The sequence below is a fragment of the Plectropomus leopardus genome, chromosome 20, assembly GCF_026936395.1.
Source record: "Plectropomus leopardus strain MGB_pleo_1.0 chromosome 20, ASM2693639v1, whole genome shotgun sequence".
In the NCBI taxonomy this organism is placed as follows: Eukaryota; Metazoa; Chordata; class Actinopteri; order Perciformes; family Serranidae; genus Plectropomus; species Plectropomus leopardus.
This window is the reverse complement of record NC_142195.1, coordinates 20,398,072-20,686,429: the sequence shown is the minus strand read 5'-3', so window position 1 is coordinate 20,686,429 and position 288,358 is coordinate 20,398,072. Positions and strand designations below refer to the sequence as shown.

The 288,358-nt window shown below is 39.0% G+C and overlaps 3 protein-coding genes, 3 long non-coding RNA genes and 1 pseudogene across 12 annotated transcripts in view; 3 read left to right on the top strand and 4 right to left on the bottom strand.

Moving 5' to 3' along the window:
* LOC148186213 (uncharacterized) overlaps positions 1-75,049 on the bottom strand; it is a 90,419-nt gene extending 15,370 nt beyond the window's left edge. Inside the window, exons 1-2 of the long non-coding RNA XR_015775124.1 lie at positions 74,852-75,049; positions 60,104-60,219 (exon numbers count right to left, since the gene is read on the bottom strand). This is a non-coding gene — a long non-coding RNA (uncharacterized LOC148186213). The remainder of the gene's footprint in view (positions 1-60,103; positions 60,220-74,851) is intronic.
* LOC148186214 (uncharacterized) lies at positions 70,757-71,638 on the bottom strand (annotated as a pseudogene).
* Positions 75,050-95,757: 20,708 nt separating the features above from the next.
* Positions 95,758-127,313, bottom strand: LOC148186212 (uncharacterized). Its single transcript, XR_015775119.1, has 4 exons — positions 127,211-127,313; positions 116,546-116,609; positions 111,137-111,254; positions 95,758-96,937 (listed from the first exon to the last, which is right to left on the bottom strand). It is a non-coding gene; the product is annotated as an uncharacterized LOC148186212 (long non-coding RNA).
* Positions 126,695-196,314, top strand: grin3a (glutamate receptor, ionotropic, N-methyl-D-aspartate 3A). Of its 2 annotated transcripts, XM_088070895.1 has the most exons (11): positions 126,695-126,809; positions 132,364-132,479; positions 151,135-151,850; positions 167,569-168,238; positions 169,933-170,316; positions 171,396-171,541; positions 176,377-176,492; positions 177,339-177,490; positions 184,743-184,904; positions 185,288-185,358; positions 194,305-196,314. In XM_088070895.1, exons 2-11 carry the CDS (start codon positions 132,402-132,404, stop codon positions 194,885-194,887), a joined length of 3,078 nt encoding a protein of 1,025 aa, XP_087927021.1. In that variant the 5' UTR covers positions 126,695-126,809; positions 132,364-132,401; the 3' UTR covers positions 194,888-196,314. The 2 variants fall into 2 exon arrangements, with proteins under 2 accessions (XP_087927021.1, XP_042365536.1); XM_042509602.2 differs by lacking the exons at positions 126,695-126,809; positions 132,364-132,479 and adding an exon at positions 141,704-143,266.
* A 2,859-nt stretch (positions 196,315-199,173) lies between these two features.
* On the bottom strand, positions 199,174-256,015 carry plppr1 (phospholipid phosphatase related 1). 2 transcript variants are annotated; one of them, XM_042509925.2, is made up of 8 exons: positions 255,741-256,007; positions 237,890-237,999; positions 224,799-224,987; positions 215,238-215,370; positions 210,663-210,913; positions 207,252-207,428; positions 201,212-201,343; positions 199,174-200,606 (listed from the first exon to the last, which is right to left on the bottom strand). In XM_042509925.2, the coding sequence occupies exons 2-8, from the start codon at positions 237,947-237,949 to the stop codon at positions 200,574-200,576; spliced, it is 975 nt and encodes a 324-aa protein (XP_042365859.1). In that variant the 5' UTR covers positions 237,950-237,999; positions 255,741-256,007; the 3' UTR covers positions 199,174-200,573. The 2 variants fall into 2 exon arrangements, with proteins under 2 accessions (XP_042365859.1, XP_042365861.1); XM_042509927.2 differs by lacking the exon at positions 199,174-200,606 and adding an exon at positions 200,613-200,841 and having other exon boundaries at positions 255,741-256,015.
* LOC121960278 (uncharacterized) lies at positions 222,131-224,937 on the top strand. Of its 3 annotated transcripts, none has more exons than XR_015775118.1 (3): positions 222,131-222,218; positions 223,991-224,213; positions 224,804-224,937. It is a non-coding gene; the product is annotated as an uncharacterized LOC121960278 (long non-coding RNA). The 3 variants fall into 3 exon arrangements; XR_006106953.2 differs by having other exon boundaries at positions 222,159-222,218; positions 223,994-224,213; XR_006106954.2 differs by having other exon boundaries at positions 222,160-222,218; positions 224,056-224,213.
* A 28,844-nt stretch (positions 256,016-284,859) lies between the features above and the next one.
* Positions 284,860-288,358, top strand: part of palm2akap2 (PALM2 and AKAP2 fusion) — a 107,313-nt gene continuing 103,814 nt past the window's right edge. Inside the window, exon 1 of one of the 3 annotated variants that reach the window (XM_042509195.2) lies at positions 284,860-285,120. In XM_042509195.2, the coding sequence (XP_042365129.2) occupies positions 285,077-285,120 (44 nt within the window). In that variant the 5' untranslated portion in view covers positions 284,860-285,076. The remainder of the gene's footprint in view (positions 285,121-288,358) is intronic. The other 2 variants (XM_042509197.2, XM_042509196.2) reach the window with 2 other exon arrangements.

Sequence of the window (288,358 nt, the reverse complement as noted above, 5' to 3'; positions counted from 1 at the left end):
GTGGGTGAAAAGCTCTCAGTTAATTGAGTAATAATTGGGCTGTTTAATCACATACACACACACACAGAGGGCTATACTGGCTCGTATGTCGGTCATCCAGATGGAGCTCTTCAATGGGCCTTTTAACTGTCACTTGAAACCATAAACACATGGGCCATGCTCACACACACATACACTAACATACGCGCACACGCACATGCACACACACAATCAATGCAAAGCCAAAGAGGAAAATATCTCAGACCATAATGACAGTCATTTTCAATTCAAATGTCCTGGGAGTCAATATGACTTTTATTTACATCCTTAAACTGAGCTGTAAAACTGGCACAGCTAATAGCCAAAACTACCAATAAACCATTATAAAATTACAGATCATAGAAAGGCTTACACGCTTATGTAATTTTAAGTATTGCAGACACTGGCTATGGTTACATGCACACCAATATTCCCGAACATAAAAATATTCTGAATTTGATGCGGGTCATATAAATGTTTCAATTTTCTGAATTAGGCCATTGTCTATGGGAAAGTCCTGTGTTTTGTGAGCAATCCACCTCCCCACCACCTCCCAAATGGACCTTTTCCTTTACTTTTGTAAGTGCACTAGTTATGTGATCGCAGTCCTCCCAAATATGTCAGTAATACACAAATTACGAGATCATGATTACATAGAATATGTACAATATGTATGTTTTGGTGCATTACTTTTCATAGGAACAGTACATAGGAATAGCCTAACTTTGTACACAAACAGCCTTGAAAATAGGTCTAATCAGTATGTTTATTTGAAGGATCACCATAAGCTGATGCCATAGCAATCAGCTAGTTTTCCTGGGGTCCACACCTGACATTGCATTTATGTACCTAAAATTACATTTCACTACAATACAAAAGCAGTTAACACTATGCATACAATTGCATAGAATAATTATTGAAATTCATATGTGATGTTTAAAATTACACATATAAATAATGTAAATAAGATTTTAAAACTCATATGAAGCAAAACAAAAATGTTAAAACATATTAGTCATACCTCCTACTATTCAGCCTGTTATATGCATACCAATAAATGCCTCTGCATATTATTTTTAAAGGATGATTTATTCATTTTTTATTATTAAGGGGTAAATTAATGGCCCTGTAAATTACTGTAAATGTTTTTTTTTTTGTTTTTTTGTTTTTTTTATGACCAGTTTGTCCTTTGGCAGGGTACCACAATATGACCGTCGAAGGCAAATCTGGTGTCATGTATCATGGGCATTTATAGCCTATAACATGACACCCACGCGAAAAGGCCAAACGCATATTTATAAGAGTAATATTAAGATGTTTTTGAATTGATTACATTATTTCTTGTTAGCGTTCTACCAACTGGAAAGATACAGAAGCTTCTTGTGTATTTTTTGAGGGGATGCTGAATTCAGAATTTGGTAATAGGCCTTACAGAGCATGAGGACAAGCCAGCCAAACTCCTTAAGGCACTGGAAAGATTGTCCAACAGTGCAATCCCCTCTTTCAAGATTATAAAAATGACTTCAGCTCGGACCATATGTTTTATTCATAAAAAGTTTTTTTGAGATTTAAATATAATTGAATCTTTTTATAACCACTACAAGACACCATATAGACCAGAAGAACAGGTCTCTTGAGACCACTACACAGTGCTGATCATTGTCCATGACAGTTGTTCAAAAGATCAGCCACTGACCTGCTTTTAACCATAAAATACTAATTAGATCCATTAATTAGCCCAGTCCAGTGAGATTCATGGCAATGAAATGGTCTGTCTAGAGTGCCGGATATATGTGTCATATATGTCTCATTTTAGTCCTACGTAGTACACCGGGTCATTTTCTTATATTAACAGCAAATTACTACGAGGAAGGGTAGACAGGTCAACGTGATTAACAGTCCGACAATAAAATATAATATAATAAATCCATAGGTTAGCTTTAAATTTGAGTCAGAACAGTTTCTAAACAAGACAAAAAGTCTGACATAAGATTAGACGCTATACAAGAATGGTTGTAATTTTGCCCATGATGGATCCTAAGGACAGCAATGTATTGCCTTTGGATTTGAGAGACTGTCCAAAGTTTATTAGGCCACCACTTGAGGTGGCAGAAGAAGGTGCCTAAGGGGAGATTGGTCAATAAACTATAGACAACTAGCTCCCCCTCCTGGTAAAAAGCCTCACATGATTGTGTCATTTCAATCCTGCTGCCATTAAATAAAAAAAAAAATGCCATCAAGTGAAGAACTTGTTGTAGACATGACTGTTAAATTCATGTCCTACACTATTGTCCTACTACATTTAAACCCCAGTACTTTGTGTTGTTCTGTCAGTATTGGGGAAGCTTTGCAAGCCACACTGAAAGAAGCTGAGCTACATCAAAGCTACCCCTGGGAGAAATCTAGTTTTAATAGCTGAAGCTACCTAGGAAAATATTTTATCACAAGAATATTAAGGATTGCTTACCTAGCCAGCTAACTTCTAGAATAGCATGCAACAACATATCTAAACAATTGTTAATAAACAGTAATAATACAATAATAACAATACTTCTGACAAATTACACAAAAATTGTCAAAAAAAACAGTAATTTAACTTCTTGAATCCCTGAGCAAATGTTAATAGTAGAACTATAAGCATGTTACTGCAAAATGTAGTTAAACTACTAGGTTCATTGCATGTAGTTCACACCACTCAGTACTGTGTGCTGTTGTCTCTATAGTCACAGAGACAAATCTGGATTCATATAACTATTTATATTTTTTCTTTTCATTAGTCCAAGGGAAGATGGTAGATGCTCTATCTTTAACAATGTACCTCACATTTACACATTCACAGCCGGGAGCTGCTCATCACTCTGCACATACATTTATGATTCTGCTTTGAGGTTTACAGGTACATGATCAGTTCCAACAAAAAAATATTTTTATCATTAATAAAGATATAATTTTGAACCAAACTTGACACACATTATTAAGAACCAGTGTTATGGTTTAACTAAATGCATGTAATTAAATTATGAAATGAATGTAATTGAAATTGAAAGAGTTACTGAGAAAAATATTTAATTCAGTTATAGGTACTAACAAAAATATTGGTAATTGCAAAGGGGTTACTTATGACTTTATCATTTTTGGTTAAGAAAAAGAGGTTTATATGTAAGATATAACATTCATGCTGTTGCTTTGCGTCTATTCACAGCAGAGTAATGCCTTCTTTTGGTATAGCCTGTTCCTGGGCATTTTCTGGGCTTTATTAACCAGTCCAAAACACAAGTTAGAAAAGTGATCAGATGCCTTTGATGAAGTAATTTAAATAGTTGCATTACTTATTACATTGCTACAGACTAAGTAGTAATCGGTGACCCATTACATTTCAAAAGTAACCTTACCAACAGTATTAATAAACAAGCTTTATCGGTAGTTTGTCAAAGTGTTTCAAAGCACATACGTGGCTCTAACAAAAAATGTGTATGCTGGTATAACGCAAATGTGTAATTAAACTCCTGTTTGTGTTTTGGGTGGCCAACAGAAACAAAAAACAAAACAAAAAAACAGTCAGTTTATGAGCCTGTAGTTGGTTCATGCTATAGAACCATAAAGCACATTACCAACAGTTGTTAACGGTGTTGCCTTCTGTTGTCAGGTAAAACATGTTTCCTGTCACCTCCATGCCTCTGGTGTAAATGTATGGTTTGTACTTTACTTGTATGAAGTATCCCGGCTCTCAATTCCTTTGTGATTTTGTTTTCTATCTCATGATTCAATCCATCTCCTCTAAAGAGCATGCTCTATCATTTTTGATAGAAGTACCACTCTAAGCACTACTCTTTAATTGCACTGCTGCCTTCTCTGGTGAGTAGCACTGATGTATTATAAGTGGCCTTGCTGCCAAGCTTAAAAAGGTATACTTAATAAATTATGTTCATGTCAAAGCATTATGACACTTATTCATTTTTACCTAATTATGCATTAGTGGAAACTGGATTTAGCCTGCCTTACTGTCCAAACCAATTGCCAGAATAAATGTTGGCACTGAACGTCACTGAAAAACACCCTTGTTTGATGGCTTAATAGTCACTGGAAATGCAACAATCACCAACAGACAACTTGTTCTGTGGTTTGTTGGTCTTGAACAGTGGTCTGCAGCTTGGCAAGCATCTAGTGTCAGTGACATGCTATCCAAAGTCAGCTTGTGTACTATGTAACTTTAGAAATGCTGATATAATAAAATGTACAAGTGAAATGTATCCATGGTTTGCAGAAACATTTCATTGTGGCGCTCAGCTCAGTAGCTGTGCTTTCACTATAAAGGATTCTTTCTTTTCTGACATGTTCATAACCTTATAGTTTTTAACATGTAGGAAAATTAGAGAACTTCTTACTTTTTACTGAAAAGCTGACTTCAATGTATGTCTAACTTATTTGCAGAAAACTAAATTAAGTCCCCAGAGAATATGATGTAAGAAATTGCATCTTTGCTGCTTCTGCACTTACAGTGCCAGAAATTTCAAGAAGAGTGAGCCCTTCTGATCCAGTTGGCTCATCTTCAAAAAAAAATTATCTCCACCTTCTTTGTTTATATTTCATAATGAAACACTATAATCTCAGAAAAAAACAACAAAACTGCTAAAATATGTAGGTGATATTGAAGAAGCTTCATGTAAATGTTCAACACATTCTCATCTCAAGTCATCACTTATTGCCACTTTGTAGTGGACTTCCAGGCCTACATATTACACTCTAGGTATCCTTCTGCATCTGCTATTTATGTTCCGGGACGGCGCTACCGTGATGTCAACACAACTACGTATATGGTGCCACATGCTGCCACAGATGGTTTAGATTAGGTGAAGGAAGCACATGGTAAGGTTTAGAGAAAAAAAACCCATCACATTCAGATGGGAACTGAACACTGGACTCCTGCATGAATGTCCAGGGTTTGTTGGACCCATCCACCACCACTCATGCTTGCCCGATAGGCAAAGAGGTCAAAGTCAGAATATAAAGGGGGTCTTTTCTGAAACAGTACTATAGACATGCTACCACATTAAGAGCATAAAGATTCAAGGTTCTTTGCTGAACAGTTCTTCAAGGGTTTGTGAACATAATAATTTGTCTTCAAATTTCCAACCACCAATTAACTGTCTGCTGATTATTCAGGTCCAGGTCACAGTGACAGCGGAATAAGCAAGTTAACCTGTGTCTTTCTTTCTGGACTCATCCTCCTGTTATTCCTGGGGGGCTTCGAGGCCTTCCAAGATGGGATACGTAATTTATCTAGCGTGTTCTGGGTCTGCCCTGTGGCCTCCTCTCAGTTGGAATTGCCTTGGATACTCTCCTCAGGTTGGTATCCTGGAGGCAACTGAATCAGATGCCCGAACCACCTCAGCTTCCTCGAACATGTATCCCCCATGACCCTGGGAGCTGCGTGGTTATGGGCTCACCCAAGACAAATTGGTCTAAGGCAAGGGGTCAGAAGTTACAAGCATTACCAGACCTCTCATAAGTCTTCTGGAAAAAGCTACCTCACCCATTACAGACAGACTGGGGCCTTGTAGAGCCAAGCCTGGAAGGGAGGTTTGATGGCAAATGCCTGGCGATTGGACCAATACTCATGGGGTCCAGTTATGCTTGAAGGGATAATATTGAACCCACTAATTACATGGCTAGACATAAGGACTGGCTGCATTGCCAATTGGGCAGCAGGCAAAGACAGGTTGGTGTGGCATTAGTGTGCTGACCCCGGGCTACAAACACTGAAGTTAAAATTTAAGCTGTTCTAAATAAATTGCTTTAGTTTTAACCTCTAACTTTCAAGCAAGGTTCTGATAACAGTCAAGAGTGACAAATAACCTTCTGTAGCTCTATATCAGTGGTTCTCAAATGGCCAAACCACAGGGTCCAGATATCTACTTAGTAATTAGTCTAGATAAAGTTAGTTGAGATAAAATAAAATTTCATTTCAGAAAATGTAAACGATATGTTGGCTTAGAACACAAAGAAATAAAAAATATTGCAAAAAAAAAAAAACCAGAAATGGCACTTCAAAGTAAAAATTCTGTGCCAGAAATTCACTATACTTCAAAATAAAGTTTTTTTATTTGTTTATCTATTTTTTTAATAACAAATTTAACATATTCCTTAGTCAATTACAGTCAATTCAGAATAGACTCACTTTTGGGAACCACTGCTTTAGATAGCTTTTCAAAGACTACTAAAGCTACAAGGCCACCTTGTTACAAATTGATTCCACTTAAGATGAACACAGAACACTACTGTTATGCATTAAACAACTTAATTACAATTACAGTCTAGTGGCTGAGATCAGTTTTAGTAAATTAATGAATTCACACACAGATAAAAGGTGATACAATGATAGCTCTGCATCCATCCAAAGATTAATTATCCATCTAAGTCTTCATTCATTCAGCAAATACTATGTCCATCATCTAACCACCTTTAACACTCCAGGTACCACAATGCAACTGTTAAATTCACCACTAGATGTCAGACCCAGCCAGTTTATTAGCTATGCAGCACAGAACAAACATTGACCTGGTTTCCATCGGGGACTTCAAGGACTTGCCCAGGCTGAGTCATTTTTCATGACACCCACTTCCCCTCAAGAAATCAATTCACCGCTTCCATCGTATTTGGAATGTGTTTATGTTTATTTCTCATGATAACTATGGTGGCCTGGCACAAAACACACATTTAATTTTAATTGCCTGTCATGTGCAAAGGCAAATTGGGCATTTGCATGCATTGAAGAGAGGAGATCTGGTGGGATTTATTCTTGAGGTTTTCACATGTAAGAGATTATGTTGGTCAGTCATACAGTATAGCATGTGAGGACGTGTGGAGAATATCAAAGGCGAGCTCTGTCACCAGGAGCACTGCAAAGGATGGCAGGAAGGGAGAAAGAAAGAAAGAAAGAAAGAAAAAGGAAAGAAAGAATTTGCCAACATTTTTCTTGACACTAAAATATCATTTAAGCACTTACTTTTCATCTCTGTCACAAACAAGTTTACCTTGTCCAAACTACACCTTTAATCTAAAAAAATGTGTGTACTAGTATTAGCACTGAGAATGTTGGTGTTTTAATAAATGATGTAATTTATTTTCAGTTTGAAATGGGGGAAAGGTGGTGAAAGCTGCAGCTGATTCACCTTGTAAAATGTCAGTATGCAATTCGAACCTATCATTTTCTCTTTAGCAAAACTTTAAAACAGCTCAGTCCAACCTGAACAGAACTCAAAGGTTTGCATTGTGAAATCCCACCCTGCCACTGTTCCTGTTAGAGATCTGCTTTAATTACAAAGCTTAAATGTGACTTTTACAGTTAGGTCTGCTTGAGAAATAGATGCACCAGTTCATTTGGCAGCAATATCCAAAAGGTCTGACAAAATTCCTTTGATAAGCCCCTTTTTGGCTGCTCTACTTAACCTAATGGAAAAATCTGGATCTATTGTCTATTGCTTTTGCATGCATTTCCCTGTAAGTCAGCATAACTTACAAAAATATATACAGTATCTTTGAAAATATTAGTAATATTTGTATTGGACCAGTATTTAATCATTCATTCTGTGGGATTGAAACATGCTTGCCCACATTTGTAACTTAACAATACACTCACAAAAACAGCCAAAGAATCCGAAGAGGTTCATACATATTTTCTCAGAGGTGCTGCACTACCTGACTGACCCCGTGCTCCTACTAGACTTACACAGCAGTCTCTCAACAAAGCTCCAAAGCATACACACACAGCTACCTCAGTGCAACAGTTTTTTCAGCAAGAAGTCAATTCTCATTAGCCACCATGCTAGGTCCATCAGTCACCAGCTGGTAATGGCTGCAGAAGCCAAACTGCTTCTTGCAAAGTCAGTGCAACAACTGTTTAAACAGATGGGAGCAGGCTAGTATAGCACAAGCATTATGCCCCTTTTTTGTCTTATTTAATGCATATTTATTTCTGTATTTAAAATAATTTATCCCCCAAAATCACATTAAACCATTTTAGAAAATGTAATGGAATTTTTAGTCTTATTTATCCCTCACTGTCTTGGCTTGAATTTGTAATAGTTGCATATTGGCACATTCAGGTAGACCATTTGTTTTAATTTATCAGATGTTTTAATTGATGCCATCAATCATAGTATAAGAGATGTAATCATTCTCTGTTAACTGTGGATATCTCATTTAGGAAAGAAAATGTGTTTCCTCTCTAATCTCATGCTGTCTGGCTCTTTTTTGCCGCCTGTCTCATTTTTTGTCAGTCTCAGGTCTCACAGGTCAAGGGGACATCATGTCCTGTGATGCAGAAAACTTGAATGCATTATTCACTTTATCATGGGAATCAATTATTCTCAAGATGTGTGTTATGCATTTAATCAATCACACCTGACATATTACATCACCAATCAGTGTGTTTCATTGCATTTTCTACTCAGCTTTCTTGCATAAAAAATGTGCGTATGTGTGCACTTCATAAGGCTCATCTCTTTTGGTTTTCATTGATTTTCAATGAAATATAGGTTCTTTTTTTAAGGAGAAAATCTGTTTCAACCTATTTTCCCCCTAATTTCATAGATACAACATAGCCAACTCAGTGGAAAGGACCTTCTCCAGATGTAGATATAAACAGCTTATTCTAAGGTAACAAAACACAACTATTCTTATGTTCGGCCGATTATAAACTAATAAAAAACATAGCTATTAATATTATAGAACTTTTTTGCGGACAGACCTCCCTAAATCCTACACACTGGACATTTAAAAAAGAAAAGAAAAACTAAAGAGTTACTCTAACCCTAAGTCACAGAATGTTTATCAGTGTTGGGAAAGTTACTTAAAAAAATAAAAATGTAATTACTCATTATATATTACTAATGATTATTATGTTATAAAAAAAGGAAAGCAGCGGTTTGAGACTCTCCTGTACATGACCAAATAACAGATCGGCTACCAACCAATTGCAAAAACGCTGGGAAATCAACAAAAGCACATGCTTAGGATTGGGCAACAAAAGCCCATGGTTAGGTTCAGGAAAGGATTTTCACAACTTGTCATAACTTACTTCTGAAATGCTTATTTCAACCAGCATTAATAATAAATTACTGATATATTCACATGTATATAACATAAAATACCAAAACAATTGCAGGTTACACAGTGCTCACAAGTCCAACAGCATACCTACACAAGATAACACGCATATGTCCCAGCAAGAGTTCACACACATCATGTAAATGCAACATTTCTCCAGTAAGGGCAGAAGAGAAATCAGAACAGCCACCTTGCAGAGGGTTACAGAGACTGAGATGTTATTCCTGTGAAAACTAACAAACCCTGAAGTAAACACGCTTAATTTGAGTTTGATCAGTGACTCAGAAGAACCTTTGGAATACCACACACTGAGGGACTCCATGCACTCAAACAGCTCACACTCAAAGGAACACAGAGAAGAAAGAAAGATTACTGCATAACCGAGCTTGACTTCTACTATTATTGTCAAACTCAGCGGATTAAAGAAATATTTCAACAGTATACCAAAATGTGAATCAAAGCTGTCCTGAGACAAAGTTGACTTCATCAGAATGTACCCCACATGTGGCAGTTTTCAGGGGGGCAGACAGAGAGGGAAGAAGAGCTGAACTAAGTGTTACAAAGAGCCCTAATGAATATTTACAGAGTGTGTAACAGAGGGAAACAGATGCAAGGGGAAGCAGACAGAAAGAGTTGAAAAGGCTCATGCTCCTTGTACACACGCATAAACACCGCACTCCTCGAATACAAACACTCGTATGTATGTGCAAAGTTTTTAGTGACTCTTACTTATAATATTTACGTTGACATATTAATATTTTAACAGTGCTCCGCTTCTGTCTCAACACTTACTGAGAGTCTTGATGTGAAAAAAAAATGCCAGCTGAGTTAACATTTTCAATATGTTGCAGTTCAGAACATTGAAAACGCAGCACAAGTGTCTCCCTGAGGTAATGACACCTCCTGTGGTGAGGATTAACTCCATCCTAGTGGAATGTGAAGCAGATATTGTCATGCATCATGCGTGTGTGTTTGTGTGTGTGTTTATATGTGTGTGTGTGTGTGTGTGTGTGAATGAGTGTGAGATAGTTTTTTTATGCATCAAAAAGAATTCATATGCATGCGATTATGTGCATTGTCCCAGTTCAGTGGCCATAACTTAATTTCTTGGTTCATGCCTTTATGCATGTTTTTCTGTTTGTGTTCATCATTTAGAGCTTTAGAAGTATGTGCTCGCAGTGTGTGTATAATAATAAAAATTGTGCAGTTTGAACAGGCAGACATTTTTTCCAGTTTACTTTTCTGCTGGCTGGTGACCGGTTGTTTACTTTTGCTGGCGTCATGATTCTACATCTCTCTGTAATGCCCCTGTTCTCTGAGACAGCAACATTATTCTGTCCTTCTCCCTCTTCATCTGCCAGTGTCACCCCCTTCTCTGTCTATTTGTTTCTGTTTTATTATTTTTATATTATCTCTTTGCTCCTTGTTTTTCATATCCAGTGTTTGAAATAGAGTGAGTTAAATGCTGTGAGTCTGGGAATAGGCTATGTCCTAGTATCTGAATATATTAAAATATATTTGCCAAAGGTATGATTCGTGAGAAAAATTCTGAATCAAGGTCCACCTACTAAACTTTTCGGGAACTTTCAACTACATGTCACAGTCCTCATCAGTAGATAGGCTACAGTATGTGTAACTGAACAATCTTAAATCCTGCCCCATTTAATTACTGTTTCTAAGTCGCAAAAGCTAGACAAAAACAAGCATGGCAATGTTTGTGTCACAGTGTTTATTTGATAGACGAGTATGTCATGGCAATAGCAAGGACAACAATATTAATATTCTAACTGGCTAACTAACATCAGGAATCCATCCCATCAGTCCTCTGGTTTCCTTTTTTGAATGACAAATACAGACTACTGCCGCCTACTGGTATGTAAAGCTATTTCCTCTCACGCAGGCCCAAAACATACATGCTACTAAGGCTAAGGCCATTGGCTATAGTGTGTTCAGGTGCAACTTTTTGGCCGAGACCCTTGATGCCACCAGTTCTTTGACGTTGGTTTGGTGTGTCTGGGCCTTCACTCCTTTTGATGTGGCTATATGTTATGTTAGAATGTAATGTTTTTGTGAAGACTGTGACAAACCCCAGTCATATCTTTTGACGATCTCCAAAATTTAGAGAAGGTTAAAGTTACAAGTTGCTCCAAACTTGCTAATTTGTTCCTGGAGCACAGAGCAAAAGGGCAAATTGTCACGGAAATGCAGTATTTCATTTGTCATCCCCAGATCAAATGACAACTGAGCTATCTCCACGACAACTAACTCCATTATCACATGCAAGGTAATAGGTTTTTCCATATGTTTGTGTCTCTCCTTTACCCCTCCTACACCAAAGACATGTTCAACGCTCATGTCACAGAAGGTGGTGTTTGGATAAGAGTGTTGCTGAAATGGATAATCTTTGCCTACATTATACCAACACTTTTACAATGATTTGTTTTCTGAGGCATATTTTGAATTTTAGTCTCAAACTTTCTTAAGTAAAATTGGAGGAGAAATGCTGAGATTCAAAATATAACTCACAAAAAAGGCATCTTGGGGTATTACAAACTAGATCAATGAAACAAATGCTTAATTTTTATTCTAATATGACATTTCTCAGCAAAACAAACATTAGGAAGATAACCACGTCTATTATATTTTAGCATGCATCTTGTGCAGCGTTGCCATCAGCAATATTATAATCATTCCCCCTGCCTGTTGGAATTAAAGTACTGATATGAACCACTTAAGTCATGAAAAAACATAAATGAGACTATTTGAAATTGCACAGACATGAGTGTTTTTGAAATATGACGTTTCCCACCAGCTTCAGCGTGCAGGGGCTCAGGTGTTTCACTGTCTCCAGGCTATTGGATCATGTTTCACACAGACAGCTGTGATTCCCCTATTGTGTGGCAGGCAGTGCATGCAAGAGTGATGTTTAAAAAATCAGTGTATATTCAAGACAGAATAACTAAAGAAGTGTGTCTGTTTGGCAATGAGCCGTGAAGGGCAAAACATACACTATACGTATGTTTACATTAACCTTTTTGTAATTTTCCTTCCCTTTAGTGTGTTTACCTGCATTTTAATCATTTAATTAGAGCCAGAATAAACACAAATGAAGTCAATTTATTTTCTCTTCATCAATTTGCTATTTGTATTTACTTATTTATCAGGAACAGTGCAAATTATTCAACATTAATAAAAATGTAAATGTGTCAAGTTAGCAAAGATTGGCTCATTTTCATCTGCAGGCCTTTGTCAGAATGTTAAAATGGCCTTTGCTGCAAAGATGAGGCATCTGGCATTTTAATTAGTTAGACATATCACATTTACATTACACAAGACCCCAGCTATTTCTCTAACCACAGTCCAACTTCAAAAAGAAAGATGAGGTGAGGTGAGCCAGATTTTCTTGCACAATGAGTCTTTCTGAATACATCTAATTTAAGATTTTCCTGATCTTAAACCCCACAATAAAGTGATACATTAAGTCGACTGCTTAACAACTCATCTGTCTCTCTTTGCTTCTCTGTCTTTCTTTATGCATTTCATTCCCACTTTTCTCTAAACTTCTGCCTCAAAGAGCTTCTGCGTCTCATTCCTGTTTTGTTTTAGTCTCTTTTCTTTGTTTCTCTGTTTGCGTCTCTGTCAGTTTCATTCCGTCTCTGATGATTTTCCTCTCTCTCATTCTTTGTGACTCTCTTTCTCTGTGCTTCAGTGGCTTTTTGAAGTTGTTTGTGATGAGAGATGTTTCATCCCCCCCCCACCCCCCCGCTCCACCATGTTCTCTCAATTTTATATTTTTTATTACATAATAACTTTCAGTCTGATGTGCTGTCACAATGAATCTCCCTGATGACCCTTAAGATTTGTTCACATCGACATTGAGCAGTTTCTGAACTCTTTACAGTTTCCTCCTTTTTGATCAGTTCGTTTGACCAACTGAGAATAATATCATATGAACTGCGGTGGGACCAAAGAACGCCGCTGAAAATGTCGTAAGAGAAACATCAAAACAACATCAAAGTGCTTTGTTTGAAATGAGAACATAATGTGATGCAGCTAAAGAAAGCCACTCAAAAACATTTATGTTTTTCAAATAGGGGGATGGAAGGCTTGAATGGCTGTAATTAAGTATTTTGCATGAGCCATTGAGAAGAAAAAAAAACAGCTCTGCGTAAGTAACTCCCATCAGAAGAGGAATCAGACAAACTATTGGTCTATGTGAAGAGTTTGGCGTAATAGCTAATCACATTTGCCCTGAGGTTACAGCCCTGCCTGACCACAATTCTCTACCAAATTGCAAATGTGAGTTAATCTGGAACTTCTCTGTTCGTTTCCAAGGGCTGTTATAATCAGCCGAAGACCGAAATGCCTCTGGACGCAATTGGATAACAAACAACCAATCAGAGTACCAAAACGTGACTTAGCACTGAGCAATGGAAAAATGTAAACAGACTACAGTGTGAAGAGATGAGCTGTGATGGTGTTGAGTTAATACGTCTGTGAACGAATGCTGCCATGTTTGCCCCTAGAACTTGATAATAGTACTCTAACAGAAGGATTCACATCTATTTAGGCCCTAAAGTCCCCAAAAGTTATATATTTTTCTTATCTTATGCACACAAGTTAATAATATTTTGGGGGCAATGTATTACCTCCTGCACACACAATAGAAAAATATTACCTCTAAACATGTCTGTGTAACGGCAGCAAGGATTATACTGTATCACATTCTGAGGTGAAAAAAAGAAAAAAGTGTCTCAGCCACAAGAAAGTGTGACCCAAAACCTGACGTCATGTATTTTGTGTAAAGCACAAAGCATCCACTACTTTGACTTGTTGTGATTGGCCAGCCCCGCTAGAAATCTGTCTGAATGAGAGGCAAATTTGACCTAATCTTGCTATGACTTGCTGGTATTTGTTTCATTTGTGGGTTAGACTGGTTAGGTTTGGGCATTTAGGGGTGAGACTATTTAGGGTTACGGTAAGAATGTCAGGATAAGCTAATCAGAGGCAAAGTAAGGCAGGCCATCGCTTCCCTGTCCATGGAAACACAAATTTGCAAACGGGAGAGGACTGGATGCATCAGCCAGAGCAAACAGAACAAAATTCACCTGGTCCCCACTCTAGTTCACACAAGATGTAGAGCAAGTACCTCAAATAAACTGGAGAGCATTTCGTCATGTAGCAACCCTGCCAAAAAAATGTGTGTCCGTCCGCTTAAAGAGGTTTCACACCTAACCTGCTTGTTGTGGTTCAAACAAAGCCCAGTGTCTCTGCCAGTTTGTTACACTTCATTTGAGCTGGTGTGAAAGTTGTCGATCCAACTCAGGTGCAGACCACACGACTGGATCTGAAAAGGCCTCAGGCCTCTTTGAAACAAACTGGTGCAGTTCATTTGTGGTGTGAAATCCACCACAGGATTTTAACAGTATGTAATTTCAGCATGAATTCAAAAGCTAAGATCATATGGTAATCAGGGTTACATGCATGTCTGTCGTCACCTGATCAATCAAAAAGTGAGAAGCAGGTAAAATAGACTGATTCTTTTAAAAAGAAGTGAAACAAATAACAAAGCAGAAGACATATTTTTGTCTTGTTCCACTGTTCTGTCCTTATTTATGACATATTAAATCTAGCTGCAGTCCCGACTAATAATGCTCTTATCAGTTGTTGCTTTGTGAGTTATTTGTCACACCAGAGACGATAAAAGTTACAGGTCTGAAAGTGGCCTCCACAACTACAGCCTGATTTGTTAGTTTAAACAAAAATCTGATCCAAATGCAGAAAAAAAAACCTCAAGACAAGACAGACAGATGTTGACATGCACTCACCAGCAGTCAACAGCACTTGTAAAAGCCAGCCAGGGTAAACATTTAGACAGGATGAATTGAAATTGCTCCAAAACATTAAAACTATGGCAAAAAATGTGGACAAAATCCTGAATAAAGAATGATTACTGATAATCCAAACTGTCCAATAAACAAGTAACTTGTAAGTCAATGTGACTTTTATTTACAATCCCCAGTGAATTCATAATTTGGCAGTCTGACCCTTAATGAATAAAATATCTAACAACGCGCTGCATGAGATTCATGCTCACAGCCTTTTAAATGAGACTTTGATGAGCCGTGTGTCTCCACACAGACATGCTGATTGTCAATACTGAGAGTTAAATGACTAAACACCGATGTGCGCTCTCACATGTGCATTTCTGTGCATGTGTGTGTTTGCGCTTGCACAGCCAAAGTGTGCACAGCTCTTCCTGCTGACGTAAAAGGTTGCTCGCTTGCCTGTTAGCATTCATTAATCTGTGTTTGTGTGTGTGTGTGTGTGTGTTTGTGTGGCTAATCATTTTAACTTATTCCCCCAGCCGGCACACCAACTCATCCACTCCATCTCTCTATCTCCCATAAGGGACAATTATGTCCACTATGCTTCAAGTGTTTGTCTTTATGCATTGTTATGCAGCATACAGTGCATGCATCAGTAAGTGATTTGTGTTACTGTGTGTGAGTTTGTATGTGTGTGTGTGTGTGTATCTATATATATTTATATATGTGTGTGTATACCCAAACAGATTTGCAGTCAAAGTCCACTCCCTGTACGGCAACAGCGATGGCATTCAGTGATAGCAGTGCCCCCCCTAGTAGTTCAATGCACTATACCACACCATGAAAACTGCTCAGGAATAGCCTGAGGAACATGACAAAGAGCTCAAGGCATTGACCTGACCCCTTAATTCCCTTCATCCCAATCTGATTGAGCATCGGACAGACATGCCAGTACCCCACCTACCAACCAACAGGACTCAAAGAATCCACCGCCAGCACCCTGGTGCCGCATACCACAAGACACCTCCAGAGGTCCTGTGTCTATGCCTCAACAGGTCAGAGGCCCTACTGTGTACCGAACTTGGCACTGGCTATCAGAGCATGGACACAGGACCTCTGGGATACCAGAACATCCGATGGATGCTCCATCAGATTGGGATCTGGGGAATTTGGAGGCCAGGTTGATACCGTTACCATGAGTGAATTTGCATTTCTTGGGATAGCAAAGGTATGACCTGCCCTACTCTCCCTCTGATTGGATCATACCTCTAGGCAAGAGGAGTAAGATTGGTTAGGGTGAGGGTAATAATTTGGGCCGTACCCAACTCAGAATTACGTCAGTTGGATCAAATTTGGCCGTTCAAAATGAATATTTGACGATTCATTTTTATTCCTGTCCAGCAGGACGTTCAATGTCACAGCAGCATTCATGTGAACTACCTAACTGGCTTTGAAAGCAGATCAGATATGCAAAACATTTTTTGCCATCTCTAGATATAAAACAAAATCCAGAGACTGTTAAATTAAGTTGCAGTGATCTTAACATTTACCACTGCTAAGCAGAAGAGAGAGGGTAACATTATCTTGGTGCCCAAGGTGTAGAGTTTCTTCCTCCTCTGTGATGCTGCATCATGCACATTTGTAACTGAGTTAGGTGCTTGTAACAAAGAGTATTGTAAAAGTCAAGAGCGTTCACTCAGCAGCAAAAATCTCAGACCATAGAGTCTTCAAAAGTACACTGCACAGTACACTGACTAGCAATATATAAATAAACGACTGCTCGACTTGAGGCGATCTCAGTCGATTGAGGGTATCTGACTGATGATTTGAAACGCTGACTTTAAAGGCACAGTCCCAGTAATAAATGCAAATTCGTTTACCATAAGGGAGTGTACTTGGGCTCCAACCTTGTTTGCTCGGATGTATGCCAGGACCCAAGGTTTCCCGGCAGAACATTGCATTGTAACAAGTTTATCAAACATATAAAGATATATGTGGTTTGCTTTAATGCATGTATGGGAGTTTGTCTGTGGTCGTGTAAAATAGACTTGTGTGTGTATGTCCTCTGTTATCTAAATCAGTCCTCATTCTGCTGCTATGCGCACCAGCAGTCCACCTGTCAATCCGGCACTGGGGGTCTCTTTTCTCATGTGGCAGTTATCTACAGTCTGGTTCATGTGTTTATTATCTGAATGTGTGTGTGTGTTTAAGAGAGAGAAAGACAGAAGGAGAGCAACTGCATCTTGTAGCAAATGGAAGATGAGGATTTCTCCTGGCTTTATTTCCTCTGGGATCAGCTCCCTACTTTTTTCCATTTCTCTTGATCTGTTTCCTGCTTTTGTCTCAACCTTTCCCCCATATCTTACCCCCACCCCATCTTCTAACCTACTGCTCCCCCCTTTTCCAATCCACCTTTCTACACCCTTTTCTCTCCACTGTTCACTTTCCTGTATTGCTCTTTCTTTCTTGTTCTCCCCATACTCAATAACCTTCCTCCTCCTTCTCTGTCCACATTCAATCACTCTTTCCCTTCCATCTCCTCTCTGAATCTGCTCTGTTCACCCCCCGCCCCCTTCACCCCTCCATCTATCATCCACCATCTCTTCCTCCTTGCCTTCAGGGTGATACAAACATCAGCTGGACAGAAGGAATCTGGGTTTCAGAGCAGCAGACAGGTGAGACTTCAGACTTGAAACAGTCTGGAAGAACACGGACATCTGCGTGTTCCAGCACACCTGCCAGATTACACTCATCTCCCTCAATGGATTACAGTATTCTTCTCAGCTCGCTTTACCTCCTCTGACCCTTGTTTCTAATTCCTTCCATGCTGTTTTTATTTCTCTGCATGCTCCAGTCTTTACTGCATCTCCACACAGTTTTTCTCTGCTCTCTTCCTGTCTCTGGATTGTCAATGAAGTGTTATTTGTCAATCATTTTAAGCAGTTGGTCCAGGCCAGTAAACAACACAGGTAAATGCATGCATATAGACAGATGCAAACACGCACATTAATAACATCCTCACAGAGATTACATACTTAAGCAGATTGCACTGCATTGCACAATATGACTCAATACAAAACATCAAAACAGCACAACCTTGTTACACACAGCAGCGGTGTGTTACCGCACCTCTGCTCCTCTGCAAGATTAGCTTTCAATTTAGTTAAAATTCAGTCTGAATTGTAATGTAATTCATAAATGTGAGGGCTCAGCAGTGAGCTATCTTATTATTAACCAATCCAGGACTTTATGGATTCCTTGAGAGATAACCTTTTTTTAGTATTTTACCGTTCCATGGATTCCAGGAGACTTATGTGCCAGAAATCGATAGTGCAAAAACTGCAGGATTATACATTAATTATTAGTATTTCTCCACAGGTAGAGATTGGTCATGATACTGTAGGGTTAAAGCTTGAATCCTAAGTGAGGCCAACCATGTGAACAATGTATCACAGCGACAGGTGCTCCATCTCTGCTGCCTCTAGGTCATCTAATTAATCTCTTATGGTGTCCCAATTCAAGGGTTGGGTCTTTCAAAGTCTGTATTTTGTAGACGGAGTATGTCATAATGGTCTGCCAAGGTTGGTGTTGTTTCATGAATGGGGGCTGCTGAATGTTGTTTTGTTTGAGGACAATCTTAGCACACCTCAGTTGTGTTTAATGAACCATTTAGGCAATCTTCATCAACTTGTAAACTGGTAAAAATCAACTGGCCATGTGGCATATACCAGGTTTTCAGAAATGTGGTCATGAGTCTGTTATATTTATCAGTTAAGGTTGATAAAACAAAGACATTGCAAGGTCTAAACTATCAAATCTGCAGACATAAAATCATCACTTCCTTCTTGTAAGCAGGTAAACTGAAGTTAAATTCACGTATTTATTACTAAGCTGGTCTATCTGTGATGTAAATACATCACGATATTTATGAAAATTCATTTGTAATTTGCACTTTTTAGTCTTTTGAGGGCAACTGTCTGGTAAAAAAAACAAAACTTGCAAGTGTTTGATGTTATGTTTAGGAAGGCTGCTCATAGGTCTGCCTGAAGAGGCTCATTTGTGGAGCAGCCACTGATTCAGCCCAGCCTTCAGTCCTCGAAGGATCCCATCACCTGCTTCACCCAGCTGCTCGTCATCTGCAATTAGTTTCTGCACTCACTGCACACACTCTGATGTGTCACAGCAGCAAAATCACAGATGTAACTAAAAACAATATTGATGGCTTCATTTCATTTGAGTATCTCAAGTCAAGTCAGCCAGTATGAACAAAAATGGAGCCTTTAAACTGGAACACCTGAATGAATTGCAGGCAGCATTAGTGCTATTGGTTGCACCTGTGCTTTTTCTTTCTTCTCTGGGATAACAAAATGTTTTCAGTGAAAAAAAAGTTGATTGAGCATGTAAAAACTACCCCTGCTGCTGCTTTTAGGTTTAAGGTTTGCATAAGACTGTTATACACTACATTCCTGCATGTAAGCCCTCCCCAGAACTTTTAAATGTTTTTAATTGGTACTGACACTGACTATTGAGCCAATAATAACAGCCTCAATCAGTTCATTCACAGTAGATATCCTAACATGACTGCAGATAAATGCCCCTGTGTGCCACATTAAATTAATGACAATTATCAAATGAAACACAAAGAAGGAATTATAAGGGTTAGACATAGACAAGGTCACATCAAGCCTCAAGATTCGATGAACTAAACAAACAGTCGGTGAGGATTTGTGTGTGGGATTGCGTGAGTGTGCCTAGTTGGTGCATGAGAAAACACCTCTTTGAAGAATGCAGAATTATTGATTGTAATGCTGCTGATAGTGAAATGGTAATGACTAGATTGAAAACATTGATTCTGGAAAAATGGACTGTCCTTGGACAAGAGGACAAGGCGGTGAGGGAGGGCTCCGCATCATCTGTCCTCGTCATACACATGCTTCTGTGGGGGTGCACTGCAATTTTGACCAAACAACAAAAACAAAATTGTTTTGTAAGTATTTGAATTCTTTAGATTTTTTTTGGTTAAATTGGCAATTAAATTTTTTAAAATGGTATTTCTCCACATGTGGACTATGCTGTTTTAAAGCCATCTCCAAACTGCCAGAAATAAGATTGTGGTTATATTTCTGTCTGGCCTGAAGGTTTTCGAATTTGAATATATTTTTACTACAAAAAGTGCAATAGCCATATAAGATGGCCACAATCCCATTTCATATTTTAAACATTAGTAAACTGTTCTCCTACCCTGCCCTGTGCAATGATATTGAGGAGCTATAACAAGTAATAAACTTTAGTTAAATTCCAGCCATTATATGCTGGGGGGGGGGGGTTGTTCAATGTGAATATGTGGGACTGTCATGCACAAATCAGCAAGAAAGTGATGTTAGCTAGATAGCTAATTAGCTACCAAGACATTCGCTTACAGTGATTTCTTTTGTTATGCACCATAATACAGTGAAATAGTATGAAACTAAGGCAATAAAATGGTAATTGTAATTTTTAAAACTTTATAAAGTAAGAAAACATTTGACAATATTTATTTCTTTTGTTGCTCATACAGCCATCTTGCTGATTAGGCTTGGGTAGTACCACAGAATTACAGTATACCAGGGTACTTAAAAATCCCCAAAGTATGTTTGTCAATATTGTCATAAATACAGGCCCTCCCCCTATTAAACTCATTGTATGTAGTGCACAGCACGCACCAACAGAGCTCATTCTCAGGTCTATACTGATGGAACCAGCAGCTGAGCTGAAAGAAACTGCAAAAACCAGTGGTGGAGGGATAAGTCACAGGACTATAAACAGGTGGCAGACAACAATGGCAGAGATAGATCATAGGGAATAACAGCATGGTTTCCTTTACATCTTCCTTCGTAAATTAAAGATTTATTTGACCAAACCCAAGCTGGGGATTGTTTGAACAGTGGACATGCTAACTAGATCACTAGCAACAGTAAGAGGTTTGCGCTGCACACTTAGGCTATACCTTCACATATCGTATACCGCAGTGAAAATTCAGGAAGGTATGGAATCACATACCACCCAAGCCTATTGCAGATTATTTCCTCTAACACTCAGTTTTAGGTGTGCCTCTGAAAAACTTCTGTTTGAAGGGCCACGTAACCCTAACACTTTACCCTACCCATCTATGCCAACAAGAATCAGGTCACCCTAACGAATGGATTCATGGATGTAGACCTGGAAAACAGAAGGGTAATTGCTAACTGGAAGGGACGAGGTTGTTTGATGTTATATGTACACATTCACAAAGCCTGTAAACACAAGACCTCAATACAGATATGATACTGTTTGATCTTTGAAATGTGCACTGTCAGCATGACGCCAGTGTTGTGACAAATTCATGAATCTGACATCAGATTAGATCAACTTTGTAGTCCCTGGACTCCTTAAAAAAAGAAAAAAGTACTTTTATGACATTTCTGCTATATTGGTTGGTCCTAGACTGACACTGCGAGAGACGGGATGATTTAAGACAGACGCTGCAAAGTTTTCAGTATGTGGCATTCGGCTCAGTGCCACAGCACAACTCAGAGAAAGTTTAATGCCAGTTCAGTTCCTCCTGAGATGTCCAAAAACACATTAGCACGTGTAAATAATAAATCATGCACTATCTGCACAAGGACACCAGTCCATGGCCTCAATTCTCAAATGTATCAGCCACCTTCAAACTAACCACAAGGATGCCCACATTTTTACTTTTGTGTGACTCAATTCAGATTCCAAACCTTATATATGATTAACACATGTTTGGAAATCTAAGCATTGTTTTAGTTTTATTTGTAAATTGTTAAAAACAAATCTGGTTGAAGACCATTATTCTACACAAAGTTTACTGTGATAAAGCTATAAAGCAGTGTCCAGAATGGCAATACTCTAACTAAGCTAAAATGACATTACCACATATTAGAGCTAATGGAGAGACTGCATAATGCAAGTCAAGAATCCTCTGCATTACTTTGGAATATTTTAAAGTTCGAGAGATAAAAACAGAGTAAACCAAACTTCAGTAAGATGCTGAGGTAACTTCACCAGTGATGTCAGCTTTCATCAGTTCTGCATTTGTGGTCAGATACATTGGGATAAATTGAAAGACGGACCTGAATTGTGTATAAGTATATATTATTTTGTTAGAAATGTTTCATTAAAGCTGTAGTAGATAACTTCTATTTCAAAAAGACTGTCATAATTGCTGTGACAGTAGTACACGAGACAGATAATCTGTGAAAACATCTCCTGGTGCTCTGAATAGGATTTGCATGAATACACCAGGGCTCAACGAAAACAACACATCAGACCAAAGAGCACTCTCTTACACATGTCAGTCACTGCTTGTGTACCATTGGGCTGATTTATTTTGTTAAGTGTAATACATATATATGTATAAAATGGGACAAGAGATAAATTAAATAGTTCTGTGGTCACTGGCAAGGTGACTGAGCCAAGGCTAACCCATGTAGATAATATCACGGGTGTAAGGGGACTGTGCTGAAATTTGGATGTGTTAAGTGACCAATGTGAAGGCATATTTTGATATAAGAAATTTGGTTAATTTGTTGCCTTCAGTTGACATCTAAACCAGAAAATCTAAATTTTAGTAACACAGTTAGACTGAACTGGCTAAATCAGTTGTGATGACCTATTAATCAAGCAAAACATGACCCCAAATACTGGTCCTCATGAACAATCATTCCGAAATGATCCATAATTTAAATACTTACTTTGATTTTAAAAGAAATTCTAATCGATTCTAATCTATCCTATGTGTTGCGATGACATCAAAATAAAAATCACCTATGTTGGTTGCTGTTTGGTTTTGTACTTTCTCCAAAAGCTGCCTACTGTTAAATAATTTTAATTATACAATGTTGCCAGTGTTATTAATGATGGCAGCATGGTGTACTCTATAATTCAAAGGAACTACTGATTATTTTCCTTCTCACCCCTAAACAAATCCAACCTCCCAACCCTTCATCAATTAATGATAACTCATTAATTGTTATCTCCATTGTCGTCCTGTTTTCCCATCAGGATTTGGTGTTGGGGTTAATTAAGGGCAATTACACAACAGTGCAGACTGAACCTATTACAGAGGTGTTCTAAAAACAATAACCATGTTTAAAAAATGACATACTTGTAGTGACTCAGTCGCTTTAATTTAAGATTTTTCTCCATGCAAACCATCACTACACTGTAATGTTAAATGAAAGCGTATGAATGAGGACTAAGTTGATATACATGGAAAATCACAAACTGTTCAAACTGATTCAAACATGCTTATGTGGCAGTTTTTAAGCAGAAAATATATCACAAGATTCTTAGTTGGCTGGGTGTGTTGCTACAGACACTGTCAAGATAATAAAATAAAATCTTGCAAGGTGATGAGTTAGAGCCACTGAAGAAAAGTCTTACTAGACACCAAGACACTGCCAAGCAATTTGCAATGTAACACAACTTCTGAAAAGTTTTTGTTTGACACTTTTATTTCATCTTCCATCACTTGAAGTAAACAACAGAATAAGGCAGCTGGATGATGTCTGTTTATGTTACAGTAAAAGATGAACCATGTTCAGCTTTTTTGTTGGACAATCCTACATTGATAGCTCAACTGTTGGTACATCCTCTTGTTCAACCAAATGCTCTCATTGAAATAAATGTGCAGGCCAGGATCCCTAGAAATTATTTCTATACTGAAAGATTTTGCACCTCAAAATTTACTTCCAAAGCCAACATTTTTTTCAAATGCAGGAAGTAGTGTGTCCTATATGTAGAAATACAGAAAGTAAGGGTGTAGAGGTTGGGGTGTTTTTAAAAAGATTGGTAAGGGACATGAACCAGATTTTGTTGAATCAAACCAGTATTAAAATTTTTGTCTGTCAATACGACTGAAATGAGACACTGCATCATTGTGTCAACATGACCATTCCAAGCTCTCCTAACCGCATGTGCCCTATTCCACCTGGAGGTGGATGACAGACTTCCTGTCTTACAGGAAGCAGCACATGAGGCCAGGGAAACACGCCTCACAGCCCACCATCACCAAAGTCCCCCGAGGATGCACCTTTTCCCTCTGCTCTTGCCTTGGCACACCAAGAGCTTCACCTCCAGTAGCCACTCTGTCTAGCTCTTAAAGTTTGCAGATGACATCACCTTTGTTAGACTTATTTTGCATATTTGTTGCCAAAGACAACAAAGATGCACTTCTACACTTGCATCATTGAGTCCATCCCCACCTCTTCCATCACCATCTGGTAAACTGATGCCACTGCCAAGGACAAGGACAGACATCAGCGTATCATTTTCCAAACTGAAAACGTGATTGGCTGCATTCTGCCATCCCTCTAGAACCCTGAGGCAGGCAAAAAAGATTGTGGCCGACCCCTCAAATCCTGGACAGAAACGCTTTGACTCACTACCCTCTGGCAGGAGGTTGCAGTCCAGAACCAAAAGCTCACGCCACATAAATACTTTCTTCCCATCTGCATCTGGCCTCATTGACAAGGCCTGGGACACTGATTCTGATTTTAAAAAACCTAAACCTTTCCCAACAATAAAAATATTGTTGCCAGATCAGAAATTACCTCTTGACTAATGCAAATAAGAATTGGCCTGTAATAGTTAATTTTCTTTGCCTTGTTCTGTGGAAATCTGGCTTCAACTCTGTTATGAAAACACTTTAATTTATGAAAGCTGCAGACTCTCACTTTTATAGGAATAAATGTGATTACAGAATACAGTCTCTGGTGAGTCTGGCTGAATATAGTTTATTTGTGATCCAGATGAGGCAGTGATATGTTAATGTCTTACTCTTAGGACAATTAAGCATCCAGCTCTCTTATCCTCTATCTCCCTCTCCCTCTGTCAGCCTTTTAAGCCATTATGTGATTAGGCTGGGATTGAGCTGATGACTGTCTGACAGATAGAAATGCTGTAGTATCTAATGACCCTTCCCTCTGCCTACATATCCACACTCAGACATGCACAAGACTGCAAGGAAACACCCACATGCTCTCAATGCAAATACAAGCCAGTACAAAGCACACACATACACGCGTAGTGTAATGACACTCCTCTCATCAGGTTTTCTCTCGGCTTTCTGTCAATACAGCCCTCTCACAGCCGGAGCTATGCTAATTAGATACAAAGGCTATAAAAAATGTTAGCCTGCTCTTGTATGGAGAGGCCACTAACATAATTAGCATAACGCTGCTAAGAGTTATTAAAACAAAGGACCTAACAGAATTAGCGTGGGAAGGAGTTTTGTTTGATGCTGCTTTGTAGACAAATCTCATTTCAGTAAATGCTGATTTATGTAAGGGGCAGACATATTTCTGCACATATACATTAGCACCCACATTTTCTTAATATTCTATGTTGACCTGAAAGTATCCTGAATCACAAATCAAATAAAACTTTCAGGAAAAATATGAACATGAAACACGGCTTACATTTTAGCAAGATTCTACTGTCATGCTGGTGTTTGTGTGAGTCTTTATTAGGCTGTGTGGACATCGTACGGGATAGACGAAAAAGACTCGAAACACCTTGTGAGTGATTAGATGATTACAGAGTTGGTCATGTGATGATTGATAAAGTACTTTAGGTTGACAACATAAAACCATATCAGTTAATTTTGGGTTTAGTCACATCGCTGATATGAGGCATCAAATAAATGCTGCTGGACGTCGTCAGATTGAAATGTTGTTGGCAATGTTGTTATATAAGGTGCTGTAATATAAGTAATTGAATGACTGTGAAGTTGACATGAAGACTGTTTACAAGTATGACTCCTAATTAAGATAATTACGAAAACTCACCTATATGATATGAACACAACATTAGGCACAACACAGTTTTGAGCTAAATGCTACCATTGTTAAAAGGTCCAATGTTTACCATGTTCACCAACTTAGTTTGTGTTGGCATGCTAACTTTTGCTAAGCATGCTAACCATGCTAACCTTTGCTAATAAACAAAAACAATTGTACAGCTGAGACTGATCGAAATGTCATTAGTTTTGCATGTATTTGATCATAAACCAAAGCACTAAATAAAGCAAAGTTTGACCAGATGATGATGCTTGAGGGAAAGTCAGGCAGTTATCAAAGTTCCCTACATTCTGAGGGAAAAATGAATGTCTGCACCAAATCTCATGATATCCATCAAACAGTTGTCAAACATATTGCTTCAAAACAAAAATGTCAACCCCATTTTGGTACTACAGGTAAAGTCAACAGATCAACAAAGTTCATCCTCTGGGCATTACAAATGTCTGTAAACGATTTCATGTCAATTCATCCAATAAAATAAGTGCTGAGATATTCAAGTGTGGACTAAAGTAGTGGACCAGCCAACAGATCAACCAACCTTTCAACATGAGTGCATGCAGTGCGACTGCTAGTCGCACTGCATGCACGCAATGACACTCACACACACATTTGCACTTAAATTTTCAATAATATTGTGTCGTGACTTAAGCATTGTGATAACTCTGGTGATTCCCACTCCTAGTTCTGGGTAACATATTCTCAAGTACATGATGTGTTGACTGTTATTTTCCATGGCTTTATGGAGTAAAAGAAAGACTCCCCCTGGAACTTGTAATTTTAGAGAGACAGATGGGACATGAGTTACTCATCAGTAGCTGTTTATTTTGTTTGTTGCTAACTTTGGCCATTCATTTGAACAAGGGAAGATTATACAATCAAGCAAGCTGTAACTTTAGGTAAAGCCTAGATGGCCAGCGGCCCCAGACACCCCAAGCTGTTATGTAATATGTACACTTAAAGTCAAGTATAATGTCAACCAAAGCAGACCCTTCATGTGATCCATATGCCTGTAGATAAAGTGCTGTAAAAAAATGGTCCTGAAATGACCACAGGAACAGTGGCACAACAGTGAAATTTTGCATGTTTTTCCTTCCAAACAGATTTATCTGTCAAGGAAGTTTAAAAATTTCAGTCTAATGCTGAAAAACCTACAAACACATACACACACACACATGAGTGCGCCTGCCAGCTTTTCCTTACATCCTGTGCTGGAGGTGTGGGCAGTCTGAGTGATGGTAAGAAAGGTCTAATCTTGACAAGGATGTCAGTTGTAAACCTCTAAACTTATATATCAATTGAAATATAAGAGACAAGAAGTGAAGGAAGAGGACGATGGAGACAGGGGGAGAGGGGCAAAGGTTTGACATGAAGGGAGATGGGTAATGAAGCAAGCCGGAAAGAAAAGGAGGGAGACGAAGGGGAGAAGAGCTGCAGAAAGGGGAGGGAAGATGCTGACATGAGTGGCAAAATAGGATAAGGAGAGAAAGAAAGGATCAAACAAAATGTGTGAACAGGAGATGAGAGGACACAGAGAAGGACAAAGTGCTTTTTATTCCACTGCACATCTCATACTTTGGCGGATCTAGGAATGCATTGGTAAATTTACCACAGCTCTGCCACACTAACCAATTTAAGTATGTTATGCAAAGTGGTTTACTCTCAAAAGACTGCTGCTGAAGGCTGTCTAATATTATAAATTTGTTTATCATATCTCGAAGCTTTGCATAATTCAGAAACTGACTTCCAGGTGGTAATTCCCCTCAAATCAGCAGCTGAAATGGGCTGCTGCATTTTACTGTAACTGCTAGCTCTTTAATTTTCATTATACCTTTTTTTTCTACATCAACATAATGTTTTTATATGACTGAATGGCTTAATTATGGATGATAAACATTATAAGTGCCATCGCCTTGATAATCTTAAAACGAGACATCAACCTGAAGAGTCTGAAGTTGATTAGAAGTCTAAATAGAAACATCTGCACCCAAGCTTTAGGTAACAGGAGGAAGAACAGGAGGGCAGCAGCAGGATGTGATTGCTGAGCAGGGAAAGAAAGGAAGAATGGTAAAGAGAAAACAAATGTATAATAAAGAAGCCTTAAAGGATCGGGTTAGTTGAAATGCGGACAGAGTAGAAAAGACGAAGAGAAAGGAGAAGCAGATAAAGTGTCTTAAACAATGAGTGCTGATCCAGGGCCATCTTGACACTTGAAATATCAGTGCAATTTATATTAAGACGATCCGGCCAGCGATCCTAGTTCAATTCTCTGCAAAGCATGAAGTAATGAAGGCAATGATCAGGAAATCAATGAGAATCAATCACAGTGAAAGCCTTGATGACTGTCTAAGACAGCAGTTGTAGAGAGGGTGCTTTCAGGTTAAAATAAAAAAGAAATGCTCCTGACACTGTGAATTACAGAATCCAAAAAAAGTTACCTTTGTTTATCATAAGTTACTACTGAGGAGACTGCCAACTTTTAGTAGAATCAATTGTTTTGGAGGATTCAGGATATGGGATTGCTGAAGTAGCTGTCTGTGTTAAAAATCAGACACTCGCTGTGAAACACTACTTTATTTGTATGGACATAAATTTTGAATTTCACTGTGCTGGAATGTATTACATTTTTTGTGCTTTCTATAAGAGGATAACAGGGTTATTTAGAAGAATACACTTGATGTTGTTTTACTATTACAGTTTAAGTTGTATTTCCAGCAAACATCTTAGTTATACTACCATAAGTATGTAGCTGGTATGGACATGTGCCTAAACTGTAGATCCCTTTCCACTGTTTCCACTGCAGACAGACAGTACTTTCAAATGTAAGCTGAGTTGACTGCAGTGTTTGAAGCTCCACATTTTAGTATCGGATCAGTGTGCTAGGTACCTCAAAACCTGTGTTTTCACGTAACACTTTTGGCATAGTAGCCCTAGAACCTGTATGTATCCCATATGGATATGTACCTTAACCTTAGATCTGTTTAGTGCTTCCACAGCAGACAGCATTAAATGTAGGCAGGGTTGTTAGTGGTTAGTAATAGCTGCGTTACAGCTCTGTCCAGCTTTCGCCTCTACATGTGTGATGCAGATTTAAATATTTATCATTCTACATCGATGGAAAGTCGCTGGGATAAGCATTTTCTTTGGGTGAAGGATAAGATAAAGCTAGCCTGCATGATATATGTGCGGGTTACACACATGTAATGCTTTCATATGCACATACATTTAATGTTGAGACTAAGTTTACACACCAAATAAAATGCCTAATTTACTGGCATTTTATTATTTATTAGTGTGGCATTTTATGTAAAACACCAAACACATTTGTGGAAACTGACAGGATCAAGGAGCCATTTAAAAAGTTGTCTTCCAACATGTTTTTAGAGCCGTTTCAATAAAAATGTTTAAGATTTTTTTATTTTTTATTTTTTCTGTCCCATACCTAGGGAGCAGGGAGGCATGTTTCCAGAAGTGACTGTGTCAGATGGCCTGTAATGAGCTTTGCCTGCATCACCGCTATAGAACCAATTAGCTTAAAAGGGGTCTAGTAGACTGACTATATGGGATGGATCACTGGTGTACTGATGTGTGTCTGTGTGTGTGTGTGTGTGTGTGTGTGTGTGTGTGTGTGTGTGTGTGTGTGTGTGTGTTTCGTCATATGCTTGTGTGAGGGCACAAGCTGTAGTGTTGTGTCAGCACAGATATATTACCCAGATTTATGCACACTTGTCTGCGACACACACCTACACATAGTGCTTCTCTCTCTCTCTCTCTCTCTCTCTAACACACTCTTCTGCAACTGCTGTGAAATCAAACACTTCACATCCAGATAAAATGGATGTGCTGCTAAATATTAATTCCAGAAAAGAAAAAGGAGTCAAACTGCAACCTCTTTTTCCTATGCAAACATTAATGATAACATGACGAAACTTATATAACAGTGCGAGTGCGGAAGTCTTACACTGTTAAGTGAGGACATAAAAAATAAAAGTCAGTATCTTTGATTAACAGCCCCAGAAGGCAGAGAGCAGCGCTAACTGTTCCTCGTATTTCAGCTTCCCCAAGCACTCAACTGGGATACTTAAACATCACTATACATGCGAAACCAGTCAGGTGTAGCAGCTGGAAAATAGATGACCAGCCGCTAGAAGAAGAGCAGACCGGAGAGAAGACAAGACAGCTGAATTGCATATCAGGAAGGTAGAAGGATCATCAAGTCTGTCACAACTGCAGATATATACCTGAGTCAGACTGAAAAGCAAAAGGTTGGACAAAATCACATATTGTATGCCTTTATCATTGTGCTGCTGGTCACTATGATGCAAACTTGATTGTAATAACTATGGCAGATCTGTTCAGTTATTATTGTGCCTCGAGTCATGTATTACTCATTCTTCTGTATTGCTGAGTGCCTAATTAAATCACTTCAAACAGACTGCTGCAATCAGAACTTGTTATAGAGCCATGAGTCATTCACTTGTAATAAAATAAAACGCTGACCACCAGCTGAGGTTCAGCCTTTCCATTCTTCATATATCAATTATTCACCCCATGTCATGTTCTAAATTCAAATCCAATCCAAATGTATTTATAAAGCACATTTAAAAGCAGCAACAGTTGACCAAAGTGCTGTACAATCCAAAAAAAGAAGCAAAAACTAAAAACAACACAGACAATAAATAAATAAAACAACTAACAATAAAATCACAGGGGGAAAAAACGACAATACAAGCAATACAAAAGCAATACTAAAACCATCTTGAAAGACAAAAGGACAATGAAAAAAGAAAAACTCATAGTGAGTTAAAATCCAGAGAATAAAGATGTGTTGAATTTGTGAAGGGAACTTTGTTTTTCTCGCATGAATTAAAAAATGGAAAAAAATTCTGGATTAATTGAAATCATAGGGGTCCTGGTTTTAATAACAGCAAAACAATATAATATAAAATATAAAATATCTGTCCATAAACTTTCACACGAGTTGTACAGTATAATCTTGTTTATCCAGTTGTATTTTGTATTTTTATCAATGGAGTCTGGCTTAGAAGAGAGTATAAGTTTCACCTTCAGTTCAGTTTTAAATTCTAACATTTTAGTGTATTCTACTGGATAAATTAAACTTGGATTATATTGCACAAATTGTGTTTGTAAACTAAAAACAGCAAAACTATATCAAAACATCAAACTTGGACCCCTATGGCTTAAACTAATAAAGAATTTTCTCAGTTTTTGATTATTTGTTCAGAAAAAAATTGCAAGAAAAACAAAGTTTTCTTCACTAATTTAACATAATACAAGGTGAGTTTTTGATGTACAAATATTCATTTAGAGTGTGAGGTATTTCGTCAATCATAGAGACATTTCTCAATTTAACCAGTTACAGTGTAGCATGTATAGGGTCTGCATTATGATTGTTGGATTTTAAAACATATATTCTGGGCACACTGCCTTATCAGATGGCACGTTATTGTGTTTATACAGAAGCCATGACTATCTTTCTAGCCGACTTGAGACACTTCATTAGTTGTTTTTCATTTCTATTTATCACATTTAATTTCAAATCATTCTAAATCACTCCTCCAGTCTTCCTATAAGATTCACAAATGAGGAATTTCCTTTTACTAAATAATGAATGGGCTTTTTGATAGCATTGTCATGTAGATGAGTATTAATTAAAATGTGCATAGTGGGAAGTTTAGTGATTAGTACAGACTAACACATCAGCTGTCTAAAACTGCATTTTGTGAAGTTTGCTTTTAGTTTTCATAGAATGTAAAAAGCACACAGAAGTGGAACACGCATTTTCTCGTTCGTTTTACCTATTGCAACACACAAAGCATCTAGTAGACTATGTGTGTGTGCTGCTGTGTTGGATTTCTAGCTCATTTAGCTCCATGCTGACACTGACATGATGCAGGTATTTTCTCCACCATAACTTCATTCATACACACACACACACACACACACACACACACACACACACACACACACACACACACACACACACACACAAAAACATATTTCAGGACAGACATGGATGCACCAGAGCTGAACTTTCCTCAAAATGTCTCATTCCAAAAGACATGATATTAAAAATACAAAGTCCTGCTGTGCTGCGTTGTCACCTGCTGTTTCACGGATTTAAATCTTGGAGAGAACGTTGAATTAAGAGAAGGAGACAGGGAAAAAAGACAGAATATGTTTGCCATGTTTGAAGCAGTCGTGGGACTGTCTAGAGTTCAGACTTGTTTTTCTCCTCCTTTAATCCACAGCCATAAAACAGTTCGGGGGGAGGCAGGGGGGAGTTGTCAATTGATCCACTGGGAATTTGACCAAAAGCCAAGAACAGCCAGTGTGAGCATTGGCTGGCTGATAGCTGCTGTACCTTACCAAATCAATTTAGTAAGCAGTAACATTGTTAAATTAAATCATAACAAAGACTGGATTTTTTTCTTTTTTTCCAAAAGCTTACTTTGCCATTTTTGAACTTTTAAAGGTGAACTCAGGGAAGAGTTTCTAACCCTTTCTTTCATTAACATCTCAGCATGTACTGAGCGTGATCCATGTTCCTGAAGTGTCAGTTGTACTTCTGTGTACTCTATCCATTCATGTCCCCGAGTTTCTACAGATTATTGCTCCTTCAACCTAATGTTGTTGTAGCCTTGGGCTCCCTTAAAGCTACAAACTCTAACAGAAATCCAGGGAACTCTATGCAAAAAGGATCTGGTTTGATCAGTTTAAATTACAAACTGCAAGAGAAGAACATCCCACTGCCAGACTCTATGTACAGTCATTCTAGAGATATCATCATCAGGCTTTTTTTGGCAGGAATTCGGAAGTGAATCATTTGTAGCTGACACACTGAAATAACAGATGTAGTCTGTTAAATCTGACACTCTTAATTTTCACAAGCTTCCTTCTTCAAATGCTTGAGGTTCTGATCAAAAATATTATTTTTAAGGTTATATTATTGATATGATATGATATGATATGACTGAAAGTTTAACTGTGAGGCTTTCTGAAATTAACTTGAAATGATCAGCAAGAGACAAGACAAGAGGAAAACCAGGTACAGTTTGGTGAACTTGCTGGTACGACAACAACACTTGTTCCACTTGTGGTTGTACGTTGGTGTTACAGAGTGACAGGACCTTGGACCAAGGGCTGTTCCACCACTAATTCACAATGTGTCAATGCGATACACCTTCCTCCTGATTCAAATTAAGCCTATAATGATATCATATTTGATACACAACTTTCTGTGACTTCCATTTCATCCACATCAATAATACTTTCTCAAAAGAAAACCTGTTGTATGCAATCTTCCCCTCATTGTATGAAATGACCTGTTTTGACCTCTAGGATATTTACAGCCTCATGAAACTTTACAATCACAAACAAGAGAACTTGTATTGCATTCAAAGGGCGGATGGCTTTCCTGATAAGGTCTTCTGAGGGAAATACTTGTAATAAGTCCATCTTTGCCTGAATAAGGACAGAAACTAGTAAAAAGTCTCCCTTTTTTAAAATAACTAAAATAAAAGTGAAATTCTTCATCCAGTTGCATTTTTGCAATATTGTAGATAAGCAAATGTATCCAGCATGATAATTTTCAACTTTCATATCACGGTAAATCTTAAAACCAGTATATCGCTGCTACCCTACTCTAGTACTTAAGTTAATCGAATCCCCTCCCCTGTAGAAATTGGTAAATTGGATGCAATGTCAGACTGAAGATGTTAAAGGAGTGCAGCTAATTGACAATTCTGTCTGATATCAAGGTTGGAAAAATAATCTTTGGTTGAGTATAGACAAAGACTTCACACACTTGACAGCAGACAAGTTATTTTGGATCACCCATCATGTTGTTTACAAAATTAATGTTAATCAACCATAGCTGACATGACCCTCCGCTGGTGTTGTTTGTCATTTTTACCAGTGAAAGTGATAGTCAGTGCAGGGCTAAAAATGAAAAGCTGCTAGCTGACTGTTTTGGTACTGGGCTCCTTGTTAATGAGAAAGAGGGAACAGAGATGACAGATTCATTAGTGTTGGAGTTTAGTGAACCGATGTGTTTTGTCAGCCTCTGTGCCTGAACTCAGTAACTCATATTAGCGCATTCACACACTTATTAATAATAATAATAATTTTCACTTGCACATGCAGTGAAATCATAACGTGCCTGCAGACTGCTCAGTTACTCTGCTGTTTCTGTTCCCTGAATGTAAGTACACAACATGTGAGCACACACACACACACACGCACATACACACATACGTACGTAGTATTTCATCATGGGTTTCAACACATCATGCGCTTCACTGGGACGTCTCTGTATAAAGAGAAACAACTAGAAGCGGCACAAGATTTTTCTCAATAAGCAGCCGAACTGGAATAAAAGAGATGTGACAAGGATATAAATCAGCTTTCAGGAAATGCAGCCGACAGTACTCTCTGAAAAAAGAAAAAAGCGGAATATGCCACAGTCTGAAGAGGAAAAGGAGACACTTTGTTTTGCACTTGTCAATGTTCTCCAAATTTCTCAAAGTATAATACCTGTCCAACATGCTTATATCTTCAGTGGGAAGCCAGGTTTGTGAGACAGTTGTGCTGATGAGCAGGGGAAAGTTGCTTGTGTTTTTAGAACTGCAGAGTCAGATATATGAATTCATGAATCCAAATGGAAGTCAATCCATCTAGCTATGTAATAAAAGCAATGTAAAGTTCTGTCAAATATAGTGTGGGCGAACTTCTGATAATCAAAAACATGACTGTGATGTTTCCCAGATCAGAAAATGCTTATATGTGTCATTCTGGGGAGGGGGGGGGTAATTTTGAACTATGTATTTTCTGTTCAATTTGGAGCACTTGTGCCAACAAATATGAGCATGCGGATAAGATGTAACCCTGGGATACGAGTTCATATATCATTATACACTTACATAAGTTTCACATCTTGATCCCAAAGAGGTTAGGAGTCATCCCAGAATGATCTTTGGTTTGCTTAATGAGTGCACCAATCCAAAGCGTAAATCATATTAGCAAATCCTGTGAGCTCATTAAAAGTGAATGCATCTCATGCATTGTGGGTGAATGTGAGTATGTTTGTGTGTGTGTTTGTGAGCTTTTAATTGAGGAGATACCATGAAGGATGTGCGTAAACCACATTCATGCTATCAGGCATTAGCACTAATGAGATTTCACCCATCGCAGACTCTTTGTGATTACAGTTATCACCAAGAGTGGCCTTTTCAAACCTCTCTCTGCCCCTACACTGTCACACAAACACACACACACACACACACACACACAAACACACACACAGTTTTGACAGAAAGATGTCAGCTGCAGTTCTCACAGTTATAGCTTGTCTTGCAGACAGGTAGTCGGACAGCCAGTCAGGGTGACTACCCTGATACCAACAGACCAACAGACTCACCACTACACATAACATTTAGTCAGGCAAAGAAGAAACTTTGTTAGAGCTCGAGCTGCTCTGGAGGCACTAATTATCTCACCGGATGAGCTAAATTTAAATGAGCGGAACCACTGGAGCTTCTTTTAAACATTACTGTACAGGAGAGATGAAAACACATTGCAAAATTAGGAACTCTGTGTCTATAATTTGCAATCGTAAGAGCTCTTGATAATTTCATTAGTTTTTTTTTTTAGTCAAGCTAGCAACATGGTTCTATCTCGGTGTGTCAGTCCATCACTTTGGGTCAGACTGAAATATTTTAAGAACTATAAGATGGATAAGGACTGTACCTGACTCAGAATTATGTCAGTTAAATCCGATATGGCTGTTCAATATGATTATTAGACTATTTGGTCCTTTCTTTCAAAATAGACCTTAAGAGTACGAACAGGGTTCGGCGGGACACGCAAGGTGAGAGCACAGTTCATGTAAATCTTAATTCACCACTTCTACGCAGAAGGCAGAAGATAAGGTTATGTCCAAGCAGCTTGCTCCAATTCACTCAGACTCCCCCTTGGTCTGGGAATACAGCTGCCTCTATAAGAAAACAGCATGAAAGCAGGTACTCTGCAGTTAAATCTGGGGACCAAACCATCCCTTAAAGTACACTGTACACTGACTGAAAACAAACAAACAAAAACAAACAGCCTCACTCGAAGAATATCAGTCATCTGGGAGTCCTCTGAATGATATTTTGAAATTTATACTTTCAGGGGGGAACCCAAGAATGGATTGCCTTAACATTATTCCCAGAGGATGAACCCTACTGATTTTGGTGATGCTCTGATATGTCCTCTAGCACCACCAGCAGGTCATTACTTATCTGATGAAACATCTCATAGTTAATACATGGATTGGCAAAAAACTTTGTACAGACATTCATTATTCTCAGATGATGAACTCCTATGACTTTGGTACCCCAGACTTGTCCTATAGCATTACTTAAGGTGAGTAGTGGATTGCAGTGAAACGTAGTACAGACATTCATGTCACCCACAAGATAAATTATACTAAAAATTGGTGACCTTTAACTATTTCGCAGGCGTCATCATGCGGTCCAAATTCTTCAAGACAACACTTGGTTTATGGCCTGAAAAACTAATCCCCATAAGCCTTGAGCTGTACTTGTGTTTAATATCATCATGCTGAACTTTTGAGCTCAAAGTACAACCACCGGCATGACTATTAGACCCATAGTTTTGTTTAAACTTTAAAGAACAATGCTAATGTGACTCTAATAAGCTTTGACTAATCTGTTGCCAATTCATTTTGTTCATAGTAATCATAGCTGTCTCTCAGAGTGAACATTTTGATTCATCAAACAGAGACATAACTAATAATATGAACTCTGGCTGCGTTCTTTGTAGGTGTGTCAGTTCCAGTCCTTTGACATTGTGCATGCTGGTTTGATAGTTTTGCTTATGGACACATTAAAATTTAACATAGTAGTCCTTATTGATATTTTAAATAGCTCAACCTTCATTTTTCTCGTATTTGAGTGCGTACCATTCCCGGTCTTGATTATGGTGGCTGTGTAGTGATTTCTAGGAAGGATAGACTGAAAACATTAAAGCAATGACCTCTGAACACCAACATATCATTACAGTAATAGTCTTGTGGAACACCTCGAGAACACCATGAATAAATCCCGGAGGGCTTATGACCTAGGTTAAGAACTGCTAATAAATGTATCAACATTTGCAAGAGGCTGGTTAAATTTAAGTAGAAGACAACAAACTATGACCTCTCTGAAGAAGTCCTAACAAAAAAAAATACAGAACTTATTTAAAAGAAAATGCCGTGGTCCATCAAGTGAGTGCCTCATTAAACATAACTGACAGTGTACGTAGGTGGGAAACTGGTGAGGGATCATGTTCTTGTCACCACACTTGTGACTCCAACTGCTCGGCCAGAGCACCTGTGGGGAAAGTGACAGAATCTTGAGGGATAGCGTGAGCTTATGTGTGTGTGTGTCACATCCTCCTAGGGAAGCTCCAGTCTGTCAGGTGAAAAGAAGCAGCTGTCAAGTCGGTGTTTATCAGAGGGGGCGCGTGGCTGTCCAAACCCTCCATGGAACAACAGTGGGAGTTAGAAATGATGTCAACCGCAGTGCACGGGGCATCGGCCATTCCAAATTGGAGGAAGAAGGGGGGACTTAATTGGCTGATAGTAAGCATTTATCCACTTTGTGCAAGAAAAGTATGATTTTCATTGGACTTGGCCAAGGTCTATTACAAAAAACCGTGAAAAGCACCAGAAAATACGACAGGTCTGGTCACGTCGTGAATCTCCTGTCTCAGCGGTTCAGTTGAGTATTTCTCTCTCTCTGGACACCTTATGAACCCGTGTTAAGCCCTAATATGATGGGCTCGGCTGGAGATGCAAAGTGCTGTCTGTGGGAGTTTTAATGCCAGAGGGCAAGGGCCTGGTTGTGGACAAAGTATTGCAAGAGTCTGCCAAAACAGATAATGACAGCCATCAGCAAGGTGTCTGCTTAATATATAGTTATAGGATAACAAGGTTGACTTCTGTGGTGTGTATGTGTGCCATGTGGCTGGTTATTTTGATAAAAAGTATGTCGCATTGATGCAGACCCCTTACTAACAGTAACTGTGTTCGACAGGAGCCTGATTGGAGTGTGTTTGTGTGTGTGTGTGCGTGTGTATGTCCAACTCAAGCAGTCTAAATGAGAACCCTTACACCCTTAAAAGCCTATCTAGCTATTTTTCATCAAGCACATTGTTGAGTAAAATAACAGCAAAGCAGCCTATAGCCATGCCAGTCCACATAAATATATCACAAAGGGTATTCAGAGTGTGCCTGGGATCTTATTAGACAGCTGAATTAAAGTAAAAGTCAATTTTCTGAGCTGAATTTTTATTTATTTCATTTATTCTGTTCTAGAATAACCTCCCGACATAAACGAATTTACTGGTTGCATGCTTAAGAATGCACAAAGACAACATTCCCCTGCTAATCCTAAACAATTAAGCTGATGCAGTCAGACGCAGCACTGCCCTATAAGGCTGTATGAAATCTAAATGTTTCTCTAAATCAATTATCTTGAGTAAATGTCATATCTGATCAAATCTTGGCCTAAAACAGACTTCTTCCTCAAAATGTAAATCAATTTTTATTTTATCTTATTTTTTACCATTGTTGCAAACTTGCCATTGGCTTGTAACACATGAGTTTGAAAGGCCAAATTAGTTTATTTAATTAATAAGGAAAAGAAGTTGGGGAGTGGAGATGTGGAAGGAGTCACTGGTGTAAAGCATGCATAGATGAGGGAAAGTATGTGTGCAAGTGCTGTAAAAGATGTAAACCTAAATTAAACTACCGAGGCCATGAAGAGATGTGCTGACAGCCTAAAAAAAAAGCAACCCTTTTGTGCTTTTTGTGAACCCCACATCTCAGGTGCAGTCAGTTACCCTGACGACCCACTTGGGTCCTGCAAGAAAAAAGGATGTCACACCATCGATTACAGATCTCTAATAGCAATTCGAGACTAGAGGCTTTAAAATGTGTGAGGTATGCTCATTTTTGTATTTAAGTTAGGATATTACTGGTTAAATAAACAATGAGTTACAAAAAACAAAAAAATTGTGAAGCCCGATATTTGAATGACCGTGTATGCATATCTTTACTTAAAAAATAAAATAAAAAGGAGTCTTAAAGCTTTAATTCAAATAACATAATCTATTCACGCTTGATTTGGGGTGCGTTATGTAAGTCTTGTGCAGATTTAGATAGGCACGGTTGATCTGTTCTCATTCAGAAACCGGCTATTTCATGTGTACATTAAGGATTTTGGTGTCTGCTTCGCTTGCTCATGAGTGCAGGATGAAGCACACATGGTCACTCTGCCCCATCATGTTGCTAAATCATAGCTGATGCAAGAAACGTCTATCAGGTGGTGACACCACTGCAGCACTTTATAATACTGTACACACTTAGCATAAAGAATTCAAAATGAACCTTAAAGTCCCCACTGTGTGTATAAGAGTCAACAAATCCTCAAACCTGAAAGACATGTAACTACTACAACAATGACTCATATAGTCATCTCTGATTGGCCACTGCAATGGCGAGGGTTTGGTTATCTGTAGGCTAAGTGTTTATGTTATGGCTCAAAGAAATAGTTCACTGTAGTATCCACCTCCCTAAGCTCTCTATGGGTCCAGAAAACATTTTCTATCTGTAAGATATTATATTCAAAAAATGAAAGCAGCACAAACAAACTTCAAAGGACGCTGAATGAAAAACGGCAAAAGGGTTGAAAATATGTACTGTTCTTGTGAATCATTATCCAAGTGTCTTGTATCTTTGAGTGTTTTGGAGTATCACTGAAAAGTTCAGGAAGAATAGTTGTGTAGAACACTAATGGATACAAGACACCATAAAGAACATATGGAGATGAATTGTGTATACCATTTATATTGTTTTTGGGCAAACTATTCCTTGAAGTTTAAGGAATGTTCTTGGTAATGGTTAAATGTAACTGCTGGCATCCATCCATCCATCCATCCATCCATCCATCCATATGTAATCCATATGTCCTTCTACCTAGAAACCCAATCCAGGCCAGGTAAGAAAATAAAATCCCTCAAGCCTGTTGTGGGACTGCCCTAGAGCCTCCTACCAGTTGGATGTGCCCAGAAAACCGTTCGGCCCAGGAGGCGTCCTAATCAGATACTCAAACCACCTCAACTGTCCCCTTTCAGAATCAGAATCAGAATCAGAATCAGAATGCTCTTTATTGTCATTATACAGTGTATAACGAGATTGGAGAGCTTCTCCATTCCTTCAGTGCAAGTACAAAAGCTTTTTACAGAATAAGTACGAAATAGGTAGAAAAATAGCAATAGGAATATGAATAAAAAATATAGAAATAAAAATAAAAATAGACTTATGTACAGCTATGTACATGGGTGTGGAGGTATAAGTTAAATAATAAATATGAGTAGAGCGACTCGGTGTATTGTATTTCAAAATGGAAGAGCAATAGCTCTTCATGGAGTTCAGCTACATGTATTCATGATCTTTCCATGATTCATTTGGCCACTATCCAAAGCTCATGACCATAGGTGAGGGTTGGGACGTAGATGGACTGATAAATCGCAAGCTTTGCCTTCTGGATCAACTCCCTTTTCACCAAGACATTCCAGTGCAGTAACTGCATCACTGCAGATAATGCGCCAAACCACTTGTCCTTTTACCATTCAAATTAACCCTCACTTGTGAATAAGACCCCGAGATACTTGAACTCATACGCTTGGGGAAGCAACTCTCCACCAACCCAGAGGGAGCAATCTACTGTTCTCCAGCAGAGAACCATTGGCTTGTATTACAGTAGATATAACCATCCATGTCAAAGTCATGCACTCTTGCATATGCATTTATCTGGACCACCTGCCCAACGGGTGTCAGGTTGCTACTAACAACATCACACCTCTCTTGATATTCACAAATAATAATACTCATTGCTGCCAGAGGTCAGATGATTCAGCAGAGGTATTTTTAAGCATTTCAACAAACAACAAATTCTGTTGTTTTTCTTGTGAGGTACCTTGAAAATTGCACATGGATGAAACTGCAAATTGCCTCATTTGTGGCAGGGAAGAGAAAATGCTGCATTCATATTTAACAGAATTTCCCTTCTCTATTTTCAAACTGTCATCTGCTAAATAAACAGTTACTGCCTCTGAGTCAACTAACTCTTTGTTAAGGCACGCCTGCACAGGCTTTTTGTTGCGTAGTTTTTCTAGTGGCCCTCATTGTTGTTTGGGATCCAGGGGAGTGGGTGAGGAATGCAGCTGGATAATTGTAGCCAGCTGTGTTGTATCAAGTTGTCATTGTATGATTGTGTGTTCCTTTTAATGGGACTGTAATGTGTTTGAATTATTCAACACGTCATTTAATCTGTTAGTGTATAATTGTGCATTAAACATGTTGAACAGATGTGTGATTGAGGACTGCTAAATTAATGCTACATCACATACTCTTCTTTGGTACCTGGTTCAAGCTAAAAGCAGACCCTGTCATGGTTTAGTGAAGACAGAAAAGGTCTAAAAATGACTGTGTCAGACAGGAAGAGCTTTGGGGAAACATGGGTAGCTCAGCCGGTGCTGCGCTGTGTGCTCCATCAACAGGAATGCTAAAATTTGAAATGGCAAAACTGACTTTTTGATCCCCATTTGAGCTTTGCTCAGCTCTCCTGAACCAAGTGAGATGTCAGTTTGATGTCTGCATGGGCAGGAAAGTTTGCAGTATCAGAGGACTCTTTCCTGGAAGCAGCATTTTCATAACACTCCATGCTAGTGAGCACTTTATCAGATAGATTTCCCATTAGGAGGGTACTTTCTATAATCTATTTTTCATACAATTTTACTGAATTTCACATAATATGACATAAGTGAAAGAACATTATCTTCTCTCTCTCTCTCTCTCTCTCTCTCTCTCTCTCTCTCTGCATTTTCTTTTTCCGTGTATTCATTTTATGTCTGCATGAGCTTTAGCATATTTATGATTGCTTGGGATCTGTGATTCCTTGATAGAACAAGACAGATGTGAGCTCAGAAAACGGGTTTTACAGATAACACAAAAGATGAGGAGTGACGAAAGGAAGAAGAATGGTGAGATGCCTTCTGAGATTGGATTTCTGACAGTACAGAAGGAGAAAATAAAAAGCGAGGAGGTGAAAGGGTAGAATGACAAAGACATCTTGCTGGAGAGGACCCAAGGGTGAGCATGCTGACAAGAAGGGTCATTTGGGAATGTGATTGAGGAAATGGGATCAGTATAGGAGGGGGAGGGGGAGACGACGTTAGGGGAAACGAGGAGATAGCAGAGTGGAGCTGAGAATGAGAGGTTAGAGGAGAGTTCAGGTGTAGTACAATAGAGAATAAGTGTGGAGCAAAGAGGAAAGGGAGAAATAAGGTGACAGGGTGCGTGGAGAAAAAGAAAACTAGGTCAAAGGAAGGGCAGTATATAAGGAGACATTCAAATAAACCTGAATGCTGACTTACTCTGCTGGGTTTGGACAAAATCATGGAATACGTACAGAATCTAAAATGTCCCTGTCCATGGTGCTGAAAGTGTAGATTCCCACTCAGTGACTAACCTTTTCGCAATTTGCTACTTTATTATTCCTATTAAAGTGTGCTATAGAAAGGTTAGGGTTTCCCTCCTCTCATGGTGGACCACCTATCTTGCAAAAACATATGTACAGAGTTGCTGGATAAAACATGTTGGGTAAAATAACTCAACATTTGTGCTTGGAACACATAGACTAAAATAAAAGACACTAGCCACTGTGACGTTCCCAGTTGGTTTGTGGATTGCGTTTCGAAGCCCAAAGTTCTGCATTTTGGCTGATGCCATTTTGTTTTTTTGGAGCAAAGGTTACAATAGTTGGATGAGAGGATAAAGCTGTAAAGGAGCGAGGGGTGGATCTGACTCACAGGCATGGTGTGGCCTCTCAGACAGTAACTTTCATAAAATGTAAACTGGTGAGTTATATAAAAATTCATCGTCCGTACAGTTTACTGAATGGGACAATTAGCTATATATACTAAAAATGTCTTTGTGTTAGGTTGTGAACACGTTTATTTCTGATTGAATTGTGAGCATTTTTACCATGGGGGTCAATCGGGATTGACTCGCACTAGAGCCAGCCTCAAGTGGCCATTCCAGGAACGACAGTTTTTTGGCACGGTGAAACATTGTTAAGTTACTTGGCTAGCGAACTAGCTGGTGTTGGTGACATACAGTATATTGTGTGAGACCACAAATGTAGTTCACTTAGCTATTTCACTCAAAGCAAAATGGTACTATGACAAATCAACGACAAACTGCAACTCTCTTGCAAAATTATATTTCAAATTCACAACCATCTTAATTGTAACTCATGGCGGGATTCAAGCAGGATAAATATAATTTGTCTTTTGCCATGGACTATTGTACATATTCTTTTTTTTTCAATATAAGGTCCCATGGGGTTCACCGTAATGAAAGGGCCTTCAGCTCTTTACAAAATATTTTCATATTAGGAATGGTGGAGTGATTTCACTCATTCAGTGGTTCCAGTTCCAGTCTGTGTCTCTTTCTATGGTGCCAAAAACATCCAAAGGCAGCTTTAGCCGTGGTTCTGAAACGCTCTTTAGGTAAAGGGCATTTCAGCTGAATGCTTTTAATATTTAACCACACAGGGGAGTAAAGCAAGCAAAATTGCTGTCCTTCACACTTTGCTGCAGCTCACATGAATTCCTATAACTGGATGAAATAAGGGCAAATACATTTTTTGTCAGATAACACTGTGAGAAGGTAATAAATAGCTCACAGATGCTATCAAACACACTGACACCTGATCTATTTTAAGCCTCTTCTTGTTTTTATTTGCTGAATCTCTACAAGTGACTGCTTTGTTTGGAATTCCAGGAGAGACTTGTGAGACCTGCCCAAACCTTCACTCTGTAGTATAATAAAAGAAGATAAAAACAAATGATTTAAAAAAAAAAAAAAAAGCTAACCACAAAACCCCCTTATGCGTCACTGTATTTGATGAGGTAATCACAATCGAGCTTCTGAGACTAATTCCCTGGCTCTAAACAACAAAAACTTGGATGCAGTACTTAAGCATCAATATGGACAGGTAAAAGTAAAGAAGAATGTATCTTCAACAATAAAAGTGCATCAACAAATCTGATTTTGAAATGTTCTGATTCACATCCAACTATAGATGAGATCACACATTCACTCACAGTCACATGTCAAACACACACTATACAATACATCAGTGTGTAGACAGAATTTTCATGGTTTTTCTAAGTGACAGGAACAAACTAAATCACAGAGCCATCTGTATATACCATGAAATACACTAAAAGACATTAAAAATACATTAAATGAATGTTTAATACATTATTTATCTCATTTGTCTTTCTTCTTACATAAAACACGTAGAGTGGACTTAACATTAAATATTCAAACATGTCAAAGGAGACTCAGTTTATTTTCTTTGTTCAAAGTCTGCTCATTCTGTGTCTGCATTGCTAGAAGTAACCTCTCTTTTTTTAGAAGATACACTACTATTTGGTCTTGATGGGTGAAGTTGTGAGTCTACAGGGAAACTTTTTTTTTTTGTAGTTCTTGTTCCCTTTTGTCATTATTTTGAAGAGAACTGACAAGCTGTTACATTATCCTGACTGTGCTAAGAGCTTTGTTTTAGAGTTGCATCTTAAAAGAATAAAAAGTTTATGTATTTATATTTTATCTCACTAAGGGAGCACTTTCTTTACACATCTGTCGAGTCCTAAACAAACTCCTCAGCTGATGAGGTGAGCTCAGCGAAACAAAGCACACTTTGATTTTACTGTAAATAATCTCACCTCTCTCTTTCACACACACACACACACACACACACACACACACAAACACACACACAAATACAACAGCTGTTAGTGCTAAGACTGCAGTAGTAAATTACCACATAATAAATCTGTTGTTTCTTCGTGTGGGGCCAGACTCACTCCACGCTCTGCAGCTCACATGCAACACCACTGCAATCAGCAAAAAGTGCATCACACACACATAAAAACACACAAATCTGAAAATGCAGACAAACACAAGAAAGCAGACTACAATAAGAAAAAATGTACGCTCACATCACAAATACAGCACTACAGTACAGTCTAAACAAAGATTTATTTTCCTGCACTGTGATAGTGAAGCTTCAAACAGTCACAGTCAAGCAGCTTTATTCATGTTGGTGCAGATATTCAGAAACTTAAGGATAGACCGGGTCACATTTTCCAGTAATGGGAAAATTTAGTCTTTTTCAAGAGCCTCTTTAAAGCTCCATTATGCATTTTTAAATATTAACAGTAAATCAAATGTCTTTAATTAGACAGAAAACTGATCTCACCCTCTCTGCCTCTATGCAGCTTTCAACTGTTTTCAGCTTCTCCTGGTTTTACAGTTGGGATTACATGTACACTGAAGTCAAACACTTTGTAAGCCGAAAAGACTTAGCTGTTTTTGGCTGGTGGGAAATGATAGGACTGTTTAGGCAGCTAATTGTTACCTAACAGGCTGTGTTTCGGTTTATTTTGGAGTCTTGCATGGAGTTTTATTTGCGCCTCTCTCCTGCTCCTCTGACTGATGTAATTTTAATTCTTCACTGTACAAATTGAAAAGTTGATCTTACTTGAAATAATCTTGTAAACCTACTGCCTTATTAATCTTGATTTATGTTTATGTTATGTTTGTGGTTTGTGGTATGTTTAGGTCATCTTCTTCTTTTACTTTTTTTTTGCCAAATTGATCATTTCCTTTTTTGCCACTGTTTTTGAAAGAAATCACACCAATTTGCTCAGATTTAAAAAAGCTTGTGAAAGGCTTCTGAACGCAGCAAAAGAAATCTTATGTCGATCAAGGAAGAACTGCTGGAAATTATGGGTAATACACATAGAAAGAAATGCTTTGTGTGTGTGTGTGTTTGCACATGTGCATGTGTGGCCCGTTGCCACATTGATTAGTTCACAAAAGCTGCATGCTCAGGTTTTGTGGTTTGTGTTTGAGTATTCCCTCCCATACCACTTAAAATATGCATCTAAAGGAGAAAGAGAAACTGTAGGAACGGGACACCGAGATTAAATGAAAGGAAAAAGCAAGACAAGGGAAAAGAAATTGAAGAAGCGGCGATGGAAGTGACACAAAAAGGAAAATAGGAAAAAAAAAAGAATCATGGCTTCTGAACAAGGGCCAGATGTAGAATTAAAATTCCCTGTTTCAGTGTTTAGTATGCTGAACACATCGTGTATCACTCATCACTATCCAACCGCCTTGGCACTCGGGCAGCGCTCTCTCTCTCTCACTCTCCCTCAGTCTTTGATGCCAGCTGAGCTGGAGAAAGGGATGGGACATGAGGAGGGGGTTGGGGGAGCCGCGCAGTGCAGATGTTACGTGTGAAGTAGAGCTGACGCGCTGTGTGCAAAATATTTCACAAGTTTAACCCTGTGGGCTCACGTGGAGGAGGAGATTATTGTGCAAAAGATGGCAAAACAAGACTTGGCGCATTACTTTGCAGATGAGGAGTGAAACAGAGACTCATCAGTCAAAAGCTTTTGGGCTTTTGAGGTGATTTGGGCTTTCGGCTTATATCAACTTGAAAGCCTACAGAGAGATGCAACATGAATATTAGAGATGAACACGCTGGCACAACACAGAGGCCACCGGCTGCTTATTCCTTATTTGCATTAAGCTGTGGTATTTCTGCCACTTTTATTTAAAAATACTGAACCCAATTTGCAAAATATTGAGGAAGATTCACTTAGGAGCAACGTATTTAGTAAACAGACATTACAATTAGGTGTTATTATCGCCATGTTTGCATGAACAGTCAGCAAGGGCCAGTGCACTTCATGGTACACAGCACTTGATTATCCACTAATCATGTCAGTTCTATACCAAGCAGCCTCTAATTAACACCCACAGGTACTCAAATTCCCCAATGCCCCACATGATCAACATGATGTATTTTAATTGCAGTGGTTTATAGTATTGAACTCTGTATCTCTATATTGCTTTCTATATCAAGTAAATGTTTTTCTGTTTTTAACACAGATCTAATTTAATGTTATGCGTATGTGAAAAACAATGAAAATTATAAAAAAAAAAAAAAGATTTCAGCCCAATGCTTTGTACGAGCATGGCGTTATGGGAACCTAATATATAAACTATTATAAGTTATCCATATGTGCTCACACAAACTCCACCACCAAAGAAATCCTGAGAAAAAACCTGAGCACAGATGTTCAAAAGCTATGTACTGAATATTTGGGAGCCACCTGGTACAACAGTGGGCATCTTTTTTGGGCCACTGATGCATTTGCTAATGTGGACTTCGCTTAGAGGTACATCATGTAGGATTTTGGGGGATATATTGGGAGAAATTACACAATATAATAAAAATTGTTTTCTTTAGTATATAATCACATGAAAATAAGAACAGTTGTGTTTTGTTATCTCAGAATGAGCCGATGATATCTACATATGGAGTTGGTCCTCGTCCATGAAGTGTGCAATGTTGCACCGCCATAGTAGCACAGAACAGACCGACACCGGCTCTACGGCCAACGTAGTTAGCAACCCTCCACAACCAGCTGAACAGCGTTCGGAAAAACACAGACTTCTCAGTTGTTGCCTCTCAGAGCTGTGCTCTGTTGTGCATATCTCTGAATTCTGTAAATGCTTTCATGCAAGCGAACGCATGTACTTTGTCTCGGTTTCCCTCCATGTTTGCTCAAATATTCAAGAAAAAAATAAATAAATAAATGCTGAACCCAATGTTGATTGGTGGAGTAAATGATGGCATTGACCAACAAAGTTTGGACTCTGAAATTTTGAACCAGTGGGGACCAGGGGGTGGGGGGACAAAGCATTCACAACAGTTGCTGTTTGACTCAGAGGTTTGTGAACGTGCTACTTTTTGATTCCAGCTGGGAAGCAACTTTTTGGGTTTTGAACCAATTTAATTTAGCTGAAATGGTTCACACACTTCAAAATTAGATGCACAAAGCTGAACAGAACTGTTCCATGTTGGTGTAAAATGGTTATAAGTGCTCCTGAAGGGTAGAGGGAACAGATGGTGGTTCAATTTGCACAACTATTGCCTGGAATATGTTCTTCTTGTAATGTGATATTTTCTAAGACTACCACAGCTCGATGTGAACCACGCCTATCATCGTCCACATTTTCTAATCAGCTAAAGAAAGAAAATACTAAAAACAGAGTAAATCGTAAATACAATAAGTTTCGTTTTCCAGAGGGATCGTTGAGCAGCTCAGTAGAGCTCAGTGGCGCTAATCGGCATGGCAACAGACAAGATAAGATGGCATCTCCTCCCTGCCTGACAGCTATTATTATAACCCCGTTAAAGAAAGCCACTGTTGTGGTAATCACAGCCCAGCAGAGTCCAGAGGATGAAGATTTTCTGTGTGTGTGTAAATGTTCATGGTTAGGTAAGTAAGAACGAGACAAGCCAAGGAAATGTGAGAGAAAGAATAGGAGATAAGGAGAGAGAGAGAGAGAGAGAAAGATTTATCAAAGGACACAGACACCTGTTTATGTTCAGTCTACCAAAGTTGATTTTTCTGACAGGCTGGAATTCCAATTAGCACACAGGGGAATGCAACTATTGGTAAAACAATCCAATTATTGTTTGGAGCAGATGTTCTTTCTAGAAAACAATACGCAGTCAGAGACTGTTTAGTCATTAGCAGTGTGGCCTCTGGAGCAACAACAATATATGGTTATAGTGAATGTCCCTAAATCCCTGCACACTCTCAGTCCACATTTCCCATTTCCAACTGCCTGTTGCTACCCTTTCTCTATTTTTCACCTGTCTATACTGAGATAACACAACAATATGATGCTAAAATATGAGTCACCACTGGTGAACCATGCAAGATATCCAACTCTGCAACAGATATAGTCATGAATTTCATGAAATTAGTTCATTTAAACACACTCTGTCTACAACATCCATATTCTTAGTTAATTTTTTCATGTTTTAATCTTTCTGAATTTGGCAAGTGGTATTATTTATTTTTTTTAATAAGAAATAAAAATAGTAATAAAGTAAAAAATAAAAATACAAATATACAAAGGAGTTCAGTAGGATAAAGGAAATAGAATAAAGTTGACTTTGATAATAAATAAAATAAATAAAAACAATAAAACAAATTAAATCTAACATTTACAGAGAATTTAAAAGAGGAATTGCAGGGTGAATACACTATTTTGAATGGCAGTTAGTCTTAAATGCAGGTAAAAAGTAACAACCACTAGACAGCAACAGATAAAATTCACTTACAAGAACATGTCCAGAAGAAGCTAAAAAATGTCACTTTCCTGAGGATTGGTTGATTGCAAAAAGTGGTCAAGTCCCTGTAATGTGATGGTTGTTATTAAAATAACTCAAATTACTCTGGTTTCATTCAGGAAAGAAAAAAGTGATCTCAGGGTTTAAAGTTTGAAGTATGTTGACCTATCCACCACCCCTCCTGCTTGCCCTATGCGTACTATGGCATATATATATGCTATGGCACGTCCACAGAGTGTCAAAAAATGATGCCGCCTGGTGCATCTCATACACTCCTCTGTGTGTCGTTATCTGACGCAGAGGGCCACTGACCAAGCAACAGTATTTCAAGAGCTGGAAGTGACATCGGGTTGAATAAATCAAACTGAATTGCCCATTTGGTTTCGTTGCATTATTCATTAACATTGCATTTGTGGTAACATATTTTCTGAGAGTGTGTTGTTTTTTACCCTTTCTAGTCCATCAAAATCATTTTCAGCTCTAACAGAAGCTGCAGTATAGCTAAGAGGGTTAACAACGATCAAAGAATGACAATTTAAAAACTGCTATTTCTGTCAATATGTAACCATGACAGATGCGCCAATCTCTTCCTACACTTGCTTTATTTTTTATTCAGAGTGAATTTTGGTTCTGGCACAAAGAGATGCTCATCCTGATTGGCTCTGTTGATCTCCAAGAAAATCGATCTGAAATGCAGGCAAAAATTCAGAAATCTAAAACCAAGCTAGCTTTCTAGTAGGAGACAAATACGACAATATGACAAAATAATGTTTGTGGAAATGTTAAATGGTTATAGAAACGCTTGTTGGGAACATTTGAAAACATCTGGAGATTCAGTTAAGCCTTTTTGTGCTATGTCATGTTTATTCTCAATGTAGAAAGAATTTAGATACGACAGCACATAAAAATGTATGATATGCTGAGCCCTGAGGTGAACATCCAAAGTCTGACCACATGCTGGGAGCATGTCGCAGGACAGGAAATCTATGATTTTGAGTGTCTGAGTGGTGACAGCGAGGTGGATGACAGATAACTAGTTGAGCAAGGCAGATGTCTGAAAAAGGGTTTGGTTATCGATCGGCGATGCTGTGCAGTAATGACTTTGCTGTCTCTATTTAACCTGCCCGTCTCGTGACCGACATACAAACACAGACACCCTCTCTCACACACACACAAACACACACATGGGCACAGACAGAGACAAACTCTCTATCTGTCTGGGATGTTCTGAAGAAGTGATCAGGATCCCATCTCACTCCACCAGGGTTCCCGTCGGGCTTTCTAATTGCTTGATATGGGTTCTAACAGGATTTTCCTCACGGAGCAACTTCAGCTCTGATTGGTTAGGGGTTGCCGGAGGGCACAGTGGAACGTGGGAGGTCAGAGGTGTCATCATTATCATGAACAAAGAGGAAAGAGGGAGAGAGATGGTTTCCACTCACACACAGTCACAGAGGCTGGGGGCAGATTGCTCTCATGGGATCATATTACACAGAGGGGCGAGCAGAAACGGTGTGTTATCAAACTGCAGAGACGTCCATGAAATATCGACACATGGTGCTTGTTTCTGTGCATCTGATGTCACTTTTTTTTTTAACTTTTTTTTAAATTGTCATACCTTTTGTAAATTTGAAAATTAGGACATTTTGGCTGGTCCTCACTTCTTTTTGAGGGTTGACGCTTTATGGGGGAGGTGAGCATTAAATTTGAGGTCAAGGTTACAACAAGTATAATGGTTATGTATGTTAATGTGACGGTCAAGGTTAGGGCACCAGGGAATGCATTATGTTCCTTAAGGTTTAAAGCGGTGGGTCTTTGTAATGTCAAGGACCCCTAAATTGATACAAATTAGGTCACAGACCCCCATTTGATGAGATTTTAGTTCAAGGACCTCATTTTTCTGGGGGCATCCTGGAAGGACACCTGGGAGCTCCCACAATGATGTGTACGCGCAAAAACATGCACACACTTTTTATCACACATTAAATGGTATTTAAAAAAGAGGAATGTGGGGTGAGAATGTATGCAGCGCACACATTCTTCAGAGTAGGCGTACACACAGTTTTAGCTGAGATAACTGGGGGTTTTATGTCATGAGGAGATTAAGTACAAGTTGAGAGATGGAAAACAATGTTTAAAGATTGTCTGCCAACATCACTGATTGTTTTTTCTTTCTTTGCAGCTGACACAGCGTTCTATAAGTTTGCAATCAAAGGCACATTTATAAAGTTAATCTTATTTAACTAATTATAAAGTTAATCTAATTATTTACGAGTGATACAGTTGAGCATTTACTTTTCACATTTTCACATCTTACTGTCAGTGATCCTTGCATTTTATCATGTGGAACATTTTGTAAAGTTAGCTTCCACATGAGCGCTATGAATGAATCATTGATCCTTCAGACATTTGATTTCTACGTTAGTTTATTGTGAACTATGGGAGTGCAAATGAGGCTCATGAGAACCACTGGTATTAAGTATAAACCCAAATTGTGCATGATTGTAAATATTGTATCCATGTGTGAGAACATCTGTATGGTTCACTGACTGCAGGTCCATGTGTGTTCAAATCAGAGGTGTGGACTTTAGTCACATGACTTGAATTTTGTATAAACCAGGTAGCATCCGGAGTCAAAAATTTGATGAATATAGACTCAACAAAATCTAAAAAGTCTTGCATTTAGCACCAATGATTTGTGCCCTCTCTTGAACTTCAGCCTTTTTACTTAAAGTCTAATCTAATGCAATGCATAATAACTTTTGATTAAGTCCAATCAAGCAGGAGAAAACCAGGAAGAATTTATGTTATGTTACTGAATGCTAGTTGGAAAAAAAGTATAGCAGAGACCATATTGTGCACATAAAAATATTGCAAGATGGTCAACAAAAAATAATCTGCCGTATGCAAAAAGTTCGAGAGTTTGTAAGTTAAGAAAAAAAAGGGTGAAGATGTGGCAATTTTGTGCAACCTTTGTTTAACATTTAAAGTTGCACAAAAAAAAAACAGTAAATCAAGGTAAATATTTGCATAGTAAGCAAGCTAATGCTCACATAACATTAGTACAGCGGCTTAGGAAGTTTTTAAAAAATAATTGCAAATTCTAAAAAGCACAATTTTTCGTAAATTTAACATTGGCATCCCATTCGTTGAAGAGCAGAGTGAGACTTGTTTAGGACTTGAACTTCAAAGTTTAGGACTTGGGACTTGCCTGTGTTGGAACTTGGAACTTGACTTTGGACTACTTGAGACTTGTGACTGTCAAAACAATGACTTGGTCCCGCTGTGGTACAAGCAGTATATGCATTTGTATGTAAGTGTTTCAGCATCTGTGCACTCGTGTGTGCTGCACATGTGCATATTGAACATGTCATTCCATATGTGTACTCATATGCTGGCACATGTGTCTAAGCATATGTTGACAACTTTGCCATTCTATGCAACATGTATATATGCACAATGTGTGTGTATTTGTCTATGCATAATCGGGTTTGTGTGTTCTTGTTTTCTATCCTGTGCATGTGTGTATGCATATATGTCTGCATCTGTCTCTGCATTTGTAGGAGTGTTCTCCTACTTTGTGCTCAGGTGTGTGTGATTTTGCGACTGTGTACGTCTACTTGTTTATTTTTATTTGTGGGTATGCTCGTGTATGTGCGTGTGCGCGCGTCTTAGAAGGCCCCCAAGTGGCAGGTCTGCTGTCTGTCACAGTGATACAAGTTGACAGCAGGGTCTTCTTCAATGAGCTCATTGGAGCTCAGCCAACAACCTGCTCTATCTCTCAGTTAGTGCTTCCCCCTCTCTGCCCTCATCTCTCCCTCTCTCTCTCTCTCTCTCCCTTCATTCCCCTCCTGTAAACCTCTCTCTTCCCCCTGTGGCTCAATCTCTTCCCCTCTCATTTATATGCTCTTTCTTCCATCTTTCTCTCTCTCCCCCCCTTTTAACCTTTCTCTTACCTTTTGAAAGGTATTCTACCTGGGTATAATGAGAGTGTAAACACAGGAGGAAGAAAAGCGCTTGGTTTTCTTTTCCTACCTCTGTCACACAATGTCAACACATCTAAAGGCACAGTTCCATTAAAAGCAGCTGATACTTGAGAGCAGCTAAACACTGGAACATCCCACCAGGGACACGACTATGAAAATACAGCCAAATGGCACATGAAGTCTAGAGATCAAACCTGTCAAATACTGCACAAGCAACTATGATGTTGATAGTTCAGACATTAAACACAGATTGGATTAAATGTTGTTACACTGTTCTGTTCACAACAATGAATGGCGGTAAATTACACGAAGAATGAAATGGAATGGAAAAGAGTGAATGATTAAATTCTGTTTTTATTATCAGTGTCATTTGTATAGCTCTGCTCACTCTGCATGGGCTGACAAGACAACACAAATCTGAAGCTACTACTTTATTTTGATGTAAAAATGAAAGTGAGCAAAACCAAAATGTAGCTTGTAATCCCTCCTGACACAGTGACAGCAAAATACTAACAACTTTAGGTCAAAGTTTAACCAGCAATTCAGGCTGTAAACTTGATCATTTTATTATCATTGTCTGGAAAAATAGTGGAATATTCAAATGCAAATTGCTTTGAATTGGTGTTAACCTACTGAAGTCACCATACAACTTGAGGAGAGAGTTTCACTTGTTAAAAATTGTCAAATTACATTCGGATCGACTCCTGCCTCCACAAATATCGAACAGGTCAATAGTAATCGACAGTTGTATAATCACCACACTAAACTAAAGCAACCAACTCTTAAAAGAACTGCCCCATCCATTTCTGCAAACATTAAGACATTTCTTTCTCTAGCCTAGTTTGGGTCATTTTGTCTGATTCATATTCCCATGGGATGTTTGTGATAAAATATGGACCGTGTTCCTCTGTTAGCACACAAACTCTGCCTGAGGGTATTTAAGCCAGTCCTAAATAAAAGGACATGGTTAGTTATAGACATCACAGTCCCAGGAGACTCCACAGGATAATCATGTGGCCACACCGCCAGAAGGCTTCTTAATTATGTGTAGCTTGTTGGACATAAAATTAGACAGTCAATAACGTTGATAGAATATACCTGTGGCTGACATTGCAGCAGCATATATGATGAGCTTGCAGGGTCCCACTCGGCTAATGACTGTTCTTTTGTCCGCCTTTATTTGGGTTTACAGGTAAGACTGTATGTCATACAGGGTTTATATCCTTAAGTTTGGTGAATTTTCAATACATGTAAAATCACAAGGTGTCAATATGAATGCACATGCAATTAGCATTACTGCAGTCCAGTAAGTGGAGGGAGAAAGATCACTTTATGACATACATTTTTATATTAGAAATGAATTGATCAAAGTTAAGTTTAATTTTGTATAAACCAGGTAGCATCAGGATGAGACATACTCTCTTCCAGTGCACCGTGAAAGAATATGATTCCACACTGCCTCTCTTATTTTCTTCATTTAAATTTGGTCGCACTTTTGCTGAGGCAGTGAGCTTATGGCATGCAACCTACTGCTTTGTTGTGCAACCCCCAGTTCCTTATATTGATCGATCCAATCAAAATGATTAACTTAGAGAGAGAGAGAGACAGAGAGAGAGAGAGATGGAGGGTGGGAGAGATGATTGGGAGAGCAAACAAAAGCAAATTAAGGATGGGGAGATGGGTATGGATGAGGGGAATCAGAGGAGGAGTAGGGAGTGAGGAAAGGAGTAAAATGTCGATGCAAGGGAAGGACAGGAGGATGGATGTCAGATGAGACATTGGGGGCTGAGAGGGTAAATCAGACTGATTCAGGGTAGAGTGAGGAGAGGAGAGACAGAGAGCACATTGCTGACACTTGTCTGAATCATCATTTGTTGTCCATGTGCCGGCTTCATTGCTCTATGTGTGTTTGTGTGTAAAAATTGGGCAAAATTTGCACTTGAGAAAAAATGTGAATTGAAATTATCTATATTTTTATCAGAACATAGTACGTTATCTGTTAGTGCATGGCTGTTGAATGCACCTAACAGAGTTAAGCAAAAATAGAAACAACCTAATCAAAGTGACACAAAACAACCTGTGTGAGACACCCCACATTTACTTTAAAATACCAAAGATCAGCCTGTCAGGCTCGGATATATCCAGCTGCAGCTAATGACTATTCCAGCACCTACCAGCTCCTCTTACCCAATGATTTGTGTTCTTCTTATGTTATGTCGGACTTATGTGTTACCAATTTGCTGCACGTAGCAAAGCCTCTAAGCATTTCTAACATCAGGGTAAATTGTAGTCTGTCCTCTCTTTATTTTCCCGATATTACTACATATTTTTTTTCTGTTTGCCCCTAAAGTAAATGCCTGGAAATACAAATTATTTTTAGGCATTCCGATTTGCAATGAGCAGTTCTAACAATAAAGTGTTCTAAGATGCGGTCTCAGATATAAAGCCATTTGTGTAGATTTATGCGGCTAATAGGTCAGATTCTGTTTGGGTCTGCTGATCATGCATTTTAAGACAGAGTTTAGCCATGATAACACCTTTGTGAGGTTGTATTTTGAGCTTCATGCTTACATAAGCATACTGACACGCCTTAGAGTGGCAATGCTATATGCCAATATGTAGTAGGTATAATGTTACCATGTTTGCCGCCGTAGCGCGAACATTTGCTAATTGGCACTTAACACAAAGTGCTGTTAAAATTAATGTCATTAGTTTTGCAGATATTTTGCTAACCAATGTATTGGTGAAATGATCTGTTGATGGCATTATAGAGGAAAAATTATAGGATGAAAATAGTTATTACAATTCACCCTTAGGGGAACATGAACACCAAAAATTCATGGCACTCCATGGTAGTTTGTGGCACTAGAGGAAAAGTCTGAGGATCAACAAAATCATTAGGATTTATCATCTGGGGGCAATGAATTACTAAACCTTTTTTTCTTTTCTTTCAGCCTTTCTTTTTTTAACTATTAAACCTGAGAAATTCCACTGGTTAAGTGAAAGAAAAGTTTGACCTGCTAGTCATTCTAGAGAAAGTGTCAGTGTATTTTAAAAAATAATAAATAGATTAAAAAAATAGGATTTAGCCTCTGAGGACCATAAATGTCAGTGCAAACTTTCATTGCAGTCCATCTAATATTTGTTGAGAAACTTAAGTCCATTCTAATGTTGTTATTGTAATGTAGGCATTTTGAGTTGTTGTTTTTTTTCTCAGTCATACATTGGCAAGTATGTGAAACATGTTTTATCACATGCCTGTCCACACACATACTGCGTGTCTCTTTGTGTGTGGAGTACATGTCTCCTTTATTTACCCCTGGGCAGTAAATCAACCTGCATATGTCTGCTGTTACGACTGTAGTTTATCAGTTGACAGCAGATGCCGGCAGAGACAGAATGACAGATATAGGACTGTGTGTGTCGAAGTGTGTGTATACACCTTACTAACAACTTCTGTTGGCTGACAGACAGCCATGAAAGCCACGCATGTATTTCTACAGTAAAGAGGAGCTGAAGACAAGTCACACTTACACACACACACACACACACAGAGCAAAGGCAAAATTTGGAAGTATGCACTATATCAAAGTCCCAGTGTGTTCCTTAGTAGGATATTAGGTGCTATCGTATTGCAATTATGAGGCATTTGTTTGAAATTAATTTTATTAACCAAAAATTTGAACTGTGACTTCAAAATTGCTTCAACAACGCTAAATTATTCCCCAAGCTATGCTACGTGATTTAATACGTCAGCAAAATTCTTCTTTTGAGGTTATTTGGCTTCATTATTATCATTCAAATTTCCCCTTGGCTGCAAACACATTAACATGATCACACAATAAAAAAATATTAGCAGTCAGCTGCAACGTGTAAACTCATTGCCTGCTCAGCTAAACGGGAACTTGCAAAACAGAATGTAATAGTGATTAAGTGCATCTAAACAGAACAAAATTCAGTGTGTAAACATCAAGTCAACCATTTTAATGCAATGCTTGATTAAATCGAAGCCAAGTGTACTGATGCTGCCTGCTGAAGTGGCAGAAAGGAGATTAAGTGTAGAGAACTTAAATGCATGCGCAGTCACATACGCACACAAGCTCTGGCAGTGTCTCTTGTGTATACATTTTTGGCGTCCTTTAATTTTTGTAAAGCCCTTTCTGATGAGCCAAAATGCTGTATAAATATAGCTGACTTTGAATTTTTGACTTGATAACTCCTCACCGCTTGAGGTAAGTGATATAAATATGAGTGCATACAAAGAAAATGCTTTGCTGAGATACATGATTCATCGCCGACAGTGTCATACCGCATGAAAATGTGGGTGAGACGTTGATTATGTATATTGAAACTGATGACTCATACATACACGGGACTCCAACAGAGGATTATGTAAATAAAGAAAATTGCCATCGTGAAGTTTTAATTAGATTGGTCTTAAAAATGTGGCCATATATGTCAGGAATGCAAATTTCCCCAAGTCATTTATTATATTTAAAGCTTGAGAGATGAAATATAAAAGATTAAAAGCGAATTGGTTCACATACTGAAAAAGTCACCGTCCCAGATAAAGTACTTAATATAAGAGCATGAATCTAGCTCTGTGAAAATGTGCTTCAGCAGTTTGCCCATTAGTTCATGGTTTACATGTGTAATGTTAAATATAGTGGAACCTTAATGTGTTGTCAAAGATTTGTGGTGGGAGAAACATCCTAAAGGGATAGTTCACCTCAAAATAAAAAAATATATATACATACAGTGTAACCGTTCAATGATTTCTGGAAAAAGACATTGCTGTTGAGTTTTTCCCAATGAGCTTGAGCAGCACAAGCTGGGCACCATCTAGTTTTGAGAGAAGGCAGAGACATCCCTTTGGCAGGGTCCTGCATCAGGTGCGGGGTGGTGGGTGACTATCAAAAAGGGTGATCCATCGGTGGTATTTTGTTTTATTTTATGCCTGGATTCAGTTATAGCTAAATAAAAAATAAAATAAAAATAAACATGCTGGTCGGATCACGGATTTTGGATGATGAATGTAGTAAAATTCATATAATACTTATATGTTTGTTTTGGTGAGGCACATAATCTGTGCCTAAATAGGCTTTTCCTCACAGCAGAAATTTCAGCACTCATATAGTAGAAACACAAGTATCACTACTTACACTACAGATGGTTCTGTTATGTGCTCCAGTGACAGTGAGCCAGCATGCAAAACACCAGGCACTGAAATTGAGGCAGCTGAATTGAATTCATCCATCATTAATTTCATTATTTGCATTAATGCTTTTCCTACTGTGAAATGTCCAAATTACTTTGGAAAGGACTATCCATTGTTTCAGACAGCCTAAAATTCCAAAGCCCCATTATTCCGAAGAATGTCCCATTGGACCGAAAGCCCATTTCACCAACAACCTGTTACCCAAAAACGGTCATTACTATCAAGTCTCATTTCTTGAAATACATACTCCCTACAGTTACACAACCCCATCAAAAGAATGTTTGCATACGTTTCTGTAAACCATAGTTACATTACATTTATAAATCATGGCGAAACTTTCATTTTCTCAATAATGATGTGGTGAATGTGTGGTTGTTTAGGCACAAAAATCACTTGGTTGTAGTTAAGATCATTTTTTTGCTCTAAACACCCACATTTGGTGGCACTGAAAATTTAAACTGACTGACAGGTAGTGCGTATTTTTGGAGACACAGGACTTTGGAGAAATGGGCGTTTGTCTTTGGGATAACAGACTATGGGAGAAACTGATTTCCTGGACTGAGCATTGGACTAACGTGGCTTTGGAGAGAAAAAGGCATAGTGCATTCACAGGTAACGTTTTTTGGGTATTAAATAAGATGCTATGTTTATGCAATATAAGTCATACAAAAGGATGGTTGGAGCGGTCTTAAAGAGAGACTAGAGTAGACTAGACTCCTCATATGATTAATATCAATATTTACTGCATAATTGGAGTATTGTTCAGTTTGTTTGATTAGATCAATAGAGCTGCTTCACTTGGCAAAACACCTGGTCCTTCTTTTCTTTTTTCTTTCCCTCAGCTTGTGTGTGTGCGTGTGTGTGTGTGCGCGCTCGCGTGTGTGTGTATGTGTAGGGCTGTGAACTCCATTACTTTTCTCCTGCTGCGAACCCCATGTGCCTGATGTGTCGTGCCTTGCCTTTGCTTGATGAGCGTGCTGCCTCTCTCTGCCACAATGTCTGATGGTCAGTTGAACACACACACACACACACACACACGGAAAAACAAATTCAACAAACAGAGAAATATCCCCATAAATGCACACAAAGCCAAATTTAAGACAACTGTTCAAAACAATTCAGTGTCTGACAGGGAAATTGAGGCTTGAACTGAAAAATAACTCATGCATAGCTGTGTGTACAGTCCACATACACACACACGCACACACAAACACCAATTTGAAGGGATATCACAAAGTAGCGCCCAGCATGGGATGTAGTTAAGGAAAACAGGTAGACAGAAACTCAGTGGGGGACTGAAGGTAAAAGTTTCAATTCTTTCTTCTAACAAGACAGACTGAGACACCAAACGAACCTACACACACGCATGCAGAGAGCACCAGAGCCGGTGCATCATTTACAAGGATGCCCTTGCAACACCGAAATGTCAATCACACTAACTCCGTATGCATATGTGTGGGAGTAAAGGTGCGGCTGTGATTTGACTTTGTATTTTTTTCTCTCTTGTCTTTTTCTCCGCCAGACACTAAAAGTGATAGCCTACTGTCATAAAGTCCACAAATCCAGAGTTACATTAAATAACATACCAGAAAATTGAATGCAAGGAGCAAGAGGAGAGACAATTTAAGAGAAAAAGACAAGAAAGTGGGAAAAACCGCAGTTCGGATCCTGCAGTTGTAGCATTTAAGCGGACAGAAACTCTCACAGAATTCAAAACATTTTGCTTCAGGCAACTCACGAAACTCCCTCTCTGCTTCCTCCTCATGACGATGACGACAGGATTTTTCACAGAGCGGCTGAAGGGAAGATTGGCTGGCTTGTCGGCATGAATGATCCGCTGCATCCCACCTGATACTGCAGTTGTAGGACAAAGAGGTAACAGCATTATACACTTCATCATCCCCTGTCTGCCAGCTCAGACTTTATAGCTATAGAAGTGTGTTTTTGCAACAATCCGAGATTAGATTTGGAATTAGGGCTCATGTGAATTTTTTCTTTTTTTCTTTTAATCTCATGTCATGCCACCAATAGCAGTAACAGTCTGAACTGACAAAGACATGCTGTATGTGTGATACGTAAAACATTTGGAGGCCAATATTATTTTCCTACTAAATAAAAGTTCCTTAATGCCATTGCTCTGTTTTGTTGACAAATCATACAAATATTGGCTCAGCCCAGGTGTGTAGAACTGGACAGCCAGGTTATGTCTCTAGAAATATCCAGCAACTACTGAATTATCCCTAGCAATAATTTTGATTAATAAAAAAATGAAACCACAATTATCCGTCAAAGTATTTAGTGAACAAGCAGTTGATAATTGCATTTTATTTTTAAATATGAGAGCACTACGCCACCCCTGGCCCACATTCCTTTTCCTGAAAGTCACAGTTCTGCATCATTGATGGTGTCATCTCATTGTAAGATGGTGGTGAGTTTTGTAGTTTGAGTTTTCACTTGGTGCCTAAATTTTTAATACATTCTCATCCCAACTAATCAAATATTGCTGCTTGGTCAATGAACTTTCAGGTCTACGTATGATGCATTAGGTATCCTCCTGCATCTGTTGTTGATGTTTCAGGATAATTTATACCTGTTTACATACACCTGACTTAGCCAACATGCCACCATGCCAAGATTATGACAAATGTGTAATTATGTGATAAACAGCAAGATTATGTGGCCTAGAGAGAATGCTTCAGGGTCTTGTTTTGAGCATCATTTCTATTTTGCCCACATCAGGATGGGAAAAAAAAGAATGCATGCTGCAAAATATACAGTTTTCAGCAGATTTATGAGAGCTTTCCTTGATTACCAAATCACACAATAAACAGGATCTGAAGTTAAAATGCCAGAGTAGATTGATATCGGTACAACGTAGACAGATTTTCATATGCAGGGCTTGTAAACAGGGAAGAGGCAAAGTCAAACAAAATCTGTGAAGAAAACATCTCTGAATGCACCCACTGATGAGAAAACATCTGTCACCGCACAACACACACAGGCGCACAAGCACATACTCTGTCGTGAGTCTGCGTTCCACCTGCAGCATCCACAGCTTAAATTTGTTTGCACACTCTCACTGTCGAGTGCACAGCATAGCAAGCACACGTCCCATGGGGCGGGCAGGAAGGTTAAACAGGCAGAGAGGAAGAGGAGAGGACGGAGGTCACTGCAGCTTATCTTCTTTTCTGTCATTCTGTCTGTGGCCCCTCAGGCTTAACAAGGGAGCACACACATACATCGGCACATACACATGCACACACTTCAGGCCATGATGATCACCCATGAGGACACTGTAAATTGGTGTGAGGGACTTATCTCACACTGCTTAGCCCAAAACTAGGAGAGAAGCTGTCTTTCCATATGATTAGAAACCATTCTGCATATTTCTGCTTTTCATTGGTTGGTCTTTGACTGCTCTGCCTGTTAATCAGAGTTCCCACACATTTTCATGGATAAAAATTCAAAACTTTGTCATTACTTTTCAAGGATTCATAGTGATTTTTTTCTTTCTTCTTTTCCACTTGCCTGGCATTTTTCAAACAAATTCAAACTCTTTCAAACATAATTTCAGCTAGCTGGTATACATGGAAGGAGAGACAAATACAGGGAGAAGATGAAGAAACGTACATGATGGTAAACGAAAAGTGACACATCGTTGAATAACAGAGCTACAATACGTCAATAGCTACAGAATTTACATTCGCCATTCCATATTCACGGAAGATTATTTACAGAAGATTATTGTAACTACTTAATTTCACGCACAACAAAAATTCTTTTCGAGAACTTTTACTAATTCCATGACTTTTCCAGGCATGGTAAATGTGAAATTTCATGACTTTAACAGGTTTTCCATGGGAACCCTGGTAAATCTGTTTTTCAAATATGTTACATTTCCAGGTTTCATAGGTATCATATCAACATTTCTATGTGACATGATATAAAAAATGACTTTGTCATCAGGAGCTGGAGGGGATGGTGGATGGTGTGTCGGTAAGACGGCTGCCAAGCTGTAGGCCACTGTTCAAGACCAAGCAGCAACCTCGCAGGCTAAAAAATGAAGCAAACACTGAAGTGAAAAAACGGTTCTTTGAATCAGCACTTGAGGCACTTGAGTCAATCCCCATAGACTCCCATGTTAAAATGCACAACTTTATAGCAGAAAACACATCTCTATATTTACCCCTTCATGACAACTGTATGTGAATTTTTCTTATAATTCACCTGTTAACATTTAATTAAGCCTTATAGTTGCACTATAAGCCGAGTCTGCCAATAGTGTCCTCAGCTTCTCAGTGAGATCTACCCCTCGCTCCTCCAAAACGCCAGTGTCTTCACCAAATATGGTCACTTTTGGCACAAACAGACCAAGGTGGCGACGGCCAAAGTGCTTAAACTGCTTAAACTGAGTTTTTTTTACAGTTTATGTTCATGATAAAAAACAATAAAACTGGTTCTTTTTTTTTTTTTTTTTTTTGCCAGGCACTGCTGCGTTTACTGCAGCTTTTCAGACCCTTAAGATGGGTGTTTTTTAGGGACCTGTCTCTATGTTTATTGTAATATTTTAGCTCCCAGATGTGGTCTTTTTAGTGACCCATTACTGTTATTCCAGCAGAGTTAATGCCATGAAAAGCAAATGTGTTTTACAAAGACAATGCTATTTCTTGTGTTTATTGTTCCCTCAAAACTGGGTATTTTGAGCTAAAATACGATCTTTTCCTAACAATGACAGGGTAGTTTCTGTACCAAAACCTATCCAGACATTAACCACAGCATTGCAGAAAAATTGAAAATCACCTACACAGTAGTGTGCAAATGTAACATACCTGTGGTTTGTAGAAATATGCAATACCATTAGGTTGCAAAATGGGGAAACATTTTTCCTTTTAATGGTATGACCACTGTCACTATATGCATCTTCACTTTCTTATCTTCTTCCCTTTTTTGATGTCTCTGCATCTCTTTTCTGTGATCAGTCTTTCCAGCACACAGTCTGTCTCTGTTTCTCTCTCTCTCTCTCTCCCGACTCTCTCTTACCTGCAGCATCAGCAGGATTTGCGACAACAGGTCAGGTGTTAATGTGAATTTCCTGACTTATATAATCTCCTCCTTACATAATCTCGCAGAGGCACAAACACTGACAGACAGACACACTGTGATGGCAGGCTGTCCCACTCTGCTGCTTTGCTGCCTCTGTTTGCTGTTTGCAGCAGGTGGAGTTTGAATAAAGATGATACTTTACCGAAAAGCAGGCAGTCTGGAGCGGCTGGTGACATGTCTAAGCATTGTTCAGTTTGCTTTGTTTTAAAGACAGTTTTTAAAATGCAACATAGCACACAGACCAACAACAAAACTGACTCAGAATGACCTATGAATTTTTGCAGGTACTTTGTGTTTGCATGTGTGAGTCATCACAGTCCCTGGCATTTCATTTCCATCTGACTAGTTCTATTTTCTTTGCACATAAATTTCAATACAACCTTTTTCTTGGAATTTGTGTAACAGTGTGTTGTGGAAAAAAGCTTACAAATTTTCCAGCGACCTTTGATGCAGCAAAGGGGTATTACTAGGTCACTGAATCTCAGCAGTCTTGTTTAAAAGTCAAAAGGATTAGACTGCAGGAAAAAAAAACAGTAGGCGATGACATTATCTTTAAGGTATTTTAAAGCAAAGGTGTTCTTACTCCCATCAGATTTAACTCAGCCGATAACAGCTTTAGCCAAAAAAATAAATAAAAAGTATTTTTATCATCGGGCTGTTTAGCCTGTGGCTTTTTGACCCCGCCCACTGATGTTTCACTCAGCCAATCACATTGTTGCAGGATTTCTGCCTCTAGAGTTGTTCTGTGCACAACCCTGTTTATGTAACAACAAACATGAATTGTATCAGAGTGATGAGCAAAATCCAGGAAACAAGTTTCCCCTACTGCATCAGCCCATTCAAGAGCTGTCTTGTCTGAGTGTCTCACAGTAATCCTCCAACACAAGCAACAAGAGTTCTGAAATCCAACAGAGTCTAAAAAAACAAAGAGTATTTCACATTAAACAGCGTGCCTATAGAGTTCCCTGTCATGCTGTTGGTTTGGTGCTTTCACGACAAAAAATCAGATTGTCTTTGAAATAAGCAAATCCACAAAGGATTTAACTTCCACAAATAGGAAATGACATTTTTCATCACTATTATCATTACACAAGAACATGTTCAGCACCTGTGTTTTCAAGACACTTGAGACCTGAACATTTGTAAACAATTTCAGGACATAGAATCGTAAGCTGTCACATTTCAGTGATATACAAACATCTTGTCTCTCATTCTTTAAGTATTTCTTACAACTTTAACTGCAAGGCAGTAATTGTAATGTGAATGTGATTGCTTGGGACGCATTCCATCCTATATTTAAATATGCTTAAAAAGTCCCTCCCAATATATTGATAAGAAATATATTAAAAAAAACAACTTACAATGCTACGACAGGCAACCTTGCAGTGCTGTCTGCGCGAAAAGCAGAAAAAATCAGCAAGGCTCTGTTTCTTTAAATGTGCAGCAGCCGAGCAGCAGCCGAGTAGTGCTGCTCATGCAGGCAGTGTGGCTACTCTAAACTGTTGACATGGGCGCCGAAATAAAAAACACCAGATTATGTGAGGCACACACACTGATCATACAGGCACTGTGGGCCAGGAGTTATAGTGTGAATTGCCATGCTCACCCCACTGACTCGAATAGCCTAAGATGAGGGTAAAACACCTTGTTTTTGTGTATTCATACAACAAAAGCATGTGGTTAGGTTTAGGAATCAAAAGCACGTGGTCAGGTTTAGAAAAGAACCTCATGGTGTGGCTAAACATTCAGCAGCCTTTAAGTCTGAGACAGATTTCCACAGGGACAAATAAAGTAATCTGGAATCTTGAATATTCACCCAGGAAGAGAACACTGGGCTTCCTGGTGAAAGTCATGGGTTTGTTGGACCCATCCACTTCCCCTCCAACCTGCTCTACAGAGACTTTCCAGCTCTTTATATTATAGTAGTTGCCAGGAGTGTTGCAAACTGCCTGCGCCTACAAATCCTGGTGATCTGGTACCATGGTTATAACTTTAAGTCACAGGTGGGAAAATAACATTAAAATTTTCCCCCTTATCATTTTGATTTGTAACAAAAATGCCTAAGATGGGATTTATGGAGTTCCAGTAACTCTCCCGGCTTCTGCTGCAGTTTAGCAGAGAATTCAGGTAAGTCCAGCTTTGCTTTCCTGATCATTCTCCGACATTTGTTTCTCAGCAGCCTGAAGCTCTGCCAACAGTCTGGGGAGCCAGCAGCTCTGGCCCCAGCCCACGCTTTGCCTCTATAATAACTACCAATAACTTAGGAGAAAACCAATGATTTGATTTCTCCATAGTTTTGAATGTTTTGTAAGGACAGTGTCTGTCTCCAACAGGATCACAAATTAGCCTTTTTGCGCATTGCATCAGAATGCATGCTTGTATCTTGGCAAAATTATTAGTTAGTAGATGGCTAAATTATAAGTTAGTAGATTAGAGGAGTTAAAGTAAACACCAGAGAGGATTACACACTGTCATTACCGTCTCTGTTTGTATTTGTGTTTCCAAAAATCAATTTTCATTTGCAATTCACAGTCTGTTGTAAGATTTGTTTATTTGTTTCCTACAAATGTGCATTCCAATGAAATGTGACCTCAAATCGACTGGTGGCTGTGAACATTCAGCATTCCCCACACTGCAAAATAAGCGAGTGTACCAAACATCAGTCCCAACAGTCACTGCAGGAACAGTCCAACTGAAATTTCAGAGTGAAACAGGGTAAGCTGAAATGCATGCAGATTGTCATGGTGCCATCATGACAATGTTGAATCTTTGATGACAATGTCCACGCTTCATCAATTCATTCTAAATTGTAATGTTTTATTCACATTACCTTGATGATGTTTTTACTAACAAGATGAAACCAGTTCACATATGTGACAGTACATTGCAGTTTTAAGTTGTTGTGTTACTATTAAATACTTGCAGCTTGTAGATCTATCATTGAGATTTTTAAATGATTTGGCCTGCAGGGAAGTTGAATTCCACTTAAGCCTCTATTTCTTTATTATTTTAGTAAAGCACTCTCCTCACCAGTGGGAAAACATCTTGACTCAAACACACAAACATGCAAAGGGTCCTAACAGTTCACAACATCCACTTAAACATTACTAAAAAGAAAGTGTTTCGAGTCAACTAAAAGAGTGAACACAGTTGTTATGGCTTCCTGCATAAGCCTGCATGTCTTTACAATGCTTGCATCACATCAAATCTACTCCACAAACATCCATATATATGAGCAAATGCTATGCCTTGCACAAAAGAAAAAGAATCAGTGGTATTCCTGAAAAATAAAATATAATATAAATAAAATACAAATTCTAAATTTTCAGAATTATGGCTTTTTTTCTCGCCATGTTGACTCACATAAGCTTGTGTAAGTTTAGTCGCAAAGTCTGTTGAGGGGAAGTACAGCAGCCTGTTTTCAGTGATGGGTGTCAAACATGCAGCTCAGAACCACCAAAGGGGCCAAATATTACTACACTTTCTCGTCCCAATTCGTCACATATTGCCGTTGTGCAGTGGACTTTCGCGTCTACGTGTTCATTGACAATCCAGGATGCCATTACTGATGTCAACACAAGCATATGGTAGGATTACGCTGCATGTGGTTATATTTAGGCAACAAACGCACATGGTAACCAACACAAGGATGTCATCAAAAGCACATGCTGGCATGGATAGTTAGGTTTAGGCAAATGAAGCATGTGGTAAGGTGTAGAAAAAAAACCCCCTGACATTTAGACAGGAAATGAAAACAGCACTCTCAAATGAAAGTATGGGGCTTGTTCGACCCATCCACCACACCCTCCTGCCCATCCTATATGGACATTCATGCTTATTATAGTGTGTTTTTTTCACAGAGGCATTTCAACCTATACACTGTCACATACATATCATGCGGTCACAACAGCTTTCGTCCTACCGCATTCTCAACTGACGCAGACCGTCTGCTCATCATGCTGCCGCAGCTGTGCAGAGCACGATTCCACGAATGGTCAAGTCCACCAGCTTCCCCTGCTGATGACGTCCAGTTGGATATCATGTGAATGTGAAAGGTGGCTTTTGGCTTAAAATCTTACACAGAAAGCACTGCAAGAGCCGCAGTATTCAACAAATTTGGATAGAGAACAGGCTTTATATATGTGTGAAGGCTATGAGGTTCCAGGTTTCAGGAGCAAGTCAAACAGTGAAAAGCCTAATTCAAGTAAAATGCATTTCCACCCTGACCAGATAACAGTTAAAATAACAGTCATTTTAAACATATGAAGACCATATAAAGTATTGTCAATCAGCAGCTTTGAAACAGAAAAACCTGTGCAAGACTTCCGTCTTACAATTATATTGGTGGAACCCTATTGCTAAGACACTGTCAAAACTTTAGATTTGTAAATGGTCTGTAAGGCAGAGAATAACTTAACCTGCTTCCCAAGTAGCTTACACTTTAGTTTGGTGTGGTATGACAGATTTGACAGTAATTAAAAGACTGACAGAATGTTAAAAAAAAAAACTTGCTGAAATTGTGCTTTATTTCTTAAAACATCTCAGGCTGTTCAACATCTGTTTTATAAATGGATGAACATTTTCAGAATGGCATTGTACTTCTTTACTTTAAAAGAAAGGGAGAAAGTTGGAGGTGGTGTTTTTTTATAGGTTATTATGCAATGGTTTTACTGGTCTGGCCCACTTGAGATCTAACTGGGCTGTACGTGGCCCATGAACTAAAATAAGTTTGACACCCTTGCTTCAGGACTTCCTGTATAAATAGCAGTGAACTTGTAGGATGTGGTAGCTTTTTATTATCTGTCTTGCAGTGTGCCTACAGAGCACGAGTGTCAGATCTAACTGGTATGAATTATGTTTTTTTAGTTACATAAGCTTCACCTCTGGCCAAACTTTGCACAGTTACTCTTGAGTGCGATGAATGCTGATTTTCAAATCTAATTTAAATTGATTAGCTCATTTAATTCAAATAACTCACAGCTGGCAAAATAGATGTTGCTCAATAGAAAATTTGAACACGTGACATTTTGATTGGCCACACTGGTTCACACAAGACTTTTATTAAATTTGACACTAAAGGATTTGCTTCAAGTTCCCGATTTGTCATCACTTGTCTGTAACGGCTATTACTGCAGTGCATCAGTCATAGCAGCCATCACGTGTGACTGCATGGCTGATGTGATGTTAATCTTCATGATTACCAGCCTCTAGAATTGCCCATTCTCCCCCACACACACAAACACACACAGCCACACACACACACAGACACAAAGTCAGCCTTCAGCTTTTCAAGTTCAGTCACACAGAGATGATAAAAGGGCATATGTGTGTTGCTCACCACATCTGCTTCAATCATAACCAGTGACAGACAGACAGACAGACAGACACACACAAACACACACACACACACACACACACAAACACACACTGTTCGTAGCTATACTTTATAGCTGCTGTTACTTGGCTAGGACAATCTTGGCACAATGTGGTGGCATATTATTAATGTAAATTCCTACTTGAAAGGACCAGGATATTGCCCAAGTTTTTTTTTTGAAGTCTAGTTTCCAATCTTTAAAGCCAGGGTAAGCAGTTTTATTTTAGCGTCACTAGGCAAAAAATCTCATAATAAACTTGAAGCATATTGTAATTCACATGGTCTGAGAAAAAAACAGACTTCTGCACTGCACTCTCAGCGCTATTTTCAGGCCTTAGATAATCTAGATGGTTGGGTCAGTCACAAGTCATTTCATAGAGACAGGGCTTTCTATTTGCTGTTACCCAAATATTAATGCAAACGCACATCATTTTAGTGAAAACCTGATTCAATGGTAGAGAATCATGCTGAAAAAGTCACTATTCCACCATTGGAGACGAGTGCATACACTGAAAAGAAACCCAAAAAAGGTCAGATGGACTCAAAAAGAGAGTATAAAAGAGAATCTGACAATTAACTAAATAAAGGACATGAGATATTTGCAAAGTATTACAGAAATGGAGAGAAAATGCTGCCAAGAGTTTTGCCTTCTGCTTACCAGAGCAAAAAGGGTCATACTGCACTTATGTAGCTAACCATGAATCATAGTGGTTCCTCCGCCTCACTTCCCTGCTGCTATAAAACGCCTTGCCAAGACGACAGCAGCAGCTCCAGAGACAGTTAGTAGCTGTAGCAACCAAAATCCAGCCAGCTACAGAGGACCTTGACAGCCCCAACTTGGATCAGTAAACTTTCTGTTGCTGCCATCACATAGGTTAGACCCAGCACTGCCCCTGACTATCAGCCCTCCGTGATACCCAGCGCTGGTCGTGTTTGAGCCACTGCAGCTGCAAACTAAGGTCTTTCTCTCAAGCCAGCCCATTCAAAACAAAACAAAATCATCAAATACTGCTGTTTTTGCAGTGCTTTAGACATTAGATCCTAACACCAAAAGCCACCTTTCTCATCCGCATGATATGCTGCTGAATGGCATCAGCTGAGAGCACGGCCGCACAGAACCATTTACAGTGTTATCATACTCCAGCGGACAGCAACATCGGGCATCGGGTTGAAATGCTGCCAATAATGGCATGGCGGCATTACAGAGCATAAACAGCAGAGGGATACATAGAGCTTAATATGTAGATGAGAACGTGTAGCTCAAGCTGCCACTCATTCTCATCCTAGCAAGCTAGCTAGTTTTGGTCTCATTTGTGGTCTGATAAACAGAGAGAGAGAGCAGGGCAAGGAGCAGATGAGCAAATGCACTGCATGCAACTGTACCACGAAATAGGATTAAATAAATCAATGTATGGGGGACAGAGGTCACTGTGTGAAGGGCGTGCTTGTGCCCATGGTCGTCTGATGGGAGGGGAGTAGGGCCAAGAAAGGAGAGCTGCGGGAGAAGGGTGTATTTTCAAATTCTGCCATTTTTGTGTTTTGTTTTTTTTTTTAATTTATTTACAGCTTTTGGCCTACCACAGCTCAAATTGGGCCAAATGAAAGGTAGAATACTGCTTGTTACTATTTGTTAACAAAGAAACAGCATCCTTGGCGTGTCATACAGCTTTATTAAATCTTTGAAACCTGAGCAAATTATCTTGATAACTTGAAAAAACATGGGAAGTAGATAATGAACAATGAAAAAAGAAATAACCCAAAAAATAACAAGACATTAGTAAAAAGTCCCCAAAAACCCTGAAAATTTGTAAATAAATAAATAAAAGTGGAAAAACAACAACAAGGATCTGGAAAAACTTTTCCCTGGCTTTTTTTCCTTTTTTTCTAGACATTTTTCCCCAGCTTTTGAAAAATTCATCCATCCATTTTCTTCCACTTATCCGGGGCCGAATCGTGGGGGCAACAGGCGGAGCAGAGCATTCCAGATGTCCCTTTCCCCAGCAACACTTTCCAGCTCGTCGTGGGGGACCCCAAGGCGTTCAAGGGCCAGCTGAGATATGTAATCCCTACAGCATGTTCTGGGTCTGCCCCGGGGGTCTCCTACCATTAGGACATTTCCGGAACCCCTCTAATGGGAGGTGACCAGGAAGCATCCTGATCAGACGCCCAAACCACCTCAATTGGCCTCTTTCAACACGAAGGAGCAGCGGCTCTTCTCCGAGCTCCTCCTGGATGTCTGAGTTCCTCTTCCTCACCTTATCTCTAAGGATGAGCCCAGCCACCCTCTCGAGGAAACTCATTTCAGCCGCTTGTATCTATGACCTCATTCTCTCGGTCACTACTCAGAGCTCATGACCATAGGTTAGGGTTGGGATGTAGACAGACTGGTAAATCGAGAGCTTTGCCTTCTGGCTGAGCTCCTTCGTCACCACAACAGTCCAGCAGAGAGCCCGCATCACTGCAGACGCGGCACCAAATTGCCTGTCTATCTTACGCTCCTTTCTACCCTCACTTGTGAACAAGACCCCGAGATACTTGAACTCCCTCACTTGGAGAAGCAATCCCCCTCCACAGGTGACAATCCACCTTTTTTCAGGAGAGAACCATGGCCTTAGATTTGGAAGTGCTAACTCTCATCCCGACTGCTTTACACTCGGCTGCAAACTGCCCCAGTGCATGCTGAAGGTCACTGTGTGATGAAGCCAGCCCCCGGCTGTGCCTTGAGATCTTGTCCATGAATATCACAAACACAAACGGTGACAATGGACAACCCTGGTGGAGGCCAGCACCAACCATGCCAACATGTTATCTCACTTTGGTCATACTGGGATCTTTTTGAAAATCACTGTCTAAATTGAATTATTTCTTACAATTTGTGGAAAATTTCTTATTAGGTTGCTCACTGCCTTTTTTCCCATGTTTTTAAAAAAAAAAAAATCGCACCAATTTGCTCAGGGTTCAAAGGTTGGAAATACTCGTGAAAAGCGTCTGAAAACAGCACAAGAAAAATTATGTAAATCCAGGTTTTAAAGAGTTAATATTTTCACAATGCCCACACACTGTGTCTTCAAAAAAAAAGGTCCATGTGTCACATTTTTATTCTCACCTACAAAACAGTCCTAAAAATTATCTCTGGCACCCAGTCTACTATAATCAGCTGGAGAGGAGCATTTTATAGCAGCTCATTTTTCATCTTGGATATTTACAGTGTCACCAAAATGCTTTGGGGGCTTAATATTCATTATTACTTTGAGTGGGGGCAAACGATTTCAGACCATATCACGCTTCAAAACCTTCGCCTTGTTTCAAATCACCAGAGCATCTAACCGCCTCCAAAATACCACTTTAATTATTCATTAGTGCGGGACATTTTTATATGCCATCTGCTTTGCTTAATAAAATCAAATCCCACTCAAATAGTTTTAACAATACAGCTTGTTTTAAATATCCATCCTAATTACATGAATTCAGCATTTCAATTATTCTCAATACTTTGTAAAGCCTGAAAATCAATACTGAGATCAGCAGTGAAATAGTGGCAGTTACTTAAATGCATTTAGTTCAAAGGCTTATTGGCACATGAGGGCAATTTGGCTCTGAAACAAAATGCAACAAATAACAATAGATATCACATGGGCACAAGTCCAATGATAAGAGCAAACAGGGACTTTCCAAAAGTATCATTTTTCAAAACCCAGCTGCAGTTTTGAGTCTACAGAGAGCATCATTAGCTACTTAGACATTCTGCAAAGGATCTAAGACTCTTTTATTCTTTTTGTGTCAGTGTCAGAATTACCCCCATTATATTTCTCACCTTTTGGCAAAGACTGTGTCCTCAGGGTGCACACTGTCTATCTACCTTGAGTCAGGCATAAACAAATAATAATAATAATAATGAAAAAAAAGATGAAAAAGCAGATACCCAAACAGCAGAAACAAGCATGAAGACAATATGTATGGAATTCGACATGAGAACATAGCCAGGCTCCACAAATGTATAAGATACCTCAAAGTATGTGCATTTGTACTGTACAAAAGGGGATGAATTACAAATATAGCAGAGTGCACTATCACACAAATACATGTGCAAATAAAAAAAATGTACGTGCATATGCATATTCACTCCCAAGCATGCATGTGCATAAGCCAAGCTTCAGTGGTTTTGTGAATCTCATCTTCTCACTTCATAAATTTCTCTCTGCGAAGAAGTTTTAAGAGCCATCCCCCAATAAAAGTCTATGATTCATGAGAGGGGTCAAGTAAATCCCACGGAGGCGAGCCAGGTAGCCTGTAAAACTTCAATACACATTCTCATTTTCTTTTCACGCTCCACGCCTACCAAAAATCAGTCACACCACCTCCACCACATAGTATCATTCTTCCATCTCATTCTCCTCACTGGTTGTTTTTTTCCTACTTCCTTTTTTCCTTCGTCTCAACTACTGCCAGAAGACACTAGAAGACTATTCCGACTAGTTCATACCATTATGTACAGCAAGAACAAGACTGGCCGAGAATGAATTTGCTACCAGATGTTGTTCTTTATAAAACTAAAAAAAAATGAGATCATTATTGTTATTGCAAAAATCCCCATAAAATATTGTGATATTATTTCAGGGACACATTGCCTACCCCTACTCCAGGCTTACACCTGGTGGAGACAATTATTAGAGAACAGAGAAAAAGCCAAAACCCAACATGACATTTACAAATAGCTTTTGTGTCCAATCAAAAGTCAATAAGATAACCCAAAGATATTCATTGAACAACGATGAAATTGGGAAATGTACAAAATGCTTTTGACATTTGAAAAGCTGGACTCAGGTGTGTGCTCCTTCCTTTTTAGTGTAATTCAACTCTGTCACATCTTTTTCCCTCCTTATTCTTGTTGCCGTGCAATAGAGCAGCAAAACCATTTAGCCTCCTGACCCTGCAAGTAAAGCTGTTTTAACTGTATTATTTTAACCTTACATTTATGCCACAAGCCGTCCTTGTTTTTGTCACTAACCTCCTTCCTCCACCTCCACTGCCACCCCTCTTACTCCCCTCAATCCATCTCCAGTCACAGCAAAAACGGCTGTTTAAGATAATTATTGCATAACATCTTTATTTTACCCTCCGGTCCATCTCTTTCTATTATCTTCTTATTCTTCGGTTCCAACCTTTCCCCCTTTGCTCTGCTCTAACACTTTTCTCTGCCAGCAATAATCAGGTCAAACTCATGAAAAGATGAGTGAAGGCTTTTAAAATTTTACCATTATCCTTTTTACCCTCCGTTCCCTCCCAGGTTTGTCTCGCTTTGTCATGTTGACTGTTTTCCCGTTTTGTTCCTTTTGCTGTCTTTATCTGCTCCCCACAGTTTGTGTTTTCCTCCTCCTCTGTTTTTATCACGTGCATGTATAAATAAAATAATCTGGAATCTGCTTTAAGTCTTGTTTGCTGCCATCAGTCTTCTCATCCTGTCCTTCATTTGTCACATCCAATCTCTGTCACCATCGTCCCACACAGGACCAGCTCAGGGTATAGCAGAAAGTTGTGTGCAAACATTGAGGCATTTAAAAACAAACAGTCCATATTTCTGGACAGTATATATGATAATATGATTATTACCTTTGCAACAACAGGTTTACTCTCAGAACGCATAATAATATCGGCACGCCATCGTAGCTAGAAGATATTGGATTTAAAATAGAATATTGTAGCCAACATGCAGATTTCTGCCAATATCACAAACCGATGTGTGTGTGTGTGTGTGTGTGTGTGTACTATATATATATATATATATATATATATATACATATATATATTTTGCATGTGTGTGTAGTTTGTCAGAAAGATACCTAAATTAAGACATGCTATTTATAATATATCAATCTGCAGCACACTATCACAACATCCAGTTCAAATGCAGGAAGTGTGTTGATGCAAACCATTTCAAGATACAAACACAACAGCTGGTACAATCAACACCTCAGGCAACTAACACACAAACAACAAATCACAACTCACCTGTGAGGCCTCACTGTTATCCACTGATCCATAATAATCCCAGAAAAAAAAACAGTCCTGATATATCCCTAGAGGTCCAGAAGATCCAAATCCAGTGACATATTCAGTCCAAACACTGTTAAATCCATAAATATCCACAAACTGCTGCTGCATCATTACAAACGCTCTTATCTCTGCAGGTGCTGACGCTTCACATGACACTGCCGACAGCTGTGTTTCAAAATGCCCGCTGCGCACTGATTTTTTGATTGACACCCAACTTGACCCATTAGGAGCTTCAACGTCCTGCTCACAGCCTGCAATGGCCAATGAGAGCCTGTGTTAAGAGGATAGGCCCGCCCTTCTTCTCTGTGTAAGGATCCAGCCAATAGAAAGGGGCTGTGCCAATGAATGACACTTATTATGGCCTATGCAATTCAAACAAAGAGTTTGAGTGGGTATAGACCTTTACGGAAATAAATAAATAATAAAGAGAAAAGTATACAGTCTTTCATATCAATTAAGATTTTCTAAAATTATTTTTTATATACAGTAAGGTCCTAATTTGGCACTTCTATCTTGGTTGATTGTTGTAACCTGCTTTTTTGTTGCTTTTTTCTGTTGTTGTTGTTGTTTGTTTGTTTGTTTGTTTGTTTGTTTGTTTGTTTGTTTGTTTTTTCTGAATGCCAAGACAAACCCAAAGAAAAAAATCTAAAATATTAATTTAATATCAAATATTAATTTGATCTTCTTTGAATTTGGACTAAGTAAGCATGGACAAAATCATGAGACAATGAGCCTGTGGACACAGATATGCAAAAGGCCCCTCTAACTCTCCTACAAGGAGTAAGACACACTTTGTGTTCGTTCTGCGTCTCTTTGTAGTTGTTTTATGGTAATTTTGGGCCCCGTTGTGGTTGTTTGGTATTTCTTTGCGATTCTGTTGCATTTTTTGTTTTTAAGGCAGTTTGTCTTGTTTTTGTGGTTGTTTTGTGTCTCTGTAGTTTCTTTGCATCTCTTTATGGTTATGTTTTTCTATAATAATGTGAATGGTTCAAGAAAAGGTTTCAATTGACTTTTTTGTGTGGAAGCAAAAAAAAAAACACCATTGATCAAGTTTCCTAAATCTCTGACAACTGTGCACGTGGATAGCGGTTGTGGAGTTTAGACAACTGACAAAATGAAATAAGCACTGAGAGGTCACACACAGACCACATCAAGCAGGCAACTGCGGGAGAGACAGAGATTTGAGGAACCTCTCACTGTTCGAGCTGCACAATTAAATCCAGGTCCTATTGACTCTAAGAAATTGCCATCATCACATTCATGAAACTGAGTTTGCTCTGTGATTAAATCAAGAACTCAAAAATTGAGGTAGTTATTTAAGTAGTTCAGTGTTAGTGGATTTGACTGAATAAATTGGTCCTGCATAATTCAGTAGAATTAGTCCCCAAATTATCGCATTTACTCTCCTATCTTTCTTCGTCTTTTCTCTACTCTTGTCTCCGTCCTCCCCCAGGAATACATCCATTTAAACTTTTATCAGCATTAACTCCCTTATTTCAACCTTGTATGTCTTTCTCTCCGCTACTCTCCCTCCCCTTTCACCTACTCTCAATCTTTCTTCCCATTAATAACCAGTTTACAGTTTCTGCCGACGGTGTAAGGGTGTTTAATGTTTCATCACTGCTCGTTTTCAACGCCCTTAACATCCCATCCTCCCTTCATCCACCACTCAAGTTCAATATTATGGTATATCCGCTGGATTTCCCCTTATTTCCACCACCTGCATTTCTTCTTTTTTCACTTAAGATTCATTCCTCTTTCCATTTTTTTCCACAAATTTTTAAGCTGTTGAGCAGCTGGGATAAGGCTGTTAAATTTTTTATCATGGTGCCCTTCCTTCCTTACTTTCATCTCCTCATTTATTACCCTGCCTCCTTCACCCTTCACCATATACTAACCCTCACACATTCACAAAGTAACAGAGCCGATTAACTATCTTAAATTCTTGGAGAAATAATCAGTGAAAAAAATAAGCTTTTGTTTTCAGTTTTCATTCATTCCTTCTTTATGATATCTTGTGAAACAGCTCGTTCTCTTTCCGAAGTCAACAAAAACCTTCGCTTTGTCAGTGATTTCAGCGTAAGGGACTGATACCAGGCCTGGACAGCATCAGGTTGAAACGCTGATGGCAACGATGTGGAGCTGGAAGGCCCCTATAGGGCAGGTGGAAGTCGTGGTGGATGGATCCAACAAACACCAGACTTTCACCCAGGAGGCCGCAGTTTGCTTACAGTATGAATGTAGATCCAACCATGATGTTATTTTTAAACCGAACTACCTGCTTTACTTGCTTAAACCTAACCACCTGTGCCTAATGTTAACCACCAGCTTGTGTTGTGGCACCTCAGAACATCAACAGCAGACACATGAGGTTACCTAAAGCGTAATATGGAGACACAATAGTCAACTGACAAAGCAGCAATATGTCACAATTTGGGATGAGGTGTGTTGTGTGAAACTTGTCTAAAACAAAACTTGTGAAATTATCTAAAACATCCATTGGTACCAGGTATGTCTTGCATGACAAACCCAGCTTGCTGTCGGGCTAAATTTTGGAAAATGAACTGCTGGCATGGTCATTTTCAAGGGGTCCTCTTATGTCAAGATAGCCTAACGTAAATGGGGTCTATGGGTACCTAGCAGTCTACTATCAACTTGAAAAGGCTTGTTTTCCAAAAAAATTTTTTCCTTAGAATCAATGTACTCCTTCTTGTTAAACCTGCATATTTTTTCTCTTTAAGGAAAAAGACAACCAGACTGTCTGAAGAAAAATGAATTCCCTAACATGTAGATACATAACACATTTAAATAGGCATATTGTTGAACTCAAAATGTTAACTGTACAGCTGTTAGTGAATACACATCAGAAAATTAGTAACGTTAACTATAAAATGAGAAGCCAAAGTACATCAGTAAGCAATTCCTGAACTGTGATCTTCACAAGTGTTCAGGCTAGTTTTCAAGTAACCTATACTATTAAACAACATAATTTTATTCCTGAAATTCAGCTTTGGCTTATGGTTTTGGTGTACCACCCTAAGAAATTCAGTCGCCCCATCTGGCCAACCCTATTAAAAATTTTTGGGGGCGCAACTGCTTCCACTTACTGTTGCCATACCATCCTTTCATGACTATCTACAAAATCTTGTCCTCCCTGGTCTCTATCCTATCTATTATTACCTCCTTCCTGCTGCTTCCCTCTCCTCTCTTTCTCCACTACCATCCCTCCCTTCCTCCTCCTCCTCCCCCATACTAATAAGTGCCAAACAATCAGTTTAAACTCTTGGAGTGGTGATCAGTGGAACAGTTTAAGTTTTATTGTCCATCGGAATTAATCTGGTCGATACGGGTCAGCTTGAAGTTGAGGCTGATAGCTGTGAGTCAGGACTGAGTCCAAATCAATAAAACTCTAAACTTTATTACGGCTATAAAATGCATGCGTACACACAGAGGTGGTTCCACACCCACCCTTGCAAAAAAAAAAAGACTTGCTCACACAAAAATGGATAAACATTCTCACTTCTACCAAAAGAAAAGATGAATGCATGCAAAGATATCAACAAAAACAGGCAGTCAGGCCCCCAAAATCCATATTCAAGTTCACAAATGCACTCCATCACCATCATATACAAACACACACAAAAACACACACTGGCAGTTTTTCTCATCCATCTGCCTTTCACTAAAACATCTGGGAGGCGGCCTGACAATAGACAATGTCTCTATTCAGCTTCAGATTTTCCTGTGAGTGTCTTTTTGCATGAGTTTTACACATTTTCACTTGGAGTCGGTTTTGGGATTCAACAAGAGAGTACAGCAGCTGGTGGGCTGGGATGTGAGAGAAAAAGGACAGTGGGGATAGAGGTAAAGGAGGGCAGAAGAGGTGTTAGATGGTGTGGAGGGGGATATAAACACATTTGAAGGAGAAAGTTGGATCGAAGTTTTTTCTTAAAAAATGCTGTGCTGCTGGAAGCACCACAGTACTTTCTTTCCACCTTGGGAACAATTACCCCCTTGCTCGATCTTTCCATCTTAATCTATTTTGTACTGTCTTTCCACAATTCTCTCTCTTCGTACGTCTCTGTTCTTTTTTCTGTCAATCCATCCCCGTCTGCCACATTTTTTTCCCTCTAATTGTTGTGTTGTTGGCTTTTGTGAATCTCCCTCCCCCTGTGTTTTTGTCTGGTCACATAACAGCCTCTGTGTCTGGCTGACTGCTCGGTATTCACTGCAACACATACTTTTCAACGTGATGAGTGTTACTGAATATAATGCATTCACTTACCGAAAGAATGCGGCACCCGTTTACTTGCATCTGTGGAGTTTTAGCCTCACAGTGTGTGTATGTGTGTGTACATGTGTGGCTTCAAGTGTGTGTGTTTACAGTGCGTTGAGTGATGTACTGCATGGAGTCAGAGAGATGCATGACCAGACACTTGTGTTATGACAGCTAGCAATGAAAAACCACTTCTCGGCTAGCACCCACTATTGACATCGCCCTTCTTTCGCCATCCATTCTTGTGTCAAGCACCACATTACTCACGCTGAATACACAGCATGAGAGGAGCATGTCATGGAAAATGATTAAGGCAGCACTTCTGAAGCCTTTTGGCTTGTGACATTTCAGTTTAATTTGTATGTTTTCCATCTATTTAACGTATATTGCAAATGTTTACTCTTGTTTCTTGACTGGTAATTGCTCTTTCACTCTGATTCACTTCTAAAAGCTTCAGAAAGACCTGCTCCGAATTCAGTTGTTAAAGTTAATCCATCACTCTGAAGGAGAAAACAAGACTTGATATAGAGTCTGATATAGCATATTTAAATGCATTACATGAATAGCAAAAAGCAGAGGCGTAAACTCACTTCACTCACACCGATAAGTGCAAATGAATATGTTGTCATAATTTGACAGACTTCTGTGTTTGCATGTAGTGGATCTGCTTTACAATGTTTTGAATTATCAAATGCTGGATTTTTCTTTATAGTCGGGGGCTGTCCTCACCTCACCTTACCACACAACGAGCAGCTTTAGTTTTTCTGACAAGCAACTTGCTGAGAATGGCAATTCTCTAGTGCCATGATGGTAATGTGTTGATCATATTGCTCCTACAGGAACAGATCATTCAGTTTGTGTGCTCGCCATCTGAAATTAAATTCCTCCACAGTGTTGGAAATTACCAGTTAACATGCTGCCTTTCGTTGCACACAGCACGGATTTACCTCGCTGTTTCATCTAACGTGCCCAAAATAAAGCTCCATAAAGTCCAGAACAGTCCAAAACAAGCAAGTAAAGACAAAAGACAAGAACACACACTCACATTCTCACACACAAACACACAGAGCACCAATGTCATCAGAGCGGATTAGTCACACATGGCAAAAAAAGACCAGAGTGATGGAAGATTGGGAGTGAAGAGCATGGAAGAGAGAAGAGAGAGGGCATGAAATGGAGATAAGATGGCAGAGAGAATAGAGACCGGGACACAAGGGGGGGGGGATTGGTGAGAGAGTGGCCTGCTGGATGACCTGTGAGACAGAGAAAAGTCAGACAGAGAAGAACATGACCAGGGGCATCACCCATATCTGAGACTTTCCTCTGTGACACTGAGAGATAGAGAGAGTGAATAAGAAGATCTATGAAGCGACTGCATCATCGATAACTTTTACCTGTGTGTCTGTTTGTGCAATAGGTTGATAATAGGGTGATGATGTATTCTAGTAGAAAACCTTTGTTTAATGATGCCTTCAGGCAGTGCAAAACTGGTTAGGGAACTCACACACACAGTGCAAAAGCGCTTTCTGCACAAACAAATCGACACACTGTACCTCGGAGGCTTAAACTCAAGGTCACACACACATGCACAATCATGTCAGGAGCTCCCCATTTGAGGATGTACACACAAAAATGCATCCACTTTTTTTTGTCAGACCATTAAAAGCATGCAAACTCCATAAACTCAGTTTTACAGACAGAGAAATTGCTGTAGACCTGCACAGTCATTACATTTGAGGGTAAATCTATTTTTCAATAGTTTCAATGCTCTAAGGCTATTAAAACTGATAAATAATTTACCAAATATTTACCATCTTAAAAAAATGGCAATCTTATGGAGAAAGGATAAATTAGGAGAATGAAAAAAGAGAAATAAGATGAATTTTCAAACATAAATGGTGTATCTTTGTCACTCAAAAGAGTCAACCCACTTTATTGCTCCCAAAGACATACACTTTGACTTTCTCTGCATCTCACCAACAAGCCCACACCCTTAAACAAATAAACACACTCTTTTAAAACACACACACACAAACACACACACTGTGCACATGCACTCTGGCGCCCTGACATACTCCCCTTGCGGGTGGGCAGGATGAATGGCTCAGCTGTCCTGTATTGACAGCAGGATTGATGTTGTCTGATTCCCAGGTGACTCATTTGACCACAGTCAGAATAGACCTCTTCTCAATGCTTCACTGATTCACTGCGTTCAGGTTTGTGTATGTGAGTAGGACGGGAAAAGAGAGTGAGTGTATATATAGTGATATATTGCATGTCTCTGGTTCAATGAGTATGCATTGATGAGTATTCATTAGGAAGCACACAGTAAGAGAGGAAGGGAGGGAAAGAATCACAGTAGAAGTCAGAGTAAAGAAATGCTGAACAATTGTGAAAAATTATGAAAGTTGGTGAAAAAAAAGCAATCTGTTTGTCTTGTTCGCATTTCTAATGTTTAACACAATTCTATCTGTATTTTTTGAACAAAACTTTGATTTTGTTCAGCAAAACTAATCAACTGAAAGTCATGAAAGTCAGGAAAAAGAAGTGCGCAGGGTGCTACAACTTTGTTTCCTAGAAATTATGTTTGGATACTGCTAATTTGCAGCCACAAATACTTAAAAAGGCCAACAGTGACTTTCTTTAACTGATAAAAACAAGGATCTTTCTCTAACCCTATGAGTCACTGTCAACATGCTGAGTACTGTAGGTTGTTGAAAGTTCATGTTCAGATGTTGACTTGCGGCTGGTTCTCCCAGCACACCCCAAAAATGCAAATTGGTCAACATAAAAACACAAATTTCCCTGTGAAGAATCTACACAAAAACAAACAAACAAACAATAAATAAATAAATCCCACTGACAGACCAAGCTGCAAATCCCCAAAAGTATTCAAGAAAGTTTGAGTGCCTTAAAGATTCTTATGGTCTTCATTGCAATTGTTTTTACATGTCTCTCTTTTCATAAGCAAAATAACAAATTCCATTATATTGCCATATGTACACATCAGTCATGTATATTGTCATTTTTCCACTCAGTACATTTTCATGGAAGCCTACATTTTACATAAACCATTCACAAGCAGCAATGAAGGTATATTACACAAGTTCTAACTCAATGCTGAGAATTTCAGCAACTTTGTATATTTAAATTCTCTGCTTATTTTAAAAAAGTAAAAACCGACTTGACTACAAGTTGTATATTGTGGTATTAAAACCATACAACTATTATGTCCAGCTATGATCATTGTTATGTTATTAATAATCACATTACTGCTCATAGTAGACACTAGAAAAGTGCACTCAGTAAAACTCAGTCAGCACTATTGTGCCACACTGCCTGCGTGAGCAGTTTGCACTCTCTTGTTGCTTTTCATTTCGGCATCCGTGTTAACAGATTATACAAGCCACACTGCCAGCATGGACAGCACTGTGCGGGCATGGCTCGGAGGCTGCTTCTCGGCTATGACACATCTAGAGAAATTAAGTCTCGCCAACTTTTTTCTGCGTGACACACAGTTTTCAGCAAAAATATGGTCTTTAACATTATACCACCTTTTACCACACGTTCAATCTCTTTATCTGTCACAGACCTGTTTTACTAAATCTTTCCTGTTTCCATTTCAGAATAAAAGCCTTTGGACAACGCTTCTGTGGGCAGAATGCCTTCAGGTGTAAATATAAGGCATTATTTGGTTAACTATCTCCAGGACCATGTAGCTGACAATGCGATGACTGCACAGCTTCATAAATGAGTGTACTGTCTGCTTTTAATTGTGGAAATACAGTAGTTACAGCAGCAGGCAGCTCTGCAGCAGTGCTGCAGCAACAACGCTGTCAGTGTGAACACCACAAGCGAGCGAGCCACAGTAGTTTGGTGACGTTGCCATCACAAGCTGCTCACTCGGGTGGTGTGGCCCATGCTTTACATCGTCACTGCGGCTAGAGGTGAGGATTTATTCATGTTATATTGTGTTTAACTTTAGTTGATTATAACATATCAGGTGTGGAGTTAATCTGTAGATGCTCCAATTCAAAATAAGACCAAACTTTCTATGGACTGGATTCAATGTTTTTTAAGTCATGAAAAAGGTCAAAATGTGACCTGCAACTGACAAGGTAAAGCGGTGCCAATTGCCGAAAATACTTGCTATGTGATTTGGTCACTTGCAGCCCCTACTTGCCATTTTAACATGAATGAGGAGTCAACATTTAACAATGGTATAAAACTCAATAAATTGGTTTTGCAACATTCGAGAATCACTGCAATAACAAGATCTCCTTACGCCTGGTGGAGATAATAAACAGCATGACAATGCTCACTTGTGTTAATGAAACATTACAATAGTGACTGCAATGCTGCTGGAAAATAAAGACTATATATAATTGATGGAACGCTCTCCAGTGGCTTGTTACATATTTAAAACTCCATCTGTTGGCTTTAGTTAAAAGACTGCAGTGCTGAGATCAGCATGCATCTCCACAGGCATGCTACATGTTTTACAAATAACGTTGTTTTATCATTTCATGCTTAATTAATTGTTATAGATGTGGAAATATGTCTCTGTAGGTTACATGCTTTACAGGCTTGAAATAATTATGTGCCATTAGTATGTGAAGTATGCATTTGAAGTAACAAAAAAGTGTCACTTTTTTTGTTGTTGTTTTGACTCTTTGCTCCTGCACATTCAAGCTCCAGGGCTTCAGTTTTCCCTTTATTTACATGTGAGGAAGTATAGTTCCTCCTGAGCTTTAAATACGCACTCTTCTGGGTCTTTTAAACTGCTGCTCACCCTTATCTACATGTCTTTCTCATCTACATGTAATACACCTCTCTCTTCCAACAATAGCCCCTACTGTATCTGAAATGAGGAAAATTGTCCGTATTGCTGTAATTTACATAACTGGAGAAAGGAGTGTGACAGCAAAATGTTCCATGTACAAGTGATGCTACCTGTCACAATGAATAATGCTTAGGATTGTCTTCAGCCAGTATATTGTCAGCTCTTGATTATGTGAGAGAAAATCTGTTTAATTCAGCAGTGTGTTTTTTGGTGAATAAGTGTGATACAGCAAAAGCTTAAAAAAAGAGAAAAAGACATAATGCCAATGACTTTGTAGTTCAACCTCATATAGGGACTATTGGATCCATACTTAATATTTCAATCAATGTCCAATGCATAATACATTTCACATATTAAATTTCCATATTGCCTCTTGTGCATTCGCCTCTCAATTATCTGTCCAATCTATTTTTCACCAGCTCTGCCCTCTTCTCCTTGTCAGTCTCAGTTTTCCATCCCCTCTTTTCTCTCTGTCCTTTTCTGTAGGAACTTCATGGAAAATTTTCACAAGTCAGATAATACTCTGAACCTCTCTCTCATCTCCCTGGGCTGCCTGCTATGTCCTACACCCTACCTGCCAAAAAGCCTTTTTTCACAAGTCTATGACACTTTTCAATTTCATGAATCTATAAACCAGTCGTCACTTTCTATTTGAGGCATGGCCTTTGTTGTTAAATAAGATACAAGGTCTTGGGCATTCAGACAACAGCTTTAGTAAACCTTTGAAATGTGGGTAAATTGGCTTGAACTCTTTCAAAAACATGGGAAGAGGACAAGCAACTTAATAAGAAATGGCCCAAAACCTTACAAAAAAGTTACAAGAAAAAAAAGGTGTATATATATATACATATATATATATATATATATATATATATATATATATATATATATATATATATATATATATATATATATATATATATATATATATATATATATATATATATATATATATATATATATATATATATATATATATATATATATATATATATATATACACACACACATATATATACATATATATATATATATATACATATATACATACATACATACATATATATATATATATATATATATATATATATATACACACATACATACATACATATATATATATACATATACATACATACATATACATATACATATATATACAGATACATAAACATATATATATATATATATATATATATATATATATATATATATATATATATATATATATATATATATATATATATATATATATATATATATATATATATATATTATAATTTTAAATAAGACAACAATAAATGTAGTTTTCTAGTCATTTTTACCTTGTTTTTATGATGATGTCTAATTACCCACACAGCTAATTTTCAGATTATTTCCTTGTCACCTTTTACAGTTTTTGTGGTTTGGGGGACATTCCTCACCAAGCTGTTCATTATATTTTTTCCCTTTCTTTTGAAAGAATTCAAACCAATTTTCCCAGGTTTCAAAAGTTTAAATGTTAGTGAAGGGGGTCTGAATGTAGTGCAAGAAAACTGATGTTAATCCAGGTGTTATAGGGTAAATTACTGTAATTATAAACTTTGCAAATCACACTTTGTTACTCAGACTATGTGATGGTTAAATTTTGAACAGATAAAATCATCTGCAGAGCTTTAATAGAACTGAATGATGCCAAAGTCTCTTCAGATCTAAAGCTTGGTTTCAGAGACTGTGGAGAGAGATTCTGGACAGGAGTATGGACCATGCCAGATTGTTTTTTATTGACTTTTCTACAGCTTGTAATTGTATATAGCCCCATGTTCTCAGAAGCTCATATCCAACTTTGACATGGACTTTAATATTGTCTGTTGGCTGAGGGAATTTTTAACAGCGGGACCCTGGCAAGTGCACTTTCATCCTCTGCTGCATCCCCACTGGACAGCTCCCCTCCATCTCACCTTGTTTGTGAATTTTTGCCAAATTGAGACTCAGCATGCAGTATATTAGCAAGGAGATACTGTAAGTGTTCTTGATGATGATGAATTTAGTCAGGGCCACAGCCATTTATTAGCCTCTGAGTTGGTGTAACCTTTATTTGGTTTGATGTCGCAAAATGTTGCTTTTCCTTTGATACCAGCTTGTCTCTAAATGGCGCGCCACTCTGCCCTCATAGTGACGCCGCGTTTGTCTCTGTGTACTTGTTGAATGACTTACCCGCATATTCTCTGCACAGACTGTGTTTATCACTCAAAGTGCAGGAGGTGGCCCTGGCTCTCTTGTGTGTGACCAACAGATTTCCATGACCAGAGCACCTGCAGCACTGTTGTAAAAGTGGTTGGATTAGGAGGATTAAATTATCAGTGGGTGTGATAGCAGCTGGCATCAATCAAGGCCAATCAGATCAACTACTCTCGAGCCTTTTAAATGCAGCGCACACCACCTTGCTGTGGTGGACCGACAGCTTTGTAATGTAGAGGAGAGTCCGGCACAGATTCCCTTATGAGGGAACCAGCTGCATACAGCAAATTAAAGGTACCCTGTGGAGGGTGTTTTTGTAAACAAAATTACATCCAATGTTTCTCATTAGAACGCATTGTATGTATCCTTGAGGCCTAAAAAATCACTTAAAAGCTTTCCCTTTCTCTTACAAATTTTCAGGCTGTACTCATTCACTGTTTGTTCTTGTATCTATGAAAAGTGATGCAATATAATTTGTATACAACAAACAGTGAGTCAGGAGGCTGTGATAATGTGCATATTTTTTCTAATAAAACATTTCCTATGATATCGACAAATTAGCCACCCAGAAATGTTGTCGTTATGTTAAGTATTTTTGACCTCAAGCTATGTTCACAATGGGGCTCTATAGGCTGGCAAATGGACTTCCATGGTAGTGGCATGCCAGAGCGTAAATAACAATTGCAGAGGGATGACTGAAGTGTAATATAAAGATACAAAGTCCACTGCAAAGCGGCAATATGTGACAATTTCGGATAACAATGTGTTGTATGTTGAATGAATTGCATCACTGCTGTGTGCGTGTACACAAAAAGAAAAGACATATCTTAAACACATTGTGCCGCTGATATTTACATATTAACACCAAGCCTTTGGGTAGGAGTAAATGCATATGATGCAGCAAAGTGAAGCAGCTTTTATTATTCATTTCTCCCTTAAACTATGTGATTTTTATGGGTGAATGAGTAAATTATATGTATTTGTTGCAGTTATGTTATGGTCACAGGTAAGCAGAATGTGGTTTTAGAAAGGTCCATATTGTAGTCTCTCAACAAGTAAAGCAGTAAAAAATGTCAGAGGATGCAGACCTTTTGGTTTAAGGTGAGTTTTAAAAGAGCTGGGTTCAAGTACATTTTTGTATTCCAATTGCACTTGGACTTAGATTGCATTTCATTTTCCATTGATTCTCCTTTGTCATATACTCCTCAGACATTGTGGCACAGATAATGCCATGGAAAGCTACAAGAGCAGAAAAAAATAGCTTGCAGTGAAATTACCCCATTGCTGGCACAAGGTCATTGCACTTGATCTCTACTACCCTTCAGGAGGATGGCTAAGTGTGTTTTTCATGCATATCAAAAAATGGAAAAAGGAGTGCATCATATGACTGGTTTCTACTTATAATAAAACAGATGTTAAAAAATAAAAATGAAATTGGATAAATATGCAAGAAATTCAATATATTCCCCACACACAAAAAACATAATTACTCTCTGCACGAGGTGCACGCCTCTGTGTTTGCCTGAATACAACAATGTACATGTGTGTACAATGAGCAGAGGTGACCTCAGGGTGCACCTCTATTCTGCTGATAGAAGAGCTTGCATTTGGCAGGTGGGCAGGGTCAAACCCCACCTGACTAGAGCTTGATTACACGGCCCTGTGGTGCAAAAACACACCGGTTTACAGGAGTGGCTTATGACCTCATAAGATGTAAGGTCAGTGGTTTGTTGGGGCTCAACCATTCAATCAGAATGCAACACTCTATAAAAAAAAGGTCCAAAACCCCCATTCACATCACAACAAACACTGCAAAAAAAAAAAAAAAAAAAATACAATAAGTAATAAGGTTCCACACAGATTATTTAGCATGCAACAAGACGCAAAGAATATTTTTGAGACTTGGACGGAGAATGGATCACACTCGGACAAGGAACCCACATTACCATCATCGTCATGTTCTTATTCATGCAATCGTAATAGTCATGACAATCTACCTTCACCACATGTCTGCTCACATTTATATTCCGTCCACGGGTCAACCTTGCCTCCAGAAGTTGACATTACACTAAAGAGAGTTACCAGTAACTAATGAGGGACTCAGACAGCATCTCACCATAGATTAGAGCCAAGGGTAACTAGAAAGGACACATGGTGATGACATCAAACAGATTTCTCATGTCCCTCTGGCTCCTTGTCCCCAATCGTCTACCACCCTTGAACACACACACACATACACACACATACTGACACATGCTAGAATTTTGGAAAACGCACACACACGGAGGAAGTAGCTTGTACTATTACTTAACTCTTTCCGTGTGCTGCTTTCAAATGCCTTTCACATGTATTTATACCTGTAAATCCTGAGCACATTGGCTTGATTTCTTTCAAAAACATGGAAAAGGGGCAGTGACCACTTTGGAAATAAATGTTTCACAAACTGCTAGAAATTAGCAGGTTTAGAAAATTATTTTTAAAAAGCTATGTGTATGGCTATGACTATTTTTGTAATTATCACAATTAAAAAATATGTTACAAAATGATTATCACATTTTACATGTCATTTCTAAAACCTTTTTACACTTTTTTCACTTTTCTTTTTTGCTAATTGCCCTCTTACCATGTCTTTGAAAGAATTCAAGCCAATCTGCTCAGGTTTCAAAGGGTTAAACTTACTATCTCCACCCTGGAATAACATACATGTACTACATGTTCTGCATGTTCTACATCTTGCATGTATCCTGTATCTTTCATCTACTCACATGCTGTCTTTCTCTGATGTAATCTCATGTAACATTTGATTTCAGATCCTGGAATTGTATGCAAGCTAATGATAGGATATGTCAAGATTCAACGCTGCTTACTGCTGGATGTGCACTCAAACAATTTACCCTAAAGATTGCCTGTCTTCTTCTATATTGGTTCACACTTGGAAGAATGTGCTCTGCATTAAAAGGTACACCAGTGCATTAGAGCAACATCTCCTTGACATGCTGGTAATGAGGTGCAGAGTTGAGCTCAGTGTTATTAGGATCTTAGGGTTTGGACATGGTAGATATATTTTAACTGAGATGGAAGTGAAACATTTCCAGAGACTATAATAAGATCTTATTTATATTGATTTCAGTGACGATAAACTGGGTTTATTGCATTGCTGAAGTCACAAAAGTGTGTAGTCTAGTAATTAGATGCCATTGTGAAATTTGCAGCATTATGACACATTTACCCTGATGGAGTCTAGATGCTCGGGGTGTTGAGAGGGCAGCGGAGGCGGTGTCCGGAAACAGCAGCAGTTGAATGATAGTTATCTATAGTGGAAGCAACGTAATGATGCTCTGATGACTCAGGGAGAGATCTGATTAGTCAAATGTCATGAAATGGCAAAATATGAAATGGCAGCATGGAAAACAAAACCCAAACAAGATGACAGGGTAGGAAGCTATATCTAAAACTTGAATGTGTGTGTGTGTGTGTGTGTGTGTGTGTGTGTGTGTGTGTGTGTGTGTGTGTGTGTGTGTTTGTTTTTTACTGCTTATACATAGCTTAACATTGTTAATTGTATATGTACTACTGAAGCTGTTGCTTTTTAAAAATTCAGCACATAACACTTTGACTATTGTAAATGATGCATGTCGACTGACCCATATAATGCTGAGATGGGCATTAATTTGAGATGTGACCATTATGTATTTTTTAAAGATTCTATTCTCAGCATCTCTTAGGGGTTAGAAGAGTTTCCGCCAACCAACCCACAAAGTTTGCCATTGTTTTGTAGAGTACTTTATACTCCAGTAGCGAGTTACATGTACACAAAATTGGTTGTTGCAATCCAGCAAACAATATATCTTGCTCTATTTTGGATTGTCTGCTAGACAATCCCTTCAAAGGTCAGGACTTTATTTTGTTACTGTTCAAACATCCCTTTCACCTGACAGGCATGTTGACATTCAACAAATCTGCACAACCCCAGAATAGGTGCAGTCATGTTTCTTTTCTTTTTCTTTTCTTTTAAGGGACCAATAAACCATTCCATGATCACTTTTACAGTATCTGCACAAGGCAACAACTTTATGGTTAAAATAAAGGAAAGATCATGGTCATGGCAAATAAAGTATAGTTAGGGTTAGGCAACAGAAAGTATAATTCCTCAAAGGAAGTTAGAATGCACAGGCACTTGTTCTTTTTATGTTCATAGTTTCAACAAGTCAAACTTTGGATTTATTTATTTTTTTAAGTTATAAAGCCAAGATAATGAAAGAAGTGGTGAGATTAACAAAGAAATTAGAAACTAGGGATGGGGCAGGATGATGAGCACAAAGGGCTGCATAGCCTTAAAGGCACCAAGGCTCAGGTTTTCAGTCCCTGCATCAGAGAGATCTAAGGTACCACCACTTAAAGGAACTGTGTGCAAGATTTAAGGGGATTAAGTGGCGTCAAGTGTCAAGGATTGTAGATTGCAACCAGCTGAAACTTCTCTTGATTAGAATTAGTTCAGTGTTTACTGTTCAGGAGATTTTTACCAGGAGCTGAATTATCAGCAGAGGTCTCTCACCCCCCAGAACAAACGGACCAGGTTATAAAAACTGTTAAAAAAACACTGAATAAGGAAATTTCATATTTTAACCCCCCCTTTTTTGACAATGCTTGTCACAGAGAGACTTGTGACTGTGATTTCTGATGTGAAAACACCCAAATGGCTCTATGTAGAGCCAAAGTTTGGTCGGTCCGTTCTGTGTTTCTGTAGAAACTCGATGGTGCACTGTAGACTAAGACCCACTCCTTATGTAGATAAAAGCATTTCATTCTAAGGTAGTGAAACCCAAAAAGTGTTATATTCAGGTGAATATGCACTAAACAAATTTACTGCTATACTTACTACATTCCATTTCTGCCAGTATTTCCCCCTAAATCCAACACACTGGACCTTTAATTTAAAAATTAATTGCATATGTGTTATATGAACCCCTTATTTAATTAGTTTTTAAGGTGCAGAAGTGCAAGACAGCCAGAATAAAAGAGTAAAGCCTGCTCTGTGATACTGATGACACTTTTCTATCACCCAGCAGACCTCCACCAGAAAATAAGGGGGAGTTCAGGGAGGCACAAAGGGTAGCCAAGAACTGTGACGACACAGAGCAGGTAGAAAGTTTGCAAGGTTTCCCACTAAAACGCCTCTCGTTTGTAGCAAACAATATATTACTATTAAAGGTAAGTCTTGCAGAGCATTGGGGAAACCCAGAAGACGCTGCAACAGAGTCATTAAAAGAGCGACAAAGCAAATAATTTACTTTTGAGGTAAGTGCTATTCCATCAAAAAAGAAAAGTCCTTCAGCACAAAAAATGATTGCATACATTAATTAATCTTAACACACATACTCAAAGCAAAACAAATCAAATCGATTGGGTAAAATTGCATTGAGATATGCACAGTAAGGTGCTCCAGACCTTTCTCTGTTTAATCGTTCGCATCCACCTGTGTTGAGCATAGGGGAAGCTTTGGTTGTAAGTTTAGATTAAATGCTTCATACTTATGGGTAATAATTATGCACATTTTGTTTTGTTTTTTTTTTTTATATTTGAGGAGACCTATTGATCAGAATTTATTTTTCCACCACATGTAGTGCAGCCATCTGCCTAATTATGTTGTATCAGCAAGTATTTACATTTCCACAGTATTTACATTTCCACAGTCTTCCACAGTCAGAAAACTCTTTGTGTATTCACTCTCAGTTTCACAGACTTCCTGGAAAAGCACTGCAAGAGAGCAACTTGACATAGACAAACAAGTAAACAGCCCTTAACTTCCACATCTGAGTCATCATTTAACCTTCTAAATGACTAGTACATCTGTAACACCCTTGTAATTAAAATGCTAATCAGGGTTAGGTTTAGGTTCTGTGACAGTAGGTAAACTCATAAAACTGAAAGCTGGACACACTATATGCCCATTCACATCCCACCCCCGACACCCTTTCTTTCCACCAAAAGTAGAGATAAAGCAGGTTGTCCACTAATCGGGAGATTGGCATGTTCAATCTTCAACTCCTCCAGTCAACATGTCAAAGTATTGTTGGGCAAAATACTGAACTCCAAATAGCTCACGATAACTGTACCATAAGTGTGAGAGTGTGTCTGATTGGGTACTGAGTAGCAGGTGGCACCATGTATGATAGCCTTGGCCACCAGTGTGTGAATGTGTGAATAGGTGAGTATGACATGTAGTGTAAAAGGGCTTTCAGTAGTCAAAAGACTAGAAAAGCGCTATACAAGTGTAGTCCATTTACCATTTTACCTACATAAAAAGGTACCTTCCTGCTTTGGCACTGAAAGTTGGAAATGGACATCACTTGTACAGAATCAGCCAATAGGGATATCAGTCATAGGGAGACTGAGCTGGGTCAGTGTTACAAATTTGCATGTCAAAGTAAATATTGATATGAGCCGGCTTCTGTGGAGGATAATTTTTTTAATTTAGTGTGTTAATTACTTTCTTGACTCCTGATTTGTGCTCTTTATTAATTAACTTTTTCATACAACTTCCAGGTAAAATAATACTATTTCTTTGCTTATGTCTGTGTTAGTGTGCCTGTTTGTACTGGCTACCCTACTGAACAAGTAGGATATAATTATAGGAATCACTGCTTCTTTCATTCATACTGTATTCAAATAACGAGCATACTATTTAATGCATTTAAGTCTTAAATGCATGTGCACAAAGTCTTAAGCGCTCTCTTATGCCACATAGCTGCATTTTCTACAACCATATTACATGGATATCAACCACCACACAGCGGCTCAAGATAGTGTTTTATATCCACGTTTAATAAAAGCTACTAAAAGCAGTGCTTTCTCCACACTGCGTGATTTCCAATAAAAGCTGACACTGAACACAGTCGTGCCAACTAACTTGGCCCTTTTCCACAGCACGTACACACACACAGACACAAATGCACACACACGCTGATGGAGCTGACACATTCTTAGATCTATGGGCTGTCCCTGCATAACCTCCCACAGTGCTAAAGAGCAGAAATAAAGCTGTTTTCACATCATAAAGCCAGCAGTGTAACTGCACTGTGCTTCCGGGGCTTATATCATTTATCTGAGTGACTTAATGAAAAGCCCTGAGTGCTCCTGAAAGAATTTGTAAGACCCAGAAAGCCTCATGATGAAAAAATAAAAAAAGAATCAAAATAGAAGATATTCACCCAGCACAGCGTTTGGATAACTTCAGCAGCGGTCATGATGTATGGACTCAGCTGGGGAAGTCTGCAGCAGCTGGGGAAAATAAAGAAAACAATACAATGGAAAAGTTGAAAGGGAGAGTGACACCAAAGGTGCAGCCAAGAGTTCAGAACGAGACAGAGGGACAGCTGGTGTGGCAACAAAAAGAGAGAGAGACAACCGTGGGTGCAGAAGTGCTGAGTGAGGAGAGAAGAAAAAAGAAAGACAGAGGTGTAGACAGAAACAGAGCAAGACAGAAACATGAAGACGCAGGGAGACAAGGGAGGGAGACGGCCAGAGAGACAGATGCCGCAGGACAGAAAAAAGCAGGCAGAGGCCCCTGTGGAGTCAGCGTGTCAACAGAGTTGTAATTGTCATCTCATGGTGGACAGTCCGGGTGGGAAAATGATGGCAGGGGGAGAGAGAAAAGGGGGAAGGAATGTGGCAGAAATAAGACGGTGAAAGACAGAGGAAGGACATGAGGAGTGGCATGTCTTGTAGGATTAGGATCTGTCTGGGTTGTGAGAATACAAGGTTATCACTGCACTGAGGTGTTGACATGCATGGACACACATGCTTTTATCTCCTTTATGCATTACATTGCATATGACAAGACATTTAGTCAGACACGCACATGTAACTGCAGTCTCTTATTACTCACAGATCATTTTCATGGACTCTAAATCTAAAGTGATTTGGGACAAAGCCAAAGTCTTATCATCCTGTCAGAAATTAAAAGAAGCAGTGACAAGAGAGCTACATTAACAGACTAAACCTAAGTACCCATCAGTTAACGTTCCCATGAAACGGCACGTCTTTTATTGTCATGTATTTAAATGAAAGTTGCTCACTATGTGCTGAAAAAAATGTATTCATTGTTCAAGGCTGTGTTAAGACCAGTGCTTGTTCTGTGTAAAAAAAGGCAGAGCCTCATTAATTTTAATGGAGGAAGTCTGAATTTCGTGATTGTTCAGTCCATTCTCATATCATCCACATGATATGCCCCTCGATGGCATCAGCTGAAAACAAGGCCAGACAGAACCCGTCGCATTAAAATTTACTGCCAGACAGCCGGACAACACCTGCCATGTCAGTCTGATGGCGTGTCATTTGTCAACATAGCCGGACAGGACCTGTAGTGTGCGCATGATATGCTACAGAACGGTATCAGGTTGATTATATTTGCTATCGATAACTTTTTCTGGTGTGCCACATTGAATTTTATGGGCGCGCCAGGAAAATATAAAGCCTGTTTATACCTCATATTAACATGCATCCTGAGTGACTGAATCACTCAAACACTTGTCAAGGTGGTCTTGACCCCATATCTTTTCTAGAGAAAACACTAATTTGTCTTGAAGCATCCCACACAAGGACTATGTTATCACTGCTGGCAATGGTGGTTGTTTTGTAATGAGGGGCTAATGCTCCATAACCTGCCCATTGAATGTCGAGTTGGACGAAGTGTTGCTTGACCATCCATCATTTTGGACGGAGTGATGTTGACTTCTAGCGAAAGCTGTATCTCCAGTGGTACCAAGACAACTGATGATGAGACTAGTAAGTGTGCTAGTGAGAGTATGGACATCATAACCTTGCGCTGGGCCCTTGGACCTTCTAAGATCAGTTACGTAAGCAGTATAAAAATCTCACCACAAGTTGTCAGATGGAGACGCATGACTGACACAGGTGTGAACAGCGATGTGTCTCGGCTGTCCACTTGTGTTTGGATTCATGTTAATACCAGGTCTAAACAGACTCATAGCCACTCTGCTGATATGTATACTGTGTTATCTGAGAGGAAGGTTCAGCTGCCTATCTGGTGTTGCTGATTTTTATAACCACCAAATTGTGTGACAAAACAATTTCTTGCTTTCAGCTGCTGTGTCTGCAGTTAACAGATTCTGACAGCATCACCGTATTTACAGCAGTCCAATGTCACTACCATTGTCATGTCAGAGTGCACCTAGAGATTGCAAATCACCTAATTGATGATGAAACACCTTTTGTGCCCAGAACAATGATGGAGAATACTGAACATGTTTGATTTTGTGACACAGGTCAAGATAAGAAGAAGAGACAGCTCAAACAATGTTTGACACCTAAATGTGCCCCCACAGGATGTGTTCAGACAGGTAAATTTGTGTGAAACCCTAAATTTGCTAAGATTGAGGACATGTTAGTAATGAGTAGTTGGTGTGCAATAACATGAAATGACACTCTTAACATATTTTAAAATTGTTCTTTTTAATTAAAAACAGCATTATATCCAATCTTTTCATGGTACTCGTGGAATTTGCTCTTTTTATCTTTCACCATGGCTGTTTGAATTAGTTTTGTTATCATTTTAGTTTGTATATGTAATGTCCCTGGAAAGCATTTATCCCTCCAGCTTTAAAACCAGTGGAATTTATGTAGATAAGAATTTTGTGACATACAGGTTAATAGCTTGCTCACAAGATTAGAAACTAAAATGGGAACGAACTTGTGGAAGCATGTAATCTATGTTATGCAGGGTTGTAAGAATATGAGGTCACTGTCTCATTGTTAATGTGAATACAAGGTCGATGTTACTCTGTGACAACACAGAAAGACCATACAGTTGGTTTTGCTTGATTAGGGTTAACATATGAATCATAATTTGCCATTTTTTTTGACAATTTCCCAAAGTGTGACATAAATTGTCAAGCTAACAGATAAACACACAGTTAACAATAGCATCATCTTTATAAAACTCTTTGTGTATTCAACAAGGCAGCTGCATCTAAAACTTAGAGTTCCACGGATCTGTTTGTTGTCTTGTATTTGTAAAAAAATGACACGAATTTACATTATCTGTCTTAAACAAGTCCATGCTTTCTTGTTGTTTGTCTACTAGGTTTGATTTTGCGCCAATATGCCGTGCACACTGTGTGTGCATGCTGTCCTTCAAGCTGTTGAAATAAATCCTTCTTGACAAACTACCAGGTAAGGTTTTCAAAGTGATTCTAGTTCAAAGGTTACCCAGTGAGCATCCAAACAAAGTTTAAGTCTCTTTGAGGTCAGCAACACATCATTTTTTCTGAACACAGGTGGGACCCAAATGCAGGGCATGCTCTGAGTGACGGTGGTAAGAAAAGAGTTCTTTTGTAAGAGATGATCTCATGAGGTCTGATGACAGGTAATGGAACTGGGTGGCAGCAGGGAAGAATGGAGATGATGGCGCCTGGGGCAAGAGGCCTGGCAAACAGGGGCTTGGAAGCTAGGAGATTGCTGGTAGGTAGGCAGGGAAACAAACAAGAAGGCAGGCCAGCCTGCTCTCATTCCGAACTTGTCAAATACATCCACTCTGTCAGTGCTTTTGGCGTACGAGCGTGGTGCCAAAAGCCACGGCGTCAGATGAGAACGCGTTTGGGCAGAACAGGTGGCGTTTTTGCAGCATCATCCCACCATGTGCATTTGTTCACATCACCGTAACAGCATCCGGGAGCATAAACTGTTGATGCAGAAAGACAGCTAAAATGGTATACGTAGACGCAGAAGGTCACTGACAAAGCTGCACCATGTGACGAGCTTGGATGAGAATGTGGTGGACAGACAGGTAGGTGCTCAACCTGAACTTAAGAAAAGACAAATTAATAACACCAAACCTCAGGGAGAATATTCTCTAGAGACTAAGGTTGGTTGGCCTGAAGCGTAGGTACCCCTGTGGTTGAAACAGCAACGACTGTGTTTACATGCACAAAATATTTCGTTTTTTGCCCTTATTCAGAAAAAGACAACATTCCTACTAAGCTATTTATATGGCTCATGAAAATTAATATTCCACCAATATTCTCTGATAAACATTCAACGGACCTGTTTGTTCGTGTAAACACAGACTCCCTGTTTCATTCTTGCAGCCAACTCTTGAAAAGGTTGCCGATGTGATATTTGTGCATATCCAAAAACCTGTTGATATCCAAGTCTTTCATAATCTTTTAAAGTTAGTGTGTTAAACTATTTTTTGTACAACACATCTATGACAATGCACATTAAAATAATTTGAATATAATATGCTGTTTACATTTTGAATAATAGTGGAGTATTATTGTGCATGTAAAGGCACAATCTGGTGAAGACTGGTTGAAGAGCTGGGGTAAATGTACTGCCAGATAACAAGCTGATGAGAGGCAGGTGAACAGACTGAGGGGGGTGATTAGTTGATTACAGACACGTGTGCATGATGAAAATAGCCAGGAGCAGCGAAAAGAGAGAAGATGCCCAAGAACACACATTAACAAAACATAAACAAATAGAGAGATGGACTGAGAAGCACTAGGAACACAGAGAAAGGTAAAGGCAGGGAAATACTGCAGGGCTGTAACACTGTTTGTTTAGGAAATTGATCGTTAATAGCGTAAAATAATCCAGATCTGTGACTTCAGCATGCAAATCCACTGGCATAACCCTTCAAGGTTATGATTTACCATCAGTCTGATACAGTAATTATGTTTCACTGGTTATTGTCCAGAACAAAGTCCGTGGTCAGTATAGGAATATAGTGTTTGTAGTGGTTAACCACCATGATTATTGATAAAATTATGTATTATTTAATAGGGATTTTACAATAAGGCAGGCTATTTGAGGCACTGTTGCACACTGCATACTGACCCAAATGGCAAAAGGGCGACGGGTACAGGTACAATTGTGGAAGGTCTATTAAAGGTACTTTTCTTTACAGTTTAGTCAAGCGTTAGACATTGTTGCAGTGATTAAAGTGCAGACTGTCTTGCAGGGTCATGGTCCAGTGTGCTGTGCTTGAAAGAATTAGGTGCTTGAAATAAATTATAAGGACTGAAGATTGGAGCAAGAGCTGTGAACAATGTCACAGTGTGCCAGTGTGCAAGGTCTCAGATTAGCTGGTGGTGTAGACACTGCACAGTAAGTAGTACAAGACTATATATATATATATATATATATATATATATATATATATATATATATATATATATATATATGAGTGCAGTAATGTTATACATTGTAGGAAGGTAAAAAGTTCTTTTTACATGACAGCCACAGTAGGGCATTGTGGGTCTTCAGGTGAGTCGGTGGGCTTATTAAACAGGTTAACGTCTCTTGAGAGGGGAAAGAAAGTTGTCTCGGTTTTAATATGCTGGCACACTGTGCCAAGTGAAAGCATTTGGAACAGATGGCTGGCTCGGTGAACAGGGATGGTGGCAATTCTTCCATTTCCTTTCTACAGCCTGATGCAATGCATTTCATTTACACAGCTAACATTCATTCAGCCGCTCTGCAGTGAGGGAGCAGCCCATGGAGCAGAAGCCTCACCAGGTGGAACTATACCTCAGTGAAATGGAGAATGTGAATATACGTTTAATCACTGACTGTAAAAATGAGTGTTTGTGTGGCATTAAGTTTACTTGGTTACAAAAGGGTGAGTATTCAGTTTAGTCACTGGTGTCTTACTAAGTATCAGAGAGATAATATCAACACTTATATCAAGCAAACAACTACAGCACCCTCAAGTGTTAATTAGAAACAAATAAGCTTGGGGAAGCAAGTTTTCTGCATCATACACACCTGCAAAATATCTCAGTGTGTGACTGAATCCACCAACATGCTATTAGTCCATCACACAAATCTGTCTTGATGTCTATTGATCAATTCCTCTTGAAGCAATTCCTGACTGATACTAATGCACCCATAAATGTGATCAGCCAAAACAATAAACTTTTTTGTTGCAACTCTCAATATTAGGACAAGTTGAGCTATTGTATTAAAAGAAAAAAGCTTCTGTCCATAAATGGGTTGATTCATACATCAGTTGTTCATTAATAAAATGTGAAAATGGATCAGTTATGCTAAATTGCCTTAGTGGCATGGAATAAAATAAGCCAATGTGCTGTGAAATACAGAAGCTGTTGGCTCTGTTTCACAACAGTGAATCACATGAACTTTCTCTGAACTGGCGAACTACTGTCACTCGAGGCCTAAAAATAAGTGAATTAGTCAAAAGAAATGATGTGTCCTCCACTGTTCAAACAAAACCACACATTTTATCCCTGATCTCATTCAAAAACACATTTTTGAAAGTTAATTTAACATCTGATGGAATTGCATGACATAGTTGTGGATCAGAGATCAAAAATGCAATATTCTTCAGTCACACATATTAAAACCAAACCACAAAAAGGTCAGAACAAATTTAACTTACAAGACTTTGAATTGTTTGAATGTTATTGAACAATGTCGTTTTTAGTGGGACGGAATGGTTACAACGTATGGAAATGTTATTTTATGCCTATATAAGCTAGTAACATTAATGAAAGGATGTTTTTGTGAAGCTTTATAATGATGACTTTATAATGATAATGATTTAAGCATAGGAATGAAATGGGTAAAAGGGGCATTTTTACTTTGGCCATTTGACTGGTCCAAAGAAAAGGGTAGTTGGTGTTAGTTATTATAAAGACAATACATGTCAATGGGGCAGTAAAGTGTATCATGCTCACTTTTTTAAGAATGCTGTTTTGGCCTAGTCTCACACTTTATTGAACAAATAAAAACAACTTAACACCAATCCAAGTTTCTCTCTTTTACTGTACTAATACCAATGTTAGCTTAACTGCCTTGTTAAACCCATCTTAAACACACTTCATTCAAACTTGACAGAAACAAACTCACCAAAATCTATAAAAAAGTTAGTCTTGTTAGTTTGTTAGTCCACTGTTCCAACAATCACCAACTTTGGTTTGGTTGAAATAAATCCTTAGTTCATAAAGTTAGATGTAAAAATATGCTGATACTATATACCCGTGGTCTCTTAAATGGTATGCCTCTCAGCTTTCCACTAAGCAGCAGATTTCACTCCTTCAGAGTCAGCTATAGAACATCTTATTTCAACACACATGGAATCTGTGGCAACAAAACAAGCAGACAAATAATATTCATTCATTCATTCATTTTACGTAACCGCTTGTCCTCGTAAGGGTCGCAGGGGGGGCTGGAGCCAATCCCAGCTGTCATCGGGCGGAAGGCGGGGTACACCCTGGACAGGTCGCCAGACTTTCGTAGGGCAGATAAATAATAGTTAAGGGATATTTTAGTAGTTATAGATTGCTTTTTTGAAAATATAACGTTACTCCACTGCTCCTGGTATAAGATTGGAACCTTGTAGACCACACTGTTATGTTAATTCGACTGGGAATGTCTGTTCTACTCTCATTTTATATCTATAGATTTTTTTGGGGGGTGGATCTATGGATGCATCATATGGACTTAAGACCTCTGTCTATGTTCATGTGTATTTACATAGCAATTTTTTTAAGGAAAGAAAAAAATACTTAGATGACACAAAGCTCAAGCAATTTTTCAGGCACTACGTGAATTGAATACAACGCCAACATGGCTTGTTTTTTTTTTTTTAACTAAAATATACATTAAAAATCAAGCAAATATATGTTAAACTAGCCCTATTCAAGTTGATTTTCTCCATTCCATGGTACATGGAGGCAGCCCCTTTCTTTGATCCTTCCATTATCTGCTTATCTGCTCTTCATCCCTCCACTTTTCCTTGGTCCTTTTTTTATCGCTCCATCTATCTGGTCCTTCTCCTCATCAGATGAGGAGTAAAAGAGTATCTTAAGTGCCACTCCCCGTATCATTCCTCCTCTGTTCTCCCTCGATATCTCTCCACCTCTCCTTTCATCTTCTTATTGCTCTCTTGAAGTGCTGTAACTTTTTTCTGGCCTCTATTCATTGCCAGTTTTACTGCAGTTTATGGATGCTCAAATAAAATGCACCATCAACTTGAGGAGCTACAGTAAACTACCCCACACTCCCCGACAAAAGCGCTGCACTCCATGGAAAGCGAGTTATGACCTCCATAAATGAACCCAAACTTGTTCTCAAAAACCATGGTGGATCAAGTTTTATCCAAGTTGAACAAAAGGGTAGCAAGCATTGTAAAAAAGAAGACTGACGTTTTCTTCCACTTTCCTGTATGATAATATACGTATTCAGCTGGGTATTGTACTGCAGGTCAAATAAATAAACACTACCAAACTGACCGCAAAATCCATGATTTGTTAGCCTCAAACAAATCCATTTTGGAATATTTCCAGCAGCATATTCCCTGTTGCATCTTAGATGTTGTGAACTACTTTATTATCTCTACTTTTGAGTTTTCACCACATAAAACACACTGCACTAAAAATGTTTTTCGCATGTTGTCTGATGTTCTGTGATAAAAGGAAATCATCTGGGTTTTGACAGCCCTCTTCTTTCTGCCCTGACAGAGCTATAGTATATAGAGCTATAGTAGCATCTTAGTATTCAAGACAGTTTGGGGTAGATGCAAAAAGTTCAAGAAGTCAGTATTGTATGTCAGTGCTGAAGCAGCTATGTAATAACAATGAACCAAACAACAATGTGAAAACAATGTGATCATGTGAAAGGGGGAACAGATGAACCTACAAAGAAGTATTTCTAAAATCTGCTGCCCCCTTCAGATGTACAGAGCTTTATAATGACTCTCAGCTTGTTGTTTAAATAACCTACACCAATGTCACTAGTTGAACAATATTTTGGAGCATTTAGCAGATGAATTAGCCACATGTTCATTTCAAAAATTGGTAGAGACCAAATACAGAGCTAAAAGAAAGACTGTTGGACTTTGGACATTCAGCAGATGCCTATATGGTGGTATTGGTGCCCACCACCACCATTTCCTTGGCAATTGTCATGTTTTTCCCAAATGATGCACAGATTTTTAGGCATTCTATTATCTCAAATGGCATAAAAAATGCATACAGCTGCCATAAATGGGATAAAAAAGAGGAAGCAGGCTCCTGGACCAAACTAGGTTTGAGCTTAGCCTCAGATGTGTACAACTTAGCTCTGTCCCTGACAAGGGCACAGTCATTGCACAGCAGTGTACTTTGGATGCCATTGTGCATTCCCACAGTGGTGGTTGTCAGAGCTAACCAGGCAAGAGCAGCTACTGTTGGGCTTGTCACATCAGGGAGTCCAGTGGAGCTCTTACAGTCACAAGGAGCACATTTATGCTCCTTTGAGGTAATGTGTGGGCACCTGCAAGGCTCTCCCAGTGTGTGTGTGTGTGTGTGTGTGTGTGTGTGTGTGTGTGTGTGTGTGTGTGTGTGTGTGTGTGTGTGTGTGTGTGTGTGTGTGTGTGTGTGTGTGTGTGTGTGTGTGTGTGTGTGTGTGTGTGTGTGGCTCTCTTGCTCATATACGATGTCATCCGCTAGCGCTTGTACCTTCAGGAAGAGGTCACTTATGGCCATTTTAAATTCATCTCACTTGCAAAAATATTTTGGTATTTATTTGTCACCCTGTCAACTGTCACCAGATAGTGTTCCGATTTCTATACTTGACCCCTCATGCCCCCTGTCATGTTTGGGGACACAAACTTTGGCTTAACTAATTTTGTAGTCACAAGGGGAAGCCTACAAGCTAGCTTTGAGTATTTTTTCCCATGTTTTTATGGTTTGCAAATACACATTTTTAAAAAATATTAACACAAATTAATGAAGTAAAGTAATAAGAATGATGTAGCGATTCCTCTTTACCAGACAGTTTTCCAAACTGGGTGTTAAACATGCAATAATAGATATTTAATTCTGATTAAAACTATAGTTTCCTAGCTTTTTTTGTTGTCTTTTTCCCTAGACATTTCTCCCTAGCTTTTAAAACATAATTTAATTTCTGGCAATTTTTGCAACATTTCTTACCTAGTTGCTATTTTTTTCAGAGTTCAAAGATTTAAATACTTGTCAAACGTATCTGAAAGCAGCACAAGAAAAGTGATGTTAGTCCAGTTTTCAAAGGGTTAATCTATAATTCCTTGGTGATGGGGCCATGTAACAGTACCCCTGACTTCTTAAATGGGGCTTTGGACACAAGATTAAGAGCAGTCAGTGTGTTTGTTTGACGTTGTCCTTTGAGCTGGAAGGTTTCAGCAGACGTTATTGATAGACTGAATTGGATTTTTATGGCAGGATATCCCTCCCTGGGTATGATGTCACCGTTGCGCCTGAGATCTGCATTAAGTTTGTTTCGCTACAGAACAAAACCTCTTGGCACCAATATCCTCAAATTTATTAGACCCCTCCATAGAAACATTTAGGAGCTGGGTGACGAGGAGGTTACAGCAAAGAGTTTGGAATTATCTCAACATCATTCATGCCTAATTATCAAGAAATGATCTCATAATTGTGAAAAAAGATGTCGTTAACACAAGAAAACACTTTAGTAAAGGTCATCCTCACTACACACTGTCCTGGCATCTACTGTAGACAGACGCAGGGGGAATATCAATTACTGTCAGTATCACAGAGAGAGACCTAACAGTTGATCCTGCCAGCTTTAAAATATGCTTCACGCCAAGTCCTGAGCCAACTCCATTGCTCAAACATTCTTCAGGATTCATATCCAGCTTTAAATAGCCTATCTTTAATAGAAATTAGTGGAATCACCCTGAAACAACAGAGGTAAATAGGATTACCACAAGAAAAAGATTAAATAGTAATATGGTCTTGCTACATCAGTTTCCATGCACAGTTAAGTGGAGCTATGGTTACGGCTCGATTAGGCCACTTGATTGAACTACTGTCCTTGTCTCAGTATACAGGCTGCAGGGGGAGAACTGAGTCATTGACGGAAGTATGTCCCACTCCTCCGTGGCAGGTGGAGATATGCCCTCTCTCAGCTAGTAACTATAGACATATAGTTATTTCCAGTGTATGCTATAGAGCGAATCACAATCCTAACTGTTTATTTATAGTAACTTCAGGGTAGCAAACAGCCACGTCATGAATATACAATCAAACAGTGCAGAGCAAACTCTGCTGTCACTGGTTAGTTTTAAAGCCACCTAACCGATCTGCTTGTGCGCAAGGTGATGGCACACGAGCAGATAATTTGTGAAAGCAGCAGAAATCCACCAAAAGTGGCAAAGGTAAAGCAGGCATGGAAGGACGTGGCAGCGCAGGTTTCATCATTTTCTGGAACCTCCAGAACCACTTGAAATGCAAAAAAGGGTACAATGATGTGAAGAGCAGTAGTAAACAAAAGCAAATTTTCTATGAAAAATTAAGCAGAAATGGGAGGAGGACCATACATGCCAGACGATATGATCTCGCCTGAGGACATACCTGCCTCCACCTTTCAAAGAGAGCGATTGGCTGTTTAAGTCTAGTTTTCCTAGAAAATAATTTTGTTTGTTGTTGTCTGAAAACATTTTGTTTTAGTTTATTAATCGTTTATTTTTTGATCATTTTTTATTTTAGTGCATTAATGTACCATTTTTCTATATTTTGTAAAGAAAGATACAATTTTGTTTTCGTAAAGGCTTTTTCTTTGTTTATAAATGTGTCATTTTAGTTTTGTTTTTTGAGTCATGTAGTCTCAATAAAATATGCACCAATGCTCACTCATACTTGATGTGCTGACAATTTTAATTAAATCAACAAACTGTAAAAATGAAGGCATTTTGTATATTTAAGGATTTATTTTAGTAATTTTGAGTGCTCTTCGGTTTCAGTTAGTTTGTTTTTATAATAGAGATGACTGTAATATTTTCTTTTACCACACCAAAAAATTAAGTTAGATAATCCGTGCACAAAGACAGTCAGAGTGGTAGGTTGCACATTATGAAGTGATTGATTTGATTTCATTTGTTAAGTTGGCTTTGTAATGAAAGAACAAATGAAACGCTGACTCTACCAAGGGCCATTTGCATCTCAGCATTTTCACATTTTCCACATTGGCCAGTGTAGTTCTTCTACACGCGTGGCACAAAAGAAAAGTTTCCCATCTGCAACCTCACCACTAGATGTCACTACATTAACAACACTGGACCTTTAAGCAGACAAAACACTTATGACTCACGTTTAAAAAGTTAATTTTGGGGCTTAATAGATCCTTTTATATTGATTCAAATGTTTACAAAAAACCCTTTTGAATATAAATGTGACAAACATGGTTTCAAATGCAATATATTAATAATAGTAAAATTGAACTTATTGTCAATAGAATATTAGTATCATTTAGATAGTAATTATTGCAAGGATTTTGTATTGGTTTGGATTAGATGAGACAGCTTTCTATTTTTTCGTTCACTGAACAAACAAAACAAAAACAATAACTGTAAGAGAGACACAGTGTAAAACAACAACAATGTATTTGGTGTATTTTGCTATTGCAGTATTTCACATTGGTAAGCTGTCCTGCCTGTGATAGTATTGGGTCAGCTTTTCAAGCTTTCATGAGAAGGACATTTGCTGTATTTAGTAATATTTATTGCCATAATATTAATAAAATTAATACAATTGTTTGTTTATTTGGTTTTTTTTTATTTGTTTGTTTGGGTTTTTTTTGTTTGTTTGTTTTTGTGTGAAAATTTGAATGTTGTGCATTCCGTGATGTTTTAATGACATCGGACGGAACATGATGTCATAAAGCATTTTATTTCAGGTGACATCATGTTCTGTCCGATGTCATGAAGCGTTTTATTTCGGATTAGTGTATGTAAGAACTGTCAGGTAATATCAGAGATTCATTTGACAGACACGGGTTTACTGCTTCGTGAGGACGCATTTTTCGAGAGACAATTTGTTTCAACGACATTTGATCGCCATGGATGGATCAAAGCAAGAGCCAAAGACTTTTTACTTTCCGGTCTTTGGCCAACCAAGAGGTAAGTGGCATAAAGATGAGATGGGCATTGGTTTGGTAACAACAGTTACAACAACAACAAAAATTACCAAAAAGTTACCAAAAATTTAGTTTATCAGTTTACTCTGATGCTAAAAAAGTATGTGTGATTTAGGAAAATAAGTAAAACATTTCAAATGCCTAGATGGGTAAACTATCCAACATTTCACAGGGAAAACATGGATTAGAGAAAGACTAAGACGTACCTTTAAAGTTTCAATGTATATAATAGCTGTAGGTTGATAGAGAGGCCATTTAATACAATCCTTATTCATAAAAAGTTGGGTCAATGTGTAAAATGTTCATTTAAAAAAATGATTGCAGTAAATTGGTAATTCTTCTCAAATACATCAATGTGAATATAGTCAAAGTACAAGATATTTAATGCTAAATTGATAATCTTTATGCAAGACTTGCAAGTAAGTTCCCTGTGTCATTCCATGTTATTGCACCGTATTTTTCATGGATTGAAAAGCTTCTATTTCTTCATCACTTTAGTTTGATGTGTTGAATTGGCCTATTTCCCTCACATATGGTGGAAAGGATTTCCAAATCATTGCATGTTTATTTTATATTTTTAGGTTTTACACAGAGTCCCAGCTTTTTCTGAATTTGGGGTTGTACAGTTATCAATTAAATGCCACTAAATGCTGTTACTAGGTGTTTAACTTTGTTTTTGTTCTAATTTTAGCTGCGGACTTCACCTTCAAACTTGACAGCATAGTGGAGGATGTCCGGGAGACGAGGAGCAAGAGGAAGGCCAGTACTGAGGAAGGGCCTTCTGAGAAGAAGCTGAGGGGTAATATTGAGACCAAAACCAGTTCCCCTTTCATGACTGTGTATGAGGATGCCAGTGTGAGGGGGAACAAGCGGCGGGCTGATGAGACTGAGGAGGAGCACCCCAACAAAAAGCTCAGAGCTGGCAATGACACCAGCATCACTGAGTCCAGTAGTGGGGTGTCCAAGAGTGTCAGAGTAAAGAGGCGCAGAAGATGGGCCCGCTCTGACACAAACAGGTCCTCAAAAACATCGTCTAGCCGGAGCCTGAAGATTTGTACATCATGCTCATCTTCCTCCTCAGAAAAGGAGGAAGGGTATGACTTGTCCTTCACAGTCAAAACCAACAAAGGTAAATAGATAATTTGAAAAAAGTTAGGTTAGACCTGATTCATGGTTTGAAATTTTGAGAACTCTAATTATTGGCCTTGTTGCCATGAGTTCAGCCAGGAGTTGGTTTTCTTAGCTTAGCTAAGTTTAGCTTAGTTTATTTTAGCTTAGCACAAAGACTGAAAATGCTCTGTTAACAGTCAAGAAAATCCATCCGTCTCCAGTGTTTAAAATTTAGCACTTTTTATCTTGTTTGTTTAATCCATCAAAAATCCAAAGTTATCATACAGACATGAGCCGTACTTAATGTTTTCATTTGAATCTTGGCACGAAAGCGAGTAAGCACATTTCCAATCATTAAATGTCTGTCTAAAATTGATGCAAATACGTCACCTCTTTGTGTTTTTGTTTTTACAGCTGAATTTGAAGGCACATACTATGAGCTTTCCCAACTTGGCAGAGGAGGTTTTGGATCTGTGTATGAAGGCTACAGGATAAAGGACATGACACCAGTGGCTATTAAACACATTCCGATGGAGCTGGTCGAATACAAGGAGGTGGTAAGTGATTAAATCGGGTTTCTTGAACACTATCAACTATATCATGTTTTACTGGTAGTGCCAGTGCCTTTGCATGGTTCAGACCATGCAAAGCTATTTCTTTCTCATTTAAGGTGGTATACATTGATGTTATTTCTGATCATGTTATTTTCTGTATGTTCTTTAGCTCCAAGACGGAAAGGTGTTTAAAGTCATCGATGAAGTCGCCCTCATGGTAAAAGCAGCAGGTGGGGCTGAATCAGCTGGGACATCTGCAGCTATCTCCCTGCTGGACTGCTTTGCTCTAGAGGAGGAACTTATCCTTGTTATGGAGAGACCAACACCTTCCATGGATCTCCGACGGTACTGCAGTGCAAAAGGAGGCTACTTGCAGGAAGACGAGGCTAAGGTACTGAAGCTAGGTGAAGGAGGAAGAGTTAGGCAGCATTTCCAGTTATTTATAATGTTTAGGTTCAACTCCACTGCATGCATTCACCTATTTCACTCTTTCACTCTATCACAGATTATCATGAAGCAGATGGTGGATGCAGCACTCGATATGCATGAAAATGGAGTGTTTCACAGGGACATCAAGTTGGTAAATGTCCTTGTTGAAACTGGATCCGCTGTCCCACGTGTCCGAGTGATCGATTTTGGCTGCGGTTGTCTTGTGACAGATGGATATTATCATCGCTATTCTGGTATGATATCTTAGAATATTAAAAGAAGGATTCTCATGCTGTTCTCAGTTTTTGTTGTTGTAATTCCGATTGTCTCTGACCGTCTTTCTCCTTTATGTTCTTTAGGTACCTTCACGAAAGCTCCTCCAGAGTGGTTTCTGGAAAAACAATACCAGGCGGAACCCACAACGGTGTGGCAGCTGGGAGCACTGCTGTATGACCTGCTCGACCATCAGGACACTTTCAAAACATCAGTTTATCTTCGGAGCGGGATTGACATCTGTCCTAATCTGACGACAAGTAAGCCATACAAACACATTTTGAAAGGGTCATTTAAATGAAATTATAAAAGATGGTGTTTTTTATACCAATACACTACAATATTTTTTAACGTTTTGTAGTTTATAGCCATACAAATTTGCAGTTTGTTGTAGATTATGTATTCTAACAAACAGTTTGTGAAAAGAGACGTTGCTTGGTTTTTTTAAAAGTTATGAGCACTATGAAGTTAAAATCACCTTTAGTGTAGCACTGTTAAGGCAGAAATCTGTGGCTTCATCTCATTTCAAATAAACCAAGACATGTTTGAGTTAACACTTGCAATACTCTAAATTAGACATGTTTCTGTTTAAAAGAATTCATGTTTTTTGTTACTCTTACCTACCATTCCAAAAATAAATAGATGCAAATCTTTGAAAAATGATGCTTGTTTAACAATGAATCACTGAACCACCAACTAAACCTGTGATCTCCTGCTCTCTCTAGACTGCAAAGACTTCCTGAAGAAGTGTCTTACCGAAGACCCCGACTGGCGAGCCACCTTGCTTCAGCTAAAATACCATCCCTGGCTTTGTGACGGGCGACCACGTTAGCAGAAATGTGAATTTTCTGCTAACATGGTTGCCTCCTGGTTGTTGAATGCCCAGTGATCCAGTTCTCAGTCTGCACTGCAGTCTAATACACTTGGATTCCTGAGCATGCAACAGTCAGGTCTTGAGCTGCATCCAGCCCTTAACCAATTCTTGGGCACCTGTCTGACCTTGGTCCTCATTTAGGTTGGTTGGGCTGGTTTGCAGCTACAATTGAGGTCCTGTCCCCAAGAGTCTCTTGAGAGTCTCTTGAGTTCCAATAGGATCTCTAGTTTGTTTTTTTTCTTTTTTATATCATAACTGTAATTTAGTTGTTTTTTACGACATCCATTGCACGTCTGTCCGTCCTGGGAGAGGGATCCCTCCTCAGTTGCTCTTCCTGAGGTTTCTACCATTTTTCCCCCCGTTAAAGGAGTTTATTTGGGGAGTTTTTCCTTAGTCGATGTGAGGGTCTAAGGACAGAGGGATGTCGTATGCTGTAAAGCTCTCTGAGGCAAATTGTGATTTGTGATAATTGGCTTTATAAACAAAATTGCCTTGACTGCTTTACTCTCATTTCCGAATGTTGATCTGTGCTGTGAACACGACATCTTTTGCCCTGTGCACCGTGAGGGTCTCAGGACAGGGATGTCGTGTGTAGTACAGAGACACATTGTGATTTGAGCAAATTGGCCTGTTAAAATAAAATTGAATACCCTAAAACAATGTTAAAAAAAATAAAACTAATCTGTACACATCTTTGTCTTGTGGTGTTTTAAATGCAGAATTTCACCTCTGGGGATCAATAAAAACTTAGTTTACCATATTTTTGTCTTGATTCATGTTTAAATGTAAACTTTTGACATCAGTGTTGTATCACTAAACACAAACCTTTAAGGGGCACCTCAAGATTTTAACCATGTATACAGCTTACATGTCATGTTGACAGCTACTCATCTTGTCAACAGTTTATTATTCACTCTTCCTGGAGAAGAGACTTTTGAATGTCTGAGAAATGAGTTGTGATAATGTCAGCAGTTATCTCAGTTTTATTGGAAAGCCCGCTGTTTAGCTAAAATGGTTTAATTAGGGCTTGTAAATACGTACATTCTATACTATATTTTTTCTGTTATTATTTATTTTTATATTTAATGTTTAATTCCTTTACATTGAGAGCAAAGCTTACTAAAGTCAAATTCCTTGTTCGTCTAAGGCATGCATGCTAAGTAATAAATCACAAAAAATGTCTTTTATATAAACGAATACATTTTTTTATTGCAATTGGAACATTTTTTGTTTGTTTATTAATTTTTTCCTAAATAGGAACCTTTTCATTACCTCTTTAGTGCACTGTAGTGGGCAAAAAAACATATTTTTGTTCTTATTCAGTGAAAGATGAACTTAAAATTTCCTACAGAAGACAGTATGAGGAGAGCCATAAATCATCTGAACACCCAAGGTCTCTCGGTTGTTGGCTGCAAAGTTTCATTTGGTTTGAATATCCTAGACGTCACAAAAGTCTTTTTTTTTTTTTTTAATAAAAAAAGGTCAAGTTTTTAAAACTGGTCACACTACAATAAAATGGCTACTATGGGGGCTAGTATCATCCCACATGAATAAAATTGGACTCAAGAGTCTCAGCTTTTTAGTTCAATTTATCCAACTCATTATGTTCATTCATTCACGTGGCGGTACAGGTTTCATCATTTTCTGAAACCTACAGAACTGCCTTGAAATGCATAAAAAGGTTCTAGAATGTGAAAAGAAGGGGTAAATGAATGTTCACCACTCAGCGTAAAAGTCAAGCAGAAATGGGAGGACCATCCAGGCCAGAAGATACGATCTCGACTGAGGACACTGCAGCTTCCAGCCTTTGTGCTGAGAGCACTGACGGATTTGGGAGACTGGAGGTGGGCATGCAAGGCAAAAATGACAGTAAATCAATTTGTATAGTTATATAAACTGCCTTTCAGAGGCAAGATAGGAGCTGCAATCACTTTTAGGCAAGTAAGAAATTGCATTTTATGCATTACATTGGCCTTTTAAATGATTATATATTTAAACTTATGTTATTTAATATGAGGCACTTGTGTCCAGTCATTTTCTTTTTTCCTTAAATTTTTTTGTAATTGTTATTTATTTCTGGCAAATTTGGGGGTAATTTCTCGTAAAGTTGCACATTGCCCTCTTCTTATGTTCTTGAAAGAAATCAGGCCACTTTGCTCAAGTTTCAAAGGGTTAACAGTTGATCTTATCTATTAAGGCTCTTACAAATGGGCAGTTGGTGAAGGTACAGAGTGTCCCGACTCTCAGTCTGCAGTTTGTTGAAGAATGTGTTCCTTTAACAGTTCCTTATTTAACCTTTCTCTGCTTGCTGGGAACTCGGAGGGTTCTGGATGAGCTGGTGCCTGAGAAGATTTACTCACACCAAAATGATTTGAGCAGAGCTGAAACGAACTAAATTGCTCCAATTAGAAGTCTTAATAAAATATTTTTGCACCTGAAAAGAGATTAGAGAAATGTTTTCAAATAAAATCATTTCTATTTCACCTATTTATTTTGTTAAGGATCTGAAAATCGTAGGAAGCAGCATAGGGTCATAGACTACAGACCCACTCTCATCCCATGGCAAACAGATTACACAATTTTACACTTTCTCCCATGCATGCACTGTGCATGCCTTATTGAAATATTGTGTGTAGTTAATGCGCTGAGTGCCACAGTGGCGCCCTTGGAGTCTGAGTGCATCTTATTGGCACATGGTAGTTTTGACCCTGCTGATGTGTTTGGAAAGGCTTCACCTGCTGTGACATATGTGCTGGCTATGCACGGCATGACTGCACCCCTGACAAAACTTCATCACAGACATGCAATTATGGCAACAGATGTTTTTTTTCTTAGTAATTGTGGCTACAACTTCCTCTGCCTGTACAAGGTGTGTAATGGTTGCTGCTGGCTATCAGGGTTGTTCTCCCTCTGTGAACGATCCTTTAGCCTCTGTAAAGTGTAAGCTAGCCAAACCTACAGCCCTAATGACAGCTAATAAGAAAGCTCAATGACACAGTCGTGACTGCAAGGGTTTGTTTGACCATTAAGTTGAACAAATGGCATGATGAGCTTACGTTACGAAGCTGAAGATGGCCACAACGTTAGCAGCTATTAGCTAACTTATGCTAATGTTACCTAGCAAAGTTTGCTGCAAGGCGATGTTATACATGATGTTGAAGACATTGTGTGAGGTAATATTGACTTTGCAGCAAATTTTGCTAACACTGTGTTGCCTTACCTTAGAACAAATGTAGACATCCTTATTTATCTTCTTTACGTGTCTATTCTACAGCCTCTCAGGATACCGCGTATCAGTGTTGCATTTACCCCATGCACATGGGGTAAATGCCCCATGGCGTTTGAGGCCGGGGCTTAGGGATAGGTCAATAGTCAGATACACACAAGCACCACCCTATCCTGGTGTTTTCCATAGATCACACAACCAGCGTAAATTTATTTATTTGAGATTTAGTCTTAGCCTTTAGACAAAAGTGTTTATCAGTTTGATTAAAATTTTACTCATTTTTATCTGTCATAGTTTCAGCCCAGTTTTGATTGGCAAAAATTAAACTGTTTCAGTCCAGTTGTACTCATGTAAAGTAAAGTCATTACATTTTTTTTGATCAACTTTTAGTCATTACTTTATATCTTTTCTTTTACTTTTTTAAATTTTATTTTATTTTTATCTTTCAACAAATTCAATCAGACTAATACTGGTATTCTCATCTTGAATTGCAGCACTGGTGCAACTCTTTCACATGAAGACAGCAAACGGCTAAATGGAGTGAAAGATAGCTTAAAATGCAATCGTTAAAAAAATGCTTCATCTTAGTGTTTAGGGAGTTTAAAGCTGACTGAATGCACTGCCAGATCTCAGACTTGTGAGATATTCCTGACCATAAAACTGTGATAAGTATTTAAAAATAAATAAATAAATTTACAAGCCTCACACAATTACACAGGTGCTTGCACCAACAAGCCTTTTATAAAGTGTTGGCCAGAGGATCAATTTTCTCTTCTATAAGGCAATTGTTGACTTTTTCTGTCAGCATGCATGGCTGGCTGCCAGTCACAACACATGAATAGACCACCAATAACAAGTTAATCAATAACTTCAGAAAATGTGTATTTGTTATGTATACATTTGAGTGGCCATCACTTTTTTTTGGACACAAAAGCAATGTCTTCTCATTCTGATCATATAATAAGTGGCGGACATTGTTGAATAGCATGCAGGTTTGCTACAACAAATACAATGTGTCAGTAAACTGTTTAAATATAATTTTGTTTAAAAATATATATCTAACACTGCATTAAAGGAAGCAAATCACATATATTGTGCTCAGATTAGAGCAGTTTAGTTGACCTTCTTATTTTAATTGGTCTATGGGCTGGAACATTTTTCTGACCATAAACACAGCTTTAAAATTTGCATAATGGGATCATTAGGCCAGAATTTAAAAAAATCCAAGTTAGCAATCAATCTAGACCATTAATTTAGCAGAGAAACAGTAGAAGTTAAAATGTTGGAGCACTGGGGTGTGAAAAATGATCTAAGGTAAATTGCACAAAGGCAGTCTACAAGTTATCTTTTACGAAACAATTCTGAGCAAGATTGGTAAAATACCAAAAGTTAAAATGTCAAGGTATCTCTTTGAGTGTGTAATGCAGCTAAACAGCAACAGCTGCAACCTCAGAGAAAACAAGAAAACAAGCAAATATGTATGAGATGGCATTCACCTGCCTGAATTACCACGCTAAGGGTGCGAGATAGACAGATACAGAAAAACACAATCCTTGAATCCTTGAGTTTTGCTTTACTTATTAAAACTCATGTCTCTTCCCCTGCCTTTAAAGCTCATCCTGCGGTCATTAACCTGATATTCTGACCCTAAAGCAACCTTCCCCAGCAGCCATCTTTATGAAGACTTTAAGAGAGATTTTCATGAAGTTTTTTGGGAACTTTTGGACCTCCCAAGGCACAAATGACATGTCTTTCTATCTGTCCCTGTGTGTCTGACTCTTCTTTCAGCATAGCAGCTCTCTTAATGACTCGGCATCGTCAGGCGGACAGAAGCTGAAATATAGATGAAGGACGGTTTTAACGCTAGTCTCCCTCTATGAGCGTGTGGTATGTGGTGTGTGTGTGTGTGTGTGTGTGTGTGTGTGTCCTTCCAAAGCTAAGTGTTTAACGGGTGTGTAGCTCAATCAATAGTACAGGGACATTTGCCCTTGTCATTATACTCCAGGAGGGTAGAAGCTTTCAGACATCCTAATTTAGTAAGAAGACTACCTATTAGGAAATGTGGAGAAGTCTGTAATATATAAATGGTCATTGTGTTGCATTCAGGGTTGTGTTTGGGGAGTTGTTTTCATATTTAACACAATAGTATTTTGACCAGTATAAAAAAGGGTTAATGTTAGGGTTAGGGATTATAGTTAATAATTTTGACTCAAATATTGCACAAACTTTGTTAACACTTATTATTCAGTCCATTCATACATATATGTTGTCAAATACTGCTACTAGGTCAGTGATTTCACCATCAGACACTGACACCAAAAGCGACCTTTTTGTCAGCCGGGTGGCGTCAGTTTAGAATACAGCCAAATGGAACCTTTCACAGAGATACAATATGCTGCCGGTGGGACTGATGGTACCTGTCACAGCAGTAGGATATGCTGCCGGGCAGCGTCAATCTGAAACTCTTCCAGTAGTAATGTAATATATGGAGCTAAAGAGTCCCTATAGGGTGGGGAGACGGGCAAGGTGTGTCCAACAAACCCTGGACTTTTACACATTTCTTTTGTTGCACAAGGAAATAAATGCAAGTATAAGATGTTTTACCGATATCAGTTCATTTTGAAAAAGACTGTATGCATCTAATGAGCAGAAACTCAACATTTCCTGCAAAAACGTAAGTGTTTTTTGTAAACACACAATGCATTTAACAGGAAAAAATTGTCACGAACGTCAACAACAGACCCAGGAGGATCCCCAGCGCTTTAAATATAGACATGAACAGCCAACAAATTCTCTTCCTAACTCGTCACAATTCACAGCCTCGTCAGTGGACATCCGCATCTACATTACGAGTTAGGTATCCTTCTGCATCTGCTATTTACTTTCCGAGATGTCGCTACCGTGGTGTCAACAAACCCACATGTTGGCACATTAAGATGTAAAAAAAACATGACATTCCCACAGGAAGCAAACATTGGACTACTTTCATGATCATGCGAAAGGTGCCTTTTGGTATTGCATACTTATGCCAAAAGCACTGACAGAGCGGCACTATTTTGCAAGTTCAGAATGAGAATGGGCTGGCACAGCACTGACCACACCCCAATATTTGACGAATTGTGATGAGAATGTGTTGGACTCTTTTGTGGTGAGTAGTGGTAGTCAAATGATCAAAACTCTGCACTGTCAGGGTTAAGGGTTAAACTCCTACTGGGCTAATCAATGCTTAAAGGTACTCAAAGGTAAAAGAATTTGTGTGTGTTACACGCCTTGAGAAAGCCTCATTAAATCTTCTTTTGAACAGCAGAGGGGCTTCATCCATTCCCACGATGGCAGCCGGATAATGGGGAGAATCAGGAGAAGAAAAGAAGCGAGTTTGACACTCCAACACAGAAACGGACGCCAGACAGACAGTGGATGAAAAGGTAAAAAGAACAGAAAGGACTGACAGAGCAGCATCATGAAAAGAAAAGAATAAAGCAAGTGAGCAGTGGAGAAGTGTGGTGTTATCAGGGCACGGCAGCCTCACCAGATATAATGTAGCAGTACAGTAACAGGCAGGATGGTGGAAACCCCATTTGCATTGAATGAGAGGCCAAAGCCAAAACCTCCTGGCTGGACACACAACCAGATGAGGAGCAGCTGAAAACCTCTACTCCTGTCTCTTTGTTTACCTGTCTCTCTGTCTCTTTCTGTCTCTCTGAAGCAGTTCAAGCTCACAATGACATAATTCACCTTTCTTTTCATATTCTTTTCTCTGTTTCTTTGTCTTTCCAACTTTTGTTACCTTTTCCTTTATTTTGATCCTCTTTTATTTTGGTACTCTAAATCAAAGACATGTTAACAGAAATTGAATGTTGCCCTCACAAAGTTGCATGTGTACTGTGTGTATAAAAATCTTACATAAGGTAGCTGGAGTTCCCCCAGTATCTTCTTTCACCAAACTGGAACTCCCACTGTTTCATCCCTGCAGGTAGAAGAGATGAAGGGAAGTCAGAGAGAGACAGAGGGAGACAGAAGAAAGAAACCTGATAACATGCGTGACAGAGAGGAAAACCCTGGAATAAAAAAGTTGGAGGGGGGAGGGAAACTTCTGAACTACTGACACGAATACAAATCCAGGATCCAACATCTTTATAAAAATAAAACAAGCTATTATTTGCCTTAAGGGACACACAGTTTGAAGTACTTAACAAGGAACAGTTAAAGGAAAAATCAGGATGTATTGTCTGCTGTTCTTTGCAAAGAGGAAAATCATTAAATGAGAAGAGACATGATATGTAGATCATAATGTTAGGGACATATCAGCATATTTCCTTTGACTCCTGCCTGTGCACATTCAGAAAAAATGAAAAAATTTGCACTTATACGTCACTTAAGATCAGACTACTATGCTAATGAATCAGTGTGTAATGATTTTTCATCTGTGACTCACCACATTGACCACTTACTTAATGAGTCGTTGTTGGTTAATTGAGTGAATTGACTCTACAGCCTCAGCAGCACTATAAACCCACTGAGGCCTTCATCATGTTTTAACTTTTCATGACACTTTAACGTTCTGCAGAAACAGATAATCTATGTATTTAAAGATGTGTTCATACAGTTAATTTACAGATCTTATTCTTAAAGATGGTTCTCCAAAACTGTTGTTATGCTGAAAGTCCGGTGTGTAGGATTTCGAGGGATATATTGGAAGAGATGGAATATAATAATATATTTTCTTTAGTGTATAATCACCTAATTTAAGAAACATTGTGGGGTTATTTTTACCTTCGAAAGAACCATTAGGAAGCAGATTCTTGTTTATGGAGATTAACATGTTCACCATCACGTTTTTACAGTAGCCCACAATGGACGAGCCAAATACGGGCTCTAGATAGGGCCACTAGTACCTCTGTGAGGCCCGTCTATCACCAGTAATGTCAGAAAAACACATTACCGGTTTTAATCACAAGGTCTGTTTGTTTTGGAGAGGAAGAGATTTGACACACTAGCTGAGTCATCACATATTGCTGCTTCGTCAGTGGACTTCCACGTCTATATATTGCACTCCAGGTATCCTGTGTCTGCTGTTGTTGTTTGGGGATGCTGCTACCGATGCCAGGATATCAACACATGCACATGGTGGGATTACACTACAAAAGCACATGGTTATGTTCAGGCCACAAAAGCACGTGGCAACCAATGCCAGGATGTCAACACAAGCACATGCTGCTTTGTCGGACACATCCACTGCCCCTCCCACTCACCCTATAGGGACCTTTTTACGCCTTATATTACGTCCTTACTGGCATCATTTTATCATGCTTGTGGCCGCGTATCATGACACAGTGTATTCATGTATCAAACAGCCACAAAAGGTGGAGTTTGGTGTCGGGATCTTATGTGGAAATCACTGCAAAAGACTTTGGCATGAGAATGAGTATGTTGTGGGTGAGCTGTCCTCCACATCAGAGAAACACTGGTTTGTAATGTAAAACTGCTTTATCTAGTGTTTTACTGGTTTGAATCACCTGATCCATAGGAGAGGAAGAGACCTCTGCTGATAATTTAGCTCATGGTAAAAAAAAACCCTCCTAAACAATTAACACTAACGCAATCTTAACCTAGAGAAGATTCAGCTGGCTCTAATCTGCATCCCTGCGCTACATGTCACTAAATGTCTTCATACAATGAACTTTTAAGCAAATACTTTGAATCAGGAAAACATGTTTTGGTGGAAGTTTCATTTTACCTTGATTAACGCAGTATAGTTTCACATTAACTCATAGGAGAGTTGGTTGAGGCTCACTGAAATGAAGTAGAAAGCCAAGGTGAGTCAAGAGGCAGAAAAAATGGCACCTTTTAAATTTTTAAGGACTTGTTCAGCATACCTCTTCTGCCACTATTGTTTTCCTGGATAAATAACACTGTCAAAAACATGCACTTGAATATGAGTAGGCGTAATGGCAGTAATCCAAAACTGTTTTTCACTTAGTGGAGGCAGATTCTCATGGAGCAAGAAGTGACAACTGACTGCAAATTAGAGCAGGCGATAGACTGGTTCCAAGGCCTGCGCATTAAGAAATCTAAACTCAAACCCACTTGATGCCACATCAAGGACCCACCAAGGTTCATTTAGCTCAGAACTGAGAGCAGAATACAGTTCCACGGAGTGCAAAAGAGCTGGGAGCTTATCGAAATATTTTCATTACTGCCTGAGCTCTCTGGGGGTTGTCTTTTATGTTATGGATCAACAGGCTTCCAAAGCAAATGAATAGAAGAGGGAGTGTGACTAAGAGAAATTGGAAGGGATAGGGGAATATACAGTAGAGCAAGAAAGAAACAGTGCACATGTTAATAAATGGAGAAGTTACACTGGGCTCACAAAAGGACATCAGTCTATCATTCTGACAGTTGGACTGGCGAGCAATGTCAAGTAAAGGTCAGAGGACTTCTGCTTAAACCAATGAATGATCCTCACCATCAGTACAGATTGGATACAGTCCACCAACATTCAGTCACATCGATTTTTTAACAACTGTTGTGCTGCTGCAGTTACTAGATGTACATTTCTCATCTGGGTGATAGGTACACCCAACAAGCTCTTTACCTTTTGTAAATGATAAATTAAGTCCTTTTTAAATAGAACTAACAGAATAAGATGATTGATGTATTAGTCTCTGTCATTTAAACCACTCTTTTACTATTTTAGAACAAAATGACTTTTGGCCACAACCTGAAGAATGGCTGTAGAGGTAATGACTAGTAGGGATCCTGCTTAAAGAAAGTGATACTGTTTTGAATGTTGGTCTTTATGGTGAAGATAGAACATATGTGACGTTTATCATAAATTACATTTTACTCCTCTGTGATTATTTCAACATCGTTTTAAATTATCACATATCATTTAACAGAAATAACAAGATGTGAAATCTGTAATGGATTATGCTGCCAAAGTGTCCTCGTAATTTAAACTGTTGAAATGATGAATGAGGAGCGTCACGTGGAGTTTAAGCCGATCTCACATGCACACGCTCACATACAACTAAACTGCCACTCTATACTCAGCAGAGAAACACTTAGTGCGTAATGAATGCACATGTGCAGTCAAATATACACAACTGATATATACACAGTTTAAATCAGCTTACCCCGACACACACACATACACACACACACTGGCTGGTGGTTAATTGCTGCCTCATTAAGTCCCTGTAAGTTTGTGATGACTCTATTACTGAAATAGACTCAGTGGGGCAATCAAAGAGTGACAGAGTGGAGACAGAAAGAACCCTCATTCCTTCTCCTCCTTCCCTGCTATGATTCGCTCTTTACTGGGGATGAATAGATGGATGGATGAATAAATGGATGGTCAATGGCAAAAGGACGCTCACATAACCAAATCAGGGGAGAAAAGCAAAGCGCAAGAGGGAGGTGCAATTGGTAGGAGGACGAAGGAGGGGGAGATTTATGATGAAAGGAGGGTATACAGTATAAGGTAGTAATGGGTAGTAAAAGAGAAATGGCAGCATAAATTTCAAAGATGGGCAGGGACAGACAGCCAGAGTGACATACAGAAATAGGGAACGGGGATTCAAAAAAAAGTAGCAGTGTGAGAGTAGCAGATCATTTCAGGCCAGCTTGTGGTGTAATACCTCAGTGAGGGAGCCCCCCTGCCGAGCCAGTAATCCCCCTGCCTCTACAAAACAGAAAATAGAGAAAGTTTGAGAAATCAACTAAATGCTGACTCCAGTGCCTCTTCGAAATAAGAGGGTCCAAAATATTATTGGATTATTTAGCTGATTTCACAAAAAGACAGGCCGATACTGAGGGTTTTGTTCAGTGAACACTGCACACTCTGACCTGCTTACTGGCATTGTGTTTGACTATTTTCAGCCAAAAACCAATTGCCAGAGATGTTAGAAAGCTGATGCATATAACCTGCTTAGTAGCACCGACTGTAAACAGTGGTGGAATGTAACCACATATATTTACTCAGGCACTGTACTTGAACAAGTATGCATTTGAGGTACTTTATGTGAGTATTTTATTTGTATGCCACTTTATACTTTGACTTTACTTTACTTCAGAGGCAAATGCTGTACTTTTTACTTCACTACATTTATCTGACAGCTTTAGTTAATTTATAAAGTAAGTTTTTTTGCATAAAAAAAACATCAGAAGGGTTTATAAAATATGATTTCTTGTTATAAATTAAACTACCCAACAGTTTATAAAAGTACAGCTGAAAAAAATGGTTGATTAGTCAGTTATCCATATGACTTATAACTTTTAATCATTTTAAATTTGAAGGGTTTAAATTATTTTTTATACAATTTAAAATTTTCTGGGTGCTTTTTTCATTATTTATAATTTTGAGGGTTTTGGATGTGTTATTTTATTTCTTTTTTTTTCTGCAATTTTAAGGTTTGGGGGTGTTTTTTCTATTTTTTAATATAATTTTGAATTTTTTGGTTGTGTTGTTTTCTTTTTTTTTTTTTTAAATTGGGTGTTTATATTTTTAATACTTTTAATATACTATATACTTAAAATAATACTACATGTTCCTGACTATACTTTTCTTTTACAAGCAGGACTTTTATATGTAAAAGAGTATTTTCACAGTGTGGGTTTAGTACTTTTATTTAAGTAAAGGATCTGCATTCTTCTTCCTCCACTTACTAAAAAATTAGATTAATATGCAGCACAATACCTAAAGAGCAATATAAGATCTTCTTCATACTGACGCCACAGGCTCCCCTAATAGAGTTGGTGACCTGATTAGATTCTGGAGCAGGTTTTACATATTTTAAAATATTAATTAGAGGGGAAAACAATTTTGTTGGAACAACTGTAGGCCTAACTGCTAATTGTTTTAAGATACATACTGTGTGAGGACAACTTGACGTTCTTATTCATTAATATCCCATTTGCATAACTGGTTACATTCAATGCAGTATATCATTATTATGGTGTGGCATTAGCCGTCTCAAGTGCCTCTCATCCGCTTTTATGTGTAATGTAGACACGTAATTCCATTTGTAAAGCGTCTGCTTCTTTTCACCTGGAGAATTACATTCAGGTGAAGGTGAGGTTATGACTGAATAATCCACTGCAGGGTTTGGTTGCAGTGGCTCAGGCATCAGTAGGAAATTCCTAGTCTCTTCATGCATGATAAATATTTTGCCCAAAGATCCTATGGTCAAGTTTTTAATGCACCGGGTGCCATTTAATTTGTCATTTGTCACACTGACGATTGATAGAATAATCAGCTGCAGTTAAAGACCACCATTGTTCCATAAAAAAACTTGACAGTACATTTTAAAATACATTTTCTTTTTCTAAAATATTTTTTCAAATTTTATTGAGTTACATTTCACACAATATTTGTCATAACCCTGGTGATCATGTTACCTGGTTGAAAATCTAAGAATAAAGGTGGACAGATTTTTTTTTTTTTTTTTTTTAAACTTAAACTTAAACTTTTAAACGGTATAACATGATCTAAATTGGCATACTGACATAATATTTCCACTTTTCTCATTTCATTATTTCTTTTAAAAAAATATATAAAAAAAAACCCATTTATTTGGTAAAAGAATACTCTAAACTACAATATTGACATTGGACTCTAAATCCACCCAGAGCCTAAATTGCAATAAAAGCTAATTGTCTTGATGGTTATGTGTCCCCAACATGTCTATGTATTAATATTCGGACTTGGTGAACTCACTGCTAAGTTCAGTTTATATCTAAAGACTTCGACAACTACGGATGAGAGTTTTTAATCCTCTCCACACTCCTCCATCTGACCTTTCAATGACCCCTCATGCACTTGTCATTTGGGGAGACTTTTCCAAACATAAAAGAATTGTTTCACCATACTGTAGAATAAATGCTAAATTATTTGTTAACATTTGTGATGTCCCAAAGGATTTTAGTTAGAATAAACTTTGCGAGGAAATGCACTTCTCATTATAACAGATATGTCTGAAACCTTTGCTGGCGATGTTTACTTCACACTGTATGCATATAGCAGTCTGGTTCATTGCCAGCTTTTTCTAATTTGGGTTGAGGAACCATCCCAGTAGTTTTACCCCATAAACTGAAAATCTTGTTTTTCAATGCAGTATGAAAATTAACTTAAAGACTCCAAATTTGCAGTGTTCATTGTTGTGCAGTGGGCTTGAATACTCTGTGGTGCATTCAAGGATACTCCAAATGCGCTGCTGTGGAATTTGAGTCATATGTTGAAAAACGAGCATGTTTATTAGACTATCGAACCAGGAGGGCAAACAATAGCAAAAGGCACACATGGACTTTGGGAAAATAAATGTGAAATTGGTTCTTCTGTGTATGAAAGAGGCTGACGTTTGACATTCTTGAGTTTAAAAAGTGAAATTGTTGCTGATGGCAGTTTTCTTCAACAGTACTTTGTTGTTGAAGCAAACTTTTTCCAGCCTGAATTCTGTGTATAGTCTGTGTATTCAAATCCTGGAGAAAGTTTTTTCAATCAACCCCACATCGTTAAAACTACTCTGTAGAATCTACCCAAGAAATGTTAGGTAACAATTTGCACTAAGTTTGTTTGAGTGGACTTCAAGTCACATATTGAGTAAAGAGTACTTAAATTTAACCTCTATGACACACAAAAACTAATAGGTAAAGCATTCCTAACATTTTCAATACATTACACAACTAACAACCCATAAAAAAGTAATATTAACTTTGATTGTAAGTAGGTGATTGTTCATCTACTTAATAATTATTCTTAATCAGTAAGTAATATGACTAATCAGATAATTAATAAGGTTAGATTTACCTGAAAAAATGTCATACATACAGGAGACAGTACTTCATTCAATCATTAAATGTTCTGTAACTGCATATTCTGGTTCAGGGTTATGGGAAGGGGGGCTGGAGTCTATCCCAGCTGATATTGGGCGAGAGGCGTGGTACACCCTGGACGTCGCCAAACTATCACAGGGCTGACACATAGAGACAGACACCTATTCACGCTCACATTCACGTCTGTGGAGCCACCAATAGACCAAAGGTGCATGTCTTTGGACTGTGGAGGGAAGCTAGACTGAGCCTCTGTGCATGGCTGTACGTTGCAGTGCAGGGATTAAACAATATTTTGGAGTATATTTTATGTTGCAGTTGGTTAAGTGGGTAGGATTCGCACTGTATATTTTTTTCACCTGCTGATTAATATACTTCTGTAAAAATTTAATGATATGCATGAGTTTTATTTTTTCCAAATTAATTTTTAAAGTGCAGGTCATCGAATACCAGCACTCTGAGGTGGCAGCTGGACTGAACAACCAACCCAAAGCATTTTATAACCTTAGAATGATAAGCAACAATCTTCTCAGAATCGCATATTACACCTTTAACCACCAGTGTAAAGAAACACTGTGCGTTGTTGTTGTCAGTGGAGTCCTGAATTGTGCTGCAAACACAGTGAGGGATGACTCATCTGACAGTGTGTTCACTGCAATTGCTACTTCCTGTACATTCTCTGCAAAACTTCATTTATGTAAGTGCATATTTAAGTGTAATAAGAGGTTTATGCAAAGCTCTCCTCTCTGCCTCACCTTCTGACTGACACTTGAGCAGCTCAGTTCACTCTAAATGTCACTCGACTTTCCCCTCATGTCGAGCAGAATTTTGCACAGCTAAGTAGCGCAATTAATGATTTGATTAAGTTTTCCACTCAGACTTCTGGAGATCATCACCTCAGCAACTGTTCCTGGTGAGATTGTTTTAATTTGCCTTGACTTTGTCACTGCTGTAGATGCCCCTGCAGTTATGTAGTTTGGATTTAGCCTGAACATGAGCTGAAAGGTCCATTATAAGCTCCATGCTAACAAGGTCTATTTTTGGTGTATTTTCGCAAAATCATCCAAAACAACATGCAAATGAGTCAGCCCATTATTGTTAGTTATCATGTCAATATATCAGTTATTGTGACCCAATCTTTAAAGAGTTAATTGTCTATATATTGTTTTTCTTTGCCATATCGACAGCATCTTAGATAGCAGAAAAAATTGACATGCCTGCACACACATCTTTACAATGTATCTCACTCTAAACTACAGTTTGACTCCATGTTTTGTCACCAGGTTTGTATCACATCATGTTCATGTGGTATGCTACACTCACATTTGCCTCATTAAAAAAGGTAATTTAGCTGCATCCCAGACAGCTTTCACAGCTTACGTGCAGCTTATCGCCCCAAAGCTGTTTCCCGTTGTTTACCTCATCGTTTGCCTGTTTCCACCAGCATCTCTGTGGGACAAAAAAAATCTATTTATTTTCTGTTAAACATGTGCCTGACTGACTGAATTTCAAGCTTGGAGTCATTCACACAGGTGTGTTAGATGACGGAAAAACACAATTACACAGCGGGGGAGAGGTGGCATAATGCTCTAACCTGTCGAATCTATTGATAAGCGATTGTGTCTAATAACGTGTGACTGTGTTTGTGTGTGTAATTCTGTGCTCGCTCGGGTTTTGCATCTATTTTTAGTGAAAATGGCTCAGTAATGATGAGAAATTGGGGTAGAAAATTGACTTTGCTTCTCTCAATTCAAAGGCAGAGGTGCAGTCCCTCTCCAGTGCATTGCGTAAAGAGCAGTTTTTTGGCAATGCAGTTTTTTGGCTGCTGAAAAAAGCATGTGACAGAGATATGGTAAAGTTTGGGGGTTGACAAATACACAGACTGTCAGCCCTGGGGCCACGAGTGTTTTCTGACAGAGAACGCCAAAGTGAAAACAAATTTTAAGAGCTGTCTTTTGCTGAAGAACTTGCATTAGCGCACTATATAGAACCAAGCCAAATACTACTATCTTATCCCTGGCATATGTCTTAAGCCTTTTTATAAATCCCTTACACTAGCAGTGTGGTTTTACTCAGTCTGAGTTTACCCACCAATTAAATATTTCTGGGTATGGGTCCACAATCTCAGACAGCTGTGTTGGTCTTAGCTGATGGGATAGTGCTTATTGTCGACGACAATCTGTCTGGATAGACATTCCCTCATTATCGACAGAAAACAGTAAGGAATCATGTGCTGGTCATGTGCAACCGCTCTCTCGCACATACAGTTCACATAAACACACACTGCTACTGCTGTTAGACCATATGGGAGTGTAAATAACACAAAGAGATGAATATGGCATAACATCTGTCAATTCAGACCCTCTCTCATAAGTAGAGTAGGTTTCCATCTGGCAATAACCTCATCATTTTAATCTAAAGAAAACAGTGTGAAACTTTGTCAAAATTTTGCTTTTTGAATAGTTTTAAATTGCATTCTGTAAAGCAATGTTTATTTGTCTAGAAAGTTTAGACCACAAAAAAAACACAAATGACAGGGCCTCAAGGTGACATCTGCATTATTACATAATGTTCAAGCCTCACCTCTAAGAGAAACTGAGAAAAAATGTATTGCTTCTGTTTCTTTAGTTCCAGCAATATAATATTCCTTATGCCTATGTGACAAGTCAAAAGACAATACACCCATAGCCTGTTTATAAAAAAAACCTCTGAGGTTCATGAGCTTTAATGTTAACATCTTTAATGAGGTTAAAAACATTGATTTATGAGTACCAGTTCATACCCTACAACAAATGTTCCTGTAAAACTACAAAAAATAATGGCAGCTGTAGTTGCCAGCATCCTACAACGCCATAACCATAAATTAAATTTATTTAAGTATACTGGTGTAGACTGCAAGGTCCACAATGTAGTATTGGTTCCAAAAAGAATTAAGATTTACAGTGTTTTACTGTATTTTGGAAGAACTGTACATAACTACCAGAATTTGGCCATATGTGTTCAGCATATTGTTACAGTGTAGAATGAATAAAATCATACAACTGGATAAAATAGTTGGAATCAGTCATATAGTTAAAATTGTTAATAAAAAATAATTATAATAATAATAACAATAACAATAATAATAACAAGGTTGTTTATATTACATTGTTTGCTTTGTTCTTCATCGATTGATTTAAGATGTAAATTGTTGTACCTGTGCTCTACACCGTGGTCTTAATCCAAGATACTTAAATCGATTGCTTCTGTCTCCAACCACACACCTGTGGCGGTAATTCATCTCTGACTGCGGAAACATCAACGTCGCTCTCATACTGGTTGTTCCCCCCTTTTTCAGGTATGTTGTCGCTTTCAAACAACGTTAACATGACTGTAACAACTTGTAAACACGGCAATAGTTTAAAAGTGTGACATTTTGAATGACTTTGAGTCACAGTGTAGTAATGGCGCGTGTGAGCGAGGTCCCCGCTTTGTAGCATAGACCAACGTACAGTGCTGCTACTAGTTTGTCTAAACTGTTAGCTCACACGTACACAGGCTATATTGTGATATTTCTTACCCTGTTGTCTATATAGGATGTTTTCTTGCGAGCATTTTAATGACTTTTGTGAGAGTTTACTGAACAAAAGATGTTTTGTGTTCAGTGAGAAAGTTTGAAAGTGTAGGAGTTACAGTTACACACTGAGTATTTTATGACCATAGACTGTACATAAAGATGGACGACGCGCCCCCACTTACCTCCGCTCTGCTGAGGTGAGGTTTAAATATTCCGGATACGAGCGTTGCCATCTTGCGAGGGTAATGTATGGATGTATTAGGAGTCATGTCATTGGGAGCCCTGCATCTGCGCAGTAATGATATCCGCGGTGGGGGAGTTCCCGCCCAAAAACTGTGACCAATCGTGAGCAGCGCCATTGAATGTGAGCGCACGGATTGGCTGTCACAGCTGACAATCATGGCGGAAACGCCTCTTATGTATAATGTAAAACCTCATTAAAACCGAACTTATCATGAGGACAAACACTTGAACAGACATTAGGGTGATGAGAACTACCTTCAGTGACAGAAACCATCTTTGGGAAAAAATATTTGGCGTGTATTTTCAGTTTTTAGTTCAGTCCATGACCATTCACTAACATGGGGGGGCAGGTCTTAGGACCTGTACTGCAGTCAGACACCAGGGGGGGATTTCGAGATTGAATAAACCTCACTTTGGGGGAGTTGTCCGGCTGTATCCAGATTTATAATAGATCCATGGAGCTGTCATGTCGTCCATCTTTATATACAGTGTATGGTTAAGCACAAAAGACATGTTTTCTGAAGTTGTAGACTGCTTCCTTGAAACTTGTTGTATTTCTGGAAAACCATTAGGAAGCATCCTTTGTACTTTTGTGAATTCAATTCCCCCCATCTCAGGGACGTAGCTAACACCTAACGTCCCTTAATACAGGCCATATAAGTAGGTACTGTGTAAATGTCTATAAATAGCCTATATTTATATATATATATATATATATATATATATATATATATATATAAGCAACTGACAAAAATCTTAGCCTAAATGTTCATTGTTTACAGATGATTCAGATGTATAAAAACTAGACAAACAAATTTAGCAATCATATCTACTTAACAAAACTCAGAGCCTTTGTCTACACATCTACATGTTTTTGCTACTTTCTTAGGCTATACAAGTACTATCTCTTGATTAAAAACAATTTTTACACTTACGCAGTACCTTAAGAAATATTAGTATTAAAAATAAAACCTTTACTTTTGTAAAAAAAAAAAAAAAAAGAAAAGAAAAAAGAAAAAAATACAGCTGTGACAATGAGTGATGTCCACTGAATAAATGCAGTCTTTCTTCACTGCAAAGAAGGAAAACTAAGATATAAAGTTTGTGATAAATAGCGAGTGGTTACTTCATGCAAAATAGATTTGGAGATTAAAATTCAATTTTATGAGTTTAGTAATGGCCGATCATTTTTGACGCTGAGGACAAGGGGGATGTTAATACCACGCACTGGTTAAGACAAACTTTACAGCATTTTAGGTTGTAATTATGGGGAAAAGCCACACATTTTAAGCTGCCTTATATATGTAAGAACTCCAATAATATGAAATAACTACAGGAGTTCATAATGACACCGTAATCTTTAATCAAATATAAAGTTGGGGTACTGGTTTCCTTGCCCAGCTCCTTGTTTGAGCAATATTGATCTGCCGTGTGCACTCCTCCTAAAACGCAGAATGCTGCAGCCGATATCAGCTTCAACCTTTCTAAAATCTCCCGTGTCATTCGTCTCGTAGATCCCCTCCTTTGGCAGCACTGCACGGGGATTGACACCTGCATATCTCCAGGCCATGATCCAGCCCTTTGCCCATATACCTCCCAGGCAAAATGTGCCCGAACCCATCAGGGCTGTGCTCTGAATTCTGACATTTCTTTTCAGGCAGACTCGACCCTTCTGCGTCCTGCCAATGGTGTACTGACCTTCCCACTGTCAAAGGAACTCTCACTCTCAGGCGTACTGAACTTTTTAGACCAAAACAATCTTCTTTTCAAGAATTAGACGGATAGCATGTTCTTCTCTCCGATGACTACTCTTTGCTCTCACATTCGGCTTTAAAAAATCAGCTGTACCTGGTATATTCGGCCAGTTTATTTTACAACTGCTTTTAACTCTGTCTTGGCGCACATGAATGCTTTGTGGTCATGAATATAAGGGCATCAAAATTATTGCAAAATTTTACATAACAAAAACAAGCAATGTATCAATCCTTAGTTGCAGAGCACACTTTATAATTAAGGAACATAAAGTCACCCAGAACAAAACTACATAGAATACTCTGGAATCAAATCCAACATGCATTCAAAGGCATTGAAGATGAATTTAAACACTGAATTAGTTCATTAGATTTTCCCCGTATTTAACATATACAGTATGCTTGGACATTTCATGCTGAGCGCTCTGCTGGCTCACATCCCATCTCTCCAGTACAACCATCTGTCATGACAGGCAATCCATCATCCTCACCAGGTAGCATCACCTCTGGGGTTCACCACAACTCTGATAGGCCCCATCCTCATTTCTCTTTCCATGCATCTACCTGGCAAAATAATTTGTATGCATGCTGTCTATCTATTTAACAAACATTCAAGCGCTGAAATTCTGCAGATTTTTGAGGAGAATGTGGGTAGTATGCATAGATAAACTGTAGTGGTCTTTCCTCCATCTAATCAGTTCCTAAATATCCCTCCTCAATGAAATTGCATCATTTGGAGGTTTTGCTGGCTCTTGGGGCTGTTGCTTGAACTACAGGCTTTCGCATTTTTGTGTTGCCTGCTGTCAGTTGCACCCTCAGAGAGTACGCAGCTGATGGAGAGACTTAACCGCCCTTCTCTCTGTCTCTTAAACTGGGACTGAAGTCGTATCATATGGTAAAACTAGGCAGCACTGTCTTTTTCTCACCTAAATTGTTTTCCAAAACGTATTTTAATGCCCTGTTTCACCATAATGGCACGACTGTGTGAACAGGAAGCTGGCACCACACTAATTTCTGCACAGTGAAAATTCAAACCGAAGAAACAGAGATCAAACAGTAAAACTAAGCAGAGCTGATCAAATTATGAACCAAGATGTCAGTTACTGAGTTGTATATTTCTCGCCTCAAATGTTTTCATAAACATGCTTTAGCTTATTGTTTAACTGTAATATGATATTCGTAATATGATGTAATATGGTCGCCATTGTTTCACACGGACCATGCCACATTACGTCAGGCATTAAGCACCCTGGTCATGAGCAAAAGCATCCCTGTTCTTTGTTTCCTCTGGTCATGTAGCACCAGTTTCAAAAATATTTGCATCTTTCTACTGCAGAGACGGCCTAGATGTAAGGACTCGCTTTATATTGGTGCAAAAGTTATCTAATAACTTTACTTTAAAGATCCGCTTGAATAAAGCAGTGCAATCTTTCTTCTTTATTCAGTTTAGAAACATCAGCATAGCCTGTTCATATACAGGTTTTCGTACCGCACGAAGGTCATTATTGAGTAAAGTGAGTTTAAGTGATCAGCAGTGTGTGGGATTCTTTGCCTTTCAGTCCACAGAGTTTTAGTCTTGTGAATTCCTCACTAAGCCTTTATGGTGTTCAAGAACATTTCTAAACTTTCTACTTTTTAAAAGGTTTCATTGTATTAATGCAACCTTCAGAGCAATGTTTAACACATTGTGTAAAGTTGAGATTAGTTTAGGGTATTTCTTAGAGAGGCATGAGCCAAATGTTTTCTTAGAATGTACTGTAGCACTACAGTACATTGCTATTTTCATAGTCAGATTATTATGTGAGCTCCAAATTCAGCACTCGGGCTCATAAGTAAAGCTTCGCCCCTTTTCTAATAGACGGAGACATGCAAGTGATTGGCATGAAGCTTACGTCAGCATGAGATTAGCATCGCAGGGATGATGGCTTCTGGTCTGTGTCAATATTAGCATTCCCTTGTCTCTGCCAGTGTCATCTGCTGGATAAATGAAAATGCACATGAGCTGGTGTAATAAGCATCTCACTGAGATGAGCGAGAGCTATTGATTGAGTATTGCTGGTGTTTGCAAAAGCAATTACCTAACACAGTATGGATCATGATGTGGCATTTCGGATGAGATTGTAGATTCTGAATGCTTTACTTGTAATCCAGTAAAAATTATTTCCAAGTTGTTAAAATGGCACATTAACCATGGCATAAGGATGCCTAAAGGACACAAATCTCTGTCTAACACTGGAACAGTCGATAGTTGCTGCAATAAAAATGGTCTGTTCCCTTCTTTTGGATGTGCACTTACAACGTGTTGAAATGGATGCCATTATAAAGTGAAATGGGCAGCCTTTTAAGCACTTTTCTCTCCATAAACAATAAATGTGTAGTAGTGCGCACACACAGACTCACAGTTATAAACCATAAAAAAGATCTTCTGTTGGTATGTAGCTAAAATACCACCTATTTCTTGCTTTTAAGATCAGAGGCCAAGTAACTGGACAGAAACTTCATATGAACAACAGAAACTACATTGTGCCGCTGTTCTCTGCACTGTTCATACCTGTGAAGAAGTAATGCACCACAATGTATAAAACCCATGTAATCATGAGCCAGAAATGTGTGTATAACCCATGTAATTGGAAGGCTGCAATCATGTGACCAGTGCGCTGGCAGGAGGAATCTAGGAAGTAATATAAAGAGTGAAAGTTTACATAAGTACCATGATCCTGGGTTTTGTTTTATTTTGTAGACTTTGGATTTGGATTTTCTGTTATGTTTTTTTGCTGTTTAATGTTGTTGAACTGTCCCTCATTCCTACAGTCCACTCATCTGTTCTCACTCTCCTTTGTGGTTTCGCTGTTATTAGTTCTTATTGCTTTTGTCTGTTTCCGACCTGTTTTCTGTCACACCTGTCTTTTATCAGTTAGATTCGTCCTTTCCTGTTCCCAGTCTTCCCCGCACACCTTTGCTGTTTTAATCTTCTTTGCTCCACTCTCGTGTTCCCTCCCACACCCTTGTTGTAAACCAAGCCTTGTGTTTCCCTCCCTCTACCCATGTTCCCGCCCACTCTACCTGTGTCTCCTTCTTCTGATTACTTTACTGTGTATATATACCTGTGTCTTTACCCTTGTTCTTTGTCAATTTGTCTGTGTTTGCTGCTGTAGTCATCACTGTTTCCTCCCTGAGTTCTTCCCTGTGTTCCTTGTGTTTTCCTGGTTGGTTTCAGGTTAGTTTTGAGTTATATTTCTGTTGTACTTTGAGTTTTTTTACATGCTTGTTTTTGGTGTTTTATCAGCATTTCAGCTTGTCTTTTGTTTGAACATTTGTTTGCCTTTTTGCTCTGCATTTAGGTCTCATTCTGAACCAATATTTGACAAGGCAGGTTGGGATGGTGGATGGGTTAAACAAACATAGGACTTTCTCCCAGGAGGATGGTGTTGAACCAAATAAATGGAGTCATTTGAAGGTATGTCATCACCATGTTTCTTTTCCAAAACCGTACCTATGTAACTTTACTTAACTTTACCCTTTCCATAACTTTACTTACCTCCTCCCATGTAACTTTACGTTAAGTAGGAAACAGCTAAACGTTGTACTACAGCACCTCACTGTTTTAGCTTTTTGGAAGGGTGTTGTAATTAAAGCTGTGCATGCAACTTTGCTTGTCCAAAGATGAATGTAAAGCCTAACACAGAGAGGGATGTCATAGGTAGCCGTAGATCACAGAGACTCCCAAAACAGCTTAGGCTCACCCCTCTCAAATCTCAACAACAGGTCGTGAAGACTGGCCATGTCAATGTCTCTGCACCCTTGCACATTCGCCTGCATGAAGCACAGAAAAGCGTAATTCCAGTGAAGTGCAAAGTGCAGCTCTTCTCCTATGTAAAGTTTTGTATCTCAGGTGCAGCAAAATCAGAAAGGGTAGACTTGAGGGATAGGGCAAGAAATGGGTCACAGCAAAAAAAAAAAAAAAAGCCCTGCCTGGACCTCATTCTACTTTCACAGACAATCTTTGACTCCACTCAGGCACTCTAACATCCTTGCAGTGTAAATGGATGAGAGGAAATGAATAATTGGGCTCATTTCTCTCTTGCCTGAATCTACCGCTTTGCTTCTGCAACAGTCAGAGATACAGTATATGAAGTGTCCCTTATGATCATCAAATCAGAGCTTTAAACCACTTCCTGCAGTCTTTTTACTTCCTTCAAACTTTGAAAATATCCAGAAAACACCACAGTTAATATTGCTTGATGTCTTGTGTCTCCTGTTACTGTTCTGAGCTTCAAATCAGAAGTTGAAGAAGATCTGTGGTCTCTCATTTTAGGGATCGAACATGGCGTTTTATGTAAAATGGCAATGCAGTGACCTAATTTTTATGTTATATTGGTGAGACAGTGTTCAATAATTTGGCTGAAGCATTCATCATGCCCTGTGAGTCTTTACTACCTTTCGACTAAATGACAGTTTCTAAAACAAAGAGATGAAAATTGGAAAAAATGAGGAAGAGGGTTGAAGTAGAAGCAATGGAATATTTAGCAGAAATAGACAAAATAAGACCAGGCAGAGGAGACAGCACAACAGGACTCAGCCCTCTCTGACTCCTGGTCTGTGTGGCACCATGCTGTCCTTTGGGTGGCCGGCTGAAAACAAGGGTATTGTTCTCTTCTGCCGAATCTGGGTTTTGTGATCTGGGGCAATGTTCCAAAGCGGGATTGACAAAGACTGCCTGTCTGTGAGATAAAAAAGGGCTTTAGAGTGAAGGGCTGTTGTAGTTTAATGCTGATTAGATTAGAAAAAAAGCAGAAATAGTAAAAAAAAAAAAAAAAAAACAGACTTTGCCCCTTTCGTTCTCCTGCTCTTTTTCTGGAATCTGTCTGCATCTCGTGTGTTTTCCCGGTCTCTGCTGCTGTCCCAGCTCCAATCTCTCAAATATTCTCGCTGCCTATCTTGTCATGTTGTATTCTTGTTCACGCTACAGTCTCAACACAAATAAGAGTATAAGACCCAGAGATGACTCATTCCAAACTCTGAAGGTTATTTATGAACCTGGATCCCAATCATCCCAACCTGCCATTTTATATGAAAGTCTTGTTCCTTATCTTCTTTGGATTCCACTAAAGCCTCCACTACAGCAGAGAGCTATTTATTCACTGCTGTATTAAACTGCATGTGTTGCAGTTTGCACATTGAGAGTGGTATTTTTACTGCATCTTTGTAGTCTGTGACCTTAGAGTGGATAATTAATACCTTGCCAGTTTTAAAGAATGGATAAAAGGGCTCTTTTCTGACATCATTTTTGTTTGGATTCAAATATGCATGGGCAGATTATGGGACAATGGGCCCCTGGGCACAGACATGCAGAGGGCCCCACCACCTCTCCTCAATGGAGCAAAACACACAGACTTTATAGTTGTTTAGCCTACTTTTGTTGTTGTGTTTTGTGTGTCTTTGTAGTTGCTTTGCATCTCTTTGTTGTCATTTTGTAGTAATTTTGTATCTTGTTGCACCTTTTACACATCTTTTTTGCACATCTTTTTTTTTCTCATTTTCCATCCCTTTTACCCCCTTTCCACGAAAATTTGAGCATGTATACAGTTTTTTTAAGCATGGGAAAACCCACTAATAATAGGCTATGGACTTCTTTCCCATTGTTAGTAAGCCAGAGCTGTTTACATAGCTTTGCAGCATACAGGCATGCCTTTCTGGTTTTTTTTGCTGGTGTGTCACGTTCAACATTGCAGACAAGCCGGAAAAGTAGTTAGTTAACAGTAGAGAGTAGCATGAAGGCCAGTGAAAATGGCACGGTGGTTACCTTTTTTTTGTATCTCTTACTTATTCAGTCTCCCTTTCAACCTCAGAGCTGACTGATTTGGAACGATGTTTAAATGCTGCTTGGGCGGAGATGGTTGGTATTTGCTGTGTTGCGTCATTGCATCTTGCCAGTAAAGGAGCTAAAATGAATGATTTCACCCAGGTGTTGTATTTTCATCATCGTTGATTGGAGCCAGAGCTGATAAATACCCATGATTACTGTAGAGTCATTTGACCCTGATGTGAATGCCAATTGTAACTTTTCCCTTAACATACAAAAGCCAGATATTAGCAGGTGTCTATGGGTTTTTGCAGTGGGAAAGGGGCTTTTGTGATTGCTTTGCCCCTTTTGTAGTGGTTGTGAGTCTCTTTGTGGTTGTTTTGTGTCTCTTTGCGGTTATTTTGAGTCTCATCTTGGTTTGTGCATGTAAGTTTGACTGACATTTTGCAGTTGAAAGCCAGGGGCGGCTGGCACTTTAGGCCCCTGGGCCTGTACACGGCCTGTTCAGTAATCTATCCATGTTCTTATGTTTTTTTTTACTTTCTTTCCTCTAGTATTATCATGAGTGTTAGCATGCATAAATGCAATTAGTGGAATAGATTTTAATGTAAATTGTTCTCCCCTTAGAGGATAGCTTTTATTCAAGATTTTATACATGAGAGGTGCTTGGTGTGGTGTAATACACTCTGTACATTCTAACATGTTGAATGAACTCCTTAGTGACGTGATGTGTGAAACAAGCTGCATGATCTCTTCATCAGTAGAAGTAGCACACTGAAATAGTTTAAGCTCTGGAGAATGAGTAAAAGAAAAACATGGTTTGATGAAAATGTTGTTTGAATGCATAATGAAAACATATGGATAAGCTACTGGAAACCACTTTATTTCTTGTTTTGTGGCTGGAAAGCTTGACCTTGACAGAGCGGTGCTGTAAAATCTTAAGTCACTCCATGGTGGACTGATTGATTGCAAGTGTATCAGTCCTTCATTTCTTTTTCTTCATCCTGCTTCCTTTTCTGGGAATGTTGGCTGTGTGTGAAGTGGTGGAAATCAAAATCTTCAAACTGTTTATTTGTATACACTACATAAATCTGATTTCCACCGAACACTCTTCATCACTCAACCCACGCCTAATTATGGATTTTTCAGCAAAAAACAGAAATATTTTCTTGTTTTGCTTTCAAACACCAACTGTCTCGCTTGACTAAGTCTCTTCATTTGAGACTCACAAGGGAGGAGAACAGCAAAGAAGAAAGTGTGTGTGGATGTTACAAGACATATGTGACAAGATATAAAATAAAACTTGTCCGAACGATAGTTTTATTTGATGAGGAAAAAATGAACAGTTGGGAGGCAAAAAGTCGCTTTAAAAGTTATGGCAGCAGCTTGAGGCTGTGACAGCAGACTGATGAGGGGATTAAATAATTAAAACCAGACGTTTGCTCATGCTGGCTCGACTGTATCAAGGCTTCAATGCAAGCACGACTAAAACAAATAGTTATGTGTCAGTCAGACGTCAAGGGCAGAGTTTTTCATTTATACTCAAGTTGCCAAGTCAAACACACTCATCCATCTTTACCTTTGTCCTAATCATAGAGCCTTCAAGTTACTTCATTTATGTATCATGTAAATAAAAGATAATTATTCCTATCTTTAAATGCACAAATCATCTATATATTTTTGGTTACCAGCTTTGTCACTCTCTAGATGACTTTTTTAAGCTTTTTTAGAATGCAGTTAGCTAGTTAGTTAGCTGTATTTGCTCCTGTAAATCAGTTTACCTGTATGCATGGAGAGTTTTGAGTCTTTGTGACCTCTGCGTGTCGGCACATTTAGGCCCGTGTGATCAAGCGTGTGTCTAATAGGTGCTCTAACCTTGATTTTTTTGAGTGTGTGAGCCTTCAGGTTTTATCTGTTCATAAGCCCTCGCTGCTGGAGAGGGAATTGAACCATGGAGGAATTTGGTTGGCAGGTGTAAGGGTCAGCGAAGTCTGCAGCATCACTATACAGCGAGCAGACTAACTGTGAGACAGGCGGGTAGGGAGGCAGACAAGCAGACAGTTACGCAATGATGCCGACAGAGGAAGAAGGAAGACAGGTGAAGGAAATGGTCAGCAAATCAGACAACCAGAGCAGACACTAGGGACGTAGATGAATATGCAATCAGACAAGGGGTCAGACAGATATTCAGACGGGGACAAAAGAGAGTGCAGACTTACATGTGTCCCAACTGGGAGGGTGCACAGGCATGTGAAATCGGATGAGGCTGCAAGCAGATCTGGCAGGTACAAGCAAAGACGAGCAAACATGTATAAATCGAAAGTGAAGGAATGGGCAGACTGGTAGCAACAAAAGTAAGAATGACAAAGGAAGTGCTGGGAAAACGTTTTAAAGAATGCTTTTAGGTTTAGTTTTGGATAGTTTCCCACTTTTATGTTAAATGGTATTTTAGTCACATTGTTTCTCAATGATGAGACTATGGCATTTCTTTTCCTTAAGGGACTGAATGAAAATGTGTTGTTTCCACCAGACAGCTTAGCCAAAGATTTTAGAACAAATTGTAAAACACAAGTTCTTGTTGAAAAATGTCTCATGTCCACTGCTAACTGATCCTGAAGGAGAGAGTGAGGCAGCTTTGTGCGAGGAGGCCCCAGGAAATGTGCCGAGCTTTGAAGCCAATTTTCTTATTGGCCAAACACTGAAATTACAACTTCCGAGTTCCTTAAGTGAAGCTTTTGGGCTGACATAAGACATAAGAAAAAACTTTACTCATGTCAAACAATACCAAATCCATATTTTCCTCAGTCAAAGCTCACAGAAACATATTGCATATACTTTGACAGCACTGCATGGCCGATCAACTGATCGATTATATATTTCACATGTTGGATTCAATTCTTAACCAAGTAGTCGAACGTCAATAAATTGTTATCATCCTTGGTGGATACATTTTTCTGAGCATCACAGCCTTTGCAAAATCATATCCATTCAGTCCAATCACATTTTGAAAGTCTAGAAAATCCATACAGCTGAATAATTTAATCCCTATTCAAGTTAGTGGAGCGCTAAACTGGAAGTATCCACTTCTTCCGGCGGAGTTCTCAAGTGCGCCTGCTCTATGGGCTCAATGATGCAGAAGCAATGACGATAATCTGATTACTTTTATAATCAGCAGTTGAACATTTTTGGCATCATGCACCACTGAGCAACTTTCATAGAATGAGTGGGTCCAGCCTCCCTTGCAGATAAGCTAACTGTAGAAGAAGAAACAAAGTTGTGTGTGTTGAGAACTGATCGCATTAGTAATGTTCCAAAGTTTAAACATCCATTCTTATTGTTTCATTTCTCATCACTCATTAGTAGAACACATTGATGCTAAACTTGAATTATAGGCAAACACTTTATTAAAAAAAACTTAAATATATAACCTACAATTCCCTTTTCTTTTTCAAATAAGAATAAAGTGAAATGCAGAGAAATTAGATGATGTGTATTTTTGTCAGAGAAAATGCTCAATCAATAACTAAAAAGCTCAACATGTATTGTGTTTAAACAAAATCATTATATTGGTGCTATTAGCTACAAGTAGGTTGTGAAAATAAAAGCTGTGATCCAGAGGCAGGAATGTTTTGATGTGATATGGCCAAACACGCCTTATGTTATGACCCATGGAGAACACAAGGCTGTCTTTTTGATGTTATTATTTGATCTCTTCTTAGTTTAGTAAATCTCACAAGGGAAGGCTGGAATAAAACTGCTCTTCCAAAAATTCATGCTGCCCTCACTTCATGAAAAATAAAAATGACAATTCCCTTCCCTCACACCCCTCATGAATGTTCATACAGTCCCTAAAATGTCTGAGGACAGGCCCATGGTGAAACAGCTTGGATAGGATGGTGAAAATAAATTTTAAAAGAGTGAACTTTCTCCAATGAGCTCAATTCAAATGGCGGAGGTAATCTTTGACATTTGTGTGATTAAACTGTCTTTTCATCAAGAGCTGGAATTAGAATTAACACTCTGACTCTGAAGCCTTTTTGAAAGTCCTTTGCAGCATACAGTACAGCTGCCTGATATCCTATTCCTCCATGCAGTGCAAAATGTAATAGCAAAAAGGGAAAAAAAATGGAATTGCTTTTTTGGAGCAACAACAACTATGATGGCTCTTTCAAAGATTCACTCTTAAATCTCACCTTGAATCTTTCGCTCAATGCAATTTTCTTCCTTTTTTTCCCTTTCCTCTGTTGTTTTGTCTTCTTCAATAAAACATCTCACTCTTGTATTTGTAATACCCTCGATTCTTTAAGGAGGTTGCAGCTGAAGCAGCCACTTGTATCGCTTCTCATTCTTCAGTCTTCATTTATTTGTTCTCCTCTGTCTTCTTCTCCTGTCTTTACACCTCCTTATCATCTCCTCCTCTCTCTCATCCTCGCCCCCCCACCCCACTTACATCTTTACTTCCTATCCTTTTCCCTCTTCATCACCTCTGCTTCCTCTCCTCCCCAAGTCCCCTCTGGTCACCACCTCCTCCTCTTCCCCCCCTGTCAAAATCTTTCCTCTCTGTCTCTCCCTTTTTCCTTCTATCTCATCCTCTGAGGTCACGCTGCATCAGATCGATCAGGGTCATTGATCTTCCAATATCCTGGTAGCCGGGCCTCTCATTTCAAGACGCACCATTAGCCAATCATTAATCTACATCAGACCATTATCCAATCATTAATCTGGGTCGCTATTTAAACTGAAGCTGCTGATTGGGTCAATGGTGACCTCTGACCTGTGGGTTATCACGGCAACATGCAGCACATCAGTTACACAGTCCCCTTCTTCTGCAGCTGTTAATGATCTATTTGGGTGTCCTTAGAAATGATTAAATAAAACAATCCTCTTAGGAGCAGGTGGCTGTCTAAATTGGCTGAGCACTTGCACACACGCAGGCACGCTCGCACACACACACACACACACACACACACACTGAAGGCCAAATCTACAGCAACATCTCACAAATCCTCCTCAAGGTGTTGGACAATGTAAGGGTTTTTTTGACATGTTTGGATTATGCATGAAAAATGAGCTTATGCTGCTTTTAAAACCTGCCACCTTCTCCACACATGCTCACAATCAACGCCCTCAAATCATACCATTTTCCTCCCAGCTCAGTGGTGATTCCTTTGAAACTAAATTGTGACATGTGTTGAGCTTTTAAAAAGGGACAGAGAGCTGAGAGGACATCTTGACATTTTGCAGGATGATATTTTATGCTGTAGCAAAATGTGGGAGCGTGTATTTAAAATTACAGTTGTGAGATTAACTCTGCTTTCAAAAACCTTGATAGCTGACCACATGGATGAATTACTGAACAGGCAAATCAGGCAGAGGCCCAGAGGCCCCCTGGCCCTCATCTGTAAAATGTCTTTCAAATAAACACATACTGACAGGACAAAGACTTAAAATTACCACAAAGACAGACAAAAAGACTACAGTGATATTCAAAAGAACTGCAAGGAGAAACAAAAAATCTATGAAAAAGGGCAAAACAACAACAGAGAATCAAAATGACTGCAAAGATACACAAAAACACAAGACTTAAAATGACTATGGAGAGACAGAAATCACAAATATTTTCAAAGGAGCTGTAACGAAAAAACAAAAAATAATTTGATGAATGAATAAATACATAAAGATACAACTAAAAACTATAAAAAGGGACAAAACAACCACAAGACACAATCTGACCACAAATAGACTCAAAACAATCACAAAGAGACAAAAAAACACAGACGTTAAAAGGAACTGCACAGAGAAACCAAAACACTACAAAATACAACCACAAAGACACTCAAAATGACACAAAACTAGCAAAAGAAGACACAGAATAACAAAAGATAGAAATAATACAAAGAGACTCATAGAAACTTCAAGGAAAAAACAAAAAACTGCAAAAGTGATAAAACAACCACAAATACACTCAAAGGAACTGCAAGGAGAAGCTATAAAAATAGGAAAAGGGTGTAGGTGTAACTGCAAAGAGATTTCGCAAACTACAAAAAGGGACAAATCAACCGTGAAGAGACACAAAAATACCATAATGAGACACAAAATAACATGAAGAGTTTCAGAGGAACTGCAAGGAGGAACCAAACAAAACTACATAATGGTACAAAACAACCACAAGGAGACATAAAGTTACCACAAAGACATAATCCACAAATGATGCATGACTACAAAGATGAGCAAATAAATAAATAAAATAGAAAATAAAATAATAAATAGGCAAAACCTCCAAAAAGTCTGTGTGAAGAGGTGGTGGTGCCTTTTGCATATCAGCTCCCGGGGCCCCATTGTCTCATAATCCGTCCATGGCTGAACAGCAGACTTGAATGCATCCTATCATACTTCCATAAGTCCACAGAATGTGCAACACCTGGGAGCAATACAGCTGCTGGACACATTAGTATGAACAGGGCAGGGTGGAGTACTGGATTGCATCAGGCTGTTAGGCTTTTGGTCTTATGCACACATAATACCATTAGAAACACCTTGCACATTTATGCAAACACAACTACAGGTAAAAAAGAAGAGCATAAATCTGAGTTAGCACCTCTGACAGCTTCAAAAATTCTGTTTTTATTGCAGGATTTCTGTATCAATGATTGCTGTCAAGTTTTGCTGCAGAGGTGCATGTTAAAAGTGTACTAGTAAATTCAGTCAGCATTATGCCTGCTATTCCATGCTGACAATCTAAGATTTGTTGCTCTAGACATAAAGCACATAAAGACATTTGATATGATGCAGGAGCTCCCCCTTCACCCACCCCCATGATTTGTCATTTACCTTTTCTTCTCCACCAGGAGTGTTTGGTTTATCTGTCGATCTGTCTTGCCTTACGCAACTTATTCATTTATAACCTATAGCCCAGACTCTGTTGAAGGGGATAGGGTGGGGGTAAAGTGAGGACGGGGTTAAATCTTATTGGAACGCGCGCAGAGGACCGCGCTCTCGTGCTGAGGTCTCGCCGGTACAAGTGTTGGTACAGAGGTTGACTCGAGCCAAGCAGCGCGCGCTCTGAAAAGCTTCTACTCGGCTGTTTAAAGATTTAAAAAAAAAAAAACCAAAACATTTTTTTTTCTTTTTTCATCTTTAATACCGGGACGAAGTCATGTATTTTGGCTCCTGCGCTCTGGATAATAATTGGATAATTTTCCTTCGAAGCCATCAGCTGTTTCCAGCGGTGGATTTCACTGTTTTGGAATGTGTTTGATGCGCATTAACCTTTTTGTTTTTTCGATATTTCCTCCTCTGGGCTTGCCTACACACTCTGCTTGAGATTTTTTTCTGCCACTGGAATATGTGAAAATTTTCACCGTTGGATTCCACGACCTGTTTAGTAATCAAAAGGCGTGAATGATGAAAATCTTTTGAGATGAAAAACAGCACTTTTGGGGATCATTTTTTGCTTGTGCGCGGCTCCTGCCTAATCTCGCGCCTTAGCAGCCTGTTGTCTGTGTCCGTGGAGAAACGCACAAGTTTGCCGCGAGCTGGAGCCGGAGTCGGAACTGGAGTTGTTGGGGCTGCAGCTGGTCTGAGTGGCGCACCAGGGCCACACGCAGGGGACCAACGGAGCGGCCCCGGTGTTCCGCCGTTCTGTGGTTGGACGGGGCATCCGGTGCAGCTGTGGAGCGCGGATGATGAAGACGGTGGCGATGATGATGATGAATGGCCCGGCAGCTCGTGCAGGCACCGGGGTCTCGCCACCATTATGTTTACTGCTGTGCGCTCTCGTCTTTCTCCCGCTGTGCGCTCACTCGCACCCTCAGCCGTGCCAGGTGCTGAAACGGATCGGCCACACGGTTCGGCTCGGGGCTCTGCACGTGCAGCCTCGCTTGCTCTCCGCCACCGCGGGGAGCGGTACTGAGGACTGGGACAGCGTCAGGGGTTTGACAGGGAGCGGAGACCGGCGGGTGGAGTTGGAAAAGCAGGTGAAAACAAGTGGTGCGCCTGGATATGCGAGTCTCAGGACTAGAGGCGGCGTTAACAGCCAGCGGGGAACCAGCAAGAATAAGAGCCAAGCGCGGCAGAGGGAGGAGAACACCTCGAGGGAGAACCGCGTGTTCGCACCCCGAGAGTCGGTCCTGCTCGCGGTCGAGTCCCTCAACCGGGCCGGATTGCTGCCATTTAATTTGACCCTGGAGCTCGTCATGGCTGTAGGGTCCGGACTCGGCGAGCTGCCCGCGTTCTCCTCCTCCTCTACGGGCAGCCCTGATAGCGAGGACCCGCTCTCCTTCTTGGAGAGCGTGTGTCACACTGTGATCGTGCAGGGGGTTTCCGCCATGATCGCCTTTCCACGGAACCGGGACGACTTTGTCAAGTTGGAGTTCGTCTCACTTGCGCTTCAGGTGCCAGTGGTGAGCGTTGTGCAGAGGGAGTTTACGCGCCACAGCGAGGTAAGAAAAAGTTATTCCTAAATTAAATTTGAGCTGCTTTTAACTGTTGAATGGTGCACTTTGCATACAGCTACAGAGGATCGTTTCGAAGTGTAGCAGAGGTTAGGCTATATAAAGAAAAACGCAGTCAAAGCACTTTAATTTTCACATAAATCTCAGTTTTTAAAACGTGAATATGCGCAGGTGGATTTTTTTGGGGGTGGTGCTATGTGCCAACAGTGGCCCACATTAGCCAGAGGCTGAAAGGGGAAACGCTTCCTCCTCTTGTCCCTTTCCCTTCTCCTCCTGTGTATTAGGCATTATTTCAGATGAAGCACATTTTTTCTTTTCTTTTCATCTTTTGTTCTGTATTGATTTCACCACCCTTGGTTAAATGGCCCAAATTAAGCCAAAGTGGCGACATAATTTGCAGCACAAGCTGATGATCTTGATTTTCACACAATTGGGGAAAAGTGAGAAAAACAGCAGTTGCTTTAAACTGAAACCAAAATTAAGGAGCGTGGTGAGAGCACACGCAGGCTCTGTCCATGGTGCTGAGATCTACAAAATCACACGATGTTTCTGTGCAGAAAAGAAGCAGGAGAGTGTCTTCTTTCTTCTTTTATAGACAAGGTTTCCAGTAAAATTTTGATTGAAGGCTATGTGCACCCAGCAGCACATGCCCTCAGGTATATTTGCACAAACAAACGCTTTGTTGGTATTCAGCATTCCAGTGTGTACACAGAAGTTCACCACCATAGAGCACAGTGTGGAAAAGAACTTATTGCAGCTCTAACCTCAAGCTGTGCTTACATCTATTGATGTTCTACAAAGACACCATGAACTGACACTTTTCAATCTATCATCTTGTAATTATCACATAAATCCTAATTACACTTCATGTTGAGATGTGAATCAACTGGCCAGCTCAAACAGTTCATGCTTATACCATCAATCTGAAGTCAAATATCTGACAAGATTCTGGCCTGCTGTTGTGTCTGTACAAGAAAAAACCCATGTTTGCAGAGTCACCCATAAGTGAGAGCAAGTTGGATAACACTTCTGGCATTTGGCCTATTCCAGTGAAAGCACACTGAAGAGCATACAGGGAGTCAACTAGACAATTTCAAAGGTGTTTCACTGCTTTTATAGTGAGGTGAAAATTGGTCTTCCCCACCTGTTCTCCAAATGACTTCACTATGGCTTTGGCTGGACTTCAGTATACTGTTCTTTAAACAATATACCCATTTGGCAGGAAACATTATAATAGGAGCTTAGTCATTAAGTATAATATAGTCTCCAGTGGCATTATCATCTTTTAAAAAACCAATGGCCATAGGTTTGGAGGGAAAAAAATTGATACAGCATAGTATTGCAATTTTTTTCCTGTGGCAATATTGTATCATAGGGAGTGTAAGTGTTTTCTTCTTCTTTTTAATTTTACAAACTATCAATAGTTTGTAGACTACTAGAATAAAATAATTAATAGCTTTTTCAGTCCACTAGATACATTTTATTGAAATAAAAATGTTTAAGTGAGATTAACAGACTGACAACTTAATCTTATTGGATAAAAATGGATGTTGACAAAGTTTTCTTTTGGGCACATAATTTGCAGTTGAAGAAAGGCAAATAAATTGCAATATATTGCAGTATATTTTAACACAATACTCAGCATATTGCAACATGTTTAATATGGTAACTGTATTGTATTGTGTCTTAAGGTATTGTGATAATATATGTGGCTTCTGGTGATTCAATCCATTAATGGCCAACATATCTATATATATATATATATATATATATAAAACCAATATGTTTTATTTTAATGAAGAGCAACTATTGTGTAAAATTAATCACTTATTTGGCATGCCATTTTTTCAAAATTAACTATTAAATGGATCAACATGTCAGTGGTTTCTGTGTTGTTTAGCTTAGGGCTAGTGTGTGAACCTCTCCCAAAACATTAAGACAAACTGGAAAAAATAACTGTAAAATGCTGTAACATTTTCTGATCTGTCTCCTATATGGATGGATGGTTGAGGTTCTACAAGTACAATTTCTTTGGTTAAGGTTTGCGAAAAGTCGCATTCATGTTTGACGAAAATCAACCTTGACAATTTGTAGAAGACAGGAAGTGAGTGTGGTGAATTTCATGAAATGAAATGCTGCTTTTGTGCCAAATACTCTTATTGAAGATTATCTGTAGAGTTTGCAGCTGGAATGAGAAGGAGAGAAAGAATTAGTTAAAAGTGTAAACACTCCAAATTAATCACTGTGATGGTTCATCAATAACCATTGTCTAGAAAGTACATCTGCTGAGTGGTGTGTGTGTGTGTGTGTGTGTGTGTGTGTGTGTGTGTGTGTGTGTGTGTGCGCAGGTAGGAATTGCTCTCACAGGTAAAGTAGACACACCCACACTCTGACACATACACAGAATGTGTAATGTAACTATATACTTTAAACCTTTTTAATTATGTGGCACTAACAGGACAGTTATTGCATATCAATGAGTACTGAATAGCAGTAAGAGTGTGTGTGTTTTTGACTTTCCATGCACAACCTTCCGAGGAGGGGCAAAGACCATCATTGTTTTTTTTTGTTTTTTTTTTTCGTACAGCGCACACACAGACACACACACACAGACACACATCCGAACCATTAGTTAGACTGAAGGGTTCTGGGACACTTGCCACCTACTGAACTATAGTAACTGTGTGTGTGTGTGTGTGTGTGTGTGCGTGCGTGTGTGTGTGTGTGTGTGTGTGTGTTTTCAGGGTAATATCTAATTTCCTGCTCTTTGCACAAGGAAGCATTTTGCTGTAAGTAGTCAGCAGGTGTTTAAAGTTCAAAATGGTTCTTAAAATTGAAACAGGTATAGATAGCAGGCAAACCAATGGACAAATATTGATTAATTAATGGATGGATGGATGGAATAATTTACACAGCTATAGAGAGGCAAACACACAGTTTGCGCAGTGCTCATGTGTGACTTTTGGAGAGATGGCTTAACTCCCCTCTGACTCAATCTAGTTTTTCTAGCAAATCCTAACTGAAGGCTGACAGCAATATCCCCGAAACAGAGTTTTCAAATTGCAAAAACTTTTTGAATCTCTTGGGAGGATCTCATTAGGTGTTTATTTGGTGACCTTGTTTGACCTTTGCCTATTTTTTCTGCAGTCTTATAGTTAAGGTTAAATAAAGTTCACTGTTAAAAGTTTTATAATCTAATAAACCAGTGAGCAACCTTTGGCACTGTATTCTTCCCACATTATGTTATGTAAGTGTTGGAATGATGAGGCTGCATAAGAATATGGAGCTTATGGACCAAAATATAAAGTGACCTCAGAGCAAAGGGACTAGGTGGGTTGGGAGTAGGTGGTGAGAGGCTTTGGAGGCAGCAAAGGGTTGAAAATTTAGCATATAAAAGACCTTGGACTGAGAAACTCCCGGGGAAAGGAAACTCCCTGGGAAAGACCAGTTGTCTCTGATAGGAGGAACTAGTTTCAAAGTAGAAATCTATCCCATGCTGGCCCACAACACTAGAGCTTGAGGGAAATTAAGATACAGCATCCTCACAGACAGCCTGAAGCATATATGCAAATATCTGTTGCTAATTGATCTAATTATGTACAAATGTATGCTCTCTGCATAAAAATTAAAAGTGTTGCTATTATTCCCATTATGTTAAAGGGAATATATCCAAAACTATATGTGGAATGTGAAGCAAATTGAATTATAGATGTCTGAGGTAGACACTCTTGTTGCCACTTGATTAGATACATTTGTACAATCTAATCTGGTGTACAAAAATCTTAAATTCCACCTTTGTTTATCATGTTCAGTTTTTGCAGATGGTATCAGAAAGATGATGATTAAATGTTATGGTAATTTCTAAGGCTGTGGTTAGTGCTGTTGTAGTGGACTGCATCTGTTTTTAAAGGTGCAACTATAACTGCATCACAGGCAGTTCATCTGCACTGTTTGTACCTTTACCTACAAAAGAATTGCACCAGAATTTGTATATAAGCCATGTAATCATAAGCCAGTAATAGGTATATATCACACATAATTGTGAAGTCTGTGATCATGTGACAGATGGGCTGACTGGCATAATGAAGGAAGTATTAAAAGGAGCAAAAGTTCATGTAAGCATGCAGGTTGGGGTCGTGTATGGCTCTATCAAACATGGGCCTTCCCCCCAGGAGATCAGTGTTCTGGTCCAATGCGAAACCAAGTCAACTTTAAGTATTTTAAGGGACGTCTTCAAGTTTTGTTAAGTACGTGATTTTAAGTCAAGGATGTAACTTGAAGAACCATGAGTCTTTCCTAGATCTAATCTACCATAACCCAGTAGTGTTGATGCCTAACCCTAAAAGCCAAACCCATCTTACCAAGATACCCTTGTTTGTAAAGACAATGCAAAAGGCTGGCTTTGGCATCATGATATTAATGCCGGGGCTTCTACCCAAGTAGCAAAATATGATAAGTTGGGATGGGATCATGTTGAACCAGACGTCTGTATTTGATGAGTTGGGAGTCAGAACTTGTTGGCAAATGTGTCATTGGCTCTGGAACAACTTCATCACAGTTACTGTCTCACAACTGGGTCATATTGAATGCCACTAAGCAGAGTTTGTCAATGTCAACAATCACAATTAGCTCTTTAATTTGTAAGCTTCAAATAACTGGCAACCCAAAATTGTCTTGATCTTTCAAGTGAGGGCATGATGAAAATGAACAACAGGCACACATTAAAACTTACCAACAATCAGACTGACAGGCAGTGTGTGACGTATTGACGGACACTTCCACTTGGAATGCAGCAACTTAAAATGACCCACCTTTCAATAGTGACTTAAGTGAGGTCTATTTCATGATAATTTTGTCTAATTTCTATGTTTCACATGATTCATATACCCAACAGGCCTCTCTGATAAGGGGGTGGTAGTATTAATTTAGAGATGGTATTCATGATGCATATTTCTACTAACAAAGATTTCTAAAACACACTTGTGTACACTGGTACACACAATAAGCCTGGAATTCTCTTTTTAATTAGATGCTGGTAAATTAATTTGTAGATTACACTGATTAGGATAGATTAGGATATTGGAGTAATTATGTCCCGAGATGACTGATAGGGCTTTGCTGACAATGGGGAGAGTTAGTGGAGTTTTTCTTTGTCCCTTCATAAATAACACTTGCAGTGACACAGAGGCCAGTAAGATGAAAGGCTACAAGCTATGAGTGTACATGGAGTTGGGGGTTGGGGCTGTAGGGATTTCTTGCTATGACAGCAATTGTAGCCCAAAGGAATTTATGCAGCATTTCAAGATATTGCACAGATGGGACAGTATTCTATATGTTTATTTAAGAAAACTTTAGCAACCTTGTAAAAGAAAACCAGAAACCCGTTTTAATCAGTTTTCACACTTTCCCAACAATGAATAATCTAATCAAGAAAAGATCAATACTGAGTCATTACTAGTTTATTTGATTTGTCCACTGGCTCATGATTCTGCCGGTCCCTGCAGTTTTACCGTACAGCAAGGGTTGCAAGTTTCCTCACATAAAAAAAATTCCCAGCAAATGTATTTTGGCTGTGGAAGTCACTGAAAAAAAAATCTGAAGAGAGAAGAGTGATGAAAGAGAGCACAGTGACAACAAAGCTGGGATTTCCCAGTGCATCAAAAGCAGCGGATCTCTGTATTTATGTAAGAGAGCAGGCAGCCGCACTTGCGAGCAAATTTCTCCCTGTTTATTTACATGAGGAACAAAGAGGGGGTTACAGATTTGTGGTGATCACAGTGCAGAAGTGCTGCAGCTGAGAATAAATCCCCCAATCCTCCTGGGGGATGAGAGGAGGTGAGAGTCTGATGCCCTGTGGACTGCATTACCATTTCTTTCCCTGAAACAGGACTTTTAAAACTGAAATAAAACACATAGTATTGCTTTTGTTGGTGCTTTTGTAGTGGCAATAATCTTTCCATGCACATGCAATAAGCAGATGAATAATAATTGTCTGATTTGCATGCCCATTGGGTAGAGTGATTAATGGGATATGTGAAATTAACCAATAGATTAATCTAATGGACTTTAAGTGCAAAGCTTGTGGAAAAGTTGTAAAGTCAATTAAACAGAGTCGCCAAGGGCCTTTTAAGTGTGTGTAGTTCTGTGTTTGTGTAACTGCATGCAAGCAAGTGCATGACAGATTGATTGCCTGGGTGACTGGTATGTTGGGGACAGTATGCCAAGCTGGACTAAACCAAAACTGGCAGCTCAGTATTTTGGGGATGACTGTGCCCACTTTGAAACATATCTGCTCTGATCTTTTGGCTTACTATAATCCTGTAGGTGCAATGGACTGTATGTGTAGAGTGCAATAAGTCTGCACTGGTCTGATCATAACGGCACTGAGGGAGACAGTGGACCCATTTGGTAATTTTCCACAGTTTTAGACAACAACTTACAATTAACCTACCCACAGTTTTCCAGGATTCTTCCAGATACTTCCAGGATTATGGTTTAACCTTACAGAAAGTTATTTTAGTTTATTTAATTTGGTTATGAAAATTAGTGCTTGACTTGGTTAAGAAGGTTAATTGATCAACAGTCTTTTTGGCCATTTTTATGTCTCTTTTTTTGCAGAATAAAGGTTGGATTTGTGCTGTTTTGTAAGTTTTTCCCCATATGTCAGTATCAAACTTTGAGTAATCAATATATAAATTATAATGACTTTTGATACAAGATTTCCTCAGTTTTGTGCAGAATTGTAATAGTTTTCAACAGGGTTTATGGCATATTATCACTCCCAAGAATTTGTTTTTATTCACTCTTTCAACATCATCAGTCATAAGTGTTACTTCAGAATTAACTTTACGATTTCTGTAAAGTACAAAAGTACAAAACAGAGCATAATCAAGTTTCTTATTTTCTTATCTCTCTTGAACATTCAGTCATTCAGTGGATGGTTTTCAGTGCAGCACCTGACACCACTAAGAGACCCCACTTTTATCATTCCTGATCCAGGTGGAAATCACACCATTGCCATGCTCGTACCCATTGATCTGTCCAGGCCTCATCAATCAACCGATAAACTCATGAATTGCAAAATAGAGGTGTGAATTGAATTACGTGGATTTAACCGAAGTACAGTATGTGAACAGCACCGTGGAGTTTCTTCAGGTTTTAGGTGTTGCTTAAAATACAAATAGCATGCACATAAAAATAGATGTAGTGTATTTCTTATGATGTGAATAATGATATTCATGGGAGCAGGTAAGTGGAGACTGAAATCCATTATATCCAGCAGACTGTGTTTGTTCTTTAGGAACAAATTGAATTCTAAGAGAGAAAGTAATTCTGCTGTCGAATTTATAGCCTTTCTGTCTTTCTTTCTTTTCTTTTTTCTTCTCTTCTACGCTCTGCTTCATCTGTTTCTCCTTCCTGGTGTCCTATCTTCCTATTCTACACCTCTTTAACCCTCTCCCCTAAAGTTGCATCTAACCTCCCCCTCCACTGTCCTTCTATTGTCCTTATTTTGCCTTTCTTTATCTAATTTCTCCCTTCCTTTCTATAGCAATCATTTAAAAAACACCCTTTGTTTTTCTCCTATCTCTCTACGCTCTATGAAATCCATCTGACCCTCACTAACCCTTTGACCTTCCCATCACTACTTGTTTATCACTCCCATCACCCTTACTCTTCCATTTCCTCCTGTTTATTCAGCTGTCCCTCGTCTCTATCTCATCTCTCCAATCCCATTCCCAATGCTCTTTCTTCAAATCTCATCCATTCTTCTTTTAATGTCTTCCCCTTAATCCATCTTTTCCCTGTCCAAACTACTTGCCCACTCACCTGTTCCCCTTTTTGCAATCTCGCCACAGAATCCTCTCCATTTCCAAGTGGCAATGCGGACCACGGAGGCCCCGCCATCCCGTCTCCTCTCTACCCTGCTGATGATGAATGGCTGGTGGGACATCAGTATTCTTCTCTGTCAGGAATGGGACATTAGCGACTTTCTCCTCCTCATCAAAAACAACACCCGCTTTCAACTGGGCACTCTTGTCAATCTGACAAGTACCACCTCAACCTTGTCATCATCTTCATCATCGCACTCAGGAGCGGAGGCATCATCATTGTCATCGTCTTTGCCTTACTTCTCCCCCGCTGCCTCATCCCCTGCTTCTTCGTCTACTTCATCCTCTAAATCAGACCAGCAGCAAGCTCTCATGAGGCAACTGGAGGCCCTAAGAGAGCATTCATCCACAAAGGGAGTGGTGACATTCGGATGTGAGATCCGGGAGGTGCGGCGTCTGTGGACACTGGCTAGTCGAATGACGCTCCCTGACTTTCACTGGGTTTTGGGGGACAGCCAGAATGTGGCTGAGCTAAGAACAGAGGGGTTGCCGTTGGGGCTACTGGCACACGGGGTCATGGGGTCCCCTTCTATGGATCACTATGTACACGACTCAGTGGAGGTGGTGGCGAGGGCAGTAGGCAGTGCAGCCCAAGAGAATCCTGCGCTGGCACTCATACCTGGGACTACTAACTGTATGGATGTACAACAGAGCAACGGCAGCTCGGGAGAATACTTGTCAAGGTAGGAAATCACACCCATTCACCCACACATTCTCATGAAATGCAGTGACAACAAGATTGATATCGTGTGTTGAGGAAATGGATGATATGATAATGTTATGATGAGGATGATGATGTTTTTGCAACATAAAAGCAGTGTTTCAGCAAGATGATACAACATGCAGAAAACAAGCACATTGAAGTGAAGATGAGGTTTGTGTTTCTGGCTACCTGGTAATGTAAGTCCAATTTGGGTCATAAGTTTGGTAATAATTCTCTGAGTTTGACACTACAAATGACCCTATTCACATACAAAGAGTCATGTGATCCATTATGAATGCTGCTCCTGTTGATGCCTTGTCTTCATTTTCTTTACTTCTCAGTGTTGAGACAAGGTGGTGTGTCAGCAGAGTGCCTGCTGCAAGTAGAGATGGTTGTGAGCAGCATTTTCTTAGGTGAAAGTGTTGATGTTGAAAGACTTGAGGTCTTGCATACTGACATCTTTATAGTGTTTTGTTTGGTGCTCAAATTCACAGCTCGCTTATTTTTATAAATCCATAAGCTTCATGCACCCAGTGAAGCAGGTAGGCTGTAGCAGGACAGCACTTATTTGACTGGGGGCTGCCCAGCTTGAGGCAGGCGGTAGCTGTCCAGTAAGATCTGGGCATCTCTCCTTTCATCTGAAGCATGTCCCTGACACCCATCTGTAGTGCTGACGCTCCATGTTGTGCCTCCACTGCAGGAGTTTCCTCTCCAGGTCACAGGAAGCATGGGCAAGTTAAATTGAGGCCATTTGTTGCCCAGGCAGCAGTGCTCCCCTCTCAGCCTCTCTAATGCGATCTAAAGGAACACTGAACTAATACATTTGGTGTCAGTTTAGCTGCAGGAGTTGCCAGAGCTATCCCTCAAAAACACTGAAGTGCCTGATGGGGTCCAAGCCATGTTTTTTGTCAGGGTTTCCCCTCTTAGCCATTTCCATACCAGAGGATATGCACAAGTTAGCAGGTGCTATTTGACCCATAGTTGGTGCAATGGCTGGCAGACACTAGGGCATATCCACTCACCAGTGGGCCTGTGCAACACACCTCTAGGGCCTTCTGCTGCTCCAAAAACCCTTTACATTAATTTCTAAGAGGTGCTGTGGCGAGGCTCTGCAGGAGTCTTGGTGGCTGAGAGGCTGCAGGCAGGGTGACTGCACTTTGTGTCACACAGTGTGTATGTGACATGTAACACACATTGTTAATATAATATAATATATAAACAATAGAAAAGTAATTATTATAGCTACTTTAACAATAACAGTAAGAAATACACATCTAAAATTGCATAGTGAGCTTTGGTCAACAAAATTTCACATCCCTTTACATGACATCCAATAAATCATCTCTAATAGAAATATTATATCATATATAACATTACATATTATGATATATTATATCATCATATATGATATTATGTCATATCAATATGACATGATGCCAGAATGTGCAGTATAGTCCCTTCAAGGCTAAAATATATTTTTTCCATTGTGGTCAGTCCTAAATAAAGAAAAACATAGCTCTCACTGTAATAATTTGGGGATTGAATTTGGGTCATCTCATCCCAACAGCCCTAACTCCTACCCCTCACACGGTCTCTCTGAGTTTGCTTCCTGATTATATTTTTTTCTCTCCTCTATAATCCTTTAATTGTGAGAATGTATGCCTCTCACATTGTGCAGATGTTTGATCAGTCCAGCTGCAATTTCACTCTGGAGTTTGCCACAGTAACACACATTCGCACACATCTGCCAGGGCACATGCATGTGCAAGCACGCGGCGTATTTGAACGTACACTGTATAAACTGCAGCAGTGTGGTAAAATGATAACGTGATGAACTGCATTTAGCAGCAGTGACTTAATCTGCAGCTGGGCCACTTTACTTTATCGTGCTACAGTAAGATAAGAGCGGTGAAGAGTGTGTGATCACACACCACTGCATTACCATTAAGAGTCTGACCTTTCCTACTGAGATTCTCTTCAAAACACCTGAATCAGCAGAAAGATTGTCTGAGGAATTATGTGAATGTGAGGAGCTTGTCGAGGCCGGAGAAGAGAGGAGAGGAAAGGAGAGGAGAGGAGAGGAGAGGAGAGGAGATTCCTGATTGTGTTTACGTTTCATTGGTTCATTTTCAGCTGTTGAAAAGTGTTAATTAGTCTTCTCAGTTTTTACATATCAGAGAATGGAGATCATGTGTTACAGGAACAGGATTATAAAGACCTGTCATTGACCCTGTGAAGGCAGGGGATTTACCCGAAGAGGTTTAGTTTACCATGTTGGATAGGGAGTCTAATCCAAAATGTAACACACACCTGGGATTTGTAATAGTCAGCCATACGCTTAGCTCAGGGAAACCTGTATATATAATAAATGATGTACTACCCAGTTGTGGATGTTGGGGAAAAGAAAATGACGTGCTGTATGTTTGAATGTAACCTGCAAAGGTTTTTTTTTTAAAAAATGACTGTTTGTTCTCAGAATTGTTATTCCGGTTTTTTGTAATTCAATTTTTGTAAAGCCGCGGGATTGTTCAGACTGCCCCATCGCATTCAAGCTACAGGGATTAATAGATGTTGACTTATTGTTCTTTTTCCAATTTCCGTATGTCTCTCGAGGTTATAAAGATTGGCGATAAATTGAATCAAGGTCAGGATCATCATCTGTTACCATTAACTTTTGTTGTGCAGTCTAACAATTTTATTGGTTTCCCTTTGTTTTTGCGATGTTCTTTAATGGGATTGTGGGGGCAGAGTAATTTCGTTGTCAGATACGCTGCCCTGTCACCTGTATTTTTTTTAACCTGTAACAGTGTGGATGCACAGAGCACTAAAGATGTTAGTGTTTTTGTGCTTAAAGAAGCAAGAAACCAGTAATTTTGTTGTCTCTAGTGTAGCCATTTTTTTTTGTAACATTCCTTTTCACGTCGTTCACAGTTTTCATAGCACATGCCATGACTGTTTCATTAACTTGTGATATTCCACACAGTGACAGAGGTCTTGAGGGCTGCAGACAGCCTCAGGTAGAGTGATATATATAAAGTTGTCTGGCGAAAGGTTGGAGTTGACTTTCCTCAAGTTTCTGCAGAGGAAGAAACTGATACTTGCACACAAAAGTTGCTGAAAGTGTGACTTTCTATATTTTGAAAGCAATTTTGACTTATTTGCTCCAGGGCTGACATTTAGACACAGGAGAAGTGCTCAGATACATTAAAGTTTGATATCAGTTTATAATAATGCTATTTTTTTATTAAGTCGGAGCTTAGCTGGGGGTTTTTTGGATGAGAATGCGATGGATGCAAGTTTGGAAAATAAAAGATAGAATGTGGATGATGAGGTTTTAGAGAGGTTATAAATACCTGCAGGCCCATATTATTTTAATTTCATACAATATTCAATATTGGAAAAAAAATCAAAAGTCAGTACTCAGTACTTCCCAAACAGACTTTTTGGACTGGGAACTAAATTAAAAGTGAAACTTATCTAAGCTTTCTAAAAAGTCAGACTTCATTAACAAAAACAGTAATTTTATTTTGATGAACACTGGAGCTACTGGTCTACCACTGCCTCAATCTGTATTTTGTTTGTGTTTTTGTGTGATTTTGGTGTTTTAATGGGCTAGTTTGGATTCAGCAAGCCATGCAAGAAAAACAAAGTGTCCTTCACAAATAGTGGGTAACTAAATGGTAATTTGGGAGAGTAAAATCTTCCTTTAAAACCCTGTTTGTTTGCTTTTTAAATGCAGTACATTTCAATACAGTGTACTAGTAATGCTAGTTTACCTGTTTCAATTGTTTCACAAAAGTTGCGTAATGAAGGTTATAAACATAAGTAATAGTGATCAAAGAGGGTGAGGAACCCTTGGGTAAACAAAGGTAGAAACAGTATACTTTTGTCCCCAATCTGCTGTAATACAAAAATAAGTAAGCAAAGATAATGAAAGACTTGATATTAAAAGAAGTTCTTAGTCAGACGTTTGGCATTGGAAAAGAGAAGCAGGTGTTAAAAGAAGGAGCTTACAAATAGGAAATGTTTACCTTCAAACAAAGCAGCTAAAAAAGGTGGCAGTAGAAACGGGTCACAGTTGTTCAGTACAGTTTATGTCACTGCCTCACAGTGTTGTTCTGGTGCTCTGGCACGTTATAGGTGCTCAGGTGGAAGAGTGTGTGAGGCACTGTGCAGGACTGAAGTGAGTTACTGTAAACTGCTTCAAAATCTCCACCTGTTACCAGCAATTTGCTGCACGCTACAATTAAAAAAGCATCAATCAACCAGCATGCAGTTCAGTGGTTATGTGATTTAAATTGTTATGCAAGTTGTATTTGCAAAAACTGCCAAGATTACTCTGATTTAAGAAAATGACAGACAGCACTGATGATGACAAGCTTGGGTTTATACCTCCACTGTCTTTAGTGAATACCTTTTGTGCAAGAAGGTAGATAAATCTGATCTCCATTTTTTTAGACTTTGAAGGAAATAAAAGGGAACAGACTTTTTTAGGAGTAGTTTTTGTAAAAAGCAGTAATACTACATTAAGAATCAAGCTGCTAATTATAGATACATATTTAAATTCAGGGCGAGTCCATCTGTATTCTTTTCCCTGTTTTTCAAATGTAAATTTTGAGCTCGGAGGTTGGCAGTGGTGCTATTTTATTATCATTAAGCCTTTTTAAACAGGTGAACACACATTGAGATTAATTTAATGCTGCATTTCAACTAATTTTGACATAAATATTATATACATAAACATTTTAAGATCAATAGTCAGTGTATCACCTACAGTAGATGGTGGTCAGCATGCATGCTGTACTGGGGCTCAGAAGCATTGCTCTGCTGTAGATGTTATGTTTGTTTGGTTCCAAAAATCACAAAATAATACAGACCGATCAGAGGTACCAGCAGACAACATGGTGTCCACTGCAGTACATTTCATAGCTTCTGTGTAGGTATTCCTGTCCGCTTCTCCGAACTCAAAGCGTATGACTGATATCACATGTTTAGTTTATATAGCAACATCTTCATGCAGAAACTACATCAGGTCATGTGGAAAAATGTTTTTAGATGGGCTTTGGAAAATATGCCTTCAATGCTAATATATGCATTATTTTACCTTAAATTGGAATTTTCAGATATGAATTCACAAGGAACACTGCTGGGAAGCTACAGAATCACATAACACTTTAAGAAATAAATAATTTAGCCACTCTTTAAGAGCTTCTTGACCTTGTTTTACACTAGTGGTCCCTGAGCGTTTTGGCTTCTGACCTGGGTTGGAAATAAGAATTTTTGTCTACCTGCCACTGTGGCTGTTGGGGTCCAAAATTTACCAGCCTTTCAAAAGATTTCCATTGTTTTTTTGCCTGGTAAGTGAAACATATCTAGGAGCCACTTGCATATTTTACCAGCACTTGGCCGGTCGCTATAGCTGATTTCCAAAACAGCTCCTGACCACTGAAAATGAAGCAATGTCTGTTTGTGGCCTGTTTTCACGAGCTGCATGTGTCTACAAGACTGATATTTTTTTCGAAATCCTAATCCTTTAGTTGGGAAACATTATCTAATCAAGCTGTTGTCATTTTTGGTCATTTTAGACATTTCTGCTGCAGTGAGATGACTGCCTTGTTTGGTGTCAGAGCTGTGGTATCAGGTGCTTGGTGGATGAGCCGACCTGGAAAGAGGTGTTGTCAATAGTGTTGAAGCCAGAAAGCTTGTGACAGATGAGCAACACAGAAGCTTCAGCGGTTCTCAAGCTGGACAGTGAAACCCTCTAGGGAATCTCTTGCATGATTATTATGGACTTACGGTTGCAGCAGAGTGGCTGGCCGGCAATAAAACGTTCACAAGAGGAAATAGCTGATGACATATGGAGGTGTTTGTCATCAGATAACTGTGGTGTTGTTGAGGATTCTGGCAGGTGAGGCCATCTAGAAAACACCAGCTGGGTGCCAAACCATTTCTACTGTGACCTAGCAAGTTGAAAGCCAGATGTTACCAGGAAGAGAAAGATTAGAAAGAAGTTTTATTTTATTGTGTTTGAATGGCAATATACATATGTCTCTTAGTATAAAGAAAAAATATTGGATTTTTTTGTATTATTTTATTTATTATTTATTATTATTATTGTTATTAACGAAGCATAATTTTAAATTGCCAAAAAGATTTAAAAGATTTGCAGATTTATCCATGCAAGATAAGTAGCTTGTCAAGAATAAATGAATAGCAAATAATAAAGAGCTGCATTTTTTTTTCAATAATCAAGATTATAGATTAAGGACAGACTGATGTCTTCAGAATCCACATTACAGCTGCACAAAGAGGAGTGAAGTTAAATGAAAACAGGAGCATTTGGCCAGATATTTACCCAGATGTTTTCCTCCAGGCTATGTGATAAAACAGGTGAGCAGGTGTCAGATAAGAGACTTCCACATGGATGGTGAATATGTAATGGATGAGGGGGTTATTGGGGGATACCAAATACACAAAGATTAATTTTTGGTTAAGTAAGTGTGTGATCCACATTAATCAAGATGCACTAGGCCACATTTTAATTTGGAAAACTCTAGCGGCATCAGACAGGGCTGAACTGAAATATTTGACAATTATTAGTATTAAGTTTTCAGTTTTTGAATTGTGATTTTTTAAATTCTCTTTTCTGTTTTACAGGGTTTTGTTATGCGTATGTAGGTCTATAATTTATCCATGCTAAGAAAAACATCATAAGCTCTTTTCATATCACAAAAATAGATATGGACCTCATTCAACCAAACTCCTTGTGATTACAATCATGCATAAAACACACCACAGCTTTTGGAAAATATTTTTATTACATAACAATCACAATACTAAACAGTAATATTGTAGAATATCAGGATCTTTAAAAAATAATTCTTTTTAGGTCCCCTTCCTGACACTTAAATGTTTTATATAACATTGTGTTCCATATAAAAAGTAAAAAAAAACAACAACTCTGAAAAGGGGCTGGAAGCGGATATACTCTTTTGCTCTCATTGAAAAGTTATAGCTCTGCCCACCGCCTCTGCTTGTGGCAGGTTTTGCCTCCACTTTTTGCTCTCTGACACGGCACTAAAACAAATGTGTGTTCACACTGATCTGGTTTACATCCAAAAACTGCACACTCTACCATGTTTGATGTTATACCTCCTCTATGGTGCAGTTATGGAGACTCCCACACAGAGAACAAAGGACAATAAGACAAGAATCTTGATCTTTAAATGCTTCTATTTGCATTTTAGGGCTTTAAAGACGATGAAAAACTGTGCAAAAGTCCACAAAGTGCAAAGGTGCAAATGTTTGAGTTCATAACTTTCTCAACGCGAACACAAACTCCTGCATTGGCAAGTCAGCTCTGCGCAGGAGGTTCCAGGTTTCTTGCTGATGTTGTGTTGAAGTCCATTCCCCGTTGTGACGTATCTAATCTAGCTTGCTCGCCATATTTGAAGTGCACAGACATCACCCCCTTCAGTAGAAAAACTCTGCATAGACGAGAGGCAGTATAGTCGAGGTCAGACATTTTAGGGGACATAAACAGAAGAAAAACACATTTGTGAGTGGAGGGGGATTTTAATTAAACCTTCAGGCACATGTTGCAGTGCTATGCCATCTTTCTCAGCCGAAAATGGAGGAATATCTGGCTGAGGCTTTCCTTAGTCGTATTCAGCTGTTGATTGAAATGTAAAACGTCCCAAGATCAATTTTCTTCTGCACGATTAGAATATTTATAAACTACATACACTGCCATAAATAATGTATGGTATGAATGAAAAATTAAATGAAACTAATCTAATAATGTAGAAAGATTAGCATTCCATTATGAGATATTAGATGATTAATTATTCTTTATTTCAAATAGGGTTAATCAGTTATCTCTGGCTTTTTCTGCTCTGCTAATTAATTAATTTATTAATACTTTCATTCCCATCTCTCTCTCCATTTGCCTTCTCAGGCTTCGATCAGACTATACCATGGATACACTCCAATAGTCACACCCAGATCTTTTTTAATTTATTGAGCATTTACTGAGCACTCTAAGAGCTGCGCTTTTTGGTCATCATTGAGCCGGTCCTATGGGAAAAATCATTCAAGGCACATCACTTACCATTATGTTTATGAGATTGGGGACACTGGAGTGTAATGTATAGTGCAGCACATTGATGGCACACAGACAGTAACTCTGTGTCCTTTTATGTGCAAAGACTTTTTACTCTCAACTCCAAGACATTATGAACTTCTGATATGCAGTCGTCAGGCCAAAAATGTTCAAAAGAAATGGCAAAATCTGTTTTACATGAGGAATGCCAAATCTAACAGGAATCTAACATAGATATTCATGATCTCCGGAGAATGAAACTAATTAGTGTCCTTTCCAATAGTAACGCCAATTGGCCAAAATTCCAACTTGCACACAAAATACTGCTTTATGTAATAGGCAGCTCTGAAAGGCTTTAAAATATTTAAATCTTAACATTATTGTTTTCTCCATTTTAGTTGTAATGGTGGGATAATTACAACCTGTAAGAGCTGGGATTATAGTATTTTAACCACTGTTGCCTAATTGACCATTTGCTAAGTCCCCCCCCACTTAGTTACTGCTGCTACATCTGTCAAGCTGTTTGTTCTCGCTTGCAGTTTCCAGTGGGTTTTGATTTCAAACAAGGGTAGACAACAGCAGACCATTCTTACTCAACAAACATTTTAGCCCCTTTTGTTTTTGCTCCCTTTTTTTCAAAGGTTTAAGTTAAAGATCTAAGACTTTTTCCATGCATTCAACAGGTATATTTCTCTAAGATTTTGATCAGAAATGTGTTAAACTTCGTGTATGTGAGCACTTCTCCTTTTCCAGGATAATCCATCCAAATGACAGGTGCGGCATATCAAAATGCTGATTAAACAGATAATTACTACACAGGTGCGCCTTGGGATGGTCACAGTAAAAGGCCGCTCTAAAATGTTTAGTAGGGATGCATAATATTGGAATTTTTACCAATATTCGATATGCCACCAAATAACAACTCTTTCTGCCGCTAGTCGGTACCAACATCGATGTTTCCACTTTTTTCTTTCCCACCTAATTTTAGTGATCATCAAGTCTTTTCTGTAGTGGAAATAACATCATATGCATACTCCTACTGAGATGGCCTGCCAGCAGATGGAGACATTAAATGCAGTCCTTTTGAATGTATATTATATTCATTCATTGATTTTAGTAAGTCAGAGATAGACATTGGAGACGGCTTATGGTCGTGAAACACACATTTAGTTCATGGGCAACCGCTTTGGTGGACATTCCTGCAGTCAGTCTGCCAATGGCACGCTCCTTCGAAACTAGGGACATCTGTCACATTGTGTCGTGTGATGAAACTGCACCTTTTATTGTGACCATCCCAAGGCACACCTGTGTAGTAATGATGGTGTTTAATCAGCCTCTTTATATGCCACACCTGCCAGGAGGATTGATTACCTTGGAAAAGTAGAATTGCTCACTAACATGGGTTTTAACAAATTTGTGACCAGAATTTGGGAGAAGTACATCTATTTAGTACATGAAAAATTGGCCTGGATCTTTTACTTAACACTTTGAAACCTGAGCAAATTGTCTTGATTTCTTTCAAAAACATGGAAATAGGGTAATGAGCAACTAAGTAGGGAATGAACCAAAAAAGTACAAGAAGCATACCTAAAAATAAGTTTTAAAAAAAACAAAAAAAAGTTAAAAAACAACAACAAGCAAATGAACAGGGGAAAGTGCTAAAAATGTGATAATTCTGTAACATAATTTTAAACATGTAACTATGGCAAAGATTGAATTATAACATGAAGAGCTTTTTTCTGTTTGCACTTGTCATTTTTCCCGAGCTTCTAAAAAATAATTTTCTAAATTTGCCAATTTCTTGCAATTTGTGGAATATTTCTTAAAGAGTTGCTCATTTCCTTTTTCCCCATGTTTTTGAAAATAAAAATCGCACCAATTTGCTTGAAATTCAAAGATAGATATACTAATGAAAGGCGTCTGAAAGCAGCACAAGAAAAGTGATGCCACTCCAGATTTTAACCTGTTAAACCTCTGAAAATGGGAGCAAAAACAAAAGTGTTGCGTTTATTCAGTGCATATATACATATTTGAATGTGGTAACTATTATTAAACATTCAGAACAGATGAAGATCAGTGTGCATATCTGCACCTACACATGATGTGAGTATGCTATACTTATGCTCCTTGTATTTAAAGTGTAAAGAACAGTTCAGTGTATGCTTTTCCAAAGTAGCTATATTTATAGTGTGTATAAGCCCATGAGAGGGACAGATAAGGTTTGCCCACCGGCCTGAGAAGCTGAGGGAGGAGACTCATTGGAAAGGTGGCGAAAGATGAGATAACACAGGGGAAGAGGAAAGTAGGGAGCAGCGAAAGGAAGAAAAAGACAGAGCTGAAAAAAAAAAGAAAGACATTTTCCCATAAATACTGTAAATAACCCCTGGAGATGCAGATATAGATAAACTACAGGGGGCAAAAGTCCTGTATTAACAGATAAGATATAGCCAGGATGAATAGCAGAAGCTTATCTTATTCATTTTTTCCCACCGGAGACAATCCGTCGTGATAAAAAAAAAAAAATCATTTTAAAGTGATGCATGCCCACCAAAGCCCTGATATAAGAATAAGTTTAGTACCCTGATGTGCCAGCCAGCTGAGCGATAAAGATAGAAAATGCTATATAAGAAATGTCCCCTTTGAGGGTTGCATGTCTTGAACCAATGTAAATAAAACCCTTTCTGTTTGCTTCAGGGAGGGATTGGTTTAACAAGGAGGGTTGCTCTTGGCAGACACTTTTATGCCGCTAAAAAGGCAGCAGCGTTTTATTTTTGAATCTCTTGGTGTTAAGAACAAGATGTTTTGACACTTAACTGAAAAAGAACATGTTTTATGTTGTTGATTTACATATTGCAAGTGATATAAGATATGCAAATTTAAGTATATTCCCATCCCTTTTCATTCATATTTTTGCTCACTCCCTTCTCTACTGTGACCAGTGATGTGATGTATAATCACAACTTTGTGGCTACAATATGCTTAAAATCTGATGATGATTCATGGGAAAAGAACACGAGGCGGACATGACATTGAGTTAAAGCCGCTGTGTAAAAGATGTGATTCACCCAGACGTCAGTCATAGAGCCCTCTGCCTCAGATGCCAACCTTTTCCATTCAGGGAGTGGAAATGAGTCATGTGGCATTGTATGAAAAGTTAAAGCATAGTTTAGATATTTACATTGCAGGAGCAGCTCCAGATGTAAGTCAATATCTAGATGTAAGACAGTCAGCAACCCCAAAAAGACCTCCTGTATCTGACATGCACTCGTCCTTGCATGAGTCATCAGCTGAACAAAAGCTTTTTTGTCTTCCAAGCTACTCAACTCATTCATTGCAAGCTAAGCAAAGTTTTGTAAACGTTACACTTATGTGATTAAGTACTCAATCAGGGAACTTGAAAATTATGAATCTGCACAGACTACATGAGCTCCAAACCTAAAATGGTTTTGAAGGTGTTTACATGCTTGCAGTTTTGCTTTTGCACACATGATAACTAAAACACAAAACTACCATGAAACTGAACTGATTAATTTTACGGTTTAACTGCACATTCAAACCACACTATTTTTCATAATAACTTCATGACTCAATGTTATGCAGTCAATAATCTTTGCTACATGTATAGAGATTTTTGTAAGTCTACTTAATCACTGTAAATAAATATTAAAAAACAGGAAATATAATCTCCATTACAACTGCTGCCTTTTTCCAGTGTATATGCATGCTCTGGTTTCTAGACCATACCTGAGTTCATAAACATCCTGAGGGCACGGTCACACATGAGCGAAATTAATATTGGCAAATATCAGCCTTCCCTTCACTTCCATTCAATGTGAGAAAGGGGGCAGATAAAACATTCCCCTCCAGTGGTAAAACAAATCCATGTCTCTGCATTGCAAAGAGTTTAACTTTGGTGACTTTGATATCGTCTGATGTTTGCCATTTAAAATACAAACTGCCCCACAGAAGAGATGCTGCCTGGCTGGCAGTGAGTTGGGAGGCCGACATGAAACATAAGAAAATGGGGTGTACCAATAACATCATATTTTTTGGTATTTATGAGCAAGCTAGCTTTCCGTGTCCTTCACACTGGCACTGCCCACATGCACATACTGATATTACCTCGACAGGTGATGGTCACTCGCCTGCATTGGCTCATGTGTGACCATATCCTCAGCTGTCAGAGGCCGAGCAGTCTTTGGGTGAGTCAGTTCAACCACAGCAACTGCTCTGATTAGAGAAGTTAAATAGCTCATTAATGAGTGGAGCCAATCAGGATCAAGCTCAGTTGTAATGAGAAGCCTTGAGTTCAGATTATGTGAGTGGAGTGGCAGCAATTCCTGCTGCACAGTCGGTCACTCCGCTCAACTACTTACTGCTCCCTGCCTGCTTCCCATTTATGCATGACAGAAAATGGTCCATTAAATCCCTTTTAGTGTTACATGTGGAAAAACCCACATGTGCACTTATCTGTTTAACATTTTTATCCATGTTTGTTGCTGCATGTCATATTTGTTACACTTGTGGGATACAGCAATGTAAAAGCTACCTTTGAGTGAAGAAGAGCGTCTGACTTCCTAAGAAGCGGCTTTCTGCTGCAGGCAAAATCAGGAAACTCAGCTCACCTTATAGGACTCCACTCTGCTGACATACCTACTGGTATTAGTCTGAAACTTCACATTCCAGCAATGATTTACACTAAAATGTTATTGAAATCTTGACTATGTGCCCTTTTTCTGGAAAGTGACATTTCACGACACCCTCTGCACTGTCTGGAGTGTTGAAGAGCATGTCACTTCCACTGTGCACCACAAGGAAAAGACACATTCCCCAGGTAGCTTAACAGCTACAAGCTGCAGTGAAGACACTGACCTTCAGACAGACTAGTTGAGCTGTCAGGCTGACTTAACACCAGTTAAAGATGTAGGAAAGCAGACAAGGTGGTGAAAACGGGATTTTTTTAACAGTGAGCAAGGTGACATGAAAGAGGCATTTTGGAAAAGGTCACATCATTTACGTCATTACCCCCTGAAGGCATATTGAAGAGGTGTGCGCAGGACGTATGCCTGCATTGTTTCCTACATCCAAACATATCCATTCCAGTGGACGAGCGTGTGTTTTTTTTCTCTGTGTGTTTGTGTGTGTGGGTGTGAGTGTGTGCGCCTGCTCCGGTATCTGACACTCTCAGACAGCCAGTAGCATGGCTCAGTGAGAGAGATGCCGTGATCACTGGACCGTGGGCTGTCTTATCCTGTCACACACACACATATACACACACAAACACACTCCAGACAGCTACTGAGGCCACCTAAATAATACACCTCTCCGGTGCTGGTGTACACCATTAAATTGGGATTTTTGTATAAACTAACCAAGGGTAAAATGTAACCGAGGGTTTAAGCCTATAAGACCCAGCTGCAGAAATCCTAAAGTGTCTGGAAAAGGTGTTTTTCTTCTGGCAATTGTACAAAATAAAACAGCAAGCCAGCAGAAAACTTCTTTAGCAGTTGTATATCTTGCAGTTTACTTGTTTTTCCTACTCCATGCATAAAGATGAGCCAAGTAGTTTTATTCAAAAAGGTCTTTGAGTAGGAAGGTCAGTCAATTGTAGAAGTTGTCACCCACACTTTGAATTGAGTAATCGTATCCCTGTTGGGTAGTTGTGTTTTCCTCTTGGGTGAGATTGTCCTCATGAAAAACTGCAGTATTGGTTGTGTGTTTAAATGTCCACTTTGACATATTTTATATAGGCTGCAGAGGATCGATGAGTCAGCAAAGCGTGTGACTTTGACAAGACAGACTGCTGTTCCTCACCCTTATTTACTTCCAACAGATGTTAGTTTTTCTTTTTAAGTCATGACCACAGTCACAAAAGCAGTAACTTTTAAGAAGTATGTCTTCTTTGAAGGGCAATCTATTATCTTTTTCCTTATTTTCTGTAGAGTGGCACAATGTCTAATTGTCATATTAAATGTGGCCAAAGTTTCAAATACAGAGGTCAACATAAGATAAAGTAACCCGTGAGCAAAAACCTTAGGCCTCAGAATGTTCTGAATACTCTTCTATCATTCTTCCACTTTGGTTACAAAATTATGTCAGCTTGTAAAAGATTTCTTAATAACGCCTTCTGCTTCACACACACTTCTGCCAGTGTTTACATTTTGTAGCTTACACTGCTACACTAATCTTTTTTGCTAATGTTGTTAATTTCTCCCTGATTTAGTATCATATTCTCATGGGAACATGTTCCCTTATTTTAAGCAAGTATTTTTATTTTTTTTTTTTTATTGTTTTGGATTTTTTTTTTTTGCAACTATCGTTCAAATAATCTCAGGGACTGAACATTTTTGTATCAGCTATCAACAAAATTGTGAAATGTTACTCTACATTATACATGTAGAATGTATCAAAATCTGTGGTTTGTTAAATCAGTATGCAATTATTTTTGGCACTGATCATACATATTTTCATTCCATAGAGAATAGTGGTTTGGAGGGATGGAAGAGTGCTCAAACTCACTTTAGTTTGAGGGGCTACAACTTCTTTATAGTACAAGAAAGTCATTTAAAACTTTAAAAATTTGCTGTAGTAACTGCACACACTCCAGATTTTATTGTAAATTTATTCAGTTTTTGGATGTATTTTATCCTTTTCAGAAATGAGCAAAGACCATAATACATACAATGCTGAATTTGTAGTCTTTTTTCTGTCAACCACAATACATATATTTTGCAGGTAGTATGAAAATTATGCTTGGCTAATAATCATTATAAGATAAACAGGCATACAAGTGCTATTTTCACGGTACTTAAACATTGAATCCAATTTGCCATCCTCCAGACTTGAAGACTGGGGCCTCACAGACATTTGTGTGATAGCATGTCTGATGTGCTAAGGGTAACATGAATCTTACGAAAATGCATATATGATTTTTATGATATCTTGCAAATTAGCATCCCACAAATGCCATTGTCATGTTACACAGTTAAGTTAAGTTATGTACTTAACAAGCAGGCAAGTAAAGTTACGCAGGTTAAGTTTAGGTAACTACACTTATAGGTTAGGTTTAGAAACAAACTGACAAAACACTTTAAAATAACTTAAGATTCATTTCGTTTTACGCAGGACACAAACACTCTCCCTTTGGGATAACGTCCTGTGTTTGTTTGACCCATCCACCAAGCAAGTCTATCTTCTTGGAGTTTGGAGTTTCCCTATTTTACTACTACATTTTTCACTCCCTTCAGCACATCGGTCAAGTGATTGCAGCTTTACTGATTAGGTTGTTTGTTTAATACCAATTATGATTACCATGGCTCATGATTATGTGGTATGATTTTAGATTGTTGTTGTTGTAGATCTGTTGAAATATTGTTTGCAGCATCTTTCATTTATTTCCAGGGAAACTCCTGCAAGGAAGAAAACACCCAAGACATACTGTGTGTCTCAATAGGTCAAATTATCAAAGGACTAAAAATCATTTTCCTCTTTCAAATCGTCTGCTATCCTCTTTCCCTCTGATCCTTCTCTTCTCCTCCCAATATCTCCCCTTTCCCCCTTGTCATTTCTTTTTTCTCTCTCCTCTCATTCCCCTCAGATTTCTATCCAACACATCATTTGAGGGCCAGAGCGGTTTTATATCCAGAGATGCTCGCAGCCAGAATGTCATCTCAGAGGCCCATCACTACATCTGGTCCCTCCAGCTGGACCCTCTAGGCCAGCCAACCTGGACCCGCATGGGTCGCTGGCGCAGGGGGAAAGTTCTGATGGACCAGAGGGCCTGGCCAAGCCATCAGGGATCTGGGGGCGGAGGCGACTGGCGCCGATCCACGCGGCTGCACATGCGGGTGGTGACGCTGGTGGAGCACCCGTTTGTATTTACCCGAGAGGTGGACGGGGACGGGTTGTGTCCCGCAGGCCAGTTGTGCCTCGACCCACTCACCAATGAAACTTCGGTTTTGAAAGAATTCTTCCAGAACCTTTCGGGACGTAACGGATCTGTTCCCACAGAGCTGAAGAAGTGTTGTTATGGATACTGCATAGACCTGCTGGAGAAGCTGGCGGAGGATATGGGCTTTACGTTTGACCTCTATATTGTGGGTGATGGGAAATATGGCGGGTTCAAGAATGGTCGCTGGACAGGATTGGTGGGGGATCTGCTCAGCGGTGCTGCCCACCTGGCAGTCACATCTTTTAGCATTAATTCGGCCAGAAGCCAAGTCATTGACTTCACCTCACCCTTCTTCTCCACCAGCCTGGGAATTCTGGTCAGTACTACTCTCTCGCTTCCCCTCTTACACTTCTTTTTCCTCATTTAAAACAGATTTTTTTCTACACTTCTTATAAATCTCACTTCTGTAACTCTGGCTGATCCTTAACCGCTCTCTGTCCATGACCTCACCTCAACTCTTTCCTCTTTGTATGCTGGTGGTCAGTATCATATGGCAGAGTTTTATTTCTGCAAGCCCAATGCTATTGGATTCTTAAGCAATTCCCTATAAGAGGCTACCCGGGTGAGTGTACAGAGTGACCCTGTTACTACAATTAATATACCTAGTCCCACCTGCAGACAGGCATAGTGTTGGTGGTAATAAATCTCCCTTCTCTTCCCTTTAAGGGGACACTCCAGGTGTCTAGGGTGACATTTTTAACATATTGATACAACCATGGAACTTCCACCGTTGGTAATTAACATTAAGATGTTTATTTTGTATTTGTATTTAAGTTTTCTGAAACTTAAAGTTTAATTGTGCAAATTATGAATTATCTTAGAAAATATGTGCTGATATGCATACATTTCCAAAACAAAAATCTGATTAATAGATAGAGCCAGGTTAAAAATTTTGGACCATCTCCTATGTCAACAGCCATTAAAAAAAATAATAATCAAATTTTGCCATGTTTTAGGTATAAAATGTGATAGGAATCATGCTATGAATATTATATATCAACAAACCCCCCCCCCCCTGTGGAAACCTTCAGAACATAGACAGGAATAAAACTGGAAAGTTTACTGTATGTAAGTGCTACTAAGTGGAGATTTTTGGCTCAGAGTAGATAAAACTACTCATTTTGATAAAGTACCCTAATCCTATGTGCCTACAGCAAAAATACTCTATTCACACTACAGGTGAACAGGGTAAACATTTAGAGTAATAGATATCAACATGAAGCTCAAGTTGATTACTCATATTAAGACAGTTATTTAATGTATTTTCTGAAATGTTATGTGTAAATATACAAATGAGGCATTATCAAATATGGTAACACTGGATAGATGATAAAAATTACACTGAAATTTTATAATTATATATGTAAAGAAGGCATTATTTAATTATGCACTTGTTGCGTAAATTTCCAGAACAGAAATCTGTACAAAGGTTTTAAGCTTTGTTTGCACAAAACAAGTTTTCTCGCCTCTATAAGCATAATAAGTAAATACAGAAGTCACTTAAAATAAATGTATATGTATAATTTACTTGTTTTCTTTCCACTAGTCTGAAAGAAGCCATGTTATGAAAGCAAAATAGTGCAAAATCTCAAAATTGACCAGAGCATGGAAAACTTACCCTTGTCCACCGATTCCAGCCCTGTGTTGCTCAAGCCGTAACACACAAAACTCCAGGAGATGTGTTAAAAAGGCTTGCTGTGACTAATCAGTCAAATTGTGCAACAAAATATGATGGTCTCCGCACATAACTAAATTTCCCAGGTACACAACATGACTGGACAGTTTCACTTTTTTCTAGGATGAATAAATCAGACTTAATCCAATGCTAAAACAGCTGTGCCATTTAATAAAACAAAGAGACAATACTGTATGTAACAGAAAAAAAGAAAAAGATGACACAATGCAAGTTTATTTTCAGCCTGTAAAAAAAAAAAGAACAGCAATCTTTGACACCAATTCCTTTGTTTTATAATACCAGTTTTCCTCTCCCATGTCCCCTCCTTTGCCCAGGTTCGTACTCGCGACACAGCTGCACCCATCGGTGCCTTCATGTGGCCACTCCACTGGTCAATGTGGCTCGGCATCTTCGTCTCCCTGCATGTCACTGCCATCTTCCTCACCCTGTACGAGTGGCACAGTCCATTTGGTATGACGCCACGTGGACGCAACCGTGACCGCGTGTTCTCCTTCTCCTCTGCGCTCAACGTGTGCTACGCTATTCTCTTCGGGAGGACGGTAGCCATCAAGCCGCCAAAGTGCTGGACAGGCCGCCTGCTGATGAACCTCTGGGCCATCTTCTGTCTGTTCTGTCTGTCCACCTACACCGCTAACCTTGCTGCTGTCATGGTCGGGGAGAAGACCTACGAACAACTGTCAGGGATACACGACCCAAAGGTACACAAGTCAGAACAAGTGCAACACTGCATCATAAGTTGATGTTTGAACGTGTTGGGGCTTCTCTGTGCTTTTCTCACTGGTAAAAAGAGGTCAGGATTCAGTTAGAAAAAAGATGATGTCATGTAGTTTTCTGAGCTGATCAGGATTCAACAACATTTAAATCAGAATCTCATGACATTTGCAGGGTTGTCGGGTCACTGTGAGTCGAATCAGATCAAACCAAACACAAAGTCCTGATAGAGCAGATTATTTAAGTGTCAAAGCTGCAGATACATATTATGAACTTCTTATTTAGTCATGAATATTTCATGTGCTTGAGCATCAGTTCTTAACCAGGGGTTCGGGATCCCCAGGGGTCCCAAGAAAGCCCAATGTGAGTAAGAGTGACTATCCTGTTTATAGGTTTCCCTTCATTCCCGATTATCTCCTTAACTGGAGTTCACAACTGCAGAATTCTGGTCTTAATCATATCTAATGACCAAAATCTTTTTAGATGGAGGTCCCTGATGTGAAATCTTGTCAAATGGGGATCCCTGGGGGGCTTTAATATAATAATATTTTTGCTTTACAAATTAAATTACAATATTGGCATGTTGGTTCAGTTTTTAGCAGAATGACCAAATATGTTCTCTCAAATTCAAGCAATTGTCGACTTTCTTTTTAAAAATGTCCCTGATGTACGCTTGAAAAAACTGCAGACCAAAGCAGTAGGTATCTTTTGTAGATTTTAGAGGAGCCCTTCTTGTGAAGAGTGCAATCTGTTAATCTTTAAATCAGCAAATAGGTTTTTTAATTGAACCAACCTTTGTGGGGACAGTTGGGGTGAGGTAATATGCTTTTTTGTCAACTCACCAACTCTCTGAATCATGACAGTGCAGGCATATTAGGAGTCAGAAAAGAATCAGTGTAAAGTTTCACAAAAGTGCTCCCTTAGCATCTGATAATTAAAAATTCTAGGCAAAGGAAAGAGAAAAAGCAGACTAAACGCAAAAAAAAAAAAAAAATCAATACTAATCAATATTCATGCTTTTTGAAAGCGTTCTAAGGGTAACATCTGGCTTTCTTCTTTCCTGCAGTTGCACCATCCCTCTCAGGGATTCCGATTTGCCACAGTGAGAGAAAGCAGCGCCGAGGACTACGTCAAAAAGAGTTTCCCTGAGATGCATGAGTACATGAGAAGATATAATGTCCCAGCGACTCCAGATGGCATACATCAACTCAAGTAAGACAATGTACATACTGTACAGTGCACATACATCATTATACACTCAGCGTACATCCATGGTTGTTGTCACTGATCCCATATGTCATCTGTCATCTGAGTAACTATCCAACCAGTTATTTCTTGCTGTCATCATTACCTGAAAATCAACTCACAGAAAAAACAAACTGCATCATCTTTGGAAATAAAGGGATGTGAGTTGCGTATCCAAGGACAGTCAAAAATTTGAAGAAGAAAAAAATTCCTGTCACTCCCCACCACAAGCCCGCCTGTTTGCATTCAGATCTCACTCTCCTCCTTACCCTGCCATTGCTGTCATCCTAAGCTGCTTCGACATTCAACTGGCATCCCCGCGGAGCAAAGCAGAATATAGTGAGAAAAGGCAGCTGAATGCACGGCCCGGGCTGGGTAGGACACAATTTCAATGGATGAAACAAGATTTTTTTTTTTTTTTTTATAACTGAGCTTATAAAATGCTGATTAAAGGGTTCAAGGGAAAATGTCATCTTTAGAAAATTACAACTGGGGAACAAGACAGCATACAAGTGTGCTGCGATGCGAATATGAATACTGGGCACTCAGGGTTTACTCCTGAGGTAACCAGCTATTAGTTATCAGTGTAAGGATACCGTCACACACCAGCAAAAAAGCACTGGTGAAATAGTCGCCTCCTGTTCACTTCCATTCAGATTACAGATGAAACATTCCCTTCTGCTGGCAAAGCAAATTCACATTAGATCGCATGGAGTTCAACTTTGGTGAACTTTGACCCGCAAAGTCACAACCCTGTTTAATCGCACAGAAGTATGTATGGAGGCGACATTTATTGTTGCTGTGTTAACCAGCCAAAACTGGCCATGAAAAATACAAACTGCCTCATATGAGAGATTTTTCATGGCTGGAAGAGAGTCAGGAGGCAGGCAAGGAACATAAGAAAATGGTCAGTTTACGAATAACATTATATTTTAATGCATTTATTAGCAAGCTGGCAAACTAACCAGAAATTCAATGCCCACATTCAGCACGAATATCGAGTTTGGCTAGCAATAGTCACTAGCTTGCAGTTGCTTATTTGTGACCACACCCATTGAAGTTTCTCATTATAGTTCAATGCATCTGCTGCACGCACATTGATGGGAGTAGCCCCATGTGGAGACTCATAAATTGGTCAAAGCAAAAGTGGATGTTGGGACTGGTATGGTTATCGTTACACATAGAGCAGAGCTGCCTTCAGCCCCCAAAAAGACATTTATTTAAATGGAAACAGTGGTGTGTTGAAACACCCTTTTGCATTGAACGCTGCTTTTTAATACAGCAGATTTAACAGGAGTTAAATTTAATTCATGCTTATTAGGCATGGGGATACATTTACAGTAAGGTGAAATAAAAATATATATATATATATATATATATATATATATATATATATATATATATATATATATATATAAAAAGTGAAGATCTATGAGGAATTTGTTTATATACATGTCGCTGCTGATTGGGTTACACCTCGGACACATCAGTTGACATGAGAAAACACACCTCAAAGCCCAATGCAAACTGTTTCACATTGTCAAAAAGGAAGATCTCATTCAATCCAGAAACTGTAGCAAAACAGTGCAAACTGCTTTCAGATTGAATGTGCCCCAGGTATATTTGATTTAATTTAATTTTATTTTATTTTATTTCATTATTATTTAGTCACAGTTTGTCTTGCTGTCCTTCCTCTTCAGCACTATTCCTTTTTCCCAAGGCCCCTTAATTGCCATTTCCCATCCAACCACTAAACTCTCCATCCTTCCCCCACTCTTTGACTGCCCCATTCATCTACACACCTGTTCCCACTTTCCTCATCAGCCCTGCAGTAACCTCCCCCCTCCGACTTTTCCACCTTTATCCACTCTCCCTAATTAGCTCTTAGTCCCTTGTCGTTGGACTTTCTACTTCATCCAGAAAGTGTATGGGTCCTTCCCCCGCTGCAACTCTCCCTATACTCTGTGACAATTAGAAACAAAATCTCACATACTCTGATGACTATAACACCACTGCTTGTGGAAATGTACTAAAATTTAGAGGTCTGTTTGCAGGCTTGGTTCTCATCCTTTCACACTGTGCAGCCACACTGTTTCAGCTTAATGAACATGTCTCACCACAGCAACTGAAACAAGCAACTCCTAACTGCAGCCTGTCTTAGAGCTTTTTTGGAAAGTGCACTGACGGGAGTATTATCAGCCATCACACAACTGTCTTGGGCTATTTTGGCTCGCTTATTAGTGTGGCAGACATGTTTGAAATGCTGCTTTTATACGGCGTAATACAGTCTTGCATAACACAAGCTGAAACAGAACATTTTATTAGAGCGTATTTTTAACCTGGGTGCCACAAGGTCTTACTACATGATGTGAAGACTTTTCACTGATCTACCTCAGAGACTCAAAATTAAGGGAGCTGCTGTGGCGCACTTCACTTTGTATTAAGTAAAGCCATGCCACAGAGAAGTGCCCTGGCTGTCACTAGTGTAGTTTCCCATTGATGCAAATACATGATGAGATGATGCAGAAAGGCATCATGTTTTAATCATACTGGTTTGGTAATTGATGTCAGCGTGGTGCTATGATAATAAAATAGATAACATCAATACCGTACTATGGTGGAAAAGACCAAGGACGTAAGCTGTAACCTAATTCAACCTGTAATAATGAACAGCCAGCTTGTGGGTAGAAGACAGCAGAGGATTTCAAACGCTGTCCTTGATAACAAGTGAAAAAATAAAGAGAATATCTTGAAAAAGGCTTGGCAGCCTTTGTATCCCAGTAGGCTGTACCTGTCAGTAAAGAAATTTTGAGTTGATTTGTAAAAGCCTTACTGAGAGTGTTGTGAATTAATATCTCACCTCTGTGTAACAGAATTGGAGTGAGGAATGTGAGTAAATTGGCAGAAACTGGCAGACAGGCGGCAATTTTACTGGTATATGGCCAGTGAAATTATGTTAAAAGAAAAAACACTAACAAAACCGACCTGAGAACATTTTCAGTTCAGACAAGGTGAAGGGTTGAGAGAAATTTCTTGATTTTACATCCAGTTTTAATTGAATGTGGTAAACTGCCACCTCAAAGGCGCTAAAAAACACCAACAAGCACAAAGCAACTGTTTTTATTCGTGAAGGCAGGACAGGTACAGCATTTTCAAGTGATTACCAGAATACTTACACATCATCACATCATCATTGAAGACATTGAAACTGAAAATGGATGCAAAAAAGGCACAAATTGGTGAATAAAAAAAATAAAATAAATCACTCCAACACCGGAAAATTAAGTATTTGATGTTCAAAATATTCTGGTGGAGGACCTCTAAACTCCCTATTTCATATGTCGGTGAAAGCACCTCAAGTTTACATCCAAGACACTTTTCTTATATTTCACACTCCCTCTGTAAGGTCAGAGATGTGACATGAGGACACAAACAGACAGAGAAGAAAATAAGCCTCAGAGTAGCAGAGCAGAAGTGAGATGACAAAGTAAGGTTCATTTAAGTTTGCGTCTCGGGAGGTTTTAAAGGTTAATTTTCCAGAGGGTTGCTTTAAAATGTCAATCTCGAAAAAATTCCCAGGAGATGTGAGATTTTTCGTAGTGCTATGGTTACATCTGTCAACACAATGAATTTGGGAGAGTGACTATGGATCAGTCCCAGTCCATCTGTTCTGCTCTCCAGTCATCCATCAAAAACATCCCAAATGCCACTGATCAAATTGTCGTAAAACTTAAAGGGATAGTTGGAATTTTTTGAAGTGGGGTTGTTTGAGGTACTTATCCACTAGCGGTGCATTACATACAGGCGGTCAGTGCACCCCAGAATTTGCAGAGGCAAGCAGAAGTACCAAGACCGCTAAGCGATGTATTGCTGTGGATGGATCAGTGACAAAACATATTTTAGCCACCTAAAAAATTAGTTTAAGTGTAATCTTTATTTAGAATATTCAACAAACAGCCCTTTCCAACAGTCACTCTCTTGAAGTCCACCAGACTCCATTGTCAAAAAATGTAAGTTTGCTTTACTGAACATGGGAACTGCCGGTCTACCACTACTTTGATCAGTGGCTTGTTTGTGTTACTGTGTGACTTTGGTGGATCTGAACACCAAAGTACAATAACATGCACAATAAAATAGATTTGCCTTACTTACCAGTCAAAATACAACAGTAGTCTATTGAGAGGTTGGTCAGAAGCCAAAAATATTTGGAACCACTGGTTTCAAACAAGCTCAACAAACTCTTGAAGGGTGGCTCATTTATTTATTTATTCTAATTTTTGAGGTTTTCATATTATTCTGTAGCTTTCCAGTAATGTTCCTTGTGTAATGAAATCAATGTAGTGTCTGCATGATGACGTTGCTGCATATACTAAACTTGTGTCTCATCAATCTCATGCTTTGAGTTTGGAGAAGCAGACAGGAGTAATTTATTACCATAGATTCCACAGTAATTCAGTTCTGAAAGTCACACAATAACACAAACTAAATGACCAAGGCAGCAGTAGACCAGCAGCTCCCATGTTCAGCGAGGTTTTAGTTCAGTTTCCCATTGGAAGGGGCTTTCTGAGAGCAAGGTAAAAATGTGATCTAAATAAAGTGTGCACTGAATAACCTGAATTTTTTTTGGGTGTGACTTTTTTGGTGGATAAAATATATTTGTGCTGCTCCTGTCCTGTCAGTGCTGAGTGCTCATTAACCCATCACTGCACTTCAGATAACACACACAAAAATGATGACCCCTTTTTGCTCCATCTGCTACTTGCATTGAACTTTCATTATATCTACTTGGTGTGTGTTTACAGGGCTGACCCTCAGAGACTGGATGCATTCATCATGGACAAAGCTCTGCTGGACTATGAGGTCTCCATAGATGCAGACTGTAAAACACTAACAGTCGGGAAACCCTTTGCTATAGAAGGTAACACACAGCTTGTTATAACAGAAATGATTTGCTTATTTTGGACACAAAGAAGTATTTAATATATTTTCCATCTTGTAGTTGATTTGTTGAATAATCAATAAGGGTATTGGTTGATTAAGAAAGTGTTAAAAATAAATTTGTAATTTCTGGAAAACAGTCTGATTTTTGGCATCACAACAGTATTCATAAACATGTTTTAATTTTTAAATTATCAGTAGATTTGAACAGATCTTTCTGCAGGACTGCAGATTAATTGACCATGAACATTGCGAAACAGCCCTAGATTTAACAATATCAATCACTCAACATTTGCACAGCAGTTAATCTTCTTGCTTTCAACAGCTTAGATTCTCTACTGTCTACTGTTAATCTCTGGTCCATTTAGCAAGCTTCTTCCTCCCACTGTGAAAATGTTCCCATGGTGGTTGCTTCCATTACAGGCCACCACAGCCCCAGATTCCAGTGTTGTTGTTAATTACTTAATGCACCCTTAAGCCTTCAGGATACAATACAAATCAACCAGTGTCCTTCCGACCACGGCAAGGTACTTCTGTAATTGGCTATTGCTGGATTTGTCACACTTTCCTGGCATGCTAAGACATTCTGAGATTTACTTACAATGTTAAGTACCTGTTTTGTTGAATGACAATGCTTCTTTCTGATAAGCAATGGTAAAAAATTGCCAAGTCTCCCTTGTGTCTGGTCAGCTTTTTTCTTTATTCCTGAGCAAAGCTGTAAACTCGGGAAAGAATATAATGACTGCACACAGAGGTGGAGTTAAAAAGATTTTGCTGTATGTGACAGAGGAATAACTACATGGTGTGTTTGTGTGTCCATTGGCAGGCTATGGCATTGGCCTCCCTCAGAACTCTCCTCTCACCTCCAACATCTCCGAGCTTGTTAGTCAGTACAAGTCAGATGGCTTCATGGACATGCTGCATGACAAGTGGTACAAGGTTGTGCCCTGCGGGAAGCGCAGCTTCGCTGTCACTGAGGTAGGAGCAGAACCACCTGCTGCAAACAACAGCTGCTATTGTATTGTTATGTTGGAGGAGATATTTAGATGGATGTTGAGTTTTGACATATCGCATCTTTCTATCACCAAATATAAAGATATGTTTCAGTTGGTATTACAGGTTGTACAGTACAGGAGTTCTTTCCAAGTATTAAGCCCAGTTTAAAGCTGCACTATTTAATATGTTTGTATTAACAATGAATCAAACGTCCATTAATAATGTGAATAGGGTCACCCATAACCATACTCTGTATAAAAATAATGGACATATCAACTGTGAAGTCACCCATTGGTTCATAGACTCACATTTTGAAGCCTGGAGTTTGGCATTTTGGCCGGTGCAATCTTGGATTTCTGGAGCTAGAAATGACCAAATTGCCACCGTGGAATTATACGGTTCTGACATTTTTGTCAAAATTGAGTTATTCATATATTCTTATTCTGTGGCAACTTATTAAATTTATCATTTCAGGTGGTGGTGGTGGGGGGTTGTTTTGTTTTTTTAAGTAACATATATTTTTAGACTTTTATTTAGAAAACCAAAAGGTTCATATCATTTATGCTATTTGTGTTATGGCGCAGCTCCAGAGGGGAAAGGGAAGCAACGCAAAAAAAAAGTTATTTCTTTAACCAAGACAATAAGAATTACTGTATGCAACAAAAGATGAGGCAAAACTAACAGAAAGGGCTCATAGGTGCTGTGAAAAATCAAAGAAACAATCATCACAAAAACAAGGCTCTTAAAAAGCAGAGCTATTAAGGTTATCTAATGAAAACAATTGTGGAAATAAAATTCTGTTTATCTTAAAGTGCATGGCAAACAAAAATACATTAAACCTAGTGAACTGAACCAATAAACTAACCTTGTGAGTGCAATGCATTAAGTATTAAATGAAGTACATATTAAAAAGTAATACCTAAGACCAATCCCAACTACCAATCTAGTGCCTCAGAGAGCACAACACATCATTTACAAGTAGGCTACTTCTCATAGTATCAACAAACTATGTCTTAAAGGGCAGACTCAGGATGCATGCTGGCAGTCTGAATGCTTCAGGCTGCCCCGGTAGTCTGGCTGGTCAGGCGTTTACGGTGTCAGTGAGCCTCCACTGCACCCAGCTGATCGGTGGAAACAAGATTGAACACAGTGCTCCTGGCAGAATCTCCCCATCAAAGATCCACACCTTTTGAGAAGGAACCAATCCAGGGCGGGCGCTAAACAATGTGGAATGCGAAACTTTGAAGCTCTGTATCTCAAAGCCCCTCAGAACTCAGAACATTATAATTTTAATGTGGTGAAATTTGGACAAGAGGTTGGAGCTGTGGAGGATCAAGGGGTGGATCTGACTCATAGGCTGTAGCTACGCCTTGCAGACAGCCTGTCACTCAAAGCAGTCTTTCTCTTAATTATGCATAACTTTAAGCCTCATCAAAATTTAAACGGGTGAGTTATATAAAAAATCCCCCCCCCCCGTACAGTTGTGATGAATGTTGAAATTAGGTGTTGAGACCAGAACTGTTTTTGTGCCAGACATGTAACATTTTTTTTTTTTTCTGCTGTAAAGTTGGGCATTTTAATGTTGGGGTCTATGGGGATTGACACACTTTTAGAGCCATTCTCAGGTGGCCATTAGAGGAACGGCAGCCTTTTGGCACTTTTGAACTGGCTTCACTTTTTAGCCCTGGAGGTTGCTGCTTGAAAAGGACCACCCATTTCTGCAGTTTCACTCAGCTAAAAGGGAATTTTAGCATCTTCCAGCTCATTATTTTGGTTTTCCAGCCTGCAACCTTTGATGTTAATTAGTCTATATGAGTTGTTGGAGACCATATAGAGAGTTGCAACTGGACGTACAGTACTTGTAAGATGGCCATAATGGATGGCCATAATATGTAAATAGACAACTGTTTGTGGACATGTTTCCCACAACTTCATAAGAAACTAACACATCACTTTTGTAATTTGATGAAGATGTACATATAGCAATGCAAAGGGAATTTAGGACATTACATATATATATATATATATATACACATACATACATAAAAGTGGTAGAAAATAAGAGGCACCATATAGAAAAAGGCTATAATTTGTCTTAAAGAAACTATTACATTTTGCATAGTAGTTTTCCTGTCACTTAAGTAACTGAAAGTTATATTGTCCTTACCAAGAACTCTTCTCTTAATTTCACAAATTTTCTGGCTTGCTGAATCCTTTCCCTGCACTGCCTCCACAGCCCTCATGCGCCGTAATTGCTCCTTACTAATTCAGACTCCGGCCCCTGACCCTCCAGCTGCTAACCGAGCTGTGTCCCCATAACTTCATTCCTAAACAGCCCAGACCCCACAGTCCATCCTGCTCTGCTATTACTGAGCACTTAGCTCTCTTAGCAGCCTGGCCATCTCCCCACCCAGCTGTGACTCTGGAATCCCCAAAAGTGGCTCGTAGCTCAGTGCTGATGCACACTCCCTATCATCAAGCATAAATTAAAAAACTCACTTTTCAAAGAGAAATTGTGTCCCCTCTCTGCCCCGTCTTCTTCCTATATTTGTGCTTTTTCTTTTTAATTATTTATTTTTTATGAGCTTCTGTGCGTCACTTCTGTGTGCAAAGGTGTGCAATGGTTGCTCCTTATGATGCCTAATTAAGAAGCACTCATGGTGTGTGCCTTTGAGTGACAGCATCACCTAAACACCTAATACATACATGTAAACCACCGTCTTTTGAGTCTGCTATGAGTAGCAGAAGTAGTACACTGCAGTGCAACAGATTCAGTGACGCTGAAGTGAACCATTTTCCACTGTGTAACAGCTAGACGTGTTGCAGATGCTATCTACAGCTGCAGACATTTAAATTGCTCCAGGTACATTTCATTTTTGCAGCATCATGCCTCCACCTGTCTGTGCTGACAGCAGAGAAAGCTGCTTGACCGGTATTTTTGCTTAGTTTTTATGTCATTTAATTTTACAGCTTACAGTGTCAGGTGCCGTGCAGACATCACAGTATAATGACTAAGTGCACGCTTTCAGTTCTTATAAAGTTGTATTGTAAGTTAAATAGAGTATGTGTCATTAAATTGTATCTACATAAATTGAGTTGCACGTTTTGCAGTGCAAAACATAGGTAAAAAAATAGGTAAAAATGCACAATAACATGAGCCCAAATTATTATTAGCAATGATAAATCTGCCTATTCATAAAAAAAATCCATGTTATTTTACAGTACATAACACTGAATCACAACAGGCTGTTTTACACCATCAGTTTTTTTTCTTCTTGTGGGTGGCACCCTAGGTGGCCCTCTGTGTCGCCTATAGAAAGACCTGTCACTGATGTTTTGGCATAGTTACAGTGGGCTGTGGAAATGAACACTGGACAAAATCAGAGGGAAATTCATGGGGATATAAGAAATATGAATTACTGACAAGGCTGGCTCACTTTAGTCCTGCTCAGCATATTTTTTTTTTTTTTAGCAATCTTTTATTCCGATGAATGACTTCTACACCACGAGCAGCAGCAGCAAGCCGGGGATTCTGAAAAGATGAAAAATCTGATGGATTGGCTTCAGCAATGGCAGCCAAACACACTGGCACCTGTCCAGCTCTCTGTCACCCAAAGGAAGTTGATCCTATTCAAAGTAATAAAATCAATGCCAATAAATGACATATTATTCAATTACCTAACATTAAGAGGGCCAAACTTAACATTACAGAGAAATAAATTGTGATCAACGGGATGAAGATTATTATTGAAGTCATTCATAGGTTTTTGCAGCAAATTTATGCAACTAATCAATGAATGAACCAAAGAATGTATAAAAAAAAACACTGGAGTTGTGAATTATAAGATCACTATGAAAAATGATTATTCTATGTGATTGCTTGCAGTGAAAGGGGGAGGAAGTGTATGCTGCCAAAACTAGAATATGGAATATGTGCTTAAATGTGCTGATTCAAGGAACACCCAGAACTGTGGAGAGCATTTGAGAGGGCTGATACACAATAACTTACACTGCTTTATGCACACTGGAGCTAAGTATTAGATAAGATTCATGTCATGTTTCCTCAGTAAGCTTGTCTTTCTGTTATAGTGAAAATACCACTGTGATTGTAATTCTCTAAGTTGAATATGTCTTTCCCAGCAGTCAGATGTGACTACTGTCTATGTATATTACCCGACTTCCCAGGAATCATCGGCTCCCACTCTGCAAAATTTCATTACAGCCAGCTTGCCGACTCACAATACTGCAATGACGAGTTTAATCCATCATGTATTTTTTTTTCCCAGCAGCATGACTTATAAGGCAATCATTGCAGCTGCTGCTGTATCACAAGCTGTTCCATACTCAGCAGTAAAAAGATTCATACGACAATGTACATCTAAGGTAACTGCAACAGGCGCTCAGTTAAGAAAAGTGTGATCACAATAAAAGATGGTCTCATTTACAGACTCGTTTCTGAGACATTTTCTCAAAAGTGATACATTTTAAGCAGATTTAGTGCCAATCAAGATGTGAAGGGGAAACAATCATAATCTCAGTGAGACGTGTGAGATCCCAGAGAGAGATGATCTGAGGGGTTTTCTCAGGAGAAGGATTCACTTATTTTGTTAAGTGAGTTGGTGTTGTTTGTATTTAATTGTTGCAACTTTTATATTTCTAGGCTGCTGTCTTGGCCAGGCTTCCCTTGAAAAAGAGGTCACTGTATCTCAACGGGACCGACCTGGTTAAATAAAGGTTAAATAAAAATAAAATAAAAATTTTAAGGAAAATCTGAAAATGTTAAAGGTTTCACAGCAATTTAAAGGTAAAGTGAGTAGAATTTGGGGGGATATATAATTGCTTAAATGGCAAATAATACAAGTTTGTTTCCTTTAGTGTATAATCTCCTGGAAAAAAAATTCTTGTAATGTGAAGCTGCTTTATTCTGCTTTATTACCGCTTTAAATAACCATGTCCATTTGTTTTGGAAAAAAAAGCGATTTCAGATAATTTGGCTCCTGGTAAAACCCTGAATAGTCCCCCCACTCAATAGTCAAGAAATTATAACCAGGAAAGGTTTCAACTGGTTGCAATCTGCAATCCTCACTGCTAGATGCCCCTAAATCTCACACACTGCTCCTTTAAAAAAATTCATGCTTTATTTTCCAGGATAAGTAGCTGAGGATAGGTGATATCTTGTTTTAGATTGTCCAATTCTCTGCAAAAGAAACACTGAATTCAGTACTGTGCACAGGCTTTGCAGTTTACCGACTTTGTAATGCTGTTACTTATTCACTTATCAGTTTTTTTGTTTGCTTCTGATAGGAGTGAAAACGGAGTTGAAAGCAAACCTGAGCAATAGTCTCCTCGCACTCATTTTTTTTGTACAAAGCTTTCACAACTGCAGCTGCAGTGATTACGGTGTTAGAAAGTCAAGTTAAGGAAAGAAAAAAAAAATACATGATGCATTACATTTGTCAATGCAGCGTTTTGTCTATGTGAGCTGTTTTTAATGGAATTTTGAAAAGAATGGGAGCTGATGACTTCTGGGAGGTCGGCCAAACTCTCTGTAATAGAGACAGTGCACTGTAGGAACTTCTGACTACATCAACGGGTTAGCACATTTCATTGGAATAAATAGCAAAGAAAAACACAATTACACTAGTGTTATCATTAAAGTGTTTGCTGGAGAAACAATTTCCATACACTGACCAAAAGCTCCTGCCACGCCTATGACTAAAAACATCTGTTTATATAAGATAAGGATACCCAAACACATGCAGGTTTAGTATTGTTCCTAGTTAATTTTAAAACAACACAAAGATAAAAGACAGAGCACAAAATATAGAAGACCGTAGATTGCATATCAACATAACATGAGAAAAAATGTGACAAAAGTTAAATTTAGGGGATCTATTAGTAGAAATTGAATGTAATATTCATAACTATGTTTGCAGTAGTTTCTAATCACCGAAAAAATAAGAATCATGTTTTCGTTACCTTGGAAAAAGCCCCTTAATATCAGCCTCTTCTCATTTCCTAGTCATCAAATACCGATGCTTTGTCACGCCCCTCAGCATGTGATACTAAGGCCAAAGGCACCCTTTAGCGTCTCTGAGTCACACAAGACTTTCAACTTACACCAATGTAAATGCATCCACTGCAATATTTGACACTCAGAGCAACTCACAGAGTATAAAGAACAACAAAGTCATCGTAGTTAGGAGACTGCTGTCCCATGTGAAACAAAGTCATTGCTCTTTTAATGTAATGCTATGTAAGTTGCATTCATCTGTCATGTACCTATCTTACTTGACTGATGTATTAACATCAAGTTGTGTTCTTATTTCAATCTTAGATATAATATTTTTTAACTAAGTTGTTTTGTTGGCAAAAGTAGTCTTGACTGTTTGATGTTAGTTATGTGTTACACAATGTTTCACTCAGGAGACAGCTGTGCATCACATACAGATGCTAAAGGGAATGTCTCATAGAGATGCCAAAGGATGCCTTTGGTGTCAACATCACACACTGATGGGAGAGAGAAAGTGCTTGTATGTGATGACTTGAGAGTGTCAGTACAGTATTTGACAACACTGGATGAGAACTTGTTGTCCATATCTTCATACAGTCTTCTTCTACGGAGCCTGCCATGTTTCTACAGTAGCACAGCACGGACAAACCAAGGACTGTCTCTAGATAGGGATGATTGCCTTTTTGGGTTACCTGAAGGCCACCATAGGTTCTCTAAACACAGAGTGGGTGGAGGTGTATTCAGTTGGTTGCAATTTGCAACCCCACCCCTAGATGCCACCAAATCCTACACCGTGCTCCTTTAATGAGAATTACATTCAGTGTCATTAAGGCAGTGAATCCACTGAGCTGAATATCTTTTGGTTATCAACAAAACGACATTTGAGGGCGTCATCTTTTTCTTTTTTAATTTTTCACCTTTTTCTGACATTTTCTTGAACAGACAACTAATTGATTAATCGAGAAAATAAACAGATTAAACAACAATAAAAATAATCCTTAGTTGCAGCCTCATTGATAAATAATTAAAGAAACATGTTGAGGTTCTAAGGTGTTTTGTTATGTGACTATTTTACCATCGTGCAGCTCAACTTGTGGGATTTTTTATCATGGACTTTCAGGGTAGAATTTTTTCAGAAGCTGTAGACGTGCATCCCTGATCTCTTCTTCTATGCACTCTTTCTTTTTTCTTCCCATCCCTCCACTTTCTTCCCTTCTCCAGACGCTGCAGATGGGCATAAAGCATTTCTCCGGTCTGTTTGTGATGCTCTGTGTGGGCGTGGCCTTATCTCTGCTGACCACAATAGCAGAACACATTGTGTACAAGCTGGTGATCCCGAGGGTCAAGGAGCCACGCTTCAAATACTGGCTGCACACGAGCCAGGTACTGAACACACACACAAATACACACACTTACAACACAGTATAGCAGTGTTTCAGTCATTTGAAGTTGAAGAGCCAAAATACAACCACCAGGAGAGGTATGCTGATTATTTACGTACAAAAGTAGCCATAATAGAATGTCAAAAAAATAATCCATTGCAAGTATGTGTCTCTGTATTTTAATTTTGGAAGTATCTGCAGCAATGTATACAAAGTAGTGCACTTCACATGTATTTAGACAATGACGTATTTTGTTGACCTCCCTTTCTACATGCAAAACACACACGGCCTAAAGTTCCCAATAAACATCAGAAAAATCACAGAGAAACAGACAAAAGTTTATACAGTAAACATGTGACAGCTAATGTGTTCCTTGTTTTCCAGAGATTACATCGGGCCCTCAACTCAGTCTTCAACGATGACAAACTGCCGACTGTTACCAAGCCTGAAAAGAGGTACTGTCCCCGTTCAATCAAATAAATCCAGCAGACAAGCCCATTGCTTTAATATAGTAATGATTAATGTAATTTTTTTCTTTTAAATTAAATTTATTTGAAAGAAATCCCATCTCTAAAGGAGTGAACTGAATATGAACTGAGCCCAGCTATGTTTTAATCATTTATGACCCATTTAGTTCATTTTGTTTGGACTTGCGACTTTAGTTAATTAATACTCTTGTCACACAAGAATACATTAGAAATAGGCTTACCAATGATGAAATGCAGGTCCAAAATGTAAGTAATGCTGACAGAACAATAGCTGGTTTTGAGTGATATTTCAGAAAATCAGCAAAAAAATAAAAAATAAAAAGCGAATGAATGCATGTTAATTTTGTATGGTTACACCAATATTAATAGGTTCATTGAGATAAACAGTCGGTGGTGTTAAGTCTCCCGTTAGGTGCCTTTAAATGATTAAATGACTGCAGAAGAGAGCGCAACAAGAGATAATCATGGATGTACTAAGAGCAGTGGATGCAGCATTAAAGGCAGAGCCCTGCCTATTTATAAAAGTTGCTTTGTAACGCATGAAATCAAAATGGAAGTAGATGATTGGCTCTACATCCGCACCATGCAGCCCATAGATGATGTGCACTAGGGACTTACGGCGACTTACTACTGCAGAGCAGATAACTGCTGCTGGCTGAAAAATAAATTTTCTGTTAAGCGCTCCACTAACTTGAATAGAGACAAAATTATTGAATTGTGGAGCTCTTCTTGAGTTGAAAAATGTTACCGGATCAAATGGATCAAATCCTGATATTAAGGAGAGTCATTTTTCTGGGGTTTTAATGCTCAAAACAATGTATCCACTGATTTCCAGGTATGTCTTTTGCAATGTAAGACAATGTGTAAAAGTCTTTTTGGGCAGCAGTTCCATACATAAACTTAAAAAGCATCATAAGCTCACCAAAATAGTGTAAAAAAACATGACTGCCTGTGTACAGCACTGAAATCTATCCCCATTGCAGTTTTTGTGATTATTGATATACCAGCTTGTCCTCCTCTGCAAAGTTTTTCCACTCAAGGTTTCTTTTACTCTGAAATTGAAGATGCTCATATAAACAGATTAATTGAAACCTGCTCATTTTTACACGTCGTGTTCCTCTATAGTCGTGTATTGTCACTACTCAAAGAGTGGTGGCAAACCACTAATAACTACAATAACAAAAACTTCATTACGAACAGCATATAAACAAAGAAAAAGAAAATACCATGCAGATTCTGGAATCACTTGAATTTGTCACATATGAGCCCATTGCTATAACCTTCACTCACACAAAAAAAAAAAAAAAATCAGGAAGCCAATTTTAAAAACAGCCCATTGGCCAAATCATCAGACTGCAAATAAGTGACATCAATTAACATCCGAGTGGCAGTTAAGGGACCCATTTTTAATCAGAAATTAAATAGAATGGTCAGTCTGTTGGAAGCTAATCATCAGTAAGGGAAATTGAGGAATTAATCTGACGCTGACGTCACAGACTATTGTTTGGCTCAGTGGGTGACAGACAGAGATTTAGGAAATCATGAAAGCCTCTCTTTGGTCAAAGTCTTTTCAAATGTTGCACAGGCGCACTTTGTCAGGGTTTACGTAACTAATCTGGACGGTCATTTTGACACCAGTGTGTGTCTAGCTCAGTTTTCTTCACATTTGCTCACATTGCTGTGTCACTTCCTCCATGTTATCAGATAAGCATATCTGATGTAGGGCAAGCAAAGTGGGACATTTATTACTCCTTTTAAGGCCTCTGAGGGGAGATCAAAAACAACTCACAAGCTTTTGCTCAGAGTCCCATTTCATCTTTCTCTGTTTGATTCAGCTGTACTCTATTTCACACCTATCCCCACTTAGCGCCACGCACTGAGGGGACACTCAGGTGGAGCACTCAAAGTGGGGATTAAATACACGTAATAATTATTCGAGCCAAGGCCATGTGAGGGATGCCTGTGGTAATGAGGATAGATTACCTACTGCTGCATAATTAGGCTCATTCAATCAGGCTCTTCTGCATCGTGCCTGCACGCTGTCTAAGAGTCAGAAATTATTACCGTCATATTGTCAGCGTCCCGCAGAAACCTTGCGTATCAGAAATGTCTGTTTTGCAAGCACTGCACTGAGACAGGATCATCTTTTTTCCATTTATGTGTGAGAGATTTTGGTCTGCAAAAGGTTGCAGCTTGGGGCATGTTTCCAGAAAATAGACCTCTAGTGCGACCACAACATCTCACAGAGAAGTGCTGCATATACACCTGCGTTTCATTAGCATAGGCATTATTTAACCAAATGGAGCATGTTGGAAAAAATCAAATTGGCTTAAAACGAATACTTAGGGTGGAAGCATAACATATTTCATTTCCTAACTGTGCTAACAAGGACGTAGAAAAGCCCAAAGGCATCAGAGAAGTGTCGGTCTGAGAGAATTAGGAGCAGTGTCTGTAATACCGTGAAACACTCTCTGATGTCCAATTAAGATCTTGTGATTTAGTATCAAACACAGTGTGGAGATCATGTAGCTCCAGAAAAGACCTTTAGCTGACACTAAAACAAGATCATTTGTCACTTTTAGTAGATCAGCCGCAATTCAGCTGCTATACTCTCTTTGACGGGGAAACAATATGTGACAGGTCCTCTGCCTCCACTGTTTATACTTTTTAAAAATAGTTGTTATTTATTTATTTTTACATTGTATTTCTTTTAAATTTTAAAGCACTTTTACTGTTTTCCTGTTTCCAGTTTTAGGTTAACTTTCCTAATTGGCGTATGTATTTATATCTGACATTTTTTTTGTCTTACTTCAAATCTTGGTCTGTGTTTTGAACACCATTCCCTCTGGGTGTCATATAGACAGAATCACAATGTTTATTTACAGTAACTTTCAGGTAAAAATCCCCTGCATCACGTACATGAAATGAAACAGCCCCGGGTGAAATTCTGACTCAGTTGACCCTTTGCTAAATCCCACCCCTCAGTGCAAACTGGCCAATCATAGTGTAGCACTGAATTGCTTCATAAAGGTCCTGCAACAATGGCTTTGCTCTAGAGACTTTCATGCAATCATTTCAGATTTTTTTCACTTTCTTCTTGATGTGTGATCTGTACATTAGCTTTAGCTTTAGCTGACTGTAGCTTTTAACCTGTTGCTGCTGTTGAATGAGGTTGTCATCCTGTATACTGGCTATCCTTCAAACACATATTGTAGGTTCTTCTGTCTGCTTCAGTGGGAAATCACTTTTTAATTTTTCCCAAAAACAGATCATTTTCTTCAGGGAGTGCAGATAGTTACAGTGTGAGCTCCATGTTAGCTACAAAAGCTTGACGATCACAAAGGGGCAGGGCTTAATGGAGGGTCAATTGGCTTGTTTAAAGTCACCTAAAAAGGTGACTAAAATACGATTTGCTGCGGTCCTCAACAGTATCTTCTGTGCCGGTAGATTTGGTTTATTAAAAACACAATCAAAGCAACATATTACTTAAAATAAGTGTCAGAAATATTAGTTAGGTCAGACCATCACGTTTAACTATATATCTTTAAACAAACAGTGATTTGGTCTGTATGTATAAGAAATCATTTAATGTCTGTGTTAGTTAGAAAACTGATTGTTGTGCTTATGATTCCTCACTTCTATTGGCTCATATGTCTTTCCAGCAAGAGTTCAGTTTTCGGGCAACCAGAGCATCTCTGCAGTGTTGAAATATATGGGCATCGAGATTGTGCTTCCCTGTTTTGGTCCTGCTGTTTATTTCGTGTATAGCATACTATTACAACAGTTTGAAAGAAGTATAGTCGCTTTCACCATCTATCTACTGTATATCACAAGAAGACCAAATTTATCATGTTTTCACCATCCACGGGGTGGCCAAAGAGGTCATTTAAAGTTGTACAGACATGCTGGTGATGATTTTATAATGTGCTCAAGGACACTTCAGCAGGGTGCAAGTCTTTCTGGCGCACCTGTGTCCAGATTGTTGAAGGGCAGCATCCCTGGTCAGTGTGCTCCGAACTGACAGATATCTGCACTGACAGATGGGTTGAAAAATAGTCATCATATACTCTGTCTCATGAAGTACCTAGAAGGTGTGAGAGCAGGAGCTTTGTAGTCTGTGTTTGCTACATTGGTTTAACAACCCTGGATCCACAGGAGGTTGCAAGGACCTGTAAAATCACTGCATATGAAAAAATTCATCATTTCTGAAAATGTAAATGAAGGACTGGACATACTTTAACGAGAGGAATCTGGTGACCCCACAAATTGGATGTAGGAGGCACCAGATATCTCCAGAAATTATGTGGAGGAATCTGTAAATGGTGTGAAGGATGAAGGATCTGGCCTCTCTGAAGGAAAGGCACAAGGTTACCCTCAGCTGTTGTGAAAACTGTGTCTTTCTGTAAATGATGAGAAAAAAACAGGCTGACTCACAGTTGTGTGTATACAGAATGCAAACCAAAGAGCTCTGTTTGCATTCGAGTTAGAAATCAAGACGCCCTCTGATGTCACAGAGAGGAGCGCAAAAATTAGCATTACATTTTAAACCTTGTATGTGTCGTTTCTTTTGAAAACTAATGATGAAGGGAAGGACATCCTAACATTGCAGGAAGAAATAATGATTTGTATTTCAGCATGCTTTCCATCTGCTAAACACACTTTGCCAACACTGCACAGTGCACAGTTCCCTTTCTGACCTTGATATCATTATTTCTTGTGGGAATCTCTATCAAGTTAAAAAAAAAAAAGTTAGAGTTTATATTTTCCAGTGAAATGATGTGAGCTCTTTCTCAATCATCACGTCTATTCACATCATGAAAGTTGAGAAAGCTTCTCTTTCGTATAGGAATAACCCCTAAATGCTGACGAAATTAACTTATAGGCCGGATGGAAGAACAACAAAGGAAAGGGGCTTTTTAGTTATGTGGGAGGATCAGAGGCTTGACTAATAATAAGCATTATCTTTATTTGCATCACGCTTTTCAGTGCAGACACAAAGTGCTTTCAACAAGAATAAATGAGAAACAAAAGATGATTCAGCAATAGAAGGAAAACAATGCACACAAAGCCAAAAAAGGTAAAGAGGAGTTATTCAAGGATAAAAGCCTAAAAACAAGTCTGTAAAGGATAGTTTTGGGATGTGTTTTAAAAGCCCGACTTGCCACATTCATTGAGTTCTAATGGCACAAAAGCTCAGCCAGCAGTTGTTTTAAATCAAGATGATCAACCTAATCACCAGTAAAAAATGTCAGCATAGGACATTTCTGCAAACCACAAATACATTACATTTGTATGTTATTACGTAGTAGATACAGCAAAACTTGACATTCTGTGTCACTCAGGCTTTGCCCTCTACTGGAACGCCAGGACGTCAACACACATGGTTAGGATTAGGCGTTAAAGGCATAGTTGGTTAGCTTTAGGCAACAGAATCATGTGGTTAGGTTTAGGGGAAAAAAACATCATGGTTTGGCTCTACATACATATGAGAAGTGAACACTGAGCTACCGGAAGAAAGTCTGGGGTTTGCTGGACCCATCCACTACCCCTCCAACATTATAAACCAAAGCTACCCGGCAGTGCCAAGAAAGGTGGCCAAAATCACTGACTAAGCTGTGGTATTTGACCACTATTTGTATACAGATCGTCAGTCAATCAGGACCTCAATATGTGCAGCACCATATAAGAGCCACATGTTGGCATCAGCATCCTTTTAGTGATCAGCGGTTGCATACTACCTGGTTTGGCCCCCTACTTCTCCACTACAGCTGCCCATAGGTCATAAAGATGTAGGCTGACTATAGTGACTCAGGATCTGTGAAGCGGGGTCCATGTTATGTTGCGACAGGACATTCATTCATCATTAGGAATGAATTAGAAGGTTATGATATTGTAACCCTAGTTCTACTAGCTCCGTCAGAGGCCTCAACCAAGGGCCCTGTCACTCCTACGACACTTGCTGAAGAGTGTTTAGGATGCTGATGCCTTTATATGCCTCTTTTATACTGTGACCTCCACATATATAAGGGTAAGCACATCTCGATTGGTCAACACCATTCCTGCAAATTTAAGTGGACAGATTCATGCTCATCATTGGAGTATTACTCATAGAGTAATACAGAGAGACACTGTGTTTAACTTGTGATTGGGTTTAGGCAGAAAAACAACGTAGTTATGGCTAGGAAATATTGTGTTTGGATTTAAAACACCCTGCTTTGGTGGCATGATCAGGGCTGGGGAAGCTGTCAATGTCTGTGAGAAACAAGAGCTTTTTGTGGAACTATCCTAGTGGAAAAACAGCGATGGATCGCTCAGAAAGCAACCACCTCTCTAACCATCTGAAAACATCCACAAGATCCGCTAGCTGCTGTGATACACAGTATATATAGTTAGAAAACATCTACTCTATAAAGTCTAAATAAGCTAACACGTGTGTATTTGCATGAAGATGCTAAAATTAAATGATTGTCTTAGGACTAAAGAGATCTAATCATGTGAACCACATTGCAAAATAGTCTCTCTTTCATTGCAGCCATGATGTAAGCACAGGTGCCTTCTTGTCAAAAGGTGCATAATATCATTCTAAGACAAGATCCTTTTTAAGTTCTTATATTCTGACGTCTCATCCTTCAGCTTATAGTCTCTTTTGATGTCAGGAGTATCTCATTAACTTCTTCTTGTCACTTTTTCTTTTTTATTTTATCACCGGTGAAAACACCTTTGATTCAGAGAGTTCTTGAGTTAGGCTTCAATTCAAATGAGGGGGAATCTCTCTTCTCTACTCCTTAAATGAAACCGTGGTTATTTCTCAGCATTTTCAGCTTGCAGATTTGGTCCAAAAGATTTGAAAAGTTTCTTTTTGAGAGAGAAAACCAAATTTAGTTCTTTTTGTAAGTCTCAGGCAAGTTAGAATTGTCCTATAAATGACTGCAGGAAACTGTAGAGCTGACAGGGAGTACAGTATATATGACGTTGTATTGGTGCTTTACATACCTACTGGGTTGTGTTCTCATTTCCCATGCTGGAAAGCACTGAGTAATCTCAGGGACTTTAAATAATGCCTAAAGTTTATGTTCATTAAAGAGTTTTAAAGTTGACTTTTTAAATATTGTACTCAAAAATTAAAATCCTATACTAATCTGTTTGTTTTTCTTCTGTTATTATGAACTTAATTTTGTCTTAGAAGGAAATTTTTCTTTTTTTTCTTTTTTTGGAATAAAAACTCACCACTCACCTTATGTTCTTTATAAAAATACATAAAAATGAAATAGTAATACCCTAAAGTTGATTATTTGTTAACTAATAGAAAAAATATTTTCATAACAGCTACATATTTGGAATCCATTATCTGGATAAAAGCTATATATTCATCTATCAAAACATTTCTGCGGCTTGGTAAAACATAAAAGCAACTCACTAGCATTTCCTCGGAACCCCAACATGACACAAGCCTAGTGTAATATCCAGTCACATATTGCAGATGCCACTTTTTTCTGCTTTCTTCCTACCATATGCTGGTGCTATGTTGAAAAAAAAGAGGATGGGCAAAGGTGACTTGATGTTGCAGGAGTTTTTCATGGTCAGTTAAGTCAAAGGAATTGATATGTTGCCGAGAACAACCATGACTGGCTGGGTTTTTTTAAGTTTGTGTCTCTTTAAAGCCCCAACGAAATAGCTTTGGGGTATTTTTCTTCTATATATGTTTTCATGGTACATGAAACATAATTTTGCAGGATGAGTGACTTGAAAAGAAGGCAAGACAATTGCTGTTAAATAGACAACCTGGAGCAGCACGGAGAGCAAGGATTTGTCAGGAGACATATTGCATGTTTAAGCCTGGTTAGAACATGACATCGGTGATGTTGTGTGGGACTGACACCTCACACCTCCCACTCATGTTACTGCTGCCGGCGCTCATTAACTTACAAAGGTAGACTTCCACATTGGTTGGAAGAGGTTGGTCGGGTTAGTGCTATTGCCAGAAGAAAATAATTGGACATAGATTCAATTTCTACCAGTGAGCCTGGACAGTCAGTTGTCTTCTTTTTTGTCTTGAGTACCTGCATTATCTGGTGGCTTGTTCATTGCTATTCAGTAATGCTTATTTGCATTAAACATTACATGATTATGACTGGATCCAGGAATCAGTTCATCAACACCAACAACTGCACTGTGTTTATTGGATGTACTTTTCTTTGTCAAATCTAATGAACATTTCCAGACCAAATTGTTTGGTAATGTGGCTTTTTTTTTAACTATTGCAGCTTCGTAATTATGGGCTGTCAGAGCAATGGGTCCCTGGGGTGTGCACTAACTTGCATGGTAACCCATCCAAAGTTTGTCGAGATATTTCACAAAAAGTCAACAAAAAATTTTACCTCAACATTTATTTCAGTTTGGACCAAAGCAGTGAACTGGATGACACACCAACATTTCAATTCCTAAATCCAAACCTGCAAGTGTAGCTGAGAAATAAAACATATCACACAGTAAGTAGCAGGACAATAGGGACATATGAAAAAGGGATTTTTCTTTTAATGGGACATTTAGGAAGAACACTTGGATTGCACTTTCTCTTGGAAAGCATTCACGCTGTGTTCTTGTATTCCTCTAAGAATCTCAATGCGAGCCTCTTAACAATAATGTCTGAAATGTTCTCATATGGTAGTTAAGGAAATTGGTTTTCACTTCGCAGTCTTATTCACTTTTATCATACAGCATACTTAGAATTACACTTTGTGTGCAGCAGCTATGAATAGTGTAAGCACAGGGTTGACATCAGATAAAGATATACCATCTGAGCTACTGGTTTTACGAAATGGTAAAATGATACAAAATCTCCCACAGTGGCACTCTCAGAAGGGAAACTGAATTGCTACCTAACATTTTTCTATGTATCTTACTGATCTTCAGGTGCAATGAGGGGAACAACCAGTCAGCGTCTTGGAATCCTGCAGAGTCTTCTCACTCCAACAGACGAAGGGTCCTTCCACAAGATATGCAGAATGACCTGGAACGCCCATCCTCCCAGGAGCTTCCTCCACCACCACCTCCCTCCCCCCTGCCTCACCCTCATTCTCTTCCCCTACTAGAGAAACACCTGCCCATAGTGACCAATTCTAACGGTCGCTCCGACTTGTCAGGGCGGGGATTGGGCCAAGGACTGGGGTCAGGACAGGGGGGCTCCTTGCAGGGCATGACGCCGGGATCGTGCCGGGGTTTGGGTGTGGGCGATTGTGGCCCCGGGCTGGGCGTGGGCCGGAACCCTCTGGTTCAGGAGCTGTCAGAACTGGAGGGTCAAATCCTCGTAATCAAGCAGCAGTTGCAGTCAGCCATGAGGAGGAAGCGAGAGCTAGAACAGTACCAATCAGAAAACCAGCAAGCGAATCAGACTGCACCCAGTCAGCCCACTACGCACCAGTCTAACCAGTTTGCTCAGTATACCCAGTCCCACCAGCAGACTAACCAACACACAAACAAGCTCCCGGAGTTCTGAAGATTTTCTCCTTTGTTCTGCCCAGACAAACCTGGTTAGACATGGGACAAGTTTCCAAAACCCTTCGGTAGGTTTTGGTAAGGATCCTTGTCTGAGTTTTGGAGTGGGAACCTTCACAGATTTCAGGAAGCTGAATCTTCCGTTCAGGCTCAGGAGGCCCCTTGAACACCGGATGAAAACTATCTCCAGGGATCAGATCCTGCTGTGTAACTCCACTAGAACATTTACTGACTTCTGGAACGAGAGATTCGCTTAGACGACAGGCATTGGACAAAGGTGAACCAGGGACCCTGAACCAAGTCTGTTCTCACAAGCTTGTTGCTGTCACGGAAGAGCTGTGCAAACCTTCCTCTTCTTAACCTCCCTCCCCCTTTTTTCTTCACCTCACTGATCCCTCCATTTTTTTCCTTTTATTTCCATTCCTCCTCCTACTCCTCTCTACTCCTTTCTCTTGTCCGTCTGATCTCTCCCCTCTAAGCCTTGTCTCTTCAAGGGTACAGATTTGCTTGCCATGATGATAAGCTTGATCTTAGATATGAAGACCGGTATTTAAGCTTAATGGGCTAATTCACCTGAGTCTTATGTTGAGACTCATTGAGAGTGTAAATGACCTGAGGTTGAACCCATCCAGTTAAGTCTTTATGGCTTCATGCTGAAACCTTGTATCTTTGAGAGGGAAAGAGAAGAAATGCATCTTCTGGTGATTGGTTGATTTTACCATCAATGACCTTATGTGTTTAGCCTTTGACGATGCATTTGATTTGGATTAGGTCATGTTTTTCTTGTGCACCTTTTTGGTTGTTGGGGCAGTTGTGTAAGTAAAGAAAGAAAAAAAAAGGTACAAAGCATCAGCAAGACACCTCTATATTCATCACAAACATCTGGTTGGCATCTTGTGGTGGATCATAGGACAAAATCTTATTTTAGGGATCACTGTATAATGTCCTGCACTTCACCGATGCACTTCCAGTTTCTTAAAGAAAGCTGCACCTACAAGTCATCGTTTAACTTGTCAGAGTTTGACTTATGGTCTGGATGTTTTTCATCGTCATAATGTCTCCAGGGTTATAAACACGGGATGTGAGGAAGTAACACATAAAATGGTAAAAAAAAAAAAATTAAGAGTCTTGAGCCTTTTTCAGTCAGGGACCCAAAACAGAACCTTTTTACTCAGCCTCTTGTGATCATACCGGTGCTCTTGCAATCTCTGGACACAAAGAACACAGATTCAGTTTTTGGTGAAAGCCCATTGTTGGATAGTAAATAAAAACATAGACGACTATAGTCAAACTCTGACGTCTTATTTAAATATGATGATCATTCACAACTGAACACACTGAAACAGTCCTTCTGTGATGAGACCTGTTTTCTTGCATCTTTTCTGTTTGCGTTTGGATGTGTTCTGTTATTAAAAACTTACCTCTCTTCTTTGCACTTAATTTAATTGAAACTTTTTTCTCTACCTTTTTTTCTACCTCTCACATCTATATACAATTTACAGTATGTATTAAAAAAACATAATGTAGGACACCATGAGTCTTTCAGCTTTGTGCACAGTTGCATCTGAGTTAAGTTTTTAATTATCACACCTACATACCCTTGAAAGTGTTAGGCATGATGCAACTCCTCTCAGTTTTCTACGAACCTCAAATCAAGATCAGACTCTTGACGATTTCAGTATTTATTTTTTTTTGTTTTGTTCAAGGACTTAGTGATGTGCTTTCACTGATAGGTAAAGTTCCCAGCTTTTGATGAGTCAACAAAACCAGAGGTACAAAACAATGGATGACATCCAGGACACACTAATCAAACTGTGCATTGAGAATTTATTTGCTGGAATATAGATTTTTTTCCCCAAGTTGGCCATTGAGATTCACCTGCAGTTACTCATTTCCTCCCCTCTTAATAGATTCCATTATGGTTTAAAAAACACCCTGCAGCTATATACATAACCAACCCACACACAGCTTTGCTGCCCGCCTTCAAACGATATTTGGTTGTTGCACTATTCTTCACTCATATTGCTAGGGGACAGCAATTTGGGCAGGAAGGCGTACTCAGAACAGCCAAGGATGACATTTTATAAACACACGGCATGGTCAAATACTGCCACACACACATACACACACCGACACACACACACACACACAAACAGTCCCTATCTATTTAGCCAGTGTGTCTGCAGGGTAAGCGCAGGCTGTCACAGCTGAAATGAATACCTGACAGAGCAAAAGAGCAAGTGCACTGGCTGAGCTGTCAGCTTCCTTTGTGTCTCTGTGTGTGTGTGCCTTGCTTAGCGGTGACATAAACATCACTGGAGTCTATGCGGTTGTAACAGGATGAATCAACAGAAAAACTAAATAAGATCCTGGTTTTAGCACATCTGTGCTCATTCCAATCACTTGTCTGGGAAGCATGTGTGGTTGTGCAGGAGTGTGTTGTGAGGAGCAAAGGCCTTCCTCACAGAATGTGACACTTGGAACATGGGATTAAAAAATAAGAGTCATACAGATATTGATTGTTTTTTGGGAGGGGGGGTCTAAACATAGATTTGCTGAAAATTAATCACATTTTTCTGCTTGCTTGTTCTCAGAGGCAATAGTATGAGGCATTAGGCTTCTCCTTTTAAATTGCACGCATTAGCATTTGTTACTTCACAAAATAAATGTCAGTTTCTTGTTCAAGAACATCCCTGAAGGTGTACTAGTCCTCAGAGAAACTTTCCATTACCATAAACTCATCGCATGCTTGAATGCATATCAGAAGAACATTTAAAGGTTTTTTTTCCTCCTAAACTTAGCCTCCGGGGAAGCACCTCCCTCCAGACTGTGTATTGCCCACTGCGTCCTCTACTTCATTATTGCCCATAGTGTGGTCTGCCCTCAGAAACATTTTGTGCAGCACCCGAACATGACATAAAATGCATGCATTATATTTTAATCATTCAAGGTCCATTTCAATACTTTCACTTTCATTTGCAGCACTTCTAGGAGACTGCACCAAACTGCACCTCCTAACAAGTGAGGGGTTTCCCACATTTATTTATTTGTGGCAGGCCACCACAATTAGAAGCTGGACCATTTATCTGGAGCGCTATTATACCATTCGGTTATTTATAGGGCACTTTGTTGCCCTATAAATAACCAAATGTTTATAGGTAGGGTCACACTGCACACTGACTTATTTCAATGCCCATTCACTTCAACTAAAAAGGGAATTCCCCTTTGTGTAACCTTGTGTGGACGTTCACAATCAGCTAATAGAAACACTGATGCACAGAATTTGCAAATGAAGAAGTCATTTTTATAGTGATTGCCATTACACTTTTAGTATGTGGCGCCCCTCCCCCTGTCTTGGAGAAACACTTGGCCAACCTCATCAGGCAGCTGGCTGGCATAAGAGGCTCGTTGGCTTGATTGGGCTCACCTGGTCCTCCTGGCTATAAAAGCTGCCCCATGTGTTAACTTCCTCTCTCTCTACCACAGCAGACATTCACCCTACATTTCTGCCTTTTGCTTTTGCTCCTTCAACACCTCCACAGCTTACCTGACACACATCCATGCATAGCTTTCATTACATCACAGCAAAGTTGTATTAGAAAAAAAAAGTGCAATGTTGGGAGAAGCTTACCCAGAGGGCTTTTTTGGTAGAGAGGGATTTTTTGGGTAAAGTTAGAAAAAAAAGTCATGCAGTGCTGCCCACGTCCAATGAAGGGGTCACACTGGCCAACAAAAGACTTTTCTGAAGGCTGCTCTTGTGTATCCTCACTCATTGCTTAGAGATCCCTCCTGGACCCTTGATCCTCGCTCCTCAGAGCACAAATAAGACTTTTGGGACAGGCTTCAGCATCAGAACAACATCCAGTTCAAGGGAGGAGTGAGGAGAGGAAATGACAAATAAGAGACTCGGGGTGCACTGTTGGTTGGGGTTAAAAAAAATTGATAGATTTCCACAGGAAGTAGCTTTCTCTAGGCAAACTTCTTCCATTGCAAGAATTACTATAGGAATGCCTTCAAGGCAGGCAGAAAATTTTACTTGAACAAATCAAAACATAGTCCAAGAAACACAAGGGCAGACATGTTTCCCATGTTTTTCAGAAGGTAATTTGTTAAGACTATCAAGTTTGAGTCCAGCTGTCTGTCCCAGTTCTTTGTATCGTCGTTTGAAACTAAAATAGAAGGGAAATGGAACTATTGTTTCTAACCAGTTATCCTCCATGTCTTTGGCCACAATATTTACATTCATTTGAGCATTTTGACCCGTAATGAAAAACACAAGAGAACTCATTGTTGCTACTGACTATTTAATTTGTGGACAAACCAAGAAAAAAAAAATATATGTAGCATTTCAAATGAAATGCTTTTTTTTTGTTCTTAAAGTAAAAGACGTTTATAATCACAATGATGAGTATAATTGAAATCATGAATATCTATAAAACATCTTGACTTCTCTCTTCATGCTGGGCATATCTTCCAATGGGAAATGGAGTCACAACATTGCATCACAATCCACTGGTGGGTCGGGGAGAGGGGGGTGGGTGCCTCAAGGAGGAAAAGTGAAGCAGGAGTCATTAGCCTGATTTCCATTATAAGGGCTAGCCAGGCCTTAAGTAAGTCACTCAGTTTCACTCCAAAGAGCATTTCTGTCTTTTCTGTCAGTTTTATAAGGATATCTTCCATTGGGATTTCAGTTTAAATTTAATTGTACTGCCACACCAGTGACATCTTCAGGTAGATTTGGCATAGGCTAGCCCCACTGGACCTCTCTGTAGAAAAAAATCCTATTAACATCACAGTGAATCAGGAAATTGGGGTGAAACACACTTATAGTGCGAATTTCAACCTATCATATTTCATTTTCATTGTGGCTGATAGCATGGCGCCACAATTGCCAAGACCCCATTTTCTGACTCGGAGGATGTCACTGACTCTTCCTTGTCGTTTCCTCCAAAGGGGAGAGGGTTCATTCCCCAAAACACCTAAACTGATACCAAAACATATCCAGGTTTACACAGCAGGCAAACAGGTCCAAATGGATCATAATAATCATACAGATTGACAAAAATCTTTACAAAATGTGACCTGACACGGTCAGTTAATGTACAGAGAGATAATAAAAAGAAGGATTCTGTCTTTTTTTCTGTACAAATGACAAACATCACAGAACAACAACATCGATATTTTATCCATAGCAGATTGTTTAGACTGAGAGGGGGAATAGATGTGGTGATCGACGAGGCAAGTCACCTGACAGGATGTGATGTCAAACAGAGTGAGTCAGCTGACAGGAAGTGCGCAGGTTTAACATCGTCAGGATAGGCTACAGCACTCGCTCATACAAAATGTACAAAACACTGTCCTCTAACTACAAACAGCGCACCACAGAGGGAAAAAAAAACGTCCCATGTTTTAAATGGTTTCAACTATCTGGAGAAACAATCTGTGCTTAAGTTGCCTTGTGATATTTTTGCCAGTGGTGCGATAGGTGTGCCTTGGCAGGTTGAACTGAGCATAGCCCAACTAAAGAGAACCATTAGAAACATGGTGTATTTTGTCCCCCAGGTGAATTAAACAGATATATTAGTTGTGTTTTTTGTTAAGCATTCGGAACCACGTGACATGCGTCCTCGTCATTGTGTCTGGAAGTGCTGTGGAGACGCAAACGTGACCCGGTGCTGCCCCCTTAGTCATGTGACCTCCGTCATCGATGCTGAGTGGTTCTGAAAATGGATGTGGGAGGAGGGAGAGATTGAGAAAGGTGTGAGGATTGAAAAATAAGGAAGAAAGTAAAAGGATAAAGGAGAGGGAAAAGAGTGGAAATGAAGAGGTAGAGGAAATCATTGTCAGACAGTATCAGGAGTGCCCTGTGTGAGGGGTCTGTGTGAGTGTTTTGTAAGGACAAGGGGTGTCGTGCAAAATATCATGCCTATATGGCCTTCTGAACATGTGTCACTGCTTTGTGTAGAAAGAAAGAAAGAAGGAAGGAAAGAAAGAAAGTAAGAAATGGAAAGAAAGAGCACATGGTTAACTTAATATGTGACTGTAAACTCTGCCCTTAGTTTATTAATCTAACAGCCTTTATTTATGGGAATTCTGGGAAATGTGGGAGATTACAAATTAAAACAACACATGAAAGTGAAATTACAAAAATGACAGGAACGGCAAATTAGAGTGCAAACCAAATGACAGTGGACTAAATTCTTTAGAGGGGTATTTTTGTTTTAAGCTCACAGTCCTGAGGGAGCTCCGCCAATTAATTGGGAAAGATAATGTGAATCAAAGAGATTACGTTTTTTTGGAATCCAGGTTAAGTGTTTTCAGGTACCTGTGCGCTGAGGGTCTCCAGAGGGCTCTCTACACGGGGGAAAGTCATCAGAGGCAGACCACGGTAGTCTTCAGTTTTCTGTTTAGCTGCTGCACTGTGGACGCCTTTGAAGTTGTTTACAACACATATACCCTGTAAGGTATGAGGAGAGCTCAACATTAACAGCAAGGCAGGCTGACATGGACCTGAAACATCAAGGGTTCATTTTCAGAAGGGGAAAGTTAGTTTTAGCTGCATCTTGGGAGTGTTGACCAGTATTATGACTTTAACACAACCAGCCTGAATCCATGTTAGGATTTTGCATGAGGTTATCAGAGATTAAGTTTGATTAACCCTTAAAACCTGAGCAGATTGGTTACTTCTTTCAAATACATGGTTAGAAAGAAATTTGCAACCTAATGAGCCATGGCCCAAAAATTAGCAGGAAATTAATAAAATAAAAAATAAAAAAAACAGTAACAAGAAAATTACCTGAAAATAAGCAAATAATAAGAAGAAACAACTTTTTTTTTAATTAAATAAATTTAATTTAGTTTTAAATATATGGTTATACGAATTATACATATAGTTTTCTGGACATTTTATTGTCACCTTTAACTTTTTAGCAATTTATGGAACATAAAAACAAAAAAATCAAACCAATTTGCTCAGGTTTTAAGGGTTAAATAACTTATAAAAAGCATCTTGTCACAGCACAAGAAACCTGATTTTGTTCCAGGTTTCAAGGGGTTAATCAATGACAAATTTAAACTCAGCCTAAATATTTTATTTGTATATATTTTACAATTCTTTGTAATGTTCCAACAACACCGAGGCCCTGTTTGCATCTATATGCATATGTACTGGGTGATCCAATTACAAGTGGACAGCTTCAAGTCTGCCTGTTCACACCTGGCATTGTAATGCATCTCCACAATCGTCATGGCAGCCCAGTTGTGATTGGATCTCACTTCCCTGCTCTATATGCAAATAAACACATACATCACTTTAGTCTGAAAGTCCAAATAGGTTGTTGTTTTTGACAGGCAGGACATTGTTGTGCTATATGCTTACTTCAGTGCCAATTTATTGGTTTGCCTCAAGAGGATAGGCTGTGGGAGACTGTGGATGCAGGGAAGCAATAGATGGCTCCTGTATACCCCATTATTGCCCCCTCCAACAATGCAAAGAATTACTTCAATTGCAAAGACATCATTCCATCATTTTACAAGCTGTGGTTGATCACCTCTCTCAGTGACTAATACACACACATACATACACAGAGGACATCTGCTGAGTAGGCTGTCCTTTACTGTGGCCCAGGACCGATTAAAATACACACTGCTGATAGAATGTGGCCACATGCGGCCTAGACCACCTGTGAATGTGGTCTGAGTGATCAAATCTTAAGGCGCATTGAGTGCATTCACACATGTAGTTAGAGTTGTCCACTTAAGATCTGATCACCAAAGACACATGTTAATATTAGGTGTATACAGGGCCTTAGAGTCTACAGCCATGCCAGCAGCTCTGTGAGGATGTGCATAATCATAGCTGTGCTTTGATCTAAATGTCAACATGCTAACAATGATAATGCTAGTTTAGCTATAATGTTTACCCTTTTCACTCTTCTAATGTGTGTACCAAACAGTGGTTGAGACATTTCATTTGGAAGTCATTTTGTTGGTGGCACCAGAGGAAAAGTCAGGGGATCACCAAAGTCTGGAAACCATGAATATCTGTAGAAAAACTCTTGCAAATCCATCAAACAGTTGCTAAAATATTTCACACTAGAAACAGGTGGTGGACCAACAAACTAACACTTCCATCTCTAGAACCATAACGTTTGCATGGCTAATACTCATGCCTTTGTAAAACCGTTATACACCAAGTAATATTAACACTCACACCACACTGCATAATATCTACATCTCACCAGTCTCTAAAAGAAAACTCAAGAGTGTGTTTATGCATCTGGTTCCTCAAAACAAATTTAAACTTCCTATTAGTAGATAAAGTGGTGCTACTCAACAAATGCAACAGCTATCTGCAGATACACTGAATGCAGCATGAGCATTATACCATTGTTAAAAGAGATGGCTTAATGTCCATATTAAAATGAGATTGCTTGTGCCCTTAAATCAGAGTGTCTGCCAACCCTGGTGTCACTGCGATATTAGGCTCCAATTAGAAGGAATTAAGAGCACCCATGAGTTGAGATGTGACCATATTTTTAACTTTGGAACAGTTATCGCCCTGATATAAAGTTTATATGGGTGTAAAATCAAACATTGTATGAGTCCACAAAATGCAGCCATCATTTAATGCAGTTGACAGAGATGCTCTGGGGTGTTCATCTTTGTGTCATGGCACCACGCCCAGCAGTGAACTGTCGCCTTATTTCTTCATTTATATGTCTGTTAAAATTCTTATAAATTACAGTTACTTGTAAATTTTGTTTTTTGTCCGGTTCGTTTAACAGTGGAGATACCACCAAGGCTGCCGTATTTCTGTACTCCTCCATGGAGTGGTTAATCAAAGAAGGCAGCCCGAGGGAAAACCCCCCTCTGCAGGCCAACCATGCCCTCCGGCAGTGGCAAAGGAGAAAATGAAGCGGGGCGATTCAGTGCTGGAGGATGCTCAAGGTTTCCTTGTTTGTGGCAGTTCATGGGCTGTGCTTCTCTAATGATCCTAGACCAAGTAAATGAATCACAGCTGCTGGGAAAGAATCTGAAAACAACACTCCAGCATCACCGTTTCATTAAAACATATGAATTCTTTACAAAAATGTCTGTCACATTGAATCATAACCAAAAGCTGATCAAGCTGAGTCATGGGTAAGTGTATTACTTTGCTCCCAACTCTACACTGACACTCCCTTCTATTGTTTTATTTTCTTCTCTACCTTTGGAAGAAACCTATCTTTTAAGCTACATCCATCCTGCTTGTTTCAAATACAAATCAGTATGGTTTCCGCTTTCTTGCCTTCACTCAACTGAAGCGCCTCCCAAAAGACCGTGGAGGACTTCTTTCTTTCCATTTTTGCGTCTTGTCATCCGTGTTAAGACAGGCTCGGCCAAGCTGCCATCCATTGTCTCAGGTGAGCAAAGTGAAATTTGCTTGTTGCCATGGAAGAGCTGAAAAATCTGATGTGAGCTTTCAAAAAGAAGTTGCATATTCTCTTGTCACAGGATCCAATCTGATCCCAAAAAAATCATGTCTGAGTCCATGTACACTATTCTTTTAGATTTCAGATCTGCATGGACTGTATGTTGTGTTGTAACATAGAATATGTGTCAGACATGGAAATTTTACACACGTTGAAAGCCTTGAATTAAAGGTTTAGATTGTAAGCCATTCTAAATTTCGAAGGGCTTTGCTTCTATCCGACCTGGCAGGCAGTCAGCATGTGGCTCTACTTTGTCTTGGATCAAGTGGACACCTCTGTCTCCAACATCATCCTGCAGCACCACGACCAAGTGCTTAACACTGATCCCTCAATCTGCTGGCAGAGGACAAACCTCTTGTAACACTAAAGGCAGTAGCTGTTTGACGAGTCCATTCAGATCTCCTCGCTGTCAGCACTGATAGCGCAGGGATTTGAGCTATACCTGCTTTCTACTCTCTCTGTACCAATTAATTTCCCTCCAGATAGCAGTCCATCATATCGCTTCAGTTTTCAGATGACAAGACCTTGATAAGCGTCATCAGGACCATTAGGTGAATGTGTCAGAGTGAGGCAGCCCTACTCAATTTGCTGATAATAAGCTGGAAATGAGCAGGTTAAAAACTGTCGATGTGATGATTGACTTTCTTCTGTTCGTCTTTCTCTGGAGATCATCCACTAAGTGTACGTCAACTTTTAAAGATCAATCATTAAAAGCTAATATCATTCATTAATGTGGGGCACTATGGCTCCCCTCCCTCTGCTCCAAGGACAAGCTGCTTCATTTTAGCTTCTTTATAGGCCCACAACACAACAGTAACAACAAGAGCAACTATGACTGCTACTATTCATGAAACCGGAAACTCTGTAGCCATCCATTCAGTAAAATTTAATATCATCTGAACACCTTCTATGGTCCTATGGAACTTTTTGCTAATGTTAACAGCTGTCACCCCTTTCAACCCAGCTTCATTCACAATCCTAAAAAGTGAACGCTGGAAACAGGAGCTGTCTGGGAGGAGATGTCAGCCACATTTTCAGCAATAAAATTTAGCTACCTAAACCACAAAGGGTTCATCTTTGAAATAGCCAGGACTGCCCCTTGAAGGTCAAAGACTGGAATCATCAGTTGGAAATCCTCAGTCCACTGAGAATGCAGTGTACCTCTGGAAATGTTTTGGTCCCCCGGATTTCTGGGAAACAAATCGAATTGTCGAATATTCACATTGAAAAGCCAAATCTGATTCGGCGCGCATATTTCTGAGTTGGGTACAGCCCTAAAAACAGCACCCAAAAGAAAGCCCACAGCAGTACGTAAATTCTGCAATGCAATGCTCACTAAGACAGCTGGAACCATGTCTAACACTAATCGACACTTCAGTGACCTATATCAGTAAGCTAACTGTGTGTGATGCCACAAAGCAAGCTAGTTAAAGTTAATAATCTGTTTCTGCTCCAGAACTCTTTAGAGATCTCTTCACCTACAGAAATGTGACGAATATTAGCTACTCATACAGTATGGCAATACAAGAGGTGAATGACGAGAGATCTTCATTTGTTTTCTTTAGGTTTTTGTGCCTACGGTTTGCATATTCCACGTTTAATCATAAGTGTGTAATGAAATCTGGGACTGGCCTTGGTCTTGGTCTTGTCTCGGCTTGATACTTTTTGATGTTGGTCATGACTTTGTCTCGGTGTAGGTGGTCTTGACTACAACACTGTTTCCACCATGTCTCCTCCCCCTTCCTTTCCTCTTACGCTCCTTTCTGCTTTGAGGCTCGGGAACCAGCGGCAATTAACATGTAATGAAGCCCTCTGAGACTTTTAAATTAATCTTTTTCTATTTGTGGGGGCTTGTTTTTAACTTTTCCTTTCTCCTGAATGTGCTTCACCCACAAAAACAGATGAGGGTTTCAGCTGTAATCACCACCCTACATTTAAACACCCAGCGTAAAGCCAGATGTTGACAAAGTGATTTCAATTTTCAGTGGAAGCCAGGCTATTTGACAAATTGATTTTACATTAAAGGCTGTGGGACAGGGAAATTAATTTTCTTCAAATCCAGTAAGAACAATTTATACCTTGTTATGACATTTGTCTCAATGAGACACATAAAAAAGATCCCTTTCCCTCCTATGGTGTACAGAACCAGAATGCATCATATTACGAATTCCCTTAACTGGTTCCCTTAATTATATTTGAATTAGAAACAACCCTAGTGTTTCCCTAAATTTTCACTCTTGGTTCTTCTGCCTTTCACTACCCTTCCTCACTGAGCTCTTTCAAAACCAGATGACTGCTGATCTCAGTAGAAATCCAGGAGCCACCTCAGTATTTTCTCTCCTTTCTTATCTTCTCCTATTCCCCCAATCAACCAGCGCATCCTCACCCTTTTCCCTCTATCCTAACTCACCTGTATCTGAACCTCCTTCAGGCTCAGAATAAACCACACTTCATCCTGTTTCACATCCTCTCCCTCTATCACCTCTTCATGAACCACTCCTTTTAGCTTCTTTACCAAATTACACAAGGCTAAACTGATACACAACTAACTTTTGCATATGCTATACAGCCTCTACAAACAATGTCAAAAAAATAATGTAAATTAATATTTAAAAATCTGTTGTGTATAAGATTTTATAGGACAAAAATCTGCATTCAGACTGACTTTAAATATGGCACCAAAACCATGATACAGGCTTTGGTAAGGGCTGCAGCCTGAATTAATCATCTAATTACTGGTTTGGGTTGCTTCCAAAATGAAGCTGGAAATTATTATTATAATTTGAAAATAAGTCATGACCAGAATCCACCTCTGAATAATCATCTTCTCTCTTCTCCTCTAATCCCCACCCCCACACTTTCCCAAACTTTTCACTCTTCCATCATCCTCACCAGAAAAAGAGCAACGGCCGATCCCAGTATAAATCCGGCCACTACATCTGAACAGTGGTTTCGGTATTCTGAGACTCGGTTGAGGCCAGTGAGGAAGGCCGAACAGAGCGTGCCCAGACAGAGCACAGGCTTGGCCAGGCGGCTGGACTTGGTCTTGATGGTGCTGGTGATGTACATCTAGAAATGGAGGACAGAAGGAAGACGAAGAATCAGACTCTGAAAATAAATAAATAAAAAATAAATAAATAAAAAATGTCTCACACAGGCTGCAGACTCTTTGAGTAACACTCTCCTCCAATCACGAGCACACGATCGCCTACTGAATTTTGCATAAACGTAGCCAGCCAAACTGGACTTGCCTGTCCGAACTCGTGCGACCACCACAGCATATATGAGTGGTGTGATTGCATCAAAATCCTTTTTCTTTTCAGTGATGGCGATTGCCCACTGATACTGTTCCATCTCGTGGACATGTTGGGCTCCTTTTTCAGGGTTTGTGGTTGACACAGGACTGGTACAAAGGGTTGAGTGTATGTCAGCTGTGTTGCACCTGACTCCCCTCTGAGCATGATACACCTACATGTTTCCATGCCTCTTGATGACTTATAAAATCTGTCTATTTCTGCTGTTATTTTCTTTGCAAGGTTAGGCCATGGTTCCACCCAGTTCGGTTGCGTACTATCTTGGTTTGCTAGTGCGCCCTACTTCTCCCCTTTGGCAGCCTAGGTTATAAAGAAGTAACTGGGCTACTCGGCTTGGGTGGTTACGATATTGTTCTGGTTCTATTAACAAAAGTGAAGCCTTCTGCCTAGGTTGCCTCTTGCTCCTGCACTGCATCCTGAACATATGTCCTATATAATGTGGTCTCCTCACATCTTTGGGTAGGCATGCCCTGATTGGCCAGCTATGTTTATGCAAATTTCATTGGGTGAGTGTGTGCTTATGGCTGAAGGAGTGTATTACCCAAAAAGTCCAGTAGAGGGCAGAGCCTGTGCAAACAGAACTAGGGTTACAATATTGCAACCTTCATTCTTAACTGTGTCCCAACGCTTTATCAAGGTTTAACCTCTTTTTAGGCAAACAAGAACAAAAGCATCTCATGCACAGCAAGTAGAGGTGTTACCGCAAAATAGAATCGAGTATATTACCATTTCATGAAAGCGCAAAGCCTCCACTGAACAGCGTAACGGTTAAAGGAAGATGTCTAAAACTTACATCATGTGAGTGAAATACCTTTCCAAAACAAAGTTTTTTTGGGTTTTTTTTTTCACAGGGAATAAAAGATTACAAGATTAACCTAATAGGGGAACCTCAAACTGTGAGTGAAGGTTTTGAGAAAACTGTCAGCCTTTAAAAACATCAGTCTTCCTACATATGTTCTAACTTCTTGACCTCTTACCTCCTCCCACGCCAGAGCTGCGCGTATCAAACCCTCTTTTTATCAACAACCTGTCTTTGTATTCCTCTCGCTCCTGCCGATAAAATCTGCACCTCTGCTCTCCTTCCTTTCACTTTTCAGCAGCTGAGCCCCTCCGTCACTCTGATATCACACAGTAGCTCTTCAAATAGCCCTTCAAAAAGCCATTCTTCATGTGTTCCTCCAGCCAATTTTCTAAAAATTGCCTGAACCCACCCTACGCTTGTATTACACATTCCTTGACACACTTGCAAGAAATATGAAGTCCCCCCTTGCCCATTCCTCCATCAAAGATGGATGTGGTACAGCAAACATTCCCTCTTATTCGCAGCCTTTTTAAATTGCAAATCCTGTGCAGAGCTTTAATCAGTCCGCACTAAAAAGTTCTATTCATCTCTGATTGTTTGGGTGTTTTTTTTTTTTTTACTATTCCAGAAATGTGTTTACACCAAGATTTAAACTAATTACATTCAGCCCCAAATGAGTAACTCTCGAGCCACAAGTACACTTGACATTGATTTTTAATTAACTGTGCTCAGATAGTGTTGAAGGAAATCTGCAAATTTGGTGGAGAATTTCAATATATGTTTTGTTTTCACTTTATTAAGCGATATCAAATTAAAATAAATAAGCACTTAAGCTTAGGAAAATGTTTGTATACAGCAGTATACATTTACTATACTGTACAAAGTTGCCTAAACTTTTAACTGTATTTACTAAATACAAGTACGTGGAAACAAACTAGAATATAGAATACAAAATTTCTAATTGTATATTTTAGTTCAGCATTAAAACAGTTTTTAATTGTCCACATTTAAACTGATGAGTCTCTACTGGTTACAGAATTCAACAGAAAAGTTGAGCCTTACGAATGTGCTCATTCCTGTGTGACTGATGCTAACTCATCGCATGGTCTGCTGTCACAGTGCTATAGGATCAACATGCCTTTATTTAAGGGGACAGTCCACCCCAAAACCAAAAAGCAGATTTTTCCTCTAAGCTGTAGAGCCATATGACAGTTAATGTTGTTTTGGTGTTAGTTGCCGAGTGTTAAAGACATTGTCCGTAAAGATGTCTGCCTTCTCGTCAATATAATGGAAGTAGATGACGACCTGCTTGTGGTGCTCCAAAAAAAAAAAAAACATGTAAAAGACCTAACAGCAATGTCTCTTTTCAAAAATTCGACAATCATGATAATCCACAGACCCTGTTGTGAGCAGTTTCATGTAGGAACTACTTTCTTTCTACCAAGCTACACCCACCAACTGTATCACCATGCAGAAGGAAGCGTGAATTAACTGATAGCTAACATAGCACCGCTGAGCGAGCTAACCTAACAGCTAATCAATGTTTACATCTCCTGCTGTCAAGAGCACATCAAGAGCACGTGCTTTGTGTCGATGAATAGATACAAACTTTCTCCTGCACAGTGTTACAGTTGGGGAGTGTAGTTTGGTAGAGTGAAAATGGTTACTACATTAAAACTGTTCACAGCAAGGTTTGTAGATTATCTTGAGCAACCAGGTCATCATTTCTGGGTTTTGCAAATATATATTTTTGGCGCTTTGAGCACCAAAAGCCAAAGTGCCATCTAGTTCCATTATATACTATAGGAGGTAGACATCTCTATGGCTGATATCTCAGCAACTCACACCAAAACAGTCTAGATTGATTAAATTGCACCACAGATAAGAAGAAAAACATTTATTTTAGATTTTAGGGTGAACTGTCCCTCTAAACCTGTCGCTGTAATGAGATGTATTATAGATTTACTGTATATGAGTCAGAGCAATACACAAGCAAATGTGAGAATACATGTGCATTTTTTCTGAGGTCTTAAATGTATAATAAGCAAAATAAGCAAAACAGACAGTAATCAAACTACATACAGTATGCAATGTTATGTTTTGGTCCATTGTTTTTAGCTTTCTGCCTGTAAAATGCTCACATTTAACTCCACTATAGTGTCTTGTACTCGTATATGTTCTCCTCACCGTCAGGTAAACTGCAGAGTAAACACTCAGTGAAGCGTCCTTGGATGGGAACGACCGGCGAGCGTTCTCCACTACAACCGGGTTCCCGGTGCAGATGTTGCCGTTGATGATAAACTGGTGATTGAAACGGCACTCTGTGCCAGTATAGTTGGGCTTGCAGACAGACAGGAAGTAGGGCGAAAGACCTCCTGTCACCACCTGGCCCGCATTGACGAAGATGTCTGTGGCAAACAGACCGAATGCAAACACACCTGGGGCACACAGACACAAAGATGAGAATTTATAGCTCATAAAATCCCACAGCAAAGAAGCATTAAGACATAAACACAAAGCCATAGATGCTTCACACACATTTCCGCCTAACATCACGGGGTAATCACCTTATATCCGGGGTTAAATTGGCCTGTGACTATTTGGCTCCCAGCGCTGGTACATAAGCTCCCAACTGTCATTAGGCAGAACTAAATCCCAGAATATCTAATGTTGACAAAATTACATTTATCCCCTGAAAAAAATCTAATGTAAAATGCAAATTGTATTAATTTTATAATGTAATGCTGCAAAAATGTTGGAATGGAGTAAAGTTAATATGGAGGGAAAAAGGAGTGGACAACAGGCAGAGAAAGAAACATAAACACACGGGGAAAAAATAGCATTTAATATGAATGATTGCACTGACACTTTCAGCCCACCAACCCTGACCAATGTCTGCGTCTGCATTCCTTTTGCTGTGAAATATGACTGCTGATTATCTGGCCTGCTTAGCCATGAAATTACTCTGCTTTGTATTCTCATCCAGGGGGGAGGGGGGGCTGCAGAGGGCTGGGGTGGGGGTGGGAATGTTCGGGTGCCAGTGAGGGGTACAGGGACACTATTGTGTGAAGGGCATCATTGAGGGGAAATAGAGATGGGGAATTAGGGTGAGAGGAAAGGAGATGGGAGTGAGCAAGAGAGCGGGAAACTCAGCCTCAGTGACCCTACAAATTTGAGAGATTGTTCGGGAGCAGACGGAAACATAAATCATGTGAACTGCCTAATGAATTCCTGATGAGTGTTTTATAAATTGGAGGGATATTATTTAAAAAATGAACAATACAGTTCTGATTACGCCAGGAAAGTCCAGCAGACGACCTCATTTACTGGAACAGATAGCGAAGAGTCTGTCAGTTTGCCCAGTCAAGCTTTGTGGAAAAGTGGCTGTAAAAATTTATATTCAAAGGGCGTCGCTGGATGTCTTGTGAGGTCTTTTAGATGAGTGACACAGGTATGGAATGTGAGGTTACAAACCTTACCTGTAATTGTGGTGTAAAGCAGCCCTATTGTAAGAAATATTTTTATATATTGCCTATGTGTGATCCAATGTCTTTGATAAAGATGTTTAAATTCAATTTTGTTTCAGTGGCTAATGCAGTTTTAGAGAAGCTGCAGCGAATGCATCACAGCTGGACTTGATCCCAATTGGCTCCATTCACTGCAGAATTACTGAAATCCGTCCAGTCAGGCCAGTTTGCTGTATTTAAACTGAAAAGCTTGGACCAGCAAGTTTACCTACCTAAGATTAAGTTTAAATCAAAGCAGATGGTGTTGTCAGCCATTTAGGATCCAAATACAACGAAACCAGATGCATAACATGACATGACCTGTTGTAATTAAGCCACGCTTCCTCCCACAGTCCAGAGACAGTAGGTTAGGTTAACTGGACTCTAAATTTCCTGTAGGTGTGAATGTAAGCATAAATGATTGTCTATGTGGTTGTCAGCCCTGTGATTGACTGGCGACCTGTCCAGGGTCTACCCCGCCTCTCGCCAAATGTCAGCTTGGATCAGCTCCAGCCAGCCACAATCCTCTAAGGATAAACAGTTACAGACGATGGATGGATAGATATCAAAGAGTAAACTCAAAAGCAATGCAGAAAAGTCAGATCATCTTTTCTTTATATGCACATGCATGCAGTTAGTATAGTTTTTTCCTATATCTAATAGCCCTATAATATAAATTTATTCACACTTAAACAAGGCTGAGGTGTTTGCAAGTGTTGGCGACCACGCAAAAAGCCAGTTGCTAACTGCAGCCCTTGGATTTTTGGACAGTTGTGACAGTTCAACCCAAAATCAAAAATACATGTTTTTGTGGGGGTTTTTTTGCCTATAGAGCTATTTTTCAGTTTAGATTGTTTTAGTGTGAGTTGTCGGGTGTTGGAGATATGAGCTGTAGAGATGTCTGCCTTCTCTCTAATATAATGGAACTAGATGGCGCTCGGCTTGTGGTGCACAAAGCACCAAAAAATTTCAACAGCAATGTCTGTTTATAAAAGTCATGACCTTGATACCTTAGATAAATAGGAACTATTTTCTTTTGACCTAATCACATCCCCCAACCATATCAATGCACAGAAGGAAGTTTGCAATTAGCTCACCTAGCACCACTGAGCTCGCTGACATTACAGCTCAACCGAGGAGGATGACATTCATGTTTATATCTGGCGCTGTCACGAGCACAAGACTCCTATCCATGAGAAGATGCACACTTTCTTCTGCGTGGTCATATGGTTGGTGGGTGTAGTTTGGTAGATAAAAAATAGTTTCTAAGTAAGACTGCTCACAACAAGGTCTGTGGATTATCTTGAATAACTGGGTCGTGATTTCTGGAAAGAGACATTGCCAAGTTTTTCAAATGTATTTTTTTGGCACTTTGAGTGCCACAAGCCGAGTACTATCTAGCTCCATTATATTGGAACCAGACTGATAAATAGCACCACAGGTAGGAGGAAAAATATTTTTTGATTTATGGGTGAACTGTCCCTTTAAGCAAAGTCTATTGCTTGCTGAATGCACTGAAGGGCACACACACTAGCATTATCTTGACACGCATCATCACTTAAGGCTGCACCACTGTCCTACTTCCCAGCATCGCAAATATCAACACCTCAAAGCAGCAAATGTATCCTATTAGCTCCATAGCTGCCGTAATTTTACTAGTGTCTGCATGGCAGGTCAGGTGTGAGCTACAGGCATGTGTATTGTACTTTATTCTCAAATAACAGACATGGAGGATAAAAATATGCTGATGAAAAAATTTTTAGTATTTATTGACAACTTCAGGTTTACATGTTTGTGTCAGGGAAGCTGCTACCATGTAACCCTGACCGACCTTGTCATCCTCATCTTCTAAATTCTTTAATTTCATCCTTCACTGTGCAACAACCTGTCTCAGACACAACAGAAAAATGACTGATCCTGTCATATATCATGTTATTCACAGACTGGTTGCTAGGTGACCCTATCCGTTGGTATGTTGCTTGCACTCCCTGTTGAAGGTCATCCCCTTTACTCCTTCGTAGGATAAATGAGTGCTTTGGCAAGTCCTTTATAAATGATACTAGAGGTGTTTGGAACATAAACAAACCTGTCTTAAATACCAAAATCCCCACGCACTGAATCATCAGGGTTACTGTTTGAAATGGTAGCTTTTTGCATTGGAGCTCCCCTCACAGGTAACTGACAGCACCCACAATCAGCTGTCAACTTAGCTGTGATATACAGCATGTTGCTTTCTGCTAACTCAAAGACCATGAAAACCACAGAAACATCCAAATGTTTCAAATGCATTGTTTACTGAGCTATTCACCTTTTAAAAGGTGCTTATATAGCTTTGGTGCCTTAATGTCACTGTAATATGATCACTGACGTGCATACAGAAATGCATTCGAACAATAATGTGATCACTTTGCTACAAGAAAACAAAATGTACAAACCACACATTGAGTGCAGATGTTCGTATTGAACTGAGTGAAATGATCCAAAACAGCAAAATTATCCTCGAGACTACTGTTTAAAGCAGTTTTACCAACAGCCCAACTTCATTCAATGATTGTTATTGTTTGCCCTGAGTCATTGTTTCCCAAAAAACACAAACTTGCCATGCATGGGCGGATAACATGACAATGGGCCCCTGGGTAGAGCTATGCAAAAGGCCCCACTACCTCTCTTACATAGACGCAAGACACAGACTTTGTGACACAGACTTTGCCTCTTTTTTTGTTGTTTAGCAGCTCTTTGTCTTGTCTTTTGTAGTTGTTTTGTGTTTCTTTATGTCTTTTTTGGTCATTGTGGTTGTTTTGAACCTCTGTGGTTGTTTTGTGTCTCTTTTGGTCAATTTTATATCCTATTCTCTATTGCTTTGCTTCTTTGCAGTAATTTTGTGTCTCTTTGTGGGTTTTTTTGTGTCTCTTTATGGTTATTTGGAGTCTCTCCTTGGACAGTATGTGTTTATTTGTGTGACATTCTGCAGGTGAAAGCCAGAGGGGCCCCCTGACACTTTGGGTCTGTGCCAGATAGGGACACTCAATTCAGCCATGTTGCCATGTAAAAAAGTGCTGTAATCAAATTGAAATCCTCATATGTACACGTGAAAGGACATGCCCTCATATTTTTGATGTGTGTGTATGAGTGTGTGTGTGTGTGTGTGTGCGTGTGTGTGAGCGTGATGCAGTAAGAGTTGTCAGCAACTGCCTAGTACCATCCGCGTGAAGGAGCATAGGGCAGTTTGGACTACCTGGCATGAAAACTGTCTTACCTATGAAGCGTATGATGCGCCGGATAAGGGGGTTGAGGTAACAGCAGTCTCCTGTCACAATGGTTTTCTCCTGGGCCAAGAGAGCTTCTCTCGTCGATTTCATCACGTACATAGACACCTCTCCTATAAAAATCTACACACAAAGACACAAAAATAGATATTCAGAAAAAAACACACACAGACAAGAAAGAGAAGAAAATGTCAAGTTAGGCATCCCATTATAGGGCAGAGGGACATTTTGGCCCTGTCTAGCCTGTGTACATAAACCACTGTGTCTTAATGCAGCCTTTCTTCAGGTCCATTATAGTGTGGACATTACATCACCTCTAATGGAAAAACTGCTGCTGGACACACAGAATGAAACTCATTGCCAGGTGCCTTGGGTGATGCAGGCTGCTGCAAAAATGTGCGTGTGTTTATGAGCGGTAGTGTGTGCATACAGTATGTGTGTACACATGTGGTTTTGGTCTTTGGTGTGTGTTTGTGTTCATAAAAGAGGTTATTTTGAGCCCCAGGACAGGTAACAAAACTCTTGTGTTTTCCTCCATCCCTCACTTTTTTCATCATCAACTTGTGAATGCGACTCCAATCTATTTCTTTTTTTTTTTGTGGCTGCAAGGAGCAAGACTGGCTGATTTTGTGATGTTGGAGACTCAAAGAAACAACGAAGAAAGAGCGACTGACAGCAGTCACATAAAAGAATATGAATGTTTTAAAGTTGTGGATTGGATTCAGTCCTGTCTGGACTTGTCAGCATGAAGAAGTCTGAATTAATATTTCCAGAAACTTTTTTTTGCCACTGACTTAAAGCCTGCAAAACCAAATGAAACTTTCATTAATGTATCATGACAGAGGAATCCAATTTCTGATGCATAATGACCCCAAAACATCTGTCTTCAAAGGCAATGTAACCAAAAGGGCCTTTATCTTCAAGCAGACAGTGACTGTAAAAGTCAGGCAACTTATATCATGTAGTTGTGTTGTGGCTGAGCAGTGGTTGTTACAAATGTAAATGCATTTTTGCAGAGGCTGAAAATGAGGGTAGCTAACAATATTTAACTACAGGCAATAAATCATGGGTTGTTTAAAGAAAAAATTCATGATCTAAATGTAAACAAAATTATTCATGGGCTTCTTTTAGCACCGTGTGTATATTACATAATCAAAGTCAACAAACTATTTTGTTTGAAGCGTGCATATGCAAACAAACCTATGTTAGGCTATATCTGAAATATAGGTCAGTTTAACCAAGAAGGGAGCTTTATCTCCATTGGGTGTCAGTTATTGGCAGACTTTTAAACTAACTATATTAAAATCAGTTCATTTCCAAGCATTTCCTAAGCTAAAATTACCGCCTCACAGTTGTATGTCTCTGCAAACCACGTTGCAAGTAGCAGTTACAGTTTACGTACACATCTGTTAAAAATGCTTCACACACATCCTCACTTCCAGCAGCACAGATCAATACCATCAGCACAGTTTCAAGGTGGGCAGTCAAGATTACTGTTACAGATTCAGTATCCAACCAAACGTCTCCCCTTCTGCTCCTGATTTATTTCTTTGTATAATGGCTAGAAAAGTGCAAAGGAAATTTATGATATCACAGTGAAGTTGGCCTTTGACCCATTGGATATATAATGTCATCACTACATTTTATCCTATTGGACATTTGTGTGAATTTTGTCATAATTAGGGTATGAATTATTGAGTTGCTGCCAAAAACATACAGTGTTTTGTTTGGTCACAGTGACTTCTGACCAACAAATTCTTCAGTTCATTGCTGAGTCCAAGTGAACATTTGCCATTTTTGAGGAAATTCCCTCAAGGTGCTCTTGAGATTTTACTTTCGCAAGAATGAGAATGATGTAAGGTCACAGTGACCTTGACCTTTGACCTCCAAAATGGAATCAGCTTATTGTGAGTTCGTTGGTGCCAAATCTGAGGAAATTCTATCAAGGTATTCTTGAAATATTGCGTTCACAAGAATGAGATAGACACAAGGTTACAGAGACCACCGAATTTTAAGCAGTTCATTGGGATGAACACCCTGAAAACATTGAATTCAGTCACTGCTATTTCAGGTGCAGAGGCATAATGATGATTTTAGCATTTCAATGCAACTAGTCATTGTACTTAAGTATTTGTCTCTCTAGACTTGAGTCAGCCTGATTGCTAAAAAGGTTAGTTACCACTGACTGATCGTTTCATTTTAACTCATGTAAACCCAACTCTCCTTTACACAAATGTCATAAAAACTTAACTAAACTGACTGAAAACAACTATCTGTGAATGTACCATGTCAGGAAACTGAAGACATCTTGGCATTCAGTGAAAACTGTGTGGTGTCTGCAGAAAATGAAAAGGTTGAACAACAGATACCAAAAAAGAACATGCTGATCTAATTCTTAGGGAGTCATTTGCCTGACATGAAATGAAAAGAACAGACTCCTTGTTCATCTGCTATCTTAATAACAGTGACCCATCCAAGAGTGTAAGAAATTTATGGGCACTCAGGTCCGCAGTACCCTTGAAAGTCCATAAAATTCAGTACCTGTGACATTAAACTGACAGATACTGGCTGCCCACAGTATTTAGGAGCACCTTTTTTTGTATGTGTGTTTCACCCTATTCACGTTTTTATCCACTCACATATTAAATGTGACAACCAGCCCCTGTGGAGAAGCATAAATGATTCATGGAGTGGTTCGTTCCATCATACTGACTGCCAAAAGTAGAGATTTTTGAAAAATAATCAAGCAGCCTGAGGCAGCAGAAAACTTGTCTTCAATGTTACAGTTTACAATCTGTTAAATATGTGTGATAATCTTTTCAATTTTTAATAAAAACAAGTCTTAGTAATCTAGTATGAATAAGGTTCATGTGGAAATATGTAACACGTTAGTAGAACAATGTAGTAGCTGACTAAAAATTTCCCCAAAAGGACAAGGACAAATGACAGAAAAGGTCAATATCCACTGACTTCCAAAATGACTTACATGGCCATCCTCAAAACAACACACATCACTGTTCAAATAGTCAAAGTTTTAAACACTTCCTTAACTTCATGAAACAGTTGGAGTTCCACTTAAAAACTGCATGGTTAGGTTTATGCAACAAAAGTACATGGTTAGGGTAAGGACATCATGATTTGGCATTATATAAGTACTTTTGTCACTAACATGACTAGATGTATGTCATATGACATACATTGTGTACAACATGTCACACGTGTAACTCGTGTAGCATGCTACACATACTTACATAGTAAGCTATGTTGTTATTAAAATAAGTCAACATTGACTTATGGACAAAAAAAGCTCTACCAGGTAAAAGTCCTGTGTTTGTTTGACCCTTTCCACCACTCAACAGGGCCTTTTTCATATTTGAACAACACTCAGCAGACTTTGTTGCTTTTTATGCTACATCACTTAAATTCCTCGCCTGCTCCTGATATAATTACTACAGCCACTAGAGGGCGTTGTTTTGCAATAAACGTAAGTACAGGTAATGACTAATAAGCTGCTTGCCGAGTAGACCTCATGTCCCGGTCGTTTTTTCGGCGGGTTTTATGAGGGTTTTATAAATGTTGTAAAAAAATCATAAATAAACATAAAAGCTGAGCTGCTAGTGATGACAGTCTTTGTGGCATGTATGTCATTGTCTCACCTACAATACTTTGTTTCTACTATGCAATTAGCGTATTTTTTCTTTTTTACTTGTCCCTTTTATGTTATCCCCAGCACTCGCAGTCACCATTTTTCTTAGCTAAGCTGTCTGTTTGAACAGTAGAGACTAACTGCATCTGTATTTTTGATGTTATTGAAATCCATACCTTTAGATTTTTTAAATACCCTGGTATACCATAATTCCTTGATACTGCCAAAGCCTAAATGCTAATGCTGCTCCATGTCTACATCTACATTGACACATTCCCTGAATGTAAAGTTATTGTGTTTACAGCTTGTTATGCTTCCCTGAAGTAGAATAAAAATCAATTAATGCTCTTTTAATGTCTTTCTAATGAGTCAATTATTTTCAGTATTGCTACCAATACACACAGTAAGTAAAATTAGCCATAAAGGACCTTAACTAGTATGGAAAAAATGCATTGGAGTTCTTAAACTTCAACACCATCCTTCACTGATGTTGCTCTTTAGAGAGAGTTCATCTTAAGAAGCTTCTTCATTCAGTCACGGTGGTTAGCTCGGTACCTAACATTAGTCAGCCACCTGTTTCTGTTGGATCCACACTTGACAGACGATAACAACACCACGTTTTCATTATGTTGAGGATGAAGGATCAACTATCTGATGCCCCTCCATGGCTGAACAGGTTTACCGACCGTTGTATGAATACGACCTCTCTAACCTCCACAGCCTCCCATTGGTCCGCCCATGTGGAACACTGAATAAATTACTGCCTCTTTGCTAATTGGCCAACATCCCAGTCCTGTCATCATTAATTCTGATTGGCTGCTTCTCTAGTTTATGACGCATGCGGCGACAGAGCGATGTACAGTGTGAAGCACAATGTTAGCACCTGACACAGCACTCTCAAAGGGCACAATTAAAAAGTTTGGGATAGCATGCGGATGGATAGAGATGAAGGCCACATATAGGCCAATGAGAGAGAGAGAGAGAGAGAAGAGACTGAAATACGGGAGACGACCAGCAGTGTTAAACAAAAGTTGAACAGCTGACACAGCACTCAGTGAGGAGGGGTGTGTGATCAGACACAAGGAGGAAAAAGGAAGAAAGGATTTGGATTTAATGAGTTTTACATAAAAATAGAAACACAAAAACTTAAATTGTGCATCCGTAAAAGACATTTAACACATGAAAAATAAAGAAAAAAGTTATTTTTCAGTCAGTCTTTAATTATATTTTCTTTTCTTTCTTTGTGAAGTTAATCAGTGCAGAAGAGTCTGTCAAAACCGCACACAGATGCACTCCAACCAAATCAGCTGTGAATAATACTGTCTGTCACATTTCCTGGCCAATCAGAGCACTCTTCCGGATTTTAAACTAATTTATTTCATTCTATTGTGTATGTCAGAGTGTGTAGGTGTGTAACACTTCGGACTGCTGATGCGTCTGCACACCAATTAGCTCAGAGGAGGGAATGCGAGCTACAGGACGTGCTTTACTTGTTCAATAAAAGTGACAATAATTCAGGTTTTACTTCAGACTAACACACCAGCAACTGCACTCAATGTTTAGAGCCCGAGAGCAAAGAACGAAGTGTCCCAGATAATAAACACAAAAAGCGGGAGACACAAAGAGGCAGCAGAACGGTAATATCTCATTACAAATAAATGCATGGCGTGTGTCCAGAAACCAGACATCTTTTATGATCACATCCCAGATTAAGTGCCTCTTGAAATTGTAATAGAAAAGGAAGATGTCTGTTTGGAGAGGGACCTGGGATATAAAATGGGACACATACTACAGTGCACTGCTAAAAGCCTTTTCATGGCTCTCCACAGTTTAAACTAAATTTTAGATTTGCCGTGAAGCATTCGATTGAACATAACTTACTCGACCAAGAAAGACACACCAAATTACACCATTTCATAATGACATCAACAAATTAAGACATACTCCAGTGGTTCAGAGGTTACTGAAGAAGTCTGTTATAACTACATTTAAAAATCCTGCTTACAGTATACAGTTCATAAAATGATAGTGTAAGAATAGGAAAGGTTCATTTCACACCACAGATAAGTGTGCGTGATGTGGCTGTAATGGCACATTTGATTGGGACCTGCTTATGTCTGAGATTTGGGACTCTTTATGTTGATATCCTAAACATTCCCTCTCTTTTAGAAAGAGCACATCAGGAAATCATGTCATTGTGTAATGCTATTAATTCAGGAAACAAATGCTGCAATCTTGTAGACATAATTTTCAAAACCTGACTTAAGGGGAGGAAGCCTAGGTGAAAACCTGAAATGGACAATTTTGAGATTTGAGGTTTGGTTTCACTTTCATAACATGTCTTCTTTCAAACTAGTGGAAAGCAAATGTCCAAAACACATATTTAAGTGGTAATTTTAGTTCAGATTCTTGTTATATTCCTGTATTATCATTATTATTATTATTATTATTATTATTATCATCATTATTATTATCAGTGATAAAAGAAATATTGAAAAAATCCCTCAGTAAAAACCTTTGACTCTGGTATGTCAAATAAATTTAACAAAAACTTTGAACCTGCCATTATCCAATGTTCAGATTTCTATTTTGAAATGTATGTAAGCTAGTGCATATTTACTTAGATAATGCATCATACAATGCATCATCATGGTGTATTTTAAGATAGAATTTATGAAAATGTGTTATACAAAAAATAATTGTCTCAATATAAGTCATCAACATGAAAGTAAAAAGTGTTACCCTATTCACTTGTGTTAAACACAGTGGTCAAAGTAACAATACACAGTACACACAATGAAAAAATTGATCTGGATAAGACAGCTGATGAGAAACAACAGATTTAACAAAAAAGATCTGACTGGTTCACAAAAATCGTAAAAAAAATATATTTAAAAAAAATTGCTGGTTTAGTCATAATGTCTAATGGACTTATCCCGCTTTGGCTGCAGTTAATTGGCAACTATACAGTACTGTATTCTTTAGATATTGGTGAATTACAATGGTTTCATAACATTCATCTGTTCAATATTTTATATTATTATATTATTATAATAGACCCTTTTTACTGCAGTCATTATGACATATAATAGTAGGAAAAGCACAGGTGTATTCAATAATGTTATTGATAGCTAAGAGGATGCTCTGGTATTGTGCATGCTTGCTCACTAGAAAAGCTTTCTGAGACACTTATTGACCTGAGCCATCGTTAATGTTATCAATTTCACCTGTGCTTTTGTTACAATGACAAGTCAAAATGTGTGCTGTGAAAACGGTCCATTGTTGCACACTTACACATCTAACAGCAGTGGATGGGACTTCTCAAGTAAGGTTAAATTTATTGAATTAAATGAACCAAAACATAATAATGTAATAATGGACGTCCCAAAAAGGACAAGAATGGTCAATTGTATAATTTAGGTGAATAGGATTTTTGCTTGAATACTTTAGTGAGTATCAAACCACCTTTACGGTCAACACCTGCCAACTTAAACCTTTAAAATAGAGTATTTTTTGTTACCATAGTATTTTCCACCGCATACTTGATTCATTAATGCACTGCATGATTCTATGATATGCTGAGGCCTGGGTCTGACCATGAAGCGCCAGCTATTTCAAACACACCGAACCAAACTCTATCTGTATTCTGGGGTTGATGCTTTCTTTCCATCACATATGGCCCGTTTCAAACATGAAAAAAATGAATTATATTAAACAGACACATGCAAACACTCTTCAGGAGGTGTTCGAAAAAATCTCTGACACAGGTTTAATAATGAACTGACCCAGGGGCATAGAGGCATATGGTGCCCGGTCTGGTGTGCCGCTGGAGTCGAAGAACATGGAGCTAAACTGACACCTGGTGGCAGCTTGTTGCTACTACAGTATGAAGAGTTAAAATCAGCAAAGCACATGTTGCCTTCGCCCTTTTTTTGTCACTCAGATTTACAAAAAACAGCTTGAACAAAACTTAAATTTCTTGGTCATGAAGTGTTCAGAAAAATGATTTTAACAGATATTTTCCTTCTGAGATATTTGCAAATGTCAGGCAGGTACCACAGGTGTAATTAATAACATTAATGAGGGCTGCTGGTTCACTGAGCCGTCGTTAACAGTTTTAATTACACCTGTGCTTCCTGCTGTGGCAAGTATAAATATCTGCTGTGAAAAAAGCCCATTGAGCTTAGCTGTTGTTTTCCTGCAATGTCACGTCAATATGAATGCTTGTCCCAAATCAATGCAGCTGTACATACTAATCCTACACAGCATGTGCTACATACCAATTGTCATTGTTTATTTCTTTCAAAATCATAAGAAGAGGGCAATGAACAGAAGAAGAAAAATTGCAAAAAGTACGAGAAAATTGCTTGAAAATTTGTTTAAAAAATACATTTAAAAAGAGATATGCATTGCATTTTGGGAAAACAACACACTGAAAAATCAACCATATTTATGGACACTTTGGCTTGAGTTTACTTTATTTTGTCTTTTTTTCAATGTGAATACTCTACATAAGTTGCTGAAGAGTTAGTGTGTTGTATGTATTTAATATTTGATTTTTTCTATTCAACAACAGCTGAGAAATGATGTGATCTGAAAAGATTTATCAGTGAGATGTCAGCTATTAAATCAATAGACAACTCACTTGATAATTGATTAATTAGTTTGAGTATTTCAGGTAGGTAGAGTAAGTCAAAATTCTTTAATTACATCTTCTCAAATGCATTTGTTTTGCCAGTGTTTTTTTATTTTTTATTTATTTTTTTTTTGAGTTTCATTTGATAAAGACAGTCCTCAACCACACCACCACCTCATTTTTACATGTAAAGAGTACATAATATTTTTGGGTTGTGGACAGAATGGGACATTTGAGGACATCATATTGGGCTTCTTTATATTTTTCACAATTCTCTTTTTTTTCAAATATTATTGATTAATTGAGAAATAATCATAAGATTAATCAAAAATGAAAATAATTGTTAGTTGCTGCCTCAGAAAGGACAGTGACATTAGTTACATTCTACTTATAGGCTCTGAGTCAACTGTACGTATTGTGGATGCTGAAGTTTCCCCGACGCATGGGTCTCTTTCTTTCAGCAGAACTAAAGGAATCGTGATGAGTAGTAAAACAACCCACAACTGAAAATTCGCTCTCCTTCTAGCTACTGGGAGCTACTCTGTGGCCTGGATGACTGAGCGCCTCCATGGACCTACTGTTTAAGAAATCACATCATAGTCCAAGAAAACATTTGGTCCTCATATGCAGCCCACATTCACTGCTCCTTGTACAGCGTGACTCTACACTCCACTGATGCACTAGGTATGACGTTTTGCCGTGCAACACAGCAAATATTATGTTTAAGAGATGCTGCATGAAGTTCAAAACTGAGATTCAACAGTTCAGCGTGTGAAATTGGTACCAAACTTATCAGATTTACAAAAAAAATCAAAACGGTGTTCAGTCAGACAGTTTGCTGTGACATTTTCTTCCATATTTTGGCTGAGAAAATGGAATTTACCGAGGAAAGATAGACAATTGCAGTAGATCACAAACGGATAACATATTTCTACTCTGTAGATAGATGGCCTATTTATTGAAGTAAACTTACAATATTCAACACTGAAGTAATGTACGTGCACTCACAACTGCTGTCACCAAGATATATCATATTTAGATAAGTATGTGGGATATGTTAATTGTAAATTTAGTCTACCTACATTATGATACTTAGTGAAATACTTAGATTTTTTTCATATTTTTGGTGGTTGTAGCTCATAAAAGAACAAATCAGATAAAGAGTCTGCATAAACACATTCATGCCACATGTGATTACTGCTTTTCACACTCGCTAGGTTTTAAACACTGCAGTAAAATACACATAAAATGTTTGTTTTTTTTACTCACTATAGCAGTGGGAGCAGCAGCAACAACGCAGTACAGGATGAGAGGGGGGACAAAGCTGGACTCCTCCGTGCCAGGGTACGGCTTCATCAGCTCAGCATCATTGCAGAAGAACCCCTGCACATGCACGCTGAACAGGTCCGTGCACTCCATGTAGTAGGCCAACAACACCGTGCCGGACATGATGACGAGCTGGAAGAAAAACATGTCGGAGCAAGACAGAGCAAGAGAGTAGAGAAAGTTGAAAAAGAAGAGGAGAAGAAGAAGAACAAGAAGGGGGAAAGGGAGGCTTGTTAGTTGTATATCCAGGGCAGTGAAGGCTGTCCTCCTTGATTTAGTTTTCAATGTTCAAAAGTCCTTAAATGAGTTGTTTTGTAGCTGATCCCTGAACATCACTCCGCTCCTCTCTCAGCTGTGACGTGTCTAACAGGTTTTTAATACAAAACAACCGCATAAATCCTCTAAAACCATCTCTTTTCCTCTCTCGCTCTCTCTCTCTTTTACTTGCTCGTTGAGCACAAGCCCCCCCGCCACCATCACCACCACCACCAGCTCCACCATCACTTACCACCTCCTCTCCTCCCTCACCCCCTCATCCTTTTATCCCTCTAACATCATCTTTTGTCTCTGGCCTCTTTTCGCTCTCTTTCCAGAATCGGCTTCAGGCAGTCCTTTTTTCTTTTTTTTTCTTTTTTTTTTTTTTAGATATATATATGGTATTCTTAGTCATCTGCATTTGTGTCATTCAGCCACTAATGTGCCGATACTGCAGCCAATCTAGCCAACAAGCTGGCGAAGTGCTGTGTTTTAATATCAAAGGAAAGTGATGAGTGTGTTTGTCTTTATTTTAAAACTAAAGAGGCAGCCAGTTGGAAGAAAGGTCCTATAATGTCACCAGAAGTGGAATGAGTGGGAGATCTTAGTCAGAAGTGGGTACTGCCAATAAATGTAGACATTAGTCATGTAAAGCTAACATTAGAGTAGCAGAGTAAGATCTACTCAGCTCCATGTGATCACACCGAAAATATGAAATGTGAAAAAAAGAACAGAATTAACAATATATCATGATGTAGATTGTTACAAACAAATAAGACAAGTCTTAAAAGCTTTCTTGTCTAACTATCCTTTCACATTTGTTTGTTGAAAAAAAGCGTTTTTATTTATAGAAGTAATAATAGTGTTCTTAATGCTTCCTGATTTTTGATACACAGCCAAACCAGCCATCTGTAATTCTTTTCTCCAACACCAGGTGTCACAATACTACTGCAGACGGAGCCATATCGTATCTAAACAAGGACGACACACATCTTTGGTTGTTTTGTATACAGTACAAGGACTATATTCCATAATCTGCTGGGACTATTTTAATTTTTAAACATCCTCTGCTAACTAGAACACTGATTATGACTGTTTTTGTGAGAACACTTTGTGCATCAAGAGTTGGGTTTGGTGTAAATGTCTATCTGAAGTTACACATTTCACTGATCATATCTTACAAAGAGCCAAGTGTGGTTTAAAACAACAAAGAAATAAAACAAGTGTGTTTAATTGTTTTTATGCATCCACTGTGAGTTGTGGACTTTCACTTAAAAAAATTCAGTGACCCCTGTTGATATATTGTCATATAGGCTTACACCTCATAAAAATAAACAAATAAAAGATAGTATAACCTCAAAAGTAGATTCATAATGTTCAGCATCCCAACCATGGCAAAAGATATCCATGCTATTCAAATAAATTTTAGTGCTACCAAATATTTACTCTATATACTGTGGCACACACTCGGCTTCGGCAGAGTCACAGTACTACAGTATACCAGAGTATTCCAAAATTCTGATAGTATGATTTCTAATAAAATTAAATAGAGACACTTCTTCTATTCAAAAGAGACAGAAATACTGAGGTGATGTAGTGCACAGCATGCACCACCAGAGATCAGTCTCTGCTGGTGCAACAGGCAGCTGCACTAACAAAGATAGCGACTGCGAGTGGTGGGGATGACGTTAAAGGACGAGTAAAAAAACAACTAGACAACAGGGAAAACAGCGTGTAAAGAGCCAGCCCATTTTCACATCTTCTGACCAAACCAGAGTTGGTGATTTTTGGAACATTGACTAACTAAAACTGTATTGGTGAGTTTTATTTTGTTTCTGACATTCCCAAACTATATTTAAACATAGACAACTGTGGTTTGCCACAATATAAATGCTCTGATTTCATATACAACTCCCTTAACATTAGAATCAGCTACTATACTAATAAGAGCGCCGTCTTCTAACAGTGATGACACCTCACAAGCTCTATTTCAGACTGGTTTGGAGTACTGACCAGGGTTAAGGGCGAGACAGATTAAGGTGTTACAGTAACACATACTTTTGTAGTCTTTCGAGAGTACCTGGAACTACCTAACACTTGTAGCAGCTCACTTTTTCAAGCCATTCATCAACTGTCAATTAATCACGTAAATCATGTCCAACATTTTAGGAAAGCTTCCCTTTTTTAAATTGACATCCTCTTAACTTGTCAAGCCAGTGATTACAGGTGATAATTGAACAGGCCACTGACATCATCTTAAGCAGTAGTTTTTAGTTACCTCTGTGAAAGTTAAATTATTACCATTATGTAAGAGTTTCTGTGCATTTTCAGTTTACACAAATGTTATAGTTGAAACAGATCAGTCAGATCAGCTGTCAATCACAGATGCATCCTGTGCACTTGAGCCCGTGTACTTTTTGTTTGATATCCTCATGCTTGGGTAAAAAGCCACCACATTTAGGCTTGTATAGCACTTTTGTTGTATGTTACAATATACACTGACGTATGATTCCTAAAATGCATTTCCCTTGCAGCAGCAAATGGTAAACAGCTCATGGCTGTCTTGAGTCAGACACTGCAACAAAAGTGAAACACTAGAGCTGTTTCAACGAATTGCAGCAATAAGCCTTTACCAATTAACTAAACGGACAAGTTGCAAATGCAAAAATATTATCCTCTGTAATAAACGGAGGGAGTTTGAACCAGACTGGACAATATGGTCGGTGGTGTTCAGACTGTGAAGGCAAGAACACGACTGTGATTACAGAGGAGAGGAGAGAAATGTTGGCAGATCTACACTTGTGACAGATGGCCATGCGGAGATGTCCAGGTGTGTGTGTGTTTGTGTGTGTGTGTGTGTGTGAGTGTGTGTGTATGTGTGCGTGGTGTGCTTTATCAGTTTCTATGCCAACTTCTGAATAACACTGAGCTAGTTAGCAATATTTTTTTCTTTCTCCTGTTATAACAAAGGTACCCTGCCATGGAGAACATTTTTACACACTTGACATGCATCAGCAAGGACCGGTCTGAGGAACTATAATCCGTGGTTGCACACGAATTTGCCAGATCATGGCTATATTTATAACAGCATACAGCAAAGTGAAGCCACTCAAATGAACACAAGTTTTCAAATTGATCAAAAAAATCCTCTCGCTCCTTCATCCTTAAGCTACTTGTCAACAAACAGCATCCAAATCACAGAGACAGACAGATATGGGATAATTTCCTAATTCTATGTTGTTCCACAAACACGCTGCAGCACGGTAATCGGCTAAAACATTATTCATAGGTCTCCTCTGAAAATATGTAAATACCTACGCTTGCAGAAATGCCATGTTAATACCTTGTGGGATCACATACCTACGGATGTCAGGTTTACAAGGAAATACCTGAAACGGCTTGGATAGATTAATAAGAGGGTGTACACTAGAGTACACATGTTGAACTTTGTTATTACTGTGATTTCATTTAATTTGACCTTTACCTCATTTGCATTTTAAAAAAATACCAAAGCTTGCCTCGAGCTGAATCACAACCACATTTGTATGCATTAACCAGCCTGGGTTCAGCCTGAGAAGTTAAGGCTATTGGTGCAAAGCAATGAGCTTGTGGGGAAGATCGAGATGCCCTTGAACCATTTCTACACTCCTGCATTCATCCCAATCACACTCTCTCTTCTAGATCTCTATAAAACTTATATTTCCTCTATCACTCACCCCGCCTCCATCTACTTCTCCAAACTATAAATCAGAGAGAGCCGTAAACAAGCAGTGAGCTATTAGATGTGATGAGAGTCATTGGGCTGTAGCAAATTACCAAAACAGGCCACAAGAGACAAGCAATTTGAGCTTGTTCAGCGTGATCTTACTCTCCTCTTCTCTCGTCCGTCCTGTTGTCTGTAACAGACCTCACTTGGTTCTGAGTCAGGTCAATATATACTTAATTTACTCAAGCACTGTACTTAAATGTAATTTTGAGGTACTACATTTATTTTGTAACCTCTTAAAAGAATACTTCACACCATAAATGATAATATATATATATATCAGTTACTCACATAATGTTGCATTGATTTTGTCAAGAAAATTTTGTTTTTCTCGCATGCCTCCATGGTGAATAAAGAATCCATAAACTGAGAATTAAAGTCATAGGGATCTACGTTTAACAACAGCAAAACTGTATTAAACTATCCATTTACAAACTCTCACATAACTCACACAGAGTATAATCCAAGTCTCATTTATCCAGTCATGCTCAGTAATTCCCAAATATAAAGATGGCCTTTTCCAACTGGAAGTGAACTAAAAGTAAAACCCATCGATGCTCTCTTCAGAGCCAGTCTCTATTGACAAAATCAGTAATTTTATCTCATTCAACATGGGAGCTGCTGGTCTACCATTCCCTTGATCAGTCAGTTTGTTTGTGTTATTGTATGACTCTGATTATCTGATCAAACCCTTTAAAACAATAAAAATCACACCATAACACAAATAAACTAATCAAGGCCGCTGTGGACCAGCAGCTCCAGTGTTCAGTGACGTCAAATTACTGCTTTTGTCAATAGGGTCTTGCTTTGAAAAGAGCATGGGACATTCTGCACAATAAGCACTTTTTTGTTACTTTAAATGTATTTTTACATTGTAGCATTGCTAATTCTTTAAAGTAAAAGATATGAGTGCTTCCTCCACCTCTGGCCAACACTACTGAAATGAAAATAATGGTGCAGTGTAATCACTGAAGGCCGGTGGCCATTTCTGTAATTTTTTTATGAGCTGGCTTTTTTTCGTGACAGTTCTACACCTGGACAAGTGTCCCTTTCTCTGTAAAGCATAACTTGTGTCTCCATTATATTCACTCCCCAGCCGGCGTCATGCTGCATTAGCTGTGTGAAGGGCAGACTGACGAGACTGGCTGTCGTAAAATGGTTATACAAAGATACTGCAGCACGCCATTATCTTCCTCACTTGGAGGGTACAATTCACTTCTTTTACCAGAGACTCTGGCAGGGCATTTTGGTGCAGCCTCGCTGTTGAGTGCTAACATGCTACATTTCTCAGTGCCTTTTGGGTAAGTGTATCACTTCAGAGGAGTGGACAAGAATTACCTACTGCCACCATTACAAATCAATTACTTACGCCTCTAACAAAGATAAATCTCCAACTTTCTCAACCTTGAAACTGCACTGATCAATATTTTCAAATTAAAACTGGATCACATGACTGCTTGTGACGATACAGAGGTTGCTCATACCCACAGAGAATCATCATCCGATTCTGCATTTCCCCTCAGCTCATTTATAGCATTTTTAAGCATATTATCACAAACTTACTGGGGATGACTTGATTGACTGCTCTCAGCAAGTTTGTTTTCAGCTACACCAGGAAGACATTTTCTGCAAAAATGCTCTGGTTAATCCACTGTTTGCTACCTAACACCAAATGCAGACAGAGTTATCAGCTATCTGGTGAACTTAGAGCCTCTTTAGACCTGGTACTGACATGCATTTTTAGTGATCCGAACACAAGTGAATAGCCAAGACACATCGCTGTACACACATGTCTATCATGCATCGCCAGCAGACCACTTGTGGTGGTTATTTACACTTGTATTTAGCGCCGTCCACTTGTTATCTGATCACCCATAATGCATGCTAATATCAGGTCCAAGCAGGCTAGTAGAGGAGCATTTAGCAGCTAAAGAACCAAATATTTCCTTAAGCAGTTGGTGCAGATCAAACCAGAGCTGAAAGGAGAGTGAATATTAAACTTATTTTTATCAGGTGGACAGAGACATGACTCCAAATGAATGCTAATATGCTCTGTGCATGCTGGATGTGTACGTACTGTTCCAAAGGTGTGATAGCCCGTCCCCCATACTGGCTTTGGGGGTGTTACCATAGTACCATAGCCTATAGGTTTAGTCATGACCGAGTTACTGTATGTTTGCTTTTCTGACAGATTTGTAACCACTTTGCAATATTCGTTAGTTCTATGATTGTAATTGCTTTCTACGCAGCCAATTTAATCATAATAAAACCCCAAACCCAATTAAATTTTTATCCATCACTCCCCTGCGCTCCCAGTCTCTTCCCTTCCACGTCTCCTCCACTTTGCAATCTTTTTACTGTCAGTCCCACCGCCCATCTCCTCCTTCACACCCTGAAAACAACCAGGAAAACGTTATATAAATCCTACACCAAGTCCTAGATTTTCATTTCACTGTCATGTTGTGTTAGTAGACTGGAAAAAGAGACTGACAGAAATGGGCATCTTAGTCTGGCTTGCCCGGATTTAGACCATGATGCTACACTTCTGTTGTCAAAATTGTCTTTAAGTGACACACGAGGCAGCTTCTCATTTCTGTTTTTTCTATGCAAAACGCTAGAGTGTAATAATGAATAATCAGCTGTTAAACTAGAGTCTGTCTTTTACAGTCTTTACTCAAAAATGAAATTATTAACTGTTGTATTAAATAGTTTCAAATAAAAAAAATTCCAGGTATAACAAAGACGTCCTTTTCTTGATGCAGGCTCATTGTTATGTTACATACAGCATCTTATGCCATTCAAGGGTACGTCTGGGTCAGACTGCAAAGACTTTTATGCCTGTTTTTCATTCAGCCCCACATGCAGTTATTTATATTGTATGTGTCTTATTCTATCTACTTCTCACTTCCTATAAAGGTCACCTGTCTCTGTGTGGATTGAATATAACTAGTTCTAAAGACTGTAATGTTATAGATACTTTCCTCAGGTGAAGTTTAACTCAAAGTAAACTTTGTTGAGTCAAGATCACCACATTATTATCTATTTTTTAAACTTAACAAAAGTCATAACAATCCCATTCTTAAACTGGGCCTGCAGTATGAGATCTCCTTCTGCTGCCTTAATGGGTCACATACACAAACGCAGTACGTGGCCACAAATTCGATTAAAACAGCATTGCACATTTGCAGATTAATTAGTCTTTAGGCATTAGTCTTATAGGTATGCTGTGCAAACCTCAATCATCACTTATGACCCACTAGAAGTGTGTGGAAATATTTATCTGCAGATACGCTGCCCTCTGCCTGTATTTTCTTATTTTCTCCTTATTTAGCTGTGGTTGGGACTTTCATGGGCCTGTACCCCCACAGGTTGGGACTATATTTAAAAAGTAGCAACCAGGTTCAAAACCACTGGTAGCACACATCCAAGAGGAATCTACAAAAATTGCTGACACAGAGCTGAAAAAAGGACAGAAAAGAGGCAAAAGGACAGAAGAGAATGGGTATGGAGGGCAACATGGAAATAGGCATCGGCCTAGTTCCCTCATCAAAAAGGGTGTGTCTATTAGGAGCTGCTCCCAGCCAGAGTGATCACCTGCAAACAATCAACTGCAATCAAGCCACTCAGGATATAAGCCTCAGTCTCCCTCTAGCAAGTCCCAGATTGTTTTGTGTTCATGACCAACTCTCAAGCCACATGCTCAACCCTTGTTTCTGTGACCTGTTAGTGACATCTGCTCTGTTTTCAATATGACAAGGAATTTGCCCGACCTTCGCCTGTACCTCTGCCACACAGCCTGACCTTTCAGATTTTTTTGTTAGCCTCAGTCCATTGTTTGAAAGTGATGTCAGTGCAGGTTTCAAAGGGATAATATTCCCCCAATTTCAAAAGACAAAATCATCGCTGTAACATACACAAATGACTACCTGTCCTCTGCTCAGCCTAAAGTCAAAATCTCCAGCTGCCGGCTTCACAGCTTGCAGCCATCTTCCCTGTCCAAACGTAATCAAAACTAGCAGGTTTAATTAGGCTGTGCGCTGTTCCAAAACTAAATTTAACATGCGATTCCCCAGATAAAAGCCCCGTTTTAGAATCCCCCAAGTTAAAAAATCATATTGCGTCAGTGCAGCCAAGAGAGAGAGACGGAGCGACATCAAAAACAATCTCTCCCTGCAGGAATGGGTTTTTTGTTTTTGAAATAATGACAGCCCAGAACATGATTACGCCATACTGGTGGAGGAATCTGAGCGAGATGAAAGAGGGAGATCATCTCTGAGGTTGACAGTTGGAAATCTTCACAAATGATAGTCAAGAGATTGGTTCATTTCCTTACAGCTTGGTGCGGTTGGTGTTTTGAAAAGACTTCACAAGGCCCTCGCTTTCAGTACACAAAACCTGAGAAGTGGTCCTAGTTAGATGAATGAAAGCCCGGGGCTCTGTGTGTTACATAATCTCATCCAAGGGGAGGGACAGGATATATCTATGCTATCCTCATTCTTCACTGCTCACCTCCACAGCTCTGCCTTTTAATTAATTTCTCATAATTTTTGCAACCTTTCACTTCCTTCCCACGATTCCTCATCCTCCCCAGCTCATCTTTCCTTCGCCTCCCTTGTGTCCCGTCTTCCTGTTGCACTTTATCCCAGTCTGCTCATCCTATTTTTATTCCCTTTCATCCTGTTTTGTCTTTCACAGTAATGGCAAATGCAACAGCGAATGATCGTCTTGAGGTTTCCAAAAAGCAACAAGTTACATGACTAAATAAACATATCACCATAAATAAGCATCTTCGCTGTCACGCTGCCTCTGGCTATGGAGCTACTCCAATCAGGAGGCTTTGTTTCGGTCATGTGATGGCACTGTCCCTCTCCCTTGCTCTGTTCATGACAGGCAGGGTGAGTAAGAAAAAGACAGCCAAAAAAAAGATGAAACATAGGGCAGGGAAAGAGTGATGGAGCGACACAGAGGAGGATAAAGAAGGTGAAAGGGAGGAAGAGCTCCTATGACACAGTGAGATACAGGAAGAGATGAGGGGAGGGATGGAGGGGAGGAGGGGCGAGAGAGAAACAAGGCTGTGAGGGTGTGACAGAGACATCAAAGAGAGAGAGACAGAGAGAGCAGGGACAGGAGGAGTGAGACAGGGAGGTGGTTGTGATGCCTCTGAGAGCTGTCCGTGAAAAAGAGGGGGAGGAAGTGTAATAGAGTCATGAAAATTAAAGAAAGCTTGCTACTCAATGGGCTGTTACAGTGTCTCTCTCAAGAGCACTCTGCCTCTCCTCTGCTGCAACATGGAGAAAATACACACAACATGATGCATTTTTTGGATACTGAGACAGTGATATTGAGACAAAATTTCACTGTATTTTGCTCCAAAAGATCCTTAAGGACACTTTCTAATGTAAAAAAATCAACATTTTTGTGAAGTTATTTTAAACTTTAATATCACAGCGCTGGGTGACAATGCAATGTTATTGTTCCGGCGACCCGAAATTCCAAAGCCACATCAGGCCGAAAAATGTCCCATTGGACCAAAAGCCCATTTCTCCAACAAACTGTGATGTCAAAAGGCAAACACCCATTTCTTCAAAGTCCTGTTTCTCTGGGGAGAAAAACACTCACTGTAGTTGATTTCAACTTTCCCAGCAGTGTTTGTTACGCGCCGCTGCGGCATTTCCCAGCCACATTTGAGCCACCTGCCCTGTGTTAGTCTGGCAACCTGTCCAGGCTGTGCCTCACCTTTCACGTAATGTCTGCTGGGATATCCTCCAGCCCCCCCAGTAACGCTTAAGAGGATAAATGTCAACAGCTGATAAGCTGAATCTCCCTCATGTCCTTCAAACTCAATGTGGTAAGAATTTTTTGCAAGAAAAATTATCTTCTCCAAACCATAGATGAGACAACCTTGACGACATCATCCTTATGAAACTTGTGAACATCATTTCCCCTTCTCTCATCCTCTGCAGTGATATGAACTAATTCAGTAATATCACAGCCATTTCTGGAACTTGTAATGGTTTTAATTTTTTCAACAGACAGCCAAACCCTGGTGGAGATTCTTCAATAACCAATAACTGCTGCCCGCTGATTTGCTTCATTCTGTGATGAACAACTTTGAAGATGCACATATTGCTATGGCAACAGTGAAGTCTCCAAAACTGATTTTTAACACAAAATCTGACCATCAATCGAATTAGCAGACGGTTTCATCATAAACAGTGACGACATTTCGCAGTCTGATGGCTCATACTGACTTAGTGTCACACTCCACACAAATTCCAAATGAGATGAATGATCAGGAAGTTCGGTTATGTTGTTTCTCCTGTTTTACCAGAAAAAGAAGTGTTCATACTTAAATCTACTTGCGATTGTTTATATTTTCACATCGTCCAATTAGCTTACACAAAAATTGCCAATGGGGAGAAGGAAAGGTTGGGAGAAGTTATGTCACAGCACGTCAGCATGGATGACTTACTTTTAGTGTCAAAAAAAAATACAGCATCTGTGACCGTTTTATCCAGACATCAAACAAATCTATTTAATAGCAATGTCTCCTGTAGTCAAAGAACAGCTCCCTCTTAAAAGCTCACATGTCTGTGTTTGGTGCAACAACATCCCAGCATTATGTCCTGTTTGACATTATTTTCTTTAATTCCATGATCCAAATCATATCTATAACATTTAGTTCTTTTAAGCCCAGTCCAGACAAAATAGTGACAGCAGATGAGTTGAAACTTGCAACTTTCTGCAATGTGCCGGTCTGCATCATTCTGAAAACCTGCCAGTTTACACAAGTGCGACTAGACAAGGCAGTATATCATTTCCATAGCAATGACTTTATCTACTTCTGTTCTAATTTTCAGCTCTGTGGGTTTATTCTGTAGCACACTATCTTGTGTAGCTTCGTAAAAAAAATAGAATGAAGATAGTTATAGTGAGGTACTTGCTTACAGGTGCATATCTAGTGGTGATGAAACGGCCAAAACATAAACAAATACACCACAGAATAACCGGCAGCAATTAATCTGTCAATGAGTGTGTGTGCAACCCACCGTTTGGCATGGACACAACATGAGGACAGAGACCGACATATGTCAAAAGCTGCAGGAATTTAAATGAGACAGGATCTGGCTCGCTCCCTCTCTCCCTCAACATTAATAAACAGTTTTATCTTGTTGATAATCTTTGGTCTGAACTGAGCAAAGTTTTGTTGAAATGCAGGATGTCAGATCCATGGAAAAGAGACAGAAAAAAAGTCTGTAATAAAGGAATTCACCCATCGCTTATGCTTATTTACGGGGTTCCAAATGCACAGCAGGGTACAAACTATGCCGATTATTAGCTCTATATAGTAAGTCAGAAAAAAATGCTTTGACATCAGCATAGCAACAACCACCTTTGAGTCATCAATATGTGCAGATATCGCCAATCAGTTCTCATTAACCCCCCTGTGGTTACACATCCCAATTAAACACACTGCACAACCATGATTAGCAATGTCCAACTGAGCATTTCACGCTGAGCTCCAGCCAAGACACTTGAAAGCTGCAAATGAGCAAATTGCTGTACAATGATGACAGGCTGTCCAACAGGAGGACTGTCTTTAGATGATGAAGCACTTTGTGATGATTAATTGTGTCACAATTAACAGAAAAAAAATTAACATGAGGATGGTGCTCAAAATGTGTCTGTATCCACAACATTTTCTATGTTAACAGTTGCTGTAAAGGGCGATATTTTGTGGGAGTACAAGTGACACTTTAATTGACACGAGTGGGATTTCAAATATGGCAATCATAGCATGTATGTCTCACTTATTCTGACAGACACAAATAAGAATCGGCATCGCACCATGTACCAGTGTATTCAGCTGATTTCTATCACCATTCTCGAGTGAACACGGGAGGGTGAAGTGCTTCTCAGTCACTCTGAGAAGAGCTTGTACCTGATATTAAACTGTCAAAAACTGATTTCCCTGGCTCCTGTTATTCCTGATGTGTTGAGGGTAATGCAGAGCAAAAGTGCAAAGTTAAATTTTAAGGAGCTAAACCAAAAATTTAAAAAATTGCTCAGTTAAACTCAGTTTTTTTAAAGGTGATACATAAATAAAGCTATGATTGTTGTTATTATTATCATTATTATTATTATTATTACCTGATATTTTTCTATTATTGTTATTTTTTTTTAGAATTATCTAAATCTACTGATTTCTTTATTTGTGGAGCAATTCTCACAAAGTTGCTCATTGCCTTTTTCCCCATGTTTTTGAGAGAAACTACAGGGTGCAAAGGTTTAAATGATTTCCAACGGTGTCTGAATGCAGCACAAGAAAAGCAATGTGACTCCAGGTTTCAAAGTTAATGTGTCTGAAAGTGCATAAAAGTACTGTGATTCTTACATAACAAGTACAAATGCAACAAAAATAGAAAATATCCCACAAGGCTTCTCCAAAAACGTAGCGGGAACATCATGAATCAAAGGGGAAATTATTTTTTAAAAAAGTCACTTTCACTGATCTTGGAGGACATACCCGCACAATTCCTTTAAAGTGTGAAAGAGTTGTATGGTGCGAAGCTGTCAGAAAATATGACACAAAAGTCAATCAAGAAGAAGGCATGGGATAAAAGAAGAGGTGTAAATGCATCTGAGACTGTTAAGCAGGATGTTTCATCAGAGCAGCGTGTGTGTGTGTGTGTGTGTGAGAGTGAAAGAGGGTGAGAGAGAGATTAATGCAGGGCGTCCTGAGACATCTCTCTGATTAAGGACTTTCAGCCAACATGGTAATTAAATATGGAGGAGCAGAACAATTCTTACACACACATTCTGCTTTCCAGTCATTCCAACACTTAACGCTCTGGTTAGCTGTGTATAATTTACCAGAGGAGGTCATTTGCTAATGGTTAAATTGTCACACACACACACACACACACACACACACACACACACACACACACACACACAGACTCTTCATACATATCCCTCAAACCAGGATTAAAATTCACACTCGGCCTCTCACCTCTACAAAGATGAAACATGGGATGATGGAGTAGCTGCGCAGGGTGTTGTTGGACGCCATCTTGTCTCCTGTCGGGAGACTTCTCCTCTCAGGATTCACGGCAGCTCACTCTGCAAAGAAGGGAACATCGAGTGTCAGTGCTCATTATCTGATACTGACAGAAACACAGCCATGCCACCTCTGCCTATTACACTGGATCTATATTATCAGTCAGAGAAATTAAGTATTGATGAGAACTACTCGCAGTATTCACTGATCATCTGCAGCATGAAAGTGCTTTATTATCACTGATGATTAGGGGTGTAAGGAAAGATCAATACAATTGAGTATCACGATATTATGTTTTGTGATGCTGTATCAATGTTTAATTGAGAGTATACAAGCACAGGTTGTGGCAGTGGTTCATTTTGTGTCTTGCATTAAAACCCTTGCCCACTAGATCCCTCAGTGATGTAATCTATCTTTGCCATTGGACTCTTCTTCTCCAACTTAACAACATATCAGAGAACACAGGCCTATGAAACATAGTCATAAAAGATGCACTGCCAGCTCTTAAAATGAAAACCCCAATATATTCCCTTGCTTACATTATCGCAGTATTTCACATGAATATCAAATCATAACCATGATGATGATGCATATTGTATCACCTGATTCTTGCCAGGCACAGCCCTGCTGACTGTCACATTTCAAAGACTTGATGACAGTTCATTGAACTTTTGGAAGTCAGTCCATATTTGTGAGAATAAATAAATAAATAAATAATAATAATAATAATAAAAGCTAAAAAGCAATATATAAGGGGAGCTTTTCTTTATAGAGCAGTACTATCCTAAAAACACATCAGCTGTCATTTACTCTGCACAAAGCAGGCTGTTCTCATGCACTGTTTGTAAGCATTTGAAACATTACCTACATTAGTTTATTTGCCTAAACCTAACCTACGTAAGTCTACGCAGCTAACCCCATTCCTGGGTGCTAATATTTTTTATATCATACGAGCCCTAGTATGTGCATTTTTGTAATTTATACAAACTGTTATACAAAGATCGGTGACACAGAGGTGATTCAATGACAAAACGATTGTCAAATACTACTTTTAGGAAGCAAACTTGATAAAGCACCTCTCGCCTAGTGGCAGAAAAGGGCGAGCATAGCAGCTCGAATGAGGTTTTTCTTTCATAAATTCGTTCTGGGGATCCAAAAAACTCCCAGAGCATCTTGGAGATTCAACCCCTGTGTTGTGTCTTAGATCTCCACTTGCATCACTTTCCAGTCAGCTGTGCCCCCAAAACCTCAAGAGAAAAGGACTGGAAGCTTCCTTAGTATCAGCCACAGCCAGGCCTGGTAGAGGCACCTGCAGACGTTCCAGTTAGGGACAATAGCAAACATCTGTACTGAATTGAATTGAAATTAAATTGCATCGTGGCAGACTTTGTGATATCAGCAAATATGATATTGTGGTCTGAAGAATCGATATAATATCATATTGCAATGAAACACATGATTTACCCCCTTACAAGGTGCTTGACTTGCATGAAAAGTTCCAAACTACAATTTTCAATAATATAAAATAGCAAATCCTCATATTTGATCACCTACACCTTGAAAAATGTTTGCATTTTGCTTGATAAATGACTCAGCAATGCAAATCAAGGTTTTGTGGACCTTAGAGTTAAAGACTGGGTTAATCAAAGTATACAAAATATAGTTTGTAAAAGTTATCTGTTAAGGCTGGCAGAACTAAAAGATCTCTTGTGTGGCAAAGTGTGTAGAAGAACTACGAACACAAAAACGCAACTGATCCTATCTGCCAATAGATTGCCCATAAATCGTACAAACTGGACCTTAAAGACCCTGGTAACACTTAAGCTAAGGAATGGCTGCATACTGTGCTGTAATATATTTCTCAGCATTAGTTAAAGCCTATTTTGTTGCATTTTCAACAGCAATGGGTCTATATTTGCCCTCTGGAGATATTTGTTACAAACACATCAGATTTTCATATCACAAGTAACAGTATTATTTAAATGTACATAGAATTAACTTTAACTACTCTCTGCTGGTATACACAACCAGCAGAGACCAAAACCACACTGATAGAACTGATCCTCAGCACTCAAGGACAGTTTCTGGTGCCGCCTCCGTTGCCCTGTCATCGTGTTTTACTGCATTTCATTACAGCTTCTAATTGTCACGAACAATGCCATGGCATTTCCCCACAGACAATAACTGTCTCGTTAGTGAGAGTGGGAAACAAATGGAAATATGTGGAGAACAGGAGAATATCGGAAAAATGAAATTGCTGTGATATGTTTGCCTTTCTGGCTCCAGACAAGGATGAAATGGCTTGTCACTCACTCGTAGTGTTCTTTTCAATTGCTGAGAACTGACAGTGCAAGTGGGAGGTGTTTTGCAGTGTCACTAGATTATGTGGTTTATAAAAGTAGTTCTGAAAAGCCAGATATAACAGTATCTGCTGTAGAAATCGATTTAATGGTATTAATCAACAAAGCTATGACCCCCCCTACAGATATTTAATGGTCATAAATGTGTTATGGTGCTTTAATCATGCTTAATTTCCCACTAAAGAGTAACGTTGTGTCTGATTTGAGCTCTCTCTCTTTCTGCTGTGCAGTTCTGCCTGATGAAAGGCAGCGAGTGTAAAAAAGGATTGTGGAGAGGAGGTTTGTTGTGGAGCCAAATTGGAAAGAAAGGGAGCAGCGGAGCATTTCAAATTCTACATTTAAAACATTTTTTTATCAACTGATGTTTTTTTTTTTGTAATGAATTGTCCTTGAGCACCGGCTGCTCATTCTAACCTCTGGAGAGACGATTAAGTCAGCTTCAGTTGAATTTCAACATAACATATTTCTGCTATTATGTTGACAAGATTGACACCTTTGTTTCACTTTATACCTTTTTACAGGATATAGGATTTTAGCACAGAGTTTTGTGATAAAAAAAATTCTTATCTGAAAGCATTACAAAACACACCAAACATCCAGGACGGAGAGACCCACTACCGTATTCTTATATTTAACCGACAGGTATCAAACTCCTCCTCTATCTCTCGGAAAGAAAGCAAATAAGCATATTTCCCAGAATGTCGAAATGTTGCTCTATGGGTCAATGCTGAAGGTAGAAAAGGTTGTGACCGTCCTATATCAAAGTGAAGCCCATGCAAAAGTGCCAAAGACTGCAGTTTGTTGAGCAGCCACTAGAGGCTGGCTCCAAAACAGAGTAAATCCCCACCGACCCCCGACCCACATGTTAAAAATATATATGTGTGTGTGTGTGTGTGTGTGTGTGTGTGTGTGTGTGTGTGTTTCCTAGGGAGTCTTTATGGAAGCACAAGGAGAGCTTGACCTTTTAAACTGAAGGTGTATATTTGGACATATTTGAAAGCTTGTTAGCTCGGAGGAGAGCATAACAGCATGTCATGACAGTCCCAAAGTGTCTCATAGCTGCCTTGTGCTCTGGTCTGTTTTGGCCTCTTCCTTGATTGAATCCACCCTGTATGATGTGGCTATTTGATTGTGAAGGGCTTACTCCATAACCTGACATTTAATACTGACATTTTAACTTCACTGCACAATTTGCTCAAACTCTGCTGCATCTGAAATAGGAGAATCTTGATGTTCATCTACAAACAACTCAAACAGTATGTAATATAGTAGAAAAATATAAAAATGGAAACTACTGTACAGAAAAATTCCAACCTTACCCATCCTTTCTGTAAAATTAGAGTATATCGTGAAGAGCCCATTAAGCTCAGTGACAGCAGCATTGTCACTACTTGTAGTTGCTGTATTATAAGCACAAACTGCAAACCTTACACTGACAAAGGAAAACACTAGTCAAACTCTCGTCGTAGTTCGAAACCAAACACTTCAATCTCACTGAGTCATTCGGTTCAGGAAGACAGTGATGCTGGCAGGTCTAATCAGTCCCTAAATGCCTGTCTCATCTCATTTAACACTCAATCCCAGCTAATCAACCTGACGTTAGATGGAAACAATCTGACCCTCAGTCTCTCAACTCTCACAGCTTTTCACACAGAAAAAAAAACCGTCTGTTTTGCATCTATATATGTAACATAACTCAGCACCTGCCGTGTAGCACTTAAAATTTTTACACCTGTGCGTTAGTTCTGGGCAGTACCCATTTTAATTTCCTGTACAATATGAATTTTGTCATACTGAGCTGAAACAATTGCTCTAACTCTTCAATAGGCAGCCACTAAGAGCGTTATGCGTGGGGTAAGCTGTGTAGAGCGTATTGAGAGGATCCTTACTGACTGTGTATATATCCTCAATTATAACTCTATAACACAACAATTAATATACCATAACTAACTCTCTTTAATAGTAAATACACCATGTTACACAATAATTTGTGTCACATAAACAGTTTGTAACATTAATAATTTACAAATTTGCAAACTTAATCTGCTGAGCAGCTTTATTGCTACAGTTTAAGATCAGAAAAGAGAGATGGATGATGAAGAAGAAAGACCACAGATGCACCAGAGCAGGACCCCATGAACGCTAATCAGCATTGCCTCCAGTTTTTCCAAGTGGCCACTCAGGTTACTGCAGCAAAAAATCTCCTCATTCCAGTTAGGCAGTCGTTTTTTGTTGTTGTTTTTTTAAGCTAATACAGTCTCTGACTTTGTTTGATATATAGTGTCCACAAAACACAGGAAACACAGTGTAGGAACACTTGCAACTTACTCCATTACCTCAGCAAAAAAATCTGCTGAAATATGCAATTAGGGTTGTAAAATTTGACAGCATCAACCAGTAGCACCAGTGAAACAGTGAAGCCGAAAAGTCAGGAGCCATGATTCCAACACTGTATTTGAGGTTTTACCAGAGCAAATATGCCAAATTGTCTCAACATTAACCCTATACATGACACTGAAAATTAAAGCAAGCTGGAAGTGGAGCTACACACAGTTGCTACTTTTTTGTTTCCTTTTGCAGTTTGGACAATAAAAATTGTTCACATTGTGCAACTGATTCATGCATTCTGATAAATTTTGTGGGTCAAGCAAACCCCATAGTCAAAGCCTTTAGTATTTGCATAATGACAATAAAATGGTTTTATATTCTATGTCTACTGTCTCCTGACAGTAGAATATGACACTAGAGATCCATAAAGGCCCAGCAACAAATAAATACTGTTTTATACATAGAAACCAAGTCAAAATCTTTGAAAATACTACTGCAAATGATCAAACACACAAAAATCAAATCAGTGCCAGCTAAAGAGCTGGTGGAGACTCAAAGACACTTCAGCAGGGTGGATAGCTGTCGAGCAAGGTTGGACTAAAGTTTTCCAGTTGACGGATGGTCTCACACTTCACTAAAACTGCAAACACCTACATTAAAAGTCTTACATGCCATGTACACTTAATTGCTTTCCATAAATCCATAAAAAATGCTACTGCTAGACATCCTTGAGATCCGTCTCAGTTCACATTAACAGTGTAATCGGCCTCCAGTGACTCAGTGACTTTTCAGATCATGGCAGGTTGGGAAGCATCAACTCCAGAGAGGAAATTAAGTAGTCATGTTTTTAATGTAGTTTAAAAAGCCCCTAAAATTAAATGACCATAATAATCACATTTACACCGTTCTACTTCTGATACTCCAATATATGTGGTGAAGTTTTCTCTACTACCACCAACGGGAGTTGAATTATTCATCATTTCTGCAGCTTGCTCCACTGAACCATGGTTTTATCAAGCCAGTCAAATGGAAACAGTTCATGTAGACAACTGTGATTTTTATCTCACTGAAAAAATTAGATTTCTGTTTTTTCATTACCTACACCATTGTTTTTTGTATGTACAGCGGTAATGAGTAACAGATCATAACTACAGAGAAAAAGAGGGGTTGGGGCTCATGGGATAAGTCTTAATGTATCATAATATAATACGATACAATAGGTGCACCACAGCATATAATGCACAATATATCATAAGGCAAACGCCTGTGGTCATACTACTTAAACAAAACAAAAAAACATATATCCATGAAGAATAAGTACAATCAAAACCAAAAATAATTTACTGACCATATCACTGTGTTTGTTTACAATTTTCACCACTTGCTGGTGTACGGACCTCGATCGCTTACTGTGTATTGTAAAGAGGAGAATATATTGCAAATATAGCATAAACTTATATTAATATTGATCTTTTTGGGTGAGTCTTTTTAGGTGGCTAAACTACCATTTGCTGCTGACCCCATCCACAGCAGTACAGTAGCTATATATCTGGTTGATCAAAGATGCTAGCAAAGCAACACAATACATAAAATAAGCACAGCAGAAACATCAGATAGGTTGAAGCACACTGTTTAGATTCATATCTTTAAATGTTACAGTTGCAGCTGAAAATGACAACAGAAATAAATAAGTTTGTCAATTATATATATCTCCCAACTAAAACGATTGGTTGTTTAAAAGTGTGAATAACAGTTTCAGGGGGCTTTCACACCTGACCTGTTTGATACATTGCAAACATATTCCAGCCCATTAGTTTCAGCTCATTTAGGCCAAAATGAAAGCTGTCAAACAGCTGGACCAGCACAACCTAAAAAGGTTTCTTTCTAATTTGACTATAGTGCAATTTGTTTGTAGTATGAAGTCAAAGCAGAGCAACCACAGGGTTTTGTTGTTGTAGAAGAGAGATTTTAGCATAATTTCTAAAGCTAAACTACTATTAAACGATCATGCTGATCATTAGAACTGTCAAAGTGACATGCAACAAACGTAGAGATGCTACAGTACCATACAATACCATTTTTGCCTACCCGATACTGATTCAGATACAGTATCTAAACTTGCACATCAGCCAATGAGGAAAACCAATCATTGCATCAAAAATAAAAGTATTAGCTGAAAACCACTAACCCTGAAATGAAACCCTTGCATACTGCAAATGACACCTTTTCACTGGTGTAACAAAGAGCCAATACTGCTAACATTTTCTACAAGAGCAGTCACAGCAAAGAGTATTGATTTCCAGGAAAACTTCTGTTTTATCTGGGTGCAAAACTGCGTTTATGTTTATTGATAAAAATAACGCTGTATCAGATCAGTGCTTAGACTAGCATACTCGGCAAAAATAAAAAAATTTTTAAAAAATTCTGCAGAATCTGAGGTATATCCAAATCTAGTATCTGTATTAGTACACTTCTGAACAAAGGCCTAACTGGTGATGTTGCAGCCATTGTATACAGTGTGCAATCGTAAGCACAAGGCCACCATACAGCCCAGCAAACAACCATGATGTTCCCTGACCAATGTCAGTGTGTTGCAAAAGGTACAACATACGTATGCTTTGCTTCCTTTATGTATTTTGACAGTTCTTCATTATCAATCTTTAAAATCTCAATAAACCAGAAAAAGAGGAACTGTGTATTTTCTGAGTAGAACAATTAAACCAAACTACAAATACACAAGCGATGGTCGTATGGAAGTGATCAAACTAACAGTTAGTCAAACTAACAACTAACAAAACAGTGTTTGTGGTTTTTTTTGTTTGTTTTTTGTTTTTACACTGATCACAAAATTAACCCAGAGGTCTATTATAGTGCTATGACAACATACAGTGATTGCCATGCAAGAAGGCATGCCAAATCTCATGGTGTTTATTTTGTATGGACAGAAGCAGAAATAATGGCTGCCTTGAAAGGAGAACGTGTCATTTGATTAAAATTAGTGAGAAAGTGTTTTCTTTTTTTAAGCTAAAAGTGACTACAAACCTTCAATCTCTGGGACATGTGGTCTATTTTTGAAAAACTGTGCAGTAAATGCTTTTTATTTTGCCTCCTTCTGTGGGCAATGCTGCACAGGGAATAGGGAAAAAACTGGCAATTTGACAGTTGGACTGTGAGCTTGATGATTTGACTGGGGGCTCTGTGACAGATGATTTGAATCGGAAAATTTAAGGGGGCCGCACTCAGTGTCAAAGAGTTTACACTACATTCGCTTATTTCTCACTCAGCCACGCAGCTCTGAGGAGTCACAGCGCCGAACAATCGGACCTAGTCACAGTAAAGCCTTAACATGATTTCTCTTTTTCCCTCGCCTCGGGACATTGCAGTTTCAAAAGATGTTCCAAAGATCATAACGGAGGAGCATTTTTCTTCCAATTCCAAGAGCCAGTTAATTACAGTCGGATGAAAGGTGATCAGATTGTCTTCCCAGAGGCGAGCTCATCAAACGAGCTGCCTACAGGCCTTGTCAGGATTCATCAGTCTCTCCTCTCCACTCAGCCGGCCCGTGATGACTTTGTCTAGACGTGACTGCTCGCCTCTCAGAGACGGCAAGAGCTCGCTGTGAAATATTGAGCCCAGAAATATCATCTGATTGACCATCTCCTGGTCTCCCGCTGGGTTGTTCTGCCTGACTGTCTGAATGGGACTAAACTGTCACAATGACAGAGTTTGATGATAGAGCTAGGGAAATATTACCTTCAGTTATCACCGCCAGCATGTTGAAGGAGTAGCCCTGTGCCCTTCAGTCCCTCTGTACTTGACCGAAGGAGCATCAGTCGTTGAACTCTTACAAATGCTGGAATTTCAAATGCACTTCAAAACAAGTGATAAGAATATTCTGGGGTTTTGGCCTGTTGGTTGGACATAAGCAATCTTAAAGGTTAACTTATTTTAAACCTGGTGTCTGTTTTTTCACGTTTTTATGTCTGAGCAACTAATGGGGACAACAATCTTTGAAACTGGTCCAGTAATCCACTGATCAGCTCAGATTATTATTCTAAGTGTCTGACAACCTTAACAAAAAGATCTTCAAACTCAACAAATAAAGAGGGATCCTTTTCACAAAGAGAAAGATCCCTTTTGTTTAACCAGAAACATCCCCAAAATCACAATTGCCAAACTCACCAGCCTACATATAAATAAACTGTAAATTTTATTTCAAGCTGATGTTTATTGAAACAGTGGAAATACAAAGAAAGATGGCTTTTGTAGGTACATCTTTTGTGTGGATTAAGTTAATAAATAAGCCTACTCTTGCTGGCTTTTTTGCTTGATGGCCTTTATTCCACTTGCAGTGGTGTTGCGAGTTTAACAGACCACTGTCTGTCTCTCCACCATCTGTAGTGAATCACCAAGCACCAGAGACAACAGCAAAGCACAAGAGACTCATACTGAGATTAAACGATTGCTAATAACTTTGATAAATAACAAATAAACACTGCGTTTTGCTGTAAAATTATGGCGTGTGGCATTTCATGGCAGGTTGGCTGTGGAGTGGAGGAGAGAGTTTCACCAGTAAAAAAAACCTGTGTTACAACTGACATTTAACAAAGGACCAGATAATGGTTGATAGCTCAATACAGCTGATCCTGATCAGTCAAAAAAAATTCCTTATTCGGTACCAATACTTATCTATGAGATAGAACCACACAGCCCCTGTTTTCTTTAGCTGTGATGTATGGCCATCCAAACCCATTTGATAACAGTCATTGTGACTGCCTTACAGACCTGGTTAAAAGGTGTTCCCATTGTATATATAATATTATCATAATATTACAGCAGTATTTTCTCTGCTGATTTCCATAGGTTTATGTAAGGATGGCTATCATGAGGTTATTTTAAGTTTTAAGTTGTTTTTCCCATGAAAACCCAAGAACATTTTTTGTTGGAAAATGCGCCAACTCAGCATGCCAGCCCATATCCAAGCCTCCACACACCGTTGTGCCTTTTTATTTGACTACAGACAAATCATTCTTGGATGCTGAAAATGCTCCTGCTGTCACCAAAGTGTTATTCTTCACATTTATCATACAACCCTCATTTACTTAAAATCTCTTTTTCTACAAGATTTCTTCCTGAAATTATAACTAGGGTTCATGGCCAACAAGGTGTATACATCTCATTTTGAATTCCTCGTGTGCTGACTGCACGGCTGTGCACACACTCGCTCTCACAGACAGAGCTGTCCCATGGCTGCCACTCTTGCCAACAGAGCATCTTTGTTGCTATAAATAGTCTGTTTTCATACTTCCCTTGTGGCTTTCTTGAAAGTGATTTGTGGGAAATTAATCTATTTTTTTCCACTGAAAACAATAATAATGGGTTTTCTCACAAAGTGTTTGTTGACAAATCAGTACAGCTTCTATGACTAATCAATTTCAGTGCTTTTGTGCTACTTTTCTTGACGAATGTCATTCCAAACTTTGTCAGGCCATGATGAACTCACTCTTTCGTACACATAGAACTGTGTTAACATAAATAACAGTGTCGTCTTCCCTCTCCCATCTCCCCTCAGAGCTACACATCAGACAGGACAGTGACTCACAGCGGATAGAGCGAAAGGAACGGGAGAGTGAGGAACAGAGGAGACATGAGAAAGACAAACAGAGGAAGCAAAAAAGATAAAGTGAGGCGTAAATCATGTGTGAGAAGGTGGTTCAGTTAAGGGAGAAGAACTTTTGCTACCTCTCCTGGGACATAATGCATGTCATTTTCTGCAGGAGTTAGAGAAAAAGTCTATGTTTTCTCGTCTTACTGGCAGTCACAGTTCTTGGCACTTCTACCACTAATCACACCTACCATATGTGAATATGGAAACTTATATTTAATGTCCACCATAGAGTATGTGGATTTTAAAGCCCCATGATGTTGCTTACATTTTCAAACTGAAGATGCTCATGTAGCTTATATTCAATTTTGCCAGTTACTTTACAAACATAGTAAGAATCAATAACCAGCACATATTGCAACACCCCCTTGCAATATGTTACAAAGATTTTAAAGTCCTCTGAGACCTTCTGTCACCAAAAAACTCTTAAGTGCTGTATAGAAAATATGATTTGAACAACACCGCTTTCACTTTTAAATCATTTTCAAAGGAGATAAATTAAGCCTTTTTCTTTCAACAGATAGTCAACAACTATATAACTACAACTTCAGTATTAGCAATCAAATCCCATTAACTCGCTGTGATGACACACAGATTGTGCAGCAGCAAAGCACTCAGTCATCCCCAGAGACGCGGATTCAAGCCCTCGCCTTGGTCGCCCATTCCAAAAGACACGATTAATTTCTAGTGTTGTTCGTGGGAAGCCAGTGAGGGATTATGTCCTGACAAATTTCTCTATAGGTACAAAAAAGTATATTGTACAGTATTGTATCACTGTAGCTAGCAAGAATCTTACAAGCAGCCTAAAGATCACCTTAAAAGCTTGATTGATTTATGATGATAATAACGTAATTATCATAACAGGCCGAGCATTGTGTCTTTAATGCGTGTTAAATGGTTATTTCTTACAGTAATAATGAAAAGCATCACTTGATGGTGAGGAATTGCTATGGGAATTGCTTTTTATATCTTTTATGACAGAAAGTGTAACTGGGAAAGCTTGCAATAGCACAGTAGAGGACACAAGAATGTCAAACACAGAGACAAGTAAAATGAGATCAGAAACAGAGAGAAGTTGAGAGTAAAAGATCAGGAATATCCTGTTAGAAGCGAATCAAAACTTCAGGAATATCCTTTTAGAAAAAAATCAAAACTTCTCAAACTAAGAAAAAAAACATTCCCCCAGAGAGAAACTTACAGTATGTGAAAAAGAATCACGGCATGAAGACGCAGCAGAGACGAACTGAGGAGATATTAAGCTTTCTTTTCCTAGATGCTGCTAACCAGCAATGCGTACAAAAAAGTCTTCAAACACTATTCTGTACTTTCACATATCAAGCATTTCCTGCAGCTGCTGGCCTGAGTTTCAACCTCATATCTTTTTCCACATTAAGCAAAGTGGTGTTTGATATTAGCTCACCACCATGGCCTTGATCAGTCCTGCCTCAATGTCATACCTCTGTCTGCTTTTTTCTTTAATCATGCAAAAAATACTGTCAAATTCAATATTCACCTACTTCATTATTACTATTGAATAAACAGTGCAGTGACTTTAAGAAGCTTTTGGTTCATTTTAGTTGGAAATTCCTAATATGCTCTACTTTTATTGACTTCTTATTGAGTCTTCATAAGGTTAAATTACATTTTATAATATTGTCTTTTTCATAAATTAAATTCTATATTTAAAATCAACAGTTTGGGTTAAGCTAATGCAGTGAATTATTGCTGCAGGAATGTTGGTTGTTGTTTTGCATCCCAACAAATGCCATTAGTAAACAACTGCAAGTGCTTCAGGTGCATTTGCATATGTATGAATGTAAATTCTTAAGTTAGGAAAATGCATTTCCACGAGTCCTCCGAGGCTTCTGCGTGTGTGTGTGTGTCTTCACTCTGCGTGTTGCATGCTGAATGACACTATGCAAGGTTTTTTTGTCATGGTGCTGTAACATCTCCAGATTTCGATCTATATTTAGATCAAACGAGCTCTTGATCTCCAAGTGTTCAGCTATTTTTCAGTCCAATAACAACATCAGGGCCATCACAGCGCCGTCATCCTGACCCAGCTGGAGATAAAGAAGTCTTTCCCCTTTGAGATTTCTCAGTTTTTCTGCAATATCATGCTTGTATGTATTTTCATCACCCTTACAATAATTTAATTCCCAAGCACTGATGTGTTGTACTTTCTGTAACACGTTGTGTAAAGATACTGTATATAGAAAGGCTCTTAACCTTTTTCTTAACCTCTTGTGACTTTATGCTTCTAAAAGACACAAAAGTCTTCTTGTTAGTGCAGTTTTCCCAAATGGGCATTTCACATACAGCTAAATAAATCTTCTGCAGATAACCACCACCACACCATTGCCTACAACTTCACAAACCGCTGAATCATCACAAAAATAGGATAATGAAATCGACAATTGCTACCCACCATCACAGTTTGGACTAAAACTACACAAACACTAGCACAGTGATAACTCTGAAAAGATGAAGAGTAATCATATAAAGCCATCCATCAACTTAATGTTTGTTTTCGCTTTTGCTTTGTTGTGCTGCCCTGTGAGATGTTGACAATTTAGACTGATCAGTCTTTACTGTTACAGTTTAACTGGATATCAAACTTCAGAGTTCTGTGAGTGCGGATGCACCAATACAGATACCAATATCAGATATCGGTCTAATACTACACGCATGTACTAGTAATCACACTCATAAAATGGCTCCGAAACAACGGCCTCTGATACCACTTTACGACGGGGTGATGTTACCCTCTTGTCAGTTGAGTTATGTCGACTAAAGTAGTTGATGCAAGAACTCAAGGAGTCCACCAGTACTAGTGGGAGATAGCAAGAACCAACTTTGCAGCAAACACTGGAGAAGCAATCGAAAAATGTCCAAAGACAACCCACAAAAAACAAAAAGCTCTTAAACAATACTTTGCTTTGATTAACCAGCCACTATCACTTGTTTATAATACAGGACTTTGTCGTCTTCTAAGTATTATGTTCCTGAAGCCAAAGTTTAAGATTCAATGTGTCTGAGACCACAGAGTTTTGGATATCGATGAGTGAGTTTGCACTGAATGCCTAATAGACACTTTTAACACACTCTTTAGCCATTAAATGTACTTTAAACCAAGTTTTGACTGTAGTTTTTGGAGGCAAAGTTATTGTATATTATATATCATTTTAATTTGCTGCAATATTTGTTTATGAGATTAGACAAATAAACAGACACTGAAAACTAGTGATGAACAAAAAAAATAAAATAAAATCATGTTACTCTGCACATATTTACATTTTAAATCAAACTCTATTTTTAGTGTATACCTAAATAAGTAAACTAGCGATCTCAAATCCATCCTTAATGTGGTCAGTGACCATGTTTATAAAAACACAACCCCGGCTCTCAGCCAGCAGGGACATTTGGCTGCAATTCCAAGTATTTCTCCATTAGCTCCCATTCCCATTCAAACTAATTATATACACAAGTCTGAGCTGAGAAGCTCACGCTGCATTCTGGCATGCTACAAATACTGGGTGTGTTTGTATACTAACCACTTTACAACGTACAATTTTTCCTTCAAATTAATCAAGCGTCCTTGTAAATATAGATGTTCAGCTACATTAGCAGGATTGTGTGGCTTCTGGCAAACCGAGCAAAAATATTCATGACAGCGCTCCCACTCTTCCTGCTCCTCACTGACACCATATCAGCCTTATGTATCAGTATTCTTATAGATAAAGGCAAGGCCACTCTGTCTCCAGAGGCATGCCTTATCTCACCTTAGGGCTAAGCATTCCCCAGAGACATCCCACTGACAGATATATTACCCAATCAGAACACCCTACTGCTCTAATAACACTGCCCCCACATCTTGTGGTAATCAAATAGCTGCTATCAATGGACCGTGGAAATGGTTTATGTGTGTGGCAGTCTGAATGTATGTGTGTGTATGTGATCAATAAGCAGTCTCTAGTGTGGGAGTGGAGGAGGAGTTAGATATCAGACATGAGTTCAGAGGTCAGTGTTTCCTGCAGCGTCACTACTACAGTATGTCTGCATGGTGTGTTTTTTAACAACAAAAGGCCTCTGCTGGTGTTATTATTGTAATTTTTTAAGACATTTTGAAACAGCACTTTGTCTATATGATTTTTTTTTGCCATGTGTTACAATAGGTTACATGTCCTACAGCAGCTTTGTGTGCTCCAATAGGCATATGTATGAAGCCAGAAGTGCCAGAAGTGATTCTGTCTATCCAGTTTCCCTAAGCACTCACTCACTACGGCATGTTGCATTTCACTTGTATGGTTTGATTTATCACTCACGATATGAGGAGGTAATCACACACTAGAGCTGATTTTCATTTTGACAGATCTCCTGGGATGCTCCACTCTGTTGCAAGCAACCCTCTCATTGTTCTCCACATGGACATATCTGATGATAAGGCAGGCATGTTCTGCAGGGTTACTCTAAATGTTGCGGAGCTAGATGTGCCATATCCCAAAATCACACAAAAGTAAATGAGTGAGTAAGCTTTATTTATATAGCACTTTTTCAAAACACAATTACAAGGTGCTTCACACACACACACACACACACACACACACACACTAAATATAATACATCAATTAAAAAATAATAACAACATTTTTAAAAAGCGCAAAGAGACAACCAAAACCAAAACATGAGATGTGGATGAAGATCTATAAAAAGGTTTGCCTATGAAGATGAGTTTTTGGTAGATTTGTTCTGATAACAATACTAGTATCGTCAATTCCTCCAATACCACCTAAAGTGCTGGATGGGACATAGACCATATGCACCAGTCTATGTGATCTATTACTTTCAAGTAGTTTCACACCCGGTTACATCTGCAGTTTTTCCTGAAAACAATTCTTAGTCACGACTCTGAAAAGTAGCCTACAGAGCAAGTTGCAACACGCAGCAAAGAAGAATTAATTTTAGATAGTGTGACATCGGCTGTAAGCAAAATTTGGCAATATTTTCACTAGAAAGTCCCGTCAGTAAAAAGGCAACATGTGCTATGCAAAGCTTCAGTTTCCAGGTGTGGCACTACTGTTGCCATGCCATACAGATATCAATCATTTCAGATCAATACAGGGTTAGAGGTATAGGCCTTGTGCTTTTTTGGTTATGTTTTGTTTTGTTTATAACACAGTAGTATTGGGTCAGTACTCTGTATCTGCTGCTATGCAACTTCAGGTTAGAGTCTGTATCAGGAAGGATAAAATGTTATTGGAACATCTATATTTTTTGTTTGTTTTGTTTTTAAAGGGCCAAAAGACTGCAAAGAGGCATTTTTGAAAACAAATTCTGCTACTATAAAATATTCATTGACTTCTCTCTACGACCAAAATGAAAACAATGAATCAAAACTGTCCCAAAGGATAATGAAAGGGGACAGTTTACACTAAAGTTGGAGCGTACAGTAGCCATAGGTCCAAAATGTTTCCATCACACTGCAAAAAAAACAATATTAGACTAATCATGAATTTGAAAGAATTAAAACAAAATCTATTGTCATGTTAAACAAAACTGGAATAAAACTAACAATACTTAACTGACTAAAATGTCACCAGAACTTGCATATTTTTGTCAAAACAACAAGACTAAAACCATTAAAATAAGGTGTCCAAATTGTGACAACATAATCACAATAATGATTAGTTAAAGATGTGCTGATGTCAGAGACCTCACATCAGAGCACTTGACGCAGCTGCTGATGTCACAGGCCAACATCACTACAGTATCTCACTGCCCGACATGATGATGTCATTGTGACCTCAGCCTGGTTTGCCATCTCATTGGTCAAAAGTGACATAACCTTTCAAGGAAGAGCAAACACACACACACACACATGCACCCTACCACAAAACAAGGCCTCCTGTATGAGTATAGAATAGGACCTTTTACACATGCACTCCTGTGTGCATTCAATTGTATGCAAAGCTACAACAAACAGACACACATACTGTGTAAATGCGTACTTATGTAGAGCCCATCTTGTCCGTGGGTGTGTGCCAAGAGGTTTCTTGTATTCGGCGGGCCCCACTGACAGCCGAGGAAAGGCTCACCTGATGCCCAGCCACCTGCCATCTGTCTGCTGAATAATACCATTCGCCTGCGATACCACGGGGACGAGTATGAATACACCTGGCTGTCAAATATAAACACACACAGCAAAACGCACCAATTCACAGGTGCCCGCTGCAAATAGCTGGTAGGAATATGTGCCTCTCTGGGTGGGTGATACTATCTTTCTTGCAGCCGAGGGACATGAGGAGGATTCAATACAGATGGCAGCATGAAGACAGGCAGTTAGGAAGCATCAAAAGCAATATATCCCCCTCACTGCAGACATAATATCCAATAATAAGAGAATAAGCAGCACTTTTTAGACAATAGATTGACTTCTACTACAGTGAGGGTCCAGTAACCATTTGGATATGGGTCTGCTGAGCATTTCAGCTCATCTGCAATGCCTCTCAACTGCAAATTTTCACACGATTTGAACTGCATTGTTTGATGGCATTACAAAGCCTAAGATACAACTTACAGTAAAATCTATTCATGCAATTTGACCTTATGTGCAAAAAGCAGCTGCATGACAGACATTTCTCACACAAAAGCACTATCTTTTTGCACCAGATTTTTCTCATTTTGTGTTGGCATATCCTTAAGGAGCAATAAAAGAATATTGAGATTCGCGTCTTCTATTCGCAAAGGCCAAACCTGCACATGCACGCGGCCGTTTTCTTCGATATGATGATAGGAGAAGCAATCAGAATGGGATGATGACACAGGCTGCACTGAATTAATTACCCCATACAGCTCAACAAGGCATCTTAACAAGCATGGGATTTCAGTCTTTCAGAGATCTGAAAAGCATCAACTGCGCTGTGCCTCTGTGTCTACGGGGGCTGGTTGGTTGGCTGGTTGGTTGGGGAGGAATAGCCACCCTGTGATGTTGGGGGGCGGGGAGATGGGCCGAAATTTTTCCTTGCTGGACTGGAGACACATTTGCTCGGCAGCGAGGGCGAAACATTTGAGCAAATGTTTCTCTAAGTGCCATAAATGAGGGATGCACAGCGCGGAAACGCACATTATCTGGCAAAATGCATTTTTGAAGGGGCGTAAATAAGCCCCGGAGGGCGGTCACTGTTGCTGATAGAGACAGGTGTCTGTCTAAATACCGATATCGATTCTTTCTAACCATTAAAACACTATTACACACACATGTTGTACTGAATTTGCTCTATTCACATAACCGTTTTCATTACGCGCTTTGATTCTTGTTATCTGCTGAGTCTCCCCCTGCGTTGTGACTTGATTTAAGGTCCGAACTTGCCTCAGCAACAGACAATAGCAGCACAGTCCCGTTTCCTCCTGTTTCTCCCCCACAGCATCTGCACGCATCACTCACACTTACCGCGATTTGATGAAGCAATATTCCAGAGAAAAGGCGAATCCATGGAAGAAAAAAAGGAGGAGAAAGGGGCGAAAAGGAAGCCGTGAGCACTCCCACTACTACTATACTACTACTCCATCGGCTCAGCAAAGCTCTCGGTTTGTGATGGGGATCACGCAGCGTGTGAGCGCGTGAGGATGGATGCTGTGCCTTGTCGGGAGGAGGGAGGGGGAGGCGGGGACAAGACGCTTACTCGGGTCCAGTGGAGCGTACTTAATTCTGTGTAGGGACCTTGTGTTACAAGCAAGTCTGCCGTCTAGCCCGCATACTCCCAGCCAGCCCGCCCTATAGACCTGCAGGTCCTATAGGAACACTCCTGTCTTTATCCCGGAGTGGAGAGGCGGCAGCTTTGTGGCTTTTTTCAATGCTGCTTCATATTCATGAAGCTTCACACGTTCATTGAGACGCTGCTTTGCTGTTGAGGTCGGCAGGGGCGGAGTGAAACCAAGAAACAGCCCGGGGTTCACTGTCAAGTGGCCCCACCAAACTTAAACTGATACGACATACAACTTACAACATATTTGTTGTTTTTCTTTTTCTTTTTGGTTTTCTCCTTGCTGGGCTAGGTATCAAATATTCTATACCATAGGGTAGCCAACACATTGCCCTGCACGAGCATCTGATTGCCAGCAGACGCAACATGTTATTTGCCAAAGAATGTAATTTCTCATTCATTACAATGTGTTATTTTTCAACTATGTTTCTCTTAGTTAGAAAAGTATGGAGCATTAAAAGTCTGTAAGTGAAAAGATTTATCTGACAGCTATAAAATGCACACACCTCACCTCCAAAATCCAAATATATATATATATATATATATATATATTGTAAATGGCACATAACTAAACAAATAAATATTCTGATAGAAATAAAATTTTACAAACTGGTTTTATGATTGGTAGATATTTAAAGATATCTGTCCAAATAACAGTACAAGACTACTTGTTTAAAACTAGCGTGAAAGAGGCTTAAAATGCAGTTCCTCTAATGACCACTAGATGTAGTTTCCAAGACAATTTAGATGGAATTATTTATTATAATTATTATTATTATTACTATTACTATTATTACTATTATTATTTAAGAAGAAAGAAAAAAAATCTTTTAGCTGAAACTTCTAATTTTACAAAAACATGTTGGTGCTTAAAAGCAAATATCATCTTTGCTTATTTATTAATAAGACTTGTTTAATTTAGATTTTCAAGAACACACACACACACACATACATATAGCTTCCAAATCAATCAACAATACAAAACTAAGATTAATTTTACCGCAGACTGTGGTGTCACACACACACAAGGATTTTAAGGTTATGACCAGGGAACCTAGCCATCTCTGTCTCCTTCCTTCACACCACTGAGTTGTCTTATTGCATAACATATCTTGTCTCAAAGTCTAAATCTACCATCCCACCTCTGTGACCTGGCTAGTTGTGGCATTAGCTCTATGAATGCTCTGCTGCCAAAAGTGGGACAGACACATTGCAGTGAAACCAGTGTACCCATCTCTGCTACAAGACATTACTGAAGAAACACTGGTGTGCTCAGTGATCTAGATTCAGGGAGCACGCTACATTACACTCTGCGCTTAGGCTCCCCCTCTTCCAATCCTCTGCTTTTTCAGCCCACTTCTTTTACTCCTCCCCTCGTCTCTCATCTGTGGCCTTCAGTCACATTAATCAAACTGAGCAGAAAAACTGATGTTACTGTAAAATCAAGAAATGTGCAGTCAGCACAAGTTATATTTAACAGTGGTGCTAAAGTGGTTTGAAGGCATGTTGGATAAATTTGGGGTGTTATACTGGATCTTAATGGGGTCAGTGGTGGCCCAGAGGAAGACAATCAGGCTCAGGACTGGAGGGTTGAGGGTTATAAATTCCCAGATCATCTTGAAAGTTGGCCGGAGTCTACAAAATCTTGTCTAAATTACTGACACTGTACTCTCGAGCCAGGTATTTTACCTATAAATGGCTCAGGGCTCAGGCTAATTGCTGACACAATCAGACTGTGGATGTATTAGTCACTCCAGAGGTTCGTCTCTGTGTACGAATGTGAAGAAGGATGATGTTAGAACAGATAAAGCATCAACTTCCAATAAAATCTGAGGCAGCATTTTGAACCCAATCTTAAGTGCCTTGTGAGAAGTCAAACATGCATAAATTCATTTTTTATGCCTCAATATCAGTAATTAACATGGCCAGAGACAGTATGTTTTCAGGTTGTCCATCCGTACTTCCCATTCTCTTGAGCGCAGTATCTCAGAAACACCTTTAGGGAATTTCAACAAATTTGGCACAAACGTCCACTAAGACCTAAAAATGACCTGACTAGAATTTGGTGGCTAAAGGCCAAAGTCATTGTAACCTTGCATCTGTCTCATTCTCATGAAGAGAATATCTCAAGAAGGCACTAAGGGAGTTTTCTTAAATTTGGCGCAAACATTCACTTGGACCCAAGAATGAACTGATCAGAATTTGGCAGTCAAAGGTCACTGTGACCTAACAAGATATGTTTTGGGCCACAACAGAATTTGTACAATAATTATGACAGAATTGCACATAAATGCATGAAAGAAGTTGGTGAAGTGATGGCATTTTATATCCAAAGGTCAACTTCACTGTGACATCATTAAACAAAAACACATATCTGGACATTATTCAGTTCTACAATTCAGGAGCAGAAGGGGAGACATTTGGTCAGCTCGTGAATTGTTAAATCTTTGGTGGCCACTTTGAAACTGTGGTGATCGTGTAGATTTTCTGTGCAGTCTGGTTCAGATGTGTGTGATCTCATGTTTTAGAATTTGTTGCATCTTTGCCTCAACATTGATATCTGAAGCATTGTCTTCTGTCATGTCTACATATGAGTTTGGACAGAATGGATCTCAACTCCAACTTGACTGGATGGAGGAGACCAGAGGCATACAGCTGCAAGGTGGTAATTTTTGGTTATTGTTTTGTTATCTACTGGGTCCAGTAGGGACCAGAGCACTGCCAGATCTTGTCAGAGTAGACCTGAGGATAACTGGACCAAAATGCAGTCTACCTGAACAGACCCAAAAAAGGGTGAACACCAACAGTAGCAGCAACGGAAAACGTATTGAGATCCTTAACTTGAGTAAAAGTAGCAATGCTGCAGAGTGAAATCAACCCAGTATGAGTAATTTTGTGTGTCCCAGAAGAAAAAGAAACATAGTTTATGTGCAGAAAACAGCCCCTCTAAGTGCTGTTATTGTACTCTATACTGATGGATTATTTTCATTGATGCATTTTACTGTTGAAGTTTTATGGGTTGGCGGTGATTTTGTTTGCATCTGTAAATGTTTAGGTAATAATGCACCACGTTTTAAAACTGATTGTGTATTTGATTTATTCAAAACATCCAAACTTAAGCCTCTGAAACCCAAGAAAATGGTTTGAATTATTTCAAATAATTAATTCTAAAATTACTATAATAATAGTTTTTGGGACATTTCTCCCTATTCTTTGGATTATTTACTAATTATCTTCCCATCTTTTTTGAAACGACTTTTTAGGTCATTTTCTTGTTTACTAATTCATTGTAATTTTTGGATATGTCTTGCCAAGTTGCTCATTGTTGTTTTTTTCCCCTCATTTTATTGAAAGAAATCAAGCCAACTTGTTCTGGTTTCATAGGGTCAAACAGCTTGCAAGGGGTCTGAATGCAGTGCAAAAAAACAGATATCGATCCAGGTTTCAAAGGGTTAAAAGCAGCATTTTATATCAATGAAATAAATGCAGTGGAGTAACAAGTGAATGTCTGACAAATGCGGTGTAGTAAAAGTAACACTGTAAAATGAAAATTCTCCATTAAACTACATTTACCTCACAATTTTTTAAGTGGCCCAAAAGTGCCCTAGTAAATGTACTTAGTTCGGTTCTACCACTGACTGGCATCAGCATGATGTGCCACTAATTAATGAGCAGCTGCAGTTAAAAGAGTGGCCTTGAATGTCATTTCTCTTTCATATAACAGTTCAAAGTTCCTGTCTCACATCAAAAAACAAATGTTATCCTGTGGTGATTACGACACATTTGCAGTCAGAGTTGCTATTAGACATTTTAATGCACAGACCAAAGACCTGTAGCAATACAACGTGATCCCACCAGACTCAGTGAGACTGAATGATATTTAAGCCAGGCTGATGGACCAGTGGGGACATCATGAAATATAAGATCTAATAGGTAATTTAATAATTGCTTTGTCCAGACATGTTTAAAGAATTAGTTCATTTGAGGTTTCAGGTCTAGACACCTGTTATTCTCATTACTAAATTAGTTTGATTTTTTAACTGAGTACTGCATATTTTTTAAATACTCTGCCTATATCTAAAGCACTGTGGATGCACACTTGACATAAATTTGATCACTTCTTTACAGTTTTTTGCTCCAACAGAAGGAGCAGTAGTGAAGAAGCTTCATTCTATTAATGTCTCAGTCTCATCGGGGGGTAGAAAAGAATTTTGGAAAGTTCCGGTTCCCAAGGTTCAGACGTCGTTGTGCCGTGGGAAAGAGATTCATCAGGTTGTTTGTATTTCCAAATATTTTGATGGCACTCGCAACAGAAACTGTTTACTCAGAGAAATGAATGTTTTGTTTCTGTATGTTGATTTATAGACTGCATCCTCTCTCTGAACATTATATGCAGCTGGTTTCTGCTGGAGAATTCATGTGACATAAAGCTTATACTGAAATGTGTCAGAGGAAGGCTATTGAATAATGTGAATTATAGCATCCACTGGTGCAAGTTTGATGCAATCAGACGCAGCCCAGTCGCCAAAGGAAAATAATGGCTTTGTTAGTTTCTGTAAACCACTGCTATATTACATTTGTACGTTCCATATGAATGATATCAATGTTTCTATAGTGACCCTAATATATAAACTGACTTTATCATTGTGTGGTTGACGATATGGTGGATGGCATGGCACCACACAAGATGCCTTCCAAGCTGCAGACTACTGCAGAATACGTTTTTTTAGCAAGTAACTGCTGTATCCTATGGCTTTTTAGTCATTAGAGAGGGTGTTTTTTTAGCAATTAATCGCTATGTTTCCATGAAGGATAGAACATAGATATCATTGTGTTTCCTGCCAGTGTTTCTCTACAGACACATTGCTGAATTTTCTGCTGCGATAGAGGCACAAAGAGTGGTTGCTTTCTGTGCAACATTGTTGAATTTATTGCCAGGATAGTTCAACAAAAAGTGGTTGTTTCTTTTACAAAGACATCACTGGGTTTTCTGTCGCAACTGTTCCACGAAAAGTGGTTGTTTTTCTCCATGGTATTGTTGTGTTTCCAGTGGGGATTGTGCCACCAAAACGGGGTATTTTAAGGCAAAACATAATTTATTTCCCCTCATTATAACAAGTCATTTTTGTGCCTGAATATTACATTAACCACTGCACTGTTGGAACATAAAGAAACTGCAGTTTTAAAATTTCAGTATATAATAATGCACAAATGTAATGTATCCATGTTTGTTTTTGTTTTTGTTTTTTTCAGAAATGTACAATTTCAACATTAATTTTGGTGACTGGGTTTAAAAACAGGGTTAAAAGGTCAAGCTACAGTTCAGAAGACTTCAAGAAATGCACAAATTAAGACATCAAGGTTCGAACATCTTCAGTGGTTGTGCACAACAGTTCCTTCAGTTGAAAAGAACAAGGTGAGAACTCATCCAATCAGCTGAAGTCTTGCAAGGGTTAAAAAGGCCTCTGAACAAGAGAGAGGTCAGTGCACAGTCATGCAAACAGACCTTGAGCCACAAGTACACAAACAGCTCTGCAATGCTGGCATGCAGAGGGGCATTTCAGTGAGTCATCTGCTGTTGAAGTCGAGAGAAAAGATTGAGATTCCTACATAGATGAATTCTTTTTAGTGTTATATGATGATAGGGTGATGATAAACTTTAGCTTATTACTGCAACTGTAATTATGTCTGCATCTTTGCTTGAATCTATGTAGATTTTCAGATCGGACACCTGCAAAAACAAAAGTCAAAAGATAAAACTTGAACAGTGGATGTAGAAGTCTTTTCATTGTCCATGTGCACTCTTTCCCTTGGGTCTACACACACACACACACACACACAGTGAGAGAGAGGAATATCAGCTTTCACTACATCACAGTGAGCACGCTTGTCATCTCATATACTGTATGCCTGCTATTCTCTCCATCTGCCAAAGGAGCTTCAGACAGACTCAACAATAAGGTGCAGCGTTTCACCGATTTGATAATAGAGAGAGCAATAAAGCATGTTAGTAAGGGGTATGCAGTAACAAGACTGTGTTTTATTAATGACCGGGACAATTGATGCATAATGATAAACTAAAATCAAGCCAGAGTCTACAGTGAAATATTAATTAGGCTGATCTAACGTTTAGATGACCCAGCTCTTCTACCTTCCTACTCTTCAGCTGTTACTAACATTTCCAGACTCACAACATTGTGACATAAGCACTCCCAAAGTATGATTAATGTTTACATGTAGGAAAATGTGAGCAAAAACTGTTTCACAATCAGGAAAGGTACAACAAGAGTAAAATATTGCAATGGAAATAAGGATGTGAGGGCCGGTGGGCAGAAATGGAAACAGTGTCTGTACATGAGACCACTCACCAGAAGAAAATGTTGGCATTGTACATTTATACGAACCATGTACGTCACATCACGTCATGTGTATCATATCAACAAAACTGATGTAGTAAATGAGTAAGACTTTCACGATACGATAACCATCCCAGAAAATACAGAAAATACAGTGACCAGAAAAAGAATAAATCCAGCAGGGACTTTTTTAGTAAAGAAAAACCAAAACAAATTATCACAGAAATGAAGGTACGTGAAAATAGTCTACCGTTTGAAAATCACTTTTAAAAACAGGTGAAATTCTCCATCCATTTGCATTCTTTTCAATACCACAGATAAGCAAATGTACACTGCATAATAATCATCATTTTTAATACCACAATATACCTTGAAATCCATGGATATTGGGTTCAATTTCCAAGTTGTAATCTTTTTGTTGCATGTCCAGACTTTTTTTATTGGGGTGGCCCAAGCGGAGGGGTGGCATGAAGTACGAGTGCTGCTGCCTGCACACGTGTCGGCATAGCTTTAATTTACCATTTTTTGTCTCCACTACCCAGCTACTTACCTAGCTCCCTAAAATCGATATTAACCTTGATGCCTTTACAAAAGTTCTAATATACCTAAAAATATAACCACTAGCCAATCATTTTATTAATGTGAAAGACTGCAGTCAAAGTGGTGTGTTCTTTTCAAACCGTTGCCAAATAATCCTATCAATGGCAGAAGAAAATCCTCTTTATTTTATTACCATCCACAGTGTGTATTCTGTATTTCAGACTCTCTGCTCATTTCACCACATTTGGTGCGGCGAATGATAGTCACACTCCAGATCTCCCTCTTCAGCAGTTTGCCAACTGCCATGACTCCTCTCTCCGGCACTCAGTTAAGTGTCTCAGTGGGTTTCAAAAGACTCTTCCTCACTCTTTCTCCTCACTGTACTCTCTGAATAAGTGGCTGAATTTGTGCAACTATCTACTTATTGATGGAGCTTCAGAGTCTCGCTGAGACTGCTGTGCATGAGTGTGTCTGTGTTTTGTGTGTCCACGGCCCCATTATTCAAGAAGCTTATTGATCGGAGGGTGTTTGGTTTCTCGGCGGCTCCTAAGCAGTGGGCTCGTTTCCATGGTAACCTAACAGGCTGGCCGCAAAGCACCGGTCTTGGCTGTGATCAGTGTTGCTGGAGAGACTTGCAAACGACCATATACACACACACACACACAGAGACACACACACACACACACACACACACACACACACACAGCCTAAACACCAGACAATGCAAGGTTTTATATACCACTGACTGTTTCTAGTGTCACTCAGAGATTCCCTCTTTCTTTGGTGCTACTAGAAGTAATGTATCACTAGAAAACAAAGTATCACTTTACATTGGCCTTGCTCCATTTCATTAAAGCATGTAGGCTATTAACTTGACAGAAAGTATTGCACTGTAAACACAGGAGCTTGCTTTATATTCAAAATTCCATACATTTTTCATAATTTCAACCACCCTGTACAGCAATAAGGGGCTAAGAAGGACAAAAAAAACAAACAAAACAAATAAATAAATAAACATAAACAACATAAAATACAATATAATGAATAATACATAAGTATATGTATATGTATATGTGGGTGTGTGTGCACTGAAGACTTACACACACATGAAAAGAAAAACGATGCAGATAAGTACATTGTAGTGGCTTTTGAATTAACATTGGCATTGCGTGACCTTTGCAAACTAACCGGATCAACACAATTTGATTTTAAAAAAAGGAATATAATTTTAATGTGGATCTAATGGACATCAAACATTCATAAACTGTCCAAAAAATCTTCGTGCCCTGGTGTTCCCATGACATTTACCTGGTCAGAGAACATTTTCTTGTATCAAGCATCACTCTTTATTGTTCTCAGGAAATTCCTGTTTTCCTGGTAGCCTAGTCTTTTAGATTGAGCAACATTAGACATTGTGTCATGGTTTTGAATTGCACTTCATTCATTTATCATTAATTTATTCACTTGGTTTGTTTGTTTATTGTGTCTCTGTTGTCATTTCAGACTCTGCCACTTGCTCTGCCTGCCCTCATCAGTAGAGTCACTTCACCTGCAGATCATCACTCACATGTTCCTCATTCCCCCTATACCTGCCAGGTATATAAACCAGTCCACTTTCACTAGCTCTCTGCCAGATTGTCTTTGTGCCCCGTGCCTCACTCACAGTACCAGCATTTCTTATCTGCTTTGTGACTTTTTGAGATTTCGACCCTGCATTTGTATTCTGCCTCAGTCTGATCCCATGTTAATTTGTTTATTGTGAGGATCATTTTTGCATCCTTGTTCTGTTTTAGCAAAGACTCTTCGCTTTGTTCATTCCCTGCCTTCTGAGACATGCTCTTGGGTTTCCATTGATAGGATTAATTGAAGTGTGACACATTAATATTTGATGGAATTTAGGGGTGATTTTGTAAATCTAATATGATGCTCTACACTAAAATAGGGAAACTATTTTCATAAAAAATGAGCTTTTTATCTCTACATGAATTAACAAGCAGTGTAGTTAATCAGAGATTTACTCTGTACAGCACTCTGCTGCTGCGTCTGCCCAGATGGAGTGCCCAGAGAACACGGTGCTCTGGATTATCGAACAGTTCCAACAGCGCATCAAATTTACGCACAGCCCAGTTTGTGCTACAGCACTCAGAGTGAGGGTTTCCGAACACACCCTTGTGATGTTGAGTGACCAAAAGCTGAGACAATATCTAGTACCAATATCAATTTGAAGTAGAATACTGATGACAGATGACAGTGATACTTCGTCACCTTAGAATTATAAGTTTCTATCTGACATTTTTGTCACTAGTTATTTTTATACTGTGATTTGTTGGTTTTAAGTTGTGTGGTTAAGTAATCAAATCCATTGTGTTCCTAACATCTCAAAACAACATCATCTTGATGTAGAATTACAACATTTAGTCGTGCGGTGTGGAAAACAAATTTTAACATCTGTGAAAGAGTCCAAGATCTTTTCTGTCATTATATGGATGCCAAGTGCCAACTGGGAATGTCTTATACACGAGTTTGAAGACCATACATTACTTAGTTACATTTTATGGATGGAGGGTTAATTTTGTTTCTTTGTGCTCAGTGGATAAATTGGTCCACTACATGTTTGCTTGCTAGATTGAGGAGGGCTGTTAGCCTCTACAAAAGAGGAAAAATGTGCCTCCTGGTAACAAAAATTGCCTCCCATTAGCTCCAAAGTGTCTTATTATTAGTTCTTATAAAAAGTTAGCGATATGTAAACATAAATGCAGCAACATATCAATTTCTACTTTGCAGGCAATGGAAAATGCAATCAAACCTTATCATGCATTTGCCTTTAATGCATATTGCTGAATTGTGATTTATATCATTATGGACATCTGTTTATCTTAAAGCAAAGTTCACACAGACACAAATCTAAAAATAAATAAATAAATGAATTACTAACCAAACAACAAACAAACAAAAAAAAAACCACACGTCCACACACAGCCTGTATTGTGTGGGAGTCATGCTGATCTGCTGCTATAAATAACTTGGCTCGGAAGGTTGTCGTGGCAACCAACAAACTGATGCCAGGGTGGGAGTGCTCAGCTCCTTGAAGAGAAAAGCACATTCAGTGGAGGGACAAGCAGTGACAAAGGAAAGATGTAAAGGAGAAGGGGAAGGATAAGGCTGGAGAGGGAGGTCGGAGAGGATAAACCGGTCCCTGGAGACAGAAAAGAGTCAAAGTACAAGAGACATAGGACAGAGGACACAGGTGAAGGTAATGGATGAGAGGGCAAGGAAAGATGTAAATGATCAGATAGAAGGAGTAGAGAGGGTTGGAGTGTAGGCTTTATAGAAGAAAAACTGAAAAAATAGAGTGTTGTTGAACTGCAAGTGTGAGGATGGAGAGAGCAAAGACTGGAGGAGGAGAATTGGGGTGAGAAAGAGGATTTGAAGAAGATCAAGGAGGAATGAGAGCAAGAAGATGGGATGGGGAGAGGACCAAAGAGGAAACAGTGGGGCATAAAGGAGCAGAGAGAAGGAGAAGGCGATAACAAGGAAGACGAGAAGGAAGGATGGAGGCAGATGACACAAACAGCGGTCTGCTAACGGGTGCCTCTGTGCATCTCAATCTGACACAGAGGGCCACTGACCAAGCAATGGTATTTGACGAGTTGGGAGTGGGACCAGGTTTACTATTCATCAATTTACCTTTTCCAATCTAATTTAAAAACACAGTCTGCTTGTACTAAAATGAGGCACTATGCCATTTCATTGCCCTCCCCATCCTCCTCCCCTCCATTGGCCTTGCAGGACAGATGCTGGTGCAGACCTACTCATTCCAACTCAGACCCACACAAACGGCTGTCTGGCCTAATATGTGGCGCACCGTTGTGTGAACCGACACTAATGCTGACATGAGGCTTTAACAGGATCACAGGGGGAGGAGGAGGTGGGTCGAGGCTAGGAGCGAAAGGGTGCAGAGGGCTAGATGGATATGCAAGAGGGGGTGAGAGGGAGATGGAGATGTTTAAATGAGTGGGAAAAAATCAAGGAGGAGGGGTTAAAGGGGAGCGAAGGGCAGAAATACGATGCATTTTGAGGGAGAAAGAGGTGAGGAGAGACAGACTGGAGACGTTTGGGGAAGATGTGGGCTTAAGGAAAAGAGAGAAGGGGGTGCAGGGAGGATTAGTGAGGCAAGACAAAAGCCCGAAGCTGCAGAGAGAGCAGGAGCTTTTCATCCGCATCAGCCATAAATCATCACACCCATTCTGTGGTATTTTTCTGACCTGTTTCATTCTGTGTTTATCTGCTTGATCATAAACACAGCCGGTGGAAAGTCCTCTCTGTTGTTGTTGCCTCTGTTTCTACATCTCTCTTCATCTGTCAGTTTCTTTCCATTTTTCTGGCTCATTCAATGCTTCGCCATTTCTCAGCTTCTCGTCCTGTGTCTCTCTGGTTCTCCATCTCTTTCTGTGTACATCCATTTGAAAACAGTGGAGGGGGATTTCCCCAGAGAAATCCCGCAAGGATGAAGCCCTCCAGAGTGTTGCCGTAAAGAAGCTTTCTTCTTTTCTCGCAACACATGACACAAATAAAATCACATAAAAAGTTTGGCTTCAGAGCAGTGTTAGTGTATGTCTAACTTTTCAAACAATTCCCACAAAAGTACAGGAGCAGACCGCTATTAAATCTGACATTCAGAAGTCTACTTTTAGTCTTTGAAACCTGAACAAGATTTCTCTCAAAATCATCGAGAGAAGGCAATGAGCAGCCCATGGCCCAAATATTAGCAAGAAATTAGTAAAACGTTATGTGAAAATTAAATAAAAACAAGCAAAAAAAGAAAAAAGAAATAGACCTCAAAAAAGTGTAGAATTTTTTTAGAAGTTTTTTTTTCTTTACCATAATTCTACAGGGTTATTTTACAGGGTCAAAATGTACACTGCTTCTACACTTGAACTGTGGGCTGGATTTGATCCAGAAGAGATTATAGCTTCCTCTTCGACACTCCTTGTGGATGGTGTTAAGTGCTGAAAGTGGGTTGGGACTATTCTCTATCCCTTAAAACAAAAGAAAATGTCACGTATTACATCATGAATGCCAGTTTTTAGTGCTGATACCACATTTACTAAACACAATTAATTGTAGATTTAGAAAATAACAATTAATTCGCACTGAAAATAAACAGAAACAGGAGCCCAGTCTCATTCATTTCTGGGTGTTACACAATTTCTGCACAATGAGTGTAAAGCTTAACAGAAACACAGTGGCCCAGTTTTCTTCTCCATCAAAATGAGGATGCTGTGCATTAAAAGCCAATGATGCAAACAGATGCTGATGCCTCAATCAGATAGAACTTTCTTCTAAGCCTGCAGGATCAGCGCCGGGCTTTGATTTGAGTCCAAAACGTGGAATTATGACTTCCAGATCCATCAAGTGATGCCATGGGACCCAAAAATACTCTTTGCCATAGACTTACATTGTGAAGAGATGTCTGTGATCAGTGGATAACATTCTTTTGATCGTCACAACCATCGCAAAATGACTCCAGTATTACGATTCAATCCATTCAGTCCAATAGCATTTCTGAAGTCTAGAAGAGCCGCAAAATTGAATAACTATCATCAAATGTCCGTGCATGGTTGGAGGTTAGGCAGATGAATGGGTCAAGCAAACACAGGATTATGACCCACGAGACAACTTTTGTTGTCCCAATTTTAAATCAAAAATTCGTTTTGTTATTTTAACTACCTGAGTTCATTTACTTAGCACAAAGCTGTACATTACTACATAACAAATGTTATTTTGTGGGTAATTGTGGGCATTAAAAAACATACTCATTTCAACCCAATGATATTTTCTCAAACCTAAAAAATTAGTTTCTTAAACCTAACTGTGACTGTTTCAAAAGTTAACCACATGATTAAAACTCCAAGTGTTAAGAGTTGTATTTGTCATTTTGGATGTCATTAGCAAACAATCTATTATGACATTTAGGAAGGGGAACATGTTGATCTCTTGACAGCACAGGTGCTAGTTTAGAAAACACTCCGTGGGTTTCATTTGAGGGTTGGAAGAAATGATCTATGTGGTTGTATGGGTAAGAGGACTTATTGGAACTTTTTGTACTTTCTATGACCATCACAAACAAGTCTCAGAGGTTTCAAAGAAAATGAAAAGTAAAAATGACTCCTTCTCAATAGTGCACTGCAGCTGTAACCCTCACTGTTTCTGAGTCTTTGAGCAGTGAAGATGCTTAGACGTCACTACTTGAGGTAAACAATCTGAACTGAATGGGAGCAGATGTTCTCTGAGAAGCCTAGGAAGCATGAATGGGGTTATGATGTCACTGACAGAGGACTTTAAATGGTTGCCATGGCAATACTGATTAAGCTGTTCACTTTGAGTATTAAAGAAAGCATCACGAACAAACAAAACAATTTTGAGACCTGAATTGATTCCTTAAACTTTAACTTCCATTACGGCAGGTTAGGCTGAAATTTAACTTCACTCTCCGTGATTTCTAACTTACATTTAAAACCCAAATATTAAATCTGCAGAACTCTTTTTAGTAAACTTACATCCTTTGCATGAAGCTGGTGTGCAGGATTTTTACATATAGCTGGACAAAATAGTGTCAACCAGCCATTGTGAAAGGATGAAGAGATTAATAAATTTACTTTGTGGTTTTTTCCACTTTTGTTTTCTTTTTTTGTTTTAGCACTAGTTTTGTTTTAGTGCTTCATCTTTATGTAAGTGATTTTAATGGGTTTAATTTTTTTGGATGCTACCTATGCTGACAGCATAAAATAAAGGCTTTTTTTTTTAAAAAAGGAAGTGGACAGACACCATGCCAACGAGGCAACAACTAGGAGTACAACAGAAGTAAAAATCCTCCGTGGATGCTCCAGATAAAAAAAGAAACTCTTTTCAAAGGAGAGATTAAAGTCATAAAAAGACGAGAACACTACTGGGGGCTGGGGAGATGTGTCAAGCACACCTGCAGGCATACGTCGCAAGCAATTGTCGACAGTGTGTCTGTAATTACTCTCACTGCCAGAGGGGGGGGACAAAAGTTCCACACTCCAGCTTTAACCTAACCTCCAGCAAGTTAATCATGATTCTAATCTCATCTGTAAACTCACAGTCTGACCCAAAAAAATAACTCCCTAAAATGTGAGGAACAGCAGGATGTCCTCAAAATGCATTTTTTTTTCTTGAGGAGCAATGTCCTCGTAAGTATGGAAATATAGAGACATTCTGACATACACAAACATGCATAAATACACACGCTGTCACACACTTTAGCACAATTTCATACGCAGGCCTGAGGGCGCTCTCTCAGAAACTCTGTGCCGTGTGGTCTGACCTAAACAGTGACAAGGATTACACACACACACACACACACACACACACACACCCCTATACATGGTGCATGTAAACATAGGTGAGTTGTGCTTCCTATTTGTGTGATTAAATCAGTGTTGTGAGGTGGAGGAGGCAGCATTCATCTCCATTAGAGACTCAGAGGGCTGAAAGCTCATGGAAGCTCTGTGACTCAACACACATACACACACACACACACACACACACACACACACACACACAGTAAGGACACAGAGAGGCAAACACATTAGTAATGGAGTTTGCTCTGGGGCACTGAAGTGTCCAAAAGAGAAATATAAAAATGTGAATATCTCCAAATACCCAAATACTTCATGTTTTGTGGATTTCGTTTGATTAAATTCTGCATTGTATGTGCACACAATGAGCATGAGTCCCTCACAGAGGATCTGGACTGTGATAAAAAAACATCCTCCACACCAAGAATGCTATTTATTGCCGGCCAGAGAAGAAAATGCGTTGCCCATGAGGATAAATAATGTAGACTTACATCTGCGGGAGATAAATAATACAACATACAATCTTTTGTTTCCTCCTCTCCTCCCTCTTTAAGCATCTACAACCTTTTTCTTGCCTGCCTTCTCTCTCATGTTTTGTCACCTCTCCTCCCCTCACACATTCTCACAGGTCAGTGAACACAGTACAAGTACAAATGTGATGCAAATGTAACAGCCACCCATCTGTGTATAAACATCCATGCTGTAAGATTCATAATTCACAGAATAGAATAGAATAGAATAGAATAGAATAGAATAGAATAGAATATTGTTTCAGCTCATATTCCAGTAGCCCTGACGTTGATCCACCCTGCAAAGGTCACTCATGTCCCACTAAAACAACTTTGTCATCATAAACGCAGTGAACTGATATGACCATGTTTGATTGCAGCAGTATATTACTTGTTTTCCATCATGCACACATCGATGTGATGCTGCTAACATTATAAATGTCAACACTGAAGTAATTACATTACCAGAATGAGGGAAGGGTGCAACATAATATGCATGGCTTGACATCATCACTGTTCTGTTGATGCCACTGAAATGATTCCATAAATGAACTGACATTTAGCCTTGCAACATCTTGCAAGATTTAAATGTGCTCTTTGGGAAATTCTATGAGTTATCTGCAAATGGTCTTCAACATGGAGGTGGTTTAGCTGGCAGCTAATGGTGCTAACTCTATAAGAAGCACTAAGCAATGGCAGGAGTGCTGAGAGAGCCAGTCCTTTCTCACTTCCAAGTTGTCAAATATCACTATTTTGTCAGTAATGTCAGGGTCAGACATCAGCACAAAGAGACACCTTTCAAGGCAGTATGATATGCATCAGGCACATTTGTTTTGTTAGTGGACGTCCAGAGGCACCTTTTGCAGCAGTATGATACCAACCAGGCCATTGGCAACTGCTGTTTTACGAAGAAAAAGAGTTCATAATGGGAGGGCGGTTGGGTTGGTGATTTGGCCAAGCAAACTCTTGGCTTCAACCAGGAAGCCCACTGTTCATGTCCTGTTTTAATCTCAAGCCAAATCATTTATAATTATGTTTTTTCTAAACCTACCTACGTTGCAAGTGTACTTTCAAAAAGACAGTATTCATGTATTGAGAGTGTATATTGAGCATGAATTGACACACCATCCCAGAACATCCAAAACAGGTGCAGGAGGGTACCTAATGCATGAATTTAGATGTGAGGGTCAGCTGACAAAGTGGTGGAATTGGACGAGTTGGGATGAAATGATGTTGCAACACCTTGATATTAAGGGGCCTAATGCAAAAGATAGGGCATACACTATACTATATCTTTACATAGCAAATGGAGGTTTGCTGCTGTATTAATGCTCTGAAAGTTGCATATGGGGAAAATCTGAAAAGCAGCCACTCAAGAATGGACCTAACAAATATGCATGCCCAATCAGCAACTTATGGACCATGTTGTGACTCACCATCTCTCAAAACCCAGTCAACAATCTGAACAACACTTAAAACAGGGTGCTTGAAATGCAAAATGAAGCATATGACTCAGCAACCGCATGGTCTACAATATTTAAATTTATGCTGAGGCTGATTTCACTGGATTGTTTGTTTTTGATTGTGGGAAATTAGGTTTTGATGCAGCATCACAATGTGGTGTCATTTGATGACAAATTTTCATTCTGTATTACAGGCATTGTGCTTGATGTAATGTTTGACTCATCTAATTAGGATTTTATTTGCCTCCATGACATCAACAAAACCTCCCTGATTGAGTTCACAATAGTTATGTGACCAAGGCAACATAAGAAACCAGATAAACAGTGCAGGAGCTTGTTTTACTCGTATGAGCAATATAAAATATACTGATTTCTTAATGTGACATATTATTAACTATTAACCCTACTTTATGTCATGGCCCAAGCTGACTCAGCTGTTGCAGTACACTGCCAGAAAACACCTTTATGGTGACTGTGACATCATTGTGCATCAAGACAAATGTGACATCACGCTGCCTTCTCTGCTTTGTTTGCATCCTTTAAAAACGCTTACAGTCTTATTCATGAATCACAATGACTCAATTCTGCACAGTAACTTACTGCAAAATCATCATGCTTTAGTGTCAGTCTTCATTTTAGTTATTGTTACACACACGCTTCGACATAGATCTATATTAAAACATAAAAAGGCATTCATTTAACGTCAAGATAATGATCTGTCAAAGTAACATAATTCCATAAAAATAAACCTGGCAAACCTGCAGCTGAGCTAATGTTCTGCCAAGCTTTCTCTGAAATCTCTTTGTGTTTGTGATCCTTTGAAGATGAGCCGTACAGCAGCAGGATGGTGTTTTGCGTTAATTACAGCCTCCTCCCAGTCCTTGTTGTACGCCACTCTTCCCGCAGCAACCATAGACAGCTTCCTATACTTGCAATGGGTTTTTACATAATATTATAAACCTTAAGCTACAACAGGGACACTCAACTTGCTTTGCTGGGGCCCACTTTTGTGACAGGAGGCCAGGGGGCAATTGAAAAACAAGCATTACTAACATTTGTAAGTATATATAAAATAATGAATTGCCCATGCCCCATACAATGATGTCACTGACAAAGCAGCAGGATTTGATGAGTTGGGAGTGTTCACATACAGCATAACATTAAAGATCCAGTGTGTAGAATTTAGTGGCATCTAGTAATGATGTTACAACACTGAAACTTACCCTATGCATCAAGCATATAGGAGAACTATAGTGGCTGTTGCAAAAATGCAAGAACAGTGTTTAGAACAACATGGCAGACTCTGTGGAAGAGGACCCACTTAAAATATAAACAGCTCATTCTGATGTTATACAAACACAGTAATACTTGTTTCTAGGATATTGTAAACTAACAAAAACATATTAATGAACATTATATATAATCTCTGTCAATATATCCCCCTAAATTCTACACACTGTACCTTTAACTGCATGATATGACTGCAACATGTAAGGGCACTGCTGAGCTGAATATGTTTTTCGACCATTGCAAGTGAAGTCACAGTGAGTTTCCGGATGACATCACATTGATGATGCAAAAATCTAAATGAGTGAGCTTTTGGTGAGACATGTCTTTAATGCAGACATATACATCTGAGTGACATCAAATCCTTTCTGTGCCAAACAATTACAAATGCTACAAATATTCTGGAAAAGGTGTTGAAGTGACTAACAATAGGTATTAAATATTTAGGCTGAAAATAAGTGATCTTATTTAAAGCACATTTGCAATAAGGGAGGCAGAAAAACAAAGACATTTTCCTTGTCTGAAAGGATTTATGACAACAGGAGAAAAGGAGTGGGAGGTACGGCCTAAATTAAGAAGAGAGTATCTAAGAAGAAAGGAGAGAGGATGAATAAAAACTAGATATAAAGGCAGGGAGATCCAGAGTCTGCAAAAAAGGATTATGCAGGCAGTAAAGCAGCAGTATTATGAAACCGTATTTTTGCAGCTGTGGCCTTGGGCAACAATGTTAATCTATTAGGTCTAACACACGCGTATGGTCAGCCAGCTGAGCAGCACAGACAGAGACAGGAGAGAGAAACACACTCGTAAACACTTAAATATACATAGCAATCTCCAAAAAAATAACATCACCATCACGTACATCAAAGCTGCAGATATCCTCATACCACCACCCCCTTTCTTTTTTGCATACCACTTTCGTTGAATGCATTTAATTTTTAAGAGAATAAACACAACAGTCACCAGGGAATCAAACGTTTACCCCTTAGGTTTTCTATAACATTTAGTTTAACCTTTCTTTATGGCGGGTGTGTGGGCTGGTTACCCTTGCCGGGGCTATAAACACACACACAAATTGCCTCAGAGAAACCCAACACAGACACATTCCTCTGCTGTCACACACACAAAACCACCAATGTAAATTCAGAAGATAATGCAGAAGTTCATGTTAGCTTACTGTTGCCAGCTTGCCATTCCATGACTGTGTAGCATGAATTTATTAAATACTGGCTGGAGATTTGAAACATCACAGGCCAGTTACTTAATTCAGATTTGTAAAGGGTTCGTAAGGCAATTTAGAAATGCCACGCAACTTGTAGTTCCCAGAACTTAAACCAAACTCTGGGATATTTGAGTATCTCAATCAGAATATTTTTCCACCTTGTTATAGGCTATCCACCTCAACTGCTTTGTCTCATTGTCTCACCAAACAGCCAAACAGGGTTAGGCCCTTGTCAGAATGAAATTTATATCTGATCTTACATTTTTCATCAATACACTTAGGCCTAAAATCAATGTTGCCATATTTGGCAGGTTTCTCCCCATGAGGCTACCTTTGATTACATTAGGTAGGGAAACATCTGGTAGATGAAATATGGGCTACTTTTGTCAACATTCAGCAGAGTTTTGAAAAGATAAACAATACTATACCAAACAAAACATTATGTGTTGGTCATATCACAGATACAAAATTCTGTGAATTTCATTGTGTCCGCTCACTAAGAGTAACTAACCCCCCCACTTTTGGCTTGAGTGCCTCCTCTCTGGAATGTGGAAAAAGTCTGAAAAATGGGCAGGGCTGGGGCTTAGACATGCCCAATCACCCAATCGTGCCACCTCTGGATCCACAGCACCTCCCTGCCCCCCACACACAAAGAAGTCAGTTGGCTACAGTTCACCACAATCAACCAATATATGTCACTTGTCAGCAAAAAATAGGCAATAGCTCTTCACCATTTACTTATGAGGACCCTTATGAACATTATTATTTTGTGAATCCGTTAACCACATGTACCTGTCCCACTGCATGTCCTGACCCCAACTTTAACCTAGCCTAATTTCTGAACCTATAGTTACCCCTCAAACATATCTTTGCTTTCCAAAAATGTGATCATACTCAAGAAACTAATTTGGTTGTAAGTAAAATACAGTAGAACACACACACACACGCAAACTGGGCTGCACTGGTCAAAGCATTCAAAAGCTCTCTCCCTCTCTTGTTATGTATCCTGCTGAGTCCAGCTATTTCCTTTTCCACAGCACTGTTTTAATATTGTCCCATTATTACACACACACACACACACACACACACGCACCTGCACCCAGGAGAATTATGAGCTGTTAATTGTAATATTGATGTTGTAGTTGTGGCTGAGCTGCATATTTCAACACACCAATATCATTTCATTTGACAAACACCACAACAACTCTACCAATGCAGAGGAACCCACCAACAGTGTGTGTGAGATTTTATGCTTGCTTTGTCTTCATGTGAATACATTGTGTGTGTGTGTGTGTGTGTGTCTGTGTGTGTGTGTGTGTGTGTGTGTGTGTGTGTGTGTGTGTGTGTGCAGGCATGCAGTGGTGTGCTGCTCTCCATTTTAATGGCAATTCCAACAGAGCCTTTCCCATCTCCCCGTCACCATGGCAACCGATCGGGTAAGCGGCCACATTTGTCTCGGGGGCCCTGGCCTTCTTTTGCGCGCCACAGCTGCGCACACACATACACACACATACCAGGACACACATAAACACACACCTAGACAGGAACTACAATTATAAATACATTAAACCCACAACACAAATATTTACTTCTCAATGCACACACACACAAACACATAAGTTGCTTCATACACAGCACCCGCTCGCCACCCATTGAAAACAGGGATCTCCCCAAAATCATGCCCACACACCTCCCCCTCCTCCAAACCAGTGTTCGGGATTTCCCAGTTAAATACTGAAAGGGCTTTCCCAACTGTTCTTCCCATTGGCATAGATTTTGGCTGGGGGCTGCAGAAGGTACGTCCCCCTCAATATTTAGAACATTGACTTTTGTTCACCACAATCAAAATCACAATACTTTATTGATTCCAAGGGGAGCATTGGGATACAACAATCATGCTGTAAAGCATAGAGAATTACAGAAAATAAAAGTACTGTAAGTATCTATATCATATCGGTCCCCCTGAATGTTTGGTCCTTTCTGAAATGGAAAGCTCCACAATAAATATCTCTCTCTGAGACATATATACTCACACACACCATCCCAATGCTCTGAATTGAGCTCTTAACACATATGTGTCTACTGCAGCTGACCAGTCAATGGACTGAAGTGGGAAATTAACATCCTCCTCTCTGATGTTTTATTCCCTCTGCTCATATATGTAAAAATGTTAAACGCAGCCAGGCACTGATGATGACTAATATAACCTTGCAGTGCACGTCAGCCTCACACAGCCAGATGAAGCAGACATTCTCAGTTTCTACAAGCCCATTTCTTGCAACGCATCATCAAGAATGGATCGATCACAGAAGCTGAACCAATGAACTCTGGAGGGTGGTTTAAATGACTCGTCATCTTTGAAAGCAATAAAATCATGAGATCAATTATTAAAAGTAGGCATTGTGGATACACAATGATGCCCGTTTCTGTAACTACACGGCCTATCAGATCATATAGGAGTAACTTGAACAGCCGTCATAGTGTGAAAACTGGAAGCAGGAACCCAGCGACAGCCAGACAGGCAGCCGCATTCACCCAAACAGGTTCATATTGACGTCTCACCTGTCAATCATCTTGTGGCAAGGAGAAAATTGTGACTTTTGCAGCATTTGTATCAGATGTGTTTCAAGGGGAAGAAATGAGAATTTTGAGCTCAACCAAGAATTGATACCTTCAGCTCAGCTGTCATTCAACTGTAGTTTTTGTGACTTTCATCTTTGATATGCTTCATTTTAGGGAAATTGTCTGTGCTTAATTAACCACTTTCAAACTAGTTTGGATAATGCCTGAAATTCATCAAACTGAAACATGTCTTTTGTCGTCTGACATTAAGTAGACAGGAAGGTTACAATTATGAAATACTCTAAACTTTGACAAACGTCTGACACCTTTATCTCACATAATGTTCTGTTCATGTTTATTTTGCATTATATTGCAAATAATAGCAGATTTACCTGCTGCAGAGACTGGAGCTCTGTTGTTTAATATTTCATTTGTTTTATCAACTTTGCACTGACAAAAGGATGTCATCATGCTTCATCATCACCCAAATCCGGCCCAGGATGGTAATGAATTGTTTATCACCAGCATTGTGGCAACACACAAATTTGCACAACTGAAGTGGGTCACACAGCCGTACTCCTTGTTGACTGTATCAAAGTTTGGTATATTGTGTTAAATAGCTTTGGTCACAACAAATCCCACATAAACTGACATATTTACAAGTGTTACAGTGATATAATTAGAAATTAACATAAACTTTCCTTTTTTAATTGATTGCACTGTGAAAGCCAAACCAATCTGGCTTCAGAAGAGAATATGCTAATTCTAAAATAAATTGTTGTTAAACTTATACCGATACTCTGGATAATATCAAATACATATGAAATAATGTATTCAATATCAATAACAAAAAGGTCCTCATGGAGGCATCCATTTTTTTTTTTTTAGATAATTATAACAGGAACTACAGTGTCAGCCTCTTTAATTTATGTCATACTCTTTTGGATCACAAAATTAACCATTATAGTTTATTTTGCAAATGTCAATCAACAAACAAGAAAAAAAATGTCTTGCTTTCTGAACTAAATGACCTGAGCAAATGATGCAATATTGTAATGTAATGTAATGTATTGGAATTTGCATTTGTGTTAAAAGTTAGAGCATGTCAAAACATCTTGATTTATTCAAAGCCCTTTTTGTCCCCCGTCAGGAAGATGTACTATTTACAGTGGTAAAACAAATTTGAAGCACTTTTGAAGTGGGTCAGAGGAAATCCCAGTTGTAACTCCTGTGGTATCACTGGTTTATCTAAGCTGACAGACTTTTTGGATCAACAACCAAAACCCACCAGAGCATGAACGCTGTCTGTTTACTAAAGTGTGTGTATGTGTGTGTGTGTGTGCGCGCTTGTCTATCTGTCTGTCTGTCTTATTGTCTGTCTGAATGTTCAGGGATCTGAAGTGGCAGCAGTGCTGTACAGACTTTACTGTACACCTCCTGCAAAACTGTTTGTCTGACACTCAAAAATGCAGTGCATTAAGGTGTACAGTATAGTACAATACAAATTTTTAAAGTGCAACTGAGGAGTTTTGAGCATCACTGTATGGAGATGAAGTCTTTTCATGTGTATGTTTTTTTTTATTTAACAGTATTTGTTTTCAATCACTGTTGAACATTCAGGTCAGTTTGAGAATTATTAGGACATTTTCTGCTGGTGAAAAAACTAAAAACAAACAAACAAAAAGGGTTATGTTGTACTCCTCACTCTCTCTTCTCACAATTCCCTACTGCCTCCACAAACATTCAGTCTTCTATTCTGTATGTATCTGTATTATGGCATCAGTGATGATATACATCAAAACTCAAGAAGTGAATAGGAAAAAAATCGAAAGAGACAATGGCTTAAAGCCAGAATGATCTTCTAAAAGCGAGTTACTGCCACCACTTTAAAATCTGAAAAGCAGTGCCCTCTCCTGGATGTTCCCTGGCGGTGCAGTCACTGTAGTATTCTCTGTTTGTTTTGCACTGCTACTGTAGGCAATATATGTATCATTTGTAAAATATGACCTGCATTATTTCATACTAGAATATCTTTAATGCCAGCAGAATTACATAAAAAACAGCCTTTTTTCTAATGAAAAGTCCATATCATAACCTGTGTTTTACCACGCCTGCTTCGCAAACTGCATATTCAGAATACAAAATGTATACACTTTTTTTTCATATTGTCACTTGAGTGTTTGGAGCTTAAAACAGACAAAACTGCCTCTAGATTTAAGACAAAAAAAAACACACACAATTTGATATAGTTTATATATAAAATATATTAATTGAGGTGATATAAAGACTACATCTTGATGACAGGAATAGAAAATTCATTCATTCGTTGAATAAATATGAATATGTGACTTAGATTTTTCTCGTTTTCCTTTCCTTCCCTTTCCTTTCTTTTCCTTTCCATGACCCTGTAAGTTATTGCTTTCTGTCCTGTGTCTATTCTGGCACAACCACTCGTCACCAAAGTCAGATATTTTCAAGTGGCTTTAAAAATCCACAAGATGGTGGTATACTCCTTACTTTACTGCAAAAGAGACATTAACAGCTCCCACCATCACCACACTGGATCAAAAAGATACAGTAGTACTTTTTTTTAAAGCATGACATATAGTGCCTGCAGTTCAGTGAGGCACAATACATGATTTATCAACTTCAGGTCTGATAAACTTTAACATAACTGTGCACAAATATACCAAATACACAAAATTAAAAATGAAGTTTTTTCAAAAGTTGTCCAAATTTAGCCTAAATAAATACTATTTTTTCCAGGGTTAATCCAGATCAAGTCAGTTATGAGAATGGGATGGTCTCAATTGTATCCATTATATACCAAAGATCTGGCATGATGATGATGATGAACATTTTTAGTTATTAGAAAAAGCACTAACCATATAACTACATCCAGTGGACTGGGATTAAGGAGTTGGTGAGTGCTGGCGTGTGTGAGAGAGAGTGTGTGGAGGGTCGAGGGCTGCATGTGTGATGCCCATTTAAGGTCCTACCTCAACCTGAAGAACGGCCTCGGCATAACTGGCATACCACACTATATGATAACCAACATGAACTGTCAGGAGCGGAGAGACAGACAGAGAGTGAGAGGAGGGAGATAAGTTCAGGAAAAATAGTCTCTACAAGTGTAAATGTCTAAATTATGACAGCCAGGAATGTGAAATATCTTGCTACTCTAAGAGATTTGACCTTTGAGCCACTGACATGTCAGCTGCTCTACAGCTAGTACACAGCAATAAACACTGAGGAATTCAACTACTGGGCTGTTACAATAAATTTCATCATGTTTTCTTCCTCTTCAGCTCATTTGGCTCACTGACCTTCAATTTGTCCCCCCTTCTTTCATCTTATTATCCACTCTGTGCATTTTTAATCAAATTTCTGTCAGTTTGTGTTTGGAAATAAAAATAATTTCAACTGAATGTCGAAAAGATAATGGGAGTATAACAGCGAAAGGGAGGAATAAGGACAGCAGAAGGCAAGAAGGGCAAGGAGATGGATAGGAGAAGAACTTGCTTTTCCCTCCAGCCACTGCTGCCACATACTCAGCCAGCAGCTTACAGACCCAATAAAAAGTCTGCTGAGCTCCTTGTTTGGAGAAATAACTGAGGCGAGTCGCCGTAGACTAAACTATTCTCACTACTACGACACTTACACTAGCTACTGCATTCTTGTCTCAGAAGAAAAAATCTGCATATGAACTGGTATTTATTTATACATTTATACATTTTTTTACAAGGAGTAAAAGAGTCATGAATATAAACTCATATATATATATAAGTACCTACTCCCACACACACAAAGTGTCCCAGCATGACAGTGACAGTACCGGAACGGCATTAGAGGAAGAAGTCTGCGTGGGCGGAAATACGTAATCGCGCGCGATTATTCCAAACCGGAGAGGTAGCAGCAGGTCTGCCTCACCTGTCTCTGAAGCTGCAGGTCGGAGCACAAACGGTGGTCTCGCTCTGTCATCGGATGTCAACACTTCTGCAGTGTCAGTCTCTGTAATGGATTCACTCTGTCGATCAGTGTCTTCACAGTCAGGTAGGCCTGTCTCATCTTCGTCCGCCTCGTTGTTGTCTTCTAAATCTTCCTGACTGACCCTCGCAAACAAAGAAACCACGGGCTAGCAAAGGTTTATTTATTAATTGTTTTTCGATATTTGTTTTATTTTTACACTAATATTGGCTCTGGAAATGCAGAGAATATCATGATTTGCACCCTATTTAATCGTGTGTTTTTATAAACAAACAAACAAAACATTTTGTTGATGACAGGCCAACAGAAAACACCATGAGTTTTGTTTTGACAGCCTCCAAAATAAAGTTTTAAATCACACAATGTGCACTGCAGAGTTTTAAAAGCAGGTTGTGGCTGTCAAGGAACCTGTTCTGGTGTCAAATGTCAAATACAATCAGCCAACTCTTTGCTTTAACTGTCTCTGCAATAAGTGTTACCTAAATTCATTATTTACAATAAAAATGAAATGCTTTCTGTCAATATTTAGAATTTGGAATCTAACAAAATTCAACACAAAACTTTGTTTCAGTGCCTTAAGTAAATGTTTAATTAAAACTGAAATGTTCAACATCATACACAGCAAGTTCTTAGCAACTTTTTTAAAAAAATATATAAATTCAAGTGAACATTTAAATAAAAAATTAATAAATAGAAAAAGCTCTCTGAGGTTGTATTAAATAAAATATCCTTCCATGCTGATGCTTTCTTTGCACTTTTTAATTAATTAATTGTATCTGTGATCATAAGAATAAAATACCAATACAGAAAATCGGCAAAATGACAAATATTGGCCCCAATAATCTGCCAGGCCAATAATCTGTCAACCACTAATCTGTGGGTCTGTTTTCTGGCGTACAAATAGCAATCCTCTTAAATCCTACCCATTGTGTGTAAATATTCACCACATTTGATGACAAGCATTCATATGCCATCAGCCAGCTCAAAGTGCACCCAGAAACATGTGACTGATCAGTGATACTCGACTTACTTTGACTGGGGGCCACTTTTACAAATTAACAGGCAACCAGGTGTCAATTAATAAACTAATATCAGTATATATAGTGAATGAATTGCTTCTTTTTAACCTTTGGACTCTGTTGCCCACCAGTTGCAGCATTTCTAGAATTTAAGGAGCCTTGTCTTGACCTTTGTCGTGGAGTCAGAGAGTCTTCACTCGGCACCCTTTTTTTTTTTTTTTAAAAATAAACTAGCTATATTTTGAGTTTTTTTTAATCAACTTAGACACCTTACTTACATTATATGTACAAAAAAATCACAGTGTGAATTAACCTATTATCGCTGAAAATTCCAAAATGGTCCACAGGTTACCTGGTGCCATATTGCAGGCTAAATTTGGTCCATGGTGCATAAATAAAATAATACTACTGTAGATGGATAACGAAATAGTGTGTAGGATTTAGTGCCACCTAGTGGCTGAGATTGCAAATTGCAACCAACTGAAACTCCTGTGTGCCAAGCCTGCCAAGCAGAGAACTACACAAATAAAATAGATGTTGATAAGACAAATGTAAAACATTTAGCTTGTTAATATATTCTGTAAATTCATATAACATAACTGACTTAATCTGGGTTTGCTAAATAATACTTTAAATAACCTAACACAGTATTGTGTAGCCTCTTCTTAAAATAAATTTAATTAAAGTCAATGTGTACATTTTTTGAGTGTACAGTAGGTGGTGCGAAAGCGCAGATGGTCCGATCTAGAGCCAGTGTTTTCTTTGTCCTTTGTGGGCTACTGTAAAAACAACGTGGCGTATTTTGTGGAAGAGGACCCGCTCCCTATGTAGATTAAAACGGCTCAGGTAATTCAAACAGACTCATTCTTATTTTCAGGTGATTATACACTAAAAAGAAAACATATTTATTATATCATATTCAAATGATGCCAATATATGCCTCTAAATCCTAAATACTGGACCTTTAACAGGCAGATTATTATGTGTGTTGCAGTATATCCTATATGTTATCTTTGAGTGTACTGCTGCATGTTTAGAATTTAAAATTATATTTAAAGACCGTCTGCAAATTCGTCTGAATCCAGCTGTTAAAATCCTCCATGTTTGACATTAACGTGACAGCTCTGATTCCTCTGGATGTGAAGGACTGGAGTCCTGGAGTGCAGCCTTCCATAAGATAACATCTGTCCATAGTGACGTACCCCAATTCTTGCAGACAAGTGCAAACACTCAGCAATCTAACAAGGATTGTGAGGAGACTTTAAGTTTGTTTTTTTTGTAACAGTTGACTGAAATTGATTAGAAAAATTGCATGTGCCTTGCACATACAGGCTGAGAGGCTATAGCTGAGAAATACTGCTCAGTCCATCCATCCATTTCCTGGGAACGCTTAGGATGCTGTCCAGCATACGTGACATCTTGGACGCTGTCTCCCACCCACTCCATGATGTGCTGGTCAGACTCAGGAGCACATTCAGTGACAGACTGATTCCCCCGAGATGCACCACAGAGCACAACAGGAAGTCATTCCTGTCTGTGGCGATCAAACTGTACAACTCTGCTCTCAGAGTGTCACGCATTCTGAATCAATAGACGGGCACTTGGACTTAACTCACCCATCATCAATTATAATTCCATAATTTATTAAATTTTAAATGTGCGGTAGGTTATTTAAAGTGCAGTTATTCTTTATACACTGTCTTAACTGCAATAATTGGTGCAATAATTCTGCTACAGCTATCCTCTATGCAACCATTCAAATATGCAGTATTCTTTCAGCTCTTGAATGCAGGCTATGTTTAACATGTTACATACATTGCATATATCCCTATTGTTATTCTTACTTGTGCATATATCTGTTGTACATTGTTGCATCATACACATTTTTTATATTTTTAACTTTACTTATTTCTATTTTCTTTAATTCTCTATTCTTGGCATCAGAGGGACTGTAGCAAACCATAATTTCCCCCCGGGGATCAATAAAGTATGTCTGAGGACACTGGAGACCACTTATGGAAAAGACAGTTTGTTTTAGCAATGGAGAGGGTTTTGAGTAGCCTATCTACCTCTTTAAATGAATCCCTCTTCAGTCTCAAAGGGGAAAGGTTCTCAGGGTAGCGGCAGGGATGAGGCATGTTGGCCACTCCTTTCATTATACTGTAACTCCCCTAAGGCACTCGTTCTCTCCATCTCCCTGCCGTCTCCTTGCTATCTTCTGCTCTCTATCCTGCTCTCTCATCTTGACTATCACATCCTTCTGCCCTCTCTCATCTCCCTCCCTCTCGCTCCAATCCTTTTACCTCAATCCCTCATTTCTCTGTCTGTCTCTCTCTGTCTCTCATTGCCATCAACACCTGCACATTTATCCATACAAATACACAAGTGACCACTCTTTTCTCTCTCTCTCTCACACACGCAAACATGCTTACACCCATCCCCTCCTGCTGGCAGAGCGTGGTGATGCAGGAGCGGCAGGAGCAGCTGTTCTGACACATTGTGGCGTGACGAACGCACACCGAAAAGGCAGGAGGCAAGAAGAAGGAGGAGGAGGAGGAGAAGATAAGGAGGAGGGGAGGGAGGAGGAGGAGGAGAGGAGGAAGAGGTGGACACAACTCTGTCAAAAGGACAGCGGAGGACAGGAGAAGGAGAGGAGGACGAGGTAGAGGAGAAGGAAAGCGGAGGGTGTTGCGGCCATGTCAGACACACCTTTGCAGAGCAACGGCACCGCAACAGCACCGTGAGTAGATGTCCTCTATCTTTTATTTCTATCTTTTGCCTCCATCTCTGCTCTCCTCGCCTGCATCCCTCCACTTCTCTCCCCTCCATCTGACAGGCTGGGTTGTCATGGGAACGGGAGCTCCGTCATGGTGAGGCTGCTGCTCAGTCATGACTGGCGAGGAGACCCGCCGTACACCCTGTACACTCCTCCCTCTCATCTCCTCACTCGTTTCTTCACTCACACTCTCTCTGCAAACCTCAATGCACATCAGACCTCAATGGCTTCACTCTCTCGCTTTATATCCCTTTTTCCTCCTTGCGTCTTTACAAAATCAGTTCTGCACTTCTTTAACATCTCACTGTCCGTTTTCTTAACACCACTGTGCATGCAGGATCTGCGAATGTGCAGGCGTGTGTGTGCAAGTATGGCATGTTTTAGCACAGTCAATGCGGAGGCTGCAGGCTGGGTCCAGCCTCCATGTGTCCGCCATGCTGCTTCTTGCTGTGTGTGATTTGTGTGTCTTTATGTGTTTGCATGCATGTGTGTCTTCATGTATTTCACTATTTGGGAGAGACAAACGCCCACACAAAGACAGAAGCATAATGAAATAAGAAGTCTCTTGTTGACCTTTTATTTCTGATCTTTTCATCAGCACAGAATGAAAATCAAAATTCTAAAAAGACTTATTTGCATTCATGACTAATCAGTCACAGAATCACAGCAAAACATATCAAGCAATCATTGGCAACGTCCTGAGACTTTTTTTTTTTTGATTAAAAGACACGTTGCTGTTCAGATGCTGCCTGTCAAGTCTTGGATGATGTGTCCCACAAGTAGTAGAGATGCACGATATCAGCAGATTTTCACATCAATCTCACCCTTCTGCTGCGTTTCTAGACAAAGGTTGTTCATATTTTTTTTCTTACATTCTAAAAATGCACAAAGGAAAATGCTTTTAGATGAAAATAAGAAAAGCACCACGGTATTTTACAATAAATCTGTGACATTCACTGCATTATGTTGTGATTAGGACTATCAAAAGATTTATTTTTTAAATCACAGTTAATCACCAAGTCCAGTTTAGTTTTGAGTTTTCTGCTAGCTCACGTTATCACAAAAGAACTAACCATTACGACTTGAAACAGTTTATCGGCATCTTCACTACAGAGATAGACCGGAAAAAAACTTGTAAAGCGACCAAGACTAACAGCTGTTAAATTCGTTGAGACCCAAATGACAGTCTGAAAAATGCTAACAGTCAAAGACAATCTTACGGTGGTCCCATAACTGACCTCGCCATATTGCAAGAGGCTGTCAAACAACAGGGCTGAAACTCTTATTGAAAAATCCCACTTGAAGATGAGATTAATGCTTTTTTAAATGGTTTTCGGACTGTATGTCAACTAAAATATTCAAATTAATTCAATTTGTTTGTCACATGAAATCGTGAAAAAAACATTTTTTAGCGAATAGTTGTCAACTCTGTCAGTCTGTAGCAGTCATAATGATAAATGAATAAATGTAGATATTGGACAGGATCATCACTCAGTAGCCTAACCTTGTGGCCTAATGGGAGAGGCTCATTTGGTAACTTGGGTACACCTTCCTTACCTCCAATAAAGAGCAAGATTCTAATGTTAACATCATTTGTAGACAATGCTATAGTAAAATGGGTATGTTATGAAGTGAAACGCTTTGGAAATCATTAAGCGGCTAAATGCATCTGTTATTCCCAAGTCTCATGGAGATGAAAAGGAAATTCTTGAAATTGTGTTCATTTTTGTTGCACCTGAGCGTGCCTCAATCAGCTGCTTGTATGAATCGGTGTGGAGAGAAGTAGTGACAGTAATAGTGTAGTGAGAACAGGAGAGTGGGAGTTGTTCCTAAGCATTCAAAGCTTTGTGGGTGTACTGTGTTGCACTGTATTTTGTTGGAGATAGTGTTGGTGGAGAAATGCATATGGCTGGTTTACTGTACAACAAAATTTTTTTCTATGCGACAATGTAGAAGTGCTGGTGGATTTTACTTTTAAATCCAGAAAGGCTAAGGTACATGAGAGTCTTGAGAAGGAGATGTATCCTGAACTGTATTTTCAGATCTGAGGGGAGACATGTCACTGTGCATCTACAGCTAGTTTTTTTGCTAAACATCCGTCTGTTTTGGGGTGCAACTTATATTTTTGCAAATTTGGCTCATGCACATGTACAGTAATGGTGTAATACAGATAACACAGTTTATGCAGTTTGCTATGTCCTTGTGCTGGGTAGATGCACACAGCCTGTGCACATTTGGCTCTAAAAATCCTGTAGATGTTGCAAGTTAGGGGACGCTGAGCAATTAACTGGTTTGAGTGATAACCAACTTGGTATTTTGCAGCTCACCTGCAAGCTGAGCATCTTAATCAGCTCTTGAACAGGCAGTTTGAGTGACAGGTCAGAGTGATTTTTGCGGAGCCACACCCATGAAGCCACGCAGTGAAGCATGAAGACGGCCTGCTTTACTGGTGCATCAATAGTTAATGTTTTAATTTTGAAAATGAGACAGTGCTGCTGTCGTGATCCAGTCAGTCTATCACGTCCCATCTTCCCTCAGCTCTGTGTGTTTTCCCTCTGTGCTGTGGGCTCATTTTTAATCAGCGTACACACCGTGCTCTCTCTCTCTGGGTTGTCCACTGAATCAGCAGAAAGACGAGGTAGTATTTGTGGTCATGTTGAGCGCAGACACCACAATGGCAGATGGCCCATTCTCTATTGCTATTTATTGCACACTCAGGGAAGTCTTACAGGAAAGAGACTCTTGATAGTGAATTGAACATATCCAGTAACAGCATATCCACACACGAGCATCATGTTAAGCCTCATATTTCTATTTTTGATTTATTATTCATTGTTTGGTTGAATTCTAAATTAGTTTATTAGTCAGTTAGTCATTATTCAACAAAAAAGAAAATCAACAAAAAGAAAAATCAATTGAAAAATGTCTATTTGGCAGCTGGGAAGTGATGATGAGCATGTCTCACAATTTATGGACATTTAATACACTAAATAATAAATCAATTATTAAAAAGAGATATAATATTAGATATAATATATTAAATAGGTTAATTGAAAATGAAAATAATTGTTAAATCAAAGCGCACAGTTCTCCCTTATACAGTATTTGTGACTCGAGGAGCAAGTTCAAGTTTATCCATAGAGCACAAATTCATGCAAATGCTATTAAAAACGCTGATAAGCATGTGACTAGGGACAAAAGC

Excerpts from the sequence above, each read along its gene's own strand:
- grin3a (XM_042509602.2), top strand. The coding sequence starts at position 142,508 with ATGATGAAGACGGTGGCGATGATGATGATGAATGGCCCGGCAGCTCGT. Across the intron at positions 143,267-151,134 it reads AGTTTACGCGCCACAGCGAG|AATCCTCTCCATTTCCAAGT; the intron begins GTAAGAAAAAGT and ends ATCTCGCCACAG. Across the intron at positions 176,493-177,338 it reads GAAACCCTTTGCTATAGAAG|GCTATGGCATTGGCCTCCCT; the intron begins GTAACACACAGC and ends GTCCATTGGCAG.
- plppr1 (XM_042509925.2), bottom strand. The coding sequence starts at position 237,949 with ATGGCGTCCAACAACACCCTGCGCAGCTACTCCATCATCCCATGTTTC. Across the intron at positions 215,371-224,798 it reads CTGCTGCTCCCACTGCTATA|ATTTTTATAGGAGAGGTGTC; the intron begins GTGAGTAAAAAA and ends CTTTGTGTGTAG. Across the intron at positions 200,607-201,211 it reads TGGAGACCCTCAGCGCACAG|AACCACTCAGCATCGATGAC; the intron begins GTACCTGAAAAC and ends ATCCATTTTCAG.